Below are 288,358 nucleotides of genomic sequence, written 5' to 3'. Positions count from 1 at the left end.
AAATATGCGAATAAGGCTTTCTAATTAAATAAACATTAATTTGCAAAACACTCCAGTAAAATAGTCTGAAGCTAAATAAACACAGACAGTAAGTGTTTTGTTTTGCTTTCCAATATTCCACTGGAAGAGGGGCATGTTCTGGAGCAGAATAGCCCACAATCTCATAATTGAGGGAAAAATGTTCTCAGCTGCGGTTTCTCCCTTAAAGGAGCAATTCATGAATTAGTTAATAGAGGGAGATCTGAATAGATATGCATAATTTCTGCTTGATTATACATTGCAGGACACGTGATTGATAATAATGGCGAAGCATACATTTATTCATGACAAATAATGATAGGGTCAGGCGGATTGCATTCACAAGTCTGCTCATTACTGGGATTGAGGTAAGGGAGCTGCGGCAGGTAAATTGGGAAATCACATGTTCATCCAATGGACCATCAGGTAAATTAAAGGATTTTTGTTAATTATGTTTCTTTAGTCAGGCTAAGCTGTCTTTTATTATCGCTAACAAAACGATTTTGCCGACCTCGTTTGGTACACGTTCTCCTCCACTGATGGTTGTAATAAAGAGTTGCCTGAGAACAGGTTTGACTAAGAGGTAAAAGGTAAAATAAAATAAAAAATCTTCTGCACCTTTATCAGTGAGACTTTTCAGCATCACAACGCTCCCTACACTGAGTATTACCTGCAGGCAATGTTCTGTTTAGTCAAGTCAGCTCTATTTATCTTGCTCAATATCACAAACACAGCTTTGCCTCAGGGTGGCTCGACAGCGTACAGATGAAATAAGATAAAAACAGAAAAAGTATTTTTTTTTTTTTTTTTATGTTGATGCTTAAATATTAAAGATGAAAATGTACCCTCAAACAATTAAACTAGCCAGGTACATAGACATAATTGTTGTATTAATTAAATTTTTTTCATATATATATACTGGACAAAGTCCTGTTATATTCAAAATGTTTGGCAAGTCAATACTTAAATCTACAGCCATACTAGCAGCTCTATAATGTTGAACTGAGGAAAAAAATGTACAATGAACTAAAAGGTAACGTCAGAATGTTAACAGACTCTGCTGACATCCTGCTGTTTGGCAGGTACTATGTTTATCATGTTTACCATCTTAGTTTAGGGTTAAAAAAACCCAATATTTGCTAAATATAGCAATAGCATATACATACAAAGTACAGCAGAGGTGAATGTCTTTAGTTTCATTAACCAACGCAGAAGTCTAATTCTCATTTTTGGGCTTATGATGGTGTTCGATGATCGCCAAGGTGACTAAAATTCCTCTTGCGCAATAACAAAAATGTCCACACACCAAAGTTCATGGCGATCCATACAGTAGTTTCACTGAAAAAAACACAAATGTGAACATTACACTGGTGCTGGAGGAAAAGTCAGGTAAAAATCCATTAGTATTCATCCTCTGAGCGCCATCTGGACCCAATTTCATGGCAATTCATCCAATAGTTGGCGAGATAATTCAGGCTGGACAAAACTGGTGGACGAAAAGGCCAACACTGCCACATGGAGCCATTTCAACCAACTAACTGACTGACTAACTGACTAACCATGTCGTTTTTTGATTCATAAAGGAAAAGATAGGATAGTAGTCACAAATAAATTGTTTCTATTAAATTAATGTCTCTGGTTCTCAGTTCAGACAACAGCAGTAAATGGCTGCGAACAGCTTTTCCACTGGTGAAAGAGATTTAGAGTGTTGTTATCTGCTGTGGTTACCAGAGGGCTGAGTCAAAGTTGCTGTCATTTTAGTTGCATCAGATGGCGCAACACCATGAGATAAAAGCAGGAGAGGCTACAAAATGTGTCACTGCTGCCCAGTAGCGCTGACTTGCTCCAGGGATTCCATTCACATGCCTGTGCCATCTATCATGGATGCCAGTCAGAGTATTGCTGTGCCAAGCAGAGGCTTTGCTGGGAGGCCCAACGAGGGAGTAGCGATGCAGTGCCTTTATTGACCCAAGCCTCTGTCAAAGCCAAGGACAAATGAGCTGCTGCTTCACGAGGGGATTGATTTTTAGTCTAACGGGAGACCATGGAGAGGAATAGAGAGCATCCCATGGAGTGGAGACAACTGAGAGGTGAATAGTTCTCCAACAGGGTTACTGCCTCTCCTGTATGTGCCTGATGTGAATTTTTCATCAGGAGAAAATCTGGGTGTCTGGATTGGACCAGTTGTTCCCTAAAAACAGCTGCTCTCTGCAATGCCTTTCGAACAGATAATTTACCTGTTTTGTATCCAGCTCACCAACTCAACCAGGGAGTCTTAGTTGCATGACTGCGGGTGTGTGTGTGAGTAGAAGTGTAGGCTCTGGTCTAAACTCAACAATGCATTAACTTGTCGTCTCCTGCTCTACCACATAGGGAAGTGAAACACATGGGCAGCAGCAGCACACATGCAAGCCTGCGTTCGCTCACAACCACTACTGCAGCAGAATAGCTCGTAATTCTCTGCTCTGACTACCAAATCTGGAAACGACTGAATTCCATATAGATCCACAAAGAGAAACGATTTGCTATGCACAGCACATTGTCACACTGATTACACTTAAAAATATTAAAAAATGTGCGCGCGTCACATTAGAATGCAAGAAGCAATAAGAGAGAGAGATGAGGCATAAAACATTAGTGTCCTCCAAAGGAGAAGAATATGTTCGCATGCAGACCGAAGCAACTTGAGGCCATTTTAAATGCAGAAGCTATCAATGATATAAAAGGCTCTTTAATTAAGCATCCGATGGCATGCTCAGCCTTCCCCTGCTTGTAATATTAGCATGAAAAGAAGCTGTTTAAAAGCACGGAGCGTGCTTGTGCTGTTTCCAGCTTTGAAATTGTCTTTGCTGAGGTCAGGGTGTCTCAGCTGCACGCGGCATTTCTTCAGAAATGTTCTTCACTGGGTGGCATAAACAATACGAAAAACAAACGGGGAATCTATTAGGTGGGCAGTGTCTTCGGACAAAATAGAGGGTATTTGTGCAGACAGAAAGAAAGAAAACAGCACTTCTAAATTGATATTGACTACCTGTAATGATATTCTTCTGTGTAACATTTCTACAGGTAGTACTCCAGAACAACAAATTCACACAGACCTCTATTGATTTACAGACATGAAAAAGAAAGCTGCAATGTCAGAGACAAAAGAGACCGTAAAATATCTTGTTACAGATAAAGCCTGATGAGCCGACAGGAAGGCTGGCAGGTACAAGGGCTGACAGAGAGGGATCGGCTATTGTGTCATGTACTATTCAGAACAATAAAGGTTGAATTTATAAATCTGATAACTTCAGAGCTCTGTAACTGATCCGCCCCCTCCGGTTTTATGACAAAAAAGACAAGAGACATTAGGAGCATAAGAACTTAAAAGGGAAACTCTGTTTCTACAGATCAAAGTCTGTGTACTGGTCGGGATGAATGCTGTACTATAGCATACGTGAAAAAGTTGTATCAAGCTTCTTGAGGCTTCAAAGGCGGCGATGCAAAATCAAAGATGCTCAGAAACAGAAGATGATGCATCACAAGCGGCACCATTGGTATGAAGTGGTACACATCCTGTTTCTTAATCGGGCGCAGTCGGTACTGGTGACTGTCACAACCTGGCTCGAAGGACATCACAATATTACACCAGCTAGCTCATTCAGGCCTATGCAGTATATGACAGCTGCGAATAATATTGGATAATTTATCTCTTACCTGTCTGGCTTTATTATGGATTCCACTCCTTTTCTTGCTAGGACCCACCTTACTCTGCCTCTGATTGGTTGCCTTCGTTTGTTGGGTTGGTTTAGTTTAGGGGTGAGAAGTGAGACTAGGTTAGGGTAAGTATCAGATGTAGAGTACAACAAAGGCAATGAGTTCTTGCTAATATCAGGCAGAGCTGGGCTGGTCTTAACTAGAAAAGCAGTGGGATCCATAATGACGCAACTGTCTGCCTCCTTTGGAAAAGAAAAGACTGCCGTGAAATCGCTAAATCGATCCTGCCAACAAGATTTATCCGTGCAGCCTTCTGACGTGACACAGAGCTCAACTGCTGTCCAATAACTGTTAAAAACACATTGTCGCTCTGAGGGACATGTTCCTCCCTTCCTGTTGACCCGGGTGAATTCAGTTTATTTTGAGTCACCTGCACATACAGTACACCATCCTGCTGCACAAAATGTGAATTACAGTAGGCTCAGCTCAGCTAAAATAGTCCCAAACAAACGCACTGGTTACGCTTGTTTGAGAGTTGTTAAAGCTCACAGCTGTCTTTAGAAAATGACTTGACCTTCTCCTTTGTGCAGATGCCGGTTGGATTGGGGCAGTGAGCCTCGAGACGATGGAGTGGTTAGAAAGTAATGAGTATGGAGGACCAAACCTGACATAAGTATAAATAAATAAATAAATAAATAAATGCAGAAATGCATAAATGAATACATAAATAAATAAATAAATAAATGTATAAATAAATAAATGCATAAATAAATACATTCATAAATAAATGAATAAATAAATAAATGCTGAAATAAATGTATAAATAAATAAATAAATAAAAGTATAAATAAAAGAATAAATGCTTTTTATTTATTTATACATTTCTGTTCACCTACATTTATTTATTTCTGTATTTCTGTTCACCTACATTTATTTATTTCTGTATTTCTGTTCACCTACATATATTTAGTGTGAATGCTGCAAGCATTCACACTATTGTTCTTCTGGAGTTTATAAGTGGGCTGTGCTCGCCAGCCCACTATGGACACCTCGATAGCAGAGCTATAGGTGTCCATAGTGGGCTGTGCGGAGCACAGCCCACTATTGTTATTGCTCGTGTCTCTTCTTATTAGTGGGCTGTGCTCGCCAGCCCACTATGGACACCTCTATAGCAGAGCTATAGGTGTCCATAGTGGGCTGTGCAGAGCACAGCCCACTATTGTTATTGCTCGCGCCTCTTTTTAGTGGGCTGTGCTCGCCAGCCCACTATGGACACCTCTATAGCAGAGCTATAGGTGTCCATAGTGGGCTGTGCGGAGCACAGCCCACTATTGTTATTGCTCGCGCCTCTTTTTAGTGGGCTGTGCTCGCCAGCCCACTATGGACACCTCTATAGCAGAGCTATAGGTGTCCATAGTGGGCTGTGCGGAGCACAGCCCACTATTGTTATTGCTCGCGCCTCTTTTTCTTATTATTATTCTTCCTCCCACTTTTTTCCGTCGCTAACTCACCCCGCACCGTTGAGCGCATACAAACGAATTATATATCAAAACGTGCGGCTCGGGCGGACTCGGGTTGCTATTATTTTTCTCACCAGAATACGAATTTTTCGCGACGTAAGTCGCGAAAAACTGCGACAAATTTCCCATAAGGAATGAATGGGACGAGGTCAAAAAACTCGCAAATTGGCGATGTTTTTCAAACATCTCCTGCTCGGGCATACGTTCACGTGGAAACACCATTCCAGCTTTAAAATGTAGGCACAAGTCCTGAGTATTTTTGTTGTATTTGAACTTTTTTCCTACGATGTGTAGTTTTTGAACTGTGACCCTTGAATGGCGGTGAGTGATTTTGGAGAAATTCAGGGTTTTCAATGAGTGTGTATGGCGGAATGTTCGTGCAGCACAGTGGAGAGGACCAACTGACAGAGTGAGCGAGATTCAAAAATTCGCTCAGAGATTTTCTCTTTCCGTGACGATCCTGGCCACAAATTAGGCTCAAAAACAGTGATACTTTCCAGAGTTGTAGCCACACTTGTCTTCTTTCTCCCAATGTGTCCACTTTATCGGTAGGATTTACGGTTTTTGAATTATCGACCGCTAACCGACAAGAGTAGCTCTGAAATGCTCCATTTACTCCAATGTAAATCGGGAGAAGGATTTCCAAAACTGCACCCTTTTTTAACTCGCTGCCATTTCCACATTTCTGAAGCTAGGACCACAAAACTTAATGAGTGTGTTCTTTAAGGCCTTTCTGGCTCGATCGTGAAAAAAAATTGTCGATATCATGTATGATTTTGACCAAATAGCACTAGTTTGACGTCCGAGATGTGAGGCAGAAATTGCTCTCAAATCAGCTCCCTCACAGACCGTTGCTACGGCCCTTGCCAACGGTCACCTAGCAACCAAAAACAGCTGGGCCAAGAGAGACAGTGACAGACAGACAGACACTAGACACACATCAGACAGACACACAGGAGACACACATCAGACAGACAGACAGACAGACAGACAGGAGACACACATCAGACAGACAGATGGACAGACAGACAGAGCGACATGTAGACACACACACACAGAGCTGCTTAAGCGTGCTCTCACATGCACACAGACGCACACACACAGTATATTTCCCAACATTTAAACTACATTAAACGATCATTTTTTCACTCATTCAATGTGCGGCTTGATCGGACTCTGTATGCTATAATTCAGTTTTCCAGAATATAAATCTTTTGCGTCGTAAGACGCGAACAGCTGCGATACACTTCCCATAAGGAATGAATGGGATGAGGTCAAAAAACTCGCAAATCTGCGATGTTTTTCAAATATCTCCTGCTCTGGCATACATTCAGCTAGAAACACCATTCCAGCTTTAAAATGTAGGCACAAGTCCTGACTATTTAAGTTGTATTTGAACTTTTTTGCTATGATGTGTAGTTTTTGAACTGTGATCCTTGAACGATGGTGAGTGATTTTGGAGAAATTCAGGGTTTTCAATGATTGTGTATGGGGGAATGTTCGTGCAGCAGAGTGGAGAGGGCCAACTGACTCCCTCACAGTTCGTTGCTACGGCCCCTGCCAACTGTCACCTAGCAACCGAAATCAGCTGGGCAAAGAGAGAGAGTGCCAGACAGACAGACAGACAGACAGGAGACATACATCAGACAGACAGACAGACAGACAGACAGACAGGAGACACACATCGGACAGACAGACAGACAGACAGACAGGAGACACACATGAGACAGACAGACAGACAGAGAGACATGTACACACACACACACACACACACAGCAATGCTTAAGCGTGCACTCACATGCCCACAAACGCACACACAGTATATTTCCCAACATTTAAACTACATTTAATGATTATTTTTTTGCTCATTCAATGTGCGGCTCGATCGGACTCGGGTTGCTATTATTCAGCTTTACGAAATGTTAATTTTTCACGACATAAGTCGCGAAAACTGCGATAAAGTTTCCCATAAGGAATGAATGGGGGGAGGCCAAAAAAGTCGCAAATCTGCAACGTTTTTCAAACATCTCCTGCTCTGGCATACGTTCACGTAGAAACACCATTTCAGCTTTAAAATGTAGGCACAAGTACTGAGTATTTAATTGTATTTGAACTTTTTTCCTATGATGTGTAGTTTTTGAACTGTGATCCTTGAATGACGGTGAGTGATTTTGGAAAAATTCAGGGTTTTCAATGATTGTGTATGGCGGAATGTTCGTGCAGCAGCGTGGAGAGGGCCAACTGACAGAGTGAGAGAGACTCAAAAATTTGCTCCGAAATGTTCTCTTTCCGTGACGATCCTGACCACAAATTGGGCTCAAAAACAGTGATATTTCCCAGAGCTGTAGCCACACTTGTCTTCTTTCTCCCAATGTGTCTACTTTATCGGTAGGATTTACGGTTTTTAAATTATCGACCGCTAACCGACAAGAGTAGCTCTGAAATGCTCCATTTACTCCAATGTAAATCGGGAGAAGGATTTCCAAAACTGCAAGCTTTTTTAACTCGCTGCCATTTCCACATTTCTGAAGCTAGGACCACAAAACCTAATGAGTGTGTTCTTTAAGGCCTTTCTGGCTCGATCGTGAAAAAAAATTGTTGATATCATGTAAGATTTTGACCAAATAGCACTAGTTTGACGTCCTAGATGTGAGGCAGAAATTGCTCTCAAATCAGCTCCCTCACAGGCCGTTGCTACGGCCCTTGCCAACGGTCACCTAGCAACCAAAAACAGCTGGGCCAAGAGAGAGAGTGACAGACAGACAGACACTAGACACACATCAGACAGACAGACAGACAGACAGACACACAGGAGACACACATCAGACAGACAGAAAGACAGACAGGAGACACACATCAGACAGACAGACAGACAGACAGACAGAGCGACATGTAGACACACACACACAGAGCTGCTTAAGCGTGCTCTCACATGCACACAGACGCACACACACAGTATATTTCCCAGCATTTAAACGACATTAAACGATCATTTTTTCACTCATTCAATGTGCAGCTTGATCGGACTCTGTATGCTATAATTCAGTTCTCTAGAATATTAATCTTTCGCTTCGTAAGACGCGAACAGCTGCGAGACACTTCCCATAAGGAATGAATGGGATGAGGTCAAAAAACTCGCAAGTCTGCGATGTTTTTCAAACATCTCCTGCTCTGGCATACATTCAGCTAGAAACACCATTCCAGCTTTAAAATGTAGGCACAGGTCTTGAGTATTTTTGTTGTATTTGAACTTTTTTCCTATGATGTGTAGTTTTTGAACTGTGATCCTTGAACGATGGTGAGTGATTTTGGAGAAATTCTGGGTTTTCAATGATTGTGTATGGGGGAATGTTCGTGCAGCAGAGTGGAGAGGGCCAACTGACTCCGTCACAGGCCGTTGCTACGGCCCCTGCCAACTGTCACCTAGCAACCGAAATCAGCTGGGCAAAGAGAGAGAGTGACAGACATACAGACAGGAGACATACATCAGACAGACAGACAGTCAGACAGACAGGAGACACACATCGGACAGACAGACAGACAGACAGGAGACACACATGAGACAGACAGACAGACAGACAGAGAGACATGTACACACACACACACACACACACACAGCCATGCTTAAGCTTGCACTCACATACATGCAAACGCACACACACAGTATATTTCCCAACATTTAAACTACATTAATGATTATTTTTTCGCTCATTCAATGTGCAGCTCATTCGGACTCGGGTTGCTAATATTCAGCTTTACGAAATATTAATTTTTCGCGACATAAGCTGCGAAAAACTGCGATAAATGTCCCATAAGGAATGAATGGGGCGAGGTCAAAAAAGTCGCAAATCTGCGACGTTTTTCAAACATCTCCTGCTCTGGCATACGTTCACGTAGAAACACCATTTCAGCTTTAAAATGTAGGCACAAGTCCTGAGTATTTAAGTTGTATTTGAACTTTTTTGCCATGATGTGTAGTTTTTGAACTGTGATCCTTGAATGACAGTGAGTGATTTTGGAAAAATTCTGGGTTTTCAATGATTGTGTATGGCGGAATGTTCGTGCAGCAGAGTGGAGAGGGCCAACTGACAGAGTGAGAGAGACTAAAAAATTTGCTCAGAAATTTTCTCTTTCCGTGAGGATCCTGGCCACAAATTAGGCTCAAAAACAGTGATATTTTCCAGAGTTGTAGCCACACTTGTCTTCTTTCTCCCAGTGTGTCTACTTTATTGGTAGGATTTACTGTTTTTGAATTATCGACCGCTAACCAACAAGAGTAGCTCTGAAATGCTCCATTTACTCCAATGTAAATCGGGAGGAGGAATCTCAAATCTGCACCCTTTTTTTAACTCGCTGCCATTTCCACATTTCTGAAGCTAGGACCACAAAACTTGATGTGTGTGTTCCTTAAGGCCTTTCCCGCTTGATGGTGATGAAACTTTGCTGATGCCATGTTTGCTTTTTCGTCACGGGGCAAAGCGCACAGCCCACTCTCGCGATTTCCCGGCGGGGAATTGTCTAGTTAGTGGGCTGTGCTCGCCAGCCCACTATGGACACCTCTATAGCAGAGCTATAGGTGTCCATAGTGGGCTGTGCGGAGCACAGCCCACTATTGTTATTGCTCGTGTCTCTTCTTATTAGTGTGAATGCTGCAAGCATTCACACTATTGTTCTTCTGGAGTTTATTAGTGTGAATGCTGCAAGCATTCACACTATTGTTCTTCTGGAGTTTATTATTAGTGGGCTGTGCTCGCCAGCCCACTATGGACACCTCTATAGCAGAGCTATAGGTGTCCATAGTGGGCTGTGCGGAGCACAGCCCACTATTGTTATTGCTCGCGCCTCTTCTTAATATTATTATTCTTCCTCCCGCTACTTTTTGGCACTTTTCACGCCCCGCACCGTTGAGCAAATACCAACAAAAAATATATCAAAACGTGCGGCTCGGGCGGACTCGGTATGCTATTATTTTTCTCAGGAAAATATGAATTTTTCGCGACGTGAGTCGCGAAAAACTGCGACAAATTTCCCATAAGGAATGAATGGGACGAGGTCAAAAAAGTCGCAAATCTGCGACGTTTTTCAAACATCTCCTGCTCGGGCATACGTTCACGTAGAAACACCATTCCAGCTTTAAAATGTAGGCACAAGTCCTGAGTATTTAAGTTGTATTTGAACCTTTTTTCCTATGTTGTGTAGTTTTTGAACTGTGATCCCTTGAATGGAAGGTGAGTGATTTTGGAATAATTCAGGGTTTTCAATGATTGTGTATGGCGGAATGTTCGTGCAGCAGAGCAGAGAGGGCCAACTGACAGAGTGAGAGAGACTCAAAAATTTGCTCCGAAATTTCCTCTTTCCGTGACGATCCTGACCACAAATTAGGCTCAAAAACAGTGATATTTCCCAGAGTTGTAGCCACACGTGTCTTCTTTCTCCCAATGTGTCCACTTTATCGGTAGGATTTACGGTTTTTGAATTATCGACCGCTAACCGACAAGAGTAGCTGTCAAATGCTCCATTTACTCCAATGTAAATCGGGAGAAGGATTTCCAAAACTGCAACCCTTTTTAACTCGCTGCCATTTCCACATTTCTGAAGCTAGGACCACAAAACTTAATGAGTGTGTTCTTTAAGGCCTTTCTGGCTCGATCGTGAAAAAAAATTGTCGATATGATGTATGATTTTGACCAAATAGCACTAGTTTGACGTCCGAGATGTGAGGCAGAAATTGCTCTCAAATCAGCTCCCTCACAGGCCGTTGCTACGGCCCTTGCCAACGGTCACCTAGCAACCAAAAACAGCTGGGCCAAGAGAGAGAGTGACAGACAGACAGACACGAGACACACATCAGACAGACAGACAGACAGACAGACAGACAGGAGACACACATCAGACAGACAGACAGACAGACAGGAGACACACATCAGACAGACAGACAGACAGACAGACAGGAGACACACATCAGACGGACAGACAGACAGAGCGACATGTAGACACACACACACAGAGCTGCTTAAGCGTGCTCTCACATGCACACAGACGCACACACACAGTATATTTCCCAACATTTAAACTACATTAAACGATCATTTTTTCACTCATTCAATGTGCGGGTGATCGGACTCTGTATGCAATAATTCAGTTTTCTAGAATACTAATCTTTCGCGTCGTAAGACGCGAACAGCTGCGAGACACTTCCCATAAGGAATGAATGGGATGAGTTCAAAAAACTCGCAAATCTGCGATGTTTTTCAAACATCTCCTGCCCTGGCAGACATTCAGCTAGAAACACCATTCCAGCTTTAAAATGTAGGCACAGGTCTTGAGTATTTTTGTTGTATTTGAACTTTTTTCCTATGATGTGTAGTTTTTGAACTGTGATCCTTGAACGATGGTGAGTGATTTTGGACAAATTCTGGGTTTTCAATGATTGTGTATGGGGGAATGTTCGTGCAGCAGAGTGGAGAGGGCCAACTGACTCCCTTACAGTCCGTTGCTACGGCCCCTGCCAACTGTCACCTAGCAACCGAAATCAGCTTGGCAAAGAGAGAGAGTGACAGACAGACAGACAGGAGACATACATCAGACAGACAGACAGACAGGAGACACACATCGGACAGACAGACAGACAGACAGACAGACAGACAGGAGACACACATGAGACAGACAGACAGACAGAGAGACATGTACACACACACACACACACACACACACACACACACACACACACAGCAATGCTTAAAGCGTGCACTCACATGCACACAAACGCACACACAGTATATTTCCCAACATTTAAACTACATTTAATTATTATTTTTTTGTTCATTCAATGTGCAGCTCGATCGGACTCGGGTTGCTATTATTCAGCTTTACGAAATGTTAATTTTTCGCGACATAAGTCGCGAAAACTGCGATAAAATTTCCCTTAAGGAATGAATGGGGGGAGGTCAAAAAAGTTGCAAATCTGCAACGTTTTTCAAACATCTCCTGCTCTGGCATACGTTCACGTAGAAACACCATTTCAGCTTTAAAATGTAGGCACAAGTCCTGAGTATTTAAGTTGTATTTGAACCTTTTTCCTATGATGTGTAGTTTTTGAACTGTGATCCTTGAATGACGGTGAGTGATTTTGGAAAAATTCAGGGTTTTCAATGATTGTGTATGGCGGAATGTTCGTGCAGCAGAGTGGAGAGGGCCAACTGACAGAGTGAGCGAGATTCAAAAATTCGCTCCGAGATTTACTCTTTCCGTGACGATCCTGGCCACAAATTAGGCTCAAAAACAGTGATACTTTCCAGAGTTGTAGCCACACTTGTCTTCTTTCTCCCAATGTGTCTACTTTATCGGTAGGATTTATGGTTTTGGATTGATCTGCCTCTAACCGACAAGAGTAGTTCTCAACTGCTCCATTCACTCCAATGTAAATCGGGAAGAGGATTTGCAAAACTGCGCCTTTTTTAACTCGCTCCTATTACCACATTTCTGAAACTAGGACCACAAAACTTAATGTGTGTGTTCCTTAAGGCCTTTCCCGCTTGATGGTGAGGAAACTTTGCTGATGCCATGTTTGCTTTTTCGTCACGGGGCAAAGCGCACAGCCCACTCTCGCGATTTCCCGGCGGGGAATTGTCTAGTTATTATTCTTCTTCCGTACGTTTTTTGTCCGTTATCAACTCATTCAAACTTGTCTGATTCAAACCATTCAAATATCAAAATGTTCAGCTTTTTAAGGACATTCCTGCTATTACTTTGGCTTTCTAACTATTATACTTTTGGAAATATTCAGCTTTTAATGCAAAATTTTCCCCATTCATTCTTATGGGGATTTTGTACAAATTAATTCTGCTTTAAACTTCAGCATACCTTCAGCTATTTAAACCATTCACATTTAAATGTTCAGCCTTTTTAAGCTCCTTCAGCCTTATAATTTTCAACTTTTCAACTTTTAACTTTTGCAGCAAATTCAGCTTTTTCAAAAAAAATTTGACATTACAGTCAAATGGGAAAATCTTCAAATCACTCGTCAAAAACTCATCGCCTTTCAACCTCTTCGTGTTCCTCATACGTTGAGCGAGAGAACACATGTCAAACTTTAAATGAAGCACAAAACCTTGGAACTATGACACTGTATTCAGATTTTAAAAATCTTGTACGGTTTTGAAATGGTCGCAGTTTTAGTTTTAAGGATTTTAAGCCCGTCTTCTGAGTTTATAATGGGTGTGTATTGCGTGAGCTAGAGTGCGTGACATCACCAACTGCCGCACCCCAGAGTGACGAGCAGCACCGAAAACAGGAATTTTTTTTACTTCAGCTTGATTAGGATCCCAAATCTTGTACTTGACATAGACAATATAGGCATATAAATGTAGGAAATCTTGTTGGCTTTCAGCTGATCATCTCATTTCAGCTGTAGGACTTACGGTTTTGGATTTAGAAGCCCAGGAGCGACAAGCACTCCTGAATGTTCCCCATAAGCGGCAATGTTAATTTTGAGCACAAATTTCTGGAGGATCGCAGACGGTACATGTTTTGTCTCTCGCTACTGTGCCCTCATTATGCACTCTACAGAAATAAAAATAACATGGGTGCGTTCAGCAATGTCTCCTGTCACTCAACATGCGTCATGTTTTGGCAATAACTATAACAGTTTTCTCAAGAATCGCAGGAGTTTGGGAGGCACTTCCGCATTCATTCCTTATGGGGACATTTTCGTCTGTGTTTCTGCTCCTGCTGCAGCATGTCTGCAGCCATTTGAAGCTCTTTCTGCATTTACCATCTCACCTGTCAGCCCTTTTTTTTACCTTTTTAACCTCTTTCTGCCCTGTTACTCTACAACTTTTTGGCCTTTTCAGTCTTTTTTTCACCTTTTTAAGCTCATTCCGCACTCTTACTCCACAGCCTTTCATATGTTTTCACCTTTTAACCTCTTCCAGGCCTCTTACCATACTGCTTGTCATCCTTTATTCACTTTTTTAACCTCTTCCAGCCCTCTTAATCTACAGATTTTCATATTCTTTTCACCTTTTTAACCTCTTCCAGCCCTCTGACTATACAGCTTTTCACATGTTTTCACCTTTTTAACCTCTTCCAGCCCTCTAACTCTACAGCTTTTCATCCTTTTTCACCTTTTTCGGTCCTCGTCAGCCTTTAACTTTTCACCTTTTTAGCCTTCTTTCATCATTTTAACATCTTCCTGCCCCCTACTCTACAGCTTTCATCCTTTTTCACCTTTTTCGGTCCTCGTCAGCCTTTAACTTTTCACTTTCTTGCCTTCTTTCATCATTTTAACATCTTCCTGCCCCCTACTCTACAGCTTTTCATATTTTTTCACCTTTTTAATGTCCTCCAGCCCTCTTACCCAACAGCTTTTCATCGTTTCATTCCTTTTACACCTTTTTAAGCTCTTTCGCCCTTTGACTTTTTTACATTTCATCCCTTTTTCACCTTTTTAACCTCTTCGAGCCCTCTTACTCTACAGATTTTCATATTCTCTTCACCTTTTTAACCTCTTCCAGCCCTCTTAATCTACAGATTTTCATATTCTTTTCACCTTTTTAACCTCTCCCAGCCCTCTTATTCTACAGATTTTCTTATTCTTTTCACCTTTTTAACCTCTTCCAACCCCTCTTACTCTACATCTTTTTACCTTTCATCCTTTTCTCACCTATTTGAGCTCTTTCACCCTTAAACTTTTTTACCTTTTCATCCTTTTCTCACCTTTTTGACCTCTTCCAGCCCTCTTAATCTACAGATTTTCATATTCTTTTCACCTTTTTTACCTCTTCCAACCCTCTTACTCTACATCTTTTTACCTTTTCATCCTTTTCTCACCTATTTTAGCTCTTTCACCCTCAAACTTTTTCAACTTTTCATCCTTTTTTCACCTTTTTAACCTCTTCCAGCCCTCTTACTCTACAACTGTTCATATTTTTTCACCTTTTAAACCTCTTACAGCCCTCTTACTCTGCAGCTTTTCATCCCTCATTCACCTTATTGAACTCTTCCAGCCCTCTTACTTTACAGCTTTTCATATGTTTTTACCTTTTAACCTCTCCCCTTCCTCTTACTCTACAGCTTTTCATCCTTTTTCACGTTTTTAAACTTCTTTGGTCCCCGTCAGCCTTTAACTTTTCACCTTTTTTGCCTTCTTTCACATTTTTAAGTTCATTTAGCCCCGTTACTCTACAGCTTTTAAGCCTTTTTAGATATTCATGTTTCTGCCTTTTCAACTCCTTCAAACATACAACTTCATGTTCAGCTAGAGAAACTGTTCAGCTATCAAAATGTTCAACTTTGTTAGCCCATTAAACCTATTGCTTTCAAGCCTTTCTGCCTCACCAGCTATTGGAAAATTCTGCTTTTTCTGCAAAATCCCGACCATTCAGACCATTGGTTTTATGCATTTTTGGCAGTAAGTTCAGCAGATTTCGCTTCAGTCTTCAGCATTCACACTGTATTTTCGTAGGAAATGCAAATTTTTCTAGTTATTTCTGTATTTCTGTGTCCATATGTAAATGAGGAGGTAGGAGGTCCTAACCTCAGTCAAGAGCATGATTGGTCAAATCGGAGAGCCAGACAAAAGCAAACGATTCCTGATCTCAAGCCTCCCTCTCTGTAACGTTGTAAACAGCTCCAGTTAGCTTAATGGCCTCGACCAGTGTGACAGGTTAACTGGCGTTCATTTTAACTTGCGAGGGTCCCAGATGTGCTGGTGGTGTGGTTTGAGAATCCTGTCTGGAGAGCCATGTCCGCTAACCAGGAAAAACATTCTGCTCATCGCTCCAAGTCATGTATACGTGTATTCGTTTTGACGTGGCTTGAACACTTCTATCCACACGGAGCCGGGGCTGCGACTTGCAAACCACTGCTAGACGAGCGCTACAGAGCACAAATCGTCCAAAAGTGCATGTTGTCGGTCTCATATCTTTGTCTTGAATCTCTGTACTCTTAAACAACTCATGTGTGGAACAGTATCAAGCATTTGTTCACGCCGAGCGGCTCGAGAGCGGCGTGGACACCGCTGTTAGCAGTTAGCTGCTAGTTAGCTTTTAGCTGCTCGCTGTAGCGCTAAGAGCGTAGCGTCCAGGTTAACAGTTGACACATGTTTACCACCGAGAGTGAGATACATGTCTGGGCTTTCCTATGAACCATTGTTGCTACTGGTGTTTGTATCACAGGTTGATCTGGACGTCTCACGATTTGCCACAGCTGATTGACCTCACGCTGAGCTCGGGCTGGATGTCAACGTACTCTGCAGACTGTTTGACCAGCAGGCTGTATGACAGTGTAAAGTTCTCACACTGACTTAGCTTCAGCTTAATAACGATGTATGCGGCTCGGAACGATGGCTTTAAGCGACCATTTGAACAGTGCGGAATGAAAAATACCCGATGGTAACCGGTGTCACAAGGTAGCCTGGACGCTGCGCTACAGCGAGCAGCTAACAGCTAACATAAGGGCTAAAAGGGGTCTCCACTCCGCTCTCGAGCCGCTCGGCGCGAACAAATGCCTCAGCCTGTTCCACCCATGAGTTATTTGAGAGTACAGACATTCACGACAAAGATATGAGACCGACAACATGCACTTTTGGACGATTTGTGCTCTGTAGCGCACGTCTAGATACACATATACATGACTTGGAGCGATGAGCAGAATGTTTTTCCTGGTTAGTGGACATGGCTGAGGACCCCTCTCTCTCCAGACGGGATTCTCAAACCACACCACCAGCACACCTGGGACCCTCGCAAGTTAAAATGAACGCCAGTCAAATTCATAACTAAACCAGAGCTACATGAACAAATGTCAACAACTGCAGCTAACAGTCAGCTGAGCGGGCTTGCTGGTAGCCAGCAACATTCCTGTACAGTGTACAGGACTCAGCGCTGCTAGTAAGGCAGAAGTAGTAGACCCTCATCGAGCACACTCCTGTAACCAATCATGCTCTTGACTGAGGTTAGGACCTCCTACCTCCTCATTTACATATGGACACAGAAATACAGAAATAAATATATGTAGGTGAACAGAAATACAGAAATACAGAAATAAATAAATGTAGGTGAACAGAAATACAGAAATAAATAAATGTAGGTGAACAGAAATGTATAAATAAATAAAAAGCATTTATTCTTTTATTTATACTTTTATTTATTTATTTATACATTTATTTCAGCATTTATTTATTTATTCATTTATTTATGCATGTATTTATTTATGCATTTATTTATGCATTTATTTATTTATTTATGTATGTATTTATGCATTTATGCATTTATTTATGTATTTATTTATGCATTTATGCATTTATTTATTTATTTATTTATTTATTTATACTTATGTCAGGTTTGGTCCTCCATAAATGAGAGGTGGATTCATTAATTGTTTGTGGGATTTCTTAAAAAATAACTACAAACACAATAACCCGAGCCTCATTGTCTATGTCCTTAGAGTTGTGCTATTGTTCTCCAAGGAGGATTTTTTTACTCTACATTCAGATCCCCGTCTGACTGCATCAGGAGAGCCCTGTGTCGCGGACAGGACTGCAGATTGAGTTCAGCAAAGTTTTAATGTGACACCATTAATTTGGCCACTTAATCACAAATGCTCACTATTCTCCATTAACTAAGCTTTTAATGCTCCCATTAAAAATTCATGTCACCCTTCTTTGCACTTCAACATGGGTGAGCTCATTAGAGACAATCTCTGAACATGGCTCCTCTCCGCCCAGCCACGACTCAATACATCAAAACCCTGGTTCACTGTCTAGATTATATTGTTGGGGAGTAAATCTATCCCGGACCCCTTAAATCTGTGGCTCAGCCAGGTCCATCATTATCTACTTGTGTAATCTGGATCTCCACTGTAAGTGCCACACACGTCCTTCCTGTCTTTGTCCTTGTTCTTTCTTTCTCTCAGTCTTTTGGTCCATTTGTCCTTGTCTTCCGTATCTCCCTCTGTCCTTCGATCTTTCATTTGTCCTCTATTTCTTGAGCAGACTGACGTGAGCCAAACGCTTTGAATATCTGGCACGGACCTTCTTCGGGTGGTTATGGCCGCCATTTATCAGCTGCAGAAATCAAAACAGGTGTCAGAAAGATAGAGCAGCATTGTGCTCTTCTGCATAGTGAAAAGGGAGAGCTACTGTGAAATGCTGCCTGGATCTGTTTCAGTTAATTGGAAATGGAGCTGGAATAACTCTGCCTTTCACACTGACTTGAGGATGAAGAGGAAGGGGGACGCCCCCGACACATGAAGATCCATCAACATACTGTATATGTATATGTGTGTATGTGCATTTCATGAATGTTTCATAGGTACTTTTGAAGGCAGCAGGAGTTTTCACTACTCTATAAGACACATATGATGTAACATAACACAAATTGGTGACACATCTACATAATCCGTTCTACCACATGTCCCTGACACATTCCAAGACTCTGACATGTCCAAACATTCCATTCAATGACATGTACAAACTTTTGACACATCCAAACACGGTCTTCTATAACATGTCCACACATTCCGTGAAAAATCAAGATTCCATGACACTAGCCAGAACCCTGATTCTATGACACATCCAAACATTCCATTCATGTCAAGGAATATTGTGTGGGGATGCATCAAAGAATGGAATTTTAAAACGTTACATTAAATATGAATGCTGCTGTCAATAAATGTTTAAAATGACCCTGGCCATAATGATTTTTTTGGAATTTGCAAAGCTCCAGAGACCTCAGAAATCTGTCTGAGCATAGTTTATCACTATTGCTTTTTTTTTTTTTTACTTCCTGTGAAGTTTGCTCTAGTTTGTTCTCTTTCTGACACTGATATTCGGTCAGTCAGTGTCATTCATGTGATGATCATGATCAAGTATCAATCTTCACCTCCAGACTTCACACTGTCTGTGATAATAAGCATAACTCTATTGTGCTGCTTCCGCAGAGCTTATCTCTCCAGCAGTGGTGTGAGCTTGCTCTATGTGACACATCATATTTTCTGGCCAGCCCTGTTATTGCATTGCATTTGCTCAGGAATACCAATGAACACGCAGAGCAGCACACACTTGATGAAAGAACAGAGATTTCCATTACGGAACAGCGTGTGACCATTATGGGGCAGGAGTAAAGTAAATAAGGGTTCCATGACCTGTGAAATATTTATCTGTGTGCTGTGTATTGCTTGTGTTTGTGTGTGCTGGCTCAAGCAATGATAAACTTAGGTCTGTGGGGATTTGAGGTGAAGGGCACAGGGCGGGTCCCAGCCTGCAGGCTCTGGACAGAATCAATGGGATCAATTAACATAGGGCCCGACTGAAAGCAAACACTATATCAAATCCATCTGTAATCCACTATGGGTTTCCCCAGTGTGTGTGTGTGTGTGCGTGTGTGTGTGTGTGTGTGTTTACGGGCACACGTGAATACTCAGATCAGTATACAGCAAGCAGATTGTAATTTTGTAATTTCCCAGTCTAAGTGGGTAAACTGTGATAAAGAAACAGAAAGAAAGTAAAAAAGAAAGAGCTTAATGGCAAATTGTTACTACCACAGAGTTAAGATAATTAAATTAAGCATTGTTTGTTCAGATCTTACAGGTTTTATATAAGGAATGACATACATAAAAAAAAAACAATCACACTTCTGATGAGACTTCCTGTGGTTAATATTTCAGAAGACAATGAGGACATTAAGTTTGCCTGATTTAAAAATAATTATTAAAGACAAAAATATCCTTAATTTCAAGTTGGATTCATACTTGACACTTGCAGTGTTGTCAAAGGATCTGATCTATAGGTCAGCAGTGGGGATTATCCAGTGACAACACTACTGGGCGTACGTTTTGTATATCATCATTTCCACCGTTTTATTCCTCACAATAGCTGTGCTTACATTTTTAAAATTTTACTTTGTTTGACAGGTTGCCTGGTTATTAAAAATGAAGGGCAATCACTGTGTTTACTATTCTTTGGTTTTCAGCAAAGGGGAGCAGAAATATCTTTGCTGGATGTGTGTTGCTGGAAAAGGAAAAGATTATTGAGCAATTATTCAACTTGCTTAAAGCTGTCTGTGCTATCAAATAATATCTGAAAAAACACAAGCACACAAAACTGAGCAATCACATTTGCATTTACTATTAGGCTCCTTCTGTTTGTGGAGATGTATGGAAACTATTGCAACGCTATGACAGAGCTATGTGTGTAAGCTTCTAAAGCATAACCCTTAATGATTATAACTTCTTCTCCCCCAGTGTGGAAAAAACATTGAATTCTACCCTCCCTTTCATGCAACTCAATAGCATCTTTCTTTAGGACCTTTTAGCCTTCATCTTTCAAAGCCCAGGTTGTAATGTCAAACCCATGATGACCCAGATGAAATCAAAGGTCCCATATTGTAGGCACTGAGATGTCTGCTCTCTCTGGATTTTAAAGCAGGTGGAGGTGCTACATAAACACTGTCAAAGTATCAAGCTACCTAAAGCCCACATTCCGAAACTGTTCCTTCAAACAAGCTGTCAGGACTTCTCTAAGGTTGTGATGTCACTATACAGTCACCGCCCTCAGCCACACCCCCAAACACAGGCAGAGCTGATGCAACAAGGTGGGCGGCGCCGGCTCAGGCCTGTGAGAGCTGTGCCAATAAGAGATGACTGGGCTTTTTGGGAGGGGGGCCTTAAAGAGACAGGCACTGAAAAAGTTGGAATTCAGAAAGAGGTTGCTGGTGGAGAAGTGTTTTTCATTGTTTTTTGGGTTTTTTTGTTTTTTTTCCATTATAGCATGTACAACAATTTAGTATATACAGACCCAAAGTAAATAACTATAAATAAATACATAAATAAATAAATAAAATTACAAATAAATCATAAATACATTATAAATAAATTACTATAATATGGGACCTTTAACTTATCCACGGGGACCATATTGATGAAACATACCTTCCAGCCAGTAATGCGTGCAGTGTATATTCTCTGTGGATCTCATTGCAGTGGCAGATTTGGGCAAAACTGACCCTTTTTTCTTGCAGAGAATCAGATAATGATTCTGTGAGACAAACACCTGCTCTGGGCTGTTGTAGTATGTGTGTGTGTCGGGGGGGGGGGGGGGGGGGGGGCATTATCTCTCCCAGGTTCCGGACAGTTAGCTTCTGCCTTTGCCTGCTTCTCTTCTACTCAAAGCCAATATGACTATTTATGTGAGGGTGCTGGGAAATGATAGATGATGGTGTGCTGCCTAATAAATATGAAATCCCCGGATCATTAGCTGGATTAGATTGGAGGGAAAAGTGCATAATCAGCCCATGGACGCACCGTGGTTGAGGGAGTCATCGATATCATCGAGTCAATTCAACCTCAGAGAGACAGACATAGTTAGAGACACAGAGGGAGAGACAGTTAGAGGCATGGGTAATAAGGGAGAGAAGTCTAAAACGATTAATTCAGTAATGGACAGAGAGCAGGCCAAGGCAATTACAGAATATGACCATCTATTTAGCATTCAAATAGGGCTGCTATTGCCCTGGATAGTGAGGTTGTTTAGTGTCGGAGCTCGGAGAGGGCTGCAGAATGTAGAGAGCAGGAAAAAAGATGAAAGTTTCCTGTCAGTAGAATAATACTAAGGCAATAAAGGGAAAGTGAAGACAGAGGAGATGAAGACGTGCTCTCCTGTGTTGTCAAATTTATAGTGCTGACATCACCTTTCATTCGGTGTTGCCTTTACCTTTTAGCCTCCAGCCAGGGCTCAGAGAAGGTGGAGAAGCGGTGCCACGGAGTGCTGCAGTGGGCCATCCCTCCAGCCCTGCTGACAGGCCAGTCGATGTGTTTAATCAACCAAAGACACGCTTTAGGGAAACAGGCACTGCATCAAAGAAGTGCTGATACATTGATTCACCTCACCTCCAGCCATAACAGCCGATCTACTTTGCCTGATCCAGGGCGGCACACATGCACTTATAGTCGTCATGACAGAGAAATCAAATAAAATCAAATGAATTGCATTTATATAGCCCTAAAATAACAATCGCATTGCCTCAGTTGGATTCATAAATCTGTACAGTGAAGGACACCCATTGTCCTCAGACTCTCTAGAAAAAGAGATGGAGATAAACTCAAAGGGAAGATATTGAGCAGGAAAAGGAGGAATGCGTGTTGCTGGAAGATTGATACGCTGTTCCGAGCTTTGCTGTGTTCTGACAGCAGAACAGGATAAAATCGATCTCCAAATGGACCTCCAAATTTCAGAGACCAATTTTGTCTTGAAACTCCAGTCATCATGAAATATACATTAATATAAAAATGTGACGATAAAAAGTTTCACGGCCAGGCTGCGACGCTGACTGTAAGGATCCCCTCATCTGCTAATACCCATCTAGACTTGGAATCTCTTCGCCAAATCATAAAGATGAGATATTATCTCCTCAATGCAAAGGGCTCCGTCCTCACTTTTCACTGCATCCTTGAGGGACCTTAAAAATGAGCAATAGAAGACGTCATTGTCTTTCATAGGACGGCTACTTTTCCCAAGCAGCTTTCTTTGAGCACTAAAAGTATTGAAAATCTCTGAAGTACAAGGATAAACGAGGGGTTTACGGGATGAGATAAAGCCATCGACACAAAGACGCGGTCTCACACAGAAATTCACATGTCCATCATATCGACACCATGCTTTCACAACATGTCACTGAGCTGTTATCTCAGAAGAGGCTTATTTCTAGTGCAAATTTCAATGCCAGCGTGGGAGAATAAAATTTTTTTCTTTTTTAATTTATTCTTCTTCTCATTCTCTGACGTGCGCCTTCATTCATATGAAGATAAACCCTACTTGTTTCTCCCTCTCATATACTCGGGGAGACTAACAGCAAAAATAGATTTCTTTGAGGATACGGCTTGTAAGATTACATTTGCTCTTACATCACCCTTTTCCATCTGCTCTGAGTCCTCCCACTCCCCAAAAAAGGGGCTGATGGAGGCACTGCTGCAAACCCTCTAGGTTTCCTGTATCGTCCCACTGCCCCTCGCTCTGGCCCGGCATCGTTAGCTCACCACAGGCCTAATTGGGTTGTGTCTAATAACTGCCATCCCCAGGGTGTGCTCTAATGAATAGAGAATATAATTAATGCCACGGTGATGGATATTGGCTCACAGCCCTCCGGCAGGACCTGCTCAGCATTCGACTTCTTCACCAACTTATCTCCCTCTGTCTCAGTCTGACTCTGCATTCCCTCCTCTGAGAGACCGCGGCATATTAAGCATTGTGTATTCACCCAGCTTTCACCCATTGGGCCCTGCTCCAGACCGATTGCCGCTCTGAAAAAACTACAGATGCACGACCTTCTATTTAAGATAGCTGATCAAGTGAAGCCCTGAAATTGCCTGGCATTGCGCTGATATTAATCCCATTGTAAACAATGCTCTGGCTGTCTGGTCCACTGTGCATTGCGGGGCTTACTATGAATTTTAAACATGTTTGTGAATAGCTGTTAGTGGATGCCTGAGCGTGTGTTTGTGTGTGTGTGTGTGTGTGTGTGTGTGTGGTACCAACGCTGTGTCAGTGTAAGTGTCAATGAGGCATCCAGGTGAATCCAACAAAAGATGGAGGAGTGAACAACTTGCTGCTCATGCCCCTCAATGAGCACACCTACAGGCATCCATCTAGCTGTCCAGCGCTCTGTCATGCCTCACAGGAAGATGCTGATGGATTCACCCTCGATCCTGCCCTTTCTCCGCTCTTTCAACAGCTCTCCTCTCTGCCCTTCTGCGTCCATCTGTCTGCCATCTGCTCCATCCTTCTAACTTCCTCGCTCCCATGTTACCTCGCGTGCAGTTTTATTCCACCCTTCTATCTTCTATCACCAGCGTACGGGCCACGTTTTACTGTCAGGATCTGCAGGGAAGCACTGAAAAAACCATTATTTTCAGAAAGAGGCGATCTTCACTTATTAATTCAGCCGGTCCATCTGCTGCTGAAAAATGAGAGTTTAACTATTTTGTGGGTATTTTTGAGCTTAAGGGAGGAAGTACTTTGTGGCACACTACCGACCCCTGGTGGTAGCCCACTGTCACTACACCTCACAGGTATGATTACACCCCCAGTTTGACTGGCCTGAGTCCAGGGTGTGCTCTTAATGAGCATCTTGGGATGAGGAGTGGGGGATGAGAAAAGCTGAAAAGATTGAAAGAGAGGAAAAATAAGTTGTCAGGACGGAGAGCTGCAGTAATTGAGGGTAAAAACTAAAAAAGTTATAACAAGGTGTTGCTCCGTTGCTCGAGTTGGCTAGGTTAAGTTAGGCCAGTTTGTAGCAGGATTAGAGAGATCAGCACACCGACAGGCTAATGACCATGCTAGAGATGGAGATGTCTGCACAGATGCCCTTGTTTGTCTATGTATCTGCATGTGCGAGTGTTTCCGTGCAGGCGCTTGACTGTACGCGTATGTTTTAGCTCACGTTTGTTTGCCTGCGCACAGGCTGGCGGTCGCCTCAGCGCTGCCTCCCCCCTTGACTGACAGGTCATTAATGAACATGGAATCCGACATATTTATCATGCTGGCTGAGAGAAGCCAAACCATTATGTTAAAACCATTAGCGGGAGGCTGAATTCATGACACGCATGGCTTCCATGCCAGTAGACTGAAATAGCTGTAAATGGATTAAATTAAGTATGCAAACATCCTGACTGACGTAGAAGCAATGCTGCAATAGATTTGAAATTTCACAGACAGTTTTGGCCTCCGCAACATATTTCTCCTGCGCAAAAATAATGCCTTTGTTTGAATAAAATGAAGATTGCCTATCTTTTGTCTATGTGTGCATAACAGTGTGAGTTTGTGCACAAGATAAAAGTGATGACATAAAGCTTCCATTTAAACGTCTTAACATCACAGCAGACTACACCCCACTGCACTGACCTTGGCTGTAATTGCAGCAGGACCTTTTCTTTTATGCATTGGTCACCGGGATTGAGAAATTAAATGTCAACCATGCCTGAGGAGGAAGAAAGGTATTGCACTGTATCGGATTGGAAGCTGTCCAAAATGTCCGACATTCAGTCGCGCTTGTTCCCTCTGCTCCTCATGAGAGAGCCTGAGTCTCCCTGTGTACACAAACAAACACACACACACACACACACACACACACACACACACACACACACACACTTGGAAAGAGTACTTGGAAAGAAGTCAGAAATCCCCCAGACCACTGAAATGGATACTAATGGAATTCTGTGTCTATTGACACTGGAGTCTATTTAATTGCAGAGGATACAGAGAATAAAAAATAAAAAAAAACTGAGTGCACACACAGAGATCCATTCATTCATGCAGACAGGAGCAAAACACACACACACACAAACAAAGTACACAAATACTGTATACACACACACACACAAACTCTTGTCACTAAGCGGTACAGAAGATAGAGGGATTGAGAGTATTCACGTTTGGAGGGGAAATAGAGCATGTGGTGACAGCGGAGTGGTGCGAGCGTCCAGAGGGAGCCAATGATGTGCAGCCAAAAGGAACAGCTTTGAGTCGAGGTGCCTTGGAGTCACACAGGCGGAGGAACACAACATCAGGGTTTTCTGAAAGGGTTCTCTGATTCAAAAGGTGACTGAGACCTTTTCGGGTTGAGTGCTACAATCTAGAACATTCGAGTGGTGAATGTTCAGGCACTGGAAATTGGTTCCAGATTTAAATTTTGGTTGCTTCTGTGGAACGGGTACATTTTTATACATTCAGGATTTATGCCACTTTACATTTATCTCACATTTACAATGGCTGATCAGGAAAGAACTTTTGTCTGGTTTACAGCACAAAACAGACTAATTAATTTGATGTCACCATCCACACTGTTGCTAGCTGCCATGTGCCACACTCAGATTAACGTTAACATGTCATGAAAGATTTCTCTCCTTTTCATCAGTGTACTAATAAGACTTCAATTAAAAAATGCTGCTTCTCGGAATCTCTGAAAACTGCAAAGCACAGCATTGAAGTCTGAGATCAAGAGTTTCTCCTATTTAGATGAAAGAAAAGACAACTTTTAATGATACACTGTGCTGAGCTTAACAAGATTTATGATCTTGTTTCTCCAGCAGCGACAACAATACGCCGTAGTTTTCCAACCCCAAAACGCTAAAAGCCAAGCATCATCTACAGTGTCTCAAAAAAGCATTTTGCCCTGTCATCCTGGCAATTTATTTTCTGCAAGTCCCACCACTACCTTATCACGTCTCGATGGCATCAACTGGATTCATTGCCAGTATTTTTGCTCCATCTGGGGCTTTCCCTCACAAGGTGGTTTTAACGAAACAAAAGTAATTTTTTGTAGGTGGTCTCAAATTGTTTCAGCGTCCCAGAAAAAAAAAAACAAAAAAAAAAACAAAAACATGAGGGCAGCTTGAAAAAATCTTTCCCCTTGAAATCTGAGATGAATTTTGCCTCTGATCATGAGCGAGGAGTGGCCCACCACTCATAAAATAAGCATAAAATAAGACTCATAAGCATAAAAATTCAAAGCCTTTGGAGCAACTTCCCTCAAGCTTGTTGAGAGCTCCCCTAATACTTCTAATATATCATATCAGCACACATTAGAAGTCACAGGACAATTTGCTGTACCACTTTTTTCACAGTTTTGGAGCCTCTGCCAAGCTGGATATAATGAGATGGTCCTCAGCACCTGCGAAGATCTTAGAAAAATGTTCAAGCAGTGATTTTATTTGATAACTGCTATCCTCCAGGAAGAGATTATTTATAGATGGGCCTCTTTGGTTGGGAAGGTTCCTGCAAGGCCCCTCAACACTTTTAAATCTCAGCATCTCAATATTATATGAGTCATCTTCCAAACTGGATGTGGGAAACTGGATTTGGCTTCACTTGCCAACAAAGCACAAATGGAAATAGTTCCTGACTTTCAAGGGAAAATTAATTCAGTTACCCAAAAACTATTCTACATCCCCAGCCTGCAAAAAGGTTGTAGACGGGACAAACATCAGAGATTATCAGTTTATCAAACAGTGTGCACACCCTGAGGAACAGTGCCATTTTCTTTTAATAACGGGGGAGTTCTGCACAGTCTTTGTTGCATTCATCACCAGCTCCAACCTGAAAATCCTTGAAATTAAACAAAACGAGAAAAAGTGTCTTTGACAGAAAGTGGCAGGAGCAGTCTGTACAAACTGTACTTATCACACATTGATTGACGCCTTCGTCCTGTTGCCGGTGAGCCAATTACACCTTTTGAGGAGCTGCTATTACTGTGCTGTGTGGACATTTTTGGGGAGTGTATAATCACAGTATTTTGTGTAAGTTTGTGTGTGTGTGTGTTTGTGTGTGTGTGTGTGTGTGTGTGTGTGTGTGTGTGTGTGTAATATTAACCTGACATTTCTCCCAGAAATCCAATCATGCAGTAGAACTCAGCTCAGTTTGTTACACCTCGCTGACCCCTGCTTGTAATCACACCATATTCTGGAAATGTTCCAAAAGTCTGAAGGTGTACGAGGGCAGGACGCATTATAGGCTACACCAAAAACAGCTCCCCGCTGTTTACCACTTTATGAGAAGACAAACACGTTGTGCCTCTTTCTACTTTGGAGTGGAAGTTAAATATTCATGCACATTATGACTAACTTCAGTCGAAAAAGCGGCTCATAATATATTTTTGAAGACGTCTGTGCAGCTTTAATCTAATTCTTTCATCTGGTGAATAAATGTTTTCTAAAACAATGTCAGATGTGGCTCCAACTTCTATTCCTGTAGTGTCTAAAGGGATGAGCAAAAGCTTTAAAGCTTCAATTACCTTACAGAGAAAATCTTGCCCTCCGTTTTGATTCACTTTTGTCTTTGAAAAACAGATTAAATGTTGGAAATCATCAGTGGCCTGATCTGAACGCATTCTGAAATGATGCATCCAAAAACAGAGAAGCTGCGTTTAATCTTCCGAAAAAAGAATTCTGAGGATGAAATGATTGCAAATCGCTGTGGGATCAAGGTAAAAGTATACATACATTTACCATCATATAACACCAGTCTTTTCGCTGTATAGACATGCTTATTAACCCCAGTTCAGTTCACACATAACAGGATTAACACATGATGTCACAGCTCAGAAAGAGTGAGGTGAACACAACAGGCATTCATTACAATTCGGGCCTATAAGATATAACATGTCCAGGCCTGGTGTCAGTGCTGCAGTCATCAAAATCAACATTGATCAATAGTATTGCTGTTAAAACTGAATCAAATGAAACCCTCTACAGTAAAATGGTTATTGGTACTGCCAGACTCACTGTCTGTTTTTAGCTCATTGGATCAGAAATGTAATTTTTCCACAAGTACTGTTTTTCTGCATGGCACACTGGGTTCAGTCTCAACAATACGCAGGTGCACTTTGGACGTACTCTGGAGACTGTCCATCACAGGTGCGGCTTGGCTCAACTCGGCGCGGTATAACTGGTAATGGAAATGGAAATGGACATACCATTGGTTTGACCCTGTGCAGCCTAAAGTGACAGAAAAACCCAGCTTGACAGACAGATCCAACCAGATGTCTTTTCCCCGGCATGAACGTGTTGCAGCAGTGTGCATACGTTAATAAGAACCCATAAAAATCTGTTTTTATCAATTTGTGATCTGTGCTTAATGTAAAAAGGCCTTGATATGCTTTATTCCCAAAGGCTTTCACCAACCGATGGGAGGAGATTTCTAGTTTCAAACAATCAAGGCCACATATGACTGCAAGGTATAGAAGACATCTTAAAATGGATGGAAACCAGCAGCTGCACATATGCATTTTGGGCCATTTTCCAGCAAAATACCAGATATCAGTAAACATGTATGATGCCATATAAAATGTAATAAATGCATTGCAATTAAATCATGATTCAAAAGCTCATTTTAGATGCCTGCAATGAAATTGTTTCACGAAAGTGTGTCAGTGCAGAATTTAATGATAAATTGTCAATCAGCTGCAGCAAAACACACAAATCGCTAACTAGCTTACCGTATATCAGTTCGTGATTATTTTCTCTTAAAAAGAATCATAACAAAGTGAAGATTTCCATCCATAACCATCAATCTCAGACCTACACCGAGCCTGACGTACAACTAGCAAAGAGCCATCACAAAATTGCGCACTGAGACACTCAATAACTCAACAAACAATTACCTTTGTATTGATCAGTAAAGCACTGATCATAAAGCCTGGCAAAGCGTTCCATTTCTCATTAAAACAGCCGTAAACATGAAGTGTTTACAGCTGATTATTAAGCCAGTTTGAAAGATTTCTTAAGCTATATGCACCTTTATTATCCTATACTCCCGGCTGAAAGGGAAATTTCCCTCTTGGGATATTTGACCATTTTCCAACAAATCACTTCTGGCCATGTTTGCAAAAATGCAGCATTTATATAGCTATTCACAGCAGACCCCTGAATGCAACATCACATTGGAAACAAATGATATTCAATATGTAATTAATTTGCATAATGCCAGATATGGTTTTGTCTCCAGCGGAGTAGCAATTGTTTCTGTCAAGTGACGGGGGGCAGGGCCAGCAACTCTGACAACTAATCACACTGTATGCATTGGCCAATTGGGGATCATGAATATTGATGCATTTATGGCAGTCCTTTATAGACGCTTGCGGAGCTGGCAAAACGCCAAAACAAGTTTTGATGAAACTGAATAACCATTAGCGGAGAAATATGTGTTGCGTCAATAAAATTAGCATTCCACATATGTCACTTCCAGTGTGCAGACTTTGATTGCGAGTATAATCAGACTGATATCATCAGACTGCTGTGTTAACTCTGCTTGACTTCAGTTTTAACTCAATTGCACCATAACCATGTTTCAAGAAAACATACAGACTCTGAGGGAGAAGGTCAATCAACCTGATATAGCGTTTATTCTACAGTAGAAAAACACAATGACGTCAGCACCATCCATCTACCTTGTTGAGTTTGCATTTTTATCGTGAGGCTCTGCAGTAACGGAGGAGGTGGAAGACAGGAAAGCAGAGAGAAAGAGAGAGAGAGAGAGAGGGAGAGAGAGAGAGAGAGAGAGAGAGAGAGGAGGAGGATGGGGAATTTTTTTGGGAAGGAGTCAGACAAGTTTGGAGAGCGGCGAGGAGATAAGACCCACAGAGATATAGCCGCACAAATCAGCTCTGAGTTGTTGCTGTGACACTAGAGAACTACAGTCTCCAGAATGAGAATTAGCACAAAATTAGCACATATTATCATAATCCTTTCCTTTCTTCAATTTTTCATGATGTCTGTCTGTCTGGGTCTCTCTCCTTCGTTTCTTATTTGGTCTCCTTATTACTCCAATCCAATGTCATTGTGAAACTTTGCTTCCACGGTAAACTACAGCTACAATGAAAGGCAACAGCTGCAAATCTGCTGAATTGGTTTTGCTGCACCAATAACAGCTATAAGGCATTAGTGATTTGAGGGATAAAAAAAAAAACTTTAGGGTGTGTGATATATATACACAAAATGGCTTGAAGAGCGGAGAGGCCAATGAGGACTTGGAGGATTACAGAACGATGACTAAGGCTGTTGCACTCTCTGAGCTGAGGAGTCACAGGCACCTGTTAACTGACGCCCCACATACAGTTATAAACTGGACTGATGACCACCGGAATACCCTGAACAAAACACTGGATTACTGTAGAGACAACACATCCTCACACCTAAACCACTGAGTAAATCAGCTGTCAGCATGAGAGCAGAGCTATCTCCCTGGCTACAGACATTTTTCGTTAACGTTCCGTACCCAGACGTATTTTTGATGGGCACAGTTGCTCCCAGCTAATGCTATCCACTGAACCAATTCCAAAGTTTTTTGGACCTATTAGTCATTTAGACCCCAAAGATTTTAAAAGATAGGGTCCAGGTTTAAAAAAATACCTGACTTACCCTTTAAATAAGAGTGGTACATTACTGGCTGTGTCTCTTTATTACTCCCTCACTTTCTCTCTCCACCATGAAATCGATATCCATTTCTAGAAATGGAATGCACGGGGGATCGAGTGCTCATTAAAAGCACTGATGCCAGACTCTGGAGCAGACAAGCTGAGAGATCCTCCATCTTGGCCAAGTCACACACATACAGAACAGAGGCATAATGTTTAATAAACATGTGTTTTCGAGGTCTTCTGGCAGCGAGCGTCCCCCTGAACGCCATAGCCAAAGACCTACTGTACATTTTCCATCATAGACCCGCTCACCTCCTCCCCTGCATCCCGCCCCTCCCTGCTACTACTGGCGGGTAACGACGTCACGCTCCTGCTGCCTGGCAACGCCTCTCCACTGGAGGACGGAAAGTGCTTCATTGTTTTTCTGCCATTCACAGCAGCTGTCTCAAGGTCCCTGCCTCGAAGGGAGAAGAGGACACCTTTCTCTTTTTTTCTCTCCTTTCTGTTTGCATCTGTGTTTGTGCGAACCTGTGTTTGCAAGGGAGAGAAGACGTGTGTGCACTGAATGAAACAAACATGGCCGACCCTTGGGTGAAGGATGGATGCAAAGGATCCAATCCCTCCATTAAAGTGCACAATGGTACCCTTGCTCGCTTTTCTCAACTGCGTTTCTCAAACTTTTTTTTTTTTCAGCTATTGAGACATTTCAATCACAGTTAGAAAGCAAGAAAAAGAAAAGCCGTGCACACAGAGGAGATGGGGAAAAAGTCCTTCCTTGTCACTATTTAAGTGTCCAATCACGTAACGATACCTCACTCATGTCCTGCTTAGCTCCGACTTGGCAGATCAATAAAATGTCACCTATCACCAGGAGCATGGTTCCTCATTTTAAACCTGAAGACAAGGCATGTCTCGAGCTCACTCACCAGGAGTATTCATCACACCCGTTCTCTCTCACACTCTTTAATTTTCTTTTCCCCGGAAGGAATTTGTGGTTTCGAAGCAATGTTCTCATCCTTCCTTCACTTTTTACACTCCAGTGCCTTTAGTGAGGAAAGTATCCCCGTCAACCCTGCGCTGTCGCTGTAATGACTGTCCAATCAAATCAGAGGAGAGGCTCATCTGTCTGATAAACAGCATACAAACATTTAAGTAACACCTACTGTATGTATTCTCTTCGTTATGCAAACACACACACAAAAGGGGCGATGCATAGAGTCACACACACACACGCGCACGCACGCACGCACGCACACACACGCAATCTGACAAAAGCAAAGCAGTGAAGTGAGAGCAGAGACACTTTTGTACTTGAAACCAATTGCACCATCGGGATCAGAGCAGATAAAAAGGTCTGGGGAGAAGAAATAAAAATGCCACTCCATTTTTAAACCTTTATTATAAGAGCAGAAGCCTGCCTTTGATTCTCAAGGCCTGTAAATTGGAGAGATGGCGAGAATGCACCTTATCTTCTCTCAGCACCCTGTCACTCTTTTGTGCTCGTTTTAGTTGGCCTCTGAAAGAAACTGGTGTCTCTGATAATAGCGCTCAGTGTCCGACTCTTTCACCTCCATTTAAAGGAGCATTATTACTCATTCATGCTGGCCGGAGGACGGCAAGTGTTGCTTTTAGTTATCACTCTGTGAGCGTACAGCTGTCAGCAGACAGCTAGAGTTAATGTATGGTCGAAATATGGTAAAATACAAAACTGAGATTAATATACATATGATGAATTTGGGGGTCGATACAGCAATTGCACAAAGCTGGATGACATTTGTTCTCAGTTTGTAAAATATCAAAACAACATTGGCTGATTTATAGGTAGGTGTGTTATCAAAGCACAACAGAAAAACCCAAAAGAGCTTCAGCCATGTGTTAAAACCAGGAAAAATGAATGTTTTCAGGTTATGCTCAAGCCGTGCTGTTGATGAGGTTGCTGATTTGACTGTTAATGTTCCAACATCTCAAATGTGCCTTTTGTGGCAATGATTAATTACAACAAGCCCACGCTGATAAAATGACAGGGAAACATCCAACAAATGCAGCAAGATTTGACATGAAAACAGACTCTCTGTTCTCTCTCAGACTTAACAAACAGTTTAACAAACACAACCCCAGGACCTTGGAATAGCTACAGCACATAGTGTAAACCTAAAGGTCATTGCATTCACTCTTGCAGTCAGAGTGAATTGACTGAAGCTTTTCACAAGTGTTGTTTAATTTGAGCTAATTACAAAACAGAACAAATAGAAAAACAAAATCTTTAGCCAAAAGTGGAAATACGTTTTATAATGGCTTCTCCCCGAATAATGATTGTTTGCTTCATTTGACTAAACTGTATCACAGAAGTAAAGCATGCTGCAGGCCAACAACGGACTCAGAATGTTTGAGGAGAAAGTAAGGGCACCAGCTGTGTGAGGTGGGGCACTGGCTATATGTGGTGGGGCACCGGCTGTGTGTGGTGAGGCACTGGCTATATGTGGTGGGGCACCGGCTGTGTGTGGTGAGGCACCAGGGCACAGAAAGTTGTGACACCTTTATAGTGAACTGGAAGGGTACCTTAGAGGGCATTTTATTGTGTTTTTACGCTGGAGGAGCACCCTCAAGGGCATTTTAACATGTTTTATTTCCCACTTTGCAGCATGTTTGCAGGGATAACTACATCTTCCCGCCAGTGCTGCAAGGGCTTCTTAGATCTACAATACGAATGCCACTGAGGAGTAATTTAGTCTTAATGGACTCTTGGGCTTGTATGATTAAAGGTTTAAACAAATGATTGATGGCATGTTCCACTGGCTTTTTTATTAGAAAATAGGCACTTTTACAGGACACTCTCTCCATGGAAGAACGTGATTCCGAGCACACTGCTTTATACCCCGGGAGATATAGATCAAAGTGAAGTGAAAACCTTGGCAGAGAGTCCGAGGGTACCAATAATTAAAACCTCCAGGGAAGTTCAAGCTATCATAATCAACTAAACATTTATTTTGGACTGTTTTACAGGCTCGGTTTTATATTTAGACTAAAGGAAGCAAATTAAAGAGTAAGGCAAGATTGACATTGGATCCAGCGGTCTGGCGAAAAAGCAGGTTTTCACATTCATTTTAATGAGGGTTGTCTGTTTTGGCTGCGGGATGCAGAGGGTTCAGCAAAAAACGTAGCCGGCTGCGATGAAAAAGTTGAATCTGACTCAATTTTTGGAGAAACATAGCCCAACGTCACGATGAGGTGGCCAATCACATAAGCTGGCGATCAGACAATGACTTAAGCCACAGTGGGCCTAATGCGTCATGTGTATTCACTCAATTTGACTTTGTTCACCAGTTTAAAACACATCCGTGGATGCCAAAGATCACTGTAGTATTGGCATGTTTAACCTGCTGTGGCACAGGCATAACCGGAGATCATAAGCAGGGTAGAACAGGTCAGTTGCAGGGCATGTTATTTAGCATGGATAAATACTACAGAGGGAGCACAATGGACATTTCTCTGTATATCTTTAAGTTCCACTTTCACTTCAGTTTGGTTTTGTGCCCCAGTTTAAAACAAAGTAATGGTCTGCCTCATCCTGGTTGCTTACTGTTTATTTCTAATCAACCGACGAGGACAAACAGTCACAGAGTAGCACCAGCATGCCTGGACAATAACAACATGGCAGCTTCCTCTTCTGGCAAACTGATCAGCGGGGGTTCCCTACATGTCACACACACAGACCATTGATTGACACTCCCACACCACCGCACCAACCTGCAGAGTTTCGCTGTACCATTGGATTTGGTGTAAATGCAGCCAAAAGCTAAGCCCTAAAGACCAGATTTAGATGAGATCTGACCACCATCATTACCACCACATTACATTACCATGTCCAGTCAGGGAATTATTGCTCTTCCGTGAGTCTTTTGTGACTGTAGCACCTTGGTGGCCAGACAGGTAAATGAATCACATAAAAAAATGCAGGAAATGTTTGGACCAGAGGAAATGTATTGATCAGACCTAGAGGAATGATTTAAAAGTTCAATATTTTCATTAACCTGACTTAACCCTATTAAATAGAGAAGGCACTTTAATTATTACTAGTTTAGAGAAAACACTATCTGAACTTCTAAGTGTTTCTTCTTTATGCAGAGACCAGACAACAAACCTGCACCTCGGTGAAGAAATGAATAATGCCTCCATCCCATAATGAAACGTAAAAGCTTTTCGCTGATTTATGGGAGCTGTTAGAGCAGACACAACTTTTTAGGCTGCCATCAGAAAGTAATGTTCTGAATAACAATATATGCTGCTGGCTTTAAGCATAAGTTCTGCTACATCTGAATCAGGTAAATGGAGAATGAAATTACACAAATCAAGATGATCACACAGTTTAGTGCACACTTGTGCCTCAGGCCTGCAAGTTGATTATCACCACAGCTTATGATGTTGTTGTGAGTGCCATTAGTGCAGCCAAAAGTCACATGTTGGGTGGGTTCACAGAAAATAGCCTGTGGAAAGGCTGCTGTTTGTTCAAAGTTGTATTGTTGCGTTTGTAGTTGAGCTTTACTTGATATTTGATTCCTTGTAATGAGTGTTAGGAAATTGGTAAAAAGGTCTTAATAAGTCCTTACAAGCTACTTTAACATTGTTATGTGTTAATAAGACTATATTAGTGTTTAGCATCATAAAAATGTTGTTAGATTATCAGACATTTATAAGCAATAACAAGACACTCAGTCCACACTACAAGTTTATAGATTGCTTAAGAATATTAATAAAAGCCTTAAAAGCCTAATAGAAATACATCATTGCAATTATATGCACTGAGTCAAACTAACTAAATTATCAAACTTTTACAAAACTTTTTTGTTTGACTACTTTCTGCTTTCCAATTGAAAACGATTTTTTTTGTTTTGCCTTGTTTTATATCTCTCTATAAAAGCAAGGAATCTCTGTCTGTCTGTCTGTGTTTGCCTCAAATATCTCTGCGGATCAGGATCAGACTGACCTGAGAGTTTCCACGTGGCTGCTGCGTTGTTCAAGGGTGTGCAACGTCGCATTTGTTTGGACTACAATGATACCGTTAATAATTTATTTCAGAAATGTTTTATGAATTCCGCTAGCATTGCTAACCGTAGCCACCACAGTCACGTGCGCACCAGAGCTAATCACTGCAGAGCCCACCGCCATCCCCCACCTTAAGAAACAAGCGGATTTATACCTGCAGCGGCGCGAACTGGGCCGGGATTTTGCTGGTGGTTCAGTCCCGTTCTGTGCATCTTAACTGACTGTTGTGGATTAATTAGACTAAACGAGTCCGGACCGAGTCTGTTTGGATCTGAGGAGATCCGGAGACGCGCGGACAACAAACTGGAATCGGAATCTGTGGATGTTCATGTGTAGCTAGCTGCTAGCTGCTAGCTGCTAGCCGACCCACCTCCCGAGGCGACGCACCGGCACGTCCGAAACCGGACTTAGGGTAAATAATGTCTGCCACACTTTTTCGCGAACATTGCCGTCACGTTTGCTTTGTGTCTGGTGCAGGAAGAAACGGTAAAAACTGGCGTTTGTCACAAAAGTGTCCAAGCAGCAAGTTTGGTTGTTAAGGAACAGGAAGTTGTGTGAGGGAGAGAGGCGGTGATGCAGACAGCGACAGAGATGGCGAGTTTTGAGAGTTGAGAGATTTGTGACATTTAGTGTGTTTGGAGTGTAAAGTGTGTCATGTAGTGTTTGGTGTGGTGTGTTTAGTGTGTAGTGTAGTCGTTTTTTGTGTTGTGAGTCAAAACAAGGAGGAGACGGCTGAATGTGGAGAAGGCAGGAATGAGCTGAGGAGCCTGAGGCATTGCCTGCATTTAAATGTAAATAGTTACATATAACTTTGTAAATTTCAAAAACTTATGCACAAATTTAGCAAACAACAATTTATATTTGCATTATTACTAATGCAATTGGTTCATTAAACTGTTTGTGGTTTTCACTGTAAAAAATAACTTTTTCCTACTCTGATTTTATGTTATTTTGTGATTTTAGGTCCATAGTGTTAATATAATATGTCAAAATAAAAAAAATAACTGTACAGTCACATATATGAGGTTGTGCTGAAAATAATGACACCAAACAAGACAAGGTAAATAATTTTTAAGGTGAAATATAATGGTATAATCAAAAGTAGTCAACAACAGTCAATTATATCCCTGACGTCCCACCTTCAAACACAACCTCATTTTGCCATCCATGAAAAAAGCTACTGAACCTCCCACGTTTCTATAGGAATACATGCTTCCTACGGGCAATGCACTAGTTAATGATAATTGAATAATGAGGCTGTTGGTTGGACAAAACAAGACATCTGAAATTGTCACTCTGGGCTGTGGGGAAATTTTGATGGTTGGTTTAAACCATATCCGAATAATTTATATGTGAAATTTCAAAATGTTCAGTTATCATTCAGTTGAGTGCTCAGTGTACCTCCGCCAAGGCCCAGCACTCCCCTCTCATCAAGTCAAGCCTAATCTAATATTGGCTTATATTCCTGATTTCTTTTATCAAGATTCATTTATTATCATATTAAAAAAATCAATAAATCAACTAACCAACCATACTACTATAGCTTATGACAAATTTGAGTGACAATAGCGAACAAGTGATGTCATTTTCTTGTTCCAACACTTACTTTTACCTACTGAGTCATCATGTCAACTTTAGTGACTTTACTTTTTATCAAAAATCCCATTGTGTTAATATTTTGAACCAATAGTTATCCCTCCAACTTTGTTGCAATATTGGCATCAAGTAATCTGGTCAAGGGTTTTGTCACCCAGTCCAAACATTTATGAAGTGGTTGGAGGAGTCCTCAAAATACAAAGAATATATAATAACATAATATAAATATGTGTTTTGAGATATAGTCTAAAAATATCCTATTATTTTAAAGCAAAAAATGGTTTACTGTTACTGTTACCCCAATAATTGCACACACTTTGGCACACAGAGAAAAGAGCTGGAAGACCAAACAGCAGAGGCATTAAATCATATGTAAAGATACACAAGAACCAAAGGAAAAGCAGTAAAAAACTAAATCAATGAGCCTGCCAGACATAACAGCCCACCACAGCAGCAACATCACCACACGCACACGCACACGCACACACACACACACACACACACACACACACACACACACACACACCTGGCAGATGTAGAAACTTTTATCCTTCCCTTTTAATACCTGTTTATCCTTTTGGGTCACAGACATAGTGTCATAAAACTGCGATTTCACCCATTAACGTTGCATTAGAAAAGATTAGCCCAATAAACAATAATGGACACCACAGGTGGTAAAAAAATGAAAATAGCTTTATTTTAACAATTATAGAATTATTTCTTCACAGTCCAGTGGATTAGTCAGGTTTTCTTTCAACTGCATATGGACAGAGTTCAGGGTCTATATCTCCGTGTTGATGCCCTGATGCCAATTTCTATCCGACTGACAGCTGAGAAGAGTCTTTCCGCAGCACAGCTTGTCACAGGAGGGGTGATGAGGGCCGTAGGTGACCACTCATTGTGGGAGCTATCTAATTGGGGCAAGTGTCGAGTGCTTCAACAAGTGATGGAAAGTTCCTCTCCTCAGTGACCTTTCTCTTAAGCTGCTGTATTAACACTGTACGTCATGTCCTTCACAATGATAGAAAATTGTTGCCAGTGGTCTGCAGGGGTGAATTAGAGGCCCGGGAGAAAATGGTGAAGGAGCAAGTAATGTTGAGAAATCTGGTTGAACCTGAATTCTCTTCATCTTCATCTCTTGGTGCTGTTCTGTGAAAAAATAGCCTGTCCTCAACTAGAAAACGACCATATAGGTTGAAAATGGGAGCAGGTTATTACAACTCATATTTATGCTCGATGTTAGTTGCCGACCTTTAGTGGCCGTGGTAATAATTACAGCTGAAAAGGAGGAAGGAGACGTAACAGAAAGAGTGAACACAGAGAGAAGGTTGTTTGATTCCAGCGTGAAACCAGAAGTCAACGCTGAGTACTTTTGACTTGATACACGGTGAAGCAACGTAATGTACGTAAGGTAACATAACAAAACATAAGTTGCTCAGGTACCGTAGGTGTTTTTGTAAATGAAATTACAGAAGTAACAAAAGTACAGCAGAAGTACAGAAGAACATTTTAACCCAAATCGTGATTTTTTTTCTTGCCTAAACTTAACAAAGATGCAACCATACAACGAAGATCTTGTTTGTATGTAGCTGTTACGTTGTAACACTGCTTTAGAGTTGAAAATGTACCTATTGTAGTGGAAATTCTCCTTTGTGAGGTAGAGAGTTGCTAAGTCTCCGAAGAACTTCAGACTTCAGCGTATGAATCAGATGTCATTTAATGAAATACGCAGCGTGGAGAGAAGGCAAAAGCTTCTCTCCTGAACTCTGAATTGTTACCCATTTAAGTACGGATCAGAGAGGAGGTTACATTCATTTACAACAGTCATAAAACATCTTCTTTACAGATAAATGACTCTTTGATATTTTGGTGTGTCCTGTCTTCCCAGGACAGTGACCCTTTGATGTAACAGATGGGACAGTAAATGTCATCTTATCTAAACTTTGTGTACATTCCAATGTGGGGATGTGCCCCCTCCTGTGGCTCATTGACACCTCAGGCAGTGTGACAATCTCTCTCCCCCTCCTGTCCTTAAAGCACATTTGATAATAAATGGGAAGACTATGTAATTTTCTCACACTATTCAGGTGTTTAGGTATGAGGATGTGTTGGACAGATCTATGCAAAGAGCTTTGTTTCTCCTTAAAAATAATACAAGCAGCAAACCAGTCCTGTGTGGAATCTGTTATTGCTGCACACTCAGTAAAAGAGAAGGACCATGGGCATGTAAACTGATGATAATGGGCTTTATCGTTTTATTTTTGGTCACATATGCCAGGAGGAAGTAACTAAATACTCATTGAGTTGGTATTCATTGCATGTTCCAGCTTCTGTGATAGAGGCCTTGTAACGAGACAGGTCTGCGCCACAAGTGATAGACAAGCCCATATGGTAACTTTGCATGCTGTATGTGGACGTGCATAAATTATTACGACAACAAAAATCCCTCATGCAGTGTGCCTGACAATACAGACTTTATTATATCTGCATTTGACATTTATCGACCATTGATCTGATGATGATGACATGCATTATAAAATCACTAAATGATAACTAAGTGATTTTATGGCTGCTGCTTGGGAATTTACTGACTGAAAAAGACTCAAAACATCTGTTTTCGTTTATAGTAATCCAGTGTCTGTTCAAATGTTTTGATGCTGTTCTTTTATGGTATGATAAAGTATTGTATTGTACGGTATTGTATTTTGGGAAACACCATCCAACTCTGTTTTTGAAGATGACTATTACTATTATCATTGTCATTGGTAGTAGCAGTAGTAGTAGTACCCTATCCAGTTCGTTCTTGCAATACATATCACTGTGTATTTCATGTGTTTTACATAATTACAAGTAAAAGGAACAATTGTACAATATACTGCAATCCAATTTAAAGCAATCCAGCAGCCCTGCAAAAAAATTAAAAATCCCTTCACAAAGTAATTTGTATTTAATCTGGACTAAGACTGTGTCAGAGAGCTTTTAAACATTTACAATATAATCATTTTGAAGGCTTGTTATTGTTAGGGTTAACATATTGTTGTTGCATCGGTTTATACTGTAAAGTTTTCCTGCTATTGTGTCAAAGACACAGCGCAACAATTTAAAATGAGAGGACTTTTCATCATGCTGACACTCTTTTGCCAAAAATCAATGCAAAATTGCTTTATAATTTCACAAATAGTCTGAAATGTTGAGACTAAACAGCCACTAAGCAGCTCTGTGACAGGAGAAAGAACAAAATACCAATATGGCTTGGCAAGGTTGAATATTTGCATCGTTGCATGTACTCATAACCAGTGATGGGAATAACGGCATTAAAGTAAACGGCGTTACTAACGGCATAACTTTTTCAGTAGCGGTAATCTAACTAATTACTATTTCCAGCGTTACAACGCCGTTGCTGTTGCCGTTACCATTACCGTTAGTGACAACTAAATGTGGCGCGTCATAAACTGAAGCTACTCATTGAAGCTGTTGTCATCTGACTTGGAACTCATCCACAGGAGCTGTAAAGCAGTTTTTTTTTCTTTGTTGAGGAATGAGGGAGAGGCGAGTAGAGTAGAGTTCGCAAGCCAATCAGAGGCAGTGTTCAGTTTACACACAAACCACACACACACACAGCAGCCTCACACACACAAACTAGCAGAGGTAAGCTGCAGCAATGGTGAGTCCGGAGGGAAAGTTGGCGTTTTCAAAGTGGAAGTACAGACACTACTTTAATCTCCATGAGGTAAAAGGCAAGAACGTACATGTGAAGCGTGTTTGTTGTAAGCAACTCTAATCTAATGAAGCATATCTCAGCGGCACACGCTTCTACAAAACTAGTGGCTAAAAACACCGTTGTTGACACTGTTGATGATGATAGCAGGCCAGGTGTGGCTAATGTGAGCTCCGCTAACAAAGAAGGATACAGAGCCGTCCTCGCAGCTACAGCTGGATTTTTCTGCTCCAGCTTCCCAAAAACGTGTGACACAGACTGAACTGAGGGTTCTGTGTTGGTACCTGTCTATGCAGTTCTACTCTATGCAACTGGCTTGTGAAACCTGCTTAAAAAAAAATCCAAATTGTTAGACATATTCAAACTAAAATAAAAAAAAGTAACAATAGTTACTTTCCCTGGTAACTAGTTACTTTTATAGTGGAGTAATTCAGTTACTAACTCAGTTACTAGGACTAATTACTTTTTAAAAGTAACAGGCCCAACACTGCTCATAACAAATGACATTCTGGTTATGCTGCATTATAGTTCTGTATTTTCTCGCTACACCTGAATTGTCAGTTATTTCTTTTGGCTGAGTGTAGTTTAAGTTTAAAAGTGCAGTTTGGCTGAACGTGTGTGTGTGTGTGTGTGTGTGTGTGTGTGTGTGTGTAAATCCATTGTGTCCTCTTTTCTTGAAACAAATTATGACAGAGTGTGGGTGTGAAGACAAACTGTCTCTGGGTGTCTCCAATGTTGAAATAAGAGTTTGAATGTCTTTTTTGTTTTTTGTTTTACCGTCACTGACTCACCCTCCACGCAGGAGACTTGGTCCCCGTACTGTAGGCGTCTGGAAAAAAAAAAACTGCACAACCAAAGACACCAGACAGAAGTGTGACAGAAGTGCAGGCAGAAGAGCAGCTCTCCTGTGTGGATACTCAGGTGCTACTCCCCTCACATGATAATTCAGTTTGACTTCCACTCGTCAGCTGGCTGGTTCGGCTCAAAGTCGTGTTCAGACTGACAACAGCACTGTGTCAAAAACACAGTCATTCAGTGAGGCCACAGCTCTGGCAGAGCTGAGCGGAACAAGGGATGAACAGCAAACGCTGAGCCAAGTTAAACTTTGCCACAATGCAACATCATCTGAAAGCACTATATTTGCAAATGACTAAAAGTGTCATCGAAATGAGCCACAAACAACCCCAAACTTGGTAAATTATATATGTGATCTGGATAGTTCCAGACCTGATTGATGGGATCCATAGGTTATTCCCTAAACATTTAAGAAATATGTCAATAAACATCCTATCTCTATGTTAAAGAAAAAAAAAATGTTTTGGATCCATCCCTTCATCAGGATCTGCACCAAAAGTTATAAAGGTGGTATAGAGGTTATAATGTGACCATGTGAAAGGAGTCACTTGTAGTGATGAAACTACAGTGAATAATTATCCCCATCTGCAGCTTCCCTCAACTTTATGGAGCTTTACAAAAAGTTATAGCTCATTATTGGCTCACTGTGTCCAGCCCACAACTTTACTATTTAGTTCCACCCTCACAGCTCTTAAAATGCCATTCTTTGGCCACAAGAGGCAGCTAAGTTTGATGAAAAATCTCTACTTAGCAACAAACAGCAGACAGACCATCAAGTGAACATAGTGGAGCATTTGACAACTAAGGAGCAAGATATTCCCTCAGGTGGAGACTTAAACCAGAGCTAAAAGAGCGTGAATGTCACATACGTCAACAGGCCATGACTTTAAATTAATGCTAATGTTATTAACTTGTTTCAACTGCCCTTAAAGGGTACTTCCACCAATTCTACACATTAAAGTGTGTCAGCCGGTGTCGAGGAGTATTACTGCATGTGTGAAAGAAGAAGTATGAAGCCTTTTTTTGGCTCCAGAGGAAATCAAGAGGCCAAAAATACACGTTATGTATTGTTATGGATTGGTCAGGGCAAAATAACAAAATAATACCCTTTCCAAACAAGTTATCTGCTAAAAATAAATGAAGTGAAACAACACTGCAATTCAGTCTAATTGTCAGGCGATTATATGATCTGCTTAAAACAGTTCCTACTTTCCAAAGTTATAACATCTCTCCTGTGCAGTGTTTTGGCATCTGATAAGCCCGTAAACTCATGGATGATTTATTCACACTGGACCTCGCTGGTCATGTTTTATCTTCTCACTGGTACTTGTAGCAGCATGCCAACAGCAGTGCAGCCCACTTGTATGTTTTAAACACAATTCTATTTCAGTGTGCTCACAGCCCAAAGGAAGATGAACTGCGGACTCTGGAGCACACTATAATACCATTATTATTGGTAGTGTGGTGTGCTTCATGTTTTTAATGCTCCTGTGTGTCTTGACAACCTGACCCGCCTGCCCCTCAGCATCAGCTATACATTATTAATTTGATCATAAAAAACCACGACCCGATCCCTGGAGCCAATGGTGAATAGTGCATCACTAGTCCGTGGCATAACTCTGATTTGGACAGTGTCTGCTTTCCACTTCAATCAATCAAGTCTATTAGCCATTTTTCTATCCTTTCGTCCTTCATGACCAATAATAAGTCTAATTCCTCTGGGGCCCTGTTCATCCATGGACCTCGTATATCCAGCTGATATTTAATTAAATACCGTGGCCCTGATGTCACGGCGGCAGGCATGTCAATCATGGTGCTCCATTACGTAAGGCATGGCCAGACTCTTAAAGTCCTGGTTATGCTGTGAGGCCCGCATGCCTTGGAGAGTTCCTGACTCAATCAGCTCAAGCAGGTACATCTCCGTGGTCCCACTTGCCCTCTTTACATCTATCTCAGATAAGTTCTGCATCGTCTGGATCTGTGCCCTCCCTGTCATTCCATGCCAAGCGTGTCTGCATATATACACACAGATGGCTTAAAATCCATGTCTGCATTCAGAATGAGACGGAACACAGAGAGTATGGTTATTTAGGTTTTCGGTCACAGTTGGTCTTATTGATTAATCGTCTCTTTCCCTGTGCGTGTGTGTCATCTGTCTGATTGCTTCTCCCCCCTATCTGAACCTCTGCCTCATTCTCTGTCAACAGACTGTGTTGTATATGATTTTCTGTTCCTCGGTTTAAGTCTGCCCTTTTTTTCTTCCACATTCTCAATCACCGGGGAAAACTTGTCTTAAATAAGCTCTGCCATCTTGCACACAAACGTTTAACTACAGAACAAAGCAAATATTCCTGATGGATACAGTCCTCTTTCACATAGACAGAGGTGACAGCCATTTGCTGCAGAGAACTAAATATACAAAATGTTAATCCACCTACACAGCTCCTTTCATGGTAACCTGACATGCAGTGAGCGGTCCGTGGCATTTTCTTCCTGACTCTGAAAGACAGAGGGCAGGTTGAAGTGCACAATTAAAGCAGCTCTATTGGAGGAAATGTACAACATTTTGAATGAAAATGAACTACATTAAAATGTCAGAGAGAGAGAAAGAGCGAGAGAGAGAGAGAGAGAGAGAGAGAGAGAGAGAGTGAGAGCAGCTCAGGTTGTTTAGCACTACCCACTCACTGACTGGAAGAGGAGACCATCAATTCTCTCCATCCAATTAAGCAGGACTTTAAATCCATCAGCACACTTGAATCTGCCATGGTGCTTGGCTCAATGAGCCTCACATACATTCACACATAAATGTTCCATTTAGGCACCAAAAGAAATCAAATGAGTAACCCAAAGGAGACACATATACAGGTACAGTATGTGCACAAAAATACACAGCTTCCGCATTTTTCGGTGCACCGTGATCTGAGCCTCAGAGCTGCAAACAGAAAACACTTACCTCGCTTGTGTTCTGCATAAGCTTCCTCGCTGACATTTACAAGAGATCCACTTTTAGAGAGTTTATTTATGCATACGAAACACCAACAGTCAGCATGTTTGCATTATGAATTACTTTGCATTTCGAATTCCATTTGAAAAGTAAACATCTCATTTAGACAAGGCGCCCTGAGGCTATTGACCATAAAATATTACAGAGGCAATTGGTGCGTATTAGCTACAGCATGTCTGCGTCCTGATTTCAAGGTCTTTTAACATTCTGCAGCACAATGTCGTGAAGCAGTAAAACAGTGTTTCAGTTCTGTTATAACTAGCGCCAGCTGTGAATTCATACAGTATTAATCCACAGTGCTTCGACAATATGAAAGGGTTTTTTATTACAACATTGTTCTGACCCGTGAGTTTTGCATGAGCTAAGTAGAGAGTTCACTTTGCTGCCCCTGATGGTTCAGAAGGCACGTCTGGGCACATACGCTCCTTCCTCCGTGAAAGCTATCAAAGGAATAAGGTGTAAATTACACCCCTGCATACTAATGTAATGCTGTTAGCCTGCTGGAGTGTCTGAGCTCCCTTGTGAGGGATAAACCAGGACAAGTGCTTTCTGTCTGCCTGCCTGCTCGGTTAAATATTGATGCCCTCAGAGCCGCCTCAGACCATTGTTTTGGTTGACTGTAACGTTGCTATATAGTCAAGTTACACCGCCGCAGCTTTGTAAACAGGCTATCAGTTTGTCGGCTAACCTGTGTAGCTGTGTCAGTTAGTCTAATCAGACACTTCAGCCTTTTTGTTCTCCATCACGCTGAGCCAACAGCTGACGGAGCCCGCTGTTTGATTGCTGAGGGTTTAATGCACCAGTCAATCACGAAACCTGTAGGTGTGCACAAGTGAAAGTCAAGCTGTCTAGTTTATTTTGTTGAATTTCGCCAGCCTTTAACCTGTGTCTGGAAAGATATTCTTCATATATCCAAGCCCTGCACAGTTCCCCAGGTACCAAAACTGAGGTTAGAATTCACTGCTTCCTGTGATCGATTGAACCACCTGTTCAAGGAAACAAACTGTCCAAAAAGTGCTCCCTATAACTGGCAACCCTGCCTGTATTCAGTCGAGAGGGACCGCAAAAAATGGAAGCTTGCACAATAGTTGCCATATATGAGTTCAAATTCCCAGTTTGATGGTTCTCATCAAGACGTTTTTTGTCCCAAAGTGGTCATTTTCCTGACCTTCATTTGACAAAGAAACATCTTTTCTACTCGTGCTGCACAGAAACAGACTGCATGACTGTATGGTGAACTTCTTCAACCCTCCCACTCAATAGCACTCTAGAAGTAGCAGTGAGTGGTCGATGATGATTTCCTGTGTGCTTCCTGCAAAAATAGAGATAAAAAAAAAGAAAAACACCCAGTCCCCTCCCCCCACACAACAAAGTCTGGCCTTTTGTTCTGTGAATCTGGAGGAGAGTGAATAAAGCTTGCTCACTTTGAACGATGAGGTCATTAGCAGAGATAATAGGACTTTGCTGTAACGATCCTGAATCTGGGATAACATATCACATTTTAAAAAGCTGATCTGCACGACCATAAGTCACAAGCCTCATTTTCCCGGTCAGATCTCCCCCATCACCACTGTAATTTTCATACAGGGACTAAATTTAACACTCTCACCGCGACATCCGTCTGAGCTCCTCGCTCTGTGACAGGGTGAATAATTTCTGCTCGCTGACGAAACATCTGACACTCAAATTATTTCTGCGTTGGGATAATGGCAAGGTTGGTCATGCATACTGCAAGCTGTGATGTGTCAATGGAAATGGGGTTCATCTTCTCTCTCTCTCTCTCGCTCTCTCTATCTCAGTGCGTGTGTGTGTGTGTTGGGGGTTGGTAAAAAGTGGTCCTTCAGTGTGCCGTATGAAAGGTGTGATGGTAGAGATCATCATAAAATGAGACAGATGTGAAAGCGACAAGGTCATTCTCTGAGAGGGAGATAACTTAACTGAATAAATAAACAGCGTAGAGAGCTGTTCACTCACATATAAAGGTGTGTGTGGAAAGGTTGCATGTCTTTATTATATGTACTGTAGGTGTGTACACGCACTGAGACCAGGAGGCTCATGAAGCATAAATGATTCAATGCAAATATTCCAGACAATGCACAATCATGAGAACAGTTTTTAATGTTATCATTTAAAAATGCTGACGTTTTTCTTTAATGTATTACATAATGCGAATTTTGGGGCTGTAAAAACTGGGGCTGTTAAAAGCTGCAATAGGATTTATTAATATGGTGAACTTACTTAATATATAATACTCTGTACAGAGTGGTACGAGTCACAGGAACTATTACACCCACTATTGTTAAAGAAAGAAAGTAGATGTGTCTCATGTCCAACTCGTCAAATACAGATGCTTTGGGATTGTAGGTCGGGTCGGCCGCCAGTATGTAAATGAGAATTAAATTCCAACCTTACTTTAAAGTGAAACTCTCGCCAAAAAGTAACCAAGGCTTTATTTGTCATTGAATATGTGTCAGACCTTCGTGTAAAAGCACAATTACGAGGAAAGAGGCACTTTTAAGATTTACCGTAGTTTCGTTTTTCGGGCAAGCTAATTTTCAATGGAGTGCGGGGGCACTGGTACGCTAGCATCAAAATTGCTATTTTTAAAACACTAAGAAGGCTCGACACGACATGAAACTTTGCTCGTAGTATCACCAGGATCTCTACACATGAACACGAGCATTGAGAACATTGTTTGTGTACACAGAAAGAAGGTTTTTGAACAACTCACGTTAGCACTTGTATCTCCGGCATCTTGTTCTGAGTTAACGACGCTTATTCACTGTTTAAAAGTACCCTGTCTTAAATGTAAGATGGTTATGTTTCATACATAGTAGAGCTGCACGATATACCGTTTGAGCATCGTCATCGCGATGTTGGTTATGTTTCATACATAGTAGAGCTGCACAATATACCGTTTGAGCATCGTCATTGCGATGTATTTTTTCCCCAATTTCAAAGGTACCTGACACACACTGTGCATGCAGACTCCGCATGCACAGCGATCCACCAATCACATTAGCTGTTAATCAGAGTGCCAAAGCAGACCACGCCCCTGCACATGGAGTGAGTCGCTGGTAACAACATTGAAAAATGAGCAACGAACACGAGAAAATCGCCGAAAACGAAGACTTGGTGCCAAAAAGAAAAGCAACTTCAGTTATCTGGAATTATTTTGGCTTCAAGAAGGATGATATTGACCAAACACGTGTTCTGTGTCGACAGTGCCTTGCACCTGTTGCCACAACCAATTTGTTTGACCATTTATGTCGGTACCAAACAGCTCAGTATGACAAAAAGAGGTAAGATCAGTGCAGGTTAATTGTCCACAAGATTGCAGCAGTGCAGCATAACATAATGTGCTATTCAGGTCACCTGATGAAAATTCCTGTATTTTTTCATATCGCAGTATATATCGCAGGGTTAAAAAAATCGCAATGTCAGTTTTTTCCAATATCGTGCAGCCCTAATACATAGCTGTGACATGACGGATCCCACTACTATTCTTTACTTAACTCTGCCTCTGATCGGTCAACCAGTATTGAACAGAGCCTCCTGTTGGTTGACAGACTCATCCCAAGGCATCGGGGAGTTGCCAGTTGACTAACAGTCATGATCACCACAACAGCATTTTCAGACATGGGGTTGGATTTATCATCACAGATTTATTTTATGACGTCTCAAAAGGACAATACAGACCATGTCTGCATTACAAGGCTCTGCACCAGAGCATTTGTTAGCCTGATGGTATCCTTCTGGGCAAAATGAAAAGTACATCACTATAACAGACATAGATATTTGACATATTTTGATATAGTATATGATATCGTGGACCCCAGACCACAAGGTCAGGTGGTAACATGTTAGTTGACACTTGTTGTTGTCTTGTAAACCAGAAACCAGACAAATCTTACCAGTGACTACAGGCCCCATCTATTGATTATTTTGGCGTTCAAAAGCTTTATTTTGCATTTTGTTTTGCCAAATTTTTTCCAGATTTGGCCAAATGTAACCGATTTTGGATAGAAGAGCGGCTTCTGTATGTTAACATGCTAAGTGCTAAAACATGCTAAACAAAAGGAAAAATATTGTTCTCTTTTATTCCTTTAAAAAAAAAAGGGTTTCCAGAGTAGCGAAGATTTATAGATATGATGTGAAAAATGATAATGCTATATAAAGTTTTGTGCCTTCGGGTCAGTATCAAACTGGAACAACTCCTATCACCTGGACATGAATCTCCACTGGGGCAGATGAAGAGCTCATAATTATCTTTTTAACACGCAATCGATCTCCTTAAGTAGAAAAAAAATACAGGACAGTGGACTCACAGCTAACCTTCACTCTCTCCTCTCGCTCCTTTGAAGAAGCTCAATGACATCACAAGCTGTTGTTCTGAAGTGTAAATGGAAGTGTTAGTTTTATGCTGAGCACATACTCGTCCCATTGTAGATGAGAGGTGAGATTTCCGAACTGCCAATTACTTCAGACTGCCGGGAGGTCAAGCAGAGCGGCCAGGATCTGTCGGCTCAGTCAGCTCCGTGCAGATGACCCCCGGGAACGTCAGTGGACTTAGCTGAACCTCAAACTCCGAGGCAGAGTCGTTCAGAATCACTGGACTTTGGCCTTGTTTACCACTGGACCAGAATTACCCAGGGACCTCGTGTGAGTCCCGATTTTCAAGCCTAAAATTCTTTCAAAGCTCCTATTAATGATTTCCACAGCAGCCTTCATATTTCTGACAACCTCTGTGTTTGGTGAAATAAATTGGATGTTTGCGATGGATTTTTTTTACTTGCAGTTTCTGAACTCAGCAGCTTCAAACAGGGGTTAGGATCACCAATGATTACAAATCATGCATGGACTCCAGGTCATACTACTTGAAGACATTTCTCTAAGCAGAGTGGGCGGCTGTGGCTCAGGGGTAGAATCAGAATCAGAATCAGCATAGCTATACTGTCCCACAAAAAGGGACATTTAGGACAGTAGTACTTGAAAAACAATAGAGAAAAATAAACAAAATAACTACAAAAGGGAAGAAATAGAATAGAACGAATAAACACATATATACATATGAACATATAGTTTACAAAACTTTTTAAAAAAAGAAGAAAAAATTAAAACAGCCAATGTCTTGTCATCAGAAGGTCACTGGCTCAATTTCCCTGATCTGCATGTGCTGTGCAGGTCAGCACCTTGCATGGCAGCCACCGCCATCAGTGTATGAAAACGCTTTGGACAGAAGCATCTGATAAATGCCCCTAAATGTAAAACATCCTGTGCCTTCTAAATAGCAAATGTTTCCACACCTTATATAACATACAGGCTTCTTCCATTCGCCAGTGTGTGATCCATTATACATAAAAGGTAAGGTTAATGGTATTTATGCTACATTGATCAAGAGTCTCATCTTTTCTATGGCTCTGAATGAAAGAATGACCTTCTGGAGGGTTAGGGAGAGTAGGAAACAGAACTAGGTAATCTGAGTGTAAACAGTTCTATACATTAGGGCTGCTAAAAAGATTTTTTCAGCAGTAACTAACCCTCTGAAGAACATTTACATTACTAGCCATTTATGTAAAAAGATCATTGGACCTCACATCCAATGCATATATTCAAAGACTTTTAAAAATGTGTCCAACCTGTTTATAAATGCACCAGAAAGATGATTGCTGATTGTTGAGTGTCATTTCATGTTGTCAGATACCGCAATTTTGGGTTGATAAAGCACCCCAACCACAGCAACAAACTGAGAAAATAAGAAAATCCAGGCAGAGTCTCTAAAGATACAAGACAACAACATGCTTTCCCCCCATTCAAGTCTCTCTCTCTGTCTGTTGCCTTCTTGTTAGGTCCTATACATAGTTTTGTCTCACCACGTCTGCCATGCGTGGTGTGCACTGATAAAATAAAAATAATCATTAGATTGCTCTGATGCATTAAACTATGGTAACATGACTGTTTTGAAATGTAAGTGCAGAGATGTGTTTTAAAATGTACGGAGTAAAACTTAAGAGTAAAGTACACAAACCTGAAAAATCTACTTAAGTACAGTAAGGAAGTATTTGTAATTCGTTAGTTCTATTCTCTGATATTTCTGAAAATAGTGGATAATGGAGATCAGTGTTTACCAAGCCCTAGATGACATCCTTGGTGTTAACGACCGTAGAGGAGTAAAGCAACACAAAACATTCACATGTAATAAACTTAATTCAGAGAATTTTGACTTTTTTGTTATAAAAAAAAAAATTACTCCAATTACTGAAATCAAAATAGTAAATAGTAAGTAAATAGTAATTAGTAGCAAATTATTTAATCGACGACAACTAATCGCTTAACCATTGCAGCTCCAATGTGCTTTTATTTACGGTGCGAGAACAAAAGAAGATCTGCTTATAACTGTGAGAGAGATCAGTTACCTAGAAGAACTGAACATTACGGTGTTATACTTCTGACTTTTTCAGCCCACAATCAAAGAAACGGTGTGACTCTGCGCTTTGGACTGGTGAGAAGGTCAGCTCATCACTGGAGACCAGCAGGGAGAAGAGTCCGGGTGATGACCAGGCTGCGCCTCTGAACCAGGGAGCCAAGTGTTGCCGTTGTGGCAAAAAGCAAAGCATAGCCTTTCAGAAAGGGCAGGGCATGCCCTTGAGGTACGTGGATTCAGCTCCAGATATAATGTGTTGGCTCTCTGATTACACTGTGCTTCCTTGTAGTGCCCTGAGGGCACATTCACACCAGTCGTATCTGCAGCAGTTCAATCATGCTGTGGAGCATTTATTTCACTCGTTTAGTCCAGTTTGACAGGTGAGACCAATGGCATCTGGACTCGGGCACAGAACCACCTGCTTGAACCGGATTTGAGGGATAGAAGTTAACCTCTGTTTTTTTTCCATCTGGGACATGTCATAAAACATTATGAATAACACGGCAAATGTATTTTTTCATCTAAAGTGAAAGGAACTAGAGTCGCGGTTGACGATGTGTCATATGGTGATTTCTAGCTGGAGTTGTGCAGCAATCAGTGTCCAGATGGAGAGGCATAACTAATAACAAAAAGGTGAAAGGTTCAAGCCAGCAGACCTGGTTTATCAGGCCCATTCCTCTTGTCATCGCTATTGGTCATCGTATGATCATATGATGGATGGTGTGACAGAGACACAACAGGACCTACATCCTACCATTAATCACCAGGCTGGTATTTACTCACCAGGAGAGCTTTGAACAAAAAGAGAGGAGGAGACGCCGGGAGGAGGGAGGGTTAGTTAATAAGAGCATTTCAGAGTACGACTGTGCTGCTGAATGTGGCTTTCATGTGTATGCTGATGAATTTTAATGCGTAATTATTGAATATTGCACGCTATGGAGAGGCGCACCTGTTCTATTCCGCTTCAAACGTAGGCAAACACACACACACACACACACACACACACACACACACACACACACACACACACACACACACACACCATCTGGCTCTGACACTTGTGAAATCACAGTAATAGACCATAGGGAAATATAGATCGAAAAGTCTTGCTATCTGCTCTAAACTGGACCAATACGAACCGCACTGCTCCTCACATCTTTCATAAAGTTGTCACTTCAAACTCAAGCCTATCTCATAATAAACAAAATTTCCTTTGAAGCAGATGGGATGTCAATTACTGGACATCTGTTGTGGTTTATTATACTTTGTAGTGCGTGGCAAAAAATATAAGCTACGTGGATCTCCTTTATGTTGTCAGAGCTGTTTGACAGTTTCACTTTTGTAAGTAAATGACAGTTGCCATTTGGGGCTTTCTTTATGGATCCAAATATTTCCAGAGACCCCGAGGCCAGATTTATTTAAATGTCAGTGACTAAATGTCAGTGTCTGTCTGTCATAGTGTGTGTTTGTGCGACCGCAGCCTGCCCAGATGAAAGTCTGAGAATAATATAGGCCATATGTTTATCTTCGCACAACACACAGCATTTGCACATGCACACAATTCTTAAGACTGCATGTTTGTTTTGTCCTTAAGGGAGCAGAAGTTTGTAGTGTTGGGGGGGGGGGGGGGGGGGGGGGGGGGTTCAGGGAAAAAAAACTACTTAATGCATGGCTTCAGATAATCAAGCGTTTACATTCAATCTGTCAACTGCAAAGTACAAACTGTCTAAACTGGGTTAGAGGTGCCATGTGGAAGAAAACTAAAGTTATGTTCACATTCAGATCAGACTGGGTGTATTCTTCAGGTCTGATAAATGTGTTGAGTCCATTTCCTTCATCATTCCTTCATCTTTTTTTTTCTTTTGCATTGTTTCAGTCAATGTTTGCTAGCAATCTTCTTCTGCGCTGCCTTTGTTGGAACATTGCTACAGTTCTCATTTTGTTATCAGCACCAAACATTGATCAATGGATTAGGCGATTTCTTTGTTTATACAGCTGGGGCAATTCAAAGTATTTTCCAGGGGAATAGAAAATAAAAAGAGGACAGAAATCGCAAAGGACTTAATGGTAAACGTGTACAGTTTAAATCAGGTGAAAAAAGGGATTTACTGCTAAAATTATATTATTTGCCAGCTAGGCTGACAAGATAGGCTTTAGTCATTATCTGGTATAATAGGCACTGTAAAATAGGGCTATGCATGTGCATCCCCAATGCGAAACCTTACTTAACCTTCTCAGAAAAAGATTGATTCACTTTGCTAATAGTAGCTTTAAACTCCACACAGTACCTAAATATTTATTACCAACTGTTTCTCTCTGTCTGTAGCCACTTTTGTAGAGAACAGATGAAGTGAGGATTAAAAAGAATCAAGACTGTTAGTTTCGTTGTATCCAGAATGATGGCCTCCTAAGTGGACATGGAAAGGACATCAGTGTTATTTTAGAATTGAATTACTTCATCATGCGCGCCTCTGCCAACTAGAAGGTATCACGCGGCAGGTGTGCTGTTGTTTCTCTGACCACATGGATTAAGAGTTTAACTACATTAAATGTTGACAGTAATCCAACTGCTTGTCTGTTTGTTTTTTTCCGTACCGGCCTCTGTTCAGTTATAGTACAACAAACTAGAAATCATCTTGGCAAATGCAGCCAGCTCCGGTAGAATAAATGTAATAATGAAAACTTAGAGGGCACTCTATCTGTAGTCCCACAAACCAGTGAAGATTCATGAGTTAATCATACAGCGAGAAACATCTGGTCTCCCTCCTGGACAGCAGGTTAGGGGGAAAATGGATAACGGATTTCCGACCTGAGGCTAATTAAAGGAGGTGACATTCAACCAACAATAGAGGGGAATGGGGTATGGCAGCTGTGCTGATGAATATCTTCTCTATATCAAAGTTCAAATGTGTCAGTGTCACAAGTTGGGACATCACAATACGTCCGCTGAGGGTAAAATTAAACCAATATAGAAAGGAGATGGAGCTCAACATACACCATTATTTCTCCATCATTCAAAATCAAGATACTCGCGCCCAAGCCAGCACTCTCTGCCATAATACACCATTTGGTGCCATAAAAAATATGCAGAATTACTAAAAACATTGCAATAAATCCATGGATGTACAGACAGCTATCACTGGATGACTTTGATACTGAAGGAAACTTGAAACATGATGATTCCCAGACAAGCTCTGGATTTTTAAGGAACAACTTTTTATTGTGATTTAAGTGGATGTGTGGATGTTTAGAGGGAGATCAGCATGCTGTCCTTGGAAAGTGTAAAAAAAAGTGTGATGAAGATATAACTTCAAGAAGACCCATTTCAGAGGCAATCAGGCATTAACTGAAGTACCTTATTTGCCCCCAAGAGCCTTGTGTCACTCGACTTCCTGTTGTTTTCAGAACGCCGACATGTCACCTGTCCCTTTTGACTCACTGATTATCTCTCTCTGCGTTCAACTGTAGAGACGGGCTCCATCCTTTGAAAACATCTGTATCAAGACAATCTGAACGGTATCGATGTAGGTGATGTCGGGTCATATGAGCTGTAAATACTGTCCTTATCTCATTGCCATGCCTGACTATGTTGGACATTTCAACCTCCAGTCAGACTTCAGTCTGCATAATGGGTAATTCCTGTCACATTAATTGGAGGTTAAAGTAATTTCCTTGCCTTGCAAAATATCCCCAGGAAATGGAATAAATGGAATAAACAATATAGCTCATTGTTATAGCTTAAAAATCAATATGTCATGTTTTGCACTGGAGGAAATCTGAGTTCCAGTTCACCAACAAAAATAAATCAATTGTTCTGTTGGCCTGAGGTCTATGTCTACAATATTTCATATAAACAATCCTTTTATAATTGAATAAGGGTAAAGACATAACCTCTGTGACAGAGATATGAAATTAAAACCACTGGAAAATTCATTTTTTAAAACCCAGTGACTGAAGAACAATCAGCTTGGTCTGATATAGCGTGTGCAATGTATCAATCAACTCTCACAACATGAAATTCACCAATAAAAATCCAACAACCTGTTGGTACAAATAACTAATTTACACCAGAATTTAGTCAACTGTGCATTACAACACCTATTCCAGTCATTTTAAAATGAAAACTTATACTACTCCAATTTCATGAAAATTACAATTTCTCTCATAGATTAAGAGTAATAACTGAAAAAAAAATTAAAAGACCTGCAAAACTTTACCTTTACTGGCAAACGATAAAACTTACTAATAATTTTAAGAAATGACACGTGTATTAATTTGGTTATAATGAATAATTGAAACCATGTCAATTATCTTTACATAGCACACAAAAGCTTAAGCAAGCTGTAAAAGCCTTAACCTACTGCAGTTAATGATTGTGCCATTTCATTGTGCCACTGAAGGCACAGGGCAGTGAACCCATCGAGTGGAGCATCTGGAAAGTGGACTGCTTCAGACGAGGTCCAGCTCACTTTGGTTGAGCCTCCTGCGCAGGTAAGCACTTGAGCGGATAAAGATGCTGACACCAGCTGCGATCCTGCCCAACTGTTTAAAACTGCTTCTGGTAAACAGACTAATCTGGTAATAATGGGACAGAGAGGCGAAGTGGACTGGTTATAATAAGCACTGAGAATGGTCAAGCAAAGGAGTTGAGTATGTGGGGCACTAGGCTCACAGAATGATGTTCAGACTGGTAAGTACGGCAACTAGAGACAATGAACAATCGCTGCTTCACCTAACAACATGGCATCGCGTGTGTGTGCACTACGTGGTTGTAGTGAGGCTATAAAGAGGAAGATGACTGTGATCTAAGACCACTAGAGGAAAATAAACCTCAGGATATATGAACGTTTATCTGTGAGAAGCAAGTTTCAACATGATAAAACAGTTGAGAGAGGCTAGTTCAGCTTCCTCATAACGCCTATGATTCCAGTCACCGCGGCAATATATTTACAATGCAATGTAATTAGTCACATGCGGGCTCGAGGCACATTGTTCCCAGTTTACCTGTTTCCACCTTGGCTTGATGGACCTACTGTGACATGAAGATCAATTCAAAAACTTGTAAAGAAATGTATCCTCTGAGTGCAAGGCAATCTGTGTGGTTGTTGTTCAAATTGTCCAGCTTCTGTATGGCAATGGATGTGAAAACTGCATTTTGTCTGTACCTTCTAAACTGCAGATAATCATCCCAGATATGAACACTAATTGAAGAACAACATCAGAAATCATCTGGTCAGACTACTTTTCAAACAGGAAGGAAGACTTCATTCTTCTTTCTTTTTTCTTGCACTGATTTATTATTTTGGAACTAAATTCAACAGTGGAAGTAACAATCTGTATTTTGACATGTTGTTAGGCTCAGTAAATGAGTACGGATTCAAATGAAAAGAAAGCTCAGTGTTAAATGAGGAAAGTTCACTGACAGCAGGCGAAACACACACAGAATGCCAGGTTGGCAGGGGAGCAGAGAAGCAGGCTGGGGTATTTAACAAGCCGAAAAAAAAAAACGAAACAAAAAAGCAGGGGCAAGGAAACAGAGAAAGAAATCAGAGGGAGCTGGCAGGGGTTTGCAAAATAGCCAAAGAAAACGGGCAGGGTAAAAAGCTGAGGCATAATTCAACAGATAGGGGATGAGCAGAAGTGGGCTGGTATGTATTCTGCAGGGTTAATGAGAGGACGGGGATCAGGTGAAGGAGTCAGGTGACGTGGGAGATGGCGGGAAGGATGGGGTTACTGCAGGACAGGTGGGAGGGACAGGCTGTGGGATGAGAAGAGAGTTAATGAGGAGGTGAGGAACAGTGGGAGTGTTATGAATTATCGGATACCGCAGACAGACTGTGGGGTTTATCAGCGGTGTTTGGTGTGTCTCTAAATGCTTACAACAAACAGAGCTTGTGTTGTCTTTGTTTGGATTTCACTATCACACGTCCTTCACTGTGACTTGAAAATCCCGCTCTCGGGCAAGACCTCCACACCGTCTTTACAGTAGCCTGTGTGCTGACTAATGTAGGCCTTTCTGCAGATATCCGTTATCTGGCAAGGTAAGAACAGTCAGGACAGGGTACCTCAGAGCGCCGCAGACATCTGATAACTGCATCAGCTCACCATGAAATGTCAAACCTGTCCGTCAAAATCAAAATCAAGAGTTTACACACCAAGATTGCTGAGATTGCTCTCCCCTTGCATTACCTGCTGAGTCACCCCCATCACAGGCCTGGAAAGCTCCTCCTCCTGTGGTCCAAAGCTCCCGTGCAATCGTTGTTAGTAACATCAACACATCCCTGATGCATCAGATCACTAGCTGCACGGCTAAATGAGCTAACTAGCTAACGGCAGCCTACAGTAGCTCAATAAGCAGTTAAGCAGGTGATCTGCTGCCCTTGTTTGTGCAGAGTTCGACAGGCAGTTAAGTCTTACATATTGCACCTTTAAGTGCCTTCATCCAGCAAAGTGGATTTCAGACATGGCCTGACTTTGATTCCTTTGATTCGAGGGGCGACCTGTCAGTCTGTGAGCACTCTGCATTCTGACCCATTCTTCTGTTGTTAAGTTCACTGAGCGGCTTCGCCTTGAAAGCGAATCTCCCCACTCCGCTCTTGTCCGCTCATATCCGTCACTGCCACAGCGGACAGGACACGGTTGACATCAAAGACAAAGGGTCACATCAGAGAAGTTGTGCTCCCAAGTCCAGACACATTGCTCCAACTTCACTGCACTCCTCAGACTTCCGCCAAACTTGTCAGAGTGTTCAAGAAATGTTATTAAAAAAGTTAGACACGTTTGTACACATCAAATTTTCCAATTACAGACGAGCGACGACAACTTTATTGGTGCTGTCTGTTTCTCCCCCCCCTCCCTTGTTTGTCTTCATCCGTCTCTTTGGCTCCATCTCCATATCTTCCTCTCCGTATCTCTCTACCTTTCACTGTCTTACTCTGCCGCTCTCTCCCTCTGTCTTTCCTACAAAATCAATAATTTCTAATAGATTCAGGACATTGATTGAGTGTAGGCGTCACTTTTCCACAGGCTGCAAGAGAAGGGTATTAATCACTGAAAATGTCTTTCTATTATTTTGCACCATAGAGCCCAGTAGTGGGCCTCTGGCACGGGCTAAACGAAGTGTGTGTTTGTGTGCGTTTATGTGTATGTTTATGAGTCATGTCATTTCACAAGCCCCATCAATTACAGTAAAGATATTGTTGACGGTAAATGCAGACTTTTATTTGTGCAACTGAAACTGCACATCTGTCCAAACAGTTTTATATGAGATATCAATGTCATATATGAATGGTTTCATATCATTCAAGCTCACATTGGACTCTAGCTTTTTGCACAAAGTGGATGATAACTTGACTAACTTAACTGAATTTTTCCCACCTGTGCCACCCCTGCAACCACACAAAACACACTCAGGCCAACACTTTGTTGTAATCATGGACAGAAAGCTGATTGCCTTCTGAATCCATGGAGTTCCTGTATTATGTGAAAGGCCAGTTTGATTGAAATCAATATCAGGAGGAATATTTCTCCAATATACAGTATGGACAAGTGGCAAACTGTGAAGGAGTAAAGAAACATAACAAATGAAGAATGATGAGATATGAACCCAGCTGAACACCTACAGTGCATTTAGAAGGAGCTTTGTGTCACCATCACATCGACATATGGTGTTCATCTATCCAGTAGAGTTCCAGGAATATATGCCGAGGCTCACTGAAGCTTTTGTGGAGGCCTGTGGTGGCAAACAACTCATTAAGAAACTATTAAAAAAAGTTTTGTTGTCTAATCCGTCACACTCACATTATGGCAAAGGTAGGCAAAATCACCCATAAAATAAACAAATCGATGTTCAATTAAAAGAGAACACTGTTTCACGCTTGCATTCAATAACTTATTTTGTTAGTTTTAAATTAAGGTTTAGCCTGAAAGTATTAATTTGGACAGCTGAATTTAGTAAAATAATGGGTTAGTGAGAGGAGCTGTTTCTGTAGGTGTTTGTCCCCTATTCTGTACTCACATATAATTTTTGGTTAAAAGGTACAGGGTACATTGTCATTTTTTTAAACAAGAGTTTGAAAAACTAAATAATGATTAAGCCCCTAAGTCCTGTTACATCTACTTTAGACAATGGAATGTGATGATGAATTGAGTCTCACGGCCTGTGGACTGAAGCTGCTCTGTGGTCTGGTGGTCCGGCAGTAGATACTTCTGGATCTTTTGCCGGATGGCAGCAGAGTGAACAGACTGTGGCCGTGGTGGGTGTTCAGTTTTACATGTCACATTAAAATGCCCCCTCCACAGTTAATGTACCAATCAAATAGGTTTGCCTGCCGGTTTGCTTTCTACTTAACTTCTGAGAAATTATGTCAGTGCCTGTTTTTTCTTGGTTCGTTGGTTTGCCAGCATGAATACACAAAAACTACAGAATGGATCTTCACAAAATTTGGCTAGAGGATAGGTCGAGAAAAGCCACATTAACCTTTGGTGTGGATCTAGCTAAAGGGCTGCATCCACAAATGTATTTACCACTTTCTTTCATATGGCGAGATAAAGTGTTCTGACATTTTCGTTTATTTGGCATGGATCTTGATGAAAACAAATCTGGCATATTAATGTGGATGGTATCTATGAGTGAGTACAATTGGATGCAGATCTAAATAAAAATCAGATTCTAGAAGATCTTAATATATTTTATTTTATACTAGATAGGCTTCATTCAGTTAAAGGGGACTGCTCAGCCCCTGAGGTATGCGCTCCATTGAGTGCCACTCTAGTTTTGGAATGGCTGGCATGTCTAACTCTGAGCTTGTTGATTGGATGTTGAGATGCACAGTGGGAGTTGTAGTTAACTTCTCCCTTGAAGGTTTTTCATACACAGACTTGAACATTTTGTCAAAGAAGATGTGACGTGATTGCTCACCTTTCGCACTGATGACTCCTCCAGTTGTGATTCATGTAATGATGTCTTTGGCAGTGGCGTGGCGTGATGAAAATTTCCGAGGAAGCCAAGTGAGACATAACCCCTAAGCTGTGTATGTTTTACGGGGGTGGGGGCAAAAAATCGTATGTTGCAATTTATATGTTGCTATTACATGTAGTCGGATGAACTGTTAGAGCACCCAGCATCATTTTACCAGGACTTACACACGCTTGTTATCTAACCGACACTTTGAGCACCGACGTGCTCTCTCTCTCTCTGTCCCTCAGTCAGTCAATCACTCATACACGCACACACACACACACAGTCCTCATAAACATCTCATTAATGGATGCAACCACCCCCCCAAAAGCACAACCAGCTTCTTAATGCACAGCACACATTTGATATTGGAAAGATGCGAATTCATTCACACACTCAATCAGAAGCCGTTAAGTTTTACGTCCACGTCAAACACGACTTGTACGCTCTATGTGAGATACACAAATGCTTTTCACTTTTCAGTTTATATACATAATAATAAATGTAAATGTTCATTATACAGCAACACAACAACCCAGTACCAGTGGCTGTAAACAGCACACCTGACATGTGCATGTATTCAGACAGCCCGGCCCATCACGGACGCTGTCCATGGTGCTCATTTTCTCCACATAAACAAAACAATAAACAACAACTTCAGTGGACTCACATGCTGCTTAATCAAAGCAAGCAAGACACAATAAGGACTATAATCACATCATTGTGATGCGCACAGAAAAAAATTGCGTTTTCCTCACCCTATTCTTAGAGGAAGGCCATCCTCCTGTCTCTCATGGTGGCAAAGTGATCGATGACCATGTCGTATAACTTCCCACTGGCTTTTAGGTCCTCCACAACAACAGAGTCAATGGATATCTTGGTCAAGTTGACAAGCCTGTCCTGTCCACGTGTTCCTCAGTTTTGATCCTCTTTAGACAGGAAAGTCATGAGCATACGCTGCAGCAGTTTGAAGACCTTGGAGTCAAACTCCACAAAGCATACACCAACTCCACAAAATTGCCCCTGTTTGCGCTGCCAGTGGCCTCATTGAGCACCTGCTCTTGGCGTGCAAGGTACAGGGCTGCAACGATGAGTCTCATTAAAATATCCCATTTTTTCTTCACCTGCTCATTGTGCTTCTTTGTGCTCAGACTTTTTGCCAAATCCAGAGCCTCGTTAATCCAAGCTTGGCGCTACCAGCTAGCCACTCGGTGCGGACGTAATTCTCCTCATTGAAAGTCCGAAAACTTTTCTTCATCTCAGTATGGAGCTCTAGTTTTGGTGTTGGCCTGCCATCAGATTTAATTCGGAGTTGCTGCTGCAGAGGCAGTTTAGTAAAATTATTTTTTACTAAATACTCCAAATCTCCACCCTCCATAATTGCGCTTAATATTTTTGCTAGCTTACCAAGTATCGACACAAAACAACAACTTCCGTCACTCAATGACGTTAACGTACTGTGATTTGATTGGCGTGATGCCAACGAGTTCGCGGCTTCCCTTAACACTGTCCTGACCAATCACAGGGGAGCAGTGTCGTGACAAAAGCCTCACCTGATTGGTCAATCATTCTTTCGTTTTTTCACTAAGGGAGGCCAGCTCAGCTTGGCCTCCTCACAGAGAACAGAGTGCAGTACCATGTTTTCAATGCTAATTCACCACATAACATTTAGAGGGGCGCTGTTTTACACATCATGAAACGCTCAATAATTAATGAAGAGAGACGAGGAGGAGACGACAGACACAACACAGAAGGATCACTTAAACTGTTAAAAAAGTGTTTTTATTAAATGACGGTTATATTCTGAAAAAAGTGAGGAAGCCTGGCTTCCCTTGGCCTCTGCAAGAAAACGCCACTGGTCTTTGGGGGAAAAAAAGTGACTTTATTTCCAGCAGCTCTTTTCCTACATTGCATATCTACAATCACTTAACAATGTCACTGGAAGTTGATGAATCCTTTTAATTACTGGCCAACCTTATTATGTTATGTTGTATAATTTCCTCTCCATGCTTTTACCGTGCCTCCCTAAACCAGCCCTCGCTGCACAAGGCATTTCACTCTGAGGCCAGATGTTCCTGCCTTTTAAGTAACCCACAGCACACAACACGAACAGAAATTGTCAATTTCGGAGGGAGATTTTGTCGACAGTGACACAAGGGATCTCATTTTCAAACCAGTCAGCCAGCGAAAAACCAAAAAGTCTGCCAAAGACATTCTCTTCAGGGATTAGGGATTCAGTGTCTAACTCGAGGACCCGACAGCAGCATGAGCCCGGGCCCTTTGATTAAATCACAGTCTCTTGCTGCTCCTGCTGCCACCCTGCTGCTGCTTTGAAAGGTACAGTGTGATCCTGTAAAAACTGCAACAAGGGAAGAGCAACCAAAATCGAGGCAGCTCAGGCAACTAACACATGCATGTCAACTGGCATTCTGTTAAAATAGAGATGTGGAAGTGTGAATTAAATCAGTCTGAAGGCGCATCGGCCTGCCTCTCCAGAAATTGGCATCACGCTTGGCCGGGCCACATGGCAGATGCGAAGTCAGAGGATACTAACTGGCTCCTGCCAACAGTGCCCATTATCTGCTGGGCGTGCATGCAGGGCACAAGGTTAAACTAACAGCCCTGCTTGTCCCAGATCAAGCCTTGCTGACTAAACACACCGACACATACTCAAAGAGGCACAAATGGCTGACACTGCAGTAGAGCATGCTGTTTACGTACATGTTCATACAGAAAAGCCTGATGGTGATGAAATCCGGGTTGTGTTGGTGACAATCTGCGTCAAGTCAAGCCACAGAAGCATGCAAATGGTATTCACATATGCTCCAGAGCTGTGTGTGCATGAGAGCTATGGAGAAGGGAGGAGACAGCGAATTACTGCTTGCATGTAAACAACTCTATTAGCAAGCTGTCCTTGGATGATCGAGAGAGCCATAGCCTCCGTTGGATGTCTTTCTCCAGTGTTATGCCTAACCACCTTTCCATTCTCTTTCACTCCTCACTCAGGCAGCACAAGATGGCACATAATGGAATACTTAACAGACTGTGAGAGCCTTTATTGTTTTCCCTGTCACCTCGCATGCATCCGCTACCAGTCAGCATGTGTTGCAGGCGAGACTTCTAGCACTGACAGAGCGTTGCTAGCCCTCGGTTCAGCTGTCCATTTGACATTTCACATTTCCCATCCGTTATTTTAATATTCAGTCCCCACCTCATAATCCCATTACTGTCAAAAGCCTGCTTTGTGTTCCTCAGTGTCTCATGTTCTCATTTTTCTCTCTGACAATGAAATGAGACTCATTCCAGAGCTCAGGAGGGAAGGGTGAAGATGAAGAGTAGTGGGGGAGACAAGAAGGAGCACATCGGCTAAAAGGAGAAAGGGGACTGAAAGATTAGTGTTTGTGCTTTGAAGGGAAGTGTGAGGAAAATAGAAGCAAGCAGTATGCTGAGAAATTCAGAGTAGAATTAAAGATTTGTTCCTCATCGTGTCAGGGGATAAATATGTGCCTGTGCTCATTCATTTTTCTACTTTACTCTGCGAAGACACTCATTTCCCTTTGCGAAGGTTTACAGAGCCTCTTTTGTGCCCGCGCTCCACAGCGCTCGAAGCATATTGTCGGGTTCACCTTCAGGTGCTCCGCAGTCTATTAGTTCACATAAGACCTCCTCTAATCTCTTCACTCCTGTGCAGCTTGCACATGTTCAGAGATACTTCATCATCAGGGAAAGAAGGCTAATAATGTTGGAAATCTCTTTTCATCAGCATGACTGTGATGGGGCAGAGTACACAGGACTGAAAACATTTAACCTTGAAGCTGTCTTTAGTTAACACATTGCACTATTACCTCCTCTCAGTGCACCAACCCTTCATACCTGACTGTAATGCCTCACTCTGCTATCAGCTTGTTTGGAGCGGAAAAAACATCTTTAACAGAAGGAATCACACACACCAGCTGCAACTGTGTTATCTTTGGCGTCGCCTCTGAGACACTGCCTATTACCGTACATCCAACCAACATAAACAGAGCTGGTCCATACACACACAGCTGTTGAGACGCACAGCCTAAGGCAGCGGCAGGGAAACAGACAGAAGCATGCTCTCATGAGAAACGAGCTACGTTATCTCTGTTATCTTCCTCCCCAGCTGTGCCCGGCGAGACACTATAACGTTGTCGCAACGATCGATGCGTTTCCACAATTCACAGAGCTGATGGAGTGGGTGTCAGACTCTGTAACTTAGTTTTTAAATCCGACTCCCCAGCGCACACACACACATACACAAACAACCTCCACACATATTCCCCTGAGCTATTCAGTCAAAAGCCATTATCTAAGTTGTGAGGAAGGTCAAAAACATCAAAGGTCAAAGCCGCTGGTGGATGTGTTGGGAGGAAACTTTATTATGTCATTAAGCTGCTTGGCAGCTCTTATTTGTCAGTGATGAAGCTTCTGTTGTCACAAATACGTATCTCACTCAGGGAGGAAGAAGGATGGCTTACGACCCAAAGGCGTCGCTTGCATACCAAGTATCTCACATACTGTACTCCTTAAACTAAACTACTTCAACTCTCTTCACTAATGCTAAACACTAATGAGCTACATCTAAATTTGAATAGTATTTTAACTACATTTGACAGTAGCTCGGTGGTCGCTTCACTACATTCATATTAGCATTGTGATTCAAGTAGTTAAATTACTCTTACTTTTGTCATTTTTGTGTATTTAACTTTGGAAACTGTGAACACTTTTGGGCGATAAAGGAAAAGTACCTTTCTTCAATATGTTTTTACCTTTGTTTCTCTACAGTATTTTAAAGCACTTTCTCATTCGTAGTGGGAAATCTTTATCTTTGGTTTATGATCTGTGAGCAAATGAATTCTTTTCTTCAACTGAGAGAACAAATATTTTGTTATATTTTTGTATCACATGTACATTGTCCATTTCATCATTTTATAAGGAGGTCATGTTATGATTTGGGGGTTTTTGCCTTTCCTTTATTGTGTTATGTTTCATTTTTGCATTTTGAAAAGTGAAAAAGCTTACGCCAAAGGCAGTTACTCTCTCCCACAGAAAAGACTGCTTCTGCTCTGTCTGAGACACCTGGTGTGTAGTCGAGCCTTCACTCCCATAACTTATGTGCTTCATTATGCAACAGGTATTATATATTAAATATATTTTTATATATTTATTACAAAACATACACACTCCACTTGGTCAACAGACATACAGTTGCTACTGCTGTAGCAGCATTATTTTAGATCACACTACCTTGCTCAGCATGACCCGCCTTATTCCGCCTCTCATTGGCTACATCCTGCACGTTAAAGGTCCCATATTATACTGTTTTTCATCAATTTCACACAGCTGTCAGAGGTCCAACAAGTCTGTATTTGATATGTATTGCCCCAAACACATCCATGGTCCTGAACTCCAGCTGTCTAAAAGTCGCTCTGCTGAGCTCTGTTCACAGTACTCTGTTTGTGTATGGCACCTTTAAATGCTAATGAGCTGCGTCTGTCAACGCCTATTTGGGGAGCCTTGCCTGCTACGTCACTCTCAGGGAGGGGAAGCCCCTTATGCTAACGGTAGCATGCGCTAATGTTTACGATGGATGTAACACTATGGCTCGCGGAGATTTTTTCGTTCAACCGAACCAGTCTGACCCAGAATCGGACCCAGAAGTAGAGGCTCCGGAAGAAGTACAGACTCTGCGGCTGCAGCAGGACGTTTCAGAATGGTTAGTTTGGCTGAATAATATTAGTTTGTTTGTATGTGTTGTTACAGCTACTGCCATGTAGCTAATGGCTAACAGCTAGCGAAAGCTGTGTTTGTCTCCAACACAGTCTCCAAACTGTTATACACTGTTCGCATCGTCTCTGTCTCCAGTCTGCACATGTTTCCAGACTTTCTACTGTGACAACAAAGCTCCCTCGTAATATTATTCACATAATTCTCGCTTCAAACGCCATTGCATAGCGGACCGAAGCGGAGCTAACTAGTTAGCCAGTTTCAAGCTGACTTCACCATACTCGTCGGCAACTGTAAATGCTATCAAACTTCGGAGACACTTATCGCTAGCTCGGGTGCAGTTGCTGGGTCCAGTATGGTTGAGACTGATCCTTTTAGGAGGGTCAGTGTCGAGGCAAAGCCAGCTTTGTATTGACTCTCGTTACTGAAGCAGTCCGACGTGAGGTGGTTAGCACACACATACAAGCTAACATGAACCGCAGCCGGCACGTTGTCATTAAAAATGAAACACGACCACTGTCTCTTCTGTTGTTCTCTAGCTGGGACAGAATATAGGCACTTCTGTTGATTTATACACCAACAACAGAGCAATTGCATGTCTAGCGCTGAGCGACAACGTTGTGAAACACTGCTGTCTGGTGAGCACACACATACAGCACTTTGGGAACTGATGTGGGTACATTCCCATTAAAAATAAAATCCATCCATTGAGTCCTCAAGACCCCCGATGAGGGAGGTTTAAAAAGACTCTGGTGCTCGTTAGTGCAGCCAACGACAGAGAAACCGCTTCTTCCCGGTCGTACATTCGGCATTTTCTAACCGAGCGGAAAAAAATGGCGCTGTTTAGATAATTCCTTCGGGTGTGGCAAACCTTCACCTGGGGCGGTGCCACCAACCTAGGGGAACGCGTCTAATCTGTTGGTGACGTCACCGACAGACTATCTTCAACTGGCCTGTATAAGCACACATTTTCTAAAGGCGAAGAAAGCAAAAAAGGGAGAGGATGAACTTTTTTCATACCAGGGGGGATTGTAGACAGGCCGGGGATGCATATTATTGATAGAAAACCGCTCTAAGGTGTGTTTTGCATAATATGGGACCTTTAAGTAATGCACATGTGCAACTCTGACCAAAGATTAAACAGAGGCGAGATGTCTCACTCTGTAACTAAAACAAAATAGTTTGAACTACTTTTTTGAGGTAGCTTTACATAACTAGATTCCTCCCTAAGGTTGCTTTACCGTAGTTCAACTTCTTCCAGTGGAAAGTAAATGGTAGCTTGCAAAGCAATGCTTTCAAAGCAGCTTTCCCAACACTGGCTATACACTTATTAAGTTGACCTGAAGAGAGCTGAGGAGTCAAGTCTATTTTCTTCCATTTCATACACATAACTACAGTGTTTTTGGCTGTCTGGGCTGCCAAAATGAGGATGACCTTTACTCATTTCAGTACTTAGATGCATACCACAGACAGTACAGCACTCCTGAACCAAAGAAAGTAAAACATGTTTTACACATTAACAATTGGATGACACCACACAATGACCATCATTAATGAATCATTCATTTATATTCATTATAGTCATTTAAACTTTAGTTGATAGCAGTGGTAGAAAGTGTGTTTTGACAAGTTTTCTTAGTGTTAATTTTTATATAAAAAATAGTGTTAAATATATTACAGTAAATGCTTTGTATTCCAACTCTGTTAGAATGTTAGGTCAGTAACCCATGTCTCTCCTCCTCCTGTAACAGGATCCTCCTATTCACTGGCAATTACAAAACAGGGAAAGCTACTAATTCCAGTGCTCCTGGTGACGGCTTATACTACAAAACACGGCAAGAAAAGAAAATAGACATGAAAAAAAAAGGACGCAAAGTAAGCTATCAAAAAAACAAAATAGTTGTGAAGGTGTGGTGATGTAGAGAGGAGGGAAGGGATCGCAAACTGCAAAATGGAAGGGAAATGAAAATGGTAACACTTACAACAGCTTTAAGCAATTGTAATGTATAACAGTATAAACATCAGCTGCAACTTCATAAAAGCCATTCAATTTTTTTCTATAGATGTACTACATGGTATTTATGAATTATAGTAAATGTAACATTTCAAAATAATAATCAAAGTATTATAAACATCAGCCACAACAGCCTTTCATTGACAGTTATAATTAAGACAACAATAGAATAGAAACACAATGTAAATATGGATCCTGCATTTGGCATGTCCAGTGTTTCCCCTAGGATTGGAGTTGTAGCAGTGGAGATGAGTGTTCGCCCGCGTGCAAAAGCAAAGAACACCCTGCTGGGAGGTTTCTATGTGTCTGCCGGCACCAGAGGAGCTCTTTAGGCTTAAGTACATAACAGTACATTTGTGCACAGTAATGAGCAGGGGAAATGTCTGTCTAGCTTACATATGAGGTCTCTCAAGCTTTAGGAAAATACACTTTTATTGAACACAATAAAAGTATAATCTTTAAAACAAAGAATATTAACAACCAACCATATACAGTAAAATCACATGATATCACAAATACTAGAACAAAATGTCTGTGCCTCTGTGAAGTAATCTGTCATCAACTTGTGATTGACAGCTTTCGCGCGTCACAGTGGCCCTCACGCATAGTAATGCTGCGTTCGAGACAGTAGGAATTTTCCGACCTCCTACTAGAAAAACTACACTGGAACGCAATTTAAAGCCAGAGTCCTTACTTGTGAACTCAGCTCAAATCCATCTACCCCGAATGATAGTCCTGCATCCGTGATCAGTGTTGCTTGCTTCATGGTTGATATCCACCCGGTGCTTGTTAAAATCGTTGTGCTGAAATTATCAAGCAAACTCAAAGTTTGTCGTTGCACCTTCTCCAAACCTGGCGCTAACATTACCTCCGTTGTGGTGTATGCTGAGAGACGGCGGAGTTTAGCGCGGCGCATCACCTGCATCAACCGGTAACAGTATATCTGGATGATATGTATGAATCGAAGGAGACCACTTGTAATGTTTCTGTAAGAAATAGTGTAACAGGCTTCATAGTCTCTATAGGTGGCCCACTGTGGTTCGTGATTTATTTTCATAAATCGCTTCAAACAGGTGTGTGATTGACCTGGATATTCAAGCGTCCATAGTGCAAAATGATATAACGTTAGTTTCTAAAGAGACAAGACTGAGCCCACTCTCCACCTCTCCTCTCTCCTCGTTAAAAAATAAATAAATAAAAATAATTCAGCCGCAGTGCATAGCTGAACTCAACTGTTTTTCTTTCTCTCCAGACTGCTCCTGTGTGATTTTACCTTTTACAACCTCAAGAAATACAAACAGGGTCTTGTAATGAAAAAGAGAAAAACCTCAGGGATTCTCCATGACAGGGGATGACAGGTTTGGTTTCCAGGTTTAACTGTGCACGTGCAAGCCTCAGTGTGTGTGTGTGTGTGTGTGTGTGTGTTTATATTTCTGTTTGTTTGTGTATGTGTGTGTGGGTGGCTGTGTGCTTTGGATCCTAACAGAATGGTGGAGAACCAGGGGATTTTGCTGTTTCCTGTGCTCTTTATGAGTTTCATGATTAAAGGCCTGTGGCAGCGAAGACTCTTTTAATCTCTGTCTCTGTCTGTTTGGCTCTCTACTGTTTTCTCTAGAGCTTCCTCTCTCGCTCGTCCAACATGAGCTTGGACAAAAGCCTCTTTCAACCAGCCGAACTCAAGATTCTGAGATTCTCCCCAAAGTTCGCGCCTTTTTTAAATCCCATTTTACAAGACAAACATTATAAGAAATATAACATAATGAAATAGTAGTATGTTATTTATATAGTATAATATCGGGATTTAATGGGTGAAGACAGTCTGGAGAATGGGGGAATAGATACCTCAATGCAGCGAGGAGGCGAAGAGAATCGTATCAAGGTCAGGCGCATGTGTAGTTTAAGAACAGTATCTTCCTCTTAGGTAATTGAATTTCCCAGACTCTCTACCTCAAGTGGAGAATAAAAGAGAATCCTGTGATTAAGTTGAAGGTAAGTGTAGAAGAATGGAAATAAATTCTGTAATTAGCAAGCGCATTAGATTTAATTTGAATGGTGTTGCGCAGTATTCCTGAAGCGGAGCTGTGGGGTTAATTGAGACAAACACTTGCAATCATCGCAATGGAGGCATCAGGCTTCTCTTTAAATGAAGGACTCCTTCCTGTATCTTTCCATCTACCCTGTAACACCTAAACATTGTAAATGGAAAAAGAGGATGCAAATCTGCAAAAAAGTGTGCAACAAGCTGTGGAGTCCTGACACCAGAGGCAAAATGCATTAAAACAAGATGAAGAGGCACATACAACAATATTCTAAAGGTAACCAGGGAATATATAGGCTATCAATGCTGTTACAAATGACCACACCCTGAAAATGGTTTTCATTATTAAGAAGAGAAGATCCCACACATTTCTTTTTACTCGCACAGCATCAGATCAGCATCATGTGTGGGATCTTGTGTGCAAATTTTTGTTTTGATTTAAAATAATTTTTACCACGATATTGCCATCTGAATAAAGGCCTTTAAACGTTATACCAGAAAAGTGCCTTAATTCTTTTTTTTCCCATGAACTTCTGTGTTCCCTGCCAAAGAGAACTGACATCACAATAGTTAAAACATACGAGCACTGCGGGTACGTCCTATAAAACAGACTGATCTAAGCAACTAAAGTTACTTGGTAATCAATCAGATTTTCCCAACGCAATGTATTGCGGAGGTGTCTTGCCTTGCCTGAATTAAAGATCACCTAAATTATGAAATTTTTTATGAAAACAAGCGGTGGTACTGAGCCCCCTAAGGGTCATAGCAAGAATTTTTGCAGGACTACTTTTGCGTTAGTTTGCAATATGATTTGTGTTATCATGCAACGCTTGCGCAATATATTGCAATGGAATGCAACAGTATTGTCAGCAACAAAAAACTAGTTCAAAATAATTTTCGCCATGACCCTTACGGGGCTCTGTACAGCGGTGCTACATCACATGCAGTATGCCACATAATGAGTGAGGTACATCTAATACACTGTTAATGAGATGAGATGTATGGAGGATCTGCTGGATTGATCAAATCATACATTTGCTCCACAGCAATTAATCATTGTGGCATGTTGCATTGTCTGGAAAAAAGAAAGGCGCACTACACACAATCAAGTGCCTCAAATGTGTGAGAAAAATCTCAGTTGCAGTTCGAAGTTGTATTAAGTTAGGCAAAAGTTCGTGCTGACCAGTTGGACGAGCAGGACGGTCAGCAGTCAACAATCTCCTGTGTTAAAGTGTTAAACCTTCAAGCTTTGTTTCTCCAATCGAACACGAAATTATCCTCTAGAATGTCACATAGTTCCACCTGTGCAGACTTTACTCACACAGCCACCTGAGATCATTTCCAGTTAAAAATGCAATAGATGATAGTTTTTTGTTTTATTAAAAATGACCTATGGTTTTATTTTTCTGATATAGACAGTCTCAATTGTTGAGTAAATATTAAAATAAAGGTTTTTCTGTTTGAGTCACAAAAGTCTGAGTCTGTGTTATTTTTGTTCCTTCAAGTCAGAGACAACAGGTAAGGAGAAGGCTGTACAGTCTGTTCACGCCTGCACATTTCTTACTCACTATGGACTTTCCGTCTTTGATTAAGCTGCCAAGACGCTGAAAGCAAAGCTTCTGGGTACTGCTTGCAGGGGGGAAAAAAACGAGCTACCGTGATAGGTCTCGGTCTCTGAGGTGTTCATGCTTCTCAATATTGTTTTTTTTCCTTTTTGCCAATTCTGTGTCTCGGAAATTCACATAAGTACTTACCCCTCATTACAATGTGGCAGCTTTCTGGATCCCAGCCACTGCTTGTGATGGTAAACAAAACATAGGTTTGTATTTTTATTTATCTGGCAGAATTTTGTTGGAAATATGTCACCTATTTGCAATACCCTGCTAATAAGCAAAAGCTGATCCAATTACCGCCGCAGCAACGTAAACAGCTATGTTGGCAGGAAGAGCACTCACAAAGCCTCTCTGTGTATAACACGAGCACAAATACTGAGGCAGACACACACACACACACACAGGCCGACTCTTTACAGCACAGACAGAATCTTGAGTTTTATACCTGCTGTTTGTTTATTGTGTTCCAATTTAGCAGCTGTGCTGTCTATCACTGTCTGTGCACACTGCAGCATCTCTAAGTAGAATTAGATTTGTATGTGTTCACCATTTACAACCAAGTTGTCATAATTGGTTTTATGATCACGAAGGATCATCTCTGAAAAATGGCAATGTGACACATGAGAAAACAGTGAAGCATACGGAAACCAAACCAGAAGCAATGATGCCACTGTGAGGGAAATTCTCTAATGTCTCTCTATTATTTTGGTATGTTATTCTTGCATAAGAAATCTAACAAATAATGTGTCACATTAATATGATTAGAGGGCTGTAAACATTAACATACTAGCTTAACGTACTCAGTTAAGGAGATCATCCTGACCTACTGTGTGACCTCTTCCCGGGATATGTGTTCTCACAATGGTTGATGTAAAACACATTACCTATGGAAATGTATGTATATGTTAAGATAATGTTTAACCTGAGGTGCATATGGAAATGGTGGAGATGTTATTTTAAGTTCACATAAAACCTTGTGGCGCGGCAATCATGTGTATTAGGTTTAACAACTATAAAGGAGGAGAGACTGCCTCTCTTCAGTCATCATCTATGCACTGCCAATAGGTGACTCTTGCTTGCAAGCAATAAAAAACTTCCAGAAAAGAAAAATTGTGTTGAAGTTGGTGTTTTGACCAACTCTCATTTACACAAGTGACTGATTTTCAGTTGCCACGACACCACATAAACACATACTGAAAAAGAAATGGACAAATGGATTCCACATAATTGTATTTCAAGTTTTAAGCAGAGAATATAGACGTTCAGGAACCAATAATATCAGTTAAAATGGCTGAATTGTTCGTCTTTTGTAATGCACAAGTGCTGCGAACACAATTTCTCCTACTTCTCAAGAGTTGAGTGAGGCACTACGACATCACAGACCCATTCTCTTCATTCTCACTGTAGTGTCATTTATATCAATAATCTTCAAGCACAACCATGGAAAGTGTGTTTAATTCAAACTAAGGAGTCCAGGGTGTCTAAAAGGACCCCAAAACACCAGACAGGCTCGTTGGACAATGGGCACTAAAATCATCTCTGAAGAAAGATGTAGATGTTTAACAGCTGGTTGTGGGCAGGGAATGGATACAGTAACTTTTCTTGTTTCTTTAAAAACTGATGAACTGAAATGGACCCCATTTGAACTGTTGCCATAAAAATCCTTGTTGGCAGCCAGAATATGTTTCTCTAACTTGACAGAAGCCATATAAAAGGATAGGCAGATGACTATTTCACAGATGAGCCACTGCCTTAACTGTCATTTTGTTTTTCCTCTGCTCCATTCACATAAATGAGCTGTCAGCTGGCTCTTCTACCGGCTGCCAGGGATGAGTATATATGACACTGGTATTTGCTGGATTATAATTCTTTGCCTGGATCAAGTATATTGCTTTGCAGCACTGCTGACTTTGCAAACTAAAGCATATTGCCACCACACATGCCTGGCATAATCTAGTACCTTTTATCCCCCATTCAACAGACCAGTTATTTCCTATTATAAGCATTTTTTACCTCCTGAGAGCCAAACTGCCTGGGTTGTGGTGAGACTATGAATCACACCAGGAGAAGGATCAGACTAACAACAACCAGTGAAATATTGCAGAGTGAAACACAGGCCAAAAAGCATCGACAACCAATTTTGAGTTACCCAGCACACTGAAACTGGGTCGTTTAAAGAACACAGTTGCTGATGAGAAAAGGCTGTGATTGTATGTTTCTGTAAACCAAGGACTGACAAGATATGTCATATTGTTCACATAACATACAAGCTGACTTTCATGTCAGGAGGTGGAAGTCATGCTGGGGTTGTCACTGCTGGGCAACACGGCTTTCAAGCCAGGGACCAATGTTCACTGTTCCAGCCATGTTTGTGGAGACAGAACCAGGAAAGGATAAGACGAAACATGATGTTTTCCTGACCTCAAACAAACAAGCTTTGAGCACTAAACCTAACCAGACCCAAATCTCAGTGTTGTTACAACATAAAATTGAAAACTGAACCTGACCAAATGTAAACTTTCAGCATAAAGAAACTGTAAAATTTCAACATATCGGTGCTTTGCAGAAACATTGGCAACATCCATTCAGGTGATTGGGTTGTGGTTTCATCCACCTCATGTTATAGCTGTGTGTAATCGGTGTTGGGAGTAATGCACTACATAGTAACATGTCAGAGTAATATATGACTTTAATTATAGGTGTGGAGTTGTTTAACACATTTCTAATGAGATTGGTGATATTATTACAGTTACCATCTCCAGTTATACGATATCACCCAAAATTGAATCTCAATCAGGTTTGCCAGTATGGAAAGCAAAACAGACAGAAAAGTAGAGAAAAAGTCCTGGCTTGGAAGCAGTCGCCAAGTCATTATTTGTGTCCATTCCTCAATGATTTATATTCCTTTAATCTGTAAGGGTCAACTGATCAAAAGAATCAAAAAGGATTTTTATTAACAAAAAGTAATCCAAGCTGTGAAAATTGTCCTGTCTGCCGAATACATTCATCAATCAAAAACAGAACTTCGATCAACAGAAGCCATATGTTCTATTCTTCCTGCCCGATGCTGTTGGGGTCATGTTTAAACAAAAAGGGACTAAATCACAAGACACATACGCAGGCAGGTAGTACAACAAAAAGCAAGCTTTGATAAGATGTCAAAAGCATGAAATCCAAAAAGCATACAACAGGCAAAGGAAAGTCCAAGGAAAAAATTACAGTTAACAAAAATGAGGACAAACCACGAGGAATAAATCAGGAACACAAGGACCAAACAAGGACCGGGGAACAGGCACAGGAGCACGAGCGACTTTTGTACGAAAACAAGGTGACAACAGGACTGGCGCAAAAGTGAGAACAGCTAAACCAACAAAGAGTGAGGGAACACAGAAGGGAACACAGACCACCGGGAACACAGGTGAGCAGGAATAAAAAAGCAATGACACATGGACGATATAAATACAAAATAAAACAGGAAATCGACAAACAAAAAAATCCAAACTCTGACTAACTGGGTATGTTTGTTTTTCATTGTGTGCAGCTTACAACATGACAGTGTCTCCACCTTTTACTAATTAGTTTTCACCACAGGAGTATTGCAAGCACTCCCTGTTTGGAAGGCCAACCGGTTCTTCCATATCATCTTTGCTTCCATGGTAGAACGAGATGTTGATGGCTCTCACAATGGGTGGATAATTGAGTTGCATGGGAGCCAAGCTATTTCAATGCATTATGGTGAAAAGTCCTGCCTCACAGTCAGCTTTAGAGCCCAGCCAGACAGAGCCCAGTTTTTGCAGAGGTGTCTTTTCTCAGATAGTAAAAAGGTTTTATATCCGAGAGAGACCTCGTTAATCCAAGGCTATGGTGGCAAAACAATTTCACCCGCTTCCGTTTCATAATGTCTAGTCATACATCTGCGGTTACATTTGGTGAAAGTAACAAAAGTGGTGCAATTAATAACAAAACACTCTACACAGGCAGTAATATTGTAAAGTAACTTATTACTTTCAAATGATAGTAATTAGTAATTCATTTTGAAAGTTACTTGCCCAACAACGTACATAAGGGATGTGTTTTGGGGAGAAATGTTAGCAGCTAATGTAAGAAAATGAGAGCTGGAATAAAGTTAAAGAGGGACGCCTAACAAATAAATATAAGCAAAGTTGGAATCAAATACACACACTTATAAAACAATGCAGAATTCGGATGCGCTTGCGGTGTCACCGAGGGACGCTGCTGTGGAGCATCAATGAGGAGAGATTCATAAATGAATAAATAAACATTTTGACACTGTTGACTTATTCATGCTGAGCTTTCAGTCGCTGCACTACACTCTTGGTTTTTCACATGCCACTGAGAATCCTTGAAAGCCAAATGTGCAAATATAATAGCTCCATAAAATATGGATCTCTCCAAGAATAACACTGAGTGCAAGTCTGTTGTCTGATTGGAGAACATAGACTTTACATGCATCTTTTGAAAAAGAGGCATCTTTTTTATTTTCTCTTTCAAAGAGCCGTCAAAATTAGTTTTCAGCTATCTTTCAATGTTTTTCACTGAAACAACAACAATGTACTCTAACGAGGCAAGGTGTACATCAATCATAGTCACTTTGTTTTTTCTAAAGAATGCTGTAGCTCATGCAATGTTCACACAATCAACTAACACAAGCTGCACCTTTATTAAACAGGCATTGTTTATAATGTCATGCTTTTGACTTCAGTGATTTATAAAACAAAATCAGGCACGTACAGTTAATCTGGGGAAAAGCACATTTTTTATGCTATTCAGGACTAAATCGTCGTTGCACACTGACGATTCATTAATAAAAACAAGGAGAATTGAATCTATTAAGTATTAAATCTGATGGAAAAAAAAATTTCCTGCTGTTTTTTTCCCCTAATAAAGCAATCAGCTTTCTGCTCAAGCATTCAGTTGTTTATAGTCTCAGTTAGATCTGCAGCTTGGTTCAACAGTTATGTATACGAGGGGAACTTGCCTGAATGTACACTGTACGTATGTTTGATATTTTCTTCCTGTGATTTCAATTATAGCCGTTGCTGCACTTTGTTGACCCACAGAAAAATGGAAGAAGCCATGGAGCCAGAGAGTCAGCCATCCAATTCAAGGCAAGAAGGGTGCGCAAAGGTTACTGTACATCTAACGACAAATTAACACATAAACAAAGACGACAGAATAATCATAGAAGGGCGTGATGGAGAGCATGAACACAACCATCCTTCATCGTCAAGGTCATCATGGAAACAACACACAGAAAATACACAGTAAAATTTCTTTATCAACACTGACAAGACAATGATGCCACTACACATGCAACCTGAACTATGAAGACGTTGGAGAAGCACCCTTATATTGAGCTCTCACTCAACGGAGACAAGCACAATTCTTAAAAATACATAAACTGGGAGAACTCAAGACGAACAACATCCCCATCTCAAACAACCTGTACCCCGCTGATCACAACAGGGAGTCAGCTGTAAGGGAAATAAGTGTTAGAGGATAAAACTTGTGCTTCCAGCAGTTTCATTTTTAATTGCATTGTAAATAGTCAGACTTAGGCAATCAGAGGGAAGTTAATAGGAGCATTCATGTAACGCTTCATTAGGGAGAAGCACCTTTAGGTCACATTTGGCAGGAGCCAGTGTGGGAGGTGAATGGTCAGAAAGTGGCTCAGGATTCAAGTCTAAATGCACTACAAGAAGTTTTTTACTGGTTATAAAACAGTCTCAGTTTACTTCTGATGCCTTGATATGATCTACATAACCAGACGAGACCATCAGCAAGATGATTGTTTCTTTGTTCATACAGTAATTCTGAGTAGCTGTCGCTGGGTTAGATTCCACCATATCCAGGTTGCATACGGCATGAAATTAAAACTTCTTTTAGCTTATCAGAACATAACCAGGGTCGCAGCTGTAAACTAACATTGCCTCTGTGGCGGAATGCGTACTGCTCTGTCCATTGTACAAAGGGAAGGGGAAAAGAAATAGAGGAGAGGGGAAGAGAAAAGGGGACTGTAAGTTTCCGAAATATGCTGATGCATGTCGACATGATCAGCTGGAGCTTTGTCAAACTGGTCAGCTGAGAGATATTTGAGCGGAAGTGAACTCAAACAGAAAAAGGTCAGCTTTCTCTTGTTGTTTCATGCTATAGCGCCTGCAGGCCACAATGTACAGAGTGCAGCTCGCGCTTGCCTTACATTTCAATTTTTAGGTGACACATTCCAAAAGGCAACGTCGCGTGAAATCAGTCTTGTGACGCATCTGCCATGTGGATTGCATGGATCATGTTTCTGGCCTTGTAAACATTTCAGAGCCATGATACATCTCGCCATGTTGGTTTTGTGGCTGCATGTTTTATATAAAACTCACTGATGGTTGGCACACTTCCATACAATGGCTCTGTGGAGCACATAAAAATTAGGAAAACCTTTGCAAACAACTGGTCCTGCAATCAGGAAAACATCAAACTACCGGACCATCTATGAGTCCCAAACCTGCCAACAATCAACAGCCATTTTCAAACATCTTGTGGGCCTTCACAAGACGGACTGAGGGAGAAATCTCCACATTCTGCCAATACAGAGCTCTACTTAAAAAGAGTACATCTTAAAAAGTCCAGCAGTCAGCGTATTCTGATGATCAGAGGAGTGCGTTGCCACTGATGTGAATGTTAAAGATTCGCTTGCATATGGGACAGCAGGAGTTAAAGTTGGTTGGGGAAGGATAATTAATAGGAGAGCAGACAGGAGCAGCTCAGCGCTGGCCCTCTCGTTCTGCTCCATTAGAGGGAGAGAGCATCATTGGCCTAATGTGCCCAGAACCAGCTGTAGAAGAAGAAAGAGCTGTCTGGAGTCCAAGTGGATACACTAATGAGCTGCTTTTAAAGACACAGCCCTGCAACCGGCCAACAGGCTGAGGCTCAAGGGAATAACACGCACATGTAAACAGGCACAAACACACACACACACACACACACCAGCACGTACACACATAACGGTCAACTCGTTACCCTAAACTAAGCCTGACTCCTCAGCTAATGAGAGGAGAAGAGGGGAACAGGATGCGAGGAGACTAGAGGATAATTGTGTGAGTGGAGTGAAAATACTTTGAGAAAGTAACAGGAAGGTAATGGCTACTGGGTTGGAACAGGCAACAACACAGCTCCTGCCAGAAAATATCACAACGCGATTGCACAGCAGACTACAGGACTGTGTGATAAGCCATACATTCGTCTTACCCTTCCCTGAGACTGACTTACATCACTCTGCTGACAGCGGCTGCTGCTGCTGCTGCTGCTTCTGCTGCTTCTGCTGCTGCTGATGATGATGATGATGTTGATGATGATGAGAGAATGAGACCGTTTAAAAACCAAGGACGATCGCAGGGAAGCACACACGCAAAAAAAAGAAAGAGCCCCCAAACATGCACTGAAATATAGAATCACATGCACATTCAAGGGCAAAGTGATCCATTGCAAATGACATTGCTTTATAAGCCAAGACCTCCACGGTCCCAACAATCCCTTTAAGCTGGTCCCACGGTGGAAAACCTAACTTTTTGACAGAGTTAAAGCAGCGGTCAGTCGGCATTTGAGCTCATCCCCAGCAAACTTTTCGGTATTGCTTCAAAACTCATTTTAGGCAAAACTGTCTGTCCATCAGTTGGGCTGGTGATATTCTTCTATTCATGTGTTGTAGCAGTGGGCCATATGATGATAACGCTATGTTATACGTTTGAGATTTTGTTGTGCTGTTTATACCATGACAGCTATTTTATTTAATCTCACTGTTGAGTGTTTTACATCAATGTGAGGAAGGTATTTAATTCACTGAATTACCAAAACTATTACAGGCTATGTATCAATGATCACATATAATCACATTCAATAACTGGGAGGAGCCAGGATTTAAACCAGTGACTTTCCAATAATTAGACAACACACTCTACCTTCTGAACTACAGCCACCCTTCAGCACTCTGTACACTGCAAGTCACACAGGCTTATAGGTGCATAGTTTATGATAGAAATGCAAACAACTTTTTTTTTAATCTGATATCCAGCAGTGGTTTGTACCTTCAGTCACGTGAACATGTGAAAGTTAAACAAAGCCAATTTCTCTGCTGTTATCGTTACAGATGACCAAAGAACCTACTCAAACATCTTTATACCCTCCCACCATCCAAGGAAGTGAAGTGGATTTACTGTTATTTGAATTGTTCTAAAAACAACTGGAAAACTATTACAGGCTATGTGTCCGCTCACCATTTCACTTTGGACTGCTTTCTCAGTGAGTGCCAGCAACCTGAAGAGCAGGATGTGCTTTAAAACTCAAGCTCAAGGATGGTACATCTTTTGAAGCTGTGAGTTTTGCCATTGCTGTAAACTAGTGTTTATTTTGCAGTTTGACCTGTTGAACTTAGCTGTTAGCATGTTGTGTCTAGTGTCCATTGCAGCACACTTAAGCAGTGTTGTAGTATTAAGTATTAAGGGACAGTCAATAGAAATTGTGTAACACATGTCGTCTTCTCACTGTATCGAGCAGGTCACGGGCCACAACAATAAAATATGATGAATTTCAAGTATGGCACAAGAATAATTGCAATGACATGTGGTAGTCTGGCTCAGTGGTGTATGAAAGTGCATGGATGCAGTTTATAATGTGAGGTTGATGTTAGCTTAAAACAAAATAACATAGCTTAGTGAAGGGAGAAGGGACTACCACTGGCATCTGGGCAGGCAGGCTAACATAAAGCAATGTCTAGGTGATGGTGCCTCAGCTCCACCCAGCCAGGAACCAAGAGGCACACACACACACACTAAACAAACAGGACCAACTCTGGGGCCGTCAGCATAATTCAGCATTCAGACAACCAAAAACAAATTAAGAAACGAAAACATATTTTTCAAATATAGCAGACACCTAAGTCACATAGGGGAAATGAGATATAAAATTACATTTATCCTCAACAGCAAGCCCTCACTGCTATTTAGGTATACCTACACAGAATATGAGCTCACATCAGCTGTCCAGTGTAAGGTACTAGTTATTCACTGAGCACACAACGTTGTCCTCGATGTAAATAGTATGAATATTGAGTGCCACTTTGATTGGAAATTGAATGAAATGATTTGGTGGTGTGTTTTCTATTGGTTTTCTTTTGGGTATTAGAAAAAAAATGGAGGAGATAAGTCCTAGTTTCCAAAACACTTCTAACCAAACAACTACTACTTGAAAAATGCTCATTCAAAGCATTTGATATCACGGAACACTTGTTCTTAGTCTCGTTCAATTAACTTCTTCATTCATTTCTAAGTATTGTTGTGACAGGCTGCCCTCTGTCCTGTCACACTCATTTAGTCACCCGTGACTACATTCGTACCTCGGCTCAGTGACCTTGGATTTATGTTGTCATAGTTAGAGCAACATTGGCCTGAGGGGAAATCCCTTAAGAGTATCAACTAATTCAAGGATGGAAACAGAGTAATAAGTGTCATGTGACATCTCTGTCTTGATGTGAGAGGAACAAAGATCAGAGCCCTGAGGTAAACAGTGCTGGTCCCAGTAGCTTTCCCAGACAGATGGCTCAGTCAGACAAGTTTTCTGTAGACCAACTGAGAGTGTTGGAGGCTGATGGACAGTGACAGGACAGTGACTCTGCCTTTTGGGTCAAGAACCCAAATTTAGGTTGCTATTCTAAGTTGACAGTTGACAACATGAAGAAAACTTAATTTAGAGACAAGTTCAAACTAGTCTGCAGCAATAACTGCTTGTGAAAATGGTGAAGGCCCAAATGCAAGACACAGCGAGGCAGGCAAGGAAAAGAACAAAAAAAGCGAGCTTTACCGATAAGCTCAAATCCAAAGTCCAAAAATCCAAACAGCAGACAAAAAAAGACAGCCAAAAGAAAGTCAAAGAAAAACTAAAGTGAAACAGAAAACTTAGGACAAACCTAAAGCCACAGAATACAAAGAGGGAACAAAGAGGAAACACAAGATAGGGAACAGACACAGGAACACAGGCAGAACAGGAAACACTGACAAACAGATGAACCGACAAAGAGTGAGGGAACAAGAGGCTTAAATACAAACCAAACTAACCAGGAGATGAGGTGCAGGTAGAGATGGACTGGGAACAGGGCAGTGCTAACAGGGCTGATGTGCAACGGGGTGTGGAGGAGCACAGGAACACAAGAGGGACACTGAACACTGGGAACACAAAAGAGCAAGAAGTAGAGAGTGACAACAAGACACAAGACTACAAAATAAAACATAAAATAACTAACCAAAAACCAAAACCATGACACTTTTAACACCAAACAGGAAATCCACCAAACTAAAACCTAGGACCCATGACAGCAACAACATGATTACAAAGTGAAGAAGATATTAAAAGAATAACTTTTCTAAAACTAACTACCATTATTTGACAAATAAATCTTCCACTACCTCTCCCAAGCTTTGTTCTGTGTACTGATTATTGGATGGTTTGGCCTTGGCTGTTACGGTGTGTGGAAGGAGGAGGACCCAAGAGCGGAAGGCTGAGTGAATGAACACAGGCGTTTATTAACAACAGGTCGAAAATGAACAACAGAAAGTGTCCGCAGCTGCAAAAACGGCAGGCAGTAGGCGACAGGAGTAACTGAAGGTGTCCGCGGCGGCTGGCGGCTGGGGTCGGGTAGAAACAAAAGGTGTCCGCGTTGGCTGGCGGCTGTCAGCTGGTAGAAACGAAAGGTGTCCGCGTTGGCTGGCGGCTGGCGGCTGGAGGCTGAGGGCTGGAGACGAGCTCGTGGCAGGCAGGGCGGCGAGGCACCGAGCTGACGAGGGAGACAAGAAACAGAGTCAGGGCAAAATTCTCTTCGTACGAGAACACGTTACCGGGACGTCGAGAACACTGGTGACAAGCTCTACCGATGAGACGGAATTATCTGGCACCGGAGTCGAGTCAGAGCTGGCTTCTTATGGAGCAGGTGATTAGGTGGTGATGGGAACCAGGTGTGGCTCGCTGCGCCTGCCTAAGTGGGTCAGCCCCGCCTCCTGCCACTCTCCACACTGAAACTAGAAACAAACACAGAAAAAGAAGCACAGTGCACACAATCATATGTCCCCGAATAAATCGGGGCAGATCGAGCCATGACATTGGCTCTTCAAATAATTTCTGTTAACAGAATAGATAAACATTGATTAGATAATTTTGCTACAACAGCTCGCAACAAACTAATGTTAATTTGACAAAATTGCTGTCTTTTGAGATAAAGTACACAGTGTGCTCGCAACAGAAAACTCAACATTAAAACTCCTCTTTTATTGGCACAATAATGTCACATCACCATCACCAAAAGTATTCATGCATTGCTACTCTCTGCAGCTGATAGAAAACTGCTTCACAACGCACTGAGGACACAAATACATTTAGCTTGTAGGGGTCAAAAACTAAACGAGTGACCCACAATTATTTTTAAGATATCCAAATTGCGTACTCTTGTTATCACAATTTATATTTATAATATCTTGTTATGTTAATGTAACAGATGTTTTTTTTCTTGACATTGTGATTTAAATGGTGAATAACTGTGGGTGCAATCTCATCACCAAACGTTGATTAATGTAAAATCTAATGTGATTATCAGCCGTGATCTCGACTGACTCACATTTCCGCTCTAATCTGCCTCCAGCGTCACTCCACTATCAGGTCTACTGCAATTGCCTTTCACGAAGGTAACAGCAATTAAACTGAAGTTGTGACCTTGAAAAACCATTAATTTTTTATCTAGAGATAACACGATAATTAAGGCAGGATCTTGAGATGAGAGGAGTTAAAACGCCTGTGGAACAATGGCGGCACACAGGACTGTTGAGGTCGCAGATATTTGGCTGAAACGAGACTCGACTGTCTGCTAACTGAGTGCTTAATGACCAACTTTTTTCCATCGCTGTCTGTGATCTCACCCAAGATCATTTACCTGATTCAAGTCATGAGAAAAGCAATGTATCATCTCCTCGTAATGAGCTGCCTTAATTGCAACTCACGAAAAAACAAAGCTTCACATTATATTTTGATTAAAAAGATTAAATTCTAATGAGGCAATGATGAAGTTAAAAATAACAATGAACAACATCAAAAACATGAAAAATGATGGTTCCTCGGGGCCGTTAATGCACATCACCAATCTGTTTTTCTCATCGCATTAACTGATTGCCTCAGTCATTTTAAGGGGAGCCAAACCACATCTAGTCGCTCCAACTGTGCAGTTACGCAGGTTTCTTTTGGTATCATTCAGGCTGCTGAAGCTGATTCATCCTCTGACAGGAAGTTTAGCCAGCATTTGTACGTCTACAGTGTGCAGAGTGTGAATTCAGCTCTGCAAGAGTGCCAATTGTAATCAGTAATAACCAGACCTCCTGTTGTTCTCACAAAAGGGAGTGGGTGTAAGATTGTTTTGTGTGGGTTCAAAAAGACCCACAAATTGATCTGGGACCCAGGATCCCTTGAGCCCAAGGTTCTGTACTAACATGCCTGCTTTTGTGTCGATCCGTCTTATGTGCTGCTCTTTGACTGGTTGGAGTCCCAAAGGCTATTTTTAGACTTATTCCCACAACAGCCAAGTCCTTGATATGCCTGGGCAAAGGACTATAGGAGGAGATATCTTTCATTGTCTGTTAATGTGGACAGAATGGATTGACTTTTTCGTTCAAAGGACAATGCCCGGAGCCGTATGCTTTTATCGCACTACTGCAGCACAATTGGTTTAACCTAAAACACACACACATACACACAACCACTGCATGATTGTTCTTTCTGAGTTGTGGGATTTGGTGGATGACTGTGAGGGCGTGGAAACAACCCAGTCAGAAACACCACAAATGAACACTTTTTCTTTGTCGACCCCTTTTGTATCCTCACGTAAAAAGGGAGCGTCTGTGCTATGTTGGAAGCCAGTCGTTCAGGTTCGCAGACTCCATTTCTAAACTATCATCAGCTACTGTTGCCTCTACTATCCACAGGTTTGTAAAGGCAACTGAGAGAGACTGAGAAGGTGATTTTTCACATCACATATGGCCTATAAAAGTGCATGTGAATTACTACAAATTGTTGATTAGAGCCCATTCAAAGGTGCAATATGTAAGAGTTGACCACCTGTCAAATTCATACTCTAAACAAATTGGAGATAGCATATCACAAGAAAGTTGGGGTGTCAGCACAGTCCTAATGTAGCAAACATATGAGTCAATGATGTCTTATCATAACAGTAGCTACTTTTAGCATTAGCGTTAGCATTAGCAGGTATAAACTTGTGAAGAAACAGTGAAGAAACATTGCGAGTTCTGCAGCAAACTTCAGGACTTCAGGAGCTTCCTCCAAATGTGGACTGCAACACAATTATAAACTCCTGTTTTGCTTTTATTTATTTTTAACTTCTTTCCTTCGACACTGAATGTTGTTTCTGGGTTATGTTGTCTGTGCTATGCTAGATGTTTTGTTACGATTGTTGTTAGGAATAAAGCAAAAGCTTTGCTATATACATAGCTCGTGTCTATTATTGCATGTTAGCCTAACGCTAAGTAGCTAGCTGACATCATGATACAAGCTTTACAGCAAAGCTCCAGTTCACTGTCAGCAGAATAAAGAGCTATAAATGTCATATTGCATCTCTCGTTCCTTATTAGGCTGCTGAGTTAATATTTGCGGGCCGTAAAGAAGACTACAAAATGAGGGTAGGGTCAATACATTCAGAGGTACATGCACAATTGGCTCAATGCGATCTGGAAAATATAATCAAGATGCGCAAAGAGTGGCAAAGGGGTTTTACTGTGACTCTAAAGTACTCTAATGTGTTACTTTTCGCAGTAAAAAGTAATGTAACTAGTTTTTAATGGCACTAATCTTGTAACATAATTCGTTATTTTCAAAAGTGAAGTTACCCAACACTGATCTACATAATCAATTTTATGAGATAAATACTGTTATTATAATGTTCATTAGAGACCATGTTAGAATGTATAGATGGCATCTTGCAGACTCACTGAACTCATATCAAATAGCTGTTGTGTCTTAAAACAAATGGCAGAAGTCATTAAAAAGCTCATATGGTTTGCTTTGAAATCCACAAATCCACTACACAGAGCAGCATATGTGCAATTGTCATGCTCCACTCCTATGAATCTCAAGAGTTAATTATTCAAGTTCATAAAAATTAATTCAAGTTTTGTTTGTTTTTTACAAAAGCTTTGTTATATCAAGATAACAAAATAATTAACTCCTGATCTTGAGACGATGACATTTAACAAAATATCTTAAGCACGTTCTCATGTCGTGGTCAAATGTCATGTTTTGTTTCTAATATGTGCTGTTGTTATTCTGAAATCTGTCTGTGAACCAAATTTCACACGCTAAATTACAAAATAATGAGCTAATTTGAATTAGACTGAATACAAGTAATTTGAACCTAACTAATCTGAGCTGAATTGAATTGACTTAATTAAATTCTGACTTGATTTGAACACAGCTGCACTGGAAAGAAAGATGCAGGCAGTACTATTGTCAGAAAAATTTAAGACATGATCTTGATCAAAGTGCAGGAAAATGTCTACACTAGAAAGAAATAATGTGCATACATGACATCTCTCAGACATCCTTATGCAGTATAAGACTCTTGAATCTGGATATTTTGTCAACATGACCACCTCAGTTTTTAAGGTGGAGTGTTTTTAGCATTCATGATACGAACCAAATTTATAAGTGAAATAAATTGGTAAATTTATCAAGATCAAATTAATATGCTACACTTATGTCCTGGACCTTTATTGGCGAAGATGTCAACTTCAGAATAATTGATAATGAACTGCTCAGTAACAACTTCTGATGGCTGCTCCCATCTCATCATAGTCCTACAGTATGAGAGCTCCAGTTTGCCATTTAATAATCGGAGTGCAAAGTTTCCGTCCAAAACGAGAGGGAAATAAATGTGCTTTTTGAAGCTCAGGATTATATTATATGAAAGGAGATGAAAATCAGCCCCTCGTGCTTGGTATTTTTCTCAGAGATGCCCTTCTTTACATCTAGAGTGGAAAAACTGGATGACAGTGCAGTTCTTTTTTAACTCTTTTTCATTCTTTATTTTGTCTGTGTGCTCTCGCTTCAGGCTCTCTCTCTCTTACCATAATCACAACAGTCAATATGTCATTAGGCGTACAGCCGGATGTCATGTCAGTTCAGCCTAGGGTCAACGCCGATATTAACTGTCTTATTTCTCATTCTGTTTTCATTGCTCAGCCACTCATGAAATTCAAACGATGCACGATACTGCCGACGCCGGGCTGTGTAACACCTGACCCCGGGAAATGATGAGGAGGATGAAGACCGACATCTGTATGTAAATCTTCAGTGCACATTTGACCGCTGAAGGACACGATGGCGCCATTATCTCGCAGCGCTGCATCTCTGTGTGTGTGTGGTAGTGTGTGTGTATGCAGTATGTACCGTATGTATGGGCCATATAGCTCTGTAAACCGCAGGAATCAGAAGGGATCAAATGGTTAATTGACTGTTAAGCCCCCATGCTGTCAAGATCAAACACTTTCAAGTCTTATGATCACAATCAGCACCTTCTTCATGCAAAGCTGCCAGATCCTCTCTGGCAAGGTCACCGCCGATAGAACTTTGGATTTGTCAGGATTTGTCGTGTTTCCGCGTTGACCTGCGCGCCTCATATCAGAGCTGGTGTTAGTGTGTGCGAAACTCAACAGACTGTGTGATAATGGAGACAGTACTTTTATTCTAATCCTCTGTTGTCATGGTGAGGCCTTGTGGAAATGTTGCTATGATTCACTGAAAAATTAGACATCCAAAATGTTTGTGTTCATCGTTTGCAAGAACTAAAAGTACTACTTTGTGATAATGTGCAATGATGCTTAAGATTACAGGCACCAAATTACAGGCTGTAATTAGTGTAAATATTGCAATATTGCACAGATGAAGAATGAATAAAAGACTGAAGCCCACTGAAAATAAGCAGTACGGAATTGGATTTTAGATAGAACCTTAATTTACACTGTACTGCAAGTACTTTTGAATGATCCATATGAAATAAATATGAGGTACAAAGTAATCGTAACAATGAAAAGAAATATAAGGTTCTAACATAAAATATGATGACCTTCATAATGTATTTACCTGGAAGGATTAAAACCAAATTAGCTACAGAAATATTGTATTGTTCCTCAATTATTCTAATGTTATCCAAAATACCATTATGCAATATGTATCTCAGGGAGAGTTATAAAGCTTAAGAACCACAGAGCTTAAAGTGAAAAGATCTACTCACTGTGTGCACTTTGTCATCTGTTGTAAAATTGACATAATTTGTTTTCTGCATAATAGTGGCTGCTGTGCAGACTGCACTGGCTAATTATACTGGCACTAGTTCTATTTGGTAAATTCTGTGAATAGTAGGTTAACAAGGGAAAGAAAGAAAGAAAGAAAGAAAGAAAGAATGAAAGAATGAAAGAAAGAACGAAAGAACAAAAAAAGAAAGAAAGAAAGAAAGAAAGAAAGACATTTTTAAAAAAATAAGTCCCTGAACTCCCCTTTAGATGTTGTGCCTCGGGTGGCATAGCGGCCCATAGAGCGTCCAACCCACTAGTTGTTCGAGATCACCAGTCCTACTATGTTGGTATGAGTGTGTCCCTGGGTTTCTTCTATTAAACCACTTGTACACCACAATTTAGTGTTTATGCCAGATTTTGAGATACCAGCTAAAATAGGTGAGTGACTTCTTCCCCTTTCCCACTTTGCTGCTTTTTTCCCCCTGGCACGTAATTTTTATCATCAAGAACACGCACAGAGTTCAGTAGAAAGCAGCAGATCATTAACATTAGACTTCATCCTTAGGACGTTTCAAAGTTGACCATGTGTCTGAAAAGGGCTGAAAATTAGGGTGTAGGCCTGGGGGTTGTGTTTACATCACCGCTGACCGGAGCCGAGCCGATAAACACCTGTGACTGCTGCAGAGTAATATGACCCGGGGTGTTATAGGTTTATTGACCAGTGTAAAGAGAATATAAGGGCAGGCTGGCAAGAACGGGACAAGTTAGCATCACATACAACCTTTATTTCATGAATCGCCCACGGGACCTGATACAGAGAGTGTAGCAAAGAGGACTGTCAGTGTACGTAAAAGACTAAAATGTGAAAGTGCTGTTACTGTGTGACATTAAAGATCAAAGAAGTACTTTATCTTACAGCCTAACACTGTTATAGGAGCTTCATCCCATATCTCATACTGTCACTGAAAAGTACTGTCCATTACCTCAGTTGACATAGCTACACATGCATTGCCTTTTGAAAAGAGCGGGTAATTAAAACATGGATAAAATGAGAATGCCATTGGTTAGTGATGAATAGCTACATGTTTTGTCCTCTTTAACTCATTTTGATCCGGTAACAAAGCTGGACATGAAAGCTCTTATGGTTTCTCTGTAGCATCAACGCTGATCGTCAGATGGACCACAAAACTACCCGTCCGTAGTATTTTATCATCTATCATGTTAATTCTGATTTCATTTTCAATATCATCAGGTACAAAAAACATACAAAGAATCATGCTTCTCACCTATCACATGATATGTACGTACCACTTCATCCCAATCACAATAACAACAAAATACCGTCAAGAGTAAAAATACAAGAACAACAATTATGATCAATTGTACTTATATTAGCCAACGGAGTAAGTGTGACTTGTACCATTTCACAGCTCTTGTCAAACCAGCACGGAAAACGACAGTGCAAATTCAATACAAAGAAAATACAAAAAAAAAATACATACCTCACATAATTTAAAATGAATTATATTCAACAGTAATTTCACTGAAATATCAATACTGTGACCATTTTCCTGTTTTACTGCCTATACTAAAAATATTACAGTACCCATAGAATATTAAAAAGCCTACAGTGTCATTTAGTTTAATGTGCCTCTTAAACACCAAGTAATTATACCTCTACCCCCCGACGTCTTCTTCCTCTGTTCCTGCATGTTTGTCCGACTGCTTATTTTTTGTTTCCACATATATATATATTTACAATTGTGCTTTTATTGGCAGGCTGTTATCTAAAGTGTTGCAGAACACTTTTGTATTCTTCTACTAAATATTTCTCACTTTTATCCATCAGGCTTTCTCGTACTGCGTTCCAGTTCTGATCGCACAAACACTCTTGGCTGCACAAACTTCATTCGACTTGATGAATACCACCTGTAAAAGTGCACATGTGCGTTGGTGAGACTTGATTGGCATAATCAGCGCCGTTGAACCGCTGCGTAAGGCTGCCTGTTGTTCTCCATTTGTGACATCATTTCAATTAGAAAAATGAGGAAAACTGAAGAGTGTGAAGATGATGTGCACAGTGAGGTCCTTGTCCTGCTGTTGTTAATGAGCAGATGAAAACAAAACAAACTGCACTGTCACTGGTGGCATTTAGTGAAAAAATGTAAAGTAAATATCACAACAGCTGTCAGCCTGCATCATCACCAGAGGTGGGACAAAGTCATTGTTTTGCAAGTCACAAGTAAGTCTCAAATCTTTGCCCTAAAGTCCTGAGTCAAGTCCCGAGTCAAGACAGGCAAGTCCTGAGTCAAGTCCAAAGTCAAGACTGACAAGTCTCAAGTCAAGTACCAAGTCCTGCAGTTTGAGTTTCGAGTCCTTTCAAGTCCTTTTAACCACAGACTAATATATTTACGCAGATCATGTATGATTTTAAAAATCTGTATTCATTTATTAAAACAAGTGCAATTGAAATTGCAGAGGAAAAAAAAATAGTGCTGACATTGCACTTCCTAATTGCACTATTAACCAGTCATTTTTAACATTTAACTCATTCCTTTACAGAATAAACACATTTGAAAAAACAAGTGCAACTGTACTTATTTGTAAAAAAGTGCTAACATTGTAATTCCATGGCATATTGCATTTTAACTAGTTCCACAGCAGTTTCTGTCCTATCCTTATCTCATCTCATACTGTCTGTGTGTTTATGTGTGCATGTGTACACATGAGAAACATAAATACATGAACATAACAATGAACAGGGTTGTGCTTTTTATATGTCAGGGCCCTATGCTGCATTGCATTTGCAAAAGACCAAATTGGCCAAAAGTCTGTCAGTCATTTGTGCACGATGGGGACGTAGTATGATGCCACCATGGCTGAAAACTCGCTCCACTGGAGCACTGGAGGCAGGCACTGCCAAGACTCTAATGGCCACTCGGAACAGTGAAGGAAGAGTCTTCATGTTCAATGCCCAGAACAAAAGGGCATTCTGTCCTTCGGCTATGTCAAGGTAGTGACTTAGCTGTAGTGCTGGATTAGTCCCAACATCCTTCTTCTGTCTCTTATGGTATGCAGCAAACAGCCCTTCTCCTTCTCTAAGGTCCTATTGCTCTTCTTCATCAACAAGAGGCACAGGTTGCTCAGTCTCCGCAGCATCTTGCAGGATCAATTCTGGCAAAACATGTAAAAACAATAGCAGAAAAAAAACGAGACCTTATTACCATTTGTGTTGGTGATGCAGTCTGTTAGACTGAAATACTTAATTATTGTTGCAGTCAATTAGATCAGATTATGAGGAAAAAAGTTACATTAGACTCAGTAACATTTACCTTTAACTTGTTGTGCCACCTCTGCCTTGACGTCACGACTGACCAGCACATGGGGCTCCACCCACAACAGAGAAAAGGCTGGATCCAAGGCAGCTGCTTTGAGGTAGACTGGATCTGAAAAGGGGGCAGTGATCCCATCTTGTTTCCTGGCCATTTTCACGTTGATGAAGATTCCAAGAAATCTTTTGTTCAGGGATGCCTGGAGACTTCTGACCAGGCCGCTCAGGAAACAGACTTGAGGCTTCAGCTTCTCAAGGTGGTGGTTGAGGGACAAGATGGATGGAACAACAGCACTGATTGTGATGACCTTCTCCCCCTGTGTCAAATCAGTTGCTTCTCCAAATGGCTTCAAGATGTCCACCAACTCCTTCAACAGATTCCACTCCCGTGCTGTGAATGACAACTCCCTGTGCCCAGCCTTTTCTAGAACAGCACAGAGCTTTAGATGATTGCACTGGAGAACTGCATTCACTTGCCTCAGTGTTGAGTTCCATCTTGTGTTGACTGCAGCAGGGATGCCTTTCTGTTCCCCAAATTCAGCATCAAACACATCTTTGAATGTTGTGCTTGTGTGCAGCAGTGAGCTGAGTTTTGATAACTTCGAAAGAGAAGGAGATACAACTTTTGTTTCTTTCAAACCGTCTCCAACCACCAGCTGAAGAGTGTGCGCAAAATACTGCAAGCGCTGTTTCTTGCCATAGCAACATCTACTGTTTGCTGATCTTCCAGGGTTAAGTCACACCAGAGCTCAGGGTCATCAAGATGATCTCTGTCATCGTCATCCTCTTGTTCACTGGGGAAGCACACAGTGAATGCTTTTCGCATGTTAGCAGCATTGTCACTAATAATGTAGTCCAGTTTAGCTTTAATGTTGTATTCATCACATATTGCCTCAAATTGGTCACAGATTCTTTCAGCTGTGTGTGAGCCTTTGAAGCGCTCACAGGCCAAGAGATTGGACTTGAGCTGTATCCTCTCTGCCTCTTTGTCTATCCAGTGCACAGTGACACCGAGAAATCCCCTCATCTTTCGGTCAGACCAAATGTCCACAGTGACTGAAACATGGTCAGTGTTGCTCAATTGAGTTTTTAATTTTGAACGTCTTTCTTCAGCGAGGTTCTCTGTTTTTGATGTCAGTGTTCTGCGACACACTGGGCTGTACTTGCTGTCAAGTACTGTCAGAAAGTGCCGAAAACTCTTATTTTCCACAATAGACAGGGGCAAGTTGCAATCAATAATCAAGTCAGACAGTATTGCATTGGTGATAGCTTTCTGCTGTGGATGACTCATACTGTAATGCCCGACACGATTGTCCAGGAACTGCGAGATTGAAGGCTGTTGTGGTTCATTTGTGATGCTTTTGTTCATCAGGTATTTTTGAAATCTGTAAGAGGTAAGCATATTAAACAGTCAGAAAATCTCTTATAGCCACAAATGAATTGTACTGAAACTACTCTTTATTACTCATAATTAATGTATTACTCATAAATTGTATTGTGTGTGTGTGTGTGTGTGTGTGTGTGTGTGTGTGTGTGTGTGTGTGTGTGTGTGCAACGTTACAGTTGCTGCTATAGCAGATTGCAGCACTGGTCATGTATTTGACTTGCAAAAAAAAACGTATTTCGGGTTGAAGGGATAGTTGGGGATGTGGGGGTTGTATGAGGGACTACACAGAAGATGGTGGTCAGTCACACTCACAATACAGAGAAGCAGACAGCCTACCAACAAACAACTTTAGGCTTTACATTGCTGTGGACGGGGTCAGCAGCTAAACGTATTTAAGCCACCTCAAAGAGGCAAACTTAATAAAATCAATGTCAGTTTAAGTGTAAGCCATACAAAGAATATTTTCATTGCTTTATCTTGCCGTCAAGACAGCCCATTCTGTCAAGAAACTTAAGTTATATCGCTTGTTAATTCGCTGTCTCCAGCCCACCAGCAATTTTATCTTGCAGCACGGAGACCAGCAACTCACGTGTGTTGCGAGGTAAACAACAAGCAGTGTAACTTCGTTTGCCTGTCGGAAAGCTAGCTAAAACGGTACACATATTCTTAATATAGTGTACATTTAAACTGACCTTTATTTTCTTACATTTGTCTTTTTGTAGGTGGCTAAAATACGTGTTGCTGCTGACCGCCGTCTACTGTGTGTGATACATTGACTTACGTTATGTATCAGTACCTCATACAACTCTTCAAAAATCACATAACAAAAGTATGAACAAGGTAGTGAACTCGCAGTGGACGCAACAGATTACCGTGTTTGCAATATAACGTTAGCAGTGAGTTTACAGCCTCATTGATTTAACGTTAACTACACAGCAAATAAAAGTTACTTAGCCAATAAACGTTAGCTTACATTCAAAACTTACCGTTCTTTGTGCAACTTCAAATGTCGAATGAAGTTGGATGTTGTTGCGTCTCCGTCTGTAATCTTCGACCCGCATGTTTTGCATACTGCAATTCGTTTTTTGTTGACCACCTCGTAGTTTTTATACCCGAACGAAACTATCTTTGGTATCATTTTTTCAAACTGGCGCGTTGTTTGACAGCTCCTCTTCATTGGCTGTCCTGCAATTTGATTGGATGGATGCTGTCGGATGAAAACAACGTGGATCTAATTTGATTGGATGTTGTGCCGACAGCACATACACGCACAGACACACACGTACACAATGAAAGATACAGAGTGCTTCTAAATAACTTTTTAGGGCCTTTTTGGGGAAAGTTGCAAGTCTTGTCAAGTCAAAAGGCTCAAGTCCAAGTGAAGTCACGAGTCATTGATGTTAAAGTCTAAGTCGAGTTGCAAGTCTCTTTACATTTTGTCAAGTCGAGTCTGAAGTCATCAAATTCATGACTCGAGTCTGACTCGAGTCCAAGTCATGTGACTCGAGTCCACACCTCTGATCATCACAGAACTGCTCTGAGAAAAAAAGAAAAGCAAAGAAAAGAAAAGGTGACCAAAGAATTCCCTGGAGCAGAGTGGTCCGTGTCCAAAATGGCGGATGGTCGAATTGACCTGATGTCACACCAATGAACGACAGCACACATGTCGTTACAGGTGATGTCACACCTCTAGTAGAAATGTTGAATGTTAGAATGTTCCTAACAACTGCTGACTTGTGGAGGATCCAAAATACCTTTGACAATATGTCATTTTATATGAAGTTTGACTTTTCATTTTTGTTTCATCCAACAAGTTGTCAAATTTACCAGATGTATAGAGTTGTATACCATATTGGACCTCCAGTGCATACACATGACTTTGAGCTCAAAGGATCTGTTCTTCCACCCCAAATTTATAAAAGAGTGGCCTTTAAGGGAATTCAAACCTGGTATTATCACCTGTCACAAGTGGACAGCTTTAAGGCCAGCAGTTCAGTGGATCTCACATCCCCGCTCTGTATGCATATATACACGTACATCACTGGAACAAACAGGTATGATGTTTTTTACACAAAGACAGGGATATCTCCATATAAAACATTTGTCGAAATAACAAGAATCCTCCATAATCCAGACTGTATGAGTCCCTTCATGTTGGCAGACTCTGCGAACACACCCAGCGGCCAGCCTGTACAGTCTCCAACCTCAAAGTCCCAGCTGAGTCCCTGAGTGAAAGCCCATGGAGCACAAAACACAGAAGTAATCTTTAATCCTGTCTGTGTTCTGAGGAAGCTGCTGTCTCTCCCCACATCTCACAGCGGTCAGATGTTCAGACATGACAAGGTGCAGACGGGCTGCGTTTTGATCCAGACTCACAGGAGTGTAGGAGGCCATCTCATTCATCTTATCCCAGATGTTAAAGGTCAGGTTGCCCAGGTGTTTGGCCACATCTACCAGGACTCCTGATGGCGGCTCTGGGTCATCCTGCGGGGAGCTCGGCTGGACTCTTTCCACTGCAGCCTTATAGTTGTGCAGGAATAAGACGTCTTCAGCTCTCAGATCCATCTCTGTCTGAAAGAGCTGCTATCTCTCTGCTCAGAGCCTTAATCTTCTCCCTCATCGTCTGACTCTTCTGCTCCTCTTCCTCCCACAGGGCAGAGATCCTGGCCTCCTCTTCCTCCTCTACAAACTGATCAATCTGCCGCTCTGTGTGTCGCGCCTGGACCTTTATGGGTTACGCTGCTTGATTACACTTCAGTTTAACTTTCTCAAAAGCTCCTCTTTGTCCTGTAAGACGTCAGAGATCTCTGGGGCTCTTCTCTGTGATCCGATGCGGCTTCTTCGACGGGTCTGAATCTCTGGTCTGTGTGTATTTTTTAAATCTCTGCATTTTTTGACAAACTGGCTGCTGATGGCCCAGACAGAAGAATTTAAGTTTCTCAGAGTGCAGCGAGCCTCTGAATCTCGGCCCCGTAAGAACGCCTCACACAGATTATTTAATGCAAAGTCTAAAGACGGCTCTTCCTTTGAAAATCTTCTTTTACAGAGTGGACACTGGTGTGTTTGCTTCTCCCTTCACCAGCTCTTCAGACAGCCTTCACAGAAGCTGTGGCAACATGACAGCAGGACAGGCTTCTCAAAGATTTCACAGCGGACAGGCCAGCTGAGATTCCTTTCTGACAGGGAAGCCATTTTGTCTGAGTGAAGCTGAAAAAGCGGCAGAGTCAGATTCAGTGTGTGGCATGTCAGCAGGTTAAAGTAACACTGTTGTCGTTCTTCTCCTGCAGATGTACTTGGAGGAAATTGTTGTTTTGTTGTGAAGGTGAATCTTCTTTTTGTCTCTCTTGAGTGACTCTTTTTTCTGGTGTGTCTCAGGTGAGTCGGCTGAGGAGTGGAGCTTGGTCAGACCTGCTCTGTGTAATACTGAAGCTTAACACACAGCAGTGTGTTTCACTCCAAAGTGTTCTGTCAGCGCTCGGGGACGAATGTGGATTGATTGTATACAGAGAAACTCTCGATCATTTGCTTGTTCAAATAGATGCATATTCATATCTAACGCATAATTCAAATGAAGTATTCTCCTTTGAAATATCTGGACCTTCTCTCATACGTCCTGCCCTAACAGTCTTCTGAACCGGCCCGAGCTCTTGGATCAGTGACGGGATTGTTGAATTGTCATATTATTTATGCCTTTGGCAAAAGACAATACAATTTGCGCCAGGTCTGTGTTCTCCAGAGAGAACAATGTTTGAAGGTTTGTTTTTATTTTCTATCACACGGACAATTTTCAATGTAATGCTTCAGTTATCATTTCTATAAACAAATTAGACATTTGCGGGGAACCTTTCTGAGGCAGGTTTTCTGCCTGAGGGACTTCCACTTTGGCATGTGCACAAAAAATAATAACAAAGCCTTCGCTGGCCGACATGCTGCGCACCTTTAGGTCCCATTTGTATATTTTTATTAAATCTGTTGATTCCAGCCAACATAAGATTCTTGGTTTAAACTGATGTCAGCTGTGGTTTGTTTAATGGGCTGGGTTGCTTTTCAGAATAGAGTTGGGGAACTTCAACAAAGACACAACTTAGTTACAGACGTGCTGTGCTGACAAGGACCCTGTTAAATGGGGAAGTTTGACAGTCACCCAGCACGGACGTTGAGGCTGATTTACCCACTGCCCTCACTGGAGACAGACAGAGCCAGTTGGAGGCTGCAATTAAAGCAACAGACTATGCTGCTGTTAGAGAGACACTTTAAGTGCTGCTTGGATCAGGGACAGGTCTTGGATCACCTCAGTGCCAGCCTTTCTGCTTGTATGCAAGCTTGGGGATGTTTGCCTCTGTCGTGAGCCAGTTTATCAAGGATGCGTTCGTGGACTACAGGGAAGCGGCAAGTTGTGGTGCTTCCAGGCTTGACTGTTTCACAGAGACACAAAGACACAGAACACCATCTGTCCAGACTGTGTCAGACTGCTGGCTGACAGAAAGCTGTTGACAAGGTGATGGTGTTTCTGCCACAGACCTCTGGTTTGGTCCATGGTGTAGCTTTTGAATTCAGCCTTCAGCACTGCCAAGCTTAAATCCACTGGGGCACACAAGAGGCAGAAACTGTGACATAAAGTTATTTCTCATCTACTACTTGTCCACCTACTTATTGTAAGCAGCTTCAGGAGCACCTACTTTGTGTCAGCACTGCTTCCTCCTTTGTTTTTTGTTCCCCCTTTGATGACCTGTGGCAGGTCACATCTGCGGCTTCTAATTAATGTTAAGTCCTCGAGTAATTGATTCAACTTGTCTGTGTTCTCCGCAGCTGGTGCCTCTACGCCACCAAAGATTATTTGGGAGGGAAGATCCTCCACTGTGTAACGCCGCTGTGCAATCACAAGTAGACCGAATGTTTCTGCTGTTCAAACACGCAAACACAACTTTATTTATGTCGCTCATGTTCTCCCAGGTGGAGGCACAATGTGATGCACAGAGCACAAGCTAAAAAAAAAAAAAACAAGCTAAAAGAGTGACTTCCCTCGAGCAGATCGTGTCATGACAATTTTAAAACACATTTCTAACCAGGACCTCCAATACTTGGATGGAGTAGCTTGTGAAAATCGGTGTGCCAGATTTAGTGGTCAGGTTATCATATCACCATTTTGGTAAATGTCAGTTGAATTGGGTCGGCCTAAAGAACTCGCATCCGCGAAAACCTTATAGGACATCCTCAGATCATCATTGCTGAGTCTTGGAGAAACCAAGGATGAAGTTCCTTTTAGGGTTGGGCGGTAAAACGTTATACCGCAGGGTCTTAAAAATAGCAACGGTATCACTTTCAATACCGTCATTTAAAAAAAATGCAATGCACTTATATAGGAGATGAGGATTAAATATTAAATATAATTTATTTAATGCCTAAAAATGATTCTATGTCCAGGACCACTTATGTGTGGTTGTCATCACGTGACAGCTTGGAGAAACAGAGAGACAGAGAGAGAGAGAGGGAGAAAGATGGCAAGTCGCGCACCGTGTGACCTGGTCTCAAAGAACAACATGACTTCTGCAGTTTGGCAGTATTTCGAGCAAATAAGTGAAGGGAGAGGCGGTAAATACTGAGGAGGCAATTTGTAAATTGCGCAATAAAAAGGTGACCGCGAGGGATGGAAACACCTCTAACCTAAGGACGCATCTCCGAATCAACCTCCCAGTCACTGCTGCGAGGATGCATTTGGCCCAGAGTTCACTCGATGCAACAGTTTCTACACCTCCCGCTGATACCGCTGCAGGACCAACAACAACTAGGTCCACCGCCAGTTATACGCAACTGACGATAATGGGGGCCTTCAGGGAAGCAACAAAGTACAAAAGGGACAGTGTCCGTTGGAAAACCTGTAATGATGCAGTGACAAAATACTCGGCGAAGGAAATGGTCTCTTTCCACACGGTGGAAAAAATGTCCCTTAAGGACATGGTAAAGGTCCTAGATGCCCAGTACGAGCTGCCTGGATGGAAACTTTTCTCACAAACAGCCATCCCACATATATAAAATAAAGTTAGAGACAAGGTTCAAGTGCTGCTGTTAGAGGCAGACAGTTATTCCTTAACAACTGACATGTGATCGTCAGTTAACATGACACCATATATGTCCCTGACTGTCCACACCATTAAACCTAGACCTGAGTGGAAACTGGAATCTAAATGCCTCCAAACAATGTATTTTCCTGAGAGTCATATGGCGGACAATCGTGCTGCTGCACTCAGAGCTGCACTTCATGACTGGCAACTTGACGAGAAAAAAATTTCAGCCATAACCACTGACAACGCTGCCAACATTTCTGCCGCAATCAGGTCCCTGCATTGGCCGTGGCTTAACTGCTTCGGTCACAATCTAAACTTGGCTGTCACGAATGCATTGCATGACCAGAGGCAAAAAAACGAGGACTATATCGTAATATTGTCGGGGCCTTTTCACACAGCTGGCAACGTAAGAGTGAACTCCACAAGAAGCAAGTGGAGTTGGGAAGCATACATTTGTATCTGAATGTCTGAATCTATTAAGGTTAGATGACGTAACTAAGAATAGAATGGAATAATATACATTAATGGGCTTGTTTATTTATTTATTTATTTATTTATTCATTTATTCGCTTATTCATTCATTCATTCATTTATCCATCGGCAGGACTGCACAACTCGCTGGGGCTCCAAACTGGCAATGGTGGCCCTCGAGCAGGCCCAAGTGATCAGACACGTCCTGTCTGATGACAGAAGGAGCAGCCTGTCCCTGACCTGGCAGGACATGGACGTCTTGAAAGCTGTTCACGATGCACTGAAACCAGTCGGTGACTTCACTGGTATTTTGTCAGGAGAAAATTACGCGACCAGTTCCTCTATCCTCCCCGTACTCCAGCTCTGCCGGGACAATATGTTGGCTGTGTCAGAAAACAACCTCCAGCTACCAAAGTCAATAAAAAATTGAATTCTAAAAAAGCTGGAGGCAAAGTATGAATCCGATTCAGTGCGCACATTTATGCGAAAATTTCCTCGACCCTTATTGCCATGGAGGATATGAGACTGATGGCAACGCATTGGCTGAGATCGTGAGCTTAGAGGGGCAAGCGCCAGCAGGTCCAGTGGCCATCTGAGTGGAAGAGGGAGAGGCGCAACCCGAACCCCTACGAAAAAAGATGACTCTGGGAAGTCTCCTGCAAAAACAAGCTGATGTAGTGGCAGATCCCGTCCGCACCATAGAGGACGGAGCTAGAGCGGAAATAACAGCCTACTGTTTGGAGCCCGTTATTCAAGGACGAGGAACCACTTCTCTGGTGGAAATGTGCTGCCGGGCGTTTTCCCCAGATGTCGCAAGTGGCCGAAAGTACCTGTGCGTCTGTGTCACAAGATCACCATCAGAGCGGGCACATTGAGTTGTCAGACTTTTATAAGCTGCTATTTGTTCCTAATAAAAGTTGTTAATATTGTGCATGTTATGTTGTTACTGTTTAAGTATTAGTGTTTGGTATTCAGTTTCTGAACAGTGTAGGCACAAGCCAACAGTTTGGTGACGCCGTCTGAGCCTTACATCATAATTTTTAATTAGTCAAGGTAATAACACATACCTTGGTAAAATAGGGAGGAGGTTTGATGGTATCAAATTTTGGATACCGCCCAACTCTAGTTCCTTTACACCGTGAAGTTGTGCGTTGTTTAACAGAATTATTTAGTTCATTTTCTCTGCTTATGCTGGCTGATGTTTTGCATTTACCTCCACCTATCCAAGGTTTTAGTAAGGAATTATGTGTGTAGCATTCACAGGTGATTTGGCAGAACTCTTTATAATTGCCTTTATTATAAATGCAAATTACATTCCAACTTTGCTGACGAATAGAAAGTGAAAAACCTCTATCTTCTTCTATCTGTCTGCATCTTTTTTGATGACTTTATTACCTCCGCCAAGGAGGTTTTGTTTTCACCCCTGTCCATTTGTTTGTTGTGCGGTTGGTTTGTCGGCAAAATTACAGAAAAATTACTGAACAGATTTTCATGAAACTTGGAAGGAGGATGAGACTTGGCCCAGAATAAACTCCATTAACTTTTGATGCAGATCCAGATGGGAAAGGAAAGGTCCTGAAATGCTTTCACATTCTTTAACATTGCGTTTTTCAACATTTTTCTTTAATTTCTCAGGGAATAATTTGTGGATCTTGATGAAAAAAATCTGAAAAAAATCAATTTTACAACCTGGCATCCCAAAGGTGATTTTATTACCTAATTACTGATCTTTAAGGATTCAGTAAATGGTTGGTTTACCATAAATAAAGCCTCTAAAACCCCTGAGAAAAGCTCCTTCTAACCTCCACCTAGCCTGATTCTTCCTAGGCTTCAGTTTCTCCTCCACTTGGAACAGCAGCGTACTGTGGCATTAGTGTGCATTGCACGTTAACACAGGACTTCTGTGACTGCTGTAGCACATCTGTGTGTGTGAGGCCAGGTGATGTGTGTGTGAACGTAGGTACCAGTGCATTTGTAATCCAGAGGTCTGCCAGAAGTGTAGGAACGAGAGGGAATTACCATCTGTTCGTCCTCTGCCAACATCCAGCGCAGTACTAACCGTCTCCCTCATGCATAATTACCCTCACACTCACTCCATGCGGCTGATTCTTCTTCATGAGATTGCCTCAGACGTTGCCTCGGCTCACTCTTAAAGCTTGATTTAGCAGCAGATTACAGAGTTGGATTAACTCCGCCGGGAGTCAGGAATCGCCTTCAAAAGCGGACCCCAGGTCAGTGGAGGACTGTTACCCCTGAAGGATCAGGTCTGGATTCAGTGAGGCTATGTTAAGCTCTGCTGTGGGATGAATGACAATGTGCACATTGTGAATTAATTCTAAACTGTTGTTAATCACTTCCTTCACGCGCTTGACCTCCTTTTCATGTTTTAAGTGGTTTCCATAATTTAAATTTGCTATAGCAGGTATAAAATCCACTGTTTTTGGTTGTGATTAGTCACACAGTCATATCTGGCAGAATCAGTGAGTTTTTAAGACATAAAGCTGTTTATTATCAAGAAATTATAGACAGAAATTAGCGTGGAGCTCTTTTGACTGTCCGTTCACACTGCCAGCATGGCATGGTGTGAGTGTGCAGGCCTGAGTCCTACAAGGAGAGATTCTTTCACTGCTCACAGAGGGTATGTCTCGTCTGTCTAGACATTTTAGTTTGCAGAAACGCTGGGAGAGTGTCGATAGCCCTCTCTGTCAGGTTGACAGGGGTAAGCGCTTCTTTTTCTCTGCTGTTTCTACATGAATCCTAAATTCAAGCCGAACAGAGAAACTCGCCTAATTCAAAGCCAGAAACACACAGAGAGCAGTAGATGGAAGACGGATCAAGCCGAAGACAAAGACAGAACTAAAGGGGATGCAAAGATAAGGAAAGACTTATCTAAGGAAGGACGAAAACAAGAAACGATGAAGGGGAGGTTTAGTATTCTCCTCGTGTGCTTTGTAAATGTCCCTGCCGATTTTTTATTTTTTTCATCAGATACGGAATGTATTAGTGACTGCATTCCCCTCTATCTCTCTCTGTCCTTCACCCTATTTCTTTCTCTGTCAATTTCGAAAGCCTTTCTTCCTATCTCCAGATCTCCATTCTTCTCGGTTTTATCCCTTTCTGTCTCTCTTTTTAATTCTTCAGGCAGTCAAAGCAGAGCAGATGTCATGCTCGGAGAACAAAACAGAACGCGCTGTCAGTGAAACTGAGCCACGGCATTGCTCGTGCCTTTTCGCTTCCCGTCTCTCTCTTTCTAATCAAATGGTTCACCTGCCTTTTGGGTTGTGTTTGGAGGGGTTTCTCACTGTAAGGGATTTCATATGTACCCTCCTCTCCTCTCCAGAGGATCCTCTGCAGTGTTGAGGTGTGATATATCATTCCCCTGGGCATTCAGGGAGGCAGGTATCCTGTTAAGGCTGTAGGTTCCCTGGGCTGTTGATACACCGATAGCCTGAGGAGATTCTCTGCCGCTATTTACGAGTTTCCTTATTCTGTGTATGCTTGGCAGTGTGTGTATGAGTGCAGATAACAGGCAGTAAAGTTCTCAGAGAGATGTTAAAAACATGCTCATTATCATACAAAAGACTTAACACATACTAACACACTAAACATGCAACATATGCAAAGCGCGTCCTCTGCTAATGTACCTCTTTCTCTCTTGTTGAGTGTCTCTCACACACACACACGCACACACACACACACGTGTACAGGGTATGGATGACTCATTAACTCTGCCATTGCCATGCATCCCTAATTAAATTGATACCGATAGATGGAGCAGGAGGCGATAACAACCTTTCCTATGCTCTTGCTCGCCACACTCCCTCCTCCGCTCCCACACACACCCATCTCTCTCTCTCTCTCTCTCTCTCTCTCTCTCTCTCCCTCTCTCCCTCTCTCTCTCTCCCTCTCTCACACTGCCTCAGCATCCTCGAGCCACCGGCAGCACAAACAGTGAGGGGAAGAGACTGTTTTTCTCACACAGCATCAGAGTGGGAAAAAAAACACACACATACTCATTCACACACATGCACGGGGAGAAAACGGAGGTGGACTGAGGCTCCAGCTGTAGCATGTCCACTGGCCGCAGTCAGACATGTAGGAGGAGGAGGTGCTCTGCTCGCCGTTCCATGTCCGCTTCAGCCCTCTAAGCACCTCCCATCCCCCCCGAACACTCGCTCCCTGGCTCTGCGGTTGCTGAGGGGCTGGCTGGAATGACCCGGGAGAGCGGGAGACACAAGGAGATGTGCTAGACGGGGGCTGCTTGCAGGGAGGACTCTCTGATCCTTGATCCCTCCTCTTCTCCAGGCTGGCAGATACAAGGCAGACCTCTGATCTGCCCCACAGATGCATGCCCATATAGGAGGGCATGTCTGTGTAGACCGAGGGTCTTCATCAAGCTTGGCCACAGTGAGGACCACCACAGAGACGTGCAGGTAAGAGCCACCACAGCTGGGGCTGCTCTGCTGGATTTTCATCTAGATTGATCTGCGCAGATGTGCAGGGATCAGCTAATGTGTCGTCTGAGATATATATATCACTTTCTTCTTTGGTTCTCATCTGTAGGTTTGATCATTTACTGAAGCTTTTGCTGTTTGTGTGTGTGTGTGTGTCTTATATGCGCTTGGCTGCTATGCTGCTCTGCTGCATGGCCATTGATTATAAGGGAGATGGGTCTGTGGATGAGCGCCGTGGCAGCATGATAATGGAATATGTCTCCTGGAGGACATGGTCCGATATCCATCAGACGTCTGGGGAATGTCAGGGGGAATGAAGTAGGTACAACAGGGAGGTAGCAGGAGAGAGAGAGAAAAGAACGGAGGCTGACGGAGACGTAGAGTGAAAGTCTGTGGCATTTCATCTAATTTATGTGAGTACCATATCCGGGCTTTTGCTGTGTTTTGAGGGGTGACCATTTGGCTTTTCTTTTCCTCAGAGCTTCATTTGTAATTCATATATTCGTGCCACACGCCACATTTGGCCAGTTTTTCAATTAAAGTCGAAAGGCTGAATTTCACGGTGTGTCAGGGTTGCTGAAAAAATGCCATGGAGGAGTTTGAAGACAGGGTGCTCACTGTAGCTGGAGAGCAGGAAGAGAGGGAGCCCATGGGTGTGAGTGTAACACCAAGCCAAGCAGGGTTGGAAGTTGGGGTATAAGCCCGGGGAGAGACAGGGAAATTGATTTGCTACATAATTAGACGGAACAGAACATGCTACTAAAGATGTTATGTTGCAGTTGAGACTTTCCCCTGCAGAAAAAGGGAAAAGGTCAGTTTACTACCCCTGCAAAACAGAGGATTTCTCCCCCCAAACCCTCCTCTAAGCCTCATTAGATGACTCTAAAATGGTTACAGTGTTTTTCTCCTTCTGTGGATGTCAATGACAGGCAGCGGCAGCCCCAAAGTGCATTTCAAAGATTGGCCCTGGGTAGATGTGCTTATTCAGAGGTGCCTGTGGGGGAGAGGGATGAGCTGTCCAGTGCCGTTGCATGGAGCATACATCACTGAACGTAGGGGCCATGGACCCAGGAGGAATCAACAGATGGAAAGCCATTACTTAGATGACCAGGCTCCTCTGATCTGATCATGAGGCTGTGCGAGCCATGGAGACAGAGAGGGCAGGAGCAAATGGAGGGAAAGACACTGGTAGAGCAGCGAGGAAGGGCTGTCAGTCAGAAGAGGAGAGCGCACTCTCGTCAATGCCATGATTAATGCTGGAGGTATTCAGCATATGCCAAAATAAAAAAAAATATCAATATTTCCCATTATACAGCGTGTTTCAGAGTGGATGGCGGCTGATTTAGAGGTTGATTTTAAAAGCCATTCGGCAAACATCTATCTAGGTGCCACTCAGCCCGACCCTGGCTGGGCTGGCTTGTGATGGAGTGGATGTCTGAGGTTGATTGCAGAAAAATGCATGTGTGGGTCGATTGTGGGAGTTTTTACGGCAGTAAATATAAACACAGGCATCAGTGGACTAAAAGAAAAGTTATCACCGACTTTTGCTTCTGAAGTAACATTTAATTATTGATAGTCTGAGTTTTTCTGATCAAAAGCACACTATGGGCCCCGAAATCATTTCTGTGATCTTGCTCCACATTGTACTTTCACAGGCAGCAGCTATTTTATCATCCCTGTCAACTTGTGCTTAGTCATTAGAGAGAGCAGAACAGCCCCGGGGTTGTAGGCTTGAAACAAATTAATGCAACTTGTGGTGCAGCCTTTGCCCCAAGTGCACAAACAGACACCGACCTCTCATAATGTGGCTCATTGAGACGTCCTGAATACCAGGAACTACCATGAGAAACACCAAGTCCGGACACGCTTTGAAAATATCCAATCAAAATAGCGTCATCAAAGTAGAGAGGTCTGATGCACATGTGAGCAGAGGCAGTTGGCCAGGCTGGCGGCTCTGCAGAGGCACATAAAAGCACATTATAAAAATCAGACTTGGCACTCAATAAAAACCTACAGATTACACCAATTACAGTGGAGGGCATTTAAATGAGGGGAAACAACGCGCATTATTTCAGTCGCGCAAACACTTTACGCTGCTGGTTTAGCACGAGTGGATAGCTCTGTTTGCAAGACACGTGAACACAGTCAGAGATGCACATGAACGCACGCACACACACACACACACACACACCAACTGCTTTCCCCTGCTGGAGTTGATTTTAAATCCAAAGCACTGATCCATCTTCTGTCTTGTTAGGCTGAATTATTTTTGTCTGGATTTTAGAGTTCTGCAGGATGCAGTACACAATAAGTGGAGAATTATGAGGCTTTGTTAAAGGGTAACTCCACCTATTCTCCTCATTAAAGTGTGTCTACAGGTCTTGAGGAGAACTACTACATATATGAAAAAAGGAGCATCAAGCCTTTTGTGGCTCCAGAAGAAGCTTCATCATGTAATGTGATAAATTGCCCCTAACGATGTCACTCAGTGGCTAGGTTGCATTGTGGTTAGTGTAGGCTCCGGGTTTTATAGAGGAAGAAGAATGCATGGAACAAAAAATGTGACATCTCTGGTTCTGCTGTATCGATTTTGATTGTTTGTGTTTAAACTGTCCATCATGAGGCCAATATAACCTGGGGCCAACATTACCCACAATGCAACCTTGCAAATTTATCGAATTACATCCAGCTTCTGTGTAAACACATTTTAATGTGGAGTTACACTTAAGTATTTTATATCTTCAATATTATCAATAAAACTCCCCCCAAAAAGAGCAATCAAAACCACCAATGGAAGTGCTGTCTGTGCCACCACAGTCCCATGTTGCTAATGCCTCTTTGCCATTTAACACCATTGGCACACGTTCACTGTAATTTCAGTGAGCATAGGTAGTGTAGTTCATTTCCTTCAGTGTAAATTGGAGCCATAACCTTGTGCACACTAAGTGATGTCTGCTGGAAATATAGCCATGGAGTCATGTCAGGATAAAGTTCGCTGGCCATTATTCATCATAATGTAGGACTGTGTCAATCAATGCATGGGTTCTTGACGGAGTGCAGAGACATGCGGCTGCAGGCTGTGGCTATAGCGAAAGTTATGCTGTCGCAAATTCATCATTGGCTGTGGTCTCTTCAGGGAATTTGTTGATGCTACTGAAAAAACTGAATAACAACAAAGTTATCTCTTGAAATGTTATCCCTAAACCTAGGGATGGTAAATATTACAATATCTAAGTTTTGTACACTTCTGTCTGTGCTATTGTAGTCATCATTTTAACATCTCTGTGCGCACTTCTAATAAATCCTTTATCTCCCCGGTAGCATGATATCTCTGCACATTTCAAACAGAACCGACTGAGATCTGAGGTTGAATTTTCTAACGGGAATCATTTTTGAAATACAGGACTATAGGAGTCCAACATGACAAACTGGTTTTATGATGCTGCACCATGTTGCTGAAGCCTGCTGGTTACAGATAGGAGCCATTTCTTTATACACTGACAAAATACTGACACTGATCTGCAACAGCTCTGTTCAGTTTCCATGAAAACACTTTGTATTTCTAAAGATAGATAGATAGATAGACAGATAGACAGATAGATAGATAGATAGATAGATAGATAGATAGATAGATCAACCTTTCTTTCTTGTGTGCTTGCTGTTTTGCTCTTGTGTTGTCTCTTGCCAACCAGCTGTTCCTGCTGCTGTGTCTGAGGGGCGATCTGGCCTCAGACGCATATGAGGGGGGAAAAAAAAGGAAAACAAAACAACAACCACAGTAATAAACTGGCAGTGTTACTGGGGCGATAAATATCTGAGTAACAACATGCATATTAATTGGTCTTTTGTGCCAGCACATTTTCTGAGAATCACGCTAGTGCTCCGCAGCAGAGCAGTGCAGTGTGAAGTCATTTCTTAACTTGGCCCGGATCCCAAATCATCAGCAGGGAAAAGGAAGACAAAAACACTTGCAAAATGCAAAAAAAGAAAAACCTAAACCATATTTGAACACTGGATGGTAAGATAAGCGCGTGCTTATGACCAGCGTTCAGCCTCAATGACAAGAAGAGGTTGTATCCATGGGTGTACACTAGTGGGATGGTAATGTCGCTCCATCAGTCAGTCAGTGCAACAACTAATGGACCGTACGCCATGAAAATGTAAACATTCCTGTCACGTCTTATCTCCTGAAGATGTATCATAATAAGTTGTCCTCTAGCCTTTTCACCACTATGAGGAGACATTTTGTATTTTGTTCCTTTGGTTTGTGACCAAATATCTGCAAAATATGATGTGTTTAGTGCTAATTAGGTACTGTTATATCAAGTCCCTTGTAATAAGCATTAGTTAATAGGCAATATGGCTCCTACACATTACTTAAGATGCCATTCATAGATTTTTCTTGTTTTATTAGGATAAGTAAAAATATCAGTCTGCATTTACTGGCAGTTAATACAGTTAACTATGCTTAAAAGGGCCTTTTCATCTATTAAGTAATGCTTTATTCAAGGACCCTACTATAAAACTTTACCCTCGCATGTTAGCTTGCTGACACTGGCATTTAGCTTCAAACAATGCTGTTCCTAAGTCAATATTCAGACCAAAAACAGCTGGAGGAAAGTGTGGTGTGCATTTCTGGATCTTCACAGCAAAACAGTGTTGCAGAATTCTCCTAAACAACTGAAGTAGATGAGAACTCGTTTTAAACATGAAGTAAAAAACACAAAAAAAAACTATGAAAGAAAACATAAAATGGCCCCGTACAGCTGGCCCAGCGTATTTCAAGTCTTCGGAATCTCCAAGATCCCAAATTGATTTTAAAAAAAAGATGTAACTTTAAGTCTTTTTAAAAAAGAAATCTCCACAGTTTTCACAAGCTAAAGGTATCTAAGCTCTTAGAGTGAACTTAACAACACAAAGAGGATGTTCGTAAAGGACTGTGTCTTCAGGAACTGGTGAGATAGAAAATGATCCAAAAAGTCCAGTTTGAGGAATGCAACCATGAGACTGAAGGCTTAACAGATTCCAAAGCATTGCACAGCGGTTCTTAATATTCTGAGAGAGGATTCTTTTTTAGTTCATTACAACATTTGAGGTTAACAACATAAGAACCACATACATGTAATCTACAACGCAGAAGACATGTTATTACCCACTTGCCATGTGACGATACATTATGGTCAGGCAAAAGTTGAGTCAGGTTTAATGTTTTTACCTCTCTGCATTGCCAGTCGAACCTTATTTAAAAAAATGAATCTCAAAGGCCGATAGTTGATCTCAACAATGGGACTAAGTCTTGTTCCTATCCATGTACACTTTCCTGGCATTTTGTTCATCTTCAGATACATTCAACTTTGAACATAAACAGGGTTATGGTCGTAATTAACATAAAAACCCAGGGAAGAAAATCTCTTTCCAATCTTAAAAGCTCTCAGGCCAAACGCGGAGGCTCACGTCCATAGTCGCTCAACAGACACTGCTGAAAATTCCCGGGGTCGTGCATCATTTGGGACAGCCTGTGGGGAGGATATTTGCATTCTCTCCTGCTCGCACACGATTATAATCTTGCACATTTGCACATTAATATGTATGCTTTACACACACACCCACACACACGCGCAAATAAAAGCACAATCATTACTGCTAAAAATCATGTTGATGACTTTTTTTGTGTCACAGAGTACAAACATAGCCAACGGCCAAGAAGCTAATTACAATATTAACTGTGGTTTCATGTTCCCTTCTCTGTCACAGCAGCGCTCCAAAGGCTGCTTCAAAATATCCTTTGCATTTCATGGTTGGGCTTCACAAAAAACCCCGTGTAGTTCACCTGAGTGTGTGTGTTTGTGCGTGTGTGTTTGTCTTTCTGCAGCCATATCGAGAACAGATGACTGCAGTGTTTTCTGCCGGTTCAGCCGGCACCCCAACTCACACTTTTCATTTGTCAACAGCAAAAACACCAAATGATTTTTAAATGTGCTATAGATTTGTCCGGCGTAACAAAAACTCCATTTTGGAGGTGAGGACAGTTTTAGAAAAACTAGCCAGGGGGTGAAGCTGCACACAGAGGCAGAAGTGGTGGGCAGAGATGGTGCTGCTGCCGGAGGAACGAGGAGATCAGTGAGGTAGACAAAAACTGAAGAGCCACCAGGACTCTCTGTCTCTCTCTCTCTCTCTCTCTCTCTTTCTCTCTCTCTCTCTCTCTCTCTCTCTCTCTGTCTCTCTCTCTCTCTGTCTCTCTCTCTCTATCTCTCTCTCTCTCTCTCCCTCGCTGTCCTAGTCCACAGTTCATGTCCACACGTGTGGAAATCGAGAATGAACTAAATCTTTCAGTGCAGTAGGTCTTTCACCAAAGGAATGGGGAAAGTATTTGAAAACATATATTTACTTAATATTTCAAAAGAATTTAATGGATTTCTCTCTCTCCCTCTTTCACTCTCCATAACCCCTGAACCTCCACCTGCTCTCCCAGTCGGGTCCTGGTGTGTTGTTTCTTCCTCTTCGTCTTGAAATCTGGTTCACATGACTTACACATATAAACCATGCCGAGGAGAATGGTTCAACTGTTTTTCCATTTGAGGCTACACAAGTCAAGCAGCATTAAAATTTCTTTTAGTTTATATCACTTCTGTCATGTTAGAAATCGCTGTGATTATTTAAACTTTGAGAATAATGTTCACACTCTTCGACCCATGAAATCCATTGACTGCATTTGTAAATTCCCCTTAGTTCATCTGAAGTTCACCTTTCAGAGACACATGTTTTGTACCCAAAAGGAACAGCCAAGCCAAGATATTTTTTTAAGCCTTGAGGCTGACTACAATCCTTTTTTGTCCCTCTTCTGTCACTGACGACATCCCAATCCAGTTACAAGGATGAATGTTGGCAATGTACTTTTCTGCAAACCACTGATATGTTGAAACTTTACATTCAGTTAGGTTCAATTTTCAGTTTGATCTTGTAGCTACACTGTACTTATGTTCTAGTTAAGTTTAGGCACAAACAACACTTGGTTAGAGTTCAGAGAAGAAGATTTGTTTACAGGAATGTCAAAATGCCAACATTTAATTCTGGCAACGGCGCTGATAATCCAATGTCCATTACATATCCAGGGTAATTTGGACTGAGAAGCGAACCATCTGTCTTGAAGTAATATGCAGAAAAAATAAAAAAAGAGTCTGATCGAGATAAGAAATAAGCAATATCTCCCCCGAGTGTGACGTAATACAGAGAAACGGGACGAGAAAATAGATGCACACAAGGCTGTGGAGTTGAAGATGATTGATGATCTTTATATTTTTTTTGGCCCTGCAGAAGAGAAAACAATCTGCTAGAAGTGATAGAAAGTAGATTTTGACAGCGCATTTCAAGTATTTTGAGAGGAGGTTTAAAAAATAGTGTGAATGCATGAATAGCTTCTCACTGTCATGGAAAACACACACACACACAAAAAAAAGTCTTTCTTCAGTTCGGGCATGGCTCAAGATTTAAAGAAGACTCTGCTGAAAGAAATGTAACTGTCTGACAGGTGACAGTTCAAAGGACACAATCATTAATACTGATCATCGAGCTGTCAGAAAAAAAATAGATTCTTTTTTCACTCTTTTTTTATCAGTAAATAGATGAAATGAATACATAAATAAACAGTTATTAAGAGCAGTAAAAGTTAAATATTGTTTCCAGCCCACCATGTGTATCAAAGAGTTTCACATCCAGTTCGGTGGTCTATACTTGGTGTTGTGAGACGGGTCTTCCCCTTAGAAGTACGTTTTTGAGCTCCTTTCACAGACACAAGCTTCTATGCCTGCCCTAAAGTCCCCAACAGCCAACAAGTGATTGTGCAGACAAGTGACCCACGCTCTCTCCTTTCTCCTCTTTCCTGGGCCACTTACATGTCAGTCTCCAGATGACTGAGGCATCGTGTAGCCAGTGAGATTTCTAATCCAGCAATATAATGTTTCATTGCAGTTTTTAAAGCCATAAACTTGGAAATAATGCAAGCTCATAGAGTGTAATACGTTTTGCTCTTTGAATGGCTGTTTTTCCACTTCTGCACTTGTTTTTTGACTATTCTTTGGCCATGTTACTCTCAATCAGAGGTACTTTGAGGTCACAAAATGGCATTTTGCAAGGTGCCTGGATATTTCCTTAGAAAAAGAACTATCATGTGTTCATTTTCAGTATTATTTTTATCTAATTTGCTGTTGGACCATGTAAGACTTCATGATGTGGACTCATTGTGTTTTCCAGCTAATATGGGCAGTTACAGGTCATCTACAGGCTTTATTATTTTTGCATAAAACATTTTGAGAAGGCTTGGGTAACAGGTCATCTTATAATCTTTCAAAGGAGCCCAAAAGGCAAGGTGTTTTAGATACATTTATACAGATTTCCAGTTTTGGTATCAAGTTAAAACCACTTGTTATCTTTAATGGGGGAGTTTGTTTTTCACTGGTAACACTTGGCATGGATTCTTTGCACATTCAGTTTCACTCTTAAAACCACATTTTGCAGCAGAGAGTGCAACTCTTTCACATCTTTCTGAATCACAGCCTTCGGTGGCCCTGCTGCTTGACTCACAAGGCATCACTTTTAGTAAAATTTCAGAAGTCTGGAGGAAAACACATGGTTTCCTGTCTGGTGGTGTTACTTAACTCTTTGAGCTGCTCATAAGATAGAGATCTGTGCTGAGGAGATCAAACAGATACAGTATCTGTTACATAAACAGCAACAAGCCGAGAGATGAGCAGAGGAGTTTTACGGCAGATAGTGCTCTGAATTCAGAAATACAAACACATTATTGAAAGACAAGATTAAACCGTTTTTTGTTTGTTTTTTTGCAGAAAGACAATAGTACAACAGTACAATCGCTCAGTGATGGCATGTTATTGATTTTGGTGCAGAACAATTGAGAAAGGTGTCTATTCTTATACATCGCCCTACACTGATCACAAACTTAAACATTAACTCCAACACTTTTACACATAAACTGTTTTTAAGATAGGCAAACCCACTATAATGTGTAAAAATGGCAGAGTTCCGCTTTAATATGACTGCAGCATTACAAAATGGAGGGTACAGCAACCATACAGACTTGGAAAGACAGGACCTAGACTGCTTACAGTTCATTTTACCATGCGGAAATGATGAGAGTCATAAATTCTACACAGCCAAGCGCATTTTTACACAGTGGCACATTTTCCACATTGATTACCATACAGATCTGTGGCACTCAGTCAATTCAAGAGGCAGAAAGAAAAGAAGGAGAAAGAAAAGAAGATACATACCACTCATGCGTTCAGTGTTCAGGTGGGCGGCCATGACGAGAAAAATAAAAATCAAAGCAAGAAAATCTATTTTCTAAATAGCTTAAAGGAAGTTAGCACATAATTTTGCATTATATTGCAAAACTGCACTTGATTAATGGGAGCTTGAGCGTACTGTATTACTGCACCAAGGGTATTATTCAACAGCACTGCAGCCAGGCCTCACATTCTGTGCATGAATTGTTTTCATTTACGCATATTTTTTTTACAGTAATTGTTTTATCCTGATTTATAATGAAAATCATTTTTTATGTTTGACAACAAAACGTGTGTTTGTAATTATATTGTACAGAGTCCAGAGTTGCGTTCTGTGTCTGTTCTTTGTACAGAAAGGAGCTGACTAGCAGCAGTATAGCATGCATTAATAGATATAACAAATAGTGAGCACGGATTTTATAAAGAGTGGGTGACAGGAACTGCAACATCTTGGTTCATAGTGATATAGATTTCAGACTGAAGTCATTGAAATAGGATTCATTCACTACCTGGCTCTCTACATTCTGCCTATGTCACTTCTAACTGATAAAACAATCTTAAAAAGTGTCAGAATCATTTAAATGTATTCCTTCAGCGTGTTGGTGCATTACTGGCCAAATATTAATTCGAAACTTCAATAAGTGAAATGTAAAACCCAAAACATAATTGCTGTAAACTGAGCTCTACCCTACTGCTGCCAGAAAACTCTGTTGTCTCTCACAGATGCAGCTAATGAGAGGCAGATCTCTCCTGGTACAAGTCATTTGTTGCAGTAAATAAGTCTGAGGATTCATCTCAATCTTCTGTGATTGTCTTTCTGTGGAGGATTTGAGAGGGATGTGATGCTCTTTGATGTGCGTGCTACTCCCTCCCTGAAGCGGTGCAAACCAAAGATAAAACCTTTCCTCATAAAACAGGGCTTCACATCAAAGGTGTAGGAAGTGCAAAACACTGACATGTTTCAGTGAGTTTTTTCAATTGTGTGTGTGTGTGTGTGTGTGTGTGTGTGTGTGTGTGTGTGTGTGTGTAGGTGTGTGTGTGTGTGTGTGTGCGTGTGTGTGTGTTTGTGTGTAAACCTGTCAGGTTCGAGGCTCGATCTCAACCAAAGTTTCAGAGTATTGGCATTTCTTTGGCATTGGCAAAGAGAAAAGCATTTAAAAACAATTGTCAACATAAAGTGAATAAATAGCTATTTTAGTCATTGTGAGGCCTAACTGATGTTAGCGTGCTAACCAGCTAGCCCAGGCTCATCCGAGTCTGGTCCCTGAGCTCCCTGTCTGAACTAGCTACACAGCTAATTGAGCTAACTAGCTAAGGGCAGCTACAGTTAGCAGCAGTTTGTGGTTACTCTGGTCATATGCTACCCCCTTTTCTACCTGGAGTATGATTTTTTTCTTTAAACATTTTTGTCTTCTGCATGTGAGCTCAAACATTCTGCCTCATATGTGTAAAAAATCATGATGCCGACAGTCATGAATGTCCTTGTGTGTGCATGTACAGAGTGAGTACAATTAGATTCTATCACGCTGACACAGAATCATATATTTATGGGAAAAAAAATTCAGATGTACGAGCGAGTTGTGGCATGAATCACAATCACGCTGTAAATACACACACAACGACATCGACGGATCTTGAGTTTTGTGTGTGTTGCACTTTGGTTTACATAAACCAAAACACCAAAAATATCGTTTAAATGTTTTTCAAGCTCAAAGGTGCAGTATGTAGTTTAAAATAGATTTTTATTTTTTCTAAATCTTGTTTTTTTTATGTGAATATGTAATTTAACAGATTGCTGTGTATCATGTGAGCTGAGCTGTCTTTCACTTACTGTATATGTAACTGCAAAATCCCCCTATTAGATTCTGGTAGGTAACTTTATCACATGATTCCCCCACTGTTCCCATATTTTTCTATTTGTCTCTGTCAGCTGTTGAATGAAAAAGCACAATGCAATAAGCCTCCAAATAAAATCGGACCACGTTGCCACATGTATCTACTGTACATTTAAATATGTCAAGTGAACTCAGAGAACCCTGAGAATGAGATTGCGGATCCAATATACTGCTAACATAGTTAAGACAGACCGTGTAATTCCCCGGAAGATGGTGATGCTTTCTTGCATAAAGCCCTCCTAGATTCCGCTGTCAACAAAACATATCTATGTTCAAACACGAGCGTAGACTCTGACAAAAAACTCAGATTAGCAGCTGAACGCGTCTGTGTCACATTCAGTTTGAATCAATCTGATTGCCCGTGCAACCGAATTGTTTTGAAAAAAACACACAAAGAGGGTTTATATTCATCCACGCGCTGTTTCGAGGGGGTTGTAGCTCTCAGCCCGCAGGTCTGTTAGCATGCACGCTACATGCTGTGTGTATGTGAGTGTGTGTGCTCTCCGGCATGAGTACGCAGAGCAAGAGCCCACGAGGAGGTATTACTATTAGAGAGATTCTACCCAACCCCCCTCATGTATACACACGATGCATGCACACACACACACGCACACGTAGACTTCCACACAAAGCTGCGGCACTGACACCGTGATTGTGTTGGGGGCACGTTCATTCTGTGCAGAGAAGCCTAATTTAAAATTTTAATGGATTCAGACTCTTTGAGGAAAATGGAGAAGTGGCTTTAGTGGATGCTTATAACCCTCCACCCCTCCCACCTTGAAATTTCTACAACCCTGAGGGAAGGATGCAGCCCAATACGAACATTTAATGTAATTGGACACGCTAAATGTGGTATTATGCAGAACATGTCCTCACTGAATAGCACTCTGCTATGCATGACTGAGTGATTTAGTTTGAAAACTCAGTTTTCCTTAATTTCTTCTTTCAAAACTTTGTGCACAGTATTATTCATAGTGCCAGATTCATAGATGTCGTAGCATCTGTATATCTCTCGGCTGTATTTAATAATAATGCTCAATTGACGTGTGCAGAACAGACATTTGATTGTCATTGACGTTTTGATGATCCAAAATCCTGTTTATGTATCGCAAAACAGCAACTTATTGTAACAGGATACATTATTGATCACTGTAGGTTCCCTGAGGTACTTTATCAGAAGTAAACAACATGATACAATTACATTTCTATAAACCGATTAAGCGGTGCACTTTTTGTTTGATTATAGTGACTATTAAGCGGAGTGGAAAGCTGCAGGAAAATCGATAAGAATCACATCCAACAGAAGAGAGAATAACAAGTATACTCTGTGCAATGCAACATCAGTGCAGAGTGATAAGCTTAATGTCAAGAATATTAGCTGTATAGATGTGCAGGGATTTACTGTGTAGATGAGATTCAGTACAAAAAACTCAAAATCTTACAAAGTATATGTGTCTACCTCTCGTCAAAATGTATCACTCTCTCACAGTACACTTAAAGACACAATCCCCTGCACAGTAACATTTCAGTGAGATACAGGGACTTCTGTCTGGATCATTTTCGCCCAAATAAACGTCAGCTTTAAGTACTTCTATAAGTTAAAAGTGTTGTGACTATTTCTATCATGTCCCAATGTCGTGCTTATGCTCTGGTTAGGTTGGACATAAAAACATTTGTTAGGGCTATAAAAACCTTCTTTGGGCTTCAAATACCTGTTTTGGTCGGCACAAACATGGTTGGAGATGTCCAGAGGTCTCTGGTTTGTCACCACAAACATGCCTGCAAATTGCCCGACTGAACACCGAAAAAAATCCTGATTTTTGTCAAAAGTGTTGGGAAATTGTCCTGCGGCTTAAAAAAATATCCAATGGTATTTTGTTTGCAAATGTTCAATGCAGACTCCCATTTTGCGATATGAAAGTCAGGTACAGCAGTAAACATGTGACATCAAACTCAAATTTGAAAGTATCTATAGTTTGCGGAAAAAAGTTAACTGCTGACATTTTATCCTGTTGACTGGGCTTCACTTGTTCCACTGCCATATTTCTGTAACATATTACAAGCAAGAAACATCTTGTATTCATTGTTTATTATTCTACTTATCTTTGAAGTGACAGCGATTCATTAACAATGAAGGCCTTTTAAGTCAAATTGAAAGGGAAATATAAAATTGTTTTTTTACTGAGGCACTTTAGAGGTGTAAAAGTCCCCAAAATTAAATTTCACTTACAATGGGCTCAAGGTTTTCTGAGTGTTTTGTAACGTACAAATTTACATTCACTGTTTCTCACTAGAACACACTTTGTGTTTCCTTCGGGCGATTTCCTTCCTCATAAAACACCTGCAAAGAGCATTTTTATGAATATTTAGTCAGCTGGGATTGACCCCAGCCACCGTGTGACCCTCCACAGGATAGGTGTTCATAGAGAGTGGATGGATGGAATATAGATAATGAAACTTTTGTTTCATATTGAATGTTTTCTTTGATCATTCCCGTTAAGAGTTGTTCATATCCCTTAGCAGTCTTTTTGCCTGCCTTTCATGGTGCATGTCTCGGTAGCACTGCTGGTAGTAAAAGACCTGTAATTCAATGTTATTGCAAGGCGTGATTTTATGGCAATGTGCAGTTTCAACCTCGTCTGTAATCCTAAATCTAGCCACAAGCCCAGGCACAAAGCTATCCTCCCTTTATAGTTTCTTTCCACATCTTTCAGTTGCTGTGAGAACATCTTTGCCTCACTTCCTGCAGAGTAAAAAGGACCTGTAACACACACACACACACACCCACTGACACACAACGTGAGTCATACAGAAATTAGGGTCATTCTTCCTCGATATCCTCTCCTTCCTTACATTACCTTGTTGCCACCGCCCAGCTGGACGTCTTTAAAGGTTGATCTATAAAAACAGAATATCCATTGATCTTGTCTGATTTCACGACGAACTAACTGATAGCGGTTTGCACAGCTAAGGGCCACTGCAGAGACAGAGCTCTTGTCTGGTTAATTAATGGTCTGGAGGTTATGTGGGCGACCCGGTCTCCCGCAGCAGTGGAGTACATTCTCAGGAGAAGGATCGTCCTGTAATGAAAGGGGCTCTCAGACCACCTGCCTGGAGATCACAGCCATGATTAAAAGTGACCAAGATTTCTTCCTCTGACTGAAACATCACAGAGGTGTTACTGAAACACTGCGCTGCTATAAAGCCTACAGGTCTGCATGTGCACTCAAATAGAATGAACTAAATAAAAACACAATTAAAGCCATGTTGGCTCATAACCTCAGTGTCGGTAATGAAGTTTCTTTGTGTGAGGAGCGCGACGGTGACAAATTGTGCTTTGCCCTGCACATTTTCATCCAGCGACTCTCTAAGGTGAAAAGTCTGGATTCAGACAAATCCTTCACTAATGGCCTGTCTTGAGAACAAAGTAAACATTGGCTCTGTAAATCATATTTCAGAGTGCGCATCTTCCTCACGAATATGCTGACAACACACGGCAAACAAATACAGAACATGAATAATGCACTTACTAACGAAAGGGAGAAGTCAAAATAAGACAATATTCATGCATAAAGCCTGCTGGGATATGTGCATATCAGGCTTCCATTTGAATGAGTAAACTGTAATCAGTTTTTCAGAGTTTGCGGCGGCATTGCACGGAAGGATGCTCTGTCTAAAGTCGTCTCATCCAGCAGTTGGTACAGCCACAGCTGCTGAGCTGCAGGTTTTTGTCTTTTTTCCCGGAAACACAACGGGATTAATTATGAATTTTGCCAGGGAATGAAGCCAAAAAGAGTCTATCTGAGTGTCAGTAGCATACCATATTGTCTATTGCTATAGAGCCATTTTTTTTTTTTTTTTTTTGAAGGGATTACAAAATGGAAATTAGTCATGAATACGCCTTCAGTTCAGACTAACATTCATCTGAAGGTGAAAAATAGTGTCTGTAGGCTTCTCCACGCTGAACATAATGTATTAGCTTTTGGACCTATACAGTGCTGTGTCAGCCTTAGTTTGGCACCAGTCCATCTGCGCTTCAGTCAACATCTGATTTTCTTGTGTTTATTGCCTTGACCAGCTTACTTGGAGAATATGTCAACTTTAGCCCAGTTTTTCTATGAGTGTTAAAAACCTGACTAAAGTTACCTGAACAGGAAAAGATCAGCTGATATAAATATTATTTTGTTAATTCATTCAACATATTCAGGCATAAATATTTGATCTTTTGCTCTGTTTAAATGGAATTGTAGATGATTTAGACTATTCTATTTTTGTCGCTGATCTGTTCAAGAACTTGTACGATGTTAAAAGTCTTCTTAATCTTGAAAACTGCAGTGATCTCACCACAAGGTCGGGTTCTGGAGCTTTTGGTTCAGTTCAGTTCAGTTTAAAGCTGCGACGATTGATTGATTTGTCGATCAAAATAAAATTAACTGCTGACTTTTTTTAAATTCTGTCTAAATGTCCCTTCTAATTGTACTCGCTCACAGATACCAGTCACCTAAATACGCCTTATTATTCATGCACCATTCTGAGTAATTGTATGAAAATGTTAAAAAAAATCACAATTTCACAATATTCGCTCAACAGTCCCCTTTTGTAACCCAAACCATATCTGGCAAAGTGCGAAAACCCACCTGGATCTGTTCCTTTATCTGAACCTGCACCAAAAGTTAATGAGGTCTGTTTTAGGCAGAGACCCAGCCTCCATTCAAGTTTCATCAAATTCCGTCCTGTACTTATATGTAATCCTGTTGACAAACCAACAAACAAACAGACACTTGCGTAGACACTGACGTAGATGAGTGTTTGGGTTTTGGATTATTGGTTGGACAAAAGAAACAATTTGAATAAGTCACTCTGGGCTCTGGAAAACTGTGATGAGCATTTTTCATATTTTTTGGGACATTTTGGTGATTTAAATGCTTAATCGGGAGAAAAATAATTATCAGCAGATTAATCAAAATCTCCACAACAGCCACTGTGCATCTTATGATGAGATTGTTTTGTCAAGATAAAAAAAAAAAATCCCTGATGAGAACTGCAGAGATCATCATTAGTGGTTAACGAGCATTCCAAGTGACCTCTGCTGAATCATTTCTGCACAGTTAGACATGTAACTTATGTATTCAGTCTTTTTATATCTGTCTGAATAACTCAACATATTATGGATGAATGTGCATGAAAGTTTTGTGGGAGAACTATCACACTTGTGTGGTGGGTTTTAGCATGTGTTTATATATATTGTTATATATGTTATTGTTCAGATCTGTGCTCAGCATCTTCTGTACGTGTGTTAGCTGCATCAAGTCGAAGATGAAGCACTGTGGCCGGTGGCGTTGAGAGAGAGACGGGGAACTGGAAGATAATTCCACCCTGGCAAGTTCTTCCAAACTTGACGTAATAGCGGGAGAGCAGCTCTATTAATGGCCACTGCCCAAATATAGCTCTGACTGTCCATCTGGTGTTGTGATATTTTGCAACCGTTATTTAAAACGGATAAATTTAAACAGCCCCATTTTGAGTCTCAGTTGAGAAGCAGTCTTGAAACAAGTGAACACGTGAAACAAGTTGATGACGGAGCTAAAAGAAAAAATTAATTTCTGGTCCAAAATGGGGAACTTAATTGCAGTTTCTGTACACAAACCACCGAATGCTACCAATTTATGTTGTATTCCCATCATTCTCTGCAATACTGAGCCGTATAAACATGCCTCTCTACCCAGACGAATTCTCAGGCCCTTTGATGACTTCATTTATCTTTCTGGCTTCGACAGAACATGTAGCCAGTTTCTCTTTTGCCAGACGTCTCACTGGGCAAAGGTGTTGCTCCAAGCTAAAGGCTGTAATCTGTCTCGCACCTGGCTAGTGTGGCCGCAGCCAATAACCGCCTGCCTCTCAGGCTCATCAGTCTGGCAGACAGTAAATCAGCCCGGACCCCTGCAGGAGCCCTGGAGCAGAGCTGCACGTCACAGACAGCACTTTATACCTAATAACCTTCCTGCGGGCTCGCCCCTCTGTGTCGCAGATCCGCTCGCTTTGTGAGCTAAAGTATGTGGATGAAGACGGTTGGGTATATTCTTAAAAACACTCCCTTTTTTTTTCTTGTTTTGTTTTGCAGCAGCTTGCCAAAGAGTCCAAAACGTCATTTTGATCGCTTAAGATGCGGGCACAGACAACGCGCATACCTTCCATCCATAGGGAGCGCTCTCAGCCTCTCTGAAAAGGCTGCGTGATTGCTTTGAATGCAGCTCCTCTGGTAGTCTTTTGTCAGAGCATCAGGGAGAAACTGACACATATTTCTTGTGTTTCTGCTGGTGCTGGATTCGGATGTGTATTTGTTAACAGTTCGTGCCAATGCTTGTGTGTGTGTGTGTGTGTGTGTGTGTGTGTGTGTGTGTGTGTGTGTGTGTGAGAGAGTGTTTTAAGTGGATTGCTTTCTGAGCCGGATGCGGGAGCAGGGTACGACAAAAGCTTACGACTTCAGACAGACAGATGTTCCTCTTCAGATAGCGATCTCAGCACAGAACATGGCTGTGAGAACAAAGCTGTCTCCTGTGATTATGCTCCCTCTACAGCCCGAACCTGGGGAATACTTTGTGCACGGTACAGTCGAGGCCCAGCTGATTGGAGTCACACGGAGTTAAATGATTAATGCATTTATGACAGCTTCTATTTTTATAACGACCACAGTGTTTGTTTGAAGATGAAAATCCGAGCAGGCTAACCAACTTATTTGCCTTGTTTTTGCTGTGAGTTTCAAAGTACACCATGATAAGAGAGAGGGGGATATGGCAGCTGGCAGAGTGGAGGTTGTTTTTGAAAGAGGAGAAACTTCAGAGCCACATTTAATCTCCACCTTCATACCTAAATCATCCCCAGCAGCTGGGAGAGGAGGTCCTGAGCGGGTGATTACCAAAGGCAGGGGCCAAACACAAAAGAGACAAGGCCCAGTTGTCCTAAAATCTAACATTAACACATACACACACACGCACACACACGCACATATAAAGGCGGAGCGCTCAGCATTCATCTCTCGCTGACTGACAGCGTCAGGGTTTCTGTCAGGGAGAGCTGCTTTTCTGATAACTTTAGGGGGAAAGGTGAGGGCTTCTACATCTCTTCAGGCTCGAGCAGACGAGCCGCCTGTCATGCACACGGTGATGCATGGAGGAGGCAGCCTTAATGTGACCAAGCGCCTAAAGGTTTTTACTCTCGGTGGAGGCTGCAAGGCTGAGCCGTGATGGAAATGCAGGGAGAACAGAAAATCTCATTGTGGAGAGAAAACCTATTTATCCAAGAATGTATCGTACACCCTCGAAACTACACCACTCTCCCCAAGAAAATACAAGAAGAAAATACACTGTTCACAGTGTTGTCTGAATCTATAAGCAGTGCTTGATGTCATACAGATATACTGGTCAAGATTTTCTTTTAAATAGTAATACTGTTAACATCTATTGGAAGTAGAGACTCATAACGGCAGGATGCAAGTAATACATCATGTCAGACAATGTTTAATTGTAAATTGTAAGTAGTGAGTTCAAGGCACATGGAAACTTTTTGGAAGGGTTTAAAATTCATAATAAGTCACTCATGCTGCATTAATGTCAGCAAAAGATTTTATCCTAGCATTCATTTCGAAAGATTTTGCTCGACTGCAAGTCAAGACTTTATTTTGCATTAGCGCACCTTGTAAGTGGTAGAACGGAACAGGAGGAGATCTTTTTTTAGCAGCACACTGATTCACTCCTAATGAGAAATTTTTTTGTTCAATATCAGTCCACGTTGTTTTGTTTAGTTTTTCAAAACTCCCCGTGGACTAAACTAACTAACTGTATTAGAAGTTCAGTCAGACAACTCACGTTTGAAATGTTTATTAGAAGCAGAACATAGTAAGATTTGTTTTGGCGTCTAGGCTCTGACCTCACCACTCCCTGCGGATATGTTTACATGAGATATTGGGGAGTGATGATTAAATATATTTCCCCCAGACAGAGCCTGCAGGTGGATGCTGGGGTGGTGGTGGGCTGAAGGAGCGGGCGGTGATGCTTGTGCAGAGCGACAGCGGCATTGACGAGCCAGAGGGAGAGAAGCGAAATTCATGCGTTTAAATAACCCGCTCAATAGAGAGGGTGCGTTTGTGGGATGGTCAGGCGAGAGAAGCATATCACGTGTGTATATGGCAGTGAAGCTCGAGTTGACTGCCTGAACTAGCTTGCAGGCGTCGCTTCATTAGTGAAAAAAAAGCAGTAACATGCTGCGTGCTGCACACACTGATGCAGCAGTATTAATAATGTAACATAGCATACGAGTCACGGTGGGTGATTCTATACAACAGTATTATAGCAGCTACATACTGCTGATGATACTTCATGATACATGTGAGTTTGTCTTCATTGTTTAAGAACCACCAGTGCTGATGAAAATATACGGACGTGACCGTGGGGATGAGAGTAATGACACAAACACTGTCGCTACACTTGCTCCAGCCTTCAGCTCTGGCACACCGATCTATGCTCGTAGACGTAAAAAGCACCCCTACTGGTGGACCAGCGTGGGAAAGTCACCACAGAATCCAGATTTGAAAACTCAAGTGTCCTGCAAAATACAGAGGTTTGTCTGGCAGTGATTAACTTGTTTGACAAAGGCTTGAAAGTAACAGATGTGAATTCTTCTGAAACCGTTTTTGTTTCATAATTGGCATTTGTTCAGGCCAAATAAAAGTTGTTGGAAGTTTTGATTAACTAAAAGCAATTTTCCAACATCACTGACACGCTCAAATGTGACCTCGAATTATTTCAAATAACGTTGTGAAGATCTTCTTTGTTTCAACTACTTACAGTGTTAGAGGACAGAAGAGAATGCCTGTATTTTTTATCTTTTTTTTCTAAATGGGGTTTTGGTGTTACTTGACGGAAGATGACATCATCTTATTTATTGTTGCAACCATACAGTAGCAGACCAAAACATTATGACTCCATAACTCATGTGACACATCACCCAATGTACTTCTGAAGTCTACGTGATGTTTGTATTTTAGCTAGCGGTCTTCTACCTTTAGAGTCGGGTATTTCAGCGCGGAAAAAACACACAGACTTGACAGCCGGAGATTTGCAGTCACAACTGGGACTGTACAGAGGTAAAGGGCAACTTTGACGTATTGATGCAGAGTGGGGGCACGACCTGTTCTGCTGTCACAAATCAATGTTCACCTCAACCTTCAGCATTTCCTGCAGAGAGGAATCCCTTGTGTGCCGACGGGAGCTCACTGTCTCTCCACTCTCTCTCGCTCTCTCTCTCTGACAGGAGCGCTGAAATTTGTGCCTCGACTTTTCTTCCGTCTAAACGAGAGGTGAGCTTTAGTGGTCCAATGCAGGTGCTTTTAATGGTCTTGGTTTTATGGCGCTACGTAAAGCATGACGTTAAAGACGCATGACAAGAATGCTGAGGAGGCAAAAAAGGATGTGGTGCAAAGCTCAACGCCACTTCCTCCTCCTCCTTCTCCTCCTCCTCCTCCCCTATTCACAACCCTCATGAGCTCCTCCCAGCTCCTCACCGCTAATTTATGGTTCCTGCCGAATGCAAGCTGAGCTGTTTTGCATATTACCCATCACCCCCGAGGGACAGCGCTATAGATCATAGATTTGTTCAATGGATTGTAACTGGATGAAGTGAACAGGTGAAACCGAGAGAAGACAGAGTAGATTATTTCTCTACCCGGATGATTGTAGAGGCGGGACTGTCTTCTGGCTCTAAACCTGCTATAAATCACGGTGCATCTGGAGAGCAGAAAATAAAAGTGAATGATTTTCAAATCTTAACCTCACAGTTAATCGTGTGTCACATGTTGGGTTCCTTGATTTCGCACAACCTAGCATTAATTTATTCCGCTGTTTTCACTCCAATTTAGCTCTTAAACCAAATGTTTACAGCTGTCAAGGACATAGAGACGCTGTGTTTAATGAGCGGCTGTTTCACAAGGTGGGGATACAAACAAACAGAGCTCGTCTTCTTTTAAACCACGTTGTTACACTCCCCGACTCTTAACCTGCTCCGCACACAAAGACAGCGGCTGCAGCGCTGTAGCTTTAAAAGACAGGCTTCTGTCTTCACTTATCCTAATGGTTCGGCTCCCTCCGTACGAACTGTTTCACTTTAAATGGAGAGCAGCACTCTTTGAGTCATTAAGTCCTCTCAGCGCGTCAGCGTATGAAGATCTCTTCAGAGTTATCAGTGAGGATACATCATCTTGTCGAATTGAGAACAATTTCCTGAAATGGAAAGCGAGGGCTTCTCACGTTCATTACAGTGTTGTGACAGAGCTTATATCATACCTTATTTACATAAATCACTCCACATCTACATACTGAACTCTTTTCATTTGTATTTTATTTGCCTGAATGTTTAGATGAGCAGGGATTTGTCACAGTAATAGACAGACTGACTCTACCATCTTAGCTCCTTTGTTTGGTATGTTTTAGAGCTTTCTTTATTCTGAATCTGACTTGGTTTTTGTGGCATATTCGCTGCACAATACTATGTAAACAATTAGATTACATTTAGGATACCATAAAGAGATCATTTTTCATTAATGACAATGTATTTTTATGATTGCTTTGCTTTTACTAAAAGTCCAACCAGGGAAAAAAATTGAAAGTGTGCAATAGCTATAAACTACCTGCATTCTGTGCATCAGAACTGTGTTAAACTACATTGTCCCTATTATATAATTAATTAAAAAAATACTTGAGTTGGTCATGTATCGATTAGCTGATTGTGGGATCAATATTGACTGTACAGAAGTTATGGGCGGGGCAAAGGTGATTTAGATCCATTAGAAGCGCAAGTGAGGAGAAGGATGAAGAGTGACATGCCCACTGTACATGTCCCATGTGAAGAAGTCCTCTTATTAGCTCTTAAGCTCACCGACATAGTGAAGTGACATAACGTACATAACCTCACATAAGTTCCAAAGTTATAAGATAGACATGTTTGGTACAGAACAAATAATCTAGTGATTTAAACCGACTCATAATGTTTTCCTAAACCCAGAGGGGTGGCTGTGGCTCAGGGACAGAGCTAGAGTCTTGTTATCAGAAGGAGGCTGGTTCGTTTCCTCTGGTCTGCATGTGTCCTTGGGCAAGATACTGAAGCCCAAACTGATGTGCTGGTTGGCACCTTGCATGGCAGCCACTGCCATCAGTGTATGAATATCTGTATGAATTACTGTAAGTCCCTTTGGACAAAAGCGTCGGATAAATGGCCAAAATGAAATGTAAAGAAGTAGTTTTCGTGGCTTAACCATAACAGACTAACTTGACCATATGACGAAGGTCTGGTACATGTGAAACAGTTATATACGGTGTGTCGTTTTCAGTTGTTTAGGTATGAGAATGTGTTGCATTACAGCCATCGAAACAATTAATCTCTGGGGGAAATCTGAAATATGCTCTCCAAAAAATTAAGACTAACCTCCACTTAGCACAAAGAAAAAATTCAGAACCTTCCCAATCGTCAGACCTTCCTCTTCCCCCAGAATAATCTTAAACAATGTCTCAGTAATTGCTTCATTTTGTCAGAAGCTTAAGTTAAGAGTAGGCAAACAAACCCACGAGGTGGAGAAAAGATCATAGTCATCGTAGTCACACCTGCTACTTGCTCGAATGTAAACAGCACAAGTGCGGACAGAGGAACACACGTACAGTTCAGGTTGCACTTCAGAACCAGGTCTTCGCGTCGGAACGACATTGTTCCCTCAGTTGAAACACATAACATCCACTCACGCTGAATTCCTTCCTTCCTCTATTTGTGCGCCACATTTATAAATGTCCTCAGAATGTGTTTCTGTGACCCTCTCTGTGTAATAGCTTACTGCGGATAACTAGTAGACGAGATGGCCTCGAGCTCTTCAGTGGGCCAAAGCTGTTATGATGCAATGCTTTTACCACTTTCCCTTGAGACTTGACTTTTAAAGGGTTCAAAGCAGTGGCCTTTGAAGTATAAAGTATGAAGTCCTAGTTTATGTTACAGGGTTATAATTGGCTTCTCAAGATTACACTGAAGAGTAAGTCGGTGGACTCATGTTCCCAGTGTGCTGTGGGCCAACGAAAGGTTTCTAGATTTCAAATGCATAATTTATAATATATGGCAGAGCATTCAGGTACAGTAGAGGGCTAGACTTACATGGTAGTAGAGCCATCAATCATTAAAAGGCAGGATGAGGAGGATTTTTCGGTTGATTTGTAAACGAAACATTTAGAGTAGGTCCATCCTCCCCGGCTTGAGGATACCGGAAGAAAAGTGCGTGTGACCAGATGCTGCCCTCACATCCTGCATGCTGTTATTGGCTGGGGGCAACACAACCACTGCCCGAAGGCTGAAGCCAAGAAACGTCTCAAACACAGCAAAATAAGAAACTACAGGCAGAGGGCAGGGCGTCTGCAGAAACGCCTCCATAAACTTCTAGTGCAACATAAGGGATGCGTTTTGTTTGAGTCTATACAGAAAATCCTACATACTCTGCCTTTCAATTCAGAGAGACAATGAGCAGGCTGTAGCTGATCTATGACGGGGAAGAACCACGATCAGATGGAAAAAAATAAGACACCTCTGTGACCTCTCACTCCTACATTTGCAGAGCGATTTTGAAGTTCATCTCATCCTACTCAGCCTCTCACACTTCGGTGTTTGTACGTGGTCGGCTTATTACTATCAACTTCACAACTGCCAATGACTTATTGGCACCTCTGTGGCACCGAACCATGAAACATCTCTATTTATTTCTTCCTGCACACATGGGCGTTTGCACTCTCTGCCAGAACTTTAGCATTCATATTTGGATTTCTGTCAGTTTAATAAAAGAGGCAATATTATGCTTTTAGGGTTTTTGCCTTTCTTCTTTTGTATTATGTTGCATTTTTGTGCATGTTAAAGGTCTGCAAAGAGAGAAAGCCCAAAGTCCACGCCAAAGGGAGTTCCTCTCTTCCACAGAAAACCAAGCTCCCACACTGCCTATATAAATATATTTTTGTATGTTTATTATAAAATATAAACACTCCAGTCAGTTAGCAGACATACAGTTGCTACTGCTGTAGCAGCGTTATTTTAAATCACACTACCTTGCTCGGCATGACCCACCCTACTCTGCCTCTGATTGTCTACATCCTGCCATTAAGTAACACAATAATGCGCAAGACTTACCAAAGATTGAACAGAGGCGGGATGTCTCACTTAGCAAAAACTGAGCTTTCAAGACACAGTGTGAAAAGGGGTGCTGCAGCAATGTACCATATGAGAAAAATAATGTGTTTTATGAAAATGTAAGTATGTATACCTACTCTATTCCCAACTCCTGAAAAAAATATGAACCTGAAGAATTTGAATAATAGGACCTCTTTCAGCTTTGTGGTGAGCAAGCCTATTGTGGGTGCAAAACTTGAGCAGCAAATCATCCAAATTGAACGTCACCAACCCTTTTAAAAGCCTTCTGATGGAATGTTTCTGATCTGACCAGGAGACTCTGTCTGTGCTCTATAAACTATTTATTATTTTAATCTGTTTCATGATGTGACAGCTCAAATGTTACAGTTAGGTTAGGTTTGGGGAAATCCCATTTGAGTTCAAATATGCACTTGAGGTTGAGGAAACGTGTTAAAATTACTAGCTGGATAAAAGTGTGTTTACGGTCTTGGGGAGTACTACTTCATGTGTGAAAAGTAATATCAAGTATGTGTGGCTCCAGAGGAACTATTTGATCAGGAGTGCAATGCAGACGAGTGGAATTTTCAAAACCTGGTGTCTACATTACCGACAATGCAAGCTAGCCCATAAGTGACTTCATTTTATTCCATGAACTGTTGCACCCATGTCCAAACAATACAACTGATATCTGGGTATTGTAGGGACTTTGAAACAATATAAACAAAAGCTACAGTTTGAGAATTTACATGTACAAATTTACAAAATATTAATGATACTTTAAATGAAAAAAGATTATGTATTTTTTATACTATGTATTTTATACAGAGGCTGCCCAAAGTGGAGCCTGCGGGCCAAAGTTATTCTCTGTTCTATGTTTTTGTAAATTCCTGTTTGCTGTTCTATTTTTTTTAGGTAAAATGCTGTTAAAATAGGCCTAAGGAGGATCACTAATTATACATTTTTAGTTTATAATCCTTGCACAGCGGGTAGAGTGGCAGTTTGTGCAGGAAGGCAGTCAATACTTGGGAACTTGGGATCCTACTACTACAGAAGCCATTAGAGGAAGGTGTTAAAAAAATTAAGTAACTTCCCAGCAAAACATTTTTTTTTTTTACTGTTGTTAAGTCATAAACACAGGAGAGAAATCAATTTGGGTCAGACTTAGAAAATGGATCATCAGAATGCTCTTGCCAACATATTCCATTCCAAAAAGGACCATTTCTCAACAATACAACGCGTTAGGTGCTTTGCTTTTGGCCCGTGTCCCGTCATTACATTTACGTTTTGGCCCTCCAAGAGAAAAGGTTGGGGCTCCCATTGTAAGATAAATTCAGGTAAAAGCCATTATTTGTAATTCCGGTCCACACCAAGCGGACATATCATTATTAAAGAGAAGAAGAGACAGATAGATACAGCAGCTCAGTATGAGTCAAGCTATACTAAACTTTATTACTGACAACACTCAATGCAAGCAAACGAGTCTGCATTTTGAAAATCAGGCAAAGGTTAAGCCAATTATTCACAATCAAAAGTGGTTTTTGATCGCTCCAAATTATACTTGCAAATCAACAGCAGCCGTTTGTCTCTGCCTTCCATACCGCGGAGCTTTGTCGACGGCACACAAGCAAAGTAGAGAATGAATAATAGTCCTTTTTCTCAACACAGAGTATCTAAGTGGTGGTTGGTGTGTGGGCGTATTTTGGGCACTGTTTGACATTATAAGAGAAAAAGGGGAGAGTGCAGTGAAAGACATGATTAGTCACAGGTGTTCTAGCTGCTGACGTAAACTCCTCATGCTGGTCACAGGGTGCGTTCACGTAATAAGGGACAGATTCCAGAGCTGGAGAGTGGGCAGTAAAGGATACTATGATGTATGCACTTCAAATAACTACAGGTAAAACACATTAGCAGTTAGGTTTAGATGAAATGTTTCACAGAGAATGCCTTCCGACTGTCATGGGTGTTCTTTAAACGTGGACAACGATCTCTCTCTCTTCTCTGTATTTAATGACTGGAGCGTGTGCTCAGAGCGAAACGTTATTACAGACGAATTTAACAGAACTCTGCCAGCTGGACAAAAACTACTTTTGAGAGCAAAGCAAAGCCAGACCCACTTGTCTCTAAAGGAAAATCAATAAAAGCAATACCCTTACAATTGTCTTTTATTGAAGTATGATTGATTAGACGAGATTCCAAAAAAGATCTATTTGATAATACTGGCTTTCCTAAGTGCTCTAAACAATTAGCTAACTCTCTAGAAAAGTAATGAGAAACAGCACATGGAATCACTTCAGTGTAGCTGTGGTGCATTTTAGAAAGGGAATCATTGGTAAACAGCTTGTTTTGTCAAGAGGGAGTGAGGGGGGTTCTCTGGTAGTTGGATAATTTGTTTGCTTTATTGGTTTGATTTGTTGGATTAGGCCATAAATGACTATACTCTCTTAGAAGAGCAATGTTTTTGTGGGTTGTTTTTATCAAATAAAAGCACGGACTTAAGTTTGCATGTTTTCCCAAAATCTAAGAGGCCGAAATGTTCTGACCTAGATCAAATGTCACTACTAAGACTAAGATTAAGATTAAGATTAAGATGTTCCTTTGTTGAACCCCCTTGGGAGAAAATTGCAGGTAACACAGCAGTACAGAAGGAAAGAAGTAGCAGCACAAGAGTAAGTCTCAAAATATAGAGACAATAATATTCTCTGTGTATTTTACATTTTTCGAAAATTAGGAACCAATTTTAAAAAGGCTCATTTTTCAAAAGCTCTGTTATGTATTCTATTTAAATGCAGCCCTTGAAGTGAGAAAAAATGCATGCATTTATTGTTATTTATTTATAATCCCTCTCGTTCAATATTGTTGAAATATCATAAATTATAAATTATGTTATTTATCTAATTTGTCAGTTGTTGACTACAAAAGCCACCTCAATATACTCAATAAGGCATTGGATCATAATGCAACGATGTTCTGGACATTTTCTCTAACTGGACCTCTTTGAAAAAAAACCCTGCGCTACATCCTAGATTCCACAACTCAATAGTATCTTTAACTAGACCCTCTTTGCCTCCTAAATACACAATTCTTTCAAACCCCACACCTCCAGTTTGGCTTTCAGTGACAAATCGGAAGTCCAAGCAGAGATAACCCTGAACACACCATCAGGGCTATTTGTATCAGCCAAAAAACTCCTCCAGAGCCACAAGACATTACACAACTACACAGAGTTGTACTTCTTGTGATACTCCTATCATACCCAATCATGATACCATAACCTGTTACCAATGAACAGGTGTTTCTTGATCATTCCACTACTTCCATCCTCCTTTGTCGCAGCTGTCCCTACATGTTTGAAATGCGTTATAAAGCATAGATTTTCAAAACTTAATGAAGTTGATGAGTTAAAACATCCTGGTTTTGATCACAGGGGTAGAAAGAAAAATGCTGACATTATTCCTGGGTCTTATCTATGTATATATATATCAATATATAGTAGTTATATTGTGTGGTATAAATACATTTAACATACATCAGGAATGGATTGTACCTTTGTGCTCAAGGGAGAATTCAGATCCTTTACTGAAGTAAAGGTCTCAATACAACACTGTAAAAATACTCAATGTAGGAAAATGTGAGTGCCTTTTAGTGTGTTATACTATATACTATATATGCTGTGTTTGAAGGAGCCTTATTATGCTTTTTCTCTTTCCTTCTGTTTTTTTGCATGTAAAAGGTCTTGAAAGTTAAAAAGGTCAAAGTCCTTACCAAAGGTTGCTCTTCCCTCCCACAGAAAGCACTGCTCTTAAAACGCCTTGTCAGTAGTCCCGCCTTTAATTCTGTGGTTAGAAAATAGCCGGTTTTGGTTGCCACAAAAAGGGCTGGAAATATCCCCAGTCATGTGACTTTAAATGAGGTCTGCCGTTTGGCTGCCTCCTAATGTGAATGAACATGATACATCACGTTTGGTACAAATGTCAACCTTGGACATATCTGTGGTTTGCAGAAACTACTTACTGACTACAGCCTGGTGACTGGGCTGAGTAGTAACCCAAAACAAAATTATGAACCTGAAAATGAGCATAATATGTCTCCCTTAAGCAGCATTAATTTTTGTAGCTTCTCACGATGGAGCCAATTCAATTACTTTAAAAACCACCGGGTAGTTTAATCTATAGCGATGTCTCATGGTTTTTAATGTAAAAACCCAATTTGTAAAGTTTCCTTCTGATTTGCAACAGACTGAGAGGGTAAAATAACATCAAAATAAGTAAATGTACATATGTTCTTGCTGTGTCAGAAGATATTTCATGCAGAAGATATTTCATGCAGCATTACACACTGCCCAGCCAAAAATGTTACCACACTGTTTATTTGTTCTGAATTTGAACGCAGGGGGTTTGAAACAGTTTAGGACCGCATTTCTTTGTCTCACAACATCGTTTTGTTTACAATTTAAAATCTCTCTCAGAAAGATGAAAGTGGACGTGGGGTTTTCTCCTCCACATCTACAATTCGAATATCCAGATCATAAATCATTGGCTGTTTCATGTTTTGGCATAAAGATACACAACAAACTGAACCCCAGGGTCCGATGAATTATTAATTCATCTGACTCCTACTGTGCCGTACTTGTACTTCTTGATATCTTCATTTTTTTGGGTAGGTTACAAATCCAACACGGTGCGACTGACTGTTCAATTGTATGTGAGCATAGTCTCAGGTGTCCCAAGACAGCAGCCCACTTCACCATCATCTCTGAGATGTGCAAGGAATTAGAAATTGGTAATCATCCAACATCCCTCATCAGTACCACCACGGACGGTCTCCACACACATGATTGGCTCATTATTCTGCAGAAAACTACATTAATTAGTTGCCCACCTGCGTATTCACCGTCCTCCTTTAGGCCTTTGCGCTCCTCCTGTATTCATTAGGTAATCATGTACGATTGTCCTAGGGTGTAAACATCAAGTTGCAAATAAATCATCATTAAGAGCCTGGTAAGATCTATGCAACTGGCCTCAGGGTACAATAATCACTAAAGTTTCTGTACACTTACTGGTGAGCATGATGATTCCTAAGTACAAGGTATTTAAAAGGCTAATGGTGCACATGGCGTGAGGAGATAATACTCGAGTGGTTTGCAATTGTCAGAATGAAAAGGCTTTATGAAAGAAGCTTCTGTGGGCATCATCTGACTTGAGCTGGTAGAGAAGAAAGTATATAAAGTTCTGTCATACCAACTTTGCCAGTTGAGGGATTTTTTGATATTTCTTTTCCACTAGTAAATGGGATTTACATCCACAGAAAGAGGGGGTGTTGCTTGTAGGGTTTCTGATGTTGTGTTGACATTGTTGGAAGCTTGTGTGAAGCGCTGGTGATTCTGAAGGAGTTACATTAGCAAAGCAAGTGGCAGTAGGAGAGCAGAGGATGTGGGGGACTGCATGTTTTTGACCTTATTCTGACAGTTGTCAGCAGGACATCTAAATGTTATTGAAATTTTGTAGAAAAAGTCATCAACCAGGGAACAAGTGCATAACTAAAGCAATAACCAGACCATTCGTCCATTTATAAACCACTTTATGTTTTGGCTCCTAACACCTGAACTGTGTGATTCCTTTCTCTAATACTAATCCATCAACACCTGTACAACAGTACCACAGTTTTATCTCCAGTCTTTAAAATTTTATTAAATTGGGTTAATAATTTAGAAGGGATTTTAAAAGAAAAGCTATTAACATGTATTTTTTAAAACCACCACACCGGTTGTCAAATGCTTGTGAGTGTGGCCTGTTTGACATTAACCAACATATCAACTGTGGGCAGTCATGCACAGTTTGACGGCCTTCGTCCTTTAGGTGGTGTAACATTGAGAAGATAAGCTGCCATAACCGCTCAGATCACGAGTCAGTTTCATTACTGCTGCATTCATTATTTTTTTTCCTTTGGCCACTTACATTTAAACAAGCTGTAAACATGACACTGTTACTGTCACATTATAAAGTTGTCATGGTGCAATTGTTAGGAAGCTCAGTCAGATACTTCACCAGGCCCTGTATGTTGTTCATCTATGGCAGGTGAATTCAACTGGCGGCCCGTGGGACAAATAATGCCCTTTAACAACCTTATTCTGGCCCTTTGCTCATTTTGTCAGCCCATTCATCAGTTATTTTGCTAAGGACAAAAACACTCATGCGGGGAGGCTGTAGCTCAGCGGGTAGAGCAGGTCGACTAGTGATTGGAAGGTCACTGATTCAAATCCCTGCTCCGCTGACCTGAGCCGCATGTCAAGTGTCCTTGAGCAAGATACTGAACCCCAAATTGCTCTTGAGGGCCCTGCGATGAGCTGGTGACTTGTCCAGGGTGTACCCTGCCTTCCCCCCGGAGACAGCTGGGATTGGCTCCAGCAACAAACCCTGCGACCCCTTGACGATTACATGACATAACATGACAAAAACACTCTTATTTCATTAAAAACTTTAAACCCAGGCTCTTTAGGCTAAGGGGATTTACTAGAGTCAAACTCACAAAAAAATCTAAATAAAGTACACAGTTTTAAGACGTTTAAATGCTTTACAGGTGAATAGGGTTGGGGTGTGAGTGCTTTATAATTTGTTTGGGTGTTTTTGAATGCGTGACCTTGTCTGTCCGTACTGAAACATACATGATGATAATTATCAAATGTGTTTTTGCAAGTTACTGATAAAACGATTGTTTTCAGTAAATCTACAAATGCGTCATTTCTAATATTAAAAATCAGAATGTCAAATTCAGGGAGTTGTGACGTGACCATGCTGCACTGTGTCAGGAGAGGTTACTACACTGTCACCTTAAAATAACAAATAAAATATCAGTGATATTGAGCTGCTTTATGCTCTTTATCACTCCTCTGCTATTTTACGGTACGTTTCATACTCCTGACACAGTCGTATCCACTGGCTCCTCACAGAGTGCTGCGTGCTTCACAAATGAAGTCCACTCTCTCTCTATCTCTCTCTCTCTCTCTCTCTCTCTCTCTCTCTCTCTCTCTCTCTCTCTCTCATCCTTCAATTTCCATAGACACTTGTGGTGCCTGCAGACCTGTCCACCTCTCACTCCCACAGTGAGCGAATACTGGCTGCAGAGGATAACCCTTGGGGACCAACTATCTTAATTAGCCAGCATTCCTTTTTCCAAATTGAAGCACACCACAGCAGAGGGCACAGTGAGAAAAGGCCAACCTGCAGCTTTCCATTAAAAGCTTAATCGGGTTACGAGCTGGCGAGCACATCTAACAGCGATCAAAGACAGAACACACAAATCAATGTGTACTGTACATGTGTGTGCACACACATGCACGCTCTGTATGAGGGAGTGTGCAGGTGTGCAGACATCCAGTGCAAACTCGCAGGCGTGCGCTGAACCGAAAACATTATACTCGAAAAACAGCTGGAGCACTGAGATATGACTCAGTCTGGACACTTCAGCAGGTTTATTATGGACATCCAAACTCAAATAGCTTTCTGCTCACATGCATCCAGCAGTTCCAATCGGCCGCAGCTATGTGTTATCTGGCAGGAGAATAAAGCCAAGGCACCTGCTCTTATGTGCACGGAGCCTTTGAAGGCATTAGGATGCATATTGACAATGCAGGACCCCGAGCAATTACAGGACTTATCTTCCCGCCTGACAAACAGTCCACTTCATTATGGGCTTTTAGCCGACACCTTACCACAGCCCTCACCACTGAATCATCGCTGCTAATGCAGAAAATGAAATGGCTAAGAGGTTTGTTGAATATACCTGAATTGTTTAACCATAATTTTCCTCCTTAATAGTCCTTTAAAAGCTTCCATTAGAGAGTGGATGCAGTGAATGACAATTGAAGAAAGGACGGCAGGAGACGCAGAGGAGGAAGAATAGCTAATGCACCAGTCTCAGTAGGAAAACAGGGTGCATGGAGGTTTGAAATCCTGACAATTAGTGGAAACAAAGTGGGCTCTCTTTCCAGTCTTACTGCATTAAAAGAAATCCGTGATGAAGATTACAGCTTTTGTTATTTATTTATTTATGTATTTATTTATTTATTTAATTATTTATTTATCCCTTTATGCCAGGAAAACATCATGCGCATGCAGAGTACTTCATAACAAATTCCAGAGGGACGAGTTTCACCCCCTAATGACCCCCATGAAGAAACATTCAACTGATTTTTAACTTTCAACTTTTTAATTATTTGGCTGTTGGTGTTTAGTTTCAAAGAAAAAACATTTTAAAATTAAAACTGAACTAAAGAACTATTCAGTAATGTCCCCATATTTTTAAGCTCATATGTATTAGATGTTCATCTGGGTGTTACTGAGATAAAAGTGTAGTATAACTTTGAGGATGGTTTCCTTTAAAAATGTACATGTGCTGGAAATACCTTTATTTGACATTTGCTTTCCATGGTGCCGAACATGGCTGCCAGAGAGCAGCTGTCCATGGTGATTTTGGCTCTTTCCCTATTTTCGCTGTCTTGAGCACTTAAATGCAGCTTCACACACCACCGGTTAGTAGACTTGAGTGAATGTCTCATGTCTGAAATAAGCAAATGCTCTTAAAATCGCTCCGAAAATGATACTCAGAGCTAAGTGGATCCCACAATTTGGTATGCCAGCTGACATGAGGGATGACAGGCAATTTTAACGACCTGCTCTTCTTGGTCAGACTGGTAGGAAAAATATCAAACACCCTGAACATGATAATTAACTGAATCATAGATTTGGAGAAATATATTCATCCTTCAAACCTTTCACCATTATATGTATTGTCTATTTGATGAACTAGGGATGAGAAACTAGAACCAGACTGTTAAAAACTACTTCCATGATCCATTCGAATCGTCTACTTGAAAGTTTATTATTGTCTTTTTTCAATCCCAGCAAAACAATCATGTAATGGTGGACACAGCAGCAGTTATTAACATCAGCATCATGCAGGCAGGCTTAGCATATTGTTTCTGTGATTAAGAAAAACCCAAAGGAAAAAAATACCATATAAAACATTTTCTCATTCAATCCATTTCAGATGATGACAGGCTGGCTGTTGTTACAGCTAGCTTTCAGGCTAGAGCCAGCTCGACAAAGATTGACCAATCAATCAATCAGGGAATTTTAAAGAATCGGACCGATAAGCAGAATCAATAATGACATATGTAACAATTAAATTGTATCAATGCCCATACCTAAGCACATTCACATGCTCCGAGATAACTTGATTTCATTCCTCTCAGCTCCTGGATGTAGTTTGGTGCCACACACTCTTACATATTTGATTCTGACATGGACAGTGGTTGTAACGCTGTGAGTGACAGGATGTCCTCATTAAAACTGTGTCACAGTGAGATTTGATCAACTTTTGCATCTTGACACAAATACAGGGCGCACGAACATCGCCACCAGAGAGTCGCTGTCCGTGGTGCTGAAACCTCGGCAGGAGCCAGTGTGCTGAGATTAGAAAACCAGAGACTGTTGAGTACAATGTCCAGCGTTTCACGGTATTTAGTGCGGCTGTAATCGTGTGTTTCGATTGTGTCTGTTTAATCTCAGCTGACCAATGAAACATCCTGCTCTGGTCCCAAAAGTTTACCTTATTTTCCTATTTGAAACATCTTTGAAACATTCAATTGCAGGCACATAGACTGATGAGCTCTAATCACTGATGATGGCTAATTGTACCTGCCATGAGACACCTTGTGATGTTGCCATAGTAACACAGCAGGTGCCAGCTTTGTGGGTGTAGTGTTGATATATATGGACGATGTGTACAATATGGTTCCCATTAATTATAAAAGATGAAGACACACATTTTTATAGACAATGGTGTGCTCCTGCGTTGGGTCTTATTTATTACTTTTTCTGTTTTTGTTTTCCACCACTGCCAGCACCTCAGCTGACCTTGCTTGACTGTAAAGGTTAAACTGGACAGCAAGAGTGTTTTCTTCGATATGATATCCAGCATCCAGTGTGTATGAAATGATCAGACTCTGCAGAGGGAACCAGCAGAGTCCAGGCAGTGTTTGCCTTGGACACAGAAATAACCTCAGTGGAGAGGTGTGAAGGAGAAAGAGGCCGAGAAGAGATGTGCAGACTGACACTGTTTGCACAGGACAAATACGAAGCGTTACAAAGTCTGTCTCTGGAGAGGAAGTGGAGCCGAGAGGGTGAAGAATGCAGTGAGGCTTCTGCGATATAAAACTCTGAATAATAAAGAAATGGACACAGGGCCAGACTCTGTTTACTGAATATACCAGTCAGGTCATATATAGGAGACAGGAAGAGGTGAGATCTTAAGTGAGGATGTATAGAGAAAAAGGAGAGAAATAAGCTTAATTAACTCATGAAGAAAACATTTGGTTAAAAAATGGATAGAAAAGTAACGTGCCTTCTAAACATTATGATATTGTTTCATTGGTGGCACCAGCAGGTGAAGGGGGACTTACTAGCTGGGCAAGGCACCAGTTTACCTGCCAGGACATTCGATTAGTTGGCTGAACTTGAAACAAAGTGCTGTTCACTGCAAGTGTCTTTTCAGGAGGCAAACACGTTGCACCAACAAAGAGATCAATCAGGGCTACTGAGAAATAGCCCCAAACAATGAAATTAAAACATCTGTGGCTTTGGAGATTGTGCGGAGTGCTCCACCACAGTACAATAAAGACTGTTGCATGAATACAAAATCCTTTAATGACTCTTCATTCTCTATTGTTATCATATTGAATATATGCACTGACTTCACTCCAGGCTGTTTCTTTGACTTAAATGCCTTTAAGCTAATCAAACAAGACCACAAATCGTCTCTGTTGTTACGCCTGAATTTGTTGACATGTGTAGCTTACAGCGAAATAGATTCTCTTAATAATTACTTGTCAATATAATAATAAGTCTGTATGCTTGATAGATGGAGTGCACCTGTAAATACAATATGGTCACCGATTTGACTATTTTCACTGTAATTATGAGTGAAAGCCTATACACACGATTGATTTTCTATAACACCTGTTCTTCTGGCAAACAGAATTTTATAGCATTTGTCCACACTGCTGTTCATAATGCAGCTGGAATAACTCATGAATGTGAGACAGGAGGAAGGAATCCTGACATGACATTGTAATGAGCATTTACAAATTTAAAAAAAGGAAATGGAAAATATGTCACATTTTCTGTATGATGCAATCAAGTTTCAAGCCATCCAGCTCAGTGAAAGTTGCAGTTCAGCAGTCAGAAGTGTTCTGCGGATCAGATCCAATCTCAACACATGGTGCCATAAAAATGAATAAACAAAGATTTCTTCTGTACTCTTTTCCATACTTTTCAAGACTTTAAAACAGTGCTGAAAAGTAAAATTATTTTGAAATGAGTGTGTTGGTTGTGGCCTTGAATCCCAGCAGGGGCAGGGCTTTTTTCCGTGTGAAGTTTGCATGCTTGTGGGTGCTCTGGTTGCCCCGACCATCAAAAACATGTACACCGGGTCAATTCTCCGGTCAGTGCCCTGACCAAGGCACTTGTTTAGAATCTAGAATTAGTCTCCAGGCGCTGCACATTGCTGCCCACTGCTCCCTCATGATGGGTTATATACAGAGAAGCAATTTCACTACATTGTACATTCTATGATTGTATGTGATTAATATAAATTCTTCTCCTTCTAGTGTGCATACCTTTGCTATGGCCCGACATTCCCCTTTGGTAACCATTCATATATACCAGCCAATCAAAAAGTCATATCTTGCAATGTTAAAGAAAGTGTAAAAAACTTCTAAAAGTTAATGGGGTCTATTCTGGGCCGAGAACCATGCCAGTCAAAGTTTAATGTTAATCCATTCTGTAGTTTTTGAATTATTCTGCTGACAAACCAACCAACCAGCTAACAAAGTGACACGGGTGAAAACATAACCTCCCTAGCGGAGGTAAAAATTGGTTCATGCAACTTGAACTTTTGTTTTTGTTTCACCGTCTCACTCTGTCTGCTTTAATCTGTGGATTAGTGGATGCAACTCGGCTTGGATATGTGAATAGCGAGAGGTCAACAACGTTTTCAAATTCCCACAAATCTGTAAATTGTTACTCTCTCCTTTGTGTAAAGCATGTCCACATATTCTCTCCACTGTTTTGTCCAGCTCCGTGTTGTGTAAGTGCTCTTTTGACACTTGCAGCTAAAAAAAAGCCTCGGTGCCTCCGGACAAACAGATCAGTTTTAGTGTCCGTAGCGGTTAGAGAGCCTAATATGGTGCTGTGGTATGAGCAGCCGGTCCCTGCTACATGCAAGCGAATGAAACGTTAGCTTACTATTTCAGGAACCACCACTGGGCCTTGCTGGTGCTAATTAATATCCTCCTACTTTTATGTCAGATCTGATTCTTATCTTGGATTCTACATTCTACGTGTAAAAAAAGCCCTCCTGGGTCAGTTGTAAGAAGCAGTGGGAGACCATTATGTATGAGCTCTTCAGGTTACAGCAATTTTCCATCTCTTCCTGCCTCATGCGATCAAAGCCGCAGGCAGCCTGTTTTTGGAACGTATCATTTGGGCAATTATGAAATGAATGTGGACTTTCTTCGGCTTATTAAAACCGGAACACTGTGCTCAACAAGAGCTGGGTATTTCAATCTGCCTGCCTTTAGAAAAGTGTGATAAAATATTAAATCTGAGCATGTTTCAGTGATTAGAGTCTGTTCTAATCTGTACCTGAAATCTGTACTGGAAATCTGTAAAATAGTTAAGATTGAGTTTTCTTGTATGCCAACAACGGCGGATAAAGAACTCCAAAGAGGATAAAAAAATCTATATAAAATAAGGAAAGAAAAGGCATCAAAGAGAGGGATTCCTCGAATGATCAATGAGTGCTGATGTTCGTAAAACTAAAAATAAAATACTAACAAGACAGTTTAATCAAAATACGTGCAAACAGGATATTAAGACCTCAAATCAACTGTTCATCATATCTGTCAGAACAAAAAATAACCACCAGTGCAGGGAAACAATGCGCCAGTCACTATAGAGACCAGCTCTCATCTTAGGCTTAGGACAGTTGACTGTCGAGTCTCATACCCAACTCATTAAGTATCGACACTTTGGTCTGCTGGCCATCAACCCTAACAAGGTCAATTACAAGGTCAATTTATTGTCATTTATTAAACAAAAAGGTTTAAAAAAAAACAAAATACCCAGTCTGCTCTGATTGGTCAGCTCACACGTGCCTGAGCCAGCACCGCTAACAACAACAGAGCAGCCATGCTTAAATAATTCTACATGCTAAACTAGCCATTGGGAATAAACAATGCAAATGCTACTAAGTCACTGAATTAAAGGCACGAGAAATTTCAGAAGCAATGTTTTCTGTGGGAGAAAGGAGCTTCTGTTGGCGTGGACTCTGACCTCTTTAACTTTCAAGATCTTTTACATGCACAAGAACCTTTATAAATCACTAAAGTTAAGGAAAAAAAACGAAAAATCACAATAGGTCTCCTTAAAGAAACAACACGCTTTAACCTCACTGGTTAGTACACTGCAAGTGGCCAGGTGCAGCCACAATCTGAACAGAGACAGGAAGAAGACCCACACACTATAGACTAACTTATTAGCGCAAACCCACTCACAATGAAACATGCAGCAACATGAATGAACAGGATCACAGACCAGGAACACAGCAAACCCAGAAAAAAACTACATTGGCAAGAATCCGAAGCTGTTAGATAAAGACAACACAGCAGTTAAACATTTTATATGTAGAAAATGAGTCTCGTTGAGTAACTGAGCGAAGCTTGAATGTACCCTGCGGAGTTTCCATGAGTGGGTTGTGTTGTTCTAATGCATGGCACACATTCCTGCCAACGGTTTTACACTACTCCACTGTTGGCAGTAATGTGTCTAGAAATACAGCAATGCACCAACAAAGGCAGGGAAGAAGAAGAAGACTGCAAGATTATAAACACGACTGTATAAATGTAAACAATGCAAATTCAACATATTTGATGGACAAGGAAACTCTTCAGGGCACCTCTAATGTCAGTGTTCTCCACCACCAATTGTTCATATGCTTTACCTGTACATTGGATAGTGTGTAAACAGAACCCTTGTGTATGTGATGTTTGTGCTGGTAGATCACAAAGTAGAAAAAATACAAATGTTCACTCATAACATTGCGTACAAAACTGTCCGTGGTCAAAAATTGCACAGCGTACCTGTAATGTTTTGTTATTAATTGTGGGCATAGCGCTGGCATGGAAGGGAGTCACTTTAGCTGAAGAAAAGAGGCATCGTTTGGCCAAACATTCTTGTTTTACTCAAGCATTGTGTGCACCGTGAGGTATTTATAGTGCTGGCCCCAGGAAAAATATAGTAATGAATTCTTAATGCAAACAATTATTAATTAACATTGGATTTGTCAGAGTGAATGCACAGTGGTTGACAGCAGGATACATGTGTCAGACGACATGTCAGATTTCTTGATTAATGAGGAGCAAGGGGTTCAGTTTGGTTTTTAATAGGTGGACGTCTAAGGCATGTAATTGAAGTTGTTAATCCAGTCTACTGGGTTTATTCTGTTTCAGTCAAAGTCACCTGTGTAATAATGTTATGCATTGATGTCCTGACACCAATCTGCACCCAAATCATAAAAATCTTTTAGGGGTCAAGCACATAGGTTGGGGTTTTCTGTGTCCTGTATTAACACAGAAGAGCATGTGAATAAATTACCTTGAACCATCAAAGTATGCAAACGAGGGTCAGGCACAAAACAAATGTGCTTGTGATCTCATTTTCTATTTACCTATTCACCATTACCGACTGCAGTGCCAAATAGAGAGTTCAGCATTTATCCTCATTTATAATTTATTAGTTAATATTGCTGCATGCAAAACAGCTTTCATTTCTAGTCAAACTCCATTAAAACTTTATAATTTAAATAAACTATAAACCACAACACTGGGTTTTCGTGTGATTAGCAATCAAATTAAAAGAGTGTGAAACAAGGTTGTATTTAAAAATGCTGATATTATATTGTCAGAACAGAAGAAGCCTAAATGTCAACCTGTGAAGGTGAATTTCAGCAAAACAGCTAAATTATGTAGTTGCGAGGTCCCATATAATGTTCATTTCAATATTCATTGTCTTAGTGTCTGCTAGAAAATGTTTACAAGCTATGATGTTCAAAAAACACATAATTTCTTTTCATACTGTCCGCTGCTGCAGCACCTCTATTCCCCCTCTGTCTGAACGCTCCGTTCTAGGTGCCTGTCTCTTTAAAGCTCAGTCTGCTCTGATTGGTCAACTTGCACAGGCCTGTGCAGGCATCAGCTATTCTGGTGTTTTTGTATAGATGGTCGTGCTGGGGGCGTGGCTAGAGGTGGTGACTGTATAGTTGTGACATCACAAACTTACTGAAGTGCTGACGGCTCCTTTGAAGGCGCACTTGCAGTACTTACATAGCACCTCGACCTAACTTGACTAATACATTATGATAAAAAAAATATGGGAAAATGCTCAGCTCTATGGATGTAATGAGAAACAAAACCATTAAAAACACTGGTATTATCCATTAAACATTCATCTTGGAAAACAGTGTGGACTTGATAGCCCAAAAAAAAAACAACAAACCCTGTGTGCCCATTCCACTCACCCACACACTACTATTGTTAATATTATTTACATGTCTCACTATAATTATGTTGCCTAATTTCTGTTTTTAATTTGTCAGACAGGGGGCATTTTATGTACAAACAGTGTGATCATTAAAGTCCATTGTGCTTGTGTCTCTGAACAGGAACACACACCATCGACCAGACGCTTGTGTGTGCGTGTGTGTTTGTGGGAGATCCTTGCTTGGAAAAAACAACCTCCTGTGAACCAGTCAGCATTCAGAGATCGTAAGTACACTTTCTGCTTTCTTCTTTTTCTTTTCCTTTTTTCACACAAATCTGTGTTAACATCAGACTGTGAGATCATTTATATAGTAGAACAGCTAAACCCAATCCAAAGGTAAAAAGGACTGTTAGGCAGCACATGAATCATGAGAATGAAGATTTCAAACTCCCTCCCTTTTAGTCTGATCCAACAGAAGGATATAAAACTTAATCTTACATGAATTAAATGATAAATCCTTTATCAACGTGAGCCATAGGCAAAAGCTATAGTTAAATTTTGCTTCAGCGCGTAACCCCTTTCATGCTGACTGCTCATTCTGCTTTAATAGGCTATTTAAAAGGAGTCACACATAATTATTCCAAGTGCTGCACCCTCTAACCCTCTCAGTGTCTCCGCTTTTTGAAGGAACACAAGCTACATCCTGCTTGAGGTCATAAACTCTGACTTGGTGGGAATCCTGTATTGTCATGATATCCGAGCGAAGGTGCGGTCACACACGCAGCAGTGGTTCTGCATGTGTGTGTGTGTGTGTGTGTGTGTGTATGCCTGTCCTCTGCAGCTTTTGCTCACATCTGCAATTCTGCATTGATTCCATGCCAGTAAGTAGAAAGCTGATGCAGAGTGGTGGGTCCTCTGTTGTAGCCAGGTACATCAGCCTGTAGCTATTGCCATAACGGGGATGTGTGTGAGGGAGTTAATAATGCTGCAGAGTAAATGACTGCAGTCTGTACAGTCACCAAATTTGCTGCAGTCACAAGCTATTAGGTGGAAATACACTGCAATTAATATACTAATGTAATTATGACTGTTTTATAAATGTTAGAATAAGATCTTCAAGCATTCTCTCTTACTCTGTTGATGCATCACAGGGTGCCAAACACTGTATTTTGCAAAAAAGGAAATACAATTGGAAGCTTTCCCCCGATTAGCATATGAAACACAAGGTTCGCAAACATAAAAAAACATGCTGTTTATCCCCACAGCGCTTCAGGATTATAATCAACTCGTGAGCCCACTTATTGTCTCTGAAAGGAGGCCACTTAAACGTATTAGGACCTCCTCTATGCTGAATCGCTGCCACAGATTTTATCACCTTGCTTTTCAAAGAATTAATGTGGACCAGTACCAGAGGAAAGCTGAAATGAGAAAACGCCAGTTGTGTGCCGTCCGTTTTCCAGCTGAGAGGGGGAAGCACACTGAGCTGATATTTACAACATCTACGGAGAGATGTTACGATTGTAAATTTACTATCAGGACCTGCCAAATTCAGTGATGGATGGTTGGATGTATGAGTAGAAATGTAAATCTATGCTGCAGAATTAATTATACTTCCCACAGACTGCCCAAGTAGCTGACTTTTTAAAATGTATTTATTTATTTATTTATTTATCTCACAGCAAAACGACGAGTCTGCTGCTGTATGCTGCTCTGTGAGGCTGCAACCAGGGATGGCGATGCTTTGAGCTACATGTTAACAACAGCATGCTAAAATGTTGTTGTGACAATGCTAAAATGCTGATGTTTACCCATTGACTTTATACAGTGATGGGCGACATGACAGCTCTCCAAACGTGAAGCTAAATGTGTCCCCCTGGTGGCAGGCTGTAGTACATAGTTGTATGGCCCGCCCCCTCCATATTTGCAGATAGGACATGGGCCAAACTAAAAACTTAAAGTGCACTTCATGTCAAGTCATTGTTATCATGCTCATGTATTTTCAAAAGAAAATTGTTATGATAAGTTTAGTTTTAATCAGTTATAGCGGGTGTGACGTCATCATTGTCAACTGCTTGTAATTGATTCAGGAGGGACATTGATACCGCAGCTCCAGACCATGCCTTCAAATGGCAAAAGAAATTTGTACAGTGGGATGAAGTCTGTCCTTGTATTTGTCAGTTAGTCCACCGTATTCATCAGAATCAGAATCAGAATCAGCTTTATTGGCCAAGTGTGTGCACACAAACAAGAAATAGGACTCCTCCATTGCTCTCCATGTACAGGGGAAAGACTAACATGTACAAGAAAAAAGTAGCGCAGTTGAAAGGAGCGCAGAATTTTCAGCATTATTTACATCTAAAAAAGACATAATTGTTAGCTTAATTTTTCACCAGGTATCGCATCATTACAGGCATTGGTAGAATTGTGATTTTAACAACAGGCTTCAGTAAAATGTGCGTAGCGTGGTCTTTTCAACTCAAACACTATGGCAGCCATCAAAAAGTTTTGAGTAGAACTCAAAAATGAACAAAACTGAGGTGCAGTGCAAACTTTGCCAGGCAACACTAGCATATCACATCCCTTGTTGGAAACACTTACATTCTTGAACTGATGATGGCGCTTATAACACACTCATCAAGTTGTTAGAATTAATCCTGAGGTGGATGTTAATGTATGTGCCAAATATCATGACCATCAAACAATTGTTATCACTCAAAACATACATACACTTCGTGGTGGTGCCAGAGGAAAAGTCAGGAAGACATCAAAACAATAAGGTTTATCGTCTGGGAACCACCAACGTCTGTATAGAATGGCATAGCAATCCATCCAATAGTTGAGATATCAGGGTGCGAACTGCTTTATTCAAATGATAAAGCAAACACACGTTCTTGCATCCCACACAGGAAGATTCACTCCTCAATATCTCAGTGAACCGCTGGAGGAGCGATGGCAGCGTCCTTCACCACTTCACAGAGATTTGAGCAAACTGTGCTGAGTGTAGAAGGCCACAGAGGACCCAGCGGGCCAGGGATAGACAACATAGCTGCAGCAAAAGGACCTCCTCTGCCAGGGGGAGCATAAACAGCTACTCAAGCATATGGAAGGTGCTGCTATCACAGGCAGTGATGGGGAGTTTGTTTATCACCCGTGTCTCTGTGTGTATGTGGTGTGCATAGTGATGTTTTCTGCTGGAAGACTCCAATGTGACTTTCTACCCGGTCCTTAAATGATCCCTGAAGGCATGTGAGCCCACACTGAGGTACAGATAAGCCACTGTTATCTCATCTGAAACACTTCACAGATACATGATGATATGCAAATCTAGCCGAGCAGGAATTATTGGTGTCTTCCCTCTTACTCTCCAGCTAATACTCATTCTGGGATAAATGCGGGATTAACCTGCAAAAAAAAAGCAGCAAGAGAAGTTAACAGACACTAACAAGGACTCCACAGAACCATTGAACCATTTGAACCGCAGACAGGCAGGTTAAAGAGCTTCACTGACGATGTATCAGATCGTTTCCAAAGGCTTTCATCAAAGATGGATGTACTTTAATAAAGTGAATCTGTTCAACATCCAGTCACAGGCACAAACAGCAATCCCCTGTAGCAAAGAGGTCCCTTTCTACTTTGGCACTGATACAGGAGCTGACCCGATTAAATGGTTGTATTGATCAAACTGATTAATCAAGACTTTATAATGCGGAGATCTCTTCTTCCGACGAGCTGAGCTCTGCCGTGGGACCGCGATGCATTCCCCTGATGTACCTGCTCCAGACACCCTGTCCAAAGTTGTAGAGGGAACATCAATCGGATAAACCCATCAAAGGCCAGGCTGGATATCCTAGTCGGAAGCATTTACCAGTTCAAACCCAGCAGACTGATCCTTAGCCTCTTGTAGATTTCTCTTATCTAGACACAGTGACCCTCGTCTCGCTTCATCCCTGACCTCTCCCCGCACTCAACATTTACTCATGCTTACTTCAACTGCGCCGTCTCTCCTTCAGTTTTTCAGTGGAAACAACTTGTTTTTTTTTTCTTCCTCCTGCTCCTTGTAGATGAATGTTCTGAGATGGTGAGCTTACAGCAGCCATCAAACACTGTGGATTTTCTTATCTCTGGCCCCTTGAGCTGAGAGGCTCTGAGGCACCTCGGATGTCTTTCTTCTCCGGTTCAGATAAAGCGATGCCAGCTTTCTTCTCCCAGCTGACACAGCTGAGTTTGTACCATCATGTTGATACCAACAACCATAGTAAATATTGAAGCAGAGATTGTTGTTTCTAATCACCGCTGGCAAAACGGGGAAATTGCAATCAGTGACTCTATCGCAGGTAGATCGTACTTTTTTGGAGAAGCTGGCTGTATCTAGGTCACAACTTTCTTAGATCCTCATGCTAATTAAGGGTCTGTGTGACGATGCTGCTTACTCGTGTGTGTGTGCGTCTTACAAGTGTACATGAGCGTATCTCCTTATTCATCAACATGCTGCTAGTCTCTTGTCACAACACTGTCTGGCAATGAACGGCTCTGTCACACTGGGTGACACAGCACTCCAATTAATCACAGAGACAGACCACTAATGAAGCCATTATGTCTTCTGAGAGTTTCATCTTGACATCCACTCTTACAGAAATGACTGATACAGAAATACATGTGAAAGGCTTAAAGGCATAGTGGCAACAGATTAGCAAAAATGGAGTTTGACAAGTGAAATATAGGACTCGGTTGTGGAAAAAGTAGGGTAGTGTTTAGGTAATTCCCCTCTTTTTGCTACCAGCTATTAACCTTTTTCTCACCTCTTTATCTTGCCTTTAATTTCAATGGATTTATGGACTTTCCCCTTGAGCAAATTATGTCATAGCGTTGGATCTGTATCCACTGGTCAGTAGAGCTGCAACGATCAGATGACTATTGATTAGTTGCTCGACAGAAAAACTGTTTTGACAATCAACTAATCGTTAAAGGGCACTATGTAGTTTTAGAGACTAAACTCAAACTCAAAATTTTAATATTTACAATATTAATGAGGTAATTATACAAACTCTATCACTGAATAAACAAGCTGTTCTCAGAGGAAAACAAGTTCCCAAGAACTGTGTTTGAAGCTAGAAAGGTGGCAGGGTCCGCCACATATAAACATTATAAAGTAAAGAACAGTATGAAATGATGTTGTCCTTTAAGGTCAGTTTGTTTATTCAGGGATGGAAATGAGGAGTTTGTTTATCTAGTTTGCTCAAGCATGAAAAAAATCAATCAATCAAGATGTTTTTCTTCCCCTAAAATTACATAGTGCACATTTAAATGTAATTTTTCATGCTAAAATTGCACAAAATGTTGTTTTCAGCCCCTCAAATATGAAGATCTCCTGCGTTTCTCTCTTTTATATCAAATCAAACTGACTATCTTTGGGTATTGGACTGACAAAACAAGTGTTTTAAAGATATCACTCGCCACTTTTTCATAGACCAAAAGATGAACTGATTATGTAGAATATATAAATCATTAGTTGCAGCTCTGCGGGTCACGTTCTCAGTACTATGGTCATGTGTGGCAAAAACTTGTTTCAGAATTGTATTCCGGTTGTAAAGTAGGACATGTACGTCCTCAACTGGGCTGAAATAAATAAATTCTCTATACTCTGTGCCGCCTCACAACAGTATGCACTATAATTGTTTATTAACATTTCTGTTTCTCAGACGCGTGATGCAACATCCTCATCAGACAGTCAGCACAGCACAGCAGTAAAGATAATGCAACTCGTGAAACTCTACACTCTCAGATATTGATATTCGAGTAAAAAGAAAAATCACAAGATAAGACCAGGCCCATTTATCTCACTAAAATGCAACTTTCTACTGTCGGTGTTTATAAGTGTAATCAGATGTTCTTCACTAGAATTAGACAAATATGTGAAATATGGGAAATGGGAAAACATAATGAAGCAGCAGCCAAGAGTCATCTTATTTTCCGCAACTACTTAACGCTGTCATGTGGGCAAAATTCTCTCGAAATTTGGCACCTCACTACCAAGAACCCGTAATACAACCCAAGACAAAATGCAACCTGGAGTGAATAAAGACATTTGTGAAAGCTTATAATAATCATTTTGTTTATGTTGTTGCATTGGATTGTTACATTACAGTGTGTTGTATCGTAATATTTGTCTGTGCATGTATACAGTTGGTGAATTGTGTATTTTTAACATTGGAGATGGCCCAATGGGAGTCACCCCTGCCCATCCCACACCACCACCCACCCACACACACACACATGCACACACACACTTATTTACACCTTTCGAGCTTGGCCAATGGACGTATTTTTAGCAGCACAAACGCTACTGAATGATCAAAGACATATAATAGGAATACTAAAGGCAGCAGTGTGTCTCTACGATCCTCCTGCTCTTCCATGAGAACACGTTGCTCCTTTGTGAAGCTACTCTATAGATCATATAGGCTACAATATAGCATGGAATTAAGAAGCTATAGTATGTAGTTTAGAGAACATCATAGATTCAAGACAAAACTGACAGTAGGGAGATAAGAGAAAGAAAGAGACAGAGAAAAGACCATGGATTTATCAATAATATTCAGCTTAACAACCCCCCTGCCCCTGCACTCTTAGCAAGGGGATGGTTTTATTGCTCATTCCCTCTTTAATTGCATATCCATACACAGGAGAAAAGCAGTATGTGTGTGGATGTACGGCATGTTCTGCTTACAACTACCAGTATTTAACATTTTGTGAGACTGAACCTCAAGGGAAGTGCTCCGTCAGCTCATTTCACATTTAGGTACTGAAGAATCGTGTGCAGATTCAAATGAATTTCCCATCAGTTCTGGGTCAACCAAAGTGTATTATGTCAACTTCTGTGAGCTCTCTCTCTCTCTATCTCTCTCTCTCTCTCTCTCTTTCTCTTTCCTTTGGTATGCCATTCTTAATGTTTAAGAAAAGGAAACCTAGCTCTGCTTCAGCCACACAAAGGCGTCTAAAGCACAAATCTCTCAGGAGGTTTAAAAAATCCTACAATTTGGCTCCAATCTGTAGGTGTCATGATCCCTTATTCAATTTGGGTATTTCTTTAGTTTTCAAAATTGGGTTACTCTAGAGCAGCGGTCCTCAATAGGCGGCCCCCGGGCCGCAATTGGCCCGCCGGCCTCCTGTTTGTGGCCCCCATACTGTTATTCCTTCACCGTGTGTTTTGTTTGGGTCAGCACGTGTACACCGGGACTTGTCTCCATGCCAACGTTACAAAGACAGCTGGGTCACTCACCGCTGCGATCGCAACTTTTAACTTTCACTTTCGTTTTCGGAGCAGTTCTCGTATTCACATTTTGCCGGTGGCAAGAGATTGAAATGGCGTGTTCCAAGTAAACTGCTATAATAAAGTGGACAGTGAGAAACGGCAACTCATAGAAGTAGGAACTTGAAATTTCTATTCATTCTCCCTCCGACCAGGTCAGAACCCACGGATAAACAGTGCAGCAGTGACACACACTTATGTTGTTTAACATGTTTTAGCAAGTCTCATCATACATTATCACCTAAGGCGTTACGGACGGGGACTTTGTCCCGGCAAACACCCTTTCACTCACGGTGCCAAAATTTGTATCATCCTTGTTAAAACTCAACATCATTTAATCACAGAACAAATGACGTGAATTAACCCACAACCATCTTACATATCATCTTATTCACAAACACATTCACGAATCACAATTACACCAACATCAACAGAATACCCAAGATCCATTGCGCCACAGTCCACAAGGGGCGTTACAATATGCCAGGAGAAGCTGTGATGAAGATTTCCAGTTTGAAACGGCATTATGAGACGAAGCATAGGAATTTGGAAGAGACATTTCCTCAAAATTCAGAGATGAGCACAACACAAATAAATGCACTGAAATCGTCATATCAAGCTGCAAGCAGGATTCTTGTCACATCTATGTCACAATGAAACAAAATAATGCATGATGAACTGATGGACACAATGTTTGAAGGCAAACAAAAAGAGTAAATATTCAACTATGTATTTTGATTTATGTTAAAATGGAAATTACATTTTATTTTAGTTCGTATTTAGTTGTTTAGAATGAAAAGGACATTTTGTTTTGAATATTACAGTATTATTACATGTGGCCTGGCCGACCTCAATACATGGACCTTTGAGTCATTAAAAAAAATCTTTGTGGCCCTTTAAGGTTTGTATTTGAGTACCCCTGCTCTAGAGAAAGAGGAGGGAGATTACTTGTACATTATAATACATTAACCTTCTACATTTAGATTCAGCATTGCACTCCCATAACACTGCCGGACACAGAAGGGTCAAAATCAATCTTCAGAGCCAAATGATGATTTCAGCAAAAAGGTACCCAAACTTAAATGAAAATAGAGCTGAAGTCAAAAAACCAAAGGCAGGCCACTACAGCAAGGAATCTAGAGCAAAGAAACTAAACAAAGTACTAATCAAGGGTGACACGAAGAACAAAAGCAGCAATCGCAGGTGAGAACCAAAGAGCAAAACAGGACTGGGGAACAGACGTGAAGAAAATAGACACACTGATAAAGACTGAGGGGAAACACTGACTTTAGTACACAAGAACTCATTGACTCGTTAAAAACAGACAACAGGGAGTGCTGACACACAAGGTAAGAGAACCACAAGGTAAAACAGGAAATGATGGAACTACAACACCCCAACTACTGGCACTCTATTATTCCATGCGATCTTCTTCCTTTCCAATTTTTGCTGACATAACCCACAATGCAATGCAACCACCGACAGGCTGCGGAGGTTGCTTGTTTCTAACCCTGTGCCGGCAGATTGTTTTTATTTTTCAATCTTGTAGTCTTCAGCCCCGAATGATGCTGATCCAAGTGACATCACTTGAGGCAATCTATCAGACTTCACAGAGCTCCCTCTGGAGCCAAAAGTGAATTCACTCAACTATTTCCACATGCGCAGCAGCACTCCCAGAGATCTGCAAACGGACTTTGATTTGCAAAAATCAGCAGAACTCACACTTCATCACTGATTTAGTTAGAGGCTGAACGGATCCATAAAGAAGGGATTACATACAATATAACTGAATGATATATCATATGAGACACTGCATAAAGACTTTATAATAATAATGAGATGAGATGTACGGACAGATCATTAATCAAAATATGTGTTGTCACATTTATCAGAAAGAAAGGTAGAAAGTAACTAATTCCACAAATATGCTTTATTCCCAACTGGAGACCAATAATTAAGACTCAATTATATCTGATCTCTATTTACAAGTGATCTCAATGGTGCAATAATAGTCAGATGGGGTTTTTTTGTTTGTTTTGAGTGGAATTTCTGAGATAAAGAAAAAACATACTGTATTCCCAAAGCAGGTACATTTGACGTTGGCCCATTTAAGTGTTGTTGTTTTTTTTCCCAAGACTTAAATCAACTGAAGAGGATCTGATGCAAAGTACAGGCTGAATGCATGCACGCTAAAGAATGAGGTCTGTTTGTGCGAAGATTGTTGATCTGGTAATCTCTGAATTTGGCATGAGGCATCTTTGGAAACTGAAGACTTAAAAGTTGTTAGAAGTCTGTTGGCACTCCTAATTGTTCAGCTGCCGTGGGCCAAAAAAAACAAAAAACATGAAGGCTTGAACTGGCCTTGACGCGACTCATTTAGTAATCCTATACTCTGGCTGTGCCAGTTTGCTAATCAAATATTCATCACTCTAACATACCTTTCTTAATTCAATATCTGAGGCAGCTCTATTCAGCCAGACTCGGGCCAATTAAAGAAAACGCCACACCAGTGAGTTGATCCACAGCTCCCATGCTGCTCGGACCTGCCAGCCTCTATTTGCGGCTACATTTTTATTTAACTCCTCTGAAAATCGACAGCTTGACAGAAGCCAGGGACACCCGCAGGAACACAAACACATTCGTATGCATGCGCGTACACAGTAACACACAGACGGCAAAAGAGAGAGTGAGAGAGACGAGTGAGGTGGAGGAACAGACAAAAAACTGAATCCGAGACAGACAGTTTGTAGCAGAATGCACAGAAGCTGAAGATTAGCGATAGAGCCGAACACATGCTGAGATACTGACTTACACAGAAACACATATTGAACGCTCCCTTCTTCCAAATCAATCGGGATGTAATTTGAGCGATGCCATGGGACATGTCGAGACAAGTGGAGCAGTTAACAGCCTCAAACAATATGCTATCTGCACCGTACAGATGTATGCATGTGTACATTAGCATGTTGAGAACAGATGAGTAAACAAACAAGGCTCTGAGCAAATCATTACAATAAACGGCATCAGCAATTCTTATCTGGACATCAAATTCAGTGACATACAATGAACTAACGGATGTACGACTCCAGGTATGTGCAGCCGAGTGACATACCTTGACACTGAACACTTCAGTGAAACATAAAGGACAAGCAGAAGAGAGACAGAGAGAGAGAGAGAGTCTTTACTAAAGGCCAGCGAGAGTAAGAAGATGATGTCGATGTGGCTCTCCATGTAGATGTAGTCTCTGGGGTTCGTACGGTGTATCGTCTTACTCATAACCTCTCATCGTTACTCAGCCCGCAGGCTTACAGCTGCTGCACTGTAGACACAACACGTTGTTCCCAGCTCCACAGGCTGCCATGGTAATCACTGACCTCAGGAATATGTAAATCTCAACCTGCCGAGTCGACAAGTATTTTGAAAATAGAAAAGGCGATCATTATCCACTGTGTGTGTGTGTGTGTGTGTGTGTGTTGTATATTGTGACATTAAAGGTGATGAGAGGAAGGTTTTTATTGTCAGAGCTGAAATGATTTGTCAGTTAATCAATTAACAGTACATTATTCCTTTTGATAAGTGATTATTGTCATTATTAAGCATGACATTTACAAAAACAATCACTGGCTGCAGCTTCTCATGTGTGAATATCTTCTATTTCTGTAAAAGAATCTGTGATAGTAAACTTAATTTAATCGGGTTTTGGGCAGTTGGTTGGATCAAATAAGCAATTTGAATATGCACACTTGCAACCTTTAAGCAATTAGTTAGAAAAACAGCATTATCATACTACTGGGTATCTAACTTCAATACCTTCATGGCAGCGACCGACTTGCCTCAATGCTATCGTGTTTTCGAAAAATGTCTTGTCTTGAGGAGTTAATCTCATCAGCGTCAGCGAGCCAATAAGCATGCTTGTTGTGCCAAGATCTTATAGAGCTGGTCACTGGATGTGCCGAGACATGCAGGAAAAAAGAAAAAAGGATACAGCCAGAGTGTATGTGCAATGTAATCTTTTGTTAAAATGCATTTAATAAAATCCTTATCGGTATCAGTTTTCTTCAGTATCCAGCCCTTATCATACTATGAAAATATTATATTATATTATATATAGATATATGTGTTTCTACATGAACAAAAATAATACAAGTAAAGTAATGATTCAGTGCAGTACCCGGGCCTGCCAAAAGCTGCATGGCACGTATGTGCTTCTGCACATAAACCCAAGATGTGCTTGCACACATCCACACGCTTTGAGACTTTTTCATCTGGGTTTCAGTTATTCTTTGTACTTCTCACACACAGACGCGGGGACACACAATGTCACATGCTTGTGCACGTGTGTGCGTGATGTGAAGGCTTTCTGGAGCATGAAATAAGCCTTCTGAGGGAACAGTGAAGAAGATAGCGGCTGATGTCCTCGCGCCATTTCTTAATTAACTACGCACAAGTCTCATTTTAAAAATCGAAAATGTCACCTCAGAGCTCCGGGCTATCATTCCAGTCCATCCTCTTCGTTATGGCTGTGGAGCAAAATGCTGAGGTAATGCAGTGCTCGGCCATTCTCTTAATAAGAGAAGTTACAACAGCGGGTCATTCATGATGGTTAAATCCCAAAGATAAACTGAAGAATGTTCAATGTTGTTTTGTCTGTAATGTCACAGTGAAAAAAGAAAATACTCATGTCGTGTATAACCATCAAAACAACTGAATATTTCCCCAAGAGTTTCTTTGCGGAACAGGTAAATAGATTCTCATTCCTCCTCCTCCTTCTCCCTCCTCTGCCTCTGTATCACAACCGAGGATGTGTGATGTTGTTGTGTGTGTATGTGTGTGCGTGTTCGTGTGTTCGTGTGTGTGACGTGCTCTGGACTGCGATGAGCCGAGAGGAGGCACCTCCACGATAAGAAACATATCGGTGTGCAGCACCTGCCTGCCTGCCTCCTGACTGACTGACTGACTGACTACACAAGCCGGTTGCATGTGGAGTCCCTCTCATTGTCACAGCAAAAACCCCACAAAGTATATGAGGAAATAAAGTGTGTGAGTGTGCAGACTTTTCAAGGTCCGTTCATTTTTTTTCACTTCATGAAATTTAACCACATCAGACAACATTGTTCCATTTGAACAGGAATTTTCATTACCTGCTGTTCTGACTTCAACATGCGATCAATCCCGACGAAAGATGAGAGTGGCAAAATTGTGGCTTTGAAGACGAAACACCCTCAGAAACAAACAGTTTGGTCTGAACCATAAGAGCCTCAGTGCATTTGTCAGTGTGTTACAGAAGAAGCTACAGTATTTTTCCTGACAGGTTAGCTTCTGTCAGTACAGTTACACGCCTCGGAGCTTCGCTCACCTGCGCTGTAATGGCCCTGCCAACTCTGATCATGTGTTCCCAGTACGTACAGCGCCTTTTGTTAGGACACTCTAAATATCTTTTGACTTTTTGGCGGCACCTGAGTTTATTAACTTGAATGGTTCATAAGCACATCATTTGTAGCTCTAGCCGTTGTTCTCACTCTGTTTGGTTTGGTCTGTATCCATAGCTCAGCGGAACAGCAGAGAGGAGGGTATAAATGTCATTTAGTTCACAGTATCACAGCGGTCAGCTGTTAATTATCTCAATGCCATCAGACATTTGTTTGTCCTAGGTTTAGAGATAAAGGCTTAAGCGAACGATCAAGCCAACCCACTGTGTCTGATATCACTGAGTAGAAATTATATTAAGCTCATACCCTCCTCTGTTTCCCTCCACACATACATTAGAGAGGGCTGCAGAAATTAGCCTGGAAAATTTTAGCTCTTCCAGTTCCAACATCTCCCATGTTGTTGTGCTTTAAATGGGTTTTGGTTAAATGGCTTACATGCTTTACAGCTCAAAAAACACATCAGTTTTCACAGTCACAGAACTGAAGATGAGACCACTGAAGCGGAACTCAAGGGGGGGGGGGGGGGGGCAAAATAGGTCTCTTTTATAAGGCGGTTTCTAACAAGTAGCGATAGGAATTGACAGAAGACGAAACAACTAAAGATGTAAAGAAGTCCTGAGCAGAGAGTGACTTCATACTCCCTCCCTGTGTGTTCTTATCAAGCTTCTCTTTTTGTTGTAAAGGACAGCCGGTCTGGCTGCATGTGCATGTTACTTCATGTGAGCGCCCTCCTTTCAAAATCTGCCAGCTCGGCTGCGAAAACTAGTGGTGCTCAATTTGTCTTTTAGGACCTTTGAGAGCGTCACCGTGAACACAGGGTCCGTCTTTACAGGCAGACCTTGGTTGCAAACTGTTCTTACTTAAGAACTTGTAGATTTATAGCTTTATAGCTAAACGTATATAGTGTAGTGTAGTAAGAAGCTTAGCGGTGGCAACGTCAAAGTTGTTTGACAGCGACCATAGTTCATTCATAGCCTAACAATACTTACTTTTACCTCTACCAATTGCAATTAATCTTCAAAAATAATTGTTTGACAAAGAGCTTATTTTCCGCAATAATCCTAAATCCATCTGAATCATCCCATAGGCCTCCTGACAAGGGAACCACGGCAAAGCTTATTTCCGGGTTAGCCTACAAAAAACGTCTTCCTCGCAGCACTCCATAACCAAAGGTCATCTAATTTACCCCTCCTGATCTGTGACTTCCCTGCAGTCCCTTTCTTCTGATCCCACATCCAAATACATGTAAACAAACCCTGTATTGAGCTAACCTCTCACTGCTCCTGTCACAACACCACCACTTCGCAATCAGCTTTGCTTTATCGAACTTCACACGCATGGCTGAGCGCACACTATCACACAGCGGCTGAGAGCAGAGGAGATGAGCGGCGTCGATTAGCCGAAGAAGGGTCTCAGCCTCTCAGCCCCTCGTCACCATCTTCAATTAAAATTCAGAGAGGTCGAGTTACTCAAATCTCCTCCCAGCGAAGGTCCGAACCTCGCAATGTGTAAATGTCAATTGCAATAGCCTACCTCTATCAAATACAATCAACACTGTATATTACTAATCATTTTAGCAATATTTATTTTCAAAGTAGGATATTCTTAACATACAACACATGATGGCACTTGTATGGAGACCAAACAGCTGAATGAATACATATAATATAGAATTATTATAGCACCACGAACTGGAGGCCTACACTGCAAAATAAAAGAAAACAGGGCCAAATTTCTTCTCAATAAAATAGATAAAAAGTGCAAACAGAGCTTTGAGCATACTGTGCTCTCAGCTCGGTAGTTTTGCTCGCTCTCACCTCAGACATCTGTGGACAGACTTCCTCAAAGGACCTGTGTTTGGTCTCATTGTGACGCTTAACATTCCCACTTTTGATCACAAACGCCACAGTTTCACGACATATGAGACGGTTTAGTACTATCTGCTGGAAGAATGAACATATAATGGTCGCCCATTCATTTTTAAAAGGTCTATTTGCGGTATCATCTTTCCTTCTTTTCGAGCAAGCAATGTTCTCCTCCATCTACATTCCCACATGTCTCTTCTGGTACACAACCGATTCGACTGGCTCATTTGAGTGACCCTATCGGTGAACGATCGCTGTATTAACTGGATTAGCTGCGCCTGCAGTTTGAAGTTATGACCGACTGATTGATTTATCAGAAATTGGTCACGGGGCTGGATTGATCAATCACTGCCGTCTGCCATTTGGCGATGCATGCCGTAGGGACACTCACAAGTCTTCTACAAGTTCTTCACTGAAACAAAGGTGTAAAATTTAACAATTAAACATTGAACAATGAAAATACTACAAAGTGAAAAGATTACACAAAAGACACCTACGCTTCTCTGTGATTCAAACAGACTCAGTTCTCCTATTTTCGTCTTCACCATCATGACACAATGTTCCCCGGAGCACTGTGGGTGATGTGCACATCTCTTAGAGCGCAATAGAGACGATTTTACTGATCGATCTTCTCAAATGGTCCTGCAAGAGGTTCAATAGGACAGACCACCAAGAGCATTACCTGCAATCTTGTTGATTATCTCCACATTCACATCGATTATCATGAGCCTCCCTCCCCCCCTCATGCTCAGTTATCACTCCGTGGTTGCTGATACAGAGCTGCATTATTGATCGCAGCCCATTAACAGGGATAGAAGTGCACAGTTGCTGCCTGATTCATCTCGACTCATGGCAGAACCATCACTCTGGGCCACCTACACTTGCAACTGGAATAAACATCCATCCACAGGTACACTGGGAAACCTTCTAGAAAATGAATTCTGAGAGTTTATGAGAGCACAAAAGAGCAGAGATGCTGCTTGACCCTCCCCAGACAGCGCTGAAGTGTGGCAGGGTGTTTACAGAGAAGAGGGAATTATATGAGCTATCTTTATACTAGTTGAACGCCGACAGAATTAATAATAAATGTGTAGATTTTACTGAGCTTGGTATAGTGCCATTTGCATCAGCAGCTAGGCCAACAAACAAAACCTTTGTTGGCGATACAGTCAATACATCATGGTTGCAGAGGGACAGTGTCATTGATTAAAGCAGTTAATTCATTGAGCATACTTATTCACTCTTTGTAAAATGTGAAGGAAACATTTTTTTCTTCCAATCTTGAACACCCTGACTAATGCTAGCAAAGGAATTACACATGACAATGACAACCGCAACAAGAATTGCAAGCAGTCAGCGGTTCTGCTTCAACGCAATAGCCAAGCTCTTTTATATGTGCACCACAGCAAGCGACATATTCCTCTCTGCTCTCCTCTGCCCAAGGTGCATTAAATGGATTAAAGCACTAAGAGCAGCCAAGCATATATTAATTTCCTGAGGGTGAGAGCAGCAGACAGCAGACAGCATATTATCAAGTGTCACAAAGTCCCTGGACCATCTCGCCAAATCAGAGACTCAAGATTAAAATCTCCATAGTAGAAGTAGAATCCTCATCATTAAGCATCTTAAACACAGTGCTGTTTCTTCCAACACTCATGTGGGAGAAAAGATGTCAATAACAATGTATTAGAATATTACTGCCAAGAAACTGCATTCGAAGAAACAAAATACATTTCTCTCGGGTGCACGGCATGAAGTCAGAAACACACCATCTAGTGTTTTCGCACACTTGATCACACTAAATTTGCAACGCTGAGGATATTTGTGTAAATATTCAGTGAAATGCCTGGATAGGAAATTCTTAACAACAGAAAGATGGAAACAAATATTGGACTGATGCACACATGTCTTGTTTTGGGGACAAACAACATGAAGGATTCCTTCATTGTTACCACATGTTCTTTAGAGGGTCGCAGAGGGCTGTAGCCAATCCCAGCTGACTTTGGCAGAGCGTGGAAGTGGAATAAAGATATTACAGCAGAAGTGATGCAGCACTACTTTTCCCTGCAGTGTAACTACAGTGGAACCAAGACTAAACATCTGTGCAGCTACTGAAATTATAATGATAGAAGAATTTATTTTTTGTTGCTGTTCTTTGAGATAGACAGTCAGATTGAATTATGTGCTTTTGAAAATGACTGTAGCAACACATTAGAAAACCTCAAAGATGACAAAAGCTACACAGTTGCTGCACAGTGTCGGACTTTGGTCCGGGCTGAGGCAGGGGATGAGCGAGGTCTGGATGAACACAAGCAGGCAAGCAGCAGGAGCACGGCAGCCCGGCAGGCCACATAATTACAAACCCTGACGGAGCAGCCACTTGGTATTCTCTGCACACCCACTAAAACATACCAGCACTAGATAAGACGCTGGTAAGAGAGTGAGACAGAGGGAGAGAAAGGGAGGGAGAGGTGCAACAGAAGATCCCAGGCCAGCCAGACTCAGACGGTAGGGGGTCTGGGTTACAAATCAACCCCCTGTCATTGTCTGAACCTGAGGCCTCTGACAGACAAACTTAAGAGGCTATGCTCAGTTAACAAATCTTAAATTTCACACAATGATGTATCATCTCCATAATGACGGAAATGACCTCGTTGTGTAAATAAACACAAGCACTCTCCTGCCAAAGAAAGGCCACCAGCCGCATGTAGCTGGGCACCAGTGCACAGACATTTATGATGCATTTATGGTGAAACAGATCCAAACCCCTGGTCAGGACCAAATTCTCATCTCCTGATATAAGTCATTTCATATCCAGAGACAAATGATGCAGCACATTTTCTGTTAATTCAGTGAATATATTATTTTTAAAAAAATGACCACTCTAAAAGGTTATTTCTTATTAAATTTTGAATTAGTCAACAAATGGCAGTTACTTACTCATATTTAATTATTTTCCCCCTTTTATTTCGAACTTTTGTGTTTAAATATAGGCCTAAAATATATTGTTTAGTCTTTCTCTTTTCTCTCCATCCAAGACACAAAAGTAGCCCCTTCCTCAGATGTTCCTCATTTTCTCTAGGGTAGATAGAGCCTTCTCCTTGGAAGAACTCTGCCCTTCTTTTGTTCTTTGCACTTATGTACATTTTTTTGCCTGCATCTGTGCCACTTGGAAGAATGCAGTGTTGTATAGATGATGAAAAATATTGCTGTATAGAGTGTGTTTTGAGTCACAGTGTAAACAATATGATAATGACAGACATTTGTCAATATTCACACTTTATGTATGCTCTGTTGTAATGGAAACATACAGAGAACTAAAAACTATTCAACCATTAAGAGACACATAGAGGCCAAGCACTTTTCTAGCATGTTGGGTATGTAACATGGCGCTGCATCGCGTTTTCTCCACTTTTTTTTTATTATTATTATTTTATTTCGAATATGCAAATAGAACACGGCTTCCTGATTGCTATTTAACAAATTATTTGCACAACATAATATAGAAATGAAGACTTTGAGGAAGCAAAATAATAATGATAAAAAATAAAATGAATGACATATTCGAAAAGGAGTGAGAAGAAGCATGGCTTGTTAGCTCTCACCCCTTTGTCTAAATGAAATTAATATATATATCTACATACACATATACACACCCACATATACATGCATATATATATATATACATACACACATATATACATAAATACATACACACACACACACACACACATTCACATTCTCTACCTCTCATCACCATGCCACATTAATTAATCAATGATAATCACCAATACTCATTAATGACCATTATCCATTGTACCCGCTAAATAACATGTGTTTGTACATTTTCTTGAACTGGTTGATATTTGGACTTTGCTTGAGTTCCTCACTTAGGTTGTTCCATAGCTTGACACCAGAAACAGAAACTTTTCAAGGTTGTTCGTCTGTTTAATCTTTTGAAGTTATGTTCCCCTCTTAATTGATAACCTCCCTCCCAATTTCTAAATAAATTTTGTATATTTTCTGGTAATTGTCTGTTTTTTGCCTTGTACATGATAATTGCTGTTTGGTAAGATACAATGTCAGTGAATTTCAGTAGTTTTGATTGTATAAAATTTAACTTAAACTTAAGTAATCTTAATGTAACAGTGGGTCAGGGCAAAGAGACCATATATCACTGTTGATGAGGTGTTGAGCTGTGTGTCCACACCTTGTCAAAATACATGAAAGATATGGGTGATAACTGTTTTTACTGCAAAGCTTATTTATATTCCCTCTACAGCTTCTCATGTTGCTGAATGTACAAAGGTGGAAAATAGAGCCGGGTAGACAATTTTTCTGTTCAGTTAAGCACAATGCATGAATTAATATTGCACAAAGAGTTTGAGGAAATGTGTCTGAGTCAGAAATCACTGTTTACACTGTGTGAAATGCATAACCGAAAATTAGTCTTAAGCACAAATATAGAAAATGGGGAGGGTGTGGGAACCGAGCTGCATGCCGCGGGAGAAGAGACCGCTCTATTGGTTATCGTGAAAGGGCGGAGCTGGGAGGGCCGTGTGGGTGATATCCCATGGGTGGCAGCAGCGATGGGGTGGGGGGGAGCCATGCTGTATTTCGTAGAGAATGAATGTGACTCTGTGTCGCTCCGCTGTCAGGCGAGCTGCTGAGAGCTGTGTGCTTCACTGAAGGGTGACAGCAGAGAGACAGAGCCGCACTGCTGCTGTCACGGTCACTCTGCCTCTCAGCTCTCGGCTGTGGGCAACCGGCTGGTGCAACTGGCTGCAGGCTGCCGGACCTGAGTGGTTAATCATGTCATTTTCACAATGTATGTGAAAGCTACAGTCAAACTCTTAGCTACTGGTTTCACTTACAGAGCTGGTCATTGAGAAGGCTGGCATTCATTTGATAAAGGTCGGCCATATTAGCCTCCGGCGGTAGCTTGGCCACACTGCCAACACTTAAATCTACTGTCTTATTTACAGTATCTACACATGTTGAGAGGTGAGCTCTGTTATGTAGCGAGGATCAGGAATGACAGTCTGTACAGTCCCTTCTGAGCACAGGCTGGTTGGTAGACTTTGGGGACAGAAAAAAGCTATGCAGGTCTGACTTTCTCTTTCAGCTCCTGACTGATGAATCAAACGTAGTCAAGTGGAACCTCCCCAGCCTGAGAACATAGATTCAAAATAACCAGCCGGGGAAGCTGCATCTCCTCGCTATCTAAAGGAAGCTTACTGAGCTATGACAGCTATTTGCTTTTTTTTTTTTTTTTTTCCTGAGCTGCTGTGTCACTTGGTAAATATTCCTCGTTGCTTTTTCCTCTGCTTCATATTTCATTTTAAATGTTTCTTTTTTTTACTGCCCTGTGGCTTTAAAGTCATTCTCTATTGCTGCTCTTTTTTCACCACCACAATATAATATTAAAGTAGGCAAACACATTCAAGTATATTCACACACACACACGCACACAGAAAGAAGTGTTGGTGTGCAGATTCATAAAAGATTGGGTATTACTACTGCACAGCACATTATTTAATCGGGGGGGGGGGGTGGGGTTTCCAATTATGCAGTATTTTTTTAAACTCCTTTTCATTCGACTTTAACTCGTGCTCATTGGATAAACAAGCACCTGACTCGGTGCATCCCAGTGGTTTTACATGTCAGCCTCACATATATGATGTATTTCTTTTACCTTCAGCGGAATAAGGAATGTGCAGTTTTATTGATGGGTAAAGTGGACCCAAATGGAAGGTTAAGAAGATTGCCTTTGTTGTATTCTCCCAAACCCTAGTGCGATGGAGATGCAGCTCTACACTTGACTGCTTCCACCTCCCTCAGTTAAAAAAATCTGTGCTTGCTACTGGCATTTAGATACAGCTCTTACCGCACATCCATTACTGCTTTATGTAATCCGCCGCGGGCATGTAAAACATTTTCAATTTCATATCAAACTGCTAAATGATTTCTGAAACTGGAGTAATGAAAAATAAGATTTGAATAGTACTCCAGTTTGACTTTTCAATATTGACACACAGCCGAACGGCATTTTTCAGCATGTATTTATATGTATTGATATACACAGGTGGGGTTACTTACAAGTAGCTGCAACCAGAACAACAAGTTCAACCCAACAGGAAGAGTATCCACTATGCAACTATTTGGAGAAGGATTCTGTTCGCATTGCATCCTCTCAATGGCTTTTTCACTGTCTCAATGCACATGTAACATAGATCCAATTAAAGTTCCAAGTCACAGATTGATGTATCATCGAGATTACAAATGGAAAGTATCCCATGTTACACCAAATATAGGCAACTAACTCTTTTCTCATTGCCAGTAGAAAAGCCTTTGCCCTTCTTTTTTGTTTGTTGTCACAAACATGCTTGAAAACAGGGAACAGTAGACAGCAGCAAGGACACCAGTGACAATGTTACAGTGGTTACTTTTTGATATCTTTTACTTCAGTCTATCTTTCAAAATCAACACTGACTGAACCATGTGTGAATGGAAAACTATTTACGCGTCAATGTCTGGAACTGCGATATGTGTCATAGCATCGCGCTGGGTGTTGTTTCATGTTTTTTCGTCGTTTACAGATCCTTGTTTTTAACTCTTTTCGTTTCTCCAACACAATACAAATCACAAGGGCATTTTAAGATGCAGACCACTTATTCAATGGCACATGTGATTCTGCATCTGAACAACCAAATAGGTCGCTTGCCACTGACTCCCAAAACAACATGTAGCACCTTTCCCAAAAAATCATGACTGTTGCAGCGTCTCAATTACCGGGTCGCCGCCTTACAGCAAACGTCAACATCGGTCATAAATAAATTGACCTATATGGTCGTTTTGCGGTCGATGGGTGAATTGATTTACTCTTAATCATAGAATTGCAGTGTATACAATTATGAAAGGGTAAATTAATAAAATAAGTGTTAATAAATGTGCAAGAATAATGCCTTTCTGGCTTTCATCAGACAGCAATGTCATGTTTGCACTCATATTTATGACCTCTACGGTTGGACCGCAGTCTCAGGAGGATATTAAAGTCTGCTCTGTGCCCTCGATAAATATATTCTTTATGGCCAGTGGAAGTGAAGGAAAGTCGTAACAAGCCATTACATGGATGAGCTGCATTTCTTAACCTCATCCGCCTTTTATCAACCAAGATCCTGCTCAGTGACCCGCAGAGACCGTCAGAGCCGAACATCTGTTTGGCCAACCTCCTCCACCTTTCTCTCCTCCATGACAGACCGGCTTTTAACTACCTTGCCGATCCATCACAGCTCGCTGTGTCTCCTTCACATCTGTCTGTCTGTCAGTCCGTCTATAGAGAGAAGGCCGAGCTATTGATCCTGACTCAATGAAGCAGGCTCAAGGTCTTTACAGCAAATCTATGTTTTAACTGACTCTTGCTGAAGGAGAAGCCCGCTGTCAGACAAAGTTTTGTCACAGAGCGATGAGGTCTGTTCTGAGCTATGGGGGCTGAATGTCAATGTTAATGGCGCAGCTTGGAAGTTTTGTTCTGAATGCAAACCCAAGGCATCGAAAAGAAGAAAAATATACTCGAATTGAAGCAGGACTCGCTGTTTCACTACAACAAACTCTGGTCAGGGACTGTGCCTGTAGCAGCTGGTTTACAGTAGCCTGTGGTGACCAAATTAAGCCTAACTATGCATTATTAATGTAAGGACTGATAGTGGTCCCTGAGTGCCTGCAGGAGTCAACAGTAAGATTAGTTTACAGGGCTACAACCAACATTAAATGATTTTCATCATTAATTCATCTGTTCATTATTTCTCTTAATTAATTAATCATTTGGTCTAAAAAAAGGCAAGAATATATTGAGATATCACAGTATCCTAGAGCTCAAGTTGACCTATTTAGATGTCTTATTTATTCAGTTTGATATAAAAACAGAATATAGCAGCAAATATCCACATTTAAATTGCTAGTGCAAAAGAAGTCTGGGTGTTTTGCTTTCTGTAAGCTACTTAACTAACTAACCAATCAATCACCCAACTGTTGCAAATTCAATGACAACTGATGAACATAGATAAATAAGAACGCAGCATACTTTTATCTCCTGATAACTAGACGTCAGTACGTACTTCGGGTTTTTGTTTTAGGCAAGGCAAGGCAAGGCAAGTTTATTTGTATAGCACAATTCAGACACAAGGCAACTCAAAGTGCTTTACAGGCACACACAAATTACATTAAAAGACATAAACATTTCATTTAAAAGACATTAAAAATTGCATTATAAAAAAAAACTTGACTTGAATTGCTTCAGTTAAAAGCAGTGGCAAAAAGAAATGTTTTAAGTCTTGATTTAAAAGAGGTGAGTGTTGGAGCAGACCTGCAAGTGACTAAACTGCGACTAAACTGCATATTATATTCTCTAGATCAATTAATTAAATCAAAGATATTCAGATTACTATCGATAGTCTAGTGTAGTCTTTGTTGATCAGGTCTCCTCAATGCTTTTGTTAAAATCTCAAAAAAAAGTCAAAATTTATCAATACTGAACAATCTTCAAATTCTAAACTGCACTTCCTTGGGTCCTCAACAAACTTGCATTAAATCCTCACAATCGATGGTTATATTCCGTAACACATAGAGAAAACTAAGTCACCTGTATCATGTACAGCCTTCCACAGACACCAGTAGGGATACAGAAATACAAAAGACTCTTTGACCCTGTCGCAGTGAACCCCTTGGCTGGCGCCAGCATATGGTAACACTTTAGCAGAGAGGTTGCAGGGTTAAGACTAAGACTCTGAACCCTGGAAGGTGGAATATTAATTTCCATGTTGTGGTGAAGGTCGTGTGGTGCCATGATCACATTAATAATGCAGGAGTGAGTCAGAGGAGCAGTTCGGCTCAAGACCAACAGGTCAGACAAGTCTGGTCAAGTGGAATCAAGGAAGCCCTATAACATGTGGCTGAGAAAATGTTTTTATCATATTTTAATACCTCAATGTGTCGGATGGAGATTGTTTTTTACCTTCATGGCATCCACAGGGAGAATAACAGGGTGACAAACTGTTCAGTTCAATCCCTGGATGGTCTGATCATATTTTTTGGGCTCATTCAGTGCTTGCAGATCTAAATTATTGTCTTTCGTAGCATTCAAACATGTCCCTTTCAGATCAAAAATAAAAAATAATGACACAATAAAGAAAAAGAAAGATTTTTAGCACACACTGGTACATGTAAATTAGCAAGTGACATTCATAGATGTGTCTCTTTGTACTGTTCATATAACACTGTAGGACATAGAATGAGAAAGCCTGTCCAGTATCATTCATCTTCATTTGTCTCAGTCAAGGTGCCAACAAAAAACAGAGTGAGCAGGAGAGGAGGAGGAGAGAGTGTAAAACAGAGTGAGTTCAGTCCAGGTCAGAATAACAGGAAGTGAGCATCCATTTGAAATCTGTTTCTTGAAGAGGGTTTGTTTTCCATGTTTGCACTTGTTGCTTAATAGACTTTCAAGAGGAAAACAAAATTACATCCTGTGTCCTCCCCAAGGTTGTAAGCTCGTGAATGTCTCCTCCACTCCAAACCCCGTTCACTATTTCAGAACCTTCTTAACCTTCGCCCATCCCATCTACAAGACGATAACAAACAAAACACATGCAGGAGACGCACATAAAACTCTTCATGTGACAGCTTTCTCTTTCTCTGAGTTTACTCTCATCTAAAACTTTTCCCAAGACGTTCTTCATCTTTTGCTCTCTTGCTCTCAGAGGGTCTTAATTGGGTTTTCAGCCCACATGGCTGCGTATAGTCTGTTGCTGTCATTTCAACACTAGGTGATCAGCAGTTGAGTGGGAGTTCTGAGGAACCCAACCAAGAAGATTTTGCTGACACAACAGTGCCTTGTTGCTACGTGTGACATACCCATTTCTCAGATTCCGTAGAAGAGCAGTTTCCAAACTGGTTAGTCTGATTTAGCTCCACTGCCAGCTGGCGTGAAATACCCATTTAGGCTGTGTTCAGACCAAATTTATGCGGCGCAGAAAAACGCCGCAGGGCTGTGCTGCGCTGTTGGACTGTCAGTTAATGGACCGTATGTGTGACATGTTGGGAAATTTGCCAAAAGGAGAAGCGGCTATGTTGTTATGCTACTAGCACTCTCGCCCTACCTGTGATTGTTTGTCCCAAAGTGAGGATTAGGAATCACAGTCAACAGTCAGGGTGCAAGGCAGATCATTAGGTGTTTTAAACTGGGGCAGCATTTGGCAAGAGCATTTAACATTTGCCAGCCAATCATGTAACCACTGGAATCACGTGGTATCTGCGTTTCGTCAGCCATCAACAGTCTTGGTAGTTGCCAGTTTGTGGAAAAATGCCCAAGTTTTGCGCCCCGTAAACCGTACTGCTCTAATGTTAGCTATCTAGTGTTAGCAACATGAACGTTAGCTAGCGTTAATAATTCAGCATAATTCATATAAGCTAGCATTAGCAATGTTAATGTTTGCCAACCAGCATTAGCGAAGTCAGTTATTGTATGCTAGCTAACCTCAGCAACATTAGATAGTCAGATGGCGTTAGCAATGTTAGCTAGTGCACAAACTGGAAACCCATCACTGGGACAGATGATTCGAACAACAGTGTTGTGACGTGAACTAAGTGGTAGGAGGGAAATGGAATGCCACACATTAAAGGCTGAATCTTACCAAAACACTTTAAACATTGTTTTGCGTTTCTTTTTTATACATACAAGACACAGCGATCCTGGAATTGTTACGATCAATACATTGTCTCTTTTGTTTCTTTAAATTTGACCAAGTTTGCATTCGTACTACCACCACTTTCTTTTATGCCTTCCTGTTAACTAGTATTCATGCACTGTTGGTCACAGAACGAGGCATTGAAGGTGTTACAACTGACTCAGATTAGTGGGAGGTGCAGACAGCTAACAGTTTTTTTTTGGGCAACATAAACCCTTCGCCAGTTTGTCTCTTATTCCTCCCACACACAAACACATACGCACAAATACTGTATGTGTGTTTCTTTCCGACCAAATCTGAATTTCGTTGTTTTAATTTAAGTTGTACTACATTATTTCATCATAGCATTATTGCTACAAAATACTCATTCATCTGCTCAGAGACACACATAAGCAGATATTACAACAGTGCAATTTAAAACCACAACAGATGCACATTCAACACAACAACTTTCTCCACTCAGTCATGGCCCAATTAACCCGACGGATAGACAGACAGTGACAGAGAGAGGGAGAGACAGAGAGATTAACAGTGAAAGAGTATATGTGGGCAATAAGTTCAGAAAGTGAAAGTGAGGAACGAGTCAGCAGCGCTCACTAAATGGAAGCCATCTGGCCCTACTGTGGAGGTAATCTGTGTAAAGAGGGGAAATGATGCAGTCATGCTGGCAAGCAAGACAGCAGGTGAACACAGCCAGAGATAGACAAAGGGACGAGTCCTGCGGCTCCATAAATCTACGCGCTTGCATCTTCATTTCATGTGACAGAAATGCAGGCAGACAGCATGTCAAGAGAAGCTTAAAGAGATGAAGTTTGCATTGCTTACCTGGCAGCAGGGATAAGAGGGGCTGGCTGGAGAATCTTCCTGCTAGAGTGAGAAAAATCAGGGAAAGTAAATTCGATGTAAAATGCAGCACGAAAATACTTAAGTCCTTGTAAATGTCAGGGTTGGGAAGTCGTGAACTAAATCAAGTGACCTGAATTTGCATCATGATTGAAGTAAATTACTTTTTCCCTAGTTTTATGTTGTCAACCAGTGAAACTTAAAAACGGGGACATTATAGGAATGTTTTTTTTAACTCTCATTTCACCATTTAGTCCCTGCTGTGATTGAACCCCCTTTTTACAGCACCATCTATATTTTTCTTTTACCATGGCCAATGAGAAGGTTTGCCCAGGCTATGCATTTGTCACCTGAATATAATAGTCAGTGTCAATGACTCAGGGTTATTGTTATTTGTCAACAAATGCTTAGAGAAGTTGTTGAATGCTATCTTAGAGGTTACTAACTGATTTAACCGGCATGGTGCTATACGCCCACCTGGACTCTAGATTCTAGAAGGCAGGAGTCTAACTGCTGGACCTTGAAGACAAAACCATATATCATTGTGGGATGTTTTTCTGCTGGTATCTGACTTTTTTGTATTATATTTTGTTAAAGTTTAATGTCACATGTACATTGTCAATTTAAACCTTTTTTACAAAAACTTTTTTTTTCTAAGTAGCTTTAGTTCACACAACAAGGTTCCTCTCTGGTGCAGCTTCACTAAGTAGTTCAACTTCTTCCAGGGTGAAGTAATTGCGTGCAATGCGATGCTGTCAAAGTAGCATCTCCATCACTTGATAATGTACATTAAAATAAAATATGAATGTATGCATGCATGGGTATGCACAGGTATATGATTGACAGACTGAATAAAACACAATATGGTAAAAGACAGAAGAGGAAGGATTTTAAAAAGGAAATGGAAAGGCAATGACTTCAAACTGTATTCAAAGAAAAGCCTCAGGTCTTAAATAATCCAATCCTGTAGATAAAATACACAATGAAAGGTTTATCAGTGAGGAAGTCCAGGACTGACTTTCATATATCAGCCTTCACTTCCCCACAGAATTGACTGTGTTGTCCTGTGGGATTTCCAAGAGACTGGCCGGGGCGGCCTGAACTGACAGGAAGGATTAGGCTCGGTGCCGATGGCTTCATTTGATTGGCTCTCTCAGTGCAAAGGCCTGTCTATCACCACAAGTCAAAAACCACAAATCCTTTCACAAAACAGTATAAATATTTAGCAGAGGTTTTATCACAGCCGGGAAATGAAAACCGACTGAAGACAGTGGCGACCGAGTTGGCAGAGTGACTTTCATGTTTGCAGCTTCCTAGAGGCCAGACATGTGACAGGCAGAGTATGTTTGTCCAGGAAGGCTCATTTCACAGTACGCTGGGGAGATTATTGTGTCGCCTCTTTCATAACACTAACAGGATTTCTGCAGATTCAAGGATTTGTTACATTTGATGTGAAATGTAGTCAGCCGGCGCTCCAGGCTGAGAGACGATTGACTGACGAGTATGAGTGTGCAACATGACTTTCCATACATATGTATGTAAAATTAGATGAAGCAGGGATTGAAACTGATCCACAGTACCACCTTTATACTGCATTTTCTTTTCCAGTGTGTTCAAGGGCCAACATATTTTCAGCTATGGTTAAGATATATCTTGTCACGAAGCAGAGCCAAGCTGCTTACGCTGCAGTTTTTTTGGTTGTTTTTTTTTTTCTATTCAGAGTTTCCCGAGAGAAGAAAGTAAATCTGTCTTAGACACATGCAAACACTGACTGATACACATCAGCTATTCAACACTGCAAGCACAAACTTCCTATGTGTATTTCTTTGGTGTGTCTGAGCCAACAACTAAATACATTCATGTATGTGTGGCTAGTACACTAGTCTCATTTTAAATGAGAAAAATTGTTTATTGAACAATTTTATGCATCATGATATACAGTATGTCTCCTCTCTCACAACACTGATCCTGGTCCTTGGATGTTTCCCTGACCCAGCACCCCTGATTCAAATGCATGAGTCTTCATCAGGCTTCAGCAGAGCTTGATGACAAGCTCATCATTCAAATCAGGTGGTTTGGTGCAAAGATAGGGGGATCTCGAGGACCGGAATTGAAAAACACTTTGGAAAGCTTTTTTTCCTACGATGAATTGTCCATGTGTGAGAGTGCAACGTGTGTTTGCAATGCTGCAAGTCACCACAGATGCTGCCCCGCTACATTCCATAAGTAACTCATCCCAGATACCTTGACCCTGCGCAAGCCTCCAAGGAAATAAAATACTGTTCCTCTGACTGATTGCACTTTTTAATACGTTAATTTGAAGGCACTTCTTTAGATACAAATTCATGCACACAGATCACCCCATTTTGCATGCTATTGTGACTGTTGACTATTTGTTATTGTGTTTGACTAGTGTGTGTCTTTTTTTTTCCTCTGAGAGTGCCTGACTTTGTTCACTGATTTCTGCCACTTCCGTGCACCCACCATATAATTTTAAGTTTTGGAGTGTGAGCGTCTTGTCAGGCCTGGACTAAAAAGAGGACTCAGATGCAAGGCAGAATCCAAATTCAACAGACTTTTATTCCGAAGATCATTGGGCATTCAAGACAGAGAGACAAATGAACAGGCTATCAAAACCTAACCTGACTGCACTATCAGAAGGGCAGAACAAAAATCAAACAAATCAAAATCACTCCAAAAAGGCGGAGGCAAGGCAAACACACAAAACTATGACGAAGGAAAGTTACTAATAAATCAAAATCGCTCCACAAGGGAGGAAAACTAAAACTAGATAAACAAAACACTGATCTAAGAACTAAGAAAATAAAGCGCTAAAAACAGAGGCTAAACTATCTACTCTGAAAATCTCAGGAAAATAAGGCACTCCAAAATGGAGGAAAACAAAAGGCTGACTATGAAAACCAAATCAAAAGACTCTATCAAAATTTACAAACAAAAATAACTCTTCTCAAGGCACAAGGAAAACCAGAACAAAAATCAACATGAACTTTGATATACTTAACTAGGCGCTGCTGTGACAAAGGGCTAGGGTGCACGCAGGAACGAGACACACTGGCACAAGACAAACGAAGACACAGACTATTTAACACATGAGGGAGAGGGGAACAGGTGGAAACAATCAGGAATCAGGGATGACCTCAGACCGGGGACACAAGAGGAAGGGCAAGGGACCTGAAACGATAGGGAGGTTAGATTTTCAAAATAAAATAGGAAGTTCACAAGACAAAAAACCAAGACAAGACAAGACCTCACCGCTGTGTGACACTTCTATTTTCCACACTGACTGAAGTTAGAAATTCAGAAGGGAGAATACTTCTGTCAATGCCCTTCAGACCCCTTTAATTCAATCAAGCTTAATCCAGTATCACAGTCAATAGCTCTGATTTTTAACATGAATGTACATAATTTCATCCAGTTGTTGTCAAGAGATTTCAGTGGTGGAAGGAGAAACCAGCCCACATTGCCATCCTTAGAGCCACATCACTACCATCGGTTAACCTTTCAGGTTTTATGAGTATGTTTGACTATTAACGGCCATCACTGCATAGCTTCAACTAACATAATCAAGTCAAAGTCCGCTCAGAGCAATTTTCGAACATGGTACCACCACAAACTGAGCATCAGAGCGGTCTACAGTGACGAAAAGACATCAAAAGTAAAATACAATAAGAGACTGAATTCACCACCTGCCTGCATGGATACTGCTGCATTCTTACGTTCATTAATTATTTAGCCAGCTTGATAATATCATCTGAGGCCTCTTCATCTGTCAGTCACAATAATCACACAGTTCTCACCTATTGTCTGGCTTCTCAAGGCAATGATCCAATAACATACAGTCGCTTATGACTCGCCTCAATTTCCAATTAGAGCTGCACAACTCCCAAGTTTCTGCGGTTGATTCCATCTCTGCTTCAAATTATAATTTATAATTCGGGCATTTACCAGACGCAGTTAATCAGAGGGATTAACAATTAGTGCAACAGTAAAATAAGTGAAAATTCCTCAAGCATCAACAGGGTAAGTAGCCAGATAATTCAGAGTACCATGTGGAAGTGCGATGCTAATTGTCACTGGAATGGACTCTTTAATTCCGATTAAACCATAATTAAGAATCTACATTTGAGGCGCAGTATCCAAAAGGCTAAGCTGCACCCCCCCGGCATGGGGGAATAGGCTAAACTAATTATGTCTGTATAATGTTGCACAAGCAGAAATAGTGTTGCATTCATTTACCCTAAATGCATAATTCAATGTTGTCAAGCACAGTGTCCTCACCATGTTTACAAGTTAGCTATATCATTAAATCGTATTTCCAATCCATCATCATTATCAATATTTTCCTACATAATTGCTTATAAAAGCGTTTAATCAGATTTATACATGCAAGACATTTAAGCATGTATCTTCATCTCTCAGCAAGATTTTTTGGATAGATAATACCTCATGGTCCGAGATAGATGCACAGCAAAATAAGGCTCCCTATAGCATCATCCTATGTTTACATCCAAGCCAAAGATCACGCTAACTGTTTAGACAAGGAGACACAACTGCCACAGAACAATGCTAGCTCAATTAAGCTAAACTCAAAGTACAGAAGCAGCTGAGTAAACTAAGCAAACGTGTCGGCTGACAGCAGGGGTGCGAGTGAATCCCGTCTGCACAGGAAACGTAAAACAGCTGCAGGAGAGGCAACATATTTAACCTCTCTTCAAGGGTTCTCAGTGGTATGTCTAACTCTGCTGAACAGCACTGCAGCTCTCGGCTTTTCCGTTTGTATTTACAATGGCAAGTTCCCAGTAGGGCCCATATATATTTCCCACAGTATTTACAGCAGCTATGAACTGTAACCATCTTCTCACATATTAAACAGTCATGAATGGGTCGCACTTTAGTAATCATGTGTTACATAGAACAGTTGGCCTTTAGTAATGTTCTTATTCAGTCATAGAAAATGTGGGTTTCATCTCAGACTTTATTCTCAATTAAATGTGATAACTTGACGGTTTCTACTGTAACGCCCTGCTCTGCGTTCGGACAAAGAGGGAGCCTGAGATCAGCTACAGCATATTGAAGTGAGCAGCAGATGATTTAATAGGAATGAGAAAAAAATATTTTTATTGGTTTATATAAAAACAAAATGCATCAGACCACAAGTGCATGTCTGATACGATCAGTCTGATCTGGCAGCTGTTTCCTGCCTGACGCATTCATTATGGACCAGGCTCCTGGAAAGGCTAGCAAAAAATTGTGATAATTAAGTTTAAAGAAATAAGGAAAGAAGACGGAAGGGAAAGAAAAGAAAAGAAAAGACACATTTCAGTTTGGTGCGTTTAATAATGTGATTTAATTACCATTGAGTCCTGTTATTCTTGTGTTATCTAGTTTAGTCTTAAATAATAACAACACATTATACTGGAAAATTGTTATAACTGTTATGTGTGTTCTTCTCACATCTATCTTAATTCTCTAACAACTTTGTAAAAAATGATGGTTTTTAAAGTGCTGAGTTGCAAGATTCTTGGGTTCATCAACTATTTTAACCTATCATTTTAACCACAAACTAAAGCCTCCAACACAACCACAGAGCAACATTATAAACTTAATTAAGACTTTACTGGGTTGGGTCTGATACAGCTAGGTGCACCCAGCTAATTGGTTTGAAAGGTATTGATTGATTGATTGATTGACTGATTGATTGACTGATTGATTGATTAACTGACTGACCAGTTACTTGGTGTGGTGATCCAATTACTGATCGAATGTAGGATGTCACTTCTGAACACCTGATCACACTGTAACTGTAACTACTCAGCAGTGCTGCTGTATGAAATGCAGCGTCCCTCCAAGCATTTGATGAACCTGTGAGAATGCAGGCCTGGACGGATAATAAGTAAAAGGTCATTCTTCTCAGAGCCTGAGGCCTGCTGAGCCTCGACAGACTGGGATGCTCGAGCGGAGCAGGTATGTGATGCCCTGACCTCTGCTGCCCGAGGAAACGTTGGCATCTGGCCACAGTGGCTGCGGGGTGATCGCAGAGCGTCTGGCCACATCACTATTCTCATCCACCCACTATCTCTCCGTCCGCCGGAGCTTTCGACGAGCCTCCGAGAGCCGTCGTCATAGCAACGGGCAGGCCTGCCGATGCCCTTGGGGACCGTTTCTTGACAGAATTCCTCGGCGTCCTCCCTCAGCAGAAGGTCGGCCCCTCTGCTGAATGGCTGTTTATCTTTGCAGACGTGTAAGCTTCAGTGTCCCCCGGCTACTTTCATCGCTCTCCCCTCTGTTCACTTCTTCCTCTCCACTTATTCTGAATGCCAAAACTCATCTCGAAATTAAGTGAAGAATTTAAAGCTGTGAAAACAGACAGAGGAGGATGCGGTCCTGTTTTCAGATTCAACAATGATGTAGATGACACTGCAAAATTTCAGATGTATTTCTCTTTTCCCATTAAGTCTTGATGGGTACATTAAGACTCAGGGGCTATTATACCTCAACAAAGACTCTGTGAATAATGGACAAGGTGCAAGTGCAGGCTATTCAGCACAGGGATATTTATATTGTCACCTCGCTGAGGTCACAAATCTTGGAGAAGAGGCTCTAAGGAGTTGCTGACATTCATGACGACACACACCAATCACACACACACACACACACCTGATGAATGGCTACTTACTGGCACCTTCTTTTCGATGCAGCAGAATGGGTGTCCTCCCAGTAACCACGAAGGGAGACAGATGGTGGAAAGAGGAAGACATTAGAGGGCTAGAGGAAGAAGAAGGAGAATAAAATGGGGGAAGAATTGCACTAGCAGAATCCATGGGGGAGAATAAAAGGATAAAATAATTATTCTCAATCAAAAATCTGTAATCCTTATTAGAGGCAGAAGCAGCTGGTGCAGCATCATTTGTCACCGCTGTGCACCTTTGATACAGACAGATGATCCTTTGTAAGTCCGCTGAATACCGAACACAGAAATTCTTATTCAAATCTAATCTTTTTAAATGATTAGTATGATTGAAATTCAAAGCACATGTAGCATAATGGATTTTTAGTCATGGACTGAGCTCAGTATGAAGCCTATCTACAAGACATCAACCCTTATCTGATGGCATGACGCAGGCTAGAGATCAGTAACGCATCGCTGCCGTTGTAAATGAGCCGTGCACCCACATAAGCCACTGTTATCAGAAACAACAAGTGACAAGAATATGAATCTGAACTATTGACTGATGTGACTCAGCCTCCTGCTACTGACAGTTTGTTCTCTGCCTGTGGCACTCAGAAAGGTATTTGCTCTCAACAGTGCACCCCTGCATAATAATCCCGAGCAGCGCTGTCATTCTCTTTATCCGCATCTCTCTGTTTTAGCCCATCTGCACCATTAACATCACAATCAGCGTCTCATCTTTTGTCAGCGTTCATCCGAGTCCTAGATCACAGATATGAGCATAAATGTCTGGTTCTTTTTCCCTCGTCACGCAGTCATTCCTGTCCATTTTCCTTTCAGTCTTTCAGTCTGCCACAAACACAGAAACCCACATGTCACGTACACACACACAGTCTTTCAGTAATCTTGCTTTCACTGCCTCCCACACAGGCATCTGTAAAAGAGCAAGTGTGGTTCACAGCACTAGCTTGGTCCACACTAGAAGAGCCTGGCAGGCTCAGAGACCTTAATGTGTTACATACTCTGTGTGCATTATGTTGTAGGTCTTTGATAACTGTACTTTCCCCCAAGGCCAGCCTCAAATATCAAATGCTTTTACCAAACCGAAATGTCCCTATTTTCACTTCAGTCCTGTGCATTTTTTCAAAACATCCAAACACTTTTGTTTCAGCTTCACATTTAGCAGCATTTTGAGATACCAAAGGTATTGTTGCTGTTGAGAAAGCAGGGTATCTAACGTCTTTGCTTGCATTTTTTTCTCTTCCTTTTTCTCTTTTGCAGGTGAATGATTGCGAAACAGAGAGCGGCCTTTGCAGTTCGACCCTGTCCCATGCTGCTCCCTCCTCTCAGGGGATGGCCAAGGTCCAGGATGGACACACGAACGCATGTGACAGGTACACGGTGGTCTGCATGGCCTCTAGACGACAATGAAACTAAATGAGCTGGCCGATATGGCCCTCAAATAATATTTTGATATATAATATCAGAATGTTTTTGACCAAATATGAATGACTGTGTTTATCAAGTTGGTAATTTCACAAAATATTAACAACCTATTCCCCCCAAGAACACTAATGGATAGACCACTGTCTGGGTCTGGACTCAGATGCCATCCTATCCGGACCCAGACTCAAATCTGATAACTTAATGAGAATATTACATTTCTATTTTAACTGATGCAACTATTCCAGCCTTTACAGCCCTGGAAACTCACAGACTAACTGAATGCCTATAAATCACTCAAGAGACGCAACTATAGTTAGCGAAAACAGAGGCGTTGAGGTTATCAAAAGAGGACCCAAATGCAGAACAGAGGCAGGCAGGTAAAAGCTAAATGCAAGCTTTAATGTTAGCTGATGTTCAAAGTCCAAAATACAAGCAACACACGGCAGGAAAGAAGGTTGGCAGCAAAACAGGAGAAATGCAAAAGCTAAAAACAAAACTGAATACGAACCAGTTTAACACTGGGACACAGTCAGCAAACCGGGGAGATAAACGAGAGGCACAGACAAACCAACGAAGAGTGGGGGAAGACAGGAAGAGGAGAGTAAAACATGACACATTAGGATATAATCTACAAGATAAAACAGGAAACTACCAAACCAAAAATCCAAACCATGACAAGAGATTTAAATCAAGCATAGACTCTTAACAAGTTCATTCTTCACACGAGCAGTTTGAGATCAGTATATTTCTCATCTGACACTATGGTGATTATTAAAAGAGGCACTGTGAAGCACAACTACTAGACAAAGCACAGAGCAAGTTTTGAGGAATCATACAATACAAAATCAAAATATTTCATATGTCACTGAATCATAATGCAAGTTAGACATTATGAGATGTTGGACCTTTGCTTGAGTAAATTCTCTGAACTCGTTTCATCTCGGATCTGTATAATTTGTGCAGGGCTCTCAGGGACATCATTTAGGTGCACCTAATAGTACAATTTAATCCAATTTCTTAATTATGTAAATGATTGTAAACAGGAATACATTTGCTCAAAGGCAACCGTCTTCTCACCCATTTGATGATGGTTGAGGGTACTTTCATTTTGTTATTTTTTTTTTAATCTCACCTGCTGAATATCAGGCGCTCGAGTTGACCGAAGTTTGTGGTTCACTTGCTAATTTATGGGTGCAGCCTAGAGCCTGATGGTGATGGGGTGGGGGGGGGGTAGAGGATGTTAGGGAATGTCCCATTCTATAAAATATTTACAAATAGGCTACTGCTAAACACAGAGAGATTTTTGATAAATTGTGGGTAATGTGGATATAAAGTACGAAAAATTTTGAACTTATTTTAAATCTGAGTGTGTGTGTGTGTGTGTGTGTGTGTTCTCTGCAGCTCTGCAATGTTAGAGGAGAGCCAGGATGGTATGGACAGTGGTACCCTAAGTCCTGCCACAGCTCGACAGGTCACCATCCAGCGCCACCCAACTCAAGGCTTCGGCTTTATTGCAGGCAGCCAGAGGCCTGTTATTGTACGCTCCGTCTCTGCCGGTAAGCACACAGAGAGACTGAGGGCTCTTTAAGTGGATCCTATGATGACTCCAACTCCATTCTACTGTATGTACGTGACTGGCTGTGTGCCCCATCTTAATGCAGACGGCCCCTCCTTTGGCAAGCTTCTCCCTGGAGACCAGATCTTGGCCATAAACGAGGAGACGGTGAGCGACGCGCCCCGAGAGAGAGTCATAGACCTTGTAAGGTAACATCCTTTACTGTCCCAGGAGGGAGGGAGGGGGAGGGGGAGGAGAAGGGCCAGGGGGACCAGCAAACATGGGCAGGTGAAAGTAAAGGGGCCGCGGGTAAAGAGGGTGGATCAAAAGGAACAAACTGTTTCTTATTGCCGCTGATACGTAACATCAACACAAACCTGTGGATGAGTCAGTCCTTTTGCAGCTGAAGGACAGCGAGGAAATGGCAGATATAAATCCGGAGAAGCTCTCCAAATACCATGCTGTCCGTTGCGTTATCTAACCCACTCCACTCTCTATTCTCTCTCCATAGACGCTGCAAAGACACTATAGTTCTCACTGTGCTGCAGCCCCATCAGGTAGTATAATGGGACACTCACTCTCTTTCATCTTCCTCTCCCTCAGGATTTCACACACTCTTTCCCTCAGGATTTCCACACAGTCTTACCACTCTTCCTGTCACTTTGAATCATACAGAAACACACGTCCAGGGTTCTGTTTCCAACACTAATGCAGACAATCATTAGTATTCATGGCCGTGCCTACACATTAGAGTAATTTCTTTTTCTGGTTTTGGAAACAGCTCCATGCAGACGACACACACACCTACATGATGGCTTATTAAACAAAATCGGGCGTGCACACCACCATATAGAGGGAATAGCATTTATTCAGCCATCTGGATGTATTTAGAAGATGAAATACGGATATGAAAATGCAAATATTTGAATATTTCATAACTTGGAACCTAAAGGTCCACATGAGTTATGCAGCAGTCCTGCAGGGGATTGGCCTCATGGTCTCTAAGCAGCTCACATTATTTATTGTTCTCAGACCAACAAGCACAACAGTTTCCAGATATTTAAACTTTTATCAGACGCCGTTCATGGTGAAAGCAGGATCGTAGTTGTCGCATTGCAGCAGCATTAGCCAGCTCTCCAACACACTTCTCTTTAGCGCTGGCAGTCACAGGGGCTTTTCTCTCACTTACGTCTCTTCTTTCAAGCTGATTCAAGAGTTCTTCTCTCTCTCTCTCTCCCTCTCTCTGTGTCTCTCTCTCTCTTTCTCTCTCTCGTCTCGTCCTCAGTCACCTAAGTCTGCCTTCATAAGTGCAGCCAAAAAGGCCCGCCTGCGAACCAACCCGCCCAAAGTGCGCTTTTCAGAGCAAGTGTCCATCAGCGACCCAGACTCAGTAAGTCCACGAGCCATGTCTTTCTGTGAAATGTGCAGGCAAACACATGTTCTTACCGCAGCACATTTGTCCTGTTTGATCAGCAATTGCAAAAAGCTTTGAGTATCCTCTCTCTGTCCTCGCATTTCATCCAACTGTGTGTGTGTGTTTGTGCGTCTTTGGTCCAGTGGTTTGGCCTTGAATAAAAATGCTTTCCTGACTGATCTGAATTCTCACAGGTGCGACCTGAACCTCTTTTCAAACATTTTGAAAAACAGCCACAATATCACGCAGAAATGTTGGAATATTTCTGGGTGTTCGGGTCCAATCTTACTTCTCATGGCGGAGCTATCAAGTTTATACATTTCTGACTTGAATATTAAACATCTACAAGCTACAAATAACACTTATGTGGCTTCTGTTACACAATTGTCAGATGAAGACCTGCTCTGGCATATGAGTGAGACTGTATACAAATCAAATAAGGGATGAGGGAGGTCAGAAAAAGTTATTATTATAAGAAAATGTGGTTTTCTTCAGCACTATGAAGGTGAGTTTTGATAAACTATTTCAGTCTGAATTACCCTTCCTTCCGCTGTCTGTGTGTATGCTTTCTCAAAATCCTGGTCGTTAAGGGAAACAGTAACAACAGCAACCGAGCTACCAACCTACATGCTGAAGATACCCCTACCATAATCTGGTCGCTAAAAGTACAAACCCAAACAATCTAACAGCTGGTCAGCCATTTTAAAGGGTAAATCCACCAGTTGTACACATTAAATGTGTTTACAGGATTTGGGAGTACTATTGAATATGTGAAAAAAGAAGCATAAAGCCTTTTTAAAGCCAGAGGAAGATGAATGTAATCTGATAAATTTCCTCCAGTGATGTCACTCAGTGGCATCACGTTTTTGAAACAGGAAAAGAATGAATGGAATAAAAAAGACGATATCTGGTTCTGTTTATCAAGTTTTTTCAAACTGCCCTTAATGAGTCCAACAGTGTTATCAGAGTGCAATGCAGGACAGTGGACTGCTTTTCAAAACCTGGCGCCTACAATACTCACAACACAATTTAGCCACTGAGTGACATCGCAGGGGGAGAACTATGTGCAGCTTTTTCTGGTGCTATATGCTACTTTTTCCACATACGCAGTGGTACTCCCCAAGACCTGTGAACACACTTTAATGTGCAACATTGCTGAAGTTAGCCTTTAATGACAGGGCTCACCTTCCAGCATGCAAAACAATTTACTCTAACACTGTTTTACAGGGTAATTGTTGCTGCATCCTGGGCTTACTGCCACCCTAAAACATTGTTTTTGGTTTAAAGTAATACAAACCAGCCAGAGTGTTTATTTCCATTTTAGCACAATGATAATGGGTGCAGGCAGAACTAACCCCTACCAACACAGTGGAGAAAGTCTGGCTAGGCAAGACTACTCATTTGGTGACAATAATAACTGTTAATTTAGAAGCTCTTTATTCAACAATACCAAGTGGCTGTATTTCAGCATTATTTTGAGATATTTTGGGTAGAGTGTATTGCAGTTTTTCCTCCCAAGTGAAGATGATGGTCCAAAGGGAACATTAATTACTGTAGGCCTTACTTCTGTAAAAGAAAAAAAAAAGAAATCAAGCTTTTCTCAAAAACCGTAATAATTACCTTTGTATGGTCCCTAATGCACGGCAGTCAATCAAGGATTTGTGGGAGGAGAAGGAGGTTACACTGTAAATACAGATAGAGCACGAAGATGACAAGCAATGGGCAATCAATAAAGAATCAGAAGATGGAGAAATGGGTATTTCATCATTATTTTTTTCTATTTACCTTAACTTGGAAGTTAATGGAAGTTAATGGAAGAGGGTAGAGAACAGGATTGCTCATGACATGGATTACCAGGTCTGATAACCTTTGGATGAAGCCAACTCAGAGTGTTACGCAGACAGCTCAAGCTCTCCTTTCCCATTACAGCTGATTTGAACTTTCCGTCTAGCCTGACAGTATCAACTGTCAACATGATGTGAACCCAGAGATTTCCTTAATTAGACCTAAATCAAGACTTCAATTAAAGTGAGATATATCCCACAAACCAGCAAAAGGCCCTCAGGTCCATTAATGTCTCCTCACTGATTGATCAAATCTTCCTCCACGTTTCTCTCTCTGAATTGTGAATCCAACTTATTGGAGCTCATGAAACAGAACTCAAGGCACTGTCAGTGCAGACATAGGAGGAAGATGATATGATTGGAAATAATCGGATGTGTCGGTCACCATCCCCCACAACCAGGGCCAAGAGATTTCTAAATCTGTCTCCATTGATCAGGAGCTACAGGCTGCTATTGATCATCGAAAAAAGGCTTATCAGTGTTCACCACCTAGCCTGATGTTTATCAAGAGAAAAAGATGAGGCCATGTCGTCGAGCTGTGATTTGCCTCTAAAAAGGGGCGTTCAGACTGAACGCGATAGACACGAATTGAGCGGCAACTCTACATTGAAAATCAATGTAAATGGTGCGATGATCCGCAATTCAGGCAGCGGCGCGAATGGAGCGTATAGTGTGGCGTGAATGAAGCACCTGAAGCGTCTGGGGCGTCTGAAGCGGCGCGTCTGAAGCGGCGTGAATAAAGCTGAAAATATCGAACTTTTCAGGCGGCATCGCGCCGCGACATCCAATCAGCGACGAGTTCAAGCCGATGACGTCACTTCCCTCACGTACAGTTGTTTACACTCAGACCAACATGGAGGACAAGCTAATTGTAGCTGTGTGTGGGCACCCAGTGCTCTACGACACCGCAACTCACCTCAGACAGATGGACAGGCGCTCCGCAGCTAAGATGGAGCGCCTGTAGTTGGTGTCCAGGTGGGAGATCCTGGCACCGACCCGAGCTAACAGGTCCTCGAACTGGGCTCCAGTCAGCCTGAGGTACCGCTGGAACCAGTCATCATCCAGACGGAGCTCCTGGAGGAGACAGTGAAATTCCCCCAGCTCCGTGCATCTCTGCATGAACCCAGACAACAGGTACAGTGCAGCAACGGTGGTGATGTCAGCCATGATCGGGTAAGCGCGTCGTCTTGTCGCGCTTGACGCTCGGGGGAAAAAAAGAAGACGCGCTTGCCCGCTCATTTTTGAACCGGTATTTCTCAACCCGCTCTCTTTCCACGTCGATCATGGCTGACATCACTACCGTTGCTGCACTGTACCTGTTGTACAAGTCCCAGAAACGCCGGAAAACCACCCGCCGTCGTGTCTGGGTTTATGAAGTCCTCCGGAGACGCACGGAGCTGGGGGAATTTCACTGTCTCCTCCAGGAGCTCCGTCTGGATGACGACCGGGTCCAGCGGTACCTCAGGCTGACCGGAGCCCAGTTCGAGGACCTGTTAGCTGGGGTCGGTGCCCACACACAGCTACAATTAGCTTCTCCTCCATGTTGGTCTGAGTGTAAACAACTGTACGTGAGTGACGTCATCAGCTTGACGTCGCCGTCGCTGATTGGATGTCGTGGCGCAATGCCGCCTGAAAAGTTTGATATTTTCAACTTTATTCGCGTCGCTTCAGACGCTTCAGACGCGCCGCTTCAGACGCTCCGGACGCTCCATTTGCGCCGCCACCGCCGCCTGAATCGCGTGTCATTGCTCCATTTACATTGATTTTCAATGTAGAGTTGCCGCTCAATTCGCGTCTATCGCGTTCGGTCTGAACGCCCCTTAACAAATCAGCTACAGCTTCGCCTCACTTACAAGAATAAAAGGTAGTGGCTTGTATGGGAAGTTACAAACCCGTTTGTGGCGTCTCAGCACCAGTTCACCCTCACTTTAAAATGGTGCAGTATGGAGAAATATCTGTTCACTCATAAGTCAGACTTTAGTCACATCCAATCTGCACACAGGAACAGCTTGTTGAGCCTTCTGAATACTCAACTTCTCCAAAAAACAGACTGCCGGGCATCTGCTGTGGACACAGCTCTCTGTTTCAACTATTGCATTTTCTGAGATATATTGTTGCAATAAATCCACATCCTTTTACTGTCATGGGTGATGTCTGCATACTGTTCTTGCACAAATCTCATCATTAGATTTAAAAAGGAAGAAACACAGGAAACAGATGATGCTTGATTTAGTTTTGGCCAAAAATTACGGAGAATTTAATTTGGACTGCAAGGCTGTTATACCCTGTGCATCCTCCCCACATGTCGCATTAAAACCCCTGGATCTATCTCATTACATTAGATATCTTCTATCCCTCTGATCACAACTGTGGTTCTTTGAAACGACATAATGAGAACTGAGTCATTTTTGCCAAAAGGCTTCAGTCAGATAAAAAAATGGAGACAGCAACAGAGAGGGGAGGCTGCCCAACACATCACTTCCTAGCATATCATAGCTTTTCTTCTAACAAGCGCTTTCAGTAAAAGCAGTAACCTTGGATCAGACCTCTCCTCTACATGCCTCCACTCACAATACTCGCTGAATTCTTTCAATCCCACCACCCAATTTTCTTTGCATGATATACATACTTGAATGGAAAGACTGGACAAAATGAAAAAAAAAACCCTCTTTGATCCTGATACAATGCATGGTGTGGGCATCCTTTGGCTGAGCTTTACTCCTTCTCAGCTCAGTTAAAGTATCTCTCCATTGGTCATGTAAGGCATCTTTTGTTTCTTAACACCCTTATCAATACTTTTCTTTTTTTGTCTCAATAATAAAGCATAAAACAAACCATTACAGCTGGTTATGTTTGTGGTGTACAAATGATTCTTGATACCTTCTTTGGCACATCCTCACATACCATTGATTTTTTTTCACTAAACTGTTTTCTCCCTGAATCTCTTTCAGACAATGCTCAAGGACGACTCCTTGCTACTCATACCAAATGTGTTGAAGGTGTTCTTGGAGAATGGACAGATTAAGTCCTTTACGTTTGATAGCCGTACCACTGTAAGGGTACGTATTCACTACAGCTGTGCTCATGGGAAAAGTAAATTAATTTCAACATTATATAACAATATGTAAGATTTTGCCACCTCTTGAATTCATACTCCAAACTAAAAGATTGCAGCATATCATTAGCGTAACAGCTAAATGTGGCTTACTGTAGCTGTAGCTAGCTCAGTTAAGACATGTGCCTAGCAGTTCAGATTTGGAGCTCAATCAAACTTCCTACATATTGCATCTTTAAAGAAGATCTTAAAAACTTTAGCAATGGATCAAATGACCATACACCCAACTCTGCAGATCCTCTCATTTCTACTGAGCATTTTAAAGGTGCAATATGTAAGAATTTTAGTTAAAAATGTACTAAAATTATCAACAGAATGTGAAGAATTTACAGTTTTTGTCTATGGAATGTTGCATGCTAACCAGCTAGTCCGGGCCTTTTCAGGTACGAAGCTCCTGTGCTGACGGTGTAAACACCAACGCTTCTCTGCTCCGAGCTCCCAGTCCAGACCACTAGCTGCACGGCAAACCAAGCTAACTAGCTACCTAGCTGTTACTTTGGTGATAAACTTATGGCTTTGTTTTGAGTATAACTACACCTGCTTGCCAATTCTTACATATTGCACCATTGATTTTACTGTTTTTATTCACTCTCACACTGTTTTTCAGACAGAAAAATCACTGACAGTACCAGCACAGCACCAACTGGTAGACAGAAAAAGTTAACTTGACTAGCTAGTGAACAAAGTTGAGCATTGAGCAGCTAAAGAGCTAAAAATGTTTCTCAGGAGTTGGAAATGACCAAAACAGAGCTGATAAGATACTAAATATTTGAATTAATGTTCATTAGGTGACCGGGAAGAGGACTCAAAATTTAAGAGAGCATTGATCTGTGCAGGATGTTAATTCAAGCTATTATTCATTTTTGTATGCGGCTTCATGCGCTTCTAACAACCAAAAATTAATTACTATAGGTTAAACATTAAGCCTATTGTTAAAAATACACAAAACATGAGCATGCTATTGTTAATTTGTGGTGCCTCTCTATGAGATATTGAATTTCTATGGATTTTCAATTGTATAAACTAATTTTGGCGCTTCATGGGGTAGGCTCTATACAAACCAGGCACACTATTTCATCCGATTTCCTCCACAACATCAAGGTGTGTCACAGATAAATATATTACTTAAACCTTAAATTGCTCAAATCAAGTCTAGTGAGTAAGTGTTTTAAGAAAATAAATAGAAAAAGAACTGCTTTCTTTTTCTGTCTTCACCCTATCAGGTTTTGAAGTTTTAAAATCTGAGTAATGTGATTAAAGCCATAAAGCAACAAATGAATTCAGTCAGACAGAGGTCATTTCTGTCTCCATGTCAGCCTCTAAGATGAGTCTGACATCTCCGAGCAGACTCATTAAACGAACTCTATTAGATTTCACAAATCTCTCCGCTGCTTGTGGAGGGAGAGGGAGGGAGAAAGAAGGAGGAACACAGCAGCACTTTAAAGGAGAGTAGGAGGAAGCTCGCCCCGTCTGCCTAATTAAATAGAATTTCAGCATAATAAGAAGGCCTGGATCAATAAAACAATACCACAGATTAATTCTGTGACACACAAAGATGCCCACTTGTGTGCCCATTAGACTGTCAACTAAAGAAGCCTTGCTGCAGTATTTTAGGCTGCAGTCTATAGCTTCCTGTGGGTTCTTTAGTTGATTGTTTCCCCAGGAGTCATTTAATGCAAACCGCACAGGTCAATGCTGTTAGAACTGCTTACCCATGTTTTTCCGGGACAGCTGCAGCTAAGGTTACATCAACGAGTGTCGATTCGATTGTTTACAGACAGCAAATAATTGTGTGTTCATACTTCACAGCTCTAATGAGCCTCTATACTGCAACTTACAAAACCTTAACACTACAATAGAATCCCTTTTAATCTTTCATGCCTTTAATATATAAATAAGGGGGCAAAGGAATACTTAAGCCTTATCCTCAGGCATAGCTGAGGGTAAAAACTACAAATTTCCCTCCAGACAGTGTTCTCTCGACACCATCGAAACAGGGTATGAGAAAAGCTCTACATCAATCATAGATACTGATCTGCACAGGAGCAGAAGTTTGCACTGCACACTCCGATATGCAAACGTTATTTTCTTAAATAGGATGACCTCACTGCGCAGAATAAATAATGTCATTGTAGGCCCTCCATTGAGCAAAATGACAAATGTAAAATAAAAAGGTCGTAAACAAATCTAAAGGATATCAATTTGACAAACTACCCTCTACAAACACAGAGTGAATTCAGGGGGAAAATAGCCCCCATACATCATACATTGTTGAGATAGAAGGTATTCTTATTGTGGAAATGTAATTCTCTGTAATCTGTTTCCATCGCTCTTCTTCCAGGATGTGATCTCCTCCCTGCAGGACCGCCTCTCACTGCGCTACATTGAGCACTTTGCATTGGTGCTGGAGGCAGGTGGTCTGGACCAGAATCAGAGGTTGCATCTGCTGCAGGACAACCAACCACTGACACATGTAAGAAACACGGGAGGATGAATGAGTTTAAGAAATGTGTGAAAAACTGTTTCAACTCATGAACACTTTTATGAATATTAAATATGACAAAGCACTGTTTAGTTTCAGTTGAGTTTGGTTATGTCAAATGTTCCAGGGATGGGGAATCTGTGTGGTGTGCATGGCTCAGTTCTGTCTGAGATAAACTGGCAGCCATACTGTCAGGAAAACTGGACAGCAAGCCGGGAACTCTCATTTTATGGGCATGCAATCAATACTCATAAAAGTTTAAATCAAAATAATTTCCACAAGAAGTCAGATGAGTCCGATTGCTGACACTTAGATTTTGGATGCAAATCACAGTCTTTGTAGTTTCATCATTTTCAGCGCTGTCATAATTCATATTTATATTTTGGGATGTTGGTTGTCAGTTTGCGGCGCTATATTTCTTGCATTTCATCAGTTGGATGAAACTAAGTCTGTACCCACTTTCCAATAAATTGTGAACATACACAGTGTTGCAATGTTCACATGTAACTGCCATGTTCACATACAGAAAATGTGATACTTGTGATTTATGCCGAAGATGTAGGTGGCTACAGTTGATACTGTCGTGTTCCCTTCAGGTGGTCCATAGAACGTATTTCCAAGGGATGAAGTGTCTGTTCCGCATCTGCTTCTTCCCCAAGGACCCTGCGGACCTGTTGAGAAGGGACCCTGCCGCATTTGAGTACCTCTATATTCAGGTAAAGTGCTGGATTACAAGGATGTCATTCAATCTCATGACACTGTTGGAGAGCTACCTCTTCAAAGAACAGGGGGTGTCAAGAGGAGGGCCAATGATTAAACGTTCCTTTAGGTATATAATTTTATTTACTGTTTCTATTAGATTATGTATATCTTTGTCTCCTCTGACTGATATTAGAGTTATAAAGGTTGCATGAATCAGAGTTTGTTATAAACACAGTGACCTTGTTGTATGCTCTATCAGACTGATTGCATTTATCACGTCCTAACAGAGTCGGAATGACGTCATTAAGGAGCGCTTTGGCATGGACTGGAAATCTGACATCACGTTACGACTGGCTGCTCTTCATATCTACATCACTGTGTCCTCCGCGCGTCCGAATCAGAAGATCTCTCTGAAGCATGTTGAGTAAGTGCACAAACTGAATTAGCTTTCAAATGAATTAATGAGAAATTACAGACAAAAAAAAATTATGTATTGCATTTTTACTTCATTAACAATTCCATGTACCATACCAGTGAGTCCCACGGTGAAGTTTGTTCATTCAATAATGTCTAAATGATTAATAATTAATCCCAACTGTATTAAAAACTCAAATTACTCAAGGATCATTTTCCCTGGGTCGTTGTGAGACAGGGAAATCCATTGCTTTGTGAAATTACATCTCTCCCTCAATTTGCTCATTTGTTCTTCAAAATCTCAACCTAACAAGTAATGAGTTTCTGCCATCATGACCACAGAAGCAGAACAGACCTACTGTGCTTGTAATAGGGTGGCCGTGTCAAGCCAGGAGTCATAAAGGATGTAGGCTCACCTTGTCTTCCGTTGGGACTAAAAAAAAAAAGCTTTGTCCTCTCAGTTGGGACACATATCCTGGACTCTGATTAAGTACTCCACTGTTGTTTTTTTCCCCTTGTGTGTATATTTCTGCCATCTTTCCTTTTGTTCTCGGTCACAGAAAAGAGTGGGGACTAGAGCCTTTCCTTCCCCTCACTCTGCTCCCAACAGTCAAGGAGAAGAATGTGTGCAAGAGCCTGTCTCAGCTGCTGAAGACCTACCAGCATCCACCACCATCAGGCAACAAGGTTTCTCCCCATAAAACATTCAATTGTTAATCGTCGCCATTTCCATGGCTGAAATATTAGCAGTTCATTATGTTTGATTTTACTGCATTTGGCTATATTGCTATTACAACACACTGCTATGCACTGTAAATGCATAGAGAGCCCTTTCCAAAGTGCAGTACCTTTGATTACTATTGACATTAAAATCAGATTTTGCTGCTTTATAAAAAGAGATTTTAATTCAGTGTATTTGTTGGTTAAGTCTGCTTGATAACTAGTCCTTTATCTTAGGACAAGCCCTCCATCTCTATAGATGTAACTGTTGCATAAGACTCTACGATCAATATCTGTGGCTCAACAGTGCCCCCTAGAGGACATAGGAAGTGCTTGAGGAGGATAGCACTATTAAAGATGAGCCTTTCTTGTTTATGATTCTGCCTACAGGTCCCTCCTCTCCAAGGAAAGCTGCAGTACATGCGTGTACTCAACGACCTCCCACCTTTTGGCGGAATACTGTTCCACACTGTTGGACTGGTAATCAATTTTTTTGAGTAAAGGAATATCTATTCTACATTATTCCTTTTCCATTTCCTTTCCTGTCTTTGAAGTTGTGCATGTACCCACACAGCATGCTTACACTTTTTAATACGCGATTTAACATTTTACAGATATTGACTAAACTGTGGTTTTTCAGAGGTATAATGTGGTGGTCCAGTGAAGTAAGTAAAGAGAAATAATTGTAAACCTCCTTTGTTCTCCTGCAGGATGAGAAACAATCAGCTACGACACTACTGGTGGGTCCTCGACATGGCATTAGTCATGTGATTGACCTGAAAAATAATCTCACCACCGTTCTGGCCGAGTTCAGTAGGGTTGCCAAGATCCAGCTCTACAGAGAAAGCCAAGGAGTGGCTCGTGTGGAGGTGTCAATCCACGAGGCAAAGGTATTACAACACAGTCTCTACAGATACACAGTACAGTCACATCTGATGATGAGACACTCCATTTTGCAGCAGGGAAACTATGCATTTTGCTTGCTATCTCTCTAGAACTGCAGTTTCCATTTCAACTTTATAAATGATAAAAGTATGATTACAAAACCTTTCAAATGTTTCATACATTATATTTTATCAGCTCATTACAAAATGAGCAGGCAATGCTCATTGCCTGCCCCCTAAATAGTCTCCTAATTCCCCTCCCTCCCACCCTCTGCAGCCCCTGGTCCTACTCATGGAGTGGCCTGATGCCAGTAACTTTGCATGCCTCATCTCTGGCTACTACAAGCTGTTTGTAGACCCTAAACGGACCATCTACTTCCGGACCCCTGGTCAGTCTCAGCTGACCAAGGCAGGTATGTTAGAGGTCTTCTTTACTTGTAGAGGTTAATTTTGAACACATTAGGCAATATACAGTACATCAAATATAAAATAACATTGTTTACTTAAAAGCTTAAGATGAAACATTCATATCACACTTTGAAAGTTATAGTATGTAAGTGATTGTGTCTCTCTGTCAACATCATACAAACTGCATGTCAGGCAATATCTGGAAATCATTATATGTTCCGTGTACATGGACATTGATTTGCTTCTTCATTGGCTGAAACCATTACCCGTAGAAACCAGGTTATCCTGGAACTACCATCCCATGGCGCCCTCTGCTGTCCTTCCTCTCATCACAAACTTGACTCATTGGAATAAGATACTCCATTCTCCTTAATATAACAGTCTGGAATTTTACAGTGAAATATACTTTTTGCTGTAATCATAAACATTTACTGTTCAAACGAACAGATCCTCTGCCATCTGCTTTCTCAACTTGTAGCCCACTTAAAAGAAAGGACCATCATACCATCACATTCCACCAGAGTCTAACCCTCCTACCTCAAACAAACCTCAACTTACAACATCCATCTCTGAAATTACAAATAATCTCCATGTGACCACCAGCTGTCGTCTCTGCTTTCCCATCAGGATCTTCTCTATCCCCACTAGTTCTTAACACCTCAAACTCTCCACTGCTCTGACAATTCTATCCCCAGATTACAGAAGTTCCCACCATGCTCATCCACGTTCTGGGGCAACCAGCTTGCCAAGTGGAGGGCGACGAGGGGACGAGAGGGAAAGCTCACACAGAGACTCAGGGTCTGCAAGGGCTCTTGTTCCAGCAGAGTCTCAGCATCTAGGCCTGTGTCATGTCCACCTTCGAGAGCAACAATTCCAAGAACTCCAAACACGTGCCGAAACTGAACTCGACATCAATGAGAACTTTATCTCCCAGGAGCCCCCCGGGCGGCCCCGCACCAAGTCAGATCCCACCCAGCAGAGTACGGAGGAAATAGCTGGGGTTTTAGATTGCCCAGAAGTGGAGAATGCAGGATTCAGAATCCGAGCCCAAACAATGAATCAATCTCAGAAAAACTCACGATACTTCTGTGACTCCTGCAAAGCCAGGCACAGGGCAGAGGGTCTGACAGCAGTGAACAGTAGTGGGAGCTCGGGGAAACACTGCTCTAGTGCTTGTGCCTCCCGAGATGGAGGTGCTGTTGACCTCATAGCCCTACCACCACCAGGGAATGAGGAGGAGGACGAGACAGATGGTGGAGGAGAGAAACTGCAACCACCACCACCTGCTATTGCTGCCCCCCCACCTGGCTTCAGGGATAACAGTTCAGATGAGGATGACACAAAGAGAGGGAGGAAGGCTCGAACCAGTGCCAGCACAGGGGTGGCCTCTGGGAAGCTTGCCCAAGCCAAGGAAGATGTGCCTGTGACACTGATCGATAATGTTTCCACGAGAACAGTCCGAGATCATGCCCAGGAGCTTGATGATGCTCTGGTGTCCACCTTACAGGCACTAGAGGCTTTGGCAGCCTCTGAGGACTACCCCCATCACCCTCAACAGCCAACACAGACTGCAGGTCAACAGCCTCAGTCATGCCATAGCCCACATCTCACACACAGAATTAACAATAACACTGATCCGATAAAATATTATGTTTCTATCAATCAATATTACACAGTACATTTGCAGTGTATCATGTTTTTTAATATTAGGAGTCTTACTACAATCTCCTTGTGAAATTCCAAGAAAATCCTGTTATTTCTTTATTTGATGGTAGAAATGCACGCACATATAATCGCTGCAAAAACTACGTATTATTAACAAAAAAGGTTAAAAAATACAGGCTACCTATGATGCTGAGGCTAAAATTAAAATGAGGCTGATAACATTATGGACTGTGGTTTTGCATAAACTAACAACAATAATAGCTTATTATTAGACATTGCAGTGTTTCTTAAAATCATTTGTGGATGAGGTTTGTCCACTGGTGCATAATTTGCAGTCTGGCAAAGTGTTGTAAATCTGATCGTGAAGAACAGATTTTGGCGACAAATTAGTTATTACAAAATTATTTCATTCGTTTTGTGATCAGGATGAATCCACTCAGTTGCAAATGTCTGGTTTGATAGCCGCAGTAAGACAAAATATAAAGTGTTCCTATTTCTATCTTGTTAATATTTGTCGTTACTTGATTATCATAACAGTGTGCTGTGTTCTCCTCTTCAGGGCTGATTGTCTTAGCTGCCATTACACCTGAGTCATCATTGGACTCAGGCCATGAGACCAACTCCTCTGAATTGGCAGATGTATCTGAGATGGTGTCGGCTATGAAGCAGAACCAGAACCAGGCCTACCTGCTGGCTCACCATATCAACAAGGAGCGTATCCTCTGCCGCCGTGACTTTCCGCTGGCTATCCCTGGTTGCACAGCAAAGACCATTGGAACTGGGGCCTTCTCTGTGGGCCAGATTCGTGCTGGCTGTCCACCCAAGCAAGTAATCCTCAGCAAGACTGTTCCCTTTAAAGTCAGTCCCAGTCAAGACTCTGCCGTGCTCAGTGTTGTGACAGAGCAGGGGGGCAATCAAGACACTATTCAGACTGAACAGAAAGCAGAAATAAAAGCAAACTCTGAGTCCACCAAAGCAAACACCTCTGATACCCCTTCTAAAACACCCGAAGAACTTAAAGTATCTGATGCTTCACAGACAGCCCAAGTCAGTAAAGATCAGAAGTTATCAAACCCTTCTGGGGAGACATTGAGCCAAAATCTCTCTGACGGCGTAAAGGGAAAGACAACAGCACCTCTTAACAAAGACCCTAGCAACAAAGCCTTACCTATCCTCCTGCCTGTGGACAGAACTGCCTCCGCCAAGATTTCTCCCACTAATATGTGCCAAGATGCCAAGACTGCCTCTAGTGAGACCATGAAGCCTTCAAGCTCTTCAGAACTTCTACAACTTGATGACCTTTTCTGTACATGCCCAGTACAACAGGAGCCTGGGACTCAACTAAGACTTAAAGACCCACAGGTTCAGAAGGTAGTGGTGTTTCAATCCTCCTCCCCCACCGATGATGAGCGTCTTCGAGCCAAAGGCCTCCAACTGGCTAACAGCAAAGAAAATGCAGTGAGAGTAGGAGCAGATCCTAGTTTGGCAAAGCCCAGTCCTCAAATACAGACCAAGTACTCCCCTCGTTTGCCTGTAAAAGCAGAAAGAAAAGAAGCAACTGAAAGCAAGGCTGAGGGTGTCCAGGGAAAAACGCATCTTGAGTCACAGAAAGGCCCAATGAAATCCTTACCTATTTTAGATGATCCAACAACACCTAGCCTCTCAGTAGATAAGGTCTCCACTCTCCCAGCCAGAGACTCAAAGAAACAAGGGATTGGTAAAGGGAAGTCCCAGCGCACTGCCCCTTTCTTGAGCTTTAGAAACCTTCTTTCAGCTACGTTTCCAGCAAGAATGAGAAGAGAAACAGATGAACGAAGAGCTCAGTTGCAGAAAGTCCGTCAGTATGAGCTAGAGTTCTTAGAGGAGCTGCTGAAACCCAAGTCATCCCAGGGAGAATTTTTGCCCCAAGGATCCTCACCTGTGCCCTCTGGCACTCCATGTGCCTGCCAGCTTCGCACCAGCCCTGTCCTAAAGGCACCAGGTATTTCTAGGGAGCAGCGACGCAGCTGTGACTGTAAGCGAATGTGCAGAGGCATGCGTCTCCCTGACACACCAGTTGGCACCACAACAGAGACCCAACACAGAGGCAGAGAGAGACCTATCTCGAAGACCCCCCCTGCAGTCTCCAAAGCCCCTCACACTCAAGGTGCTACAAGAAGACCTCAGACCTTAGAGATCAAGACCACACGAATACGCTCTACCAGTCTTGAGTCAAGAGAGCCAAGGGGAGAGCATGGTTCCTGCTTGCCCACCTGTACTTCTCAAACGGATTGCATGGGAGGTCCACAATATAAGAAGCTCCAGAGGCGCTATAGCATTGGAGAGCTGGATAACAGCACTAGCACACCTGTCTATGCTGAAGTAAAGCCCAAGGCCAAGAGTCTGGAGAAGGAGATGGAGAGAGTGCGAGCCACTGGGCTGAGGCTCCCTATCCCAATTGAGCCAATCCATACTCATTCTCACCAGGCAGAGGGAAAGGGGAAAAAGGGTGTGTTTTTCATTCAGGGAGAAGAGCTACTGCGAGAAAGTAAAGATGGGACTGGGGAGGTGCTGCTGACCCTTCCCAGTGAAGACAGTGATGACAAAGATAAATGCTGCTCATTCTGTTTCTGCTACAGGAAGTGTGAGGCTGCAGATGAAAGCAGTGAAAAGGATGAGCTGTCATACTCTATACCCCTTCAGGTTCTTCCAGGCATGGAGCTTGATTCACGTACCTTTCCTGTAGTAAGCAAAACACTCCAGGTTCTTAATGCAGAGGACTGCAGTGGGGAGGAAGAGGAGGAGGAAGAAGAGGAACCACAGACACAGGAGATTGACCTGAGAGCCTGTAGTACACTGGAGGGGAGCCTGGCAAGGGTACAAGCCCTACAGGGCAAAAGTTTCAGCTTGCCTGATGGTTTCCTAAATGCTCAGTTGGATGCTAATGAGTTGCTAGCTATCCTGCGTCAGTGCGCTAACAGCCCGCAAGCTGAGGGTGAGGCTCGTCTTCAACCGTCACAGATTTCAGAATACAAACAGGAGCTGGCAGTACGCTTTAAAGAATTCAGAGCATCTTGTCGGCGTGTGGCAAGTGTTGAAAAAAGTCCAACACGTATGCTTGCTGTTGTCACCGCCAGCTTTCAAGTGTTGTGTGAACTAACTCAGACTTTCATCAAATTGGTCAGAGGGGTTCGATCGGAATCCCAAAGGCTGCAGCTGTTGAGAAAAGTTGAGGAAGTAGCAATCAACTACACTTTGCTTCTGCGGGCAGCAGAAGAATCAATGGGACACTCAAGCAGCTTGCCAACAAAGACAGTGAGCCCTCAAGTTTCCTCCAACACCAATAACATGAGCTCGCTCACTCGACCCATTAAAACTCTGCCTGCCCAGTAAAAATAAATCTGGCAGGGATGTAATCAAAACAGTCCAGAATGTGGGTGACTACTCTATCCAAATTCATTATTTGTTTATTGTTTACATTTTTTACAAGTCATGCAATGAATCATCTTCAGTAAAAATTGCAATGCAGCTGTTCCATCCATTGTTTACAGGCCCTGAGGTAGCCTCGTGGATCTTGTTTTGAAATATAAAGATACACCAAACTAATGCACAATGGAATAAGAACCCTATAACAGACTGGGTGATACAGGGCTAATCACCTCATATCAATATTCACAATATACATAAATTATTATAGTATAATATTTTATATGTAATGTACATTTGAGTTGTGTCTACTTAGCAAATAATATAAAGTTTTGTGAATAAAAAGTGAAGAATATATTTGAAATGTATTGAGTTAAGAGAACTATAAAGATTATAATACATCATCAGAAATAAATGTATGCTCTGGACAAAAATATTTCAGAGATCTCGTCAAGTAGCGACTTTGTTAATTGCGTAGTCCAAAGCGTTGGTTGGTTAGATGGTGATTTGTGTGTTTGTTGAATTTTCTAACTATTGTAAAGCAAAATGGAGATCTCTCTTGGCTATGTTGACTGTGTCTGGGGTACTGAAACAAGAGTGAAAATTTAAGTGACAGTGTTGGAAAACGAGAACCGCTGAAAGACGACATTTTAAACCATACTGATTGACGGAGGCCCGTTCTCTCACTATAATAGAGCAGGTATGAAAAATGCCTGCTCAGGGCAGACAATGTAGCAGAGACTCAAGTCATCGTCTTAACCACTACACAGAACTGAGTGTCTTTACCTCACTCAGCTGTAGAGAAGGAATACCCACACTGTACTTAATAACGCACAGAGTGTATTTTACACCATCACTGATCCATGGCTCACTTGCATCTCACCTGTCGTGAATAATAGTTTTAAATACAGCCATCCACTTGCAAGTGAGTAAGCTTATAACTAGAATTTTGCACAACCTCTGAAATTAGCTCTGAAGTTGAAATGTATCTTTTAATGTTTGATTAAGTGTTTTTTATTCACTCTGCTGCTGAAACGCTCACTTGAGTCCACACCACCAATTTTACATGATTCATCTCCTCAAAGCTAAAGCTTACCCGTTTCAAAGGATCCTTTGTTTTTAATTCAGGTTTTCAGATACAGTATAAACAAATTTGCTTTCTATGTGCTGTTATACATTGTGCAATCTAGCAAATATATAAGAAACACACAAAGTAGTTTTCTATGTATTTTAATAAAACTAACACATCTGTTTCCTGTCTGAAATCTCCTTTGTGTCTCATCCTCTTGTTATTCTTGGAAATTAATCACGGAGGCTTAGTAGTTGTGCTGGCCTAACATGTATACCGGACATACTGTTAAAAGAAAGTGCTGTTAAACTACATTTAAAATGACTGGGCTGCCACACTTAAAGAAAATATATGTTTTAGTGCTTTTTCTTGCGTAACTTGTATTGGTCCATTTTTTGGAATACAACATGGTACTCCAATGTTACTCAAAGGTTTGTGAAATATTGTATATGATGTTAACATCCAACCTGACTCAAGATATTTAATTATTTAGTGGTAATAAACTAATTTTAGGATACTGAAAGCCATACAGTGTACAAACTGGCAAATGTTTCACATTTTACTTACATAATTAATCAATGGGGGATGAAACAAGTACTATATATGTCTTAGTAATGCTGTAAATTTGAGCTTTTTTTAACTTAATTTATATTTTGAGCTTTTATTTTTAGTTATAATTATGGCTTTGTGGGACAATGTGACTGTTCATCAATTTAGCAATATAGCCAACTTTACACTGGAAGTTTCACTGGAAGTTTCTACGGAAAGGCAAGAGTATCAGTGTTATTGCACCTATTCTTGATTTCAGGACATATTTATAGTGTTTACAAGCACTCTCTTTTAACGGTCTGTTCTTAGCTGTTGATGTGGCATTTTCCATAACCATATGCAGTGTTTTCTCTCTCACTGTACTGCATGTTTTGCCTAACGTACTAGAATTTCAGGGGCAGAAACTTTGATCATTGAAGGTGATGATACTGTTTGTACAGAACATTTTCCAATTCTCAAGTGGAAAACCAGGCAAAATGAAAGGCCATGGTGGCAATATGTTAATGTTTTGCAAATTATATACAGTATGGAAATGTATTATTCTACACTGTAAATGTAAATAGTAAGATCAAAAATTTGAGAGAATAAGAAACACTTTTAAAACATTACTTGTAACATTTATCCAAACGCTTCACTATTTTGTAAAAAGGGAAAAGATAAAACATGTCTGTAAGGTAATTATTTATAGTAGTGTAACATAGAGACTAATAGCAAAACATATATTTTATGAGTATATGACGAGTATAAAGCATGGGACATGTTTATTTTTATAAACCAAAAATATCAATGTTCTCTCATCAGCACTTGAACATTTTAACATTATGATGAACATTTTTTGTGGTTGTCATTGTTCAGTTGCTTTGTTAAACTGTGTGGATATGTCTGTGTTTCATTCACACGATGAGCCCGCCATGGCTTAATCCATTGTTTCTTTATGTGCACCTGTTCATTCCTGTCTTTATTTACTGTCAATGATCTTGTCGTCACTGTGGTCTTCTGTCTGTGTACAAAGTTAACTCATGTTTTAAGAGCAATAAAGTATATTATATAAACTCTTTCAGAGAATTTGGAAATGACATTGCATGCAGTAAACTTGCCGTAGGGACAGGGTGTCCATTAGTATGCCTTTAAACAAACAACGTCATATGGAATTATCTGGAAACGTCTCTCTTGCTGCTTACTTCTGTGTTTGCTTAATTAATTTGCTTCTGTTGACTCAACAGTGTAGGCCTCACTGACTAGACACAACACCAACCATTGACATTAAAATGTCTTTGTGTTGTTGCCATTTGAGATAGATCGACTTAAGATTTTAATTTTTTTGTTTCGTAGCTAAGTATCTGAAGAGCAGATCAAATCTAAGCTAACCACCAGCCAGGGTAGCCTCTTTGCCAAAAACACTATGATAAGGTTATGCTGGAAAGAAGAAAGATGGTCGTGTAAAAATACATACGTCTGTGGTTGTTAGAGATTTGTAACACTCCTACTTTAACACGGGCCACTGTCATAGATATTAACTGGCTGTGTTCACAAAATACACTTTCACATGACACAAAGGAAAGGAAAAGCACAGGTGTAAACAATTCGATTAATCATGGCTGAATTCAATTAAGTTGTTTCAGTGTCAGAGGGAGCCTTCGTTAATGTTATTGACACCTGTGTTTTCCCTACTATAACAAACTGTCAGACTATCTGCTGTGAAAAAGGTATACACTTACCTATTTTACTGACTGCATTTTGGTGGTGCATTCGGGGACCTCTGCCCAAAGGAAAGATTTAGCTTTAAAGACAACACAAGGGAAATGTGTTACCTCTGGATTATGTATGGACGTGGAGTATGGACAGGCTTAATATCATATATTGAACAACATTAATCTCACATTAAGTTAAAATGGACAGTGTCAAGACCATATGCACTGCAGTGCCTTCATTAGCCATAAAAGGTGATGAATATCCCAGAAGCCCACATTTCCATAATCCTCTGTTTAAGAGCAGGCGGGGCTAATACCACCTTGTAGTGTACACTTTGCGTTAGCATTAGCTGTTTATAAACGTTATGTTAAAGCCTTTATCCATGTTATCATGTACCAATTCATAAAATATCTTGTTCAGTTGAGGAAATGACAATGTAAAACCCCAGGACAAGAGCTCGGTGTATCTGTTAAACGATGCATTAACTCACTTTGGGTTTTTAATTCTCATTGTTTTGAGTAAAAGCTCAGTAATGACGAGTATACACTGATATACCACCTAGCTTGCTTGACGTGCCCCTGCTCTCGAGAAGAGCTGCTCTTGGCTCCCCCTGGCCGGAATGACGTAATCGCGGCGGAACGTAAGTGAAAGCGTGCGCGCCGCCCCGGGAGGAAGAGCGGCACGCGTCGTGTGGGACATAATGGTGGATAGGTAGGGAACACACTTTAGCTCGCCAAGCGTAGCTCATCAACTGTTGATTCATTTCCAGTTGTTGTCTCGGACTCCTCGCCCCCTCAGACTCGACAGCAGCTCGCTGCCGCTGCCCCCTTCAACTGAAAGACGCCCTGGATCGCAACAAAATGCCGAACATCAAAATATTCAGCGGTAGCTCACATCCGGACCTGTCGCAGAAAATAGCTGACCGCCTGGGGCTCGAGCTGGGGAAGGTTGTTACCAAGAAATTCAGCAACCAAGAAACATGGTGAGTTGTTTTTAGCTGACGTGGTTACCTTGAAAGACATGTAATGTCAGACGCATAGCTACCTTGCACGCAAATGTTGTAGCCTAGCGACATGTATTTAATTAGAAACGTGGTGTCACGATGGAATTGGCGCGCAGGGTTTTTAGGAACTTGTAGTCCGCGCATGGCTGAAGATGCTAACTGTGAAGCCTGGCTGGTAATTCCCTGAGCAACAAGGCGACATTGCGTCAGCACATTAAAATGATAATGTTATATATCACATACGATATTGAGAGATGTTCTGACTCCGCCTGCTGCTCTTTCCCCCCCTTAATGTGACCCTTCACACGCTGACACGAGTCATTGTTTACCCTGTCTCATCTATCTCCTCCAGCCTCCATGGTGTGTTAACTCAGGTACTAAGTGGTGTTTGTCTTGTCACCTCTCTCCTCCCTGGCAGCGTGGAGATAGGGGAGAGCGTACGTGGGGAGGACGTCTACATCGTGCAGAGTGGCTGTGGTGAGATCAATGACAATTTGATGGAGCTGCTGATCATGATCAACGCCTGCAAGATCGCCTCTGCCTCCAGGGTCACGGCTGTCATCCCCTGCTTCCCCTACGCCCGGCAAGACAAGAAGGACAAGGTGGGGGTGAGGGATATCTGTCTAATTACTTCTGTCATGCCATTTGCCATCCCAGCATCATGACAAGAAGCCTGCAGCCATGTCCATCAACAACCGCTCGACTAAGCATTTTTTACTTCCCTCCTCTGTTTGTTTTCCTGTCCCCGGCACTGTAGGCTTTGCTGAGTCAGCCGCAAGTCACAACCCTGTAGATTTTGAGTAGCTGTTTGCCTGTTATTTACTTTCATTTCAACATTTTGATCATATTGCATGAGTGGAATGTTTTTGCATGTTTAAATACCTGATTTAAACTTGTCAATTTGTGTGATGCAACATTGGATAGTTTGTTACATATAGTAATCTTAGTATTTTTCTTATATTAAAAGTCATATTGCAGTTGGGCCAAACATATTCATTTTGGAACTTTTGCCTCTATGTGCTTAGTTTTATCGTGCTACATACTGGTGATTTTTGGACATTACCCATCTGAATATACAGTAAATATTAAAAGGATCAATTGTCAAATGGAAAACGTTTTTATATTACTATTATAGAGTCTAAAAGATTGTGATATTTGACTGGTATTATTTGACTAAATGGCTATGCTCTCAGTTAAATGTTATTTTTAGAAACGAGCCATGCTTGCCAGTTCACTTATTCCATGTGACTGAAGAGATCTATTTTCACTGCAGAGCCGTGCTCCTATCTCTGCCAAGCTGGTGGCCAACATGCTGTCGGTGTCAGGTGCAGACCATATTATCACTATGGACCTGCATGCATCACAGATACAGGTGAGCAGCTCAAAAGCAGACATAAACAGAAGTTTGAATTCACCATCCTGCCATTAATCTGTCCCTTCCGCTGTCTTTCTGTTTTACTCTCTAAATCCATCAGTGCCTGATTTTGGAGAAGCTTCATTAGAAACCCGGCTGTCATACATTTATATAGATGTCAGAAGGACAAAATATACTAGCCTTCCAATAAACGTCTTTCCAGTCTGTAGTATATGTTTATCTCCTGTGACCCAGCTCAATTTAATATTTATTATCTTTCTCCAGGGATTCTTTGATATCCCTGTTGATAACTTGTATGCAGAACCAGCGGTGCTTAAATGGATAAAAGAGAACATTCCCGAATGGAAGAACTGCACTATCGTCTCACCCGATGCAGGAGGAGCCAAGAGGTATGCTAGTACAGCTTGCCATAGGTGTTCTACCCTTGAGCTTACCTTCACCAAATCTCATCCAGAATTTACTTTAGATTAAAAATGTGTTTCCTTTGCTTATCTCTGATGAGACTCTATTTTGGCGGGTGCATGTACATGCTTATCTACTGAGGCATACACACTGGCTCTAACTTGTTTACACTTTCCCTTCACAGGGTCACCTCAATAGCAGACAGGTTGAATGTGGACTTTGCTCTCATTCACAAGGAGAGGAAAAAGGCAAATGAGGTGGATCGCATGGTTCTAGTCGGAGATGTGACCGATCGGGTTGCCATTCTAGTTGATGACATGGCTGACACATGTGGCACAATCTGCCATGCTGCTGACAAGTAAGCCCCTTTATCCACCTTTTTGTGGTACTTAAGATTTGAACTGTCCAGCCTAAGAAAAGACTGGCTACTGTGGTTACGATGACCGAATCTGTCAAACTAATTTAGAAGGAGGTCAACACTGAATTACATTTAAAAGCCAGGATCTATGTAGTCATATTTTATGTAATTATACTGTTTTTCTCCCTTTTTTTAGACTAATTTCTGCTGGTGCCACCAAGGTGTACGCCATATTGACCCATGGCATCTTCTCTGGCCCAGCCATCTCACGTATCAATAATGCCTGCTTTGAAGCTGTTGTGGTCACCAATACAATCCCTCAGGAGGAGAAGATGAAGCATTGTCCCAAAATACAGGTCAGGATTCATCTTCCACCTCAGTTATACGTAAGGTTGCAACAGGAATTCAGTGTAAAAACACATCCCCATAATTTTTCTGATGGTAAACAAATCCTCCTGTCTAGTTACATTCACAACATCCCCTCTCTCTCTTCCTCCAGGTTATTGACATCTCCATGATCCTCGCAGAGGCCATCCGTAGAACTCACAATGGCGAGTCTGTGTCATACCTGTTCAGCCATGTCCCATTGTAACGAATAGTGTCTGCTACATCCACTTAGTGCTGTTACACCAAATAAGAGAAGAGGGAATTCCCCCAACCCAAACACCATTAGCAAAATGATCTTGCTAACTAACCATTAAACAAAAGAATGAACTGTCATGTCTGTTACTAATGTCCCCTCCCTCTTGAGCAGTGTCCCCTTCATGTGCTGGGCACCAAAGCAATCACAAGCTACCAAGTTAGGCCAGCGTATTTATTGTACTTGGGTAAATAGATGTTTATCCACTGTGAACGTTGTTCCTCCCTTTCCCAACATATACTTAGAGTTTCTTTTGACTATTTAAGCTTTCCAGGGGTCATTTCAATCTGTCAACAACTCCTAGAAGGTATCACTGGTCAGGACAAGTTTAAAGCTGTTACATTGCTTTTGTTACAATGGATGAGTGAAGTTTTTTTTGTGTGTGTGTGTGTGTTCCTCTTGTATCACTCTATTTGACAGATTATAATTAATGAAGTGAATGTGTATTGAACTAGTTTACAGTGCCACTGAAGCTCCACTCAACCAAGAGTGCCTCAACAGTCTGAAATGTCAATAGTCTATTAAAGTCAGTAAAGTCTCTTATCTAATCTAAATTTTCCTCTAGTCTTCGCCATCCCCTTCCTCCTGCTTAGCTGTTTTTAATTTTTCACCGAATGAAGCTCTGTTACGTGTCTTACCAGGTTGTAGAAGATGTTTCAGCATGTTTCTTTCAACTCTTGAGGTGCCCTCATTGAGTGGGGTTTGCCCAGTGTCCGGGGGGTTACCCTTCAAGGTTCTGCATTTTGTTTGAAGGTCTTTCTATAGAGAAGGGTTTTTAGTTTGGGGTCTCTGCAGGCTGGAGCTTCCGCCAGAAATGTTCACCTGCTATTTTATTTCATTTCATTTTTGTCTTTTTGTATGTCTGGAGGAAGGATTTGTCATTTATGTGCGTACTCCAAACCGTCTTGTTTTACATTTTCAGATAGGTGAATGCGGCAATTATCAGAGGATGCATTCTTAATAAAAATAAATATCCTCAAAATCTTAAACCTAGCACTTGCTGTTATTTCTTGCATTAATACACCACACATAGGCTGGTCTGGCTGTCTGTATTCCCTTCTGGGATTAATACACTTATCATAGCAGCAGGTACATTCAAGTACAAATAATAAAAAAAATACAATACAAAAAACAGGCTTAGAAGTAACACACAAACGTGATCAGATAACGTTTTTTTTATCATAATTACTTATTGAACAGGAACAAAGCATAATTGTTCCCCTAGATATAGCCACAAGCTAGAGGTAGAGGCTGCCAATAAGGTGATGTCATTCATATGTATTTCTGCACTGAGGGTGTATTTTAACTGAGGCTGTTTAGTTATTTGCTCTGTATTACATGGGCTCACTACAGCATTTTTGCCGGTAAGTCAAAGTTTCAGTAGTTCTGCCACAATTTGATCCATGGCTCTGAAATAGCATTTAGACAATAAGACTGAATTACGATTAAGTAAGTTACATATTTAAAATCCAAATACATTTATGTTATTAGACACGTAACCTGTATTTAAATGTGCAAAGTAATAAAAATCGATAATACGATAATAAAGATAAGATACTAAAGATACTCGTACTGTAAAATGACAGGTAGGCCTGTTGTTTCTCACCGAACACACCCTTCTTCCAAAGAAGACACTTCTGGATGATTGATAAGCAAAATAACCAATCACAGAGCACATGACGTCGACCGTCTTGACCAATAGTTATTCTCTAAGAGGCGGGACAATAACTTGCACCGGCAGATTAGCGCACGGTGCATCTGTGATCTTGATGCTCGTACAAACGGCGGACGAGGTGTTTGACAGATTGTTTGTCTTGTGTTCGTGTAGAAAACGTGTTGTCATCGTTTCTCGACCAATGAACAGTAATTAACCCTCTAATGGACGCACGAGCTGACTTCAGCTTCCAACAATGAGCGGAGGAAAATCAAAGTAATAAACCGCGCTGTGCATTTTCCCTTTTCTGCCTGGCGACAGCTCTCTTGGTAAGTAAATTGTATCTCTTATTTGTCTTCTATTGTGTCTGTTTACGGGCAATAATTCAAATTTTTGAAGTGTAATAGATAGATAGATAGATATAATTTATTGATCCCAAGCTGGTAAATTCCGTCGTAGCAGCAGCATTATACACAGAGACAATAACAACATAATGAAATAAGAGGAACAACCTAGACATATCAAATAGCAATAGAAAAAAGTAACATACAAAATGTATAAAAGTGTATAAATAAGCAGAGTAATTGTAGTGCAAGATAAGATATAAGGTGCGGTGAACAGATTGTATAAAACCAAAGTGCGTAGAGACTTTGTGTTATGACCAGAGTTTTAGCTGTTATTATTGTACAGTGTGATGGCATGTGGCAGGAAAGATTTCCTGTTTCTGTCCCTTCGACATGTCTTTTGCTGTAGGTTTATTCCATGTCATTTTAGTTCCATCTCGTTTCAGTTTCAGTATGACCGTCCTGACACTGAAATGACTTGTGTTTCAGTTTGTAAATCAGCTCGAGGATGACAGGAAGCCCTGACCATAAACAAGATGAAGAGGGCCACAGGGACCCCTTGGCTCGTTTCCACAGCTATCTGCATGGAGGGACCTCCAGCCTGCTCTCCACCCTCCCCACCCTCGTCGTTTTCCCCGTCTACAAAACTGTTTTCCGTCAACAGATCCACAACACCCCGGTTCTCCAGGCGGTGGGACAGCTCTACAAAGAGGGTCCAGTGAAGCTCTACAGGGGCGTGGCCCCACCATTGGTGATGAGGACCCTGAATGGCACGCTGCTCTTCGGCCTCCAGGACACCCTCCTCCACCAGCTCTCCCTGTCATCCCAGAATGTCACCTCTGCCCAGCCGGCTCTGGCTGGGTTTGGTGCAGGTTTAGTTGAAGCTGTGGTGTTCACCCCCTTCGAGCGTGTACAGAATGTGTTGCAAAATGGCCAAAACGACCGTCATCTCCCCACCCTGAAGAGTGTTCTGGTCAGGCTGAATGCACAGAGGCTGGCGTCAGGGTACTACAGAGCCTTCCTGCCCATCACGGCCCGCAATGCTGTGGGCAGCGCCCTCTACTTTGGCCTGAAGGGGCCCATGTGTGCTGTGGTGGCAGGACAGGGGCTCTCTCCAGTGGTCTCCTCCTTCATCTCGGGGACGCTGACCTCCATGGCAATCAGCCTGGCTCTCTACCCAGTGTCTGTGCTGGTGGCAAACATGCAGGCACAGGTGGGAGGGGATGTGAAAGGGGTCACTGCTTGCTGGAGGATGCTGTGGAGTTCTCGGCAGAGGAGTGTGACGCTGCTGTACCGAGGAGGTTCTCTGGTTATTTTGAGATCATGCATCACGTGGGGAATCACCACAGCTATCTATGACAGGCAGCAGAAACTCTCAGGGTGAAGAGATACTGTTAAAGTTTTATTATTTACATTATTCCAGAAAACTGTTCATGCGGCCAGTTTATTTAGCATAGATTTTTCTTTTTCTTTTGTTATTTTGTATTTGGCCCTCTTGTGTTTGTCATCACCGTTAACTCTCAGTGAACAGCCGAGTTTCTGTTTCAACACACATTCATCACCATTTAGTGCAGTTGCCATAACCAAAAGGCCTTACTCACAGCAGACACATTGTAATAATGGGAAAAGCAAAGGTGTTACTAATTACGGTAACTCTGGCTTAACCGTATTATGGGGATAAAGAAAAACATGATCCATCAGCTGGTTCAAATCCATCAAACACTGCCAATTTTGTGTCTGAAGATACAGGTGAAAGGCACCACTTCAGGGACATAAACCAAGTATTTATTGAGTACAAAGACTAGTTTGTGCATTACAAATATAAATAAGGTGCTAGGGAATCAACGGTGCCTTGAATTTTATTGTCTTAAAGGGGAACTTCACCAATTTTAGCCTACTTCTCAATGTCATTTTAATCATCAAGGAAAGTCTACTCGGCCTGTGAAACAGTTGTATAATGTCGTCTGTGGCTTTAAAGGGAGCTTTCCTTTTATTCAAGTATTCTTGGCCATTGTTTGCCTTTTTAATGACGTGGTATAAAGAAGCTATTACAGAAGGTGGTGGAGGAAGAATTGGGGAATGACATGAGTCAGGGAACTTGAAACTCTGAGTTTCTCTCAGATTGGATTTGTTTGCTGCTTGGTTCTATACATGGGGCACACCGGGGTGCTCTACAACTTTTAACATAAAGACTATATAGAAAATTGGAGTATGTATTTTGTAAAAGATGGTTCTTTACCAGGCATAGAGGACATAACAATAACAGTTTAATCCATGTTTTTTTGGGCTGGACCCAAGTGAGGGGACTTAATAAGGTCAGGATATCTTGATTTTCATCATCTGTCTCTTGGGAGACTTCATGTCAGTGCAATAGTGAATCATTGGAGTTCCCCTTTAAGTGCACGGAAGAGGTCGATGCATGTTCAAGGTATAGTCAATGTGTTATTTCTTTTTATGTCTGATTTAAACATTACATATGCATATCTGGTATGGAACAGCTGATAAAGGATGTAGTGCCTCACAGCAAGAAAGTTCTGGAGTTTTTGCATGTTCTCAGCATGTTTGTAGACATGCAGATTATGAAAACTAAATTGTAAGCCTACATAGCGCTGTATTGCACATTAACCCCATCCAGGGTGTAGCCTGCCTCTCAGGGTGCGTGGGACAGGACCAGAGTTAACCAACAGATGTAATAAATAACCTTGTTATTCACAATGTAGCCAATTGAATAACTGTTATCTGACTGTGAAAGAAGATATCAACTGCCTGTCTGTAACCTCAACATATACCTGTGAGATTAACACATAATAACAGTATGATGGTTAAATTGCACAAATCACTGTTTCCCCCTCAAAGTGCATTAATAAATTAATCTCATCAGTCGTGCTTCTGAGTGCTGTCCATCACTTTCTTTGCTGATCTCCTGCTCTCCATGATGGATTTAAGAACCGAACCATGTCACGCCACGACTTGTCCACTGGGCGGCGCTGTGTGAGAAGTAACAGCATGAAATCATCCACATCACGATATAAAGGGATCTGTTCGGACACAGCGGCCGCGCATTCCTCCTCTCAGGTACAGGGAGGGGAGTAGTCGTTATTGCGACACTGCACGGCAAGAACGGGCAGCTGTGGCCAAGAGGCAGCCTGTCAGATTTCAAGGGGCGGGGCCATGCATCCAGCGCGTCCAATTGAAAGTCTTCTCCTGAACTGCTGGAGCCAATGAGAGCCGGAGCATCCGTGTCTATGTTGGCGTGCAGAAGGGCGTGTTGGGGCTATTTAAACCGCTGACTTTGCCCAGACTACACAGACGCATCTTCACCTGCAGAGGACTTCCACACCACGCGCCGACGCACCAGGTAACATGATCCTCAAGCGCCTCTGTTTATTTACTCGTGCATTCAAAAAAATTAATGACACGCAGACATAATAAACGTTGAGGAATTATCTCTATTTAGGCTAACACAGGCGTATAGGTGTTATGCAACATTTCTTCTGCGGGCCGTCCAGCCACTCCAACATCACTGTTTAATTTGTGGGGTGTGTGGAGATGCCTGGCAGCGCTGCATTCCCCCTTCGCGCAAACTGTCTCCATACGCGTGACTTCATGAGGGAGACCTGTCCTAAACAAGGCCTGTGACGATATGCTTACCTGTCACGTCCTCGCTGTGATGTTGAACTCGTTTGTCACCGTGCAGCCCTTACTAAAAAAAACAACAAAAAAAAACAAAAAAAACGCAGGCTGTCTGATCTGTAGGTGTGGTCCAGGTTCTAGTTATGCATTCAAATCTTTACATAGAACAGATCAGATAAGAATAACTTAACTGTCCAGCCAAAAAAAAGGAAAGTTGTTTTTCTCCAACACAAACATTTCCACAAGACTAAAAAGCAAAAGTAAGAAATGCAACCAAAAAAAGGAAAAGTGCAAAAAATGTACCAAAGTTAAGATTATTTATGATGTACAATGGATGATTTCACAATAATTACATTATATCATTGTTTTCTAAGCATTGTTGCCTGAATGTGTCCTTCACTTTGATGTTGAAACTCCTGAAAGTGGCCGAACTTCTTTACATATTTTATCTGCTATCTGCTGGGTAGTTTGTAGCTGGTTACATTACGCATTGTTAAACTAAACCAGCAAAGAAACTCGTAACTTGAGTAGTCAAATATATGTAGTAAAGTTTGTTTTGTAAGTGCCTTAAATTAGTAGAGGAGAAATATAAAGTAGCAGAAAATGGAAATACTCGAGGACGAGCACCTCTAAATTGTACTTAAAGTACATTGCATGAGTAAATGTACCTGGAAAACAAAATGTTATGTCCTCATCAGTGAAACACTTCATTATCCTGCTGTGCGTTTCACATTTCCCTAACCTCCTTAATAACCACACATAAATGCAAAGCAGTGTACAAGTGCAGCATGTTTAACTCTAATAACAGTGCAGCATAACGTGACACCACACAAGCGCCGTTTGTTCATTGTGAGCAGGTGGGTTGTGACATAGGTGCATGTTGATTCTTGCGACTGCCTTGCATAACTCTGGAGTTCAGCCCTGAATTGTCTTCCTTAACTGAGGCGGGGCTTGATTTCTCTACCTGTATGGGCACGTCCTGGAGACAACATCTTGACTGATGGAACAGATAATGGTGCTCTCCCATGCATTGTTTTGACATTTTCCACAGGCCCTGTTTATAGTAAAAATCTGTGTTTCAGTTTGAGTCACAATTTTCTGCTCTCCACTTCTCTGCTCTTCTCCATCAGCAAAATTCCAAAATGGGTGACAAACCGGACCTGAAGGAGGTGGAAAATTATGACAAGAAAAAGCTTAGGAAGACGACAACGCAAGAAAAAAACACCCAACCAACCCAAGAGAGTGAGTATTTAAGAGAAAAGATGTGGGCTCTCAACACCAACAACAACAAATAATCTCTCATGCACCAGGTTTCCTTTTTCTTTTTTACCAGCTGCTTGTTCTTCATAGTTTAACTCCTCCCCGCCTGTCATTATGAAAGACAACTGCAAACACTGTAGTACAGATTGACTGCAGGTTCACACCCATCTACCTGTGAACTCCTCCTCATTTTATGGTGTGTTAATGGGGAGGTCCCCTCGACATTAGCACATAAGCAGTTGGTACTGTTGGTGCATGTCGGACTTTTATAAGTCTTTGACTGTGAATTTTCTCAGGCTTTGCTTACCGTGCTTTCCTACCGTGTAAAGAAGACTGTGTTCAACAATCATTCAGCACAATGTCCAATTTGTACCTGAATTCCAAGCATTAAAATTGAGAACATGCAAGTTTCATAAGAAGAAATAACAGTTACAGTTGAATTCATCAGCAGTGGCTCGCAAATATGATAGATTCACTGCACTTTGCCACTTCAGCCTTTCTAAGTCTGGCAGACCTGTAGCATGCCAAGGCTAATATACACATATAAACATGATTGTACAGCAAAATAATAGTTGTCCATTCAAGCTGCTTTTTTGAAATGGATACTTAAGTTTCTTAAGTTACTGTGCTACTATGCTGCTGCATCTACCATTATCTTGTTCAGAAAAAGACACATTTTAAATGAATGATGTTTGTGCTAAATTGTATTTATTTTATTGAAATCATATCTTTATTCATTTCACAAGTTAACCATTACTCCCTTGCCTCAACACATTGTACATTTAGTTTCATGTTGTACATTACTGCTAAAATCATAGTTTCATAGAAACAACTCATCTCTGTTTCCATCTGTCTCTCTTGTGATCCCACAGTAATTGATCAAGAGAAGAAAGCCATGCAAGAGGCAGGTCAATAAAAACGCACCTGCTGTGATTCCTCTCCCTCAGTCCTGCCCTGTCACTTGCTCTTCCTATTAGGAATCCTGTCCATCATCTCCTCCACTGCCTCTGTTTTCTGCGCTGCCGTTTTTGATAGGAAATGCTGATGCTATGGAGAAAGATCTGTACGCAATCCTAAGATAATTAATGCAACTGATGTATTTATCATGCTGCTGATCGGGGCAAGATAACAATTTGACCAGGTGTAGGTTTTCGAAAATCATAAATAATTGTATTAATCGGAATCCATGCTGCATAGTCAATACCACCATAAGTATGCCTGTAAATGGTACCATTCAAGACATGTCGGAAAAATGACAAATGAGATGATATTTTTGCTTTAATAAAAATGGATGTGTTGAAAATGATTGTGTGTATTTTTTCTTGCTAAACCATCTCATTGATTCAAAATGAATTTGAACAGATTTTATTAGGTCAAGATGTAATGTAACTATTTGTCAACCATGAAAAAAATTACAGCATGTTTTCCATTTTCCCTCCCCTGGCTTCAGGCCAGATGTTGGAGTTAGAGTAGTTTGAGTACACTGGAGTGTCTGAGATTTAAGCTGGAGAGGTTTATGAAGCTCCAGAACCACAAGAATGTATTATTATTTATTTAGTTTTTAGACTTATGCCAGAAACATAAAACTGCATGTTAACATAAAATCAAAAAATGTGACAAAAGACAAGATTCAATCTTGAAGTAGAAACCGATTAAGGTCACAGGGTTCAAGGTAGACTCTATTGTCATTGTCTTTATATACACTACTCAGTATACTGTGGAACAAACTGTGCTGCTTGAGTGACCATTTTTGTGTTCACTATCATAGGAAAAGGTTGGCTTTTTGTCAAAAATAGTGCCAAAATATCTGTGACTTTTAATGCAGCTATGGCTGAGTAGAAGAAATGTCTCAAAAGCCTACTGCGATGTCAAAGTTTAATTTTTTAGTAATAAAACTGTGATCCCTGTTTTGTAAGCCTGCATGTTTAGTTTGCTCTGAGCTACATACACCTAGCAGCTTTTTTCTGGAGAAACTTTGGGTACTGGGGTTCACATGGATGTTACTTAACATGCACCACACACCCAAACATCATTGCAGACCAAATACCCGGCCCTCATGGCACCCGGACTCCCTGATGGGTGTGCCCCCCCCCAGCAGGACTATGCTCCCTGCCACATCAGAAAACTCAGGAATGACCCGGGAAACCAAGGTTTCCCAGCAGAATGTTGCATTGAAAGGAGATGATCAATGTTATTCACTTCACTTGTCAGTGGTTTTAATTTTCTGTTTGATTGGTGTATATGGGCCATGAGATTAAAATGGTTGAGTGAATCCTCCACACCCAGTGAAAACTTCCCCCATCTACAGTTACAACAGGTCCAAGCCTGCTGAAGAAAAGGGAGTGGATTAGCTGCAGGTGTTGCACATACCACACTGCCAACATGAAATATGGCTTATGTACTTTACACATGCAGGGTTGTCACATTTATGATGTGAATCTTGCGTCTTTCCAGTATGAATGTGCATTTTGGAGCCACACTGAGGAAATAGAAATGCATGACACAGATGAGTGGCTGAGCTTTTTTTCCACAGACTATGTGCAGATTGCTTCAGATAGCGCAGGCTGTTTTTTTCCACAACGAGCCCGTTGAAACACGCCATACGGCAACATGCAGGTACCTGAGAGCTCGGCGTTGGTGGGAAGTTATTTACCAAAATCATGAAGTTATGCAGGTGAACAGTCTCCCTCCTGTTGCCTGTCAGGTGATCATGAAACATGAACTGCTTCTCGAGGGCACGATAGTTTTTAAGAATCTGCAAACACTGATGGCATGCATGTTTTCTATTCCAGTGACCTCTCAGGATCAGGCTTGTCTGTGCGCTATGACAACAGACTGGAGAATGTAGCGCCAGGGGAGAGAGAACACACGAGGACACGACTAAAAACAAAGGATGTAGTCACGTACAAGGATCCAACCTCAGTCTTCTTAAAGTCAATCCCTATTACCAAAATGTATAAATGTGATTCATGCAGTGGTAGTGCATACTGCTTATTAACTGTTCCACCTGGGCTTTTATTGGACTCTGTGTTCAATCCATGTGTTATATGAGCCTGCATAAACATTGTGATAAGCGCACATGATTATTGTCTCTTGCAAAACAAGTTAGACAGGTTATTTTAGCAGCATCATTACTTCCCTAAGTTGACCAACAAAAATAATAGACGGAATTAAACTGCATGCAGCGCCCACAGTACAACACAACACAGCCACTACCTCAACCACAGTGTGCAATAGCTTTTTAGCACCAGTAACAGTGTTGCTACATGAATTCATACCACAATTTAGTCATTAACTTCCATGAGCAGTCTCACTGTTCACTGTTTTTGCATGTACAGACAAATTGTAGTCAAGCATAAATGACTGGCTTGTATTCAGCCCAACAGTTGGGATTTCCGGGCCCACCTATCCAGCTGTGAACTCCAAGGTCCCCCTCCAACAGCTGATAGACTGTTGAATTCATATCATTTGTGGAGCAAGAAGCTTGGAAAATTAACTGCTGAGTTAAAAAAAAAAAAAAACTCAGCAGTTTTTTCTCTGTGAAGTCTGAAGCATTTATTCTAAGATAAGACAAGAAAGGACTTGATTCATCCTGTAGGAAATTGTTGTGCCAGAGATTGCTGCAAAAATGTATGGTACAAGACAAAAACCAGTAACAACCAGTGGGTTCCCAGTGGAGTCACACACTGTGCCCAGTTTAATACAATAAAGAGGATTAAAGGGGCACTGAGTCGTTTTGGAGAAGACATCAAACTCAGAATTGTAACATTTACAATGTTAATGAGGTAATAATACAAATTCAGACATGAATTTTTTTTCCCACAACTGAATAAACTAACTGTTCTCAGAGGAAAATAAGGTCCCCTGAACACTGTTTTGAAGCTAGAAAGGTGGCAGGGTCCACCACATATGAATACAATGTTGTCCTTTAAAGTCAGTTTGAGATTCAGTTTATTCAGTCATACAAAAAGAAGAAAGCTTGTTTATTTAATCAGTTAAGGCCTTAAAGTTTAATGAAGTCAATGAAGATGTTTCTCTCTGATTAAAATGCACCTTCTCAAAACCATATAGTGCACCTTTATGTATTAGTGAAATGTACAAAACATAAAGTACTTAGGAGTTAATACAAAAAACTATTTTGTACATTTTACCTATTGAAGAATGGCTGCTATTCTTCATTGTTATTAGTCACTTCAGATCAAATATTCAACAGGTTTCTTTCTTTTAACACAGTGGTGTGTTACACTATTATGCAAACAGCGACACCCAATGGCTGCACAATAGATTACAGAGTGAAGTGTTTGCACTACCACCTCCCTCCCTTAGAGGGCGCCAAATGACCGGGAACAGGAGTAGGGGGAGGGGCGAGCTGCGGGCTCACTGGAGCTCTGCTGCAGGTCTGCTCATTGGGGCTAACTAAAGTCCATCAACAAGCTAGTTAGCGTTGAGCGACATGGTGGACGCGGTCGGTGATGCCGGAGCAACAAGAGAACATGGAATAGCTGACCGAGAGTCGTCGCGGCGCCTCGACAATCAGTATCCGAGCGGAGGACCCGGTGTTCAAGGTGGTTGTAATTAGCTGCTTCATTCATGCGGTCGCGGGTGCACGGAGGAGTTTAAGCGGCTAGTGGCGGGCAGGCTCAGTCATCAGGCTCGCTGGGACAACTGGGACAACACGGCGCACTCACCGGTACGATTGTGTTTGCTGATAGCGTGCTAACCGGGCTAACAAAAACCCTAGAGTGGCCAAATGTACACGTATGAGTGTGTGTGATAAACAAATATCTGCTGTGGGCTCACTGGTTTTAATTGTGTACAGCATCCTCTCGTGTTGCTAGCTGCTCGCGTCGGAACCGTTAATTGCAGTTGCAGAGTTAGCAACGTTGCGAGGAGAGAGGAGTGATCGGCGACATGTAAATATTGGTGATTGTAGGCTGAAAGAGGCCAGTTGTTGAACCAGTTGAGCGGCCACTGCAGTCTTTTGTATGTTTTTAACGTGTCGTTTGCTGCTCATTGGTTGTTTTATTTTTTACTGCAAACACGTGTATTTGTGTTGGAGTTGAGACTGTATTGCTGGCTGATAGTGCCCCATTCACTGGTTACACTGCAACATACCGTGAAGCTTGCATGTAGGATTATCAAGCCTGGGCTCGTGGGTTAATGTATGGACCATGTGTGTGTGTGTGTGTGTGTGTGTGTGTGTGTGTGTGTGTGTGTGTGTGTTATAATCATGTAAATGTTACTCTCACTCCAAACAGAGTATGGTGGTCCCGGACAGTGCCAGCGTGGTCCCCCAGCCAGGCAGTGGCAGTCCCACCGGCCTCATGGAGGGCTCGAACCCCGGGTGCCAGGAGGAAGTGGAGGGGACTCAAGACCTGGCAGGGGTGGAGCTGGAGGAGGTCCGAAAGCTGCAGGAGCTCGTTCATAGGTTGGAGGTCCAGAATGAGACCCTGCGCAACAGGGGGAGCAAGAAGGCCACCATCCACAGAGGAGCCAGCAGCAACAGCAACCTTACGGCCAACATCAACGAAAGGCTGACCTGTGAAGGGGTGTCCAACTCCCATCTCACATTGGAGCACAGTGGAGATCTGGGCAGCACAGACTTTGAGCTGTCCCCCCCCCAGGACAGCAGCAGCAGTGAGGAGATGTCCCCTCTGCCGGTGACCAACAGGCTGGAGGAAGGGGATGAAGAGGAGGAAGAGGTAGATGACGAGGAACGGGGACCGTGTGGGGGCTTCCTCACCTTGACCTACAGCAACGGAGGGGGGCGGTGCGGGGAGCAGAGCCAGACGCCAGAGAGCCCCTCTCAGGGAAGTTATGAGTCAGAGACACTTGCAGAGAGCGACTCAGGGGTGGACCAAAGTGCACTGGATGAAGTGGATGTCCTAGATTTGGAGGATGAGTGTGCAGAAGTAGAGGACGAGGACAGTTGGTATGTTTTACTGTCTGCACTTACTGTCTCTGTTCTCTAGTTAAACTTTGATAGCCTCTTATTTTCAGCCTAAACATCCTTAAATGTTAGAGGGATCACAAGTAATATCCATAATATGTCGCAGTGCATATTAGTCATCTTCAGAGGAAGTTGGTTTCTGGAACGTGGTCTACAGGGACGTCCCATTCAAAGTATGTGTGTTGCCTGTGTATAGGTAGAGGAGCCCCTCAGCCAGATGAGTCACATGCAGTTTCTTGTTATTTTAACCGTTGAATTTAAAGTGTGTTATTCCCCCACAGGGCAGTGACTGTAGCCTGAACTGTAGGTTATTTGAGTTTAAAATAAGACTTAGTTCTTGGCAAAGACACAAACTGCTTCTTTATCATCTGTATTGGGGCAGGGCAACATGATCTTAAACTAACATATCAGTATTTTAAGTGGGTAACAACAAGTGGAAGAACAAATAGAGCAGTCTGGTAAATTAAATTAAAGTAAATAAAAGCAAATTCTCTAGTTCCAGCATCTTAATTGTAAGTATTTACTTATTTCTTTACTCTTCTGTGTCAGTAAACCAAAAATAGTTAGGTTGTGGACAAAACAAGACATTTGAGGACATCATCTTTGGAAAACACTGATCTACATTTTAAATAAGTTTGTGACATTTTATAGACCAAACAACAAATTGATTAATTGTGAAAACGGTATGCAATGAAAATATTCTTTAGTTGCAGCCTTAATCGTTATAATATGAATGTATTGCCCTGTACTATTTAAAAGCTTTGCTCAATTTGTATCACTGACTTTGATTACTCACTCTTACTGGGTGAAAATATCATGGTTTAGTGATGGAGAAAAGCGGGAGAAGAACGACGCTAGAGTGAGGAGGAGGCAGAAAAAGAAAGGGCAGCCAGCCAGAAAGAATTATTTCAGAAGCAGCTGACATGTGAACACAGAAGCGAGAGGCTGTTGGTTGTCTTTTCAACCTGACTCTGTACTGATGCTTCAGGGAACAACAGGCATGACCTGTCTGCTACCTGTTTGACAGGTTATGATGAACAAAAAGCTGTCAGTTCTAAACAAAGCATGAATGAAAATACTGCAACTCCCAGGAGTGTTCTATCAAGTGGTTTCAGTGTGGAAAGCGATGTTGGAAAATTATTAAAACAATGATTATCGTTATTGCTGGATAGACCAGACATAGATCTGCATTCATGAAGCCTTGTTACATAACGTATTTATAGAGCAACAAAGCTATATCTGCATTAGTTCATTCCTGATAGCAGGTCAGAATGAAGCTTATAAGGAGCAGTTTGTTCTGGAATAAGATGAACTTTGCACATTTCCTCCGGTTTAATTGGCAGGATATAATTACCGAAAAAAGAACAGTAATAGAGGGTTAATTACTCATAATCCATGTTAGTCTTATGCCAAATACCAGGCTAGACATGTTTGTTTACGCTGGGTACATTGCATAGCCTGGAACCGGTACCATATTGTCTTCCCGATGGCTAGTTTAGCAGCTGAGCCTCAGGGGCTTAATAGCCAGACCATTCATGACTTATTTTCAGTTTCACATAATTAGCCATACCATATGTGCTTCGTGAGGTTATCATAGCCAAAACATCCAGTAATCCTAACAGCGACATAATCTCATCTGCTTTGGGCTCAATGCTGCCACATGGCTAAACTGCTTTGGGTGGGATTGGACAGCATGTGATGCGAGAGGCCCCCAGTGTGACCAGACTGCAACAAGGACAGAAACACTGGAACTTAGAGCAACTGCAGGAGCTCCTCTTGTGGGGTTTTGATTCATAGAATAAAACCTGCACAGGAGATGAATTGGATTACCTGCACACAGTTCATGATTGAAAAAAAATAATAATTGTACACTTTTACATCATGAATTGTGATGTAAACGTGCACAAGCCATTTTAAAAAAAAGTGGTATAGTATAGACTTTATAAGGATAGGCTATTATTATTATTAATTTTATTTTTATAGGGCTTTTCAATGACCCAAAGTCATTGATAATCGCTATGAATGCCATATGAATGTCCATCTAGTTCTTATACTTTTTTTTGAGGAAATAACATCAACACTTCAGATTCCAGCATCTTAAATGTTTTATGTCTTTGTCTTTTTTGAGATTGGCAGATTAAGATATGTGGCACATGCCAATATTATTTAGGTTCTTGGAGCATTATTTGGACACGAATACATTCTGAATTTTTGCAATACACAGCCTCTTGGCTGTCAGCTCTTTGCGTAACAGATTTTTGCAGTGGTGGGGTAGAGAGGCGTGCGCAAAAGAAAAGCCCACATTTCTGGTCAGAAGGAGAAACACAAAAAAAAATCCTGAAATACTTGAATATAGACAGGTTTTTGAATATGCACAAATATCATAAAGCCACTTTTTCAAAAAGGTGGTTGAATGGATGAAAGGGTGTGTTAGTAATCAGAGTAAACACGGGCACCTGGAGGCACTGGAGTATTAGTGCAATATTTGTTGTAATTTGCCATGTAGGCATCGAAGTAGGAATCATGTCTTTTTTGGAATACGTGCCAAAAAATTGGAAAATATAGTTCTTGGAAACATAGTTCAACTCAGTAACTTCTTATATCACATTGTTCTGGTAAATATATGCATAACCTGTTAATGAAACTACAGTTGCGGCCCAGTTTCTTGCGTGACTGAACCAGGTGATCACATGTGACCGAAACTCAAGTGTGAATTGATCAAACACCGGTAGAACGCACAACATCAATCCACATCAAACACAGTGTTCATGTATGAAAGAAGTGGCTCCACTCCCCCCACCACACACACAGAAGCTGTGCTGTGGCAGGATGTGTGACCTGAATATTACTCTCTGAATTGTTGGTCATTCCAGTGGGAAATGGCTCCTTTTGTGTTTGCCCAATGGGAAGATGATTTGTAGTTGATTGGTCCAGAACCAGTCAGTCCAGGCCTTTTGTGTGTCTGCCTCAAAGGATCGGCCCATGTGACCACTGGTTCAAAGCTTGTGTTAAACTGATGGCAGTTTGCCCTCACCGGGGCAACAGCAGACACATCTCAAAGGAGGCACTGGAAGCGCCAAGTCAAGTTTCAGCTCGTGACATTGTGTGGCTGCAAAAATCCACCAGGGTCGCTCCTAGATTGACAGTAGAATGTACAGCTCATTCCAAATATAACACAAAATTTCTCCATGTTTAGAAGTCAGTGTATTTTCCGATTTGATGAGCTTTCTTAAAGTTTTTACTCCCTCACTCTTTGGTCCGATTCATTGTAAACAAAACGACATGGTTGTTTCTTTGTGATGTAGGATTTTGCTTTAGTGTCCTTCTGCAGTTAAACCATTTAGGGGTTAAGCGTTAATTCTGCCTGTGTTCAAACATGCAACATTCCTACTGTATATGGCATGCTCATACTATTAAGTGAATACCTTACAGGCCAGCAGTGCCAACTAATCTGCAGCTTGTTTTTATGCAAAGCCTCTACTCTGCAGTTACTGGCACTTCTGACAAGCATGTTCAGTGAAAAGTAGATTAGGCTTAGTGTTTCTGGCCATGAACTGCCTTTTTTTAACCTCAGTATTCCCCTTTCTGTATTCCTCACCCAATCCCTTTTACCTCCTATCATTGCTTTCGTTTCTTTTGGTAATAATTACTTTTCTTCTCATCTACCTCCTCTTCACAGGTTGTATGTGTCGCCAAAAAAGCAAGTTGTGGATCAAGGCCCCGAGTCTCCGTTGAAGTGGTGTCGGCAGGCTCTTGACCACCGCAGCCCGGAGACAGAAATGGCTTGTCGGACGCTGATCAGCCGTTTGGACCAGAGTAAGCAATTAACGAACACATACGTGCATCTTGTGTCATATATCTGATATTCCTGATCCAAAACATGTTTTAATTTGCATGGTTATATATTCTCTATGTAAACCCTAACCTTAACAATCTTTCATTTCATCCCAAATCCTAACCAACAACAGCTTTCCTAATAAGAGAGAAACACATGTTTGTATCTGAAGGTATCTGAGTCACATGCCGCTGCCTTGGAGGTGGTTGGCCTAAATCAAGCACCTAATTCAGCCAAGAGAGACAGTCTTACCTCCCTCTGTGAATGTGCTGCAGTCTTATTTACTGCTCACCCCCGCTGTGTGTGTGCACATGTCTGTGTGTGTCTTTTAATCATATGACAAAGCCAGAGTGTTGTGTACATGCTGTGTACGTCTCTACGTGTGGACAGAAATTTGTGTCTGATCCAACCGATCCCATTTATAATTTATCCTGCTTGCGGCTTCTACTTCCTGCACACTGCAAAACCTGAACAACAAAGCTATTCACACCAGGGCTGAATGACCACATGAAGTCATGGGATGGGTTGGATTACCTCCCCCTCCTGGGACGGTTTTCTTTTTTTTTTTTAACGGCACCACCGGGCCATGAAACTGCCTGTTGGCATACAGCATGTTTTACTCAAACTGCAGAAACTACAGGGTTTGCAGTAAAGGTTTAAAAAGACGTCTAAATTAACTGTATGAGTTACTCTCTCACTCACTAATGCACTAGCACATCAGACTGTCTACATATCATCTAAAACCTCAGTCTGTATTGTAGGGCTGCAGGATTTTCAAAAATACTGACATTGCAATATATTTTGCAAAATGAAAAAAACAGACATTTTAATCTGATGAATTTATCAGCTCTATACACAAACAATGTTCTCAATGCTCGTGTTCATGTGTAGAGACCCTGCTGATACTATGAGCAAAGTTTCATGTTATGTCGAGCCTTCTTAGTGTTTTAAAAATAGCGATTTTGATGCTAGCTTAAGAGTGCCCCAGCACAAAGGTTTGACTAATATACATTCACAAAAAAAGCCTAGGTTGCATTTTGACGAGAGTTGTGCTTTAAGTGTTTGTGTTTACATAGTCAGCAGGTCCTTGTGCTGGTGTCAGTGTAAATTTAGAAAGCTACATATGTAATTTTTAAGCAAACATTAAGGGTTTACTGATCACTCAAACCTTTGTGACCCACTTGAGTATCAATTGATTATCCTCCTGGCTCCTGCCAGACAAAAAACAAAGGGCTGAAATCATCTCTGTTAACAACATCCTTTAGTGTATCATATCACAGTGGGTAGAGTTAATCTGCATACTGACAACCCCCAAAATGTGGCCTACAACAGGCTATTTTTTGCCTGGCCACTTGCTGTGAACCCCTTTACTGTTAGGCAAACCATATTAGAAAATGGCCAAGACTGCCTTACTTGACATTACATTTGAAGGGTGACGCAAAAGTTGTAGTCAGTGTGTGATAAAGAGGCATTAAGCTAAGCACTATGCAATTTTTTAGTACATTGTTTTATCTCACTTCATTTCAAATGTTGTGAAACTGACATCATAATGCAGCTGATGAATACATCATTTCTCCACTTTTCCTTTTTGTGGCATTCTGTAATCCTCAGGTAGACAGATATTGTGACATGGTGTCAGATGATTTCCTTGCAATGTGTCAATTATAGCAGTAGTGCTGCATCATATATCTATCGAATTGCAGGCAATGTATCATGAATGGTACTGTATTGTGAATTAGTCCTATGGCTATTCAATCCTGTTAAGTGTGGTTCACCAAACAATTTTTTTAAAGTATTTTTTCCTATCTCATTTACTGTTAATAAGTGAATAAAGACCCACACCACCTGCCTCGGGCTACAGGCGTGTGGTGCTGTGTGTACACAACGAGATGCTCTGTACCATCCAGACAACTACAGGATTTCCTGGAGTCAGTATTTGTTGAGCTGGGATGGGCTCAGTTCTTTCAGAGAGATGAGATCAGTTATTTTCTTAATCACCACACCCTCTGGTATAGATTCACCTTCACTCAGCGCTTCAGCACTTTGCACTGCTGTACCTCCGTGAACTAATACAGCTGCTGGTGTACTTAGAGATGCCCTCATACTGCACTTGTTGTTGCATGATTAAAATGGGGCCCTTAATATCCTTTTACATTCATCCAGCTACATTTAACTTAATCTTCATGTGTGTCATCTCTTTAGTGTGTATATTGTAGCTAATCTCTGCTGTCCTGCTCCTTGCAGCGTCTCGATGGAGGAACATGTACAGCAGCCCATCAGCAGAGGCAGCCTCGGCAGGCTCAGGCCTGATCTCTCCTGGGTACCACAAATCAACTAACAAATCCCTACTAACCTGTGGCACTTCAGGTATGGCATGACATTAACACACTGCTCTTCAGTTTCTGCTCAACAATCCCTAATCAACAGTGCGATTTGGCATCAGTTATTGTAAGAATGTAGGTCAGTTTATGTGTGTGCACTAATGAATCAACAGTGTGTCCTCTGGGGAATCTGAATGGTTATTTTTAAAGTCCATTCTAGCATTGTTGCATGTTTTACCTAGTTTACTGTATGTCGCATATACTGCACATTGCTATTAACTGTTTTTTCAAAACATATCATAGGTTTTCTAGATTGATTTTTAACTTCTACCAGGCAGGGAAATTCACTGTATTATAATCAACAAACAACATGAACAAATTTAAATAAATGTAAAAAAAATAAAATTCACAGTGAATATTATGTAAGTTTTTCTTGTGGAAAGGATTCGGGACTACCTTATCTAAGAGAAAAAAATAATAAGTCACAAAGGGGCAAATATATATACGTATTTGCTTCTTGACAAAGGTTGCGTTTTTTCTTTTTTTTTTTTCTTTTTTAACAAAAAATAACTGCACAGCAATCACAAGGATTATTCTATAATAAACACAGACAGTATTTTAAGTACTTCACAGCAGTGGTCCCCAACCACCGGGCCGCGGACCGGTACCGGTCCGTGGGTAGTTTGGTACCGGGCCGCAGAGAAAGAATAAATACGTTATTTTATTTCCGTTATATTGACGATCATACTCGGAAAGTTGTTTTATTTTGAAAAATGGATTCTCTTTTAACAACATCTGTCTGTTCCTCTTGGCGCACTTGACACGTACCTGTTTCAGTCACAGACTGGTATACCCTAAAAAATCAAGCTAGCTGAGATTAGTGGAAAACAAACATCTTCAGAGAGCTACTTTGCAAAGAACAAAGGAAAAGGCCCAAAGATGAGACGGAAGAAGAGGGAGAACTGTATTGAAGTTGGCTGTTAAAGTGGCTGAACTGCAGCTGCATGGACGGCAAGTGGACAACTGCTATAATTTTATTACCACGGAATCACACACGCACCCCAAACCCCCGCCCCAGTCCGTCAAATTATGTCGTGCATGAAACTGGTCCGTGGTGCAAAAAAAGGTTGGGGACCACTGCTTCACAGGATAGAAATAAATTATATGGAAAGTGTTTGACAATGCTAACCTGTGTGAAATGTACAGTGCTGGTGTTCTTTGTGGTGATTGTTACAGTTTCACGTTTGTTATTCCTCACATTGTCTCACTATATCTGGCACTTCACTGTGCAGAGACCCTGTAAATAACATATCTTTGCATGAACTTGAAAATGCTTGGCTTGTGGGCAGTGACCCCATCTAATCCAGACGTTTTACATAACCAAATGCCCCCGGATGATGTTGTCATTTCCCATTTGTCTTAGTTTGAATGTTAGGCCTGTATTAGACAGACACATCTGCCGGGGGAACTTTGCATACAGCTTTCCTGGGCATCATCAGCAGACAGTCCTTTCTAGACTGATACTGCTCAGCAAGGCTGTAGTGTAGGCAGGGAGGACTGAGATGTGTTGATTTAAACCAGCCATGTCCAAACTATTCCTCAAAGGGCCGATGTGGCTGCAGGTTTTCTTTTCAACCAAGCAGCAGCACACCAGACCTGACTCATTTGATCCACTGATCTTAGTCTTCAGAAAGTTGATTGGTCAAACTGTGTGCTCTTGACTGGTTGGAACAAAAACCTGCAGCCACACAGCCCTTCGTGGAATAGTTTGGACATGCCTGATTTAAACGGACCAGGGTGATTGTCAGAAATGTATCTGAGTTAACAACTTAAATTCACAAATATCGGTTGTGTCAGTCTGATGATTAAGTACAATGCATATCCACCTGTTAAAGATGTTAAATTTATATCTGTCCTGATACAGGCAGCACGTCTGTCTTTGCGTTAGCTGCAGTATGGTGATACTTGACACATTTCCTCCAGCTGATTGTGACTGATGGAGCTGCTTTACTCAATTATTTTCCAACTTTAAAAAACTTTTTCCATCAACACTTATGTCTTACCTTGAAGCAATAATACAGTTGTATGAACCTAATCAATCAGTCCCGGTCATCCACTAAGCAGGGTCTGACAGATCCTTTTGGCATCTAATCTTCACTGATCAATTCAGTAACCACTTGGGTGACAGTCTCACATTTGTCATAGTCCTCTTATGGGTGTGAAGGGGCCCATTAATCAAGACAGTATTTTACCTGGGCTTCATATCAGTTCAAATTTGTCTTTTTTGGAGGCAGGATACTGGTTAGAAAGGTAGTTGTCATCCTGTGATTGGATTTTTTTCTGTGGTTGTGCAGGGAAAAACTTTTCATTCCATGTAAAAACATAATATAGTCTTAAGTGTTTTGAATGATTATGAAGTTGCAGTGCCACTATTTGAGAATGTAAGGTCATTCTCTCCAACACAAGTGGAAATAAATTGCAGAAACTGTACTTGACAGTGTAACCATTCTTCGTTTGAGATGCACTGTGTTGTACCAGGTATCTCACTGTGTTTACAGGTGCCACAAGCATGCAATCAGCCCTAAGCTCACAGTCCTCCATAGACAGTGAGCTCAGCACATCGGATGACTCCATCAGTATGGGCTATAAGCTGCAGGATCTCACGGATGTCCAGATCATGGCTCGCCTACAGGAAGAGAGTGAGTAGAGGGGGTTGTGAGCATGTACATGTGCTGGACATCACATATGATTGTTCAAGGACTACTTTTTAACTTAACATTTTTTGGTGTCAGGTCTGAGACAGGATTATGCTTCCAGCTCAGCGTCTGCATCACGCCGCAGCTCCACAGCCTCTCTGCAGTCCCTGCGCCGGGGTGGCACCTACAGCGATCAGGAGTTTGACACTTACAGCCTGGAGGATGAAGAGGATGAGTTCGGCCCCATGCCCCAGCGACGACATCGCTTCACCCCCTCACCCTTAGGTTCACCCCGGTGCCTGTCTCCCTCCACTTCAAACCACGGTCAGGAATACAGCAGCCGACTGGGGGCCCCACGCACAAGAACACCCAGACGATCTCTTCAGGGGCCCAGTGCAGAGCTGCTTAAATTTGCAAAGAGTGAGGGTAAGTTACAACCAGTAACAATACAGCATTTACAACCTTGATCAAGAAGATCAGAGTCACCATCACAGAGGTCCCTGTTGTGATAAAGCTGTAGTGACACACATCATGTTGTTCCTAAATTTGATTTGTATGTGGTTCCAGAGGAGTTGAGGCACAGCATGCCTAATCTGGCTCCCCGCACCAGCCTACGTTCCCTGGAAGCAGTCAGAAACAGCCGCAGCATGGAGGCTAACCTCCAGAGCTCTGGCAACCGCATGTCCCACCTGACTCACTCCCCCTCTACAGGTAACCCTCCCCTCTTCACCTGCTCCACACCACTTCTGTATAACCCTTTGTAGTGTCTCCATTATCCTACCACTGGACCCATTCTTAACCTCTGCATGACCACAGGTAAGGTTTGGTCGATATCTATTATTTATTGATATCTTCTGTTTTAAGAAGAAGGTTCTTCTTAAAGCCCTGGAAACCCTGGAATATTTGACCACTCCTAGGGCTATGGAACTAGTAGTGGAGGTTTTTATTCACACACCCAGAGACACACATGCATGTGCATGTGGATGACATGGTACAACTTCTTGGCAATGGTTCTACTCTATTGGACTGATCTCCAGATGGCAGCAATGCATAAACAGGCAGAAAAGAAGGTGACTGCTGGTGAGCAAACATATAGAATTCAGGTCACAGCATTTTCAGAATTTTGGTTCTGCCAAAGTTTTATGATGAAGGAAATGTATTTAACATGCATGACATCTCAAGGATACATGCAGTGAGTTTCCACAGGGGGTACCTTTTTAAATGTTTTAACTGAGGTGCCATTGGATACCATTTTTCAGGGGCCAGCGATCAGTATGAGACGATATCTTCTGTCCATTTAACACAATCAGTAACAGAAGAAGCTGACACCCTTTTCTTTTCTGCTTTTGGCTATTTAAAAAAAATCAACGTATTAATTATTGTAAAGATATTTATGGCTGGTTATGTGCAGAAAAGTTTACTTTAAATAGACTCCACTGACATGTAAAGCATGGCTTAATTAAAGTATAACATTTCAACCGATATTAACTGTCCAGGAGGCAGTCACCATTATTCCCTGAGGCTTTTGCCATTTTATATTGCATTAATTAGTTTAGCAGCTAGCGCACCTTTCCTCTCTGTTTGAATGTTTGAGAGAAGCACACATACCTACTGTACATTGGCCACAGCTACTTACATGAGCTCCACTAACCATCCTAAATTTCCCTGACCAGTCATCTTCCCTGACATATTCCAGGTATTGTACAGGTGACGCTCCTTTCACTCACCTGCTGCATAATTATTCCAGCACTCTAAACGTATCCTTGATAGTCCCGTGCTGCCTCCAGCTTCTACATGCATCAAGTGGGGGTTTGATTTCAACTGCTACATATTTATTTTTTGTGTATATTAATATTTATTTGATTCCCCAACTTATAGGAAAGAAGTAGCTTGTTGAGAATCTATTATACCACTGTCACTTTCTTACTCTTAAGGTATGGCTTGTAGTCGGCTGCGTGGCAGTGGCCAGTCACCTCTCTCCCTCCGGACTCCAGTTAAAGCTGTCGCGCCCACGGGGTCCATGGGACCAGGTCGTCAGCCTTCTAGAGGTCTGCCTGTTATCCAAGCAGCGTCTGCAGTAGGTGGCCGCAGGGTCCAGTCTCCAGGCTCTGCTAATGGCGGAGGCTACATACCTGGGAGAGCCTCAACTGGGGCTGGGAGGGCTGCCATGGGCAGAGGACAGGCTGGGCCATCCACAAGGAGTAAACTGTCACAGCCCACCAGGAGGTGAGTGCTAAAATGGAAAGATATTGATGAATGTGTCATTTTTATTAAGGGAGAATTTGCTGAGATGTTGTGTGAATAATGTCTAACTTCCTATTTTATTGATAGGTCTTTGGGCATGGCTAAAATCTCAGATGAATCTTGGAAAGATGGCTGTTACTGAGTCTGGCCGGTGATGAAGGAGGTTCACTGCTGCAACCCTCACCTGACCTCTCCCCGTTACCTCTCTTAGTACAGAAAACACAGCCACTTTGTCCACAAATGTGTCGTACAACCTCTTGGTCCCCTCATTTCAGACTGGAGCGCTGGGCTGCACTGGATTCAAGTTGAGACTCATCTCTTTTCCCTCGCATGAAACATTGTCAACCCACACAGAGAGGATGTGTAGGCAGACAAGAAGGCACTCATGCACACTCTCCACTTGTGAAGTGGACAAACTCAGAGCTTCCAGAAGATTTGTTTGTGTCAGTTTTACTTATTTTTCTATGGTCATTGTGAGAAACTGCTGGAATATTAAGGGTTGTATTACTGTGATGTAATTGATATGAAGACAATTTAAATGAAGTTAATGCTGGTTTGTTAATTTTCTCTGTGTGAATTCCTACTAGATGAAGGTGCTGAGTGTTGCATGCTTGGTTTTGTTGGGGGTTTTTTTCCTTATCCCTTCAGCCTTTTCATCATTGTGTAAATGCAATATGACAGATCTTCCGTGTGTCCCACAATGATATGTGTGAAGTTACGATTTTTCTGATTGGTCCATTGTGAAATTATCATCGGATTTGTGTTGTATTTGTGTTCAACTCTTTGATTACACAGCAAATGCAACTCCTGTAAACCACACTGCCCTTACAAATACAAAAAAAGGAAAAATATGGTTTGTGCCAAGGTGCATTTCAGCTGCAACCCTCTTTCTATTACATGAAGTAATACTGATTCATTAAGGTACTGTTACAATACTGTGTTTTCCAGGCATTTCTACTGCATATCCAGAGGTGGTTTTGAGTGTTTAGGTTTTGGATACCACTGTAAAAAAGAAAAATGTTTATGCACGAAGGCAATGTGCCTTAGACAGCTATGCACCCTCATGCAGAGTGCCTCTGAAAAATTTGGAGCTGTAATGAAAAATGAATAATAAAGTCTACCCTGAAACTATGATTATAGCATTTCTGTTTATCTTGACACATGCATGCCAAGTCGAGGTGTCTTTGCATCATAGGCTAATTAGTCATACTATGCAACGCAGGGCAGCAGCAGCAGTCCCATTCATCAGCTCCCGGATATTTCCTGGGTGCATGACCAAACGCTTCAGAAATGAGTGCTCGCCGACGCTTCCCACCCCTTGTGACAAAATGGCCTACAGGCCTCATCTGCGCATACAAAGTGTTAGCGCACAGTCTGCAATCACATTAAAATTATTATTTCTTGGCGTGATAATGTTTGAATTTTGTGTCTAATAGCCGGTCGTAAATGTGTTCTCATTAAGAGAATGTCTGTGTTAATGTAGCTCTGCTCTCTTATGCATGACGCAAATAGTAAGGGATCAGCGGTAAACGAGGCCACGCATTGTCTGCCCCCCGCCCTCCCTCTGCTTGTCAGGAAGCAAGCTGATTGGCCGAGGCCTAGCAAAGGGTGCCCGGGGATCCAAAACTGCAGGCCGCACTTAGCTTACCGTCAAAAATAAACCATAACAATAACAGACAAAACTGAGAAGGGGAACAAACACCGATTGAGTCTGAAGACGGCGTTATCAGGTAAAATTATTTTGAATCGGTCAGAAAGGCATGTGGAATAAGACGCAAGGGCCCAGTCGGCCGTAGCGGGCCTCTTTCAGCCTTTTGGAAAAACAACATGGAAGATAATGCGGCACAAGCGGCTTCACCTAGCTTAGCAGGCTAGCTAGCCTGGTGGACGGCGGTCGTCGCGAAAATGATGGCGAAATTAAAAAACATCGTTTCGGGACGCAAATGGCCTTGTTGCTTGTGCTGACAACTCTGTTCACACTGTAACGTGGTGCGAATGTGGTCGCTAAAGTGCCGTAAAATATCGGGTGTTGCATTTCTGTGAATTAGCCGTTATGCTAAAACAAAATGGCGCTCGGAGGACCAGCCCTAGCTTGCTTGCTAGTTAGCTCCAGTGGGTGGAGGGCGGTAGCCGCCCTAGTATGCATTGCATAACGTCTGCGGTACTTTCATTGGCGGCCATAAACTCAGAGCATGTGTAGTCTCGTGCAAAGAGTCCAGAGTACAATACTTTTCAGAAATATAACTGTGGTAGCATAGTGTTAGTTTTATCCGAAAATTTCATATCCGTGGAAAACGGGGCGCTACAACGTCACAACAGACCACTGCAGACATGACATATTTGGTTCATTTTGAATCGTCATGTGACGGCAATGCATTTCCTCCCACAAAAAACACGCAGGAATCATTTTCAAAGTGCTATCAGTGCCGTTGCCTGTCAGCCCGTCCTCCTGCACACTGAGCGGAACAACCCTTTGTCTCAGCCGGGCTGCAGCCATCAGGCTCAACCAGCTCCAGGTGTATAGCTTTATAGTATAGCCTCAGGTTGAAGCCGCCTGTAGTACTCTTGATAGGCAAAGGATGGAGCCAGTGGGCAACAACAAACTACCCTCCTCCCCTGTGGCAAATAAGTTTTTATCTCTTGTGTATTTTACTCATGAAGAGGGCATCATAGTTACACAGTTCCCCTATCAGAAACCTGAACACATAGAAATTATCTTACTCTTAGTTTACCTTCTATTATAAGTGAAATCAGAGTACAAATTGGTTGTTTTTTTTCATTGACAGAGGGATTGGTTACCTGGATGGAAGGAAGCACATCAGACATCCAGTTGGTTTTATTTTAAGGGTTTATCATCAAATGTGAAGGTATGTGTTGAATACCAGCCAGTGTGGCATCCCCAGTTTTTGCATTCACTTTCAGTTTTGAAAGCGCAGACAAAGTGAAAGAAGCATGTTAACGCAGTGTCCTGTAATTTCAGTCTTTTTTTTTTCTGAGTGAAGACATGGATCAAGGAGGAGGGGTGTTGGAGCTGCACACTCAGGAGCTGAAGATGCCCCACGCTATGATCATGCAAGACTTTGGTAGGTGGTCAAGTGGGATAAGATCACAACCATTATTGCCAAGTGCTTAATTTAAGCATGCTCATTTCCTCCACAAGTAAAAATAAAAGTGAAGTGTAAAGATGATATTGTAATTTCTCCAAATCTTATTTTCACTGTAAAATGATATACAACTTCACAAACATATAAGATGCTGTGGCATCATGTGTTTACTATAGCTAGTGCAAAAAATAAATAAAACTGTGTTGCAGTTTTGTCATTTTGTGTTTGATGCTCTTTGTCATGCCCCCCTCTCCGTGTCTTGTGTTCCCAGTTGCAGGCATGGGGGGTCTGGCTCACATTGATGGGGAGCACATTGTGGTGTCTGTGCCGGAGGGTATGCTTCTTTCTGACGTGATGACGGATGAGGGCATCCTCCTGGAGCATGGGCTTGAGGTGGAAGGCCTAGAAACTCAGGTGGTTCAAGGCCTGGAGACAGAGGTAGTTGAAGGCCTGGAGACAGAAGTGGTGGAGAGCTTACATGCAAATGTAGACGGCCTGGAAGCAGAGGTGGTTGAGGAGCTACAGACACAGGTGGTAGAGCTGGAGGCTCAAGTTGTCGAGGGCCTAGAGAGTGAGGTGGAAGTGGAGGGCCTGGAAAATGAGGTAGACGTTGAGGGCCTGGAGGCTCACGTTGTAGAGGGCCTGGAGGAGGAGGTGGAAGTGGAGGGTTTAGAAGCAGAAGTTGTTGAGGGTCTGGAGGTAGATGTGGAAAGTCTGCAATCACAAGGTGTAGAGGCCCATGAGATATCCAGTGAAGACATGGTGACCTCAGAACACAGTGTGATAATGCCTGAGAATATTCTTGGCACAGAAGTTGCAATAGAGGAAGCACTGGACTCCCATCACCACCACCACGTCTTAACCTCAGACCTTATCCAGGACTCAAACCACCATCATGATGACATGCCAGACCAGGTGTTTGTGGCAGAGCTACTCTCTGAGCACCAGGACAACACCCTGGACCATCAGCTTGTGTCAGAAGGCTTGATGGTGACAGAGGCCAACTCTGAGACCATTATCCACCAGCAGCTGCCAACTGAGGCTGTTCCCCTGCAGACAGATGAGGATGATGATGCAAGAAGCAGCTCTGAGGATTACCTCATGATCTCCTGTAAGACAGCTTGCAATTTTATGACATAACTTGTATTAATAAACACTACTTATGCAATACAATGTTATTGCTGATTTTTGGTTACTAAGTCCGTTTGTGTTCCTGTAGTGGATGAGGTGGGAGAGAAGCTGGACATAGGAGACACTCCCCTTGAAATCAGCACTGAAGTAATGGAAGACAAGGAGTCTAAAGAGGAAGATGGCTCAGAAGTCATCAAGGTCTACATTTTCAAAGCTGAAGCAGATGACGATTTAGGCAAGTAACTTGAAGAATAATCAATTCAGTCACTTCAACAATACAAGAAATTATCTTCAGTTTTTTCCTGTTAAAACGAATGTAGATCATGGCTCTGATTAAATTGTTTTTCCGTTCCCTCCCAGGTGGAACGGAGGTAATTACAGAGGACGATTACCAGAATGGCCATCCTGACCTGGAAGCTGCATCATCAGGGAGACTAGGGGTTGGCCGTGACAAGATGGTCTACATGGCGGTCAAGAACCATCCGAAAGAGGAGGACGATGATGACGATGACAGTGATGATGATGACGATGATGACATCAGTATGTTCTTTCTCAAAACAGATTTTAGTCCATGTTGTCAGACAGTTTTAAGGCTTTAGATCAATAATTTTACATAATGTTACATAATTTATCACAGCTTGGATTTATGGTGTGTTTATAAGATGGCAGTGCCCTAGAGCTTACTTCATTTTTAAAATAACCTATAGATTTTATCCCTATAATGACAAAGCATGTCTCACAATGAACAGTGTCTTCTATCCTGTTGCTGATTAAATGTAAACTGTCTGTGCAGGTAACACCATTGATCAGGTGAAGAATGGAGCAGCTACACAATTTCTGCAAATCCGAGAGGGGCTGGGTGCAAACCGTGCTCTGAAACCCAAACCTAAGAAAAAGAAGAAAACGGAGACACGACAGTGCCAGACTGGTATGAACAAATAATGAGGTTATTGTTGGCACTGTGTTGTGCAAGAAACAGAGATTTGTACAACTTGATGATGAGCATTTCACAGTTTTAAAAGGTTTTATTTCAAATTCCACCCCTATTTTTCCAACCGTCTCTTCCAGCTGTTATCATTGGACCAGATGGCTTGCCTTTGACTGTCTACCCCTGTCACATATGTGGAAAGAAGTTTCGCTCACGAGGGTTCCTCAAATGCCACATGAAGAACCATCCTGACCACCTCCTTAAGAAGAAGTACCAGTGCACAGACTGTGACTTTACCACCAACAAAAAGATCAGTTTCCACAACCACTTGGAGAGCCACAAGCTGCTGAGCCACAACAGTGAGCGCTCTCCAGAATACACGGAGTACGCACGGCGCTACCATGAGTCCAGCCCTCTGGGCTCTGACAAGCTCATCGTAAAAGACCGGGAGCCCAAACTGCATCACTGCAAGTATTGCGACTATGAGACGGCTGAACAGGGCCTGCTCAACCGTCACCTGCTGGCTGTGCACAGTAAGAACTTTGCACATGTGTGTGTTGAGTGCGCTAAAGGCTTCCGCCACCCGTCAGAGCTGAAGAAACATATGCGAACCCACACAGGCGAGAAGCCCTACCACTGCCCGCACTGCGAGTTTCGCTGTGCAGATCAGTCCAACCTAAAGACTCACATCAAGAGCAAGCATGGCGCGGATCTGCCCTTCAAGTGCAGCCACTGTCCTCAAGCCTATGCTGATGCACGCGAACTCCAGCGTCATATAGAGATGGTGCAAGGCCACAAGACCCATCAGTGCCCACACTGTGAGCACAAGAGCACCAACTCCAGTGACCTGAAACGACATATTATCTCCGTTCACACAAAGGACTTCCCTCATCAGTGTGACGTGTGCGAGAAAGGCTTTCACAGGCCCTCAGAGTTGAAGAAGCATGCGGAGACACACAAGGGCAACAAGGTGCACCAGTGCCGGCATTGTAACTTCAATGCCCCCGACACCTTCACCCTGAGTCGCCATATCCTGTCCTTACATACAAAGGACCTCCCCTTTAAGTGCAAGCGCTGTCGGCGAGGCTTCCGTCAGCCCGCTGAGCTGAAGAAGCACATGAAGACACACAGTGGTAGAAAGGTTTATCAGTGCCAGTATTGTGAGTATAACAGTACGGACGCTTCTGGCTTCAAACGTCACGTTATCTCCATTCACACTAAGGACTACCCCCACCGCTGCGACTACTGCACCAAGGGCTTTAGGAGGCCTTCGGAGAAGAGCCAGCACATAGCCAGGCATCACAAAGACATGTTGATGTAATGTCATCACACACACAAACACACTCCTCCTTCCCGAGTAAATCTGTGTCACACACCCAGAGGTAATTTTAGTGTATTAACAAAGAAATGACGGACATAGGCTGTTGATGAAGACGACAACATTATAAATGCCGTTGTGTGCTTTGTGTTGTAATGGGTGTAATCCTCCTCCCCAGAGGTAATTCAAGAACACATTTTAGATGGGGGTGAAGTCTGAAAAAGACAGCGTGTACACTGAGTGGGACAGCTGTAAATTGTGTTTTGTTTTGTTGCAGAAAATCACATATGAACATATATTCAGGGTCTCAAATGTCTATATTTTTATACCCACTCAGCTGAAATGCTGCAAGTTGACTGTGTCCTGTAAAACAGAAAGCGGTGCTTTGTGAACGTCATGCCAGTTCTTCAGACGATGTGGAGCAAGTACAGGAGACGTTGGCCTCCATAGTACCGACTAGTATCTATTTTCCTTATTAACCAGCTTTTACCCTGACATTTGTTTTCAATGCCATCTTGTCTTTAGGGGGCAGAGCCATTCATGAGTTCATGAATGGTTTAGAATGATGTTGACACACATTTCGCACCTTAAAATAAAAAAATGAAAAAAATTCAATAAATCTAACAGCTGAACTTCCAGAATTTTGGATTTGGAGTTCCATTAAATTAATCATGTATAATATAGGCAATATTCCATTAAAGTTGTGTGTCAGAAAAGTTCTGGTCTGATCAGCGGTGTCTTAACAAGGAGTAAGGGTGCAGTTGATGTATTAGTAGAATTTCCCTTTAGTGTACACAAGATGTTTCTGACACAAAGATCTACTATTATATCTGCTATGATGGGGTCGATAATTAACAGGTGTATTATTCTATGAACTTGACAGATGGTTTGCTTCACGTTTGATAACCCCTGAAGTTGTTATATCTGACTGCCACTGTAAGTTACGTATGTGTGATGTTACCTATGACACAGATGTGCTCTCTCAGCTAACCATTTGATTGCAATCATGCCTTACATCTGTCGGACTTTTATCCCTGAAGCACTGATGAACACAGCTAATCAGAAAATAAGTGATTTTTAACTCTCAAACATGCTGTATCAATACCATTCTCTCAGAGATTGTGTGTTTGAGTCAGTAGAAAGCACTTTAATAACTTTTTTTGTATTTTAATTACATGTGTGCATACACACAACAGAGCTTTGTGAGTTGGTAATGGTAAAGATTGTTTTGAGTGTTATTGCTAGCAAGTGGGCAAGATCCATTACTGCATCAAAACTGAGTTGTCAGTGACAGTGGTGGGTGGTTATTGTTTTGTTCTATGGATAAGTGATTGGGTTTTGTGTTTTGTTTGTGCTCACTAACAAGTTTCCCAGACCCTCGTCCTACAGTCCTAAATCCCCCTACCCAATCCCAAACAATGGGATTATTCCCTTGAAGTCAGTGGTCATCGTTATTGGCATTAGTCTTTCAAGTATGCACATATGCTGTCTCCATTAAATTAATTGTGGTATATATTAAAAAATCCCTGCATTTCGTGTACCTTAGTCTATATTTTCTTTCAGTCTGATTGTGGATAAACTACTGGTGGGGACGAACCAAAATAAACAGTTATCTTTTTACGCCTTATGTCTTTTCTGTCCTGCAAGAAAGAAGCTCTTCAAGCTTCACTCAGCAATCTATCACCATTTAATGCAGATATATGCACAGACATAATCAAAGAGGTTTGGTTGTATTCTGTATTGATTATACAGACGAACCGTTAAATGGACTCAAGGAGCAGACAGAATGTATATTTAATGATTATTTATTTCATACTGCAAGCTTTTTGGCAAGCCTAATTCAAGGAGGACATCATGCTGGATTGAAGTTTTGACACATTCTACCCTCAGTGCTCCTTTCCTTCCCTCTAGATCAGTGAAACTTCATGGCAGAGAAGAAACATCCGTTTTGGGAACATGAATCATGTCTTAACCACACTTTGTTTCAGTAATGCTGTTAATTTTTGTAAAGCCTCTAATGAGTGTCTGTTTTTGAAGCACGGCCCACGCAGTGAACCTTGGATCACAACATTTTCATCATTTGTTGTGATTGTATAACTTCAGTCAGCCACTGAGAAGTGATTAAATATGCCAGTAAGTCATGTTAATCGCTGTTCCAGCAACTAAATAACCATTTTTCAGTTATTGAGTGGGAATTCAATGTTTCACTTAGTCACCTGCCCATCCACCATCACACCTGTGCATAGATGGAGGATTTAGTGTATGAGAAGGCTGAGCTATATCAACCAATCTTCCAAATGCTACCCCAGCTGTCTTCCACTTAAATTGGCATGACTCAGTGATCCTAAAGCCCCTTAAAGACTCATAGTCTGGACACGCTAAAGCCTTCTAAAGTTTTTGACTTTGAGGTTAAGTCATTGTTAGCATGCTGGCTCATTTGGAATACTATTTTTCTTCCAGTTGCTGTGATGCTCGCCCGCAGCATTAAAAAGCATCTCCAGCTCAGAAAGCAACGTTCAACACCTAATTTACAAACTGAGATCTTCATGTGCTTCAAAGACAGATCAGAGCCTCACTTCAGCTGACACAGCTGCACAGGTCTTGGGCTGCCAGTGGATCTGAATAGGGTTTCTCTGCTAAGTTGTAGAGAGTTTAAGGAAATCATACTTTCTAGCTCTGCTTATGTGCCAGGTTGATGGTATCTACAGCAAGTTCTCTGTCCATTTCATTTGAAATACTGATTGATCTGAGGAGAAATGGCACTAAATCTGAGTGTTTCTGTTTAGAGCCTGGATGTTAGATGGAGGGTAGTAGCTAGTAAGAAAAGCACAGGTGTTGATAATGTTCGCGATTGCTCTGTTGAATTATTACCCCGACAGCCTGCAAACGAAGCAGCTGAATGCATTCCATCAGTCATCCATTCGATTATTTACACCTGTGCTCTACGTGCTGTGACGGGCCACTATGTGTCCTTTGAGAAGAAAGAAGCTGGAGACTATTTTTGTTCCAATCTAAATTTCGAAAAAGCAGCTTTCCTAGATTCATACTATCAGCTCTAGTAATGTATATATTTCGATTTCACACCAAGAAGTCCAAAATTTATTGCAGCCAAGAGGGAGAAGATCAATGTGAGAGCTGGTGATGAGTGTGGAGAGACGCATTTGTCAAAGTCGTACACATATTTCTTTTCTAAAGGAGGGAGGGGGCGGCTTGAGGGTGGCTTCAGAGTAAACAAGTTGATTAAGGAATTTGGGTGTAACCTCAGAAGGATGGAGGAGAAGTGGAATCAGCTGATTCGATTAGAAAAGTTCGCAGTAATAAAGCGGGTGTGCGGAGGCTGCCGGCCTTCCTGGTCAAACGTCTGCTTTAACTTCATTACAGTGTCGCACATCTGTCAGAGTGACTGCTCTCCACTGTGACTCAGCCCCATTATTAAATCTTTTTTTTTTTTTGTCCACACTGACCCTCACAGCAGGGGTGGGTTTGACTGTTTTTCGACAACATGTGTTGCAGTCGTGTCTTGTTTCTCTGTCACCTGTCTGGAAAGATGTATGACGCCTCGTGCAGAGGGAAATGAGGCTGTGCGGACGGGTTCACGTGTGATGGAACATCAAACCTATTTCATTTTCGTTGGTCCCGCAGAATATCTCATAAATCACTCACTGGTGCAACTGTCAGCATAAAAAACCCCCCCGTTTAGATCAATATGTACACATATCCATAAAAAAAAACTAAAAAAAAAAAAAAAAAAACTCCAAAAGTAACCCCTCCTGAATCACTACAGGATCTAAAAATGTCAGTATGTTTTCAGCGTGCCTGGTTGTCTTTTTCTCTGAATGCTTGAAAATTCAGAAACAGCAGTTAAGTACAATTTTTTCCATTTCCTGTCAGAGTGTGCTGATCGTCCATCTCTCTCTCTCCCTCTCAGGGGTTACCAGCCTCTTCTCCACCTGTTTTGAATCAGCTGAGCATCAAACACACACACACACACACCTGACAGCCTCTGAAGGCCATCACTGTGATGAGAATTGACGGACGTTCGCAGATAATCCGGCCGCCGCGGAAGGTCAGACTAATTTATTTGATGTAGTCGTTTTGTCCATATTCCTGAGGATCAATAGGGCTCCGCTCTGCATGTGATTAGAGTGATGAATCCGCCATTAAAAGTCACAGTCTCATGCTGATGTGCAGCCAGTGGAGAGGTAAAGATAAATGCACACATATTCCACATGTTTAAATACAGTTCTGCGTCAGAGCATCTTATTTTTGGATATGTAGGCCTACATACGCTCTGCCATATTACCTCCAGATCCCGCGGTGGCCCACATAATAACCGTGGCGTCAGTCGTTACGCAGCACATTGCTGTTGCATATTTCAGTGAAGGGAGCAGCAAATGCAGCCGGGACTGTGTCATCGACTCGTGTCATTGGCAGACAACCGCTGCCACATTACCTCCAGATCCTGCGGTGGCCCACATAGCCAGAGACGGGCAGGCTGCGGTGCTGCGAGCCAGCTGGAGACTGTGTGGGCCCCTCAGGGAAATCAGTGCCAGAATGCTTGGGAGACGGGGCGAAAATTGGCCTGCTGATAAGCCAGAGAAAGGACTGCGCGCTGGAGTACACATGAGGAGAAAAAAAAGGGGAGACAGAGAGCATAAATAGCCTGCAGCCTATTGACTGTGCAGGCCTCTCTGACTCAGCCGTGCTCCCTGTCGGTGTGTTTAAAACTGGGACTATATAGGCCATGCCACCTGGTCTACCTATAAACCTGGCGGAATGCTTCTAAAAAGATCTAGGCCTGCAGATGAGTCTGGCTGAACAGCTTCATAACAGCTACTGAGTTTGCATGTTAACAGATCCGTCTCCATGACAGCCGAGCCAAAAGTGATCCTCAGATGAAGACTGTGTGACTTGTGTCCAAAGCTCCAGAAAAGTTTGAATTGTCTGTTTGTACACCAGACTCCAGTCATAAAAAGAGGGATTCCAGTTGTTGTCAAACGCATGCACTTGCATCTGCATACACAGCTTAAAGTGTGTTACAAACCATTCATCGCATGTTGATATAGTGTGATACAATGGGTGCTAGGGTCAAGTGTCACCATAGTTGGAATGCTTAAAGAACTCCCCTCCAGACGTGAATAAACAAGACTGTGCTTCGAGTAAAAGCAATTGTAATAGCCGAATTTTGGAAAATCTAGAAAACACAACAAACGTTGAGGTCCAGCCCACCGAATTTACCCTTCAATTGAGATCAAATAACAGGCACCAGAGCAAAAACTATAAGGCCAGCAAGGATGGGCGCCGAACGAGTACCAAAGTGTACCCTCTGACCCAACTGCTGAAAAACAATTACAGAGGAAACACTGTTATCTCGCAGCAGTTTTCAATTAGAGCAGGTTCCAGACCATTCTGTTGAATTCCCCCGTGAGCAAACACTTGGCGCCAGAGGGAGAGAGATTATGCAAATATTGCTCATTTCAGAAGTTTCAAAATTGCCACACACAAGATGGCTCCCCCTCAGTGTTGTAACAAGTACCCAAAGCTCTACCTGAGTAAAAGTAAAGATAGCGATTTAAAATATTATCGGTAAAAAATGAAAGTCACCCATACTAAAGTAGATATTGATCTGATATTGAATGCACTTAAGTATCAAGAGTGCAAGTAAATTATCCAAACAGTATATTTACATGTATATACATACTGTATACTGTGAGTCGTCTGATTGTTGGATGTGATATTCAGCATATTTGTGATTATCAGCATCAGTGTTTGTCTTAACACATTGCCGTTAAAAAATATGTGCATTTAAAAATGTGCTTTGTTGGCTCTGATGTAGCAATCTGCAATGTAACTAGTAACTACAGTTATCAAATAAATGCACTGCAGTAGAAAAAAAAAAAAGTGCAAAATTTGCCTCCAAAATGTAGAGTGAAGGTATAAAATGGCAGGAAATAGAGATACTCAAGGAAATGTACTTCTCTCAAGGTTAATTCTCGGTGGATGTGCACTGGGGCTTCACATTTCCACGCTGGTAAAAGTTGCTACAACCTGATTGTGATTGTCACAAAATCATGTGCTGTAGACCTGAAGCTGAGCACAGAGGAACCTTTCCCCTTCTGCAGATGAATGTTCAAACCAGCCGTTTCTGCATCAGTCTGTGCACGGCAGAAGGTCAAACATCCACGCGAAGAGCTCAGCCAGACGCACTCTGGGTGTGGAGGGGGAGGCTTTAATTACAACACTGACTGATGTGGAATACCAACTAACTCTCTCACAGTGTCATCAGCAGTGTGTGAATGCTCTGATGCTCTGTCCTCTGGGGAGAACGTTTCCTCCTCAACACTCACTAGATGTCACTGTTAGCCCATCCTTGTGAGAGAGACGCTGACTGCGCTGATCGCTGAGAGCGTGCCCCCCAAAATAAAATGCATCAAAATTAAATGCATCCCCTTGTCGTCTGAGTGAGTGGCTGGGTTTATTAATGAGAGTAGAGCTGAATAGGAATCCGGCTGTTTTGCTGCTGTTACACTGTTCTTGGATCAGTGTTTATCCAGTCGAGTGAGTGTATTGACGGGAAGATGGACGCATGAATGGACTCTGGGACCAGAGATTTTGGTTCCTGTGTCCGTTTATGCGGAGGGATTTTTATGACTATTGATTAAATACATTATAGTGGGAAAAAATGAGGCTTCTTACACATTTATCCTGTGGCCTTTTGTGATTATTTGGGGGGCGATTGTTTTAATAATAATAATTTTAAAAAAAAACAACCTCTGAGAGTAATTGCCAGACTGGGAGCAGAGAGAGGTGAGGGAGCTGCTCATCCAGCCTCATCTCGGAGGGGTTAGGATATTTGGACCAGAGGCGCGTCACGCCGGGTGGGCGTGGCCAGCCGCGGTGAATAACGCCTTATCCTCCGTTACCTTTCAGCAGAGATCCAGTCCGACACGAGAGAGGAGCGGAGGAGCTGGGACAGCTGACCTCCTCGCGCAAACTTGAACCGCGAGAAGAAGAAGAAGTGGGGTCGTTGGGATGGAGACAGCACCGATCATTTTAATCACCTTCCTCGCCTCGCACTACACGTTCACCTGGCTCTTCATCGCGTGGATCCACTCCCAAATCGTGCCACTAGACCCGACCTACCATGGATTGCATAATTGAAGTTGGGCCACCTGATCCTGTTTGCGCCAGGACAGCCGACCGAGATTAGAGTAAGAGAAGTCGTTATGGACAGTTGTGCAAATCGCTCATTTCCTGCTCAGAGAGCTGGTGTCAAAAGCAGAGCCCCCGCCTCAGGATACCACATCTGCTCGACGCGCGTAAAGGACGTGGACATAACGGTGCCATCGCACGCCGCCTGAAACCCCCTCTCTGCTATGTTCGAGTAATAATGGAGGAGAGCTGTAGTTAGAGTAGAGGCTGCGCTTGTGTGGCTGTTTTGTTTGTGCCGGCTCTGATGTGAGAGTGGCGGACAGCCTTTTTAATGCGCGCATACCAACTGTGCGCCGCAGTTTGATCCACAGGCACGGACCGTTTCCACCGCAGCAGGTCCTGCACTCTGTCACAGGCCGCTACACCCGCTGTGACAGGTTTCACGGAAAATCTTTGTTTTAAGTCCTGTGAACTGAACTTTCACTGAAACCCAGAGAGATTTTTTTTTTTTTTTTTTTTAAGCAGCACCTGTGTGGAAGGGGTAAACTATGGCGCTGCCGGATAGTGGCATATCTGGGGAGGAGGTCCCCTTCCCGGAGATTATCGAACTCAATGTTGGCGGCCAGGTGTACATAACCCGATATTCCACCCTCACAAGTGTGCCAGAGTCCCTGCTCGGGGAGATGTTCAGTCGAAAGTCAGCCAAAGGACTGGCCAGGGACACCAAGGGTCGCTTCTTTGTGGACCGCGATGGTTTTCTGTTCCGTTACATCCTGGACTACATGCGGGACCAGCAGCTGGTTCTTCCGGACCACTTTCCCGAGCGTGGGCGACTGCAGAGGGAGGCTGAGTTCTTTAACCTGACGGAGCTTGTCAAGCTACTAGCGCCCAAAATCAGCAAGCAGAACTCTCTCGGCGACGAGGGATGCCAGAGCGACCCAGAGGACTCCTCACCTGGGCTCGACTCGGCCCGCAACCTCGGCTCCCTGGGTGCCGCCGCCGCCGCCTGTGCCAGCCTGGTGCCCGGTGCCCCGGACAGCAAACGGTCCGGGTTCATCACCATTGGCTACCGAGGCTCATACACCCTGGGCCGCGACAGCCACACCGATGCCAAATTCCGCCGGGTGGCGCGGATCATGGTGTGTGGGAAGACCTCTCTGGCCAAAGAGGTGTTCGGGGAGACGCTGAACGAGAGCCGTGACCCGGACCGCCCCCCCGAGCGCTACACGTCCCGCTACTATCTCAAATTCACCTTTCTGGAGCAGGCTTTTGACAAGCTGGCAGACGCAGGCTTCCACATGGTGGCCTGTAATTCCACAGGAACCTGCGCCTTTGCCCACGAGCAGACGGACGACAAGATCTGGACCAGCTACACTGAATATGTGTTCTACCGTGAGTGAGACTATCGGCTTTGTTCCCCCCGGTCCTCCTACCCCTGTCTCCAAGTGCCCCCCCTCCCCCCCTCCTCTCCTCCGGCCTCCAGCCGTCTCTCTGATGGCTCCTGCACCAGTAGATGTACCGTAGATGTTGTGCCCCTCCATCTCTTTCTGCAGCCTCCAGCTTTTTACCCCATGAACAGAACCCAGCAGCTGCTTCGACTCTTCAGGCCCCCCCCCCCCCCTTCTCCCATCCTCAGGTCCAACTTCTGCCATCGCCCTAATTTTAGCCTCCAGCCCTCAACCACGGCCTTTCCTGCAGAGACTGAAACCTTCTGTGTACTATCTCTCCCCCATTTTGTACCCCGCGTGTATTGCATCTGCCTTGGTGAAGCACAATACTGTATCCAAGAGCAATTTTTTTTTTTTTTTTTTTTTTGTCAAATAAGCGCCCCGGTGTGTCTACATGACTGTTGAAACCAGTCATGCAGGGCATGAAGGGAAAGGGCTTCAATGAGGGGCCGTGATGCTCAGTGCTAAACTTTTTTTTTGCCTGCAGATCGGAACTCTCTCCTGCTCCTCTGAACTAAAAATTACCAAATAATTGGACATCTTTATCAGCCATGAGGGGACGTGAGCAGCCCCAGCACAAGAGAGAATAATTTCCCTTTTTTAAAAAAAATATTATTAATATTATTATTATTATTATTATTATTATTATCAAATGTGTCCAGTACCATGTGTATAGGAACGTGCCATATCTGTTCAGCTTGTTGTTATGAATGAATGAATGAATGAATGAATGAATTAACGAATGAGGGTGATGATGATGATGATACAGCCACATGGACGGGGGGGGGGGGTGCGTTGAAGTTTTTATTTTGAAAGGGGAGAGTAGATGGCAGGTGTGTTGGGGGGGCGTTTGGCCGTCTTTGATGGAAAGGAATTGAAAAAGGAGATGACGAAAGCTCGCACACAAGGAGATCTCGCGAAGGAAAGAGGTTGAAACGATGAAGTGTGTGTATTGATCGTACAAGGGGAGCCTTCGGTGTTTTAATCACCCACGCCGGGAGGGCAGAGCAGAGGAGATGGAAGGTGTTACATCACTCCTGGTCCGCTGACTCTTATCCTGTGGCCCATCGAGCTTTTGCTTTGACGCTTATTTTTTCGCTCGGTCAAATATCCGAGGAGCAGTTTTACCAAAACTGCTTTAAAAGAAATAGTTGGCGGTCGACCCCCCTATCGGATCACGTCTTGAGTGTTTCTGTGAACGATAATGTTATTGTTAAAACTCAGTTCAGTATTAGTTGAAGCTGTTGCATATTTGATGATAGCTCTCACTTACTGTAAGTGGACGCCCAGACGAAAGGGTGGGTTTGGATTGCGCCGTAGCCAGGCCTAATGGTTTTTTCTCAGCACAGTAGCAAAGGGCGATAACTTAAGTTATACAGGAGGGTCGTTGCCAGGTACAGCCTCAGGACAGGTCTGCCACATCATATACCCCAGACTGTGAATCACAAACTGAAGGCACTCGAATCCAACAAAAGATCCAGGTGACGACGTTCCAAATGCAGACACAGTTAGGAGAATCTGCCGTAGCGAGACTGATGAATTAAGAGGTTGAATATAAAGTGACTTTTGAGTCGAGACAGCCGTCGAGGCAGCATATAGCGCAGGATTTGTTTCTCCCCGAGCTAGAAAGGTGTCAGATTGTAGCTTTTGGCAGAACGTCTCTAGTCAGTGACAATAAATGTATTCTGAAAAAAAAAAAAAAAAAAAATGTCTAGAAAACCGCAATGTTGTGTTTTTCAGTGTGATGAAGTTGCTGTTGACATCTGAGTCAGTATGTTAGATCTGCTGCTGCAGTGTGTCGCTGCAGGCGTAGACGACACTGAAAATTAAGTGTTCAGCAAAAAAAAAAAAGAAAAGAAAAGAAAAAGAAAAGCAAATTGATTTGTCAAATAAAAAGATGTTTTTCTTTCTATTTCGGGGTCGTATTTTTCATTCATGACAGTTGTTTTCTCAGCACTGAATGGCATCCAGCGGGAGCTAGGAGGAGAGCGGTGCACGGCCCTCACACTTTTTTCTTTAATTTTTCACTGACAGTGCGACTCAAATTTTCATCTCGCCATCATCCGTGGCATAAACTCCATTTCACATTACATGTTCAGCACCGCCTCGGGCACCATCTCCCCTCATTCTACCATCTGCTTTTTCTCCAACATTTCTTTTTTACTCTACTCTTTTTTTTTTTCTTCTGCAGCTGACCAGAAAACAGAGCCAGGATGGAAATTAGGACATGCATAGATAACAGGCTTTGTTAAAAGCAAGAGTACAAAACCCCTCATTTTGTTATCAATAAGTGACCCAATTACTGCTTACAGCACACATTTTTGAAACAAATTAGGGCTAAAAATCAGGATTGGGGGAAAAAAAATGCAGTTGTATAAGCTACACAAGATACAGAATGATAGTATTTCTTTGTCTGTTGTCAGTTAAAACGACATTTTATTGCTCACACCCACAGGCAGAGACCGCGGGCATACTTACACTTGAACAACAACACTGAGGGACTTGTTTATGTAAGCCAGGCGGTCACATGTCGTTTTATAAACTCTGACTCATATAAGTTTTCAGAGATTATCCCGTGCTAATTACATTAGTACAAGACCTCTCAACCTGATCTCAGCCTGGCCCAGATAAAAGCATGGCTGATGAGCTTCACAGAGAAAAAAAAAACTGCTCAAACATTTATGTGGCTCGCCTTCCTGGAAAACACACGACTTTTTTTTTTTTTTTTTTAAAGTGTGGAACACATGACGAATCTTCAGGGACCATAACCGCGCTTGCAGTGTCTCTCTCCAGCCCAAACAAACACGCACGCACACACACACACACACGCACACACAGCATTCCTCCGCGCGCACTACCGCAAAACACTAGGAGCGCCGAGGTCAGCCATTTACGCACGGGCGTGGAGAGACGCGCCTCATGTGTGAAATTTCAGGCGCCGGTGTCCCAAACTGCTCTGGCTCTTTACCTCAATGAGCTGCCCCGAGACTCAACATTCAACAGCGAACGTGTGAGAAGTGTTGACACCGCGATGTTGAACACCAGCAACAGCAGCAGCAAAGGACCACTCTGATGAAATACTGTTTGGGTTTATTTTCTACTTTCCTTTTTTTTTTCCTCAGTGCTCTGTTGTGAAACTCACGGCTGAGTCGTGCAAGAAGCAACACACACAGAGTGGTGTGCCTCGAATGAGTTCAGGGCTTCAATTATTTCTCTCGATTCTGGCTTTTGACTTTAATTTCAGAATTAATTTGAGAATACTGTGCGTCGAGTCCAAGCTCAGAGAAAAAAAGTCAGAATTGCCGTAGTTTTTTTTTTTTTTTTTTTGTCACAGTGGCCCTAATCCTCTTCCGTAGATATATTCTATCATGATTTCTTTCCTTTTGTGAAATCTCAAATAGCAGGTTGCATTCATCATAGAACTCACATATTCAACTTAATGAAATCCTTTTATTTCATTCGTATTTATATTCTCCTGCTCCGTTTGAAGTCAAGCTCGCAGTGAGCTCGTGCAGTTCATTATTAAACTCGGCACAAGAGAAGGAGAACGTGCCCTCAGAGCGCAGGACTGTCGTCTCTACCTTGAGGCGGCCATTTGACCCACGACGCGTTCCTGTGGTGCCATTGTTACCGTGGGCGGCTCGACATGGCAACATGCCTCGGCTCGGCCTGGCTCTCCTCTATTAGAATGATTCCCTTGTCTTGTAGCCAGCTGGGTCATCGCTTCTCCCTGTTTGAGGAAGAAGAAAAGAAGAAGGCAAGGGAGCAGAAGGAGAACAGGAACGGATGTACGTCAAAGGGAAAAGAAGAGGGGGGGGGGGGGGCTGGAAAAATGGGGCAAGGAAGCAGAGAGACAGATAACCTGGTGGAAGTGAGACGAGACTGGGAGAGAGGAGTATTTAAGCAGGCAGGATTTGTTTTTGTTCGCGTCTTATCTTTCTTTCCTGTGCAACTTTCCAGCGATGAAAGTGTCCTGTTATTTTGGAGAGGTGCCGGATCGCCCCGGCAAAACAAAGCCCTCACTGGGCCGTGCTGTAATGTGCTCCCCCGTGGCCCGTCTGCTCTGTCTACACACACACACACACACACACACACACACACACACACACACACACACACACACACACACACACACACACACACACACAGATATTCAGTTACTGCAGACAGATATAGATCCACAGCATTGTTGGGATTAATATTGATTCCTGGTATGATTACGTCAAAAAGAAATAGGATGATTTTGATGTTTTCCAAACAGAACCAGCGCTGGTCTTCATGTGAATCACGATCTGTGCATCTACTACAACTCAAGGCTTCCCAGACTGCGTCTTGTTTTATGAATAGCGCCACGGTGACAGCACAGAGCCCCGCAGTGACTCATTTCTCTTTCCATCTTTTACTGCGTGTACTATCAGATGTTTATGGTCGTTCAGCTGCAACCATCTGTGGCTCCATGTTGTCGGCCTCCTCTACAATCTCAGATGCCAGTTGCATTTTGGCACAGTTCTATTTTTTTTTTGTTTTTTTGTTTTTTTGTTTTTTTGTTTGCAGGGGAGAGAGGTCAGGATGAGTGTTTGAGTGGGTCTGCACCGGGGTTTGGAATGGGGGGGGGGGCACATAGGGGTGCCACAACGAGCCAGGGGCCCCTTGCTCACAAATATGCTGAGCAGGCAGTTGGCGTCTCCAAAATCGCTCACTGACGCAAACACAGACACACAGCGAGGGGTGGAGGGGCTTACACGGAAAAGTATCATCGCTGCTGATTACAGTCGGATTGGATGTAGTGGTAGAGAGAGAGAGAGAGAGAGAGAGCAGCAGCCGGAGGATCTGCGTTCCACCACTGCTTTGTGCATCAGCGTGCGTTCGTGTGCGTGCGTATAAAGGGAGGGTGCGCGTGTTGTTGTTTTTTTTTTTTTTTTTTTTAAATGTGAGCCCATACGCGCCGAGTACAGTAGCGCTGGCTCCGGGCCCCTTTATCTCATTGTGCGCCGGGTTATTTATAGTGAGCCAGGCATTGAGTCAGATGTGTACCGCCACGGCTCCTCCAGCATGGCTACATATTCTCTGCTGCGCCACCCCTTCCTCCCTCCTTCGCCACAGGGACTCTGATACGCAAGGTCAGGAGGTGGAGTCATTCCCAAAGGGGGGGAGGGGGGGACAGAGCAGGATGTTAACTTCGGACAAACTGAAAGAGAGCAGATTGGGTCACAGTACTGTATCTACTCATCTCTCGCTTTTTGTCGGTGATGTCTCTTTATTATTCTCTTTGACTTTACAAGCCTTTTTTTCTTCTCCCCTCCCCCTTTTTTTTAAGCTCCAAGACACCAGAAGAATAAAGTACAAGTAGGATGGGAATGAGGGAGCATGAAATTAGCTTACAAAGGGAGTGAGTCAGACTGTCAGGAGCCAGTTGTGGGATTAAAAAAAGAAGAAGAAAGAAAAAGGAAAGCAAAAAATGGATAGCTCGAGTGGCAGAGACTGAACATATGCGAAGGAGAGCAGAAGGTGGGGAAAGGAGAGACACCTGATTGGGTAAAAAAAAAGGGAGGTGGAGGTTGTGACAGTAACTGACTGAGCTGAGGAAAGCGGCGGAAGGCAGTTGGACTTCCTCTGCCAGACTCAGCCGCAACATTAGAAAGATGTTAATTGTGCCATTACAAATGCAACACACTGCAACGAAGATGATGTGCTGATGCCACCGGGTGGATTAAAGGGGCCTGCTGGATGCTTGGAGACCAGCAGGCCTCTTTAAGGAGCCACTGTGCTTGAACATTTCTCATTTAAAGTGAAAGAGCTCAGTTTAAAAGTTGATTACGCTTTTGCTCCTGAGGAGTGCTCATGCAGTGGCGGACTCAGGATGTTTAGGGGCTGGCCGAAAAATTAAAAGGGCACTACACCTATGTTGGGGGGGGGGGGACACCAGTGTGCAGAAAGTCATGAGTTATTTAGCGGCCCACCGGTGGTCTCATGCAATGTATGGTAACAAATTAATCAGGCATTCAGGCTCAATCATTCCATTTAAATGTTTTCTATTCATGCTCTTTTACTGCCTCACTTTTTAAAACATTTTTTTTTATCATGGGAATGTTATGTTGTTTGTTTGTGAATCCTTTTTTTTTATAGCTACAATAAGTATTGCACGTGTTTTGTTAATCAGCTTCAGTTGACTGGCTCTGAGCACTGTATGTTTTTATGGCGAAATAAATTGAAGCTAACTTAACGTATCTGTCTCATGATAACTGTGTAGCCGATGCCCGTCAGTAATTTCTTCTACAGTTTCCATTTTCTAATGTTTCTTTTTTTTGCCAATGTGTCTCAAGATGGCAAATTAAATCTCGTGAGTTTTAATTGCATGCCATCAATCACTGACAGAGTGATGTGTTTCTTTCACTGAGGAGCTTGTAAATGTTTTTGGAATGAGAAGTTTTGCACCTTCTAACCATCACAAAACAACAAAGCGTCACACATCATGGGTTTTATTATATGCTTACTCATCAACTTTGTGGAAACAATATGGAAGGGCCGTGGATGGTCACTTTGTCTCTGCTGATCTGATGTATCCTGCTTTAAGCAGGGAGTTGAAATTGTGTCGGTCAGTGCTGTTGTTAGGATGGGATTCACCTCGGCCATCTGGAGACTTGGGCTCTAATCTGTCCCTCTAATTATCAGTAATCTGAACAGTCAGGCTTGTCCTTGGTGCTGCAGTACGCCCGGGCAGGGTTTGGTCCTGGCTGAAACCGGGCAGGAGAGGAGGAGCAGGTGGCAGGGGGGCTGCAGGCTCTGCGGGGGCTGAGGGGTGCCAGGATGGACTTTAGGATGCTTAGGCAGGCCAGTGACGGGCTGCGGTAGCCAGGCAGCAGCTCAGGGTGTTTAAAGCAGGGGAAGATAAAGAGGAGGCACGTGGAGCAGGTGAATCAGCAGTGCACCCGGATCGGATGTAGATTTGTTCAAATTTGGAAAAATGAAAAACGTATAGTATTCGTTCACACTGCCAAATGAATAAAAAAGAAACCAGCTTAATTAGTGATGACTGGCTCACAGGTTTCTTTCCTCCATCTCTCCCCCTCTTTTTTTTCCTCTAACCTCTGCTCACATTTCCGCTTTTCTAACTTGGCAGCGGCTCCCGGTCTCCAGCTGTTTGCGTCACGCGTTTCCTCGACATTATGTAGATTGACAGATTCGTAATTGCTCAGAGACTTCGGAGCACACTCCAGCGATTTTGTATCTGGGCATCTGTGCCCATGCCCAAGCATGTAAAGTCAGTCCGCAGAATCTAGTGCTATCACGTCTGATTACGCCTCCATATGTATTTGCTCTGACTGAAATCAGAGATAAAAGACAATGAATGAAAGGACTGTAGGTGGTGAGGCCCACTGTGACATTAGGCACCATACTGATCATTTCACAAAGCAGATGTTGGATATCGGAGCTGAATACTAGGTAATTAGATATAAAACATGCTGTAATTGCTGAAACTATGTAGCGTGAGCTCCCTTTTCAACAGCGGGGTAGAGCCATATGTACAACTTCACACTCTGGCTAAAAAGCTTTCTCTCAGTCTCGGAGACATTACTATGCATTTGTGTAGCTCTGGCCCCTGCACATCACTGTGGCGTTACCATGGAGATGATGCCGTCCTGTTGTTTGCCAATCCCCCGGTCCTCGGGTCACAACACCTGTCAGCAGCCACAGTGAATTTTAAAAAGTGCCCACAGGCTGATTGGCCTGGTCATACTCGAGGTAATTCAGAGGCAGCAGACACATTCATTTTTAAACAGCTTTATGCCGTATTCATACATTGTTGGGTATTAAACACAAACTGGAACGGCACGTTTTTGAGAGAGGTTGGTTTAATGAGACAACCTGTCATGATGTCAAAAAAAGAAACAGTTCAGTCCTCGAGGGTAAACACTTATTTGGGTTCTTTTCAACATTTCTAAGTGAAGCTTTTCAGTGTGAGGCTGGAGTCACCAATAAACCAGAGACGCGGGATGTAAATGCAAGTCCATCCACCAAGTTAAAGGGGCTTCGGAGAACTTCTGTGTCCTGCTAGACGTTAGCTTATGTTAGCGGTCCCCATTTATAAATGAATGTTAGCTACTGTTAACTTGAGCGGAGAGAGACACACTGAGATGAGGGAGGCACCCTAGAACGCGCATGAAGTCACGTCCATATCGCAGAAAAATCCAACCTGAAAGAAATCCACAGTCCAGCTGCATTAAAACAACTTGAACAAGCTGTCCACAGGCTTGTACAGGCAACTGGGAGGGACGAAGAAGGTCTCATTTTCACGCCATGTTACAATCTGCTGACATATGGCCGGCAAAAAAGGGAATAATACATGTAAATTGCAAGAAAATTGGAACAGAGTCCCTTTGAGAGACAAACTCCTTTAGGCAGTTATTTACAGTTAACAAGAATATGCCCTGATGACTAGGAAGAGAGCTATAACTTTACTAATGGTCAGCGGGAAACAAACACTGTATGTATGGAATTGCCATTTACAAACTTATAAAAAGACAAAGTGATCCCAGCAGAGCACTTGAATAAAGCTTAACGTGTAATGTTTGAAAAACTGCCCCTTTCTTGGTTACCCTGTGCATTAGCATGAGGTCCACCTCTTCCACGCCTATTAGAAGTCTGTCTGCAGACGCACATAATTGATTGTAACTGTTGTGACAATGTGATTATCTTAGTTCATATCAGTGTGTTCATCTGATATTCTGTGACCCAGTTCTAATACTGCTAAACCTCAAATAACCTTCAGATTAGCTTCGCTCAGGCAACACATCTTAATTATTATTGTCCAGTGCATTATTGGGCATTGGACACTGAAATCATTTATGTTTGCACAGATAATGACACTAAGCCTCTCTTTATCTTCTACTCATGATTGTCAGTTTCTTATATACTGATTAACCTGTTGCTTAGAGGTATTCGTCTCTTCCATCAGGCAGGAATCCATAACAAAAAGCAAGCCTTCTTAACCTTAAAGTTCCCCCCCAAAAAAATCAAAGACAGGCAACAAATGTAGGAACCTAAGAGCAGAAATAACTTAACTGGGTACTAACCAGGATAATACGAGGACACAGTCAGCAAGTGCAGGAACAATGCCAGGAGAAAACAGGTCCAGGAAACAGACTGAGTGACAATGAAAGAGGGAAAGACCGACCTAAATAGCCTACACAAGGGAGGAAAGACTAATAAGAGGCAGGTGAAACCAATACAGCAACCAGATAAAAGTCGAGAAAACACACAAAGACAGGAAGTGGAAAGTAAATGACACATCTACAAGATAAACAGGAAACAACTAGACCAGTAAACCTTGACAAATACGTTGCGCAGCATTTTGATCTTTGTTGCAAATATCATCTATTTGTACATTTTCATTTCAGCCAACCCTCCATACTAAAACAACTCCTGTACACTTTATTTTGACCTTGGGTTTGGATAATAACGCCCTCAGAAGTTTTTTTTACAAGAATGATGGTGTCTCACTACTTTGTCAGGAGCACACAGTGTGCTACGCTTCAGGTGGGGCGATAATACCACGCTGCACACCGTCGAGGAGACATTTTGTGACGGAGAGGTGCTAAACCCTGGCAACAGTGACACATTAGAGTTGCTAATAGCAGTAATGATGGCAACGGAGGGATGTGTCACACTGAACAGATGGGAGAGAGAGAGAGGCAGCGAGAGGAGAGGATGTGTGAGAAAGTGCTTTGGCTTTTTGCATATATCCCTGGAGAAGTGGCCCGGGGAAACGGGTTGAGTGCTCTCTTTCGCTCTTCTCCTCCATAAGGCTTAACGGTGGAGGGAAAAGCACGGAGCCCATCCCCCAGTGGATTATTCCTCCGACGCTGCTTAAGCCCCCACACTCCCACGTCCACGCGGCCCTCAAACACATGTATTCATTATGAAGAGACACTGAATGCACCGAAAACACACAAACAGTGCAGAACATGTCTCTGTCACTCGCCCCTTACCCTGCATCTTCTTTTCTTTTCTTTCTTTCTTAGTCTCTCTCGCCGTCTTTCTGTCAAATGTCAGTACTTGCCCAGAATACAATGACACACACACGCACACACACACAAACATCTACACCTATGCCTATAGCACGCATACATGTACTCACGATACACATGCATGCACAAACACAGAAGGAAACACTCACTTTCTATTATGCACAGGCTTATGCACATTCTGTCATGTGTTCACACACACACGCACACACTACACACTCGTATTCAGGTATCCATAAAGCCAAGGAAGTGGGAGAATATTCTGTGCCGCCTCCGTTTGACACAAGCAGCTTTTCCTGTTACATAAGCAGGTTACCGTGACGATGAGCCCTGTCGAAGGAGCGGGTGCGGGGCCTTGTGTGTCTTCACATATCTCGTGTGCACATGCGTGCGTGTGACTGCTGCCGTGTGTGTGTGACATTTAGTACCTGCTCGTTTCTGCACGAGCAAGTCGATTTTACTAATAGAGCCCAAAATCACGATCACGGTGCCTCAGTCAGTGGGCTTTATGATCTGCGCAGTGAGCGACCTCCTCTGTCTTTAGACCCCCTTGATTTGAGTCTGGACAAAACCAGCTGTTTGTGTATATTTTCACATAGTGTGGCAGTGTGTGCTGTGTGTGGCTGCTTCACAGTGAGAGACAGCACTCTATGTGACTGTGACTATTGGATGATGCGCTCCATAAGCACCTTGCATGCATGACCGTGTCCAAACCCATGTGGACAAATCTGAAAATGTTTGGAGTGTTTTTGGGGTGTACTTTCTGATCGTCCAGTGTCCACATTTAAAAAGAAAAAGGCTAAAATCTCCTCTGTCGAGCTCGCGCGGCCGTATAGCCTTGAACGTTTTCCCTGTGATCTGTTGTTTATTGTTAACAGAGCACGTCGAAATTCTCTGGAAATGGATCACATGACGAGAGAGCCTGGGAATGCATAACAATCATATGTTATGGCCGGGCTCCGGCTCTGCTCTCCCAATCCACCCTACAACACAAAAGAGGCAGTGAGTGCAGTGTGCTCTCCATGGTCAGAAAACCCAGGATTAGTGTGAAATGGAAGGCCCCAAAAAGGAAAAAAAAAAAAAAAGATGCTTTTTGAGTTTTATCCGATTTGCTGTGGACATGGGAACTGTCTGCTGTGACTTGCCTCCCCAGTCTGAGGCTGTGTGCCATCATGTAGCAGCGGAAATCAAGAGGAAAAGAGGCCGGCTGATTACCCGCTCACTGGTTTCCAAAAAATAGGCTGTTTGCAAAGAGAGGCGAGGCAATTCAAAAAATGCTTAATGGGCTTTCAAATAGAACAGAATGTGCGTGTGCCACTCCAACTACTCCCAAGAAGTCGCAGCACGGCAACCTGCCCCTGTCCTCACACAGAGATGAGATGAAAATCAACATACCGTGAAAAATGGCCTGTCAAGCTTCAGTCGGGCAGGTTCGCACCATCCGTTCAGGCACAGCGTTTCCCCTCTAGGATGGCGTACGTAGAAGCAAAGGTAGAAGGATATTCTGGAATTAAACGACACAGTCCCCCGCTCACCTTATCTCTCATTTCCTCTCCTCTCCCGCTGAGCTCCTTTTCTCAGCTAATTTTCTGTTTCCATAATGCTCCTACAGGCTGTTGTGCCAGCGTGTGTGTACTTTTGTCCTTTTGGAGACAAAAAACTTAAAAGCTCAACGCCGAGGTGCTTGTTTCTGTGCCAGACACACACGACTGATACACTTTGATAAGGCAAACAAAACAAAAAAAGCGAAATGCAGTCAAATTCCTGTGCAAGGCTCCGCCGTTAATTAAGACCTTCATTCAAACAGACCAGAGGGCCTGCCTGAGTGTGAACATTATATCTATCTTCTCACACTCATTCATAAAAAAGGAATAGTTTCACATTTTGGGAAATAAAAAAAAATGTAACCCAGTTTTGTTTTTTGTGCAGAGTAAACAAACAAGATGTAGCCTATTAATTGACTATTGACTATTAACCTTTTAATTAGGCCCCACTGTTATGGGCATATTTTGTCTTGTCTTTACCCTTGCAGATAGTAATTTCTTAGTGCTAAACTAAGCTAACAGTCTGCTGGCTTGAGCTTCTAATTTAGCATACAGACCTACAGTAAGAGGTATTGATTTCTTCATCTAACATTTTCCCATGAGTCACTTCTTCTCTTTTGTTTTTGCACTCATCCTCCTCGGATCCTGACAGTTTGGTAAACACTCCTCAGCCTTTTTGCTTATAGTTTAGATAAGAGCATCGGCATCACTCGGATGTCTGTACAGCAAATTCTATGTAGCCGAGCCGAAGCCAGAAAGCGATTAGCTTAGTGTAGCGCAAAGACTGGAAACAAAAGGTTAAAGGTAGCTGAGCTCTATCCTTTTTGTTCACGTCGAACAGTCAATTTATACACGTTAATTGTTGAGCTTAAGATGTGCTTTTCTTGCCCTTTTGTTAAGCTAACAGACTGCAGGCTCTGGCTTCATACTTAGCATACAGACAAACACAGTAAATACTATGTAGCCTCGCTGAAGCCTGGAAGTGATTAGCCTAGCGTAGCACAAGGACTGGAAATAGGGAACAGTTATCCTGCATACCAACTCCACTGAAGTTTACTTATTAACATCGTTTCAAGGGGAGTTATGTGCTTGAACAAGGCCTTTTTCTCGATGAACCGATAAAGCATCGGTGCAATGTCTCCGCTGGCCGCCTTGCTACCTCACAGTGTTGACAAAACTGCAGGAAGTTACGTGACCAGCTGTTGTTCAGTGAAGAAGTAGCGCTTAACTTAGCTTGCTGTTTCCCCAGATACCACCCTGCTGAAAAAACCAGCATAGACCAGCACGATTGCCATGCTGGTCTATGCTGGCATACGCTGGTTAGTGCTGGTTTGGTGCTGGTTTAGCTGGTGGACCAGCATGAAGAAGCTGGTCCACCAGCAAATTAATTATGATGGCCTACCAGCATAGTCTTGCTGGTGATGTTGCTGAGGAAGCTGGTCACCAGCATCCCATGCACCAGCATGCCCATGCTGGCAGGGAACACCTGTGCTTGAGTCCTGTTCAATCAGCATCTTGATTTGCCACACCTGTCAGCTGGATGGCTTATTTTATTGGATTTTAACAAATGTGTGCTCAACATCTGAAAGAAGGAATTATTTTGTGTACATACAAAAGAAAAACTTTATAAAATTGCTAACTTAAACTTGTGAGAGAAATGGAAGCAACAAACAAAGTGTTGCATTTATAGTGCAGTTTGTTTCGGGTGCCCTCAAATGAGCCCAACATCTTGCAGGTTTGAAGCTTGTATTTAATAAACTTGGTGTTCTGTGACAACCTCACTGACTCTGTGCCCTGTATTGGATTTGCCCTGTATTGGATCACAGCCAAATTCACTCCTCCTCATACTCTGCAATATGAAATAAGTTGTTGACGCTGGTCACCAGCATACCAGCACCAAAACACAACATATGCTGGTCTATGCTGGTCACCAGCTATGCTGGTCTATGCTTTTTTTTTCCAGCAGGGCACTCATTCCAATGCTAATCTAAGCTAAGCTAATAAGTGCTGGCTCTAGCTCCATGTTTACAGTTCAGACATTAAAGACAAGAATGAGCATACTTCCTAAAATTCAAGTAATTGTACCTCAGTGAAAATGTTTTAAATGTTTCAAATTTCACACACCTAATGTTGTAATTCTTTCTTTCTGCTGCAGGTGGATCATCATTGATTTCTATGGAAACGACCTCTGACACCCCAGCGCTGACCGAAGTGCTGACCTCTGACCCCGCAACTGCACTAGCTTTACCAGCCCTGGAGCATCCCAGCAGCGCGGCCCGAACCCAAAGCCTTCCAGAGACCAACAGCATCAAAACACTGGATATACGAAACCTGCTGCCCGTTGACTCTCCACCTCCCCTGACACCTCCTCTTCCTCCTCCACCTCCTCCCGCTACCAACAGCCCTGACCTCCCACCTCTCTCCCCTCCAGCCCTGCCTCCACCTCTACCCTCTAAACCTCCCTCTACCTCCAGTCCCCCTCCTCTCCCAACGCCGCCTCCTGCCGAGAGCCCCCAGCGTCCGACCACACTCAACCTGAGGACGCTGCCACGGCCCACTGTCAAGGAGAACGGTGGCCCTCCGCCAGGGGAGGATGAGGATGAGGAGGAGAGGAAGCTGCTGGAGGAGGATCTGAAGAAATGCATTGAGGACTTTAAAAAGATCCGCTTGCCCAGAAAGTTTCCGGATCGCAAGAGGCACTGGCAGAGTGATTTGCTAAAGAAGTACAACGCGTAGATCGCTTTGCAGTAGCACCAAGGCAACCAAACAAAGGCTTTTTATAACTATGGCATGGACATGTTGTGAGCTCTGGACTCCAGCTTTATAATCACATTTGCTCTGATTGAAAACTTTGTGAGGATCATCAGCAAAATTTCTTTAACCTCTTGTTTCCTAGCTTTTGCATGTCAACAGAAGTAAACTGCTTGATTAAGTGTAGTGTTTTAGGCTGAGCTCGTCTAGGAATCACACATACACGATTAGGAAATGTTACTTTTCCATCATAGAAAAAAAGGAAAAATCCCCATAGGGAACGTTTTAGTCACACTTCTTTTTCCACCAAACTATCTGGCGTCACCACAAGCACGCTTTCTTTTTTAAAACTGACTCAAAGGATAATATATGTAATTTTGTTAATTAGAGATTCATGCCCTGCTCTCTGTACTGTGTCCACAGATCAAACAGCTGCAAAATGTAAGCTAAGTGTGAATTATTTGACCATGCTGATGCAAAAATAAAAGGAAGAAGTGAAATCTCTGGTGCTAATCATCTAAAATATCTCACCTCATCAATATTAACCGTACGACTTCAAAGCCGTTCTTCATCTCCTCTTCGCCCGTGATTCAAAAGCTCGGCAGTTTTCATTCGTTTTTTTGCGATTACATTATCTTTCGAGCTCGCCACGGAGAGAATCCAGAGCGAGAATGCTGTGCACTGGGAAGCGAAGTGGGTAATTACTGACGGCCAGAATGTGGAATAATAATGCCAATAATGACTACATGAAGCAGTGCACAGTGCCATTTGTTCCTCTATCTGCTCTGCATAATGTTCATCCAGCTTCACTAATGAATTACCAGGTGTGTGTGTGTGTGTGTGTGTGTGAGTGTGGCCATGTACCTAGTCCTTGTCCTTATTATTGGGTATATTGCAAAAACAATAAAAAGGAAAAACTGTTCGTCATTTATCTTTTCAGGGACCCTGTGAAGTCTTTCTCAGCAACATAGTTCACCATCGCCCTCACGTCTGTGCAGTCAGTACAGAGCGAAACCAAGGAGGGGTTAGCTCAGCTTAGTTTCTATTTAGTGTTTCATCTATTGTAGATCCAACATTTCTGTTTGTGGCGATTGATAAGCTTTAAAGGGGGCAGACGCTGGTGTATTTTTGAGTTTTAGTGAGGGACAGGCTGGTCATTTCCACCACTTCCATTCCTTTTTGCTGTGTGCAGCTAATTGTCTCCTGGCTCCAGAGTGCCACAGGCTACTAAATGGATAGACTTGACACTTCTGCCAATCTTCTCATCCCGCTCTTCTAGAAAGTAGTTTAAATGAGTGATTTTAGATGTGCAAACAACTCAAAGTCAAGGCTGGGGTTGGTAAGATAGAACTGGTCTTCTAATCACGAGTCCAGTTAGTTTCAGTACAATCCATCACATGCCCCATAATAACCCGAGTGAGCAGCAACATGTAAAAACTGCAGTTTTTTAGTATTCAGCCCTAAAAACGCTGCATCCGATATATCCTCAAAAGTTCCCTGCTTCACTGGCTCCTTCCAATGACTTTTTTTCTGTTTGAGCATCAGACTTTTGTGACAAATCAAGATTCTGGACAGAGTAGTTTTGATGTTTTGAACCTCTTTTGATCATTTTCTACCAGAATCCTATTTCCTCGAGAGGAGACCGTCTCATTTCCTGCGAATTCTTTTTTTCCCTGTGTGGCTTCACACAAGGTTTTCAGAGGGGCAACAAACACTACACAGACCCCTGACCGCATCCAGAGGTAGAGTGCTGACTTACTGAACGCAGCCTTGAAGATGTTTTGTTGCCTCGTTGTGTCTGTGTTGATCATTTTTATTTCCTCTGTCTGTGTCATTTGACCTGAAGTCGAACATGCTGCTCCGTCTCTGATCATAATGAGCCCGGTGGCCGTCCACCGCGTCTCTGTTTAAACGCCTTAATGATGTTGTCTTATGGCAGAGTATTCCTACCAGCAGCGTGCCTCCAGCCTCATGCAGTTCAGCTGTCCCGGGTTATTATTGGGGCTAAGACATTAATCCTCAAGTGTTGGCTGAGAGGCAAGTTTTATCTCATTAAACATCAGACAAATAGAATAGTTTTATCAGACGCGCTGGTAACCGCTGAGGAGCAGTGGAGATATCCTCTTGCTCTGAGTGGAGGATTAACAGCAGATTAGGGTTCGTCACAGTCCTAAAGAGCCTCGGAGCAGCAGGCTATTCCTCTCGTGAGCTACACGCTGTCGACAATTTATAACATCCAGTCAGCCTTTGCCGAAACATTTCACGCCGACATCAACACTCAGGCTGTCTCCAACCCGGCTGCTGATTGCTGAGAAATCCATAGAAAAGATTTTGCTTTGCAGCTCATTAGAGGGAGTATTGCCTCATCAGCTCCTTTTCTCGTATTTCTCATCTTTCAGCATTGGCTTGGACGGAGACAGCGCGCTGGCCGGGCTCCCGGGCTCGGAGGAGTGTCATCAGAGCTCGCCTGAGTCAGGATGCACGCAGAGGATTGAGACAACAAGTCGTCCTGATTTAAAATTCCTGTTTACTGTGGCAGAAGCTGCGCAGTCTGCTGTGTTGGAGTCCTGTTAGACAAAACAGACATCCCTGTCCAAAACCAACGTCCTTGATTTGCATACAGGCCTCTCCATAGGAATCAGTTCACTTCTCGATTCTCTTTCACCCTTTGTCTTTTTTTTTTTTTTTTTTAACGTTGCAGCCCTCTGAAGCTGGCCTTTGGACTTATTACGGATGCACTATGAGGATTCGATCTCTGAAGTTGATAGGCTCAGCCAAGGCTTCAACAAAGGGAATACTTATCCTTTGAAATGAAGAGGTAAAGCAGTCTGGTGGGAGCGGGACCGACAGAAAATCATTCTTTGACAGAATATTTTAAGCGAGAGAGATCTAACCTACGATTCGCGGCTGTGATGATTATCACTGGACAGAGGGAGAGATAACCAAAGGATCTGTCTTTAAAGGCACTTCCTAAAGTTTCCACTGGAGTGGCACCCGGAGGCACGGAGGATCAAAACTATATTAAGCCCAACCCTTGTGATTTTGAGCATCTTAACTTTCTAAATAAGACAGGGAAACAACAACCAAGAACTGTCTCACCCTTGTTTTAATGCTTTGACCACAGCAGCCTTCAGCAAGAGCGGGATGTCAGAGAAAACTCGCCACGAATAACCCGGACATCTTCCATCTTCCCTCCTCGAATCTGTCTGTTTTTTCCCTTTTTCTGCTGACACACGGGGCGCCTCGCATTTGCATAAAAGAGCACCTTGCAGATTTCTTTCCAATGGCCGGCAATACATTAGCATCTCATTTCTTCGGGGCATCAGTTATCTTCAGTACAGTCGGCCCTCCTGACAATAAAAGCTCAGCCGAAAGTGATCCTTGTAAAATATGGTGCCGTGGCGAGGGTCTCGAGATATTTTAGTGTTTCAGCAGTCAGGAGGAGTTTCACACTTGAAGATAAACTCTGTGTGCAAGCGGTGCTTGCGCGCTAATGAAACGTGGCTTTAGGGGAGATAAGAAAACCGAGGCCTAATTATTGAGCCTGAAATGGGAATGCAGAGCTGGCAGTCATGCTGTCGTACACACACTTACAGGGTCATACTCGTGTAAAGTTTCGCACCCTGCAGTTTTCTCACGATACAGTAAGCTTGGCCCTAATGAACTGCTTTGTTTAAAGGTGCAATGTGTAAGAATTTTAGTCTAAGGCGTTCAAAAATAAACTAAAAGACGTCTGTGAATTGTGTTGCGCAGATATCTCCTGTGTCAGCGGTGAAAACAACACAAGCACTCCCCCAGCGCTCCAAGCTCACGATCCGTACCGCTAGCTCCACGGCTAACTGAGCTAACTAACTAACGACAGCTGCTGTCACATCTGGTGATGCGGTGCCCTCAATTGGTTTTGGAGTATGAATTCAACAGGTGGCCAGTTCCTACACACTGCACCTTGAAGTTATTCTTAAAGAATTACAATGCGATCAGTCAAATTGATCTCTTTCGTCTCTCCTCGGCAAATAAATTACACTAGAATGTGAGTGTATGGAGGCGGACAGAGAGTCTGTGATCGTAACATTAAATCAAATGATCACAAAGTGCATTGACAGGCACATTTTACTAGAACCGATCAATGCAGCAGAAATTCAGTTCCTACAGCTGTTTCTAAACACGTGGGTCTGTCTGTAAAGTGGCTCCTCAAAGGTAATGCATACCTTTTTTTGAATTAAAAAAATAGCATTGCTTGGCTAGATGACTGACAGCAACACAGCTTCGTGTTTACAGCTGACAGCCAACATAAATCATCTTCAGGTGCTCTTTAAATTCACAAAAATATTGACAAAATCAATTTTCTGTCGCTTATTTTGCGGCATTTACAAGATGCTTCCAGCGAGCAACTACACATCCTTCCGGACGGGAACCTGATTCATTCAAACTCAGGATGTCTGATTATTGTAATCACACAAGTGCCTTTACCACACTATTACCATAATCCTGTTATTTACAGCGTTTGAATGCAAACGTAAGATGTCTGAAAATGTGTGTGTGTGTGGGCAAAAGCTATGTAAATGTAACTTGCACATGAAAAACCTGCCATCCAGTCCACATATTATCTGCTCACCAGAGGAAACATGTGCTTGCTACATAAATGTTCTTTAAACAAATATATGCTGTTTAATGGAGAGCGGAGCTGACTCTGCCCGGAGGTCGTCCACGCAATCAGCAGGAGACACATGCTCAGCAGAGAGGCAGTGAAGAGGAGAGGAGGGCCAGAGAGAATGTGTCAGACTGTGTTCACAGCTTTTCCACTTCCATCATTAAAACCTGGGGCCTAATCCTGCAGCTACTTTAATCTCCTAATTCTGCACCCTTTTCTCTCGGCACACAGTGCACTCCTATTCCTTTCTCTCTCCGTCTCCCTGGCTGATTTAAAATCGTGGGTTTCCATAGATTCCACATGAAAGCTTTCAGAGTCCCTCCATCACACACACACACACACACAAACACACACACATTTCCAGTGCTCCAGTAGGGTCACTTTACTCGCTTTCAAATTTTTTACACGAATGTGCCTCCACCGAGTAAGTGTCTGTGGAGAGGTTTCTCGATGCCCATTGCTCATGCTCTTGCCGTGTCTGTGATCCTTGTCAACCCCTGAACGTGATTAATGGTATGTAAAAGGATACACAGCAGCATCATGGTATAGTGTTGTGTAATGGCGGGGGAGCAGGCATGTGGAGATGAGCAGTGGCATGAAGTAAATGGAAACATTAGACGACTCGATTACCAAGCATCACACAAAAGAGTGAATTTGTGGGACAGCGCGGCAGATGGCCTGATAGTCCGATTTGTGAGCCAAGTGCCTGGCTCACTACTTTTCTCCGTGGAAAATGTGACACAGCGTGTCTGAATGGGAGGCACATTGCCTTGTTGCTGTTTTGCATAGACTGTTGCGTGATGGGAACAGCCTCTCTTGCTCTGCATGAAAATTATTACATCCCAAATATAGAAACAAATATCCAACAGGCTACGCCTCCTGTGGGGGGGTAATGCATTTATAAGAAGCTGTAATAATGGTATAACCCCACAGCAGAGATGTAACAGCCCTCACGGCACATCATTTGAATTGATTAAAATTCAGCCACGTCATTCCGACAACAGTCTGATGCTTTGCTGCTCATTAATGCTTTCTCAGCTGCAAATCGCTACGCTGTGTTCCACCCCGTGCCTTTTGCCCATAGATGCGTTTTTATGCATTGCAATGAGCGCCCTGCTGACAGGTTACCCCACAGGCCATCTACCGTCAGCGTGCAGTGAATGCAGCTTGACATGGATTTAATCTGCAGCATCAGCGTCATCCGACTGGTCCTGTGTCTGTGTTTCTTGAGCTCCAAGATGGTAATTCAGTGGACTCATGGCGGGAACGATGAGCCGTGGAGATGCGGCTGCACTGTGCGCGCACAAATGAGACAAGGCATCCTGCCACTGGAGCGCGTCTTGATGTTGTTTTCCTCCATCTGAGTTATGAAGCAGTATTAAAAATATACAGTACATGTGACAGGAGGAGACAGAAAACAGGCCTCACTGATGTTGTTGTAAACAGCAGGAACTCTGCTGATGGTAATGATGTGGATGATTCACAAAGCCATTTGCAGATGTCTAGAAAAAGAAGTACACATGTTCCTTATAAAAAAGACTGTTAAACCACTTCAGTGACACTTAAGTTCGGCCACTTTTGAGTCGTTAATTGTGCTTAAAACACCTCCAGAGCTCAGAGCGCTAGCAGGGGAAAAGATTCTTGACATCCAGAAAGAAAGCTGCCTTTTAAACACCAATTAGCCCCTAATCCTATTTGACATGACTTCCCCTGCACCTGCAAGTCCCCTGTTGTCCCCGCTGTCGTCTTATCTGCCATTCAGCAGCATAACACAAAAAATCCTGTTACACGAGCGTGTGAGCTGATTCTCCTCATGCTCCTTAAATTGCCTGCATTGTACATTTAGAAAAGGCTACTCATGTAAAATGCATCACACCAACTTGAGAAGAACGGTAGGAGTTTGAAAAGGAAACTGTAATGAGTTTCTTGAACCTAAATTCTCAACAGGAGTTTTTCATTTTCAGGCGGACTTCAGATGATGCATCCCTCTGATCTTCACCAATAAGATCCAGCAGTTCTGCACCGTCACCTGTAAGTGTCCAGGAGCCGAATCCCCCATCATCCTCTTCTTCATTAACTACTCCTTGCTATTCCGTGCAGCGTTTCATCATCATAAAGAATCCAACAGAGATGTTTTAAAATATGCAAATACCGCTCAATTGTTGTTGTTTTAAAGTGAACATTAAGTCAAACCAAAAAGCAGAATTCATGCATGTTTCATGTGGCCTTGGACGCTTCGTCCCACATATTTTTGAGACAAACAAGTAGAAAAGCGAGGGATTGGAAAACATTGCCTTCAGATGCAGTAGTCACAGTTGATACTGATCTTATTGTCTAAAGAAAATCCCCAGTGTGTTGCACTGACATATTAAAAAAAATATATGAAAAGAGTTCCCATCAAAATGTCAGACACTTTGAAAGTCTGTGACTTGCACCGCAGGGCCTGTTGTTGCTGTCATTACCTCAGCTCTTTGTTTTTTTGTTTTTTTCACCCCTACACCCTCAGGCGATGATTCACAGTGTTGAGCTTCTTTTGTTGATGTTATTAATTGAATAATTATTATGCCATCAAGGTCTGCAGTGGCAAATGTGCTCTTTGACTTATTTAAAATGGAAGATATGATATCAAATGTAAAACTCAGAATTGCAAATGTTCAACATTCAGGGACTCCGGCAGCAGAGAGATAACATTAAACAGCGTCACGTTAGCAGCGGGGCCCGGGAGTCTTCGGAAACTGGGCTCCAAAAGCTGCAGAGCGGCACTGTTTCTGGCAGAGGAGGAGTATGTGGTGCACTGGGAGCTGATCGTAGTTTCTTTGGACCTGCACTCTCGCTGTGTCAGCCTGAGTCACTGCGCTCTCCTGGCAGTGTGTAGTGCTGAGGAGGCTCCGCAACACACCGAGGCAGTACATCATCATCAGTCCCTATGCACCATGTGTGTGTGTGTGTGTCTGTGTGTCTCGTCTGCGAGGCTCCCGTGAGGGACACAAACTCCCGAGCAACAAACAAACACACTGCGGCAACAATGGAGCCAACTCGAGTCCCCCCGCTGTTTGCATATAAACCAGGGAACATTGTCAGCTTCCTTTTTCTCGTCACATCCAAATGGGCTGTCTGCATCAGCGATGCCGCTCACTCACTGCACTTCACCGGGAGTTCACACCTCTAAACGCGTCGCGGCAAAACAAAAACTCCCCCCTCAGAATGAAATAGACTTCCCTGCACGCTTTGCTGAAACGCTACAGTGGCTGTCATTTATATTTCATATCAACAACATATCAAATTGCTTCTTGAAGGTGAAAGAAGGTCATCGTAGCAGAACATTCACCAGACTCTGCAGTTGTTCGAGGGGAGTTTTAGCGTCTTTCAGCTCATTGTTTTGATTTTCTGACACAACAACACTTACACTTCTCTCATCAGTGTTCTTTCAACCAGGCAGTCGTTTTTCAGCCAAATGAATACAATTTAACATCGTGAATATAGATTAATATATAATAATATACATAATACAGTGAGACTTGACTTGTTATGGACCTTGGCTGTGGAGTTTGAGAGACACAAGCCTTTACCAGACAGGAAAGGGATTAATGAAAGATGCTGTTAAGTTGCATTATGGGAAGTATGTCCCGCTGTGTTTATGAAACCCACCAGGGACTCAAAGTCAGGATATCGCAACATCTGTCCCTCAGCTCATTGGAAATGCACTGCTAAATCTCTGGAATTCCTCCAGTTTTTTCCTCTGAGAGATCTGCAAAATATTCATCCTACATCCAGGACATGGTCAAGGCAATTCACCCCAGTCTGTCCTTGGTTAAGACTCTGAGGCTGGTTAAGGCTTGGAATCATAACTGTTTGCTACCCTGTCTCCAGTTTGTTGGAACGAGCTCCCCTTCGAACTACAGAAATTGTACCCATATTCTGCCGCAGACTCAAAACACATCTGTTCCGACCGCGCCATGACCCATATAGAACAAAAAAATAAAAAATCTCTTTTAGTTCAGCGCAGTTGATTAAATTGATGTACTTGCACAGTTTCTGCAACTCCTAGGCTGTGTCCACATGGGCTAAATGCACCTGTCGTTAGTCAATTTGGATAAAAGCACCAGCTAAATAAATGTCATCTAGCCTGATGTAATGTGCTGCATTGTTGAGAATTAAGACTGGCAGAGTGACTGGCATGTGATAACAGTTTTGCCCGGTGAATGTCTTTTCTAATTCCAACAGCAGCGGAGGCCTCTCATCTTATTGAGGTGCCTAAGGAATTATTACCTCTAAATTAATTGGGAGAGATGAACAATGCACTTCAGAGCGGACTGCTCTTGTGTCATCCATTATGTATAGGCCCTCTGACAGCTTTGAAGTGATCATCACGCCACTGTATTCTTCTCGCAGAGTTTTTGCGAAGTCTCTATTATGGCCCGTGGCTGTGTGTCTGTCTCCAGCACATCAAGGTGAGCGGAGAGAGAGAGCGCTCTCCCCCTGCAGCCGCCATTGCTACAATGTACAGACATAATTCAATTAAAAAAAAAAAAAAAAAAACAGCACCAACAGAACATGCTGGACTTATTGAGATTTAATCAAGAGTCTGTCGCGCTGAAAACACTCACAGCTGAATGCAACCAATTAATGGAAGGCAGAATTAATGGATTAATGGAGGGCTGAAAGAGCAAAATGTTAATTCCCGCCTGTTACCCCCCACATATTCTCAGCGCTGCATTTTAGAGCTCTTGTGTTGTTGTAAACCCCCGAATGCACTGGAGATTTTGCTTTTTAGCCTTTTTTCAGCCCGCATTTAAACACACAAATCCCAAGTTTACTCCAGATAATAAACCCAAGAACAATCCACATTTGAAGGCTTATACCAGATAAGCGGACTAGCAAAAAATCTAGGTTTCAAGCATCTTTTGTAAACATCTGCCCCGGGCCCCAGAACCCAAGGGACCCTAAAAACTCCTGGGCTCAATGTGTATCATTTGTTTTGTTGGTTATTTATTTGAGTGCAACTGTGTTTGGGAATTTACACCAATAAAATACAATAACAAGTATTGCGGCCTTGTCTGCGCGAGGGGCTCTGTGTCAAAATCCAACGCTCACATGGAACAAAGTCCCACGTAAAGTCGTGTCAGACACAGAAAAAAACCTGAGGCCAAACAATAAAGCTGCAGAGTGTGGGCAGTATACTCAATGGAAACGTGGAGGCAGTGTGGTAAAAAAGTATACAAAAGTCATTCTTGACTCAAAGTAAAGACAACAAATTATGACTTTGGTGAAAGGGAAAGTTACCCAGTTGAGTAGTAATTGAGTTAAAGTCTTAAAGTACCTGATACAAAATCTACTTAAATATCAAAAGTAATTTTCTTGTAATAAATGCACTTTGATTGATCAAAATTACAAACAAAGGTAAATTATACATATATTTGCAAGTATGTATTCTGTATACTGCTGGCCTGCTCAATTATTGGACCTGATACTTTAAAACATTTCTGATTATCAGAATCGTGCGTTTGGATCCTCATCAACCAATTAAATGCACCTGATTATGTATTATTCCTTAAAAAAATAAAAAGAATTAATGAAAATGTTGAAAATATCACGTTAGAGGAAGTGAGAAAAGTATTCTGGATCCGTATCTTTACATTCAAATCCACCCCGAAAGTTAACGGGTGTATGCTGGGCCGAGACCCATCCACCATCCAAGTTTCGTGTAAATCAGTTCAGTAGTTTTTGTTTGTGCTGCCAAACAGACATGTGAAAACAAAACCTCCTTTGCGGAGGCAATGAATTCATCTTAAAAGGCACCACTCTGGCTAATACAACACGTCATCTGCAAAGTAACTTGAGTAACAAGAGTTATTAAATCAATGTAGTGGAGTAGAAAATACAATATTTGCCTCAAAAATGTCATGCAGTACTGTGGAAGTACATAACGAAGGGACATAAAATAGAAATACAGAAGAAAAGTACCTCAAATTGTTCTTAAATACATACCAGCAGTGTTTGGAGGTGAAAGGATCCATTGACAATCACAGGAGGAACAGGTGGATGTGCAGGCCCAACTGCAATCATTTTCATCCCTGATTGAGTCATTTCTGCCGTGTATTGTAATCAGTCGTGTGTTCAAAATACAATTTCACATTCAGTATTTCTCATGCAGATTCATCAGACACGTGATATTGAGCTGCTCCCTGATCTGTAACACCAGGGTCCAATATTATTTCTCCGTCTCAGCTCCTCCATATTTAATTTACACTTGATTTTTTAGAAAACTGCTTTCTCTGAAAGCTTAATTCTATCCTTCTATTGTTGACACTACAATTCACTTCAATTACATTCTGGTTTGCAAGTCTGCGACGGCGAACGTGTCAGCGCTGCGGTGAGCCGAGCGTGTCTCAGGCTTTTCACACCACACATTTCCTGAGTTTTTTTTAATTTTTTGTACAGAGGACACAGCATACACGCCTTCCTCCACCTTTATTATCTCGGCGGATGCGACCTTGATCTATTGATCCTTATCTTGCGTCATTCAAAATTTTCAAAAGGCCCGTTGAGTCATGTAAGTCATTTGAATAACTCACTTTCTCCTGCGGTTTGAGCTCAGTTTTGGGATGAGCACAGATAATTAGATTTCCAAACCTCTGTCAGACTGTCAGAGAGGTTTGGTCAAATTAAAAATCTTCCCCGTGCTGTGAATCAATATAAAAACAATCCTCCTTCCAACTCTTAAAATGTGGCAGACATGCACGGAAAAGCAATTAACCCACTGCAGGAATTGATTTGGGCCACTACGGCTTATCTCCTTTGGCATGGCCAGGCTTTTACATACCCGCTGGGAAGATCAAAAGTTTTTCCTTGTTTCAAAACCTGACAACAGCCCAGGATTAGCACTGATTTTTATCTTCACCGAGCAATTACCTGCTATGGTAATCAATGCAGGGCTGCTTTCTTTAATAGTCTGCGGCGTCGCCTCCACTGCAGGCTGCGCAAATTACAGTGATTCATCACAGAACCACACTGCACTGCCAGCAATGCTGAATCAATTCACACAAACTGTACACAAACACAAACGCACACACACACGCCTTCATGCTGCTGCTGCTACCGTGGTAGCTTCTAACTAGCGCTCTGTATGCTGCAGAGGCTGCTGAAAGACCATGATGATCCTTGGTCTTTTGAGGGGAAACGTTTCATCAAGAGGGTTTTTATCCCGGATTTAATAGATTAGCAGCGAGACTGAAGGTATTTAAACGTTTTCTATCGAACACCAGCGAATCCAAAGAACCACATGCGGAAATCAGTGATAAAGCGCCTCTCATTAAGCGGCTCGACTCACGTTTCCACAAGAGTCATAAATGTGGGTTTAATAACGCGAGAGAACCGGAGAAAAGCAGTCGAAATAGTGTCATCAGTTAACCTGTGCACAGGAAAACTGGTCTGAAATTCAAGAAGACAAAAGTCTTGCGAGATGCGGAGAATTAAAGAAAAAGGCCTCTGAGTGCTCAGACGGGGGTTGGAGGTTACAGGAGCAGCCTCAGAGAAAGTGATTAACTCCAGGACGAGAGCTTCTGCTCCAATGAGCTGCAATGAACACATCTGGCCTTTCTCCCTTTCTTTTTTCCTCCCCATTCTCCCTAAATCTTTCATGCACATGCACCAGCTCATGGAGAAAATCGATAGCAATCCCACCTGTTTCTATCTCCAGGGGCGACACCTGCCAACTCCCGCAAATCTAAAAAATCTCACATCCAGACGTTTTCGGACAAACACGTGGCGATGAAGCAGTGCTCAACAGGAAAGAGCGGAGACAGGAGAAGTCAAAACAGGAAAAGATCTGTGTGCTTCTACATGTGACAGGCTGGATATATTCTGGGGAATGTACGGGGGGGGGGGTGCACTCTGGGAACAGGACAGGACGGTGGGAACGAGACACTTCCTCTTCTGGTGTCATAACATTTTCTGAACCGGGGTGGTGCTGAACAAGGGTCACTGTGAAGGTGAAACAAACAAAAAAACAACCATTTGTTTGGATCGGAAAGGTCAATCGAGAAATAGCACGTAGGTCTGCCCTACATAAAGTACACAAATCTGTCAAAGTGAATGAGCTTCAGCCCACCCCAACATCACCCTTCTCTTTTTGCCCTCCGCCAGCCAAATATAGGGACCCTGGGGGCACCAAAGAAGTCATCACAACCCTGGTTTCCTCGACCCCTCTTCCATCCATCCATCCCTCCCTCTGGACCCTTACTCACTCCCCCCACCTCTACATCCATAAAATGCAATAAACTGCTTTGTTAGTGAACTGGAATCTGTAAAAAGCTGAATATGAATTATTGAGCGACACCTGAAGCTGCTCCACATTTTGCCATCATAACCGTATTTGTGATGATTTCCTGTTGGGAATCTCTCGTTCTGTTGCCTTTCCCGAGGTTTCTTCCATTTCTTTCCCCCTGTTTAGGGGTTTTTCGGGATAAGTTTTACCTCAAGGCTGCCTCATGCTGTACGGTTTATAAAGATCATTAAGGCAAATTGTGATTTGTGATATTAAGACGCAGAAATACAACTAACTTGATTTGGCTTGACTGTGTAGTGAGAGAAGCAGAAATCTAAACAGCAACTAAACTAATCTTTGGTTTACATCATGAAGCTTGCCACGGTTTGGGCTTTTGGTTTGGCACGTTTTTCTCCCGGTGTGTTTTGCTGTTTTTGGTTTGTTGGTTTAGCTTCTGAATGTTTTGTATTTCTTTGGATCCTGTTTTTTTTTTTTCCTTCTGTCCATTCTCGTAGTTTTTGCCGCCTGCCTGTGTTATTGATTGGCTTTGCATGAAAAGCTCGCCGTTTGTTCCACCGTTTGCCTGCCTGGAGTCTTCACTTCATCAACTTTTGGTTGATAATCACTGTTTTTTCTTGTCATTCCGAGCTTCACTTCAGTTATAAGCCACTTTTATCTATGTGACTGTGTAGACACAATTATGAAATATTTCTTGAATCTACAACTGATTTATACTTTATATATTTAAGTTGAACTGAACTCTGAAAACTCTGAAAAGTACTCTGTAAATGTTATTTTTGTTTCATTTCTTGAAATCTGAGTCAGATGTCATGGTTTGATTTCAGCTGAATTTCGACTGTTCGCTGCCAGGACTCTCATCCCACACCCCTTTCTCCCCAAATTTTCTTCCCATTCGACAACTTGCGTGCCCCCAACCTGCGATGGCTCCATGATGAAACTGTCTCCTCGCTGCTTCTTGTGTGGGTGGATTACATCTGTATTCCTGTCCTCCGTTTGGCAGACATGGGCTGAGCACAAAGGCGCGTATATCTTATTCTGAGCACTGTTCCGAACAACAGGGGACCATATCCGAACAATATCCTCTGTGCTATTCAGTAATCCAAACAGATTGGTGAATAAACACTATACAGACTGAATCCGCGGCTCACGACTGCAACACTTCCTATGGTTTGAGCCCCAAGGGTGAGGGATCAGCTGCGCGTGCATCAGCAGCCCAATTTGATTCTTTATGAGGCTGATAAGAGGCACTTAAGATGCCCACAGGTTGTAACGTCTCCATATCTCAGACCAGGAGAAATAAACAGAAGAGCTGGTTTGTTATAGCTGCAGGGCTTTTACTGTCAAAACACCTTCAACTCCTTTGTTTTGACATAAAACGAGTCTCTCGGCTGCTGTTAAGATGAAAGTGATGCCGTTATGATTAAGTGAATCGACGTGAGCAGAATGCACCTTCAGTTCCTGGAAGATCTGAGATCAATCAGATTAATGGTGCAGCAACATCAACCTACCGTCGGCTTCAATGACAACGCACACACTAAAAACCACCGGGTTCAGACTGGGACAATATGGGATCAATGTAGACACACAGGTATAATACTGGCTGAACTTTACCCAAGACTGATGAATCCAACAGAAGGGTGATAAGCCAACAAACCAACGCTGAGTCAAAACAATTTCATTGGTACTGGCTGAAGTTAGCCCAGTATTGTGTCGGTGCTGTATTATATATTGAACACATTTTTAACCCGTCGTTTTTAGTATATAGATACCAACTCAAAGTAGAAATATCAAATACTGTCCTGCATTCAAACATGTACTTGAGTAAAGGTAATGATTATCAGCAAAACATTGTACTTGTTCTACAGAATTTTAGAGAATTCTCTGTGGGGTCCATTTAGTGTCTGTTCTGCTCCTGGCTTTGCCTATTTGGATCCAAATATGAGTAGTCCGACGCATTTGTGCTGCTCTTCATGAACGCTACGGACGACAACTACGCTCAAGAAGAAAGGTAATTATTAACCACATTAGGCCTATGCTTATTTTGAGCACGGAATGTAGGCTGCTAATGTTAGCCTTTGTTAGCGCTAGCCTTTAGCGAGCTAGCTAATGTTACATGTGTCTTATGATATCGTATCTTATCATAATGTTAGCTTCCACTACGCTGGCATCGGTCATATCAGTTGATCTTCATCGGGGGATTGAGTTTTCCCAGCTGACACTGGACTGTAGTTCCTAAAACTTCTCATCCCTTTCAGATGATCTGCTGGTGAAGATTGTGTGATATGATCAAAAGCACCAGACCAGCTATTTCCTAAGCTTTGTGGTGAAACCGTTCTCTTTACCGCTGCTGGAGCGAAAAATTAAATGTCAAACCTTATTATAAAGGTATTATGATTTAGTATTATTGGTTTGCAGCTACATAGAAGCACTGTTTGTCTCCCCTGCCTGTACAAATTCTTGTGGCAATCACTTGAAAAGCGGTGGAGCCATTTCTCTAAAACCTGATTGGAAATGACATGTAAACAAAATCTGTAGATTTCGTCATCTGGGGCCGAATGTGTGAGCCAAACTTCATGGCATGTCGTCCAGCAGTCGTTGAGATATTTCAGTCAAAGTCGAGGGCAGACGGGCATTGCCAACCATTGCACCACAATGACTGCTGATAAAAAATTTACAGAACGTCAAGGCAACACATCAATCTGCAGGGTAGAGTCTGCAGAGAGAGTCTGTAAACAGCCTGCGCATAGTATTCAAGAGAATTTAATGGAGTAAAAAGTACAATATTTCCTTTTGAAATGTAGATAAAAAAGGTGGTGGCAGAAGATTTAAATCAAGTAGCCTGATTAAAATATTGATGAAGCCACGAGACCCTTTATTTAAATATTCCTCTTATAGGAACGGAAGCCACTCACTGGAATACTAACATGTATGCATAGACATGCTTATCATTATAAAGGGACACACAGTAGAGTGTCTCTCAGAGCCTGTTCAATCCCTTTTATGTCCATATCATAGATTGAGGATTAGAGAGTCTGTCACATAACGTCACCTCGCTGTTAAAAAGTGGACTAATTCGTGTTTTACTTACCGGCTGAAACAGTTTATTCTGCCTGTCGACCAGGAGACAAACAGAAGGTGAAAGCAGCCCGCAGATCAAACCGGAGACTGAAGCACCCATCCTCTGTTTACAGAGGGCCTTTTCTCTTGTTTAACTGTGGATTTCCGCTGAGGAGCTCTCCTCCAACACGAAACATGCATGCCGGCCCATTTAGTGCAATGATAACATTTACTCTGCTGCAGGTGGGGTGTTAGCAAAACACTGTGTGATGTGAACACGCTGTGGTAGATTTCCCATACAGATGGACAGAAACCATTTTTCCCACGTGCGGCTTTGCATCGAGCAGATAAGTCTCGCCGTTTTCTACCCCGAGAGAAGATGAGAGCTAATGAAACAATTTGTAATCACGTCACATCACATCCAGCCCGTGACAGGTGTCTTTGTGGGACGTTTGTTTCAAGCCCTCTGCAGTTTGATCTTTGCTTGTGAACGCTTGTGTGTTCCAGGGGGTGCGTGCCAGTTGGGATGTGTTGAGCGTTCAGATATGAACTGAGGGTATGTCAGATCCTGTGCCGGATCAAAGCAGCCATCACTCTCACTCTGTCAGGGAAGACAAAATACAGACTGTCACATCTGGCTTCTGCTGCTGCTTCTGCAAAATCTCAAACCCGCCCCGACGTCTTTGTTATCTCTGTCATCACACTATTTCCTCTATGTGCACCTCTCCGCTCGCTGACTCTTTCTTTCCTTTAGCTGCAGGTTGAACCTTGAATCGCAGATCAGAGAACATTAGTGCTTGTAAGCCCCAGAGGAGGAGAGAAGGTGAGACAAAAACAGGATGTCAGAGCCCTCGTGTTTGTGTGTGTTTACATATCCAGGGCTGTGAATATATATATACTAATATTGCTTTTGGCTTGCCAAACAAAATCGGGCCAGAAGTTCCCTGAGATAGAAAAGAATTGCCTTGGACGGAGTAAAAGCTCTCAGATGTAAACACAAGTGTTCTGTTTATTGAATGAACAGAAAGACACGGACACTGTGATTTGTGTGTGTGTGTGTGTGTGTGTGTGTGCAGGGAGTTAGTGGCGTGTAATACTAATGGGATCTGATTGCTCCTGATCTCACTGAGGTGGCTGAGTTTCTCCCTTCTTGTCAAGTTAATGTTACTTTATTCAGGAGATGCATGTGGGTGAACAGCTGACAACTGTCCTTCCCTTTTCCTCCCCCGGCGCCACACTCGATGACTCTGCTTGGTGTGTTTTTTAAAAAAATTTTAGGGCTGCAGAAACATATAACAGCACTTTGGCACGATACGTTTCCTCCGTTTCTCTGTTTCTGCATTAAATGTTTATACAGGACGAAGCCAAGCCAGAAAAAAACAGTCAGCAGAGCTTATTTCCCGACTAAAACATTTCCAAAAATACTTTTTTAATAATGTTAGATAATAGGAAGGTGACACATGGACTGACAGCGTCTGTCTCCTGTCTGGACAGGAGAATAAAAGTGTACACAAGTGATTAAAAATACATTAGTGGGAGCAGCCGTCTCCCGACTTCATCCACAGCCTCTCCCAGGGGCTCCGGCGGCTGATGCATGAAACAAGCTAGTATTTGTTTTTGTTCGGCGCAGGTAGCTTCAGTTCCCACGGGAGGCTCGCCGTTAATGACTTGAGCTGGGAAAGAGCGTAGGTGTCGTGGTGGGTTGGGATTAAAAGAGAGGGGAATAAAAGCAAGAGCAGGAGCTAATCACCAAAGGCTAATTAGTCTTTCAAATGTATGCAAAAGTGTTCAGGTTCCCAGTCTGGAGAGATTTCATGCAATCTGTGCGATTTCAAGGTAACTGAGGCAACGACGGTGTTGTTTATTACTGTCAAATCATCGGTGCACTAGACTTCTCGAGACCAGTTGATGGATTTTATGTGTAAAATTGAGCTTGCGGCTGAGGTTTAATTAACTAAAGGTCTTTTGTTAAATTAACTAATTTCCTTTCTTGGAAAATGTCAGATGAGGAGAGCGATACCACGTCAATTCCAGTATGAAGCTGCAGACGAGCAGCCCATTAGCTTAGCTTAGCTTAGCTTAGAGACTGGAAACAGAGGGGAACAGCTAGCATGGCTCTTTTACAGGCAACAAAATCTACCATCCAGCACATTAAAGGGGGCTCTGTGGAAAACTCCATGTTGTGCTCGGAGCAGGTTGTTGGTGTGTTCCATTTCTGTGCCTACGTTAGTGTTGCTCTATGGGGCCGTCCACACGGGCGATAACGATCTTTTTTTTCTCCGTCTTCCTCGTCATCGTTTTAAGAATATTTGCATCCATATGGATCCACTGAAAACGACCGAAAACGCTGTAGTTCATATTCCAGCCTCTAGGTGGCGCTTGACATTAACCAAAAACGGAGAAGAAGAGACGGGGCATGCGCATTAAGCTTGCGCGCTGTAAACAAACAGATAGTAGACGGAGAAACCGAACACAACAAGAAGATGATGAAAATGGCTAGTGCAAGGAAACCAGAATCGTTTGTGTGGACCGTTAATGAGGTCGAACTGCTGCTGCGACTCACACTCAACTACAAGGCGAGTAAGTTGCAAGAAAGGTTCAATATCTTCTGCGGCACGAACACGAGCATGTAGAGCGCCATTGTTGTTGTTGTTGTTATGGGACGTCGCGGGGTGGGGCGATCGCGTCATCGTTTTGGAAAGTATGCGGATTTGCCATCCACATGAAAACGGGAGGGCTGCGTTTTCAGGTTTTCTCCACCCTGAGACCCGTTTTCAAAAAAGTGCATTTTCAGGCGCTGCGTTTTCAGGATCCGTATGGACGGTCGGCCAAAACGATGCAATACATGTGCGTTTTCGAAAAAAACGTTGTCGTCTGGACGGGTCTATGTTAGCGGAGCAGAGAGAGGCACTGAGACGAGGCAGCTCAAGTCACCTCCTTTGGACTATTGCAGAAATATCTACCGACGTTAGCATGCTAACCAGTTAACACCAAGACTCCCTCTGGTGTCTAAAGCTCACAGTCCATATTGCTAGCTGCATTGCTAAATGAGCTAACAGGAGCTACAGTTAGCGGCAGTTACATGTTGTCTCTTGTGACATGCTGGCTTTTGTTTGGAGTATGAATTTGACAAGTATGCAATTCCTACATATTGTCCCTTTTTAAATGAATTGATTAACATGCTATTTCATTTTTGTGGGGGATAAAAACAACAATTCCGTATTTTACGGAGGATAATGTGCCAGAATGACCAGTATAAGTTTCCTGAATCACTGCTAAGAAATAGTCAGGATCATCACCCCAATTAAATTTAAATAAAAGACATTGTGTTAATTAGTGGGCTTTAGAGGTGCTGGTAGGCAGATGTTAGTTTGAGATAAATTAGTTTTAAAACATGGTAAAAGAACTAGTCTCTGTTGGCTCTGTTTAAAGGTAACTAAATCCGCCCACTAGCACTGTTACACCTCCCTAATTAACACAGCACATCTTCTTTGTTGCACAAAAACAGAAGTGCAAAACAAATGCAAAAAAAAAAACTTGGAAGTTGTGGTTTAATGAGTGCCAAGGTATTTCTTGGCCCGATCGAGTGCCTTCCAGGAGTCTTGACGTTTAAGTCCAGACCCTGGAGTCATTCAGTGAGTTTGCTTGGTGGATTTGTTGTTGAACTAAACTACGCTAAGCATATTCTGTCTTGCAAGCTATTTAACGATCCAATTTCATTCCCAACAAGAAAGTTGAGAAAGTTTATCTCCCAAAGTGTCAAACCGTTCCCTCTAAAAAGCCAGATTCATCATATGCTGTGTACTGATTCTCTAATATGTTTGCAACTTAAAACCTGCTCTGAGCCACGTTTCCAGCCCCTGTTCTCTTTCGCTTCACAGTTGATATTTAAGACCGAGGCCTTGTATAACCTCTGGAGTCCATTTGTGAATCATTCTTAAACCGTAAGCCTTAAACACTGCCTGTTCTCCCCCCAAGATTGAATTCCTGCCCCGCTGGTCACCTTGCGCTGCCGGCCATTGGTGCCCTACTCAATCCTCAGCGGGCTTTATGTGTGTCAGGGCAGGGATGGAGTGTGCCTGCACGCAGACAGCCCAGTGGGATTGCAGAGTCCACCCAGCTCCGGGCTTTATTACCTCCATCTGTTCCCTGTGAGCGAGCCCCAGCTGCGTCAAAATAACAGCGGAGCATTTGGGGATAAAGCATCAGCCTGATTTAGGAGTCGCAGCACAGCCTACACAGTCCCCATCTCCGCTCTCCGCCGTGCTGAGGCTTGCTGTGCTGCATTTCACTCAAACACGTTCCCCTAATGTTGGGACCAAATCTCTCATCAATCTTTTTCTCTCTTTCACTTGTCTGTTTCGTCCGTGTTTGATGTCTCTTGCTGTCATTTCCTGCTCCCGTCCTCCAGCCCTCACTCATCATTCTCCTGTTGCTCTCCTCCACCTATCACCCTCCTCCCGCCTTCCTCCAGACGCCCACCCTTGGGGTTAGTCTCATCTAACCCTCCCTTTATAGATCGTTCAGCTTCCTGTGAGATCATTTGCTTTCACACATGCAACACACACATGCACGTGCAATTGAGAAATCCTGATCCGTCCCCCCCAGTTTTCTCCTGCTTCTCCTCTCAGTCTTATCAATAATTCAAGCCTCACTGGTGGCAGCCAAGGCAGGGTGAGGCGGTGGAGGCAGCTCCAGGCTTTTGAACAGAAGGTCAGGCCTCAGCAGGGCCTCTGGGATGGCATTAATTAGATACTTCCTGTTGCCCCCTAAACAAACACCACCACATTGGAACTGCTCTCATTACCCTTCCCATCGCAGCAGGTCCCGAGGACTGTGACATATCCACACAATAACACCGACCGCTTTCGCCCATAACTGCTCGCCTGGGAGGGGTCCTTGCCTCAACTGTTGCCCCCTACTCACTGTGTTAAGCACACACACATAACCTGACCTCGATCTGTTACCAAGCCCCCTGTAGCATCTATTTCTGTCTCCCACTAATACCACAGTGTTTATGCTCTTCTCCTTCCCGTCACCCCTCTCAGTCCTGACCCCCAGCCTGACCTCTCATGGGCTGATCCCCTCGCCCCTCCTTCTCCTAACTACCCACTCCCCCTAGTTTCTGTCCCAACACCTCATTACAAGAGTGATGGCTCCCTCATGCTCCCCATCAGGCTGTCCGAGGCAGCTGCCTCCATCCTGATCTGTGGCCATCCATCTCTCTGGCAAAAGAGAGAGAAAGGAGGTGGAGGATAACTTGTGGGTGTTAAGGCAGACAGATATATTGAGGGGGAGCTAAAAGCTTGGCTTTCAAATTGAAGTACTTTTTGTTGAATGGATGGTGGAACACAATATCTATGTTGATTTTCTGTAACAAACTATTAATGGTTCTCTTGTAATGTCTCCCTATGGGGTGTTGAAACACCAAAAAATGACACCCAAAATGTAATGCCTGCAGTAAAAGCTGACAGTAAAAGTCGGTGCTGCAACAATTCTGTTGACATATAAATGTTACATTGGTGTCTTTTCTCCAGAGGATGCATCATTAAAATATCTGCATATACACACACATGATCATGCTCGATATGGTTGAACAAGATGAACAGTCTCCAGCCACGCTAGCAGCTCCGAGGTTGTAAAAATTGTTGGATCCCACTGTTCACGGAACTCGGAAAAACTCTAAAATGGAAAGTGCAACTGAACAGTCACCCAAGGTGAAATTCCGTGTTAGAAACGTGGGCAAGATCCACCAAGGCCGACTTCACTGATATAAACATGCATGACATCACCGCAGTATGGCGGCAGACATATGTTGCGTCTAAAATCACCCACTTATTCAGTTCACCCTGGTCACCAACTAGGGAGTTCTCTATAGAATCATGCATAGTGAGCTCATTGATCAAATGAAAAAACACTTTAGGAAACCATTCTGGTAATTTTTATTTCACTCGAGCACAATGCAATGTTTTCCTGAGCTGATGCACCGGGATGAAAAGAAGCAGGGAATACCAACTTACTTTTTTGGGGGGTGTTAGGGTTAGGGTACACTAAACACAGTAGTGAGCTACAGCTAAGGTCTATGCATGTGAAATTATAATTCTGACCTGATCGCTCGAAATGACGGTGTGTGCAAAATGTCTTGCTCATACATCCAAATATTCAAGTCTGGACCAACCGACCAACTAATGGATGTTGTGACCCAGAGAGTTATGCTGCTAGCCGTGCTAAAGCACAATGAGTGGCAGAGTAAAATACAAAGGTTTTCATCTCTAATACAAATGACTCAGTCCTTGTCCTCATTGGAGACGAATGTCAAACTAGCAGAGTCTCCTTGAGGTCAACCCTCCCCAGTTCAGCAGGACTCGGGAGGCTACAACAACCACAAGGAACTTTAACTATCTCGCAGTCATTCGCCCTCAAACCAGTCCATCTTGATGTCTAACCACTGTAGCCGACAACACTGACACACAAATAACTCCACCGCAGGCTACGAAGACACAGTTTATCGCTGAGGCAGCCAGGCAGGAGAGTGCAGAGCACACAGTTTGCCTTGAGGCATTCCTTGGGCTTGTCTTTCCAGCAAGATAAAGGATGAAGGGGTTGTCTTCCCTCCCTGCATAGTAAGTCTGATTTAAAGGGGAAACAGAGAGAAGCCAGCCTACCTTTCCCTCCCCTGCTGCTTCTGCTATTGATTGAAAACTAGCAGGGGGAATGAATGGGCTGGCTATACATTGGTGTGTGTCATCGAGAGGCAGACGGGAAGCTTAAGATTGGAATCTTCTGTATCCCCCAACACCTGAGGCCTCCGGCATACTAAACCCCTCTCACGACCTAATAAAAAGCGCTGAGGGTATTTTGAGCTAAGGCTTTCTTGTTCTCCACATTTCACCCTGCATCCATTCGGTGTGGTTCGACCACGGAGGCTGTTCAGACCGGGGTGTTTCAGTCCTTTATCCCTGACCTCGAGCAGACAATGTCACCACACTAAATATTGGTTTTCATGAGTCAATTCCCCCGGGGGAGCTCCTCATTTCTTTTTTAAATCCATGGCCGAAAAACAAAAGCCTGTGGAATTGGATATTAATTGTGTTCCATCAGAGTTGATTACTCGGGAGGTGTGTGCGCGTTTGTTTGTGTGGCTGCACGTTGAGCGAGTGCGTGTCTGTGTATGTGTAGACACTGCGTGGGCTGGTGAATCATAAATCTATTTTGGTATCGGAGAGAAGCAACGGCGAGCATATAATTACAGTCATCTGGAACTACATCTCCCCCCATCACACTTTAAGCTCCATGATAGGTTCCTCCACAGTGTTCAGAGTGCATCTGGCACAACTGGATCAAAGATGTTGCTCTTTGTGGAGGAAAGATCGTCAATGCACTCCTTCATCAAAGCATGTAGGCTATTTGAATGGGAACGACAGCTTGTTTTTTAAGGTTTGGTCTCCTTTTCTAGATTGTTCATTTTAAAACTTTACTTGTAAGTGTCAGAGCTCCTTCAAGGGCAGCACTAGGAACTACAGGATAGAGTTTTAGCACTATATCTTAATGCTGAAGATTGGTTACTCTTAACCAAGAGCAAATAGTGGACTGAAGACATTTGTTAACCACACTCTGTTTTGGTGCTAGAAGCTACAACTGAAAAGCCTTCAGTTATGATGTCTTTGTACGAATCCTGGTTACGTTTAAATTATTCATGATCATTTGGCGGAACCCCAAAAAGAAAGCTTCCACCAAATTTAGTTTCAAGTTTCAATTCCATGTCCTTGTTTTTGTAATCCAAATCAGGCTCGAGTCCAAGTCTTGTGTCTTGATTACAACCCTGTGGTTCAGACAAAAATATGATTTTTTTTTTATTGTTAATTAGCTAAAATTAGCATGCTAACACTGAAATACACAGTATGTCATTGCTGCCACTAGGGGTCTATTAAAACAAAGGATGTGGTTAGGCGTTGTATGACATGACACGTGTTTATCGACGAGGTAACGTATTAAAACTTTATTTGCGTTAAGTTTACTCACTAACTCTTAAAATTTTGTCAGCTCTTCTATTCAGTCCCATGTTTCGTCAGACGTTTTATTGACGGACGAGCAAGTGAAATGCACCTTCTCTTTTTTGATTTATTTTTGGGTGAGTTTATTTCAGCTACCGTTGCTCTCTGGTAGCAGAGGCGAAAGAGGCACTGAGAGTCAAGAATGTGCATACAGTCACATGTGTAAGCAAGTGACAGAGACGAGGAAGGTCTCAATTTTCAACTCACGTCACAATCCGCTCACATAGGGCGAATAATAAAGTGTTTGATGCGTGTTCATTACTACAAACTGAACATATTTTGAAGGTACAAATGATAATGATATGGTAACTGTGCACAGACGCACGCAGACTTTAGCATCTATCTATAACACAAGGAATCTCTGTCTGTGTGTGTGTGTGTGTGTGTGTGTGTGTGTGTGTGTGTGTGTGTGTGTGTGTGTGTGCCTCAAATATCTCTGCGGATCAGGATCAGACTGACCTGAGACTTTCAACATGGCTGCTGCGTGGTTCAGTGGTGTGCAATAAGCATTTGCTTGGACTGCAATGATAGCGTGAAGAAATTATTTCATAAATGCTTTACAAATTCTGCAAGCATTGTCCACCGGAGCCACCACAGTCACGTGGGCACCAGAACCAACCACTGCACACCGTGGCCACGTGCGCACCAGAGCCAATCACTGCAGAGCTCAAGCCCACGACATACCTTAAAAAAACAAGCGGATTTATACCTGCAGCGGCGCGAGCTGGACCGGGATTTTGCCGGCAGTTTGGTTCCGTTCTGTGCATCTAAACTGACTGTTGTGGATTAATGAGATTAAACAAGTCCAAGTCTGTTCGGGTCTGAGGAGATCCGGAGACGCGTGGACAACAAAGTGGGATCGGAATCTGTGGATGTTTGTGTGTAGCTAGCGCTAGCCACACGGCCCACCGCCCGAGTCCACGGAGCGGACGCACTGGCACGTCCAAAACCGGATTTAGGGTAAATAATGTCCAACACGCCTTTTCGCGAACATTGCCGTTACGTTTGCTTTGTGTCTGGTGCAGGAAGAAACAGTAAAAATGTGCTTTTGTCACAAGCGGATTTATACCTGCAGCGGCGTGAGCTGGACCGGGATTTTGCCGGCGGTTCGGTCCCATTCTGTTCTGTTCATCTAAACTGACTGTTGTGGATTATAATGAGATTAAACAAGTCCAGACTGAGTCTGTTCGGGTCTGAGGAGATCCGGAGACGCGCGGTCAACAAAGTGGGATCGGAATCTGTGGATGTTTGTGTGTAGCTAGCTGCTAGCCGCTAGCCGACCCACACGGCCTAACGTTACCTACCGAGTTGACGGAGCAGGCGCACCGGCACGTCCAAAACCGGATTTAGGGTAAATAATGTCCAACACGCTTTTTCGCGAACATTGCGTTTGCTTAATGTCTGGTGCAGGAAGAAACAGCAAAAATGTGCTTTTGTCACGAAAGTGTCCAAGCAGCAAGTTTGGTTGTTGAGGAACAGGAAGATGTGGGAGGGACATCGGCAGATGATTGACAGCAGCAGTGATGTGTTGGAGACAGCGACAGAGATAGCGAGTTTTGAGAGTTGAGAGATTTGTGACATATAGCGTGTTTGGAGTGTATAGTTAGTGTGTTATGTAGTGTTTGGTGTAGTGTGTTTAGTGAGTAGTGGAGTCGTGTTGTGAGGCAAACCAAGGAGGAGACAGCTGAATGTGGAATAGGCAGGAATGAGCTGAGCCCTGAGCCTGAGGCATTGCCTGCATTTAAATGTAAATAGTTACACATAGCTTTGTAAATTTCAAAAACTTATGCACCAATTTAGCAAACAACAATTTATATTTGCATTATAACTAATGCAATTGGTCCATTAAACATATTTGTGGTTTTCACAGTAAAAAAACTAACTTTTTCTACTCTGATTGTATGTTATTTTGTGATTTTAGGTCCATAGTGTTAATATAGTACCTTAAAATGAAAAAATAACTGTACAGTCACACATGTGAGGTTGTGCTAAAAATAATTACACCAAGTAAGGCAAGATAAATAGTTTTTAAGGTGAAATATTATGGTATAATCAAAAACAGCCAATTATATCCCTGACGTCCCACCTTCAAACACAGCCTCATTTGGCCATCCATGAAAAAGCTACTTAACCTCCCACTTTTCTATAGAAATACATGCTTCCTACGGGCAATGCACTAGTTGGTTAAAATCAGCAAGCCAGTGCCCACTTTTGTTGTAGCGTGGCTTCGCAGAGCACGCCCATGCACTGCGACATCATGGTGTGTTGACAGACTATGAGGGTGGGCGTAGTGGACAAATGCAGTTGTTGTTATAATATGTATTTTTAATGGGCTGTTTGTGTGCCGTTATATTGTTTAAGTTCATTGGAACCCGGCTGTTCTTGTGGCCTCGAGGCTGACAGTGTCATGGATACATCCTCTTTTTGAGTCGGCTGGGCTCTCATTTCCTGTTTTCTCTCCACTGTCACAAAATTGCCCACAAACGCAATAAAACTCAATAGAATACATATGAAATATTATTTCCAAAGTTTGAAATATTCAACATTTATATATATATATATATATATATATATATGTATATATATATATATATATATATTTATATACACTGACAATACCCTTTAAAGTACACAAGAGCAGAGGTCAAAGTGCCCATGACTCAAAGGCTATGAAACCGATTTAACCAGACTTAATAGATTCCTTTCTTTATCCTCTTTCTACTTCTAAAGCTCACATTCGGCTCAGCACTGTGGGCATAAGGGATCCTCAGTGGATGTTTTATTCAGTACAATTCTTGTTCATTTACCAATGTGCTTTGTGCCGAGCAGACAGAGTTGTTTCCTCGGCTGTGAAATTAAAACTGTGGGAAAAAGTATAACCCTGGAGGGCGTTGCAGGAGCGCTGTCAGGGGAAACGTGTGGCTGACCTTGTGTGTGCACGGAGATCTGTGTGCAGCGATCCCTGCACAAACAGCACGTCTGAGGTCTGAGCACACTCAAATGTTTAATGCATCATTCTGTACTGAAATTACAGTCTACAGTGTGTTCTGTGGCTCTGTTTACCTCTATGGGTCTTAGTGAGGCTTTCTTGCTGTCCTGTATGGTATAATTGTGCATGTGTGTGTGTGATTGAGTGTATACAGTCATCCTGACCTTCATTATGGCACCACACAGAGATGGCAGGCAGGGGTCAAACACACTCTGCCGGGGCACTGGTGGCAGTGGTGCGGAGGAGGTTGACTTTATTAGCGATTTGTGCAGAGCCCCAGAGGGAGCCGGCTTCAATTACCGCACACAGCTAGTTTCCGAGCCATGGCTACACACTATTAAGCTGCAGATACCACATCTGGAGGAGACATCTCTCTCCTCCAAGCCGACGAGACCTCAGATAGACCTCAGTGGAGAGGAGGAAGAGCTCAATCAGTGATGGAGCTGTGATTTGTACTGAGGGTTGTAAAGATACGACTTGTTTCCGGGGAAAGTGTGATATGCAGACTGAGATGTCAACGCGTGAAGTGTTACCTCTCATCGTTATGTTTTTCTACATCCATCTGCCAGCTCCCCTCTCCTCCCCTCTCCTCAGTTACGCTCTTCAGGATGCGAGTGTCAGCCTGCAGATCAGCGTAGCCGTGTTGCTCAAACCCCTCTTCTGAGTGCTTCACCGTAGTGAAACGGGCTAATTTCCCGTTTCCATGGTCACAGAAAAAGCTGTCAGTCCCAGTCTGTCACATGTTATAAAAGCAAACCATCTATTAGAGCTCTCAGACTGGCAGCGTCTACACACAGCCTCGCTCGCAGACAACAACGTGGAAAAAAACACGGCGCGCACGCTCTTGTCCAATTTTGTGCAAAGATAACAACACAGGAAAAAGTTGGGTCCCATGATGTTTCCTGTTGACGCACTTCGGGTTGACGTTTCAACAGATGTGCACTTTATCAAGTGGTGCGCGCATTTATTTTTTTTTTTTTCAGAATCCAGCTCTTGATCTTGCAACATCCACGTAGCACAATGTGTTCAGAATTATGTCCAGGAAGCATGAAATCTCAGGATTTATGTCCAGATTAATGATGAGCCCATACATTCTTACATTCCCCTCTTCAAAAGCCCATAAAGAAATGGTTTCAGGAGAGTGGTGTTGTAGTAATTGACTAGCTTGCACTGGGCCCTGACCTCAAACCCATGCATCACCTTTGGGTTGACCTGGACTGGCAACATAAGGGGTGGGGGGTTGATACTCTAATGCTCTTATGGCCGAATGGGAGTAAATCCCTGCAGCCAGTTTGCGATTGTGACATGTTCGACTACACATACGAGTGTAGAGCTTGGGCGTCCTGGTACCTTTTACGCGAGGCTCTTATACTGTATGCATTTTGTTTTAAAGTCTTTCTGGGCACGTCCAAGTCAAAGTCTGCACGTAATTTGCAGGATTTGTCGCAGGCTGTTGGCAAGCAATTCACTCAAAGCTGGCCCCTCCTCCCCAGCTCACGGCCGTGATGGAGAGAGAGCAGCAGCTGAAGAGTGAATGATGAGGCCGAATCCTTATTTCCAGAGAGCCTTGTGGCAGTTGCGTTCTGAAGAACAAACAAACACGCCCACACTCCTGCACAGCCCACCATGGTTTTCGTGTGAAAGCAGCTGACGCGCACTCTTCATCCCATCCGCCGTTTGCATCTCCATCCGTGTGTGTGTTGCTCACCCCGCCGCGGGTCAAACGGACACACAGAACTTCAGCTCTTTATGACAGACGGTGAGCGGGAGAGAGAGACAGAAAGCGATGTCCTAACCTCACACTGTTATTGGCTGAGAGCTACAAACCACTGCCCAATGGCTGACACCCAAAAACATCCCAAACACTGAAAATCAGAAAAAATAATATGCTGGTGGGAGACTCAGGATGTTTAAGGTGCATCAGCATGCAGAAAGGGCACGTCACCCCTTTTTGTCCACTGTAAGGTTACCCTCGAGGGCTCTTTATCGTGTTTTATCTACAACAGAGGCATCCAAGAGGGCCTTCTAAACACATAGGGGACTTACTGTCCAACTCAAAGTTCGGTTTTCATAGTTCAAATTCTTGGAAACAGCAGTTGAGAAACGGTCTCGCCCCAAATTTTCAAGCTTTCATTCAAACCCCCCATGATCTTTATCCACAGATGTTCGTAATTGTCTTACACTTCTGTCGGCTGTACTCTGACTCATTTCTGGCTCATCTATACTTCACATCCCCCAAACTTCTCGAAAAATGTGCATCTCGTTCCTACCAAGGAGGATAAAAATATCCATCCGCCCATGACTGGATCCTTTGGGTTTCCAAGTTAAAATCAGGACAAGAGACAAACGCAATGAACAGAGCCAGCAGTAAATGCATCCATTGGAGACAGAAACAAAGAGATAAGAGCAGGGGGAGATAAAAAAAAAAAAAAAAGAAAATGTGGAGAAAAGAAATTATTCTCAGTGCTTTCTTTGAGAGGAGCTGCTACCCCTGGGAAAGTTGTATTTTTCTTTTATCTGAATTAGCTCTCACTGGCCACCTTATTCAAGCTGAAAGAATACACTTAATGACAGTCACAGCTGAAGCCTTCACTGCTGTGTTTCAGCACAATGAGACCGACATCAGATATTCCTCAATGAGGGAAAACAGCTTTCTTAAATCGGCAGATCATAATTCACTCTGTCTCGATGTTGAAATGCAGATTCCTCACTGCGCTGTGAGCAGCCTGTGAGGTTTATGTGTTGAGAGCCAAACACAACACTCCAATGACGTCTTCCCTGACCTGAAGAGGATCAACAGCAGAGGATGACCTCTCAGTAATCCATAAACATCTCAGACACACACACAAACACGAACACACAGAACCCAATCCCCTTTTCCTCACATGGGACTAAAGACAATTGGATTAACGCTCGGACTGTTGGGACTCTTTCCTTTTGCGGCTTACGGCACCTGGAAGTTCTCAAACAGCGTCGTCCTCAGGGACAACAAAACCCGGGCAAAAGAAAATGAGCCAATGAGAGGTGGGATATTCAAAGAGCGGATATCTGTAGTGAAAAGGCGTTTGCCTTCGACCAAAAAAGAAATGTAAAAAACCAGGTTTCAGGTTTGAAAGAGAAATAGCTCCCTTCTACTCTAGAAAGCATTTTCCACCTGGTTAAACCACACAGTCTACCCCGGAGTGAGCAGAGCGGCGAAATCTGCTCCTCAAAGACGAGACGGGAGAGATCAAAGCAGGCATAGCTCTGCAGGAGAGCAGTAACCAGGCAGCACAGGATGTTCTGTCTTGACACAAAAAGTCCCGGAAACACCAACTCTCTTCCTCTTTGTGGCAGAAATGCACGTCGTAGCGATGAAGGACCAAGACTCCGGACAGGGACAGTTGTCTGATTGCTCTATCCACCCCTCCCTGGAGCTGAGGTTTGCACTTGTATTCAGGGCTGGCAGCGCTTGGGTCGGGTCCGGTGCCAGGCGGCCTAAATTTGCCGAGCGACCTTTCACTCGCTCGCCTCAATTGACAAGTTTGTGAAAAGGTTCCGCTCTCTGGCTGACAGATCCCCGGCTGATAGCTGCCACTGATGCACGCAAATAGGAGCAAAATGAAGGCAGAGAGAGGAACGAGAGGGGTGCGGAAACGTGGCTTGTTTCGACTTAGTGTTTGTTTTCACGCTGTCTTTTCATTTCAGGGCTATGACAGCTCAGACAGAGCGTAAAAACCAAAGTTGTAACTTCTAATTGGGGAGGTTGCGAGGCC

At 42.2% G+C, this 288,358-nt stretch overlaps 7 protein-coding genes and 2 long non-coding RNA genes across 20 annotated transcripts; 7 read left to right on the top strand and 2 right to left on the bottom strand.

The window, feature by feature from the left end:
- Positions 1-82,717: 82,717 nt before the first annotated feature.
- LOC115568366 (uncharacterized) lies at positions 82,718-170,419 on the bottom strand. The gene is made up of 3 exons (XR_003981378.1): positions 170,377-170,419; positions 83,088-83,234; positions 82,718-82,993 (listed from the first exon to the last, which is right to left on the bottom strand). It is a non-coding gene; the product is annotated as an uncharacterized LOC115568366 (long non-coding RNA).
- Positions 103,660-198,408, top strand: frmpd3 (FERM and PDZ domain containing 3). 6 transcript variants are annotated; one of them, XM_030395578.1, is made up of 17 exons: positions 103,660-104,189; positions 144,388-144,490; positions 178,367-178,479; positions 179,933-180,087; positions 180,193-180,295; positions 180,598-180,643; positions 181,372-181,476; positions 186,296-186,403; positions 188,801-188,932; positions 189,538-189,657; positions 189,931-190,067; positions 190,618-190,744; positions 191,168-191,257; positions 191,488-191,667; positions 191,939-192,074; positions 192,765-193,643; positions 194,294-198,408. In XM_030395578.1, the coding sequence occupies exons 3-17, from the start codon at positions 178,439-178,441 to the stop codon at positions 197,104-197,106; spliced, it is 5,172 nt and encodes a 1,723-aa protein (XP_030251438.1). In that variant the 5' UTR covers positions 103,660-104,189; positions 144,388-144,490; positions 178,367-178,438; the 3' UTR covers positions 197,107-198,408. The 6 variants fall into 6 exon arrangements, with proteins under 6 accessions (XP_030251438.1, XP_030251444.1, XP_030251440.1 ...); XM_030395580.1 differs by lacking the exon at positions 103,660-104,189 and adding an exon at positions 104,446-104,528; XM_030395579.1 differs by lacking the exon at positions 103,660-104,189 and adding an exon at positions 104,591-104,623.
- On the bottom strand, positions 188,270-201,065 carry LOC115568365 (uncharacterized). Of its 2 annotated transcripts, none has more exons than XR_003981377.1 (3): positions 200,940-201,065; positions 200,476-200,537; positions 188,270-188,923 (listed from the first exon to the last, which is right to left on the bottom strand). It is a non-coding gene; the product is annotated as an uncharacterized LOC115568365 (long non-coding RNA). The 2 variants fall into 2 exon arrangements; XR_003981376.1 differs by lacking the exon at positions 188,270-188,923 and adding an exon at positions 189,482-189,612.
- A 39-nt stretch (positions 201,066-201,104) lies between these two features.
- prps1b (phosphoribosyl pyrophosphate synthetase 1B) lies at positions 201,105-205,216 on the top strand. 2 transcript variants are annotated; one of them, XM_030395585.1, is made up of 7 exons: positions 201,105-201,431; positions 201,871-202,060; positions 202,726-202,824; positions 203,092-203,216; positions 203,414-203,587; positions 203,784-203,943; positions 204,087-205,216. In XM_030395585.1, exons 1-7 carry the CDS (start codon positions 201,310-201,312, stop codon positions 204,177-204,179), a joined length of 963 nt encoding a protein of 320 aa, XP_030251445.1. In that variant the 5' UTR covers positions 201,105-201,309; the 3' UTR covers positions 204,180-205,216. The 2 variants fall into 2 exon arrangements, with proteins under 2 accessions (XP_030251445.1, XP_030251446.1); XM_030395586.1 differs by having other exon boundaries at positions 201,106-201,431; positions 201,871-202,054.
- A 735-nt stretch (positions 205,217-205,951) lies between these two features.
- On the top strand, positions 205,952-209,105 carry LOC115568364 (solute carrier family 25 member 53-like). The gene is made up of 2 exons (XM_030395587.1): positions 205,952-206,210; positions 206,715-209,105. Exon 2 carries the CDS (start codon positions 206,734-206,736, stop codon positions 207,607-207,609), a length of 876 nt encoding a protein of 291 aa, XP_030251447.1. The 5' UTR covers positions 205,952-206,210; positions 206,715-206,733; the 3' UTR covers positions 207,610-209,105.
- Positions 209,106-209,264: 159 nt separating this feature from the next.
- Positions 209,265-212,424, top strand: tmsb1 (thymosin beta 1). The gene is made up of 3 exons (XM_030395577.1): positions 209,265-209,583; positions 210,989-211,100; positions 211,991-212,424. The coding sequence occupies exons 2-3, from the start codon at positions 211,001-211,003 to the stop codon at positions 212,032-212,034; spliced, it is 144 nt and encodes a 47-aa protein (XP_030251437.1). The 5' UTR covers positions 209,265-209,583; positions 210,989-211,000; the 3' UTR covers positions 212,035-212,424.
- Positions 212,425-215,466: 3,042 nt separating this feature from the next.
- On the top strand, positions 215,467-229,298 carry LOC115569005 (SLAIN motif-containing protein-like). 3 transcript variants are annotated; one of them, XM_030396842.1, is made up of 9 exons: positions 215,467-215,683; positions 216,377-217,050; positions 220,748-220,884; positions 223,148-223,270; positions 225,783-225,923; positions 226,017-226,346; positions 226,488-226,631; positions 227,855-228,146; positions 228,252-229,298. In XM_030396842.1, exons 2-9 carry the CDS (start codon positions 216,380-216,382, stop codon positions 228,304-228,306), a joined length of 1,893 nt encoding a protein of 630 aa, XP_030252702.1. In that variant the 5' UTR covers positions 215,467-215,683; positions 216,377-216,379; the 3' UTR covers positions 228,307-229,298. The 3 variants fall into 3 exon arrangements, with proteins under 3 accessions (XP_030252702.1, XP_030252701.1, XP_030252704.1); XM_030396841.1 differs by having other exon boundaries at positions 215,467-215,808; XM_030396844.1 differs by lacking the exon at positions 215,467-215,683 and adding an exon at positions 216,082-216,101.
- A 422-nt stretch (positions 229,299-229,720) lies between these two features.
- znf711 (zinc finger protein 711) lies at positions 229,721-236,265 on the top strand. 2 transcript variants are annotated; one of them, XM_030396931.1, is made up of 8 exons: positions 229,721-229,894; positions 230,951-231,031; positions 231,167-231,247; positions 231,540-232,379; positions 232,488-232,634; positions 232,760-232,939; positions 233,193-233,327; positions 233,468-236,265. In XM_030396931.1, the coding sequence occupies exons 3-8, from the start codon at positions 231,169-231,171 to the stop codon at positions 234,646-234,648; spliced, it is 2,562 nt and encodes an 853-aa protein (XP_030252791.1). In that variant the 5' UTR covers positions 229,721-229,894; positions 230,951-231,031; positions 231,167-231,168; the 3' UTR covers positions 234,649-236,265. The 2 variants fall into 2 exon arrangements, with proteins under 2 accessions (XP_030252791.1, XP_030252790.1); XM_030396930.1 differs by having other exon boundaries at positions 231,145-231,247.
- A 4,916-nt stretch (positions 236,266-241,181) lies between these two features.
- Positions 241,182-258,065, top strand: kctd12b (potassium channel tetramerisation domain containing 12b). Of its 2 annotated transcripts, none has more exons than XM_030397118.1 (3): positions 241,182-241,203; positions 241,579-243,189; positions 256,970-258,065. In XM_030397118.1, the coding sequence occupies exons 2-3, from the start codon at positions 242,346-242,348 to the stop codon at positions 257,548-257,550; spliced, it is 1,425 nt and encodes a 474-aa protein (XP_030252978.1). In that variant the 5' UTR covers positions 241,182-241,203; positions 241,579-242,345; the 3' UTR covers positions 257,551-258,065. The 2 variants fall into 2 exon arrangements, with proteins under 2 accessions (XP_030252978.1, XP_030252979.1); XM_030397119.1 differs by lacking the exon at positions 241,182-241,203 and adding an exon at positions 255,467-255,470 and having other exon boundaries at positions 241,447-243,189; positions 256,970-257,131.
- The last annotated feature ends 30,293 nt before the right edge of the window (positions 258,066-288,358 follow it).

This window comes from Sparus aurata, chromosome 18, assembly GCF_900880675.1.
Source record: "Sparus aurata chromosome 18, fSpaAur1.1, whole genome shotgun sequence".
Classification (NCBI taxonomy): domain Eukaryota; kingdom Metazoa; phylum Chordata; class Actinopteri; order Spariformes; family Sparidae; genus Sparus; species Sparus aurata.
The sequence above is the reverse complement of the archived record's forward strand: the minus strand, read 5'-3'. Positions and strand labels throughout refer to the sequence as shown.

Excerpts from the sequence above, each read along its gene's own strand:
- LOC115568364 (XM_030395587.1), top strand. The coding sequence starts at position 206,734 with ATGACAGGAAGCCCTGACCATAAACAAGATGAAGAGGGCCACAGGGAC.
- frmpd3 (XM_030395578.1), top strand. The coding sequence starts at position 178,439 with ATGGCCAAGGTCCAGGATGGACACACGAACGCATGTGACAG. Across the intron at positions 189,658-189,930 it reads TTGAGTACCTCTATATTCAG|AGTCGGAATGACGTCATTAA; the intron begins GTAAAGTGCTGG and ends ACGTCCTAACAG. Across the intron at positions 192,075-192,764 it reads GTCTCAGCTGACCAAGGCAG|ATTACAGAAGTTCCCACCAT; the intron begins GTATGTTAGAGG and ends TTCTATCCCCAG.
- LOC115569005 (XM_030396842.1), top strand. The coding sequence starts at position 216,380 with ATGGTGGTCCCGGACAGTGCCAGCGTGGTCCCCCAGCCAGGCAGTGGC. Across the intron at positions 223,271-225,782 it reads ACTAACCTGTGGCACTTCAG|GTGCCACAAGCATGCAATCA; the intron begins GTATGGCATGAC and ends CTGTGTTTACAG. Across the intron at positions 226,632-227,854 it reads GACTCACTCCCCCTCTACAG|GTATGGCTTGTAGTCGGCTG; the intron begins GTAACCCTCCCC and ends CTTACTCTTAAG.
- tmsb1 (XM_030395577.1), top strand. The coding sequence starts at position 211,001 with ATGGGTGACAAACCGGACCTGAAGGAGGTGGAAAATTATGACAAGAAA. Across the intron at positions 211,101-211,990 it reads CACCCAACCAACCCAAGAGA|TAATTGATCAAGAGAAGAAA; the intron begins GTGAGTATTTAA and ends GTGATCCCACAG.
- kctd12b (XM_030397118.1), top strand. The coding sequence starts at position 242,346 with ATGGCGCTGCCGGATAGTGGCATATCTGGGGAGGAGGTCCCCTTCCCG. Across the intron at positions 243,190-256,969 it reads CACTGAATATGTGTTCTACC|GTGGATCATCATTGATTTCT; the intron begins GTGAGTGAGACT and ends TTTCTGCTGCAG.
- znf711 (XM_030396931.1), top strand. The coding sequence starts at position 231,169 with ATGGATCAAGGAGGAGGGGTGTTGGAGCTGCACACTCAGGAGCTGAAG. Across the intron at positions 232,940-233,192 it reads TGATGACGATGATGACATCA|GTAACACCATTGATCAGGTG; the intron begins GTATGTTCTTTC and ends CTGTCTGTGCAG. Across the intron at positions 233,328-233,467 it reads GACACGACAGTGCCAGACTG|CTGTTATCATTGGACCAGAT; the intron begins GTATGAACAAAT and ends CGTCTCTTCCAG.
- prps1b (XM_030395585.1), top strand. The coding sequence starts at position 201,310 with ATGCCGAACATCAAAATATTCAGCGGTAGCTCACATCCGGACCTGTCG. Across the intron at positions 202,061-202,725 it reads ACAAGAAGGACAAGGTGGGG|AGCCGTGCTCCTATCTCTGC; the intron begins GTGAGGGATATC and ends TTTTCACTGCAG. Across the intron at positions 203,944-204,086 it reads AGCATTGTCCCAAAATACAG|GTTATTGACATCTCCATGAT; the intron begins GTCAGGATTCAT and ends CTCTTCCTCCAG.